At 39.8% G+C, this 248,820-nt stretch overlaps 1 protein-coding gene and 1 pseudogene across 6 annotated transcripts; both read right to left on the reverse strand.

The window, feature by feature from the left end:
• Nucleotides 1-38,008: 38,008 nt before the first annotated feature.
• On the reverse strand, nt 38,009-243,026 carry KANK1 (KN motif and ankyrin repeat domains 1). 6 transcript variants are annotated; one of them, XM_054689566.1, is made up of 14 exons: nt 242,953-243,026; nt 178,462-178,587; nt 178,212-178,337; nt 99,131-99,250; nt 66,952-69,624; nt 55,467-55,664; nt 54,388-54,496; nt 53,060-53,290; nt 51,648-51,735; nt 48,466-48,685; nt 45,612-45,754; nt 44,658-44,858; nt 42,252-42,350; nt 38,010-41,692 (listed from the first exon to the last, which is right to left on the reverse strand). In XM_054689566.1, the coding sequence occupies exons 4-14, from the start codon at nt 99,165-99,167 to the stop codon at nt 41,630-41,632; spliced, it is 4,062 nt and encodes a 1,353-aa protein (XP_054545541.1). In that variant the 5' UTR covers nt 99,168-99,250; nt 178,212-178,337; nt 178,462-178,587; nt 242,953-243,026; the 3' UTR covers nt 38,010-41,629. The 6 variants fall into 6 exon arrangements, with proteins under 6 accessions (XP_054545542.1, XP_054545543.1, XP_054545541.1 ...); XM_054689565.1 differs by lacking the exon at nt 178,212-178,337; XM_054689567.1 differs by lacking the exons at nt 55,467-55,664; nt 178,212-178,337 and having other exon boundaries at nt 38,009-41,692.
• LOC119232560 (40S ribosomal protein S27-like) lies at nt 215,648-215,932 on the reverse strand (annotated as a pseudogene).
• Nucleotides 243,027-248,820: the final 5,794 nt, after the last annotated feature.

Raw genomic sequence — 248,820 nt, forward strand, 5'->3', positions numbered from 1 at the left:
CTAGCAGTTTCTAGAAATAAATAGCATTTTGAATAGGACAGAGGCTCAGGAGGAAGAGGTCCTGGCTGGAGATCTAACTGTAAGTCATCATCATAAACATAACGTGTTTCAGCAGGGCTGTAATAAGGTTCTTCTGTGGGGAATGAACTGAGGGCTGCTGTGGAGAGTGCAGGCTTTGCTGTCAGAAGTTGAGTAATGCAGTGTTGGTGCTACAGCTATTGACAACAGAACAAATTTCTATGGAAATTACTTTTAATATTGAGTTACTACAACTTAATGGCGACAATTTTTTTTTAAAAGATTGGCTAAGTCAAAGAACACGAACTCCTCCCATCATTCATAAAATTAAAGATGGAACAGCAAGAAGGGTCAAAACCAACTTAGTCAATGAAAAACATGGAGTTGTGCCTTTCCCTTGGTTGCAAAAGATGGTTAAGTATGTCCCACCCCCAGGCTTTAAGCAGCATTCCTCATTTTTTTTTTGTTCATTATCACTCTCTAAGGAGAATATTTTGGTGTAATAAATAGAGCTGAATATAATTCATTGAGCTGAAATAAATGAAGTTACATTATATAATATGGAAGGTAGAATATATATAATTTACTTCTCCCCAGTGAGAGAAATGAAATACTAAGATATAAGATTTTGTCAGATAGAGTTGATTTTGGAGCATGATAAACCACTGTACTATCTAGGGTTTTTTTGTTCTCTCCCCCATGGAAAAAAAAATCAACTTTCACCTCTCCTCCTGTTGATAAATCATGGTCTAAAGAAAAAAACACACATATATAAACAAAAATCACAAAGTTACATTATCTTATGGTCTTTATTTTTTTTTAAGATTTATTTATTTATTTATACAAGCACTGGGTACAGTCAGAAGCATGGGAGGGTGAGAGAATTCACCAGAGCCAGAGCAGGGAGCAGAGCAGGCAGAAGGATCGAAGTACACTCCTGAGGGGAGCAGCGGGCGGCAGGAGAGGTCTGCGCGCCATGTGGGACCCTCGCTGTAGGCCGGGGATTGAACCGGTGCTGCAGGGGGCTGCCGGGGCTGCAGGGGGCTGCGAGCAGCTTCGCAGCCCAGCACTCAACCGCTGCGCCAGTGGGGAGGCCCATCTTATGGTCTTTAAAGGATTGTACTGGATGGAATTCAAATGGTCATTGAGCTGCTTCATTTTGTGTCAGCTCGACTAAGCTGTGGGGCCCAGTCATTTGGACAAGCTCTAGTCTAACTGTTGTGGTGAAGGTATTTTGTGGCTGTAATTGATTGCACAATCAGTTGACTAGTTGACTTGAAGTAGATTATGGGGATCATGAGGTGGACCTCACCCAATCAGTTAAAGGCCATAAAAGCAAACACAGACAGGTTTCCTGAGGAAGGAATTCTGCCCTAGGGCTATCACAAAGAAATCCTGCCCAAGTATCTAGGCTGCTGGCCTGCTCTACAGATTTCATATTTGCTAATTCTCAGTTATATTAGCCACTTCCTCAAAATAAGTCTCACTCTCTTTCAATAGCTATGTGTGTATCACAATCCAAAAAATTATAATCTTATTTATATCTCTGTCCTAAAATCATCTTCATTTAAAAGAAAAAATAAGTTGAGTACCTCTTATGGGAAAATACTCATCCCATTATGATTTGAGCCATATACAAATGCTGTGAGGTATGTAAAATCTCCTTCTTTCTCAGAAAATTGAGACACAGAAGGTTTAAGTAAAACTTGTCCACGGTCATGTAACTATGAACTGATAGAATCAAGACTTGAATCCAGGACTTCCTGACTTCAGAGCTCCCTGCTTTCCATACACTGCCTACCTTCCCTTAGTGGACATCTGAAGCTCACTGATCACAAGTGAATGGTTTCATCTCAGCCTCATAAAATGCTGGGAACACAAAATGCTTTTGTTTGTGGAACACTTGCCCAACACTGCAGTAAGCAATGGGCATAGGAACCCAAGAGAGTTGGTGTAGTTTTGGAGAGGGTCTCTTGAAAGGGCAAAGGCTCCCACAGAGACTCACCCAGTAGGAAGAAACCAAAGAAAAAAATACTCCTTCCTGCTCTTCTTCTGTCTACCCAGCTTCTGGGTGCTCCCTGCTGACTGTACCCAAGTAGAAGCCAGAGGGCCAGAGGGCTTGCTGATGCAGTCCTTAAAGACTAGAGTCCCAGGACACAGGGCAGAATAGGCAAGAAAGGACAGGGAGCCTGGAAGACATTGCTAGAACCCAGCACAGTGGCTCTCTGTGACAGGAGAACACAGGAGCAGCTTCACAAATGAACCACACAAGACACATTGGTGTTCACTGAGTGACAGAAAGGGTTGCGGCCATGGAATTCGACTACCTGCCACTTTCTACCTTGACAAGGTATTTAAAAATTGTGTTATAGTTTCCTCATCTATGAAATAAGGATACTAATATTTATGCATAGAGTTGTGAAGATTAAGAGGTTATAGCACTTGGAACAAAGCCTGGCTCAGGTAACACCATCTTTATTATGCTCCAGGTTCAGGAGGAAAGAAGTTATATGCCTGGAGTCCTTATCCACCAGGGGGCAACAAACACACCAGCCCTCAGACACAAGCTGTGCACTAGGAAAGACTTTGCAAGAGGAGCTAACTCTGCATCTGGGATAGGTCAGGAAGGGCTTTGCAGAGGAGGCTTGAGCAAGCTTTTACAGGTGAGTCAATTTTCAGAAGGTCCTTTTTACTAACAGAAACAAAACTTAGGTTCATGAATATTACTTGACAGCTCCAGGGTTTTAAAGAAGAAAGGAAGGGAGTCCAGTTGGCGAATAAAGAGATTAGAGGATTTGTACATGGTCAGAGGACAAGAATCTACCAGCCTTGGGATCAGGCAGAGCTGAACAGTGCAACAAGAATCCAGTAGGTGGCATAAACAGGCCATTCATTTAGAGGGAATTCCATTCGTCAATGTCTTTTTTGAGATTGGGGAATGTTTTTTCTTCCTTCCCTTTCGCTCTCCTTATTTACCTATGGAACCAGGAAAATCCTTACCAAAAGATCCACTGAACAATTCAAATATATAATTTTTTAAATCCTCCCTGCCCAGTTTTCTGGTCAAAACTCAGTTTCTAGACATTTTTAAGCATACCAAACATCCATTTGACCAAAGATATACTGCCCATTTCACTCAGACAGTGATTAGAAATTTCATGTGTTATCTATTCAATAAAGTTAGATTTCCAAAAATCAAGGCTAGCATCTTAAAATTGATGTAACAATTAAGTACCTTTCTAAAAAGTATATTTTTCAAATAGAAGTATGAGCCCATGGGATGTACAAAAAGTTGATTTATGTGAACCTTAGAAATCTAGTTTTTAATTATTATACTGTTTTCTAGGAGAAATATAAAATATAGAATACTCCTGAATTATTTGATGCCATCCATTTCTCTTTGAGTTAGATCTAAAATTTCTAAAAACAGAGGCTAGTCTTTTTACTTTCTTTGTGAAGTTGATTTGTAAGGGAACAGATTACGAATTAATCTTAGTTTAGAAAAAACAATAGCATTGTTCTTATAAACACTTGCAACTCCATCAAACTAAACAGCTTCTGTGCTGTGAAAGAAGCTATAACTAAAATGAAGAGAGACTCTATTAAATAGGAGAAAATATTTGCATACCATACCATCTGACAAAGGACTAAAATCAGAGATACATAAAGAATTCATAAAACTTAATCAAAAGCTGGGCCTCCCCAGTGGTGCAGCGGTTGAGCACTGGGCTGCGAGGCTGCAGCCCTGGTTTAATCCCTGGCCATTGGGCAAGGGTCCCACATGGTGCGCAGACCTCTCCTGCCGCCCGCTGCTCCCCTCAGCAGTGTACTTCGTCAGTCTGCCTGTTCTGTTCCTGGCTCTGGCTCTGGTGAATTCTCTCACCTTCCCGTGCTTCTGACTGTACCCAGTGCTTGTATAAATAGATAAATAAATAAAATCTTTTAAAAAATATTAAAAAAAATTAACCAAAATGAAAATATATAACCCAATTAAAATATGGGCAAAAGAACTAAACAGAGACCTCTCCAAAGAAGACATTAGAATGGACAACAGGCACATGAAAAAGTGCTCACAATCACTTATTGTTAGAGAAATACAGATCAATACCACAATGAGATACCATCTCATACCTGTTAGAATGGACTATATCGAAAAGACCAGAAACAACAAGTGATGGTGAGGATGTGAAGGAAAGGGTTTCCTACGCTGCTGGCGGGAATGCAAACTGGTCCAGCCCTTATGGACATCAGTATGGAGGTATCTCAAAACATTAAGCAAGGATCAGTCATTCAACCAGTAATTCCATTCATAGACATCTATCCAAAAAATTCAAAAACACTAATTCGAAAGGAAACTTACACACCCATGCTTATTGTAGCACTATTTATTATAGTTAAACTATGGAAACAACTTAAGCTGCCCCAGAACTGATGTGTCAATCAAAAAGATGTGGTATATATACATACACAGTGGAATAATACTCAGCAATCAGAAAAGATAAACTCAAGCCATGCGGCAACATGGAGGGAGCTTGAAAGGATAATGCTTAGCGAAATAATTCAGAAGGACAAAGATAAATGCCAGATGGTGTCACTAATATGTGGAATATAAAGTAGCTAAATTAATAATCAGATAAAGACAAGCTGAAAAACTAACCCTTGATAGTTGACTACAGAACTGAGACTCCACGGAGGAAGGGGGTAGGTGAGGGATAAGAGGAGGGAGGGAGGAAGGCATAATGGTCTGTGGTGGTGGAGTTGTTGTGAGTTGGTGGTAGATGCATATGGTGGTAATACCTAATGGCACACCCCAATGTTATTTCAGTTAAGAAATAAATTAGGTTCTGGACCTACTAAACATAGAGCTTCCATATGATCCAGCAATTCCACTCCTAGGTATTTACCCAAAGGACACAGAAACATCAATTCCAAAGAACACCTGCACCCCTATGTTTATAGCAGCACTGTTTACAATAGCTAAGCTTTGGAAACAGCCCAAATGCCCAAAAATAGATGACTGGATCAAGAAGATGTGGTACATATATACCATGGAATATACTCAGCATTCAAAAAAGATAAACACATGCAATTTGCAGCAACATGGATGGCGCTGGAAGGGATCATGCTCAGTGAAATAAGCCAGAAAGAAAAAGAAAAATACCGGATGGTCTCACTCATAGCAGGAATCTAGAAAACTTAAATAAGGGACCAGGAAAATGAATAACTATAAGAAAGTGAAAATCAAAATCAACAAAAATCTATGAACCAGAGACACTTTTGGGGGGGTGGGTGGAGGGAGGGGAGGGATTGGGGTCAAAATGGGGGGGTTGAAATTGTATGGGGAATATAAAAATAAAATTTATTATAAAAAAAAAAAGAAATAAATTAGGGCCTCCATGGTGATGCAGCGGGTTAAGCGCAGCACTGTGAGGCTGTCCGCAGCCTCTGCAGCTTGGGTTCGATTCTCAGCTGGCCAGGGAGATTCCCACATGGTGCGGCAGACTTCTCCTGTCTCGCCTGCTGCTCCCCTCAGCAGTGTCTCGGTCCGCCTGCCTGTTCTGTTCCCTGCTCTGTCTCTGGTGAATTCTCTCAACTTCCTGCACCTCTGACTGTACTTGAGTTCTTGTATAAATAAATCTTTTAAAAATTAATTAATTAATTAATTAATTAAAAAATAAAATTAAAAAGAAGGAAATAAATAACAGTTCTTTTTATGTTCATATGGGCATTTCAGAGGATAAATGATTTCCTCTCCCCTTTTTTATTTTAAAATAGAATAAAATAGGGCCTCCCTGGTGGCACAGGGGTTAAAGACAGCACTATCAAACTATCGCCAGCCACTGCAGCATGAGTTCAGTTCCCTGGCCTGCTAAGGAGGTGACCCACCTGGTGCAGCAGACCTCTCCTGTCTGGCCCACTGCTCCCCTCAGCAGTGTATTTCAGTAGATCCACCTGTTCTGCTCCCCACTTTGTCTCAGGTGAATCCTTTCACCACCCTCCTCACACCCCACACCTCTGGCCTACACTCCAGCTCTTGTATGCATAAATAAATAAATCTTTAAAAAATAGAATAAAATAAAAAGGGAAAATAGAATTGAATAGAATAATACTATAATAAACATAAAAATATTAAAAAGAAAAAAAAAACCACTTCAACCTCAGAAAACATTGGCGATTTGATGCATTACCTGCTTTTTTCCTTTTACATGTTTTTATTCACTCATTCGTAGAACAGATCTTACATGACCAACTACTGCTATTCTGGCATCTAGGGAACTAATAGCAAGCAATAAGCAGAGTTCCGGGCCTCCCTGGTGGTGCATGGGCTAAAGATACAACGCTGTCAAGCTATCACCAACCACTGCAACATGAATTCCATCCCCGGCCAGGGAGCTAACCCACATGGTGCAGCAGACCTCTCCTGTCTCACCCGCTGCTCCCTCAGCAGTTTATTTCAGTAGATCTGCTTGTTCTGCTCCCCACTCTGTCTCTGGTGAATCTTCTCACCCCCTGCATCTCTGGCCTACACCCCAGTTCTTGTATGCATAAATAAATAAATCTAAAAAAATAAGCAGAGTTTCTAATATCAGAGAGTAAATAAGAAAACAACAAATTAACAAATAAAATAAGGAAAACTTCACCAGCTTTCACCAGCACTTGGGAGAAAATCCTACAAGGTAATAAGATAGAGACATGAGGTCTCTTTAGATCAGGTGCTCAGGGAAAGCCTCCTAGGAGGTGATGTGGTGGCATGACTTGAATTGTCAAGAAGGAGCTAGCATGTAAAGAGAGGGAAAAGAGCATTCTGGGCAGAGAGAAGACCATGTGTAAAGGCCCAGGGTTACAAATAAGCTGGCATGTAAAATGAAACAAAAGAGACATTGGGTAGGTAAAGCATGGTAAGGGGCCAAGAGACAGAGATGTGGTCAGAGAGCTAAGCAGGGGCCACATCACACAGGTGTGAGCAAAAGCATGGGTCTGTATTCTGTTAATCATTGTAAATGCATTTGTAAGAACACATTTATCATTCTGACTTTTCTCCCTGACACTATTAATGTATTTTTCTTCATGTCACTACATAGACTTCAAAACCATCACTTAAAATCAATACATGAAATTCTATCTAGTGGACCTTTAATAATTTACTTAACCATTCTCCCTATGAAGGCATATCCTCTTAACAAATATCCCTAGGTGGCAATAAGTACTTATTGCAAAATTTTCTCCTTTTAAACAGGTTGCTCTATTGTTATTGATTCCACTTATTGATTCAAGATGGTGGTTGAGATAGATGCTGGTTTCGTTGAAGGAAGTTCATTTGCAGATAACATGTAGCTGAAGGATTTAGCTTGTTTACATTTTAATGAAGTAAAGTTAGACAATTTTTTTATTTTAAGATCAAGCATAGTGACGAAGGAGTAAAGTTTCCTCAAATTCATAGCGATAGTTTTTCATTTTCTCCCCATATGAAATACTGAATGGCTGCAATCAGGGACTCTATTGTTACAGAGGCAGAAGAATAACGTTCTGAAGCTAGTGAGCTTTGATGTGTACCTCTGTACTCAGCACTGGAAACCAAGACAATGTGCAGCACTTTGCTTAAATATTGAAGAGTAAATGGCTCTTCAAATGACTAAAGAAGAGTGGCTTCTTTAGTCTGCTTATGTTGTTAGGTGACATGGATGCTGGTATTTTCATGGTCCAATGCATACGATTGTTTTAGAGAACAGTTTTATCAGGGAACATATTTTATGACCGGTAAGAAGAGGATGGTTTTTAGCAATGGAATATTTAAGGATTTTCCTTATGTGAGAGAGCTGGCCCCTTGTCTCCAGAAGTGATCTATACATTTATTATAAGCTTTGATTTAGTTGTTATTTTTTTGACCCTGATCACCCCCTGGGGGCTACTTAGTCTACACGGTAGCTGCACCAAAGAGTCCAGGGGAGCAACTGTGTCCATTATGGAGCCAGAGCTCTTTGGATACTTAGGGTCACTCACTGGATAATTGTGTGCACAGGACTCCTGCAGAAGCAGGTCTGTTTGTCTTAGCACCTATTTAACAATTTTTGGATATCCCTTCATTTTTTGACCATAAGCCCATTGTAAAACTATATTTTACATTTTATTGTTAATATAATTTATGAATTCTCCTCTGTGCTATTTGGGCTTAGATTTTAGCACTGGAAAAGATATAGGATTTATTCAAAAGCTGTCATTTTCATAGATAAGGAAACAGATTCCAGAGAGACTAAAGGACTCATCCAAGGTCATCTGACAAGTTAGTATAGTTGTTGGACTTCATTTTGTTTTTTTACCAATCAGACATTTTTCTTTATTTATAAATCACTTTTGTGTTGAACAATAGCCAGATTCATATTGGCAGATTTCAATGGATCACACCACCATTTTGTCCTAAAATAAAGCAAATATTTTATGAGCCAAATTAGGTTCCTCAAGTATTCATGTATTGAATTCCTAATTCCCAGGGCTTCTAAATATGACCTTTTCTTGGCTGCAGATGTAATTAGTTAAGATGAGGTCACATTGGAGTAGAGGACAGCCCTAATCCAAAAACTGGTTCTCTTATCTAAAGGGGAAATTTGGATACAGACACAGATGCAGGGGAGAACCATGTGAACATGAAGGCAGAAGATGAGGGTGATACTTCTACAAGCCTAGGATCATCACAGATTGCCAGGAAACCATCATAAACTCAGCAAGAGGCATGGGACAGGACCTTTCCTCATAGGCCTTAGAAGGACCCAACCCTGCTGACACTTTGACCTTGGACTTTCAGTCTCTAGAACTGTGAGCCAGTCAACCTTGTTTAAGAGCCCAGATTGTGGCTTTGTGTGCAGCCCTATCAAGCTAATATAATATAATACCCAACCTGCTGGATAGCTAATGAGTTAGGGAGTCAAAAAATATGCAAATATGACTTTGGAAAATGTAATGGAAATTTCATTAAGCTCACAAATACATGATATTAATAAGAAACCAATTGTAACTGTGGACTTGAGTGCCACAAATTACCAAACCACAAATGACAAAGGATTCTTGAAGAAGCCTACGAGGTTTCTCAAGACCTCATATTGTCTGGCCTGACACACCATGATGTGTTAGCAGATGACTCCTGCTACCCCATATAATGATGTCAAAAGAAACTAAGGAATGAATTTAAGCATCGTGGTAAACTTTTCTAGGTTTTTCATGTTCTCACTTGACTTCTGTACAGGACAGTGCATTATTATAACTTTAAATTTTATTCCTTGGGCCTCCCTGGTGGTGCAGGGATTAGAGACAGTGCTATCAAGTTACCTCCAGCCACTGCAGCACGAATTCGATCCCCGACTGGCCAGGGAGCAACCCAATGGCGCAGCAGACGTCTCCTGCCTTGCCCGCTGCTCTCTTCAGCAGTGTATTTCAGTAGATCTGCTTGTTCTGCTCCCCATCCTCTCTGGTGAATCCTCTCACCCCCCACACCTCTGGCTTACACCTCAGTTCTTGTATGCATCAATAAATAAATATTTAAAAAATAAAATTCATTCCTTTTCTTTCTTGAGAACTATTCCCTTGTATTATGGGAAAAGTCATATCTTTGTTCAACTATCAATTCTTCTCCCCCAAATTGTCATTTCATTTAGCTGTCCCTAGCCTATCACTGCATAACCGTGAAGTTATGAAAGGTAGACAGCAAGGGTTATATTTATCTCCCTTTCAGCTCCACTCACACCTGAATGGAGCAAATTCTAGCTTGAAGAAGTCGATATAAACATCTTACCTTCTCAAAAATACGACAAGGAGATGACCTTAGAGGAGACTGACACTTGGTTTATCTGACAAAACCTCTCTCCTGAGAATTCAACATGAAAGTACAAAATCTCCACATAAAATCAAGTACAGTATAACCTTTCTAAGACTTTGTCCTATTAAACACTATTTCCCTGAGTTGGCAGGTAAAATTATGACCTAGAGTTGAAAACATGGAGGGCAGCAAAAGAAAGAATTTGTGCACTGTTAAAATTAGATTTGTTGTTCAAGCAGAGAAACCTTTGACTAGGGGGGGCTGTTGAGAACACCTTCAAAGGGCTTTGGCCAAGGACACCAACATGACTGGGAAGGAGGGAATTTTCACTGCATTTCTGCAAGAGCCCTTTCCACACCCCATCCACAGTCTGCTCTGGCAACACCTCAGAAGAGGGGTGGGGGGTATTCATCATGAGCTGTGTATCCCTAGTCCCCATGAGCACATCCTCACCTTTGTGTTTGTTTTATTTTTCCTGTTGGCTCTGTTAGTGATTCTGGCTATCAGATTGTGCCAGGTTTGCACCCCTGGAATATCTTTGCTTTTCAGAAAGCAACGAAATTATCAAGAATTACAAAAAGGCAAGTCAGATCCATGGCATTTAGAAAACAACCATATTACTCTGACTTGTGTGGCCTTTGGAGGGGAGAAAATAATTGAATCAGTGACTTCAAATACTGAGCCGCTTTGCATGACTCATTAAACTGCCATTTTCAGCGCTTTTGCCTCATGCTGTAAGACTGATAGAATCCTATAACAATCTATACATTTAAATTCTTTTATATCTGAAAAATCTCATGGTACAAGCTCCTTCAGACATGAGCACAAACATCAATTGAAATACAAGGCAGTCATAATAGAGCTAAATTTGATAAGTCACTCAAGCATGGCCCAGGCGGCCCAGCCTCTTAAATCAGGATGCACAATTAATTGCTACTCTTTTATTTATTATCTTTAATCCCTTATTGGATACAGTTGACTTGCTACTTCCTGGGATAAGGCCACAGCATAAGAGGGAATGAATAATTTTTAAATTATGAAGTAATTTCTTTGTTACAAACCTAGGCTCAGACCATGTAAATTCTAATCATTTCCTTTACTAGGTTTATCAACCTCTGAACTTGAGAAGGGCATTAATTTTTCCTTCCTTCTTCCTATAATGGGCAGAAAGTCAGGCATGTCTAGTTCTTGGAGGTCATTGGTGTCTTTTTTGCCTTCCTGAAGGAATTGACACAATTCCCCTAGGTTCCTTCTTGACACCCTAAAGATGCATTAAAAATCTACATTATATTAAAATAATAAAACTCCTGGGTGAACTAGCCCTTTCACAGTACTCTTTCGCATCACCTCCTACTTATTTTTTTCATTCCTGTTCATTTGCTCAACATCTGATTCTCTGGGAAGAGAAGGAGTTTTCATTTCGTACTATGTCGTTTTCAGCTGAGTCAGCCTAATGAATCAATGGAATTTTATTTATTGGTATCTGGAAAACATTTTCCTTCCTAGTTACTATCCTGATGGAAAAAATTCCCACTCTTAGGGATTTCATCCTTTGTCTTTGTTCTCTAGGAAAACATATTCTTATAGGAACCATAACACCTTAAGCATTAACACAATCTTTTAAAATTAAGCCTGAGAGAATACTGTGTAAGTGAATGAGGAGGGAAATGAGAAGACTCAGGATAGCAGCAGTGGGAGAAGGCCACACATGTTGGAGAGATCCAGACAGCAGACAAATAACACTTAATCCTCCAATTTGAGGTTGCATTGGCTCTACTGTTGAGAGAAAAGGATTATTTGAAAACAATAATAATAAAATAATAAATAAATAAATAAAATAATAAAAAGATCTATCCCTGATTATAAAAGTAATTAATGCTTATTGCATAAAACCTTGTAAAATATATAAAAATGCTTATAATCTTATAATTTAGATATACCTAATATTTTGTTGCAGTTTTAAGTAATGGATATCATACTTCATGTAAAGTTGTTTTTTATTCTGTCCTTTTCAGTAAACATGTTGTGAGAATTTTCCCATGGTGATTTTTCATGGCAACATAATATTCCATTATTTATAGTCATTGTGTTGCTTAACAACAGGGATACATTCCTAGTGATGTGTTGTAAATTATTTCTTCATTGTGAAAATGTCGTAGAATGAAGCTACACAAACATACTACACACCTAGGTCATGTGGTATAGCCTATTGAAACCACAGTTGTATATACGGTCTGTACTTGACGGAAAAATTGTTAAGTGTTGCATGACTATATCTAACCAAATCTCTATCAATCTTTGCCATTACAAATGATAATAAACAGCATTTACAGTTTTCTAGGTCCTTTTCTAAGTGACTTATTCAGTTAATTCATTTCATCATCACAAGAGCCTGATGAAGAGGCTCAAGAATTATTGGTATTTTAAAAATGAGTGATCAGGCACTGAGAGGTATCTTACCCAAAGGCACATTCTAGCAAAGAGTATATCTGGGAACAAACCCTGGTGCTTTCCCTTTAGGGCCTATGCTCATAATATTTCTACACAAATCTGATTATTTTCTTAAGCTATGTTGTAGTATCTCTGGGTCATAGGTTCAAGCACATTTTAAGGCTCTTGAAACATTGCTAAATTGCTTTCTGAAAAATGTATTCTTCTGGTAAGGAGTTTCTATTTCTTTGATGTTTAAAAACAAAAGTAAAAACACCTGTGTTGCAGTAGCTGAATGGCTCTATTTACATTTGCCTCCCATCCCTGAGTAGGCAGCAGCAGGAGAGACTGGAAAACAAAGCTTAGTCTGCACAGGAGACATGAAGTCCTTGAATTATGGCAGCTCTGGGGATTTCTGAAAGCACATTTAGATCAGGCGCATCCTGGGCTTGGCCTCCTTGTTCTTTGTGTTGCCTTGGATATGAAACTAATTATCAGTATCACTCCTTGTGGGTTGCTTTTTTAACCACAGGTCAGGGAGTCATTTACAGGAGTCCTCCCCAGCTCTCTATCTTCAGGGTACAGTATGTGCACTGGGATGCTGGCATCTGGGAGGTACCCCTCAAAGGGGCAGCCAGGACTAGATTGGAGCCCAAGCCAGGAAGCTCAGACATTCCTTTGGCTAGTTGTTTGTATTTGATAGAAAAGGCTTTTAAATGTTTCATTAGAATATATAATAGGTTAACTGAATTACAGGATATCGATTCAATGGAGCAGTATGAATGTAGATTAGTATGTACCAACATGGAAAGATGCCCAAAACATTGTTAAGTCGATAAAAAAAAGAAAAAAACAAATTATGAACTGTATCACCATACAACCCCATTTCAGAAAATTCTTCTTTTTTTTTTTTTAAAGATTTATTTATTATTTATACAAGAACCAGGGTACAGGCCAGATGTGTGGGAGAGTAAGAGGATTCACCAGAGACAGAGCGGGGAACCGAACAGGCAGAATGACGAAATACACTGCTGAGGGGAGCAGCGGGCTCAGCAGGAGACCTCTGCTGTGCCATGAGGGACTCTTGCCTGTCGGCTGGGATCGAACCGGCGCTGCAGAGGCTGGGAACATCTTCACAGCGCAGCACTCAACTGCCTGCGCCACCAGGGGAGGCCCTCAGACAATTCTTAGAGAAAAGGTTTCTTCTTGAAATTGAGATGAGGACAGTTTAGGGCCTTCCATTACTTGTTTATATTCCTTGAAATTTTCCATGAACATCTATTACTTTAATAATTAATAGAAAACCAGTAAAGACTTTCTAAGTTAGAATACTTGGAAGTAATTTTTTTTTTTTTTGGTGGGACCCTTGCCGGTGGCCGGGGATCGAACTGGTGCTACAGAGGCTGCGGGCAGCCTCGCAGCCCAGTGCTCAACCGCTGCGCCACCAGGGGAGGCCCGGAAGTAAAATTTTAAATACACAAACATATAATCATATTTACAAGTAGAGAAAACAGAACCTAAGGGACTATAGTAAAAATAGTGGAAAAGTACTAATTGAACTGGAATCTGGAGAAATATGTTCTTTCCCTGGTGTTTTCTAAAGATTTTGCTATGCCATTGTATAGCTGCTGTACATTATATGCTTTTAATTGACATGTAATGAAGTTTTAACAAAAGTAAACCAAAAATGCAGCTCTGAAAGGTAAAGAGAGACTTTGGAGTGGCAATAAGAGTGAAATCCAGGATCCTAGATTTTACCCCAGGTAGGAGCTTACTGTGTGATTTTGGGCAAGTTACTTGGCCTCTCTGGGCTTCAGATTCTTTTTTCCAACCTGGGGTTTCTCAACCCCCACTGCACATCAGGAATACCTGGGGAGATTTTAGAACACTGCCTTCTGCCTCTCTGTGGTGGAGCATGCACAGGATCCCCAGCTGTTTTTGGTGAGCAGACAGGGTGGGAACAGCCTAAGCTCAGAGACCGTCAGTTCACTCTAGCTGGGGAGTCTGCACCAGGTCCTGAAGGAGCTGGAGTGACTTAAGTCAATCCACACTTATGTAGCTCCTTGAGAAGAAAAGTTTGAAAGACACTATTTGAGTGGATCACCTCTTGGTTTTGAAAAGTGGTTGCTCTTTACTCATAATAACCACTTTCTGTTGGGATTTTCACTCGGCATTTGGGTGTAAAGAGTATGCATTTTTAAAGCTGTCCAAATGCCTATTTATGCAGCAGACCATAACTCCTCTCTGGATAAGCTGTTATGCTTTATCAAATAAATGATACACATTTAAAAAACTGTCTGACGGGGCATTTACCTGAGGGACTGTTATTGTGTTTGGGTTTTTTTTTTTTTTTTTAAGTCCTTATGGTTCATTGGGTAAATAATATCTTTTAACCAATTTTTAAATAGACATGCCTAGCAAGATGCCATCATATCAATCTTATCCACTCTCTTACCTTTCAAAGAGGGCTCTTTTAGATTTTTATTTTAAATTTCAACTTAAGATGCTTTATATTTAAAAAGGATCAAATCTTTAAATACTGAGTGTAGGGGCCTCCCTGGTGGCCAAGGGGCTAGGTCTCTGCTCTATCATCGCAATGCCCGTCGCAAGGGCCTGAGTTCCATTTCCAGCCAGAGGTAACCCGCATGGCACAGCAGACCCCTCCTACTGCTCCCCTCAGCAGTGTATTTCAGTAGATCCACCTGTGCTGCTCCCCACTCTGTCTCTGGTGAATCTTTCCACCCTTCCCCCTGCACCTCTGGCCACATCCCAGTTCTATGAAAAAATAAATAAATAAAATCTTTAAAAATAAATAAATACTGAATGTAATGCATCCATCTGGCATCTGACTTTTTTTTTTAATGTTTTTTTTTTTTAATTTTCTAGAGGCATGTCTTATTTATTTATTTATTTATTTATTTATTTATTTATTTATTTATTATTTGTTTGTTTGGTTTATACATGCACTGGGTACAGTCAGAAGCGTGGGAGGGTGAGAGAATTCACCAGAGCCAGAGCGGGGAGCAGAGCAGGCAGAAGGACCGAAGTACACTGCTGAGGGGAGCGGCGGGCGGCAGGAGAGGTCTGCTCACCATGTGGGACCCTCCTCTGGTGGCCGGGGAGCAGCCGGGGATCGAACCGGCTGCAGAGGCTGCAGGCAGCTTCGCAACCCAGCGCTCAACCGCTGCGCCACCGGGGAGGCCCTGACTTTTTTTTTTCTTTTGGTAGCTAAAAAGACTTTCTTGTAACCTTACTTTTTTTTCCTGTGCTAAATTGTGACATTTGATGGCAATGGACCCTGATGCTATTCTTCAGTGAGCATTCCTGATGTGATTATCTTTGAAGAAGACAAGGAGATTGGGAATATTGCAGGACACGTAGAAATTATTTAAATATGATTGTAAAATGAATAACATCTGGTTTCAGCATGAGTCATGTGACTTCCATGAGAAATAGAACCAGGGACAGAGAATCAACACAGAGATCCCAACTGAGAGGAGAGGGAGAGGTGGAGTCAGTGGAGAATTACAAAAAGATTTAAAGCTTTTGTAGATAAGCCCAATAACATTTCATGGGTCAAGTTTCTTAATGGCAGATGCAGAATCCACTCAAGCTAGTTTAAACAGAATGGGGTTTACCAAAGAGTGTTAATCAAGTCACAGAATTTCCAGTAAGGTCATACAGGAATGAAAGTACAGCTAGGAGAAATGAGAAAACATACTCTCAAAATATGATTTTTCAAAGTGTGTCCTTAGACCAGCTGCATCAGCATCCCCTAGGTGCTTGGTAGAACTACAGATTCTCAGACCTCACCCCATTCCCACTGAATGAGAGACTCTGGGAATGAGGCCCAACTGTGTGCTCAAACAAGTTTTTCAGCCAATTCTGAGGTACAGTGAAGTTTGAAAAACAACTGGCTTCGTCTAACTCTAGCGGCACCACAGCTGCTGCTTCCTATTCTTTGGCACATGTGAGATTAGGGCCTGAATGCCAGAAACTCTGCCATAGAAGCTGCAGAAGAATCAGATGAGTCTGCTAGTGTTGTTTGCCTTCTAGAAGATCACATGGCAGCTGTGTCAGGTGCTGACTTGCAGTTTGGGGACACCTGTTAAGTTTCCTCTAGGTAGAATCAGAACCACATTCCATGCTTCCAAGAATGCCAAGAAATGTAATTCAGCTTCCCAGACTCTAGTACAGGAGCAAGCTAGATGGACTGGGAGGTGCATTGGGAGAGCTACCCTTTGTGCCTGCCCTCAACCTTATGTCCTCTGGTGGGCGGGCGCCTGATGAGTATTCCTGGTAGGCAACCTTGTACAGCAGAGCAAGTAGAAGATGTAAACTGTCCAGTCTGGTCACCCTGCCCTACCTCAAAATGGGGGCAACACTCCGCAGGAACCCAACTCTGGATACTCCACCCTAGCCACTGTCTTGAAACCAGACTTTCTCCAGAGTTCAGGGAGCCTTAACTCAGACATAGTCTGTGTTCACTATAACTGTTTCAAAAGGATGATGAAGTGACGTTTGAGGTAAAAAAATAATTTTCCTTTTAGTTCTCATTATCAATTGTAAATTGAAGTAGAAGTTGTTTCTAATGGGACTGTCCTGATGGTGTGCATTTTTCCTAATACTGAACAGTTAACCAAATTACATGCAATTATTTGTACTCATTTACTTATAATCAGAGCAAAATCCATGTAATACATCTTTATGATTAATCTACACTTGTCCTAGTAAATTACAATGCTATGAGGGTACTGACTGTATGGTATACCAGGGCACTGATTACCAACAGAAATCCATTTACTTAGCGATGTCTGCTCCACCCTGAGGTCTAGGCCAGCAAAGAGGATCTGTGAACTCAATTGCATGTTGCTTCAGGTCTCCTTCAACCTGACAAAGTCTTCGTTATTATGATTCAGCTTTCAGTTCAAACATCACCTCCTTGAAGAGGCTTCTTTTTGAGAACCCCAAATTCATGTTACCCACCCAAAAGTCACTGCCTATTATGGTGCCTTGTGTCCTCCTGTCCTCAATGCTTCTCTGTCCTGGAAATAAGTTCATTGTTTGTTGTCTGTCTCTCTACCAGAATGTGACTTGTCTGCATGGCATCTTTACACCTTCCCTACCCAGTGCCTAGTAGGCCTGCAGTAATATTGTGGAAAGAATGACTAAGTGGGCTTGGCTGACTCCAGGACTGCAACTCTGAGGTCATTAGTGTGGTGGGAAGCTATGGCCTGCCCTCAGTTGTGAGAAGTGGTGTTAGGGAATGTGGTTCCTCTGCAATGTACAGTTGTTCAGTTTCTCCAGTAGTTGCCTGAGGAGATTCACAGGGCACGGCTGGGTGGAGGGACCCCATGGAAGAGGCATCTCAGATGCTGACTTAGAGAGGATTTCTTTTGTATCAGAAGAATTGTTGCTTCCTCCAGGTAGCCCCTGAGAGTGGGGGCTGGCTGCTTTCAGAATCAACAAGAAAGTAGATTCAGGGTCTTCATGGCATGGGGCTCATTGCCTTTATCAAAGACTATAGAGCACTAAGGTACCAAAGGGACCTAATGTACCTAAGGGACCTAATGTACCTAAGGGACTCAGTTTAAATGAGCTGTGCATGACCAATTTGAAGAGATTGTATTGTTTTTCATAGGCAGGCTTTGTTTTCTTATTGCTATCAGCTTGTTGAAATTATCTTGGTGAATTCCCTTTTCAAATATTTTTGTTTTATTTTAAAAATGTAGACATTGATATAGTATCTACTTATGAATCATAGCTTCACATTCCTGAGAAATGCAAAAGGCAAAACAAACAGACAAAAGCAAACCTTGTCTAGACTTAAATGCTCTGATATTCTATTCTACCCATAAAAGCAGCAGAGTGTCAGGGGATGGGGGAGGTGGTCCATCTTCAATTCACCTAACTTTTCAGTGCCTTTAGTGTCCTCCTTTGTCACATGAGGATGCTGAGATTACAGCTCCTTGAGATTTTTGTGGCAATGTCATGAGCATGTAAAACTAATCAGGCCTGACCCAGGATAAGTTTCAACTGTTATCACTACCTAGTGGCAAACCCAAGAGGCTAAGGTAAAGGTTTTCTTGAGAGATGGAATTAACCAAGCACTTAGAACATGACTCCAACTCCTAGACAAAAAGACTTCCACTCCTGTAGCTAGTCACAAGCTTGTCCTGGGTTGATTAGTGTTCCCTCAAATTCATGTTCACCCAGAAGCTCAGAATGTGACTGTTTGGAAATATGGTCTTGTAGATGTAACTAGTCAAGTTCAAGATGATCATACCAGTTAGGGAGGGTCCCAATGCACTGACTGGTGTCCTTATAGGAAAAGGAGAATGTGGACACAGACACACAAAAAGGAGAAATACTTGTGAAGACGCACAGAGGGAAGGTGGGCACAGGAAGACAGGCAGGGGTTAGAGTGATGCATTTATAGGCCAGGGAATGCAAACCTTGTTGTCAACCACCAGAAGGTGAAAGAGACAAGGAAGGACATATCCCTAGAGACTTCAGATAGAATGTAACCCTGCCACACCTTGATTTTGGGCTTCTAGTCTCTAGAATGGTGAGACAAGTTCTGTTGTTTTATAATCCCCTTCACTTCGGCCTCCCTAGTGGCACAAGGGGTTAAGGACAGCACTATGAGGCAATTCACAGCCAGGGAGCAACAACCCACATGGCACAACAGACCTCTCCTATCTTGCCCGCTGCTCCCCTCAGCAGTGTATTTTAGTCAGTGTGCCTGTTCTGTTCCCCACTCTGTCTCTGGTGGATCCTCTCACCCCCTTGTACCTCTGGCCCATACCCTAGCTCTTGTATGCATAAATAAATGAATCTTTAAAAAAAAAAACCCTCACTTTATGGCAAATTGTTATAGCAGCCCTAGAAAACTAATACAATCACTGTGCAGGGACCACACAGTACTTATTCAGAATAAGCAGAATAAGCAGGCCTTATTCCCTGCCTTCAGCTAAATCCTGCATTCTTGGACATTTTAAGCTTGAATGAGATTAGTAGTCTTTAGGGTTTTGAGACATGGTCTGTAGTTGACACCTTATCAGGTTAGTAGGCATGAGAGTAGATTACGGAGGATAACAGAAAATCTATGCATCTTACTCGGGCTCAGAACTTTCAGCAACAGCAGCAGAATCAACAGCTGCTTTCCTGTGACTCACAGGTGTCAAAATAGCACTGTTCAGTGAAGCTCTTTCACTACGCAAAATGCTTATCATGGAACCACAGTGAAAAACCAGCACCACCCAATGAGATGCCTAGGTGCCAGTCACATCACTGTCCTACTTTTGGTCCTGAGCCCTGCCTGCAGGGCGTGTCTGTGGGCCACAGAGCTGACACCCCTACTGTGGCAACCTGGCTGGTCACCAGCACTTGGCAGAGCCTTTGCATTTATTTATTTGTTTGTCATAGCTGAGGATGACTGAGTGTTGGTATCGCTTTTGGAATCAGTTCAGCTTCTAAAAGTAAGCTGTAGTCACCAAATGAGGTGGGGCTCCACAGAGAGAGAGCTCTTGAGGTGGAGAAAGGTATGAATATGTTACTAAAATGGAAGAAGTGAACCCATCCAGAAAACCAGCTGCCTGTTTCTAGACACCAATAGAGTTCTTGGCTTCCAGATAGCAAACACCTTTCTTTTTGAATTTCATAGCAAACATGAGGGTGGCTGCACAAGGGAGGAGTCAGGGTGACCTTGAAGAGAGTGTTGCTGCCTATCTGGGTCAAGGTGGTGGTCTGGCTGAGTCCTCTACCTCACCTATTATTTTTGGGATTCCTGGTAATTCTGGAGACATCATCACTGTTGTAAGTCAACACAATATCCTCTTCCTCTGCTTTTCCTACTCTACCAGAATACCTTTTAATCATGAATTCCTATAAGAATGCAATGAAAAACTATTAGAAACAATAAACCAGAAAATAGGACAGTGGCAATCTACAAAATCAGTATACAAAATCAGCATTCCTATATGTAAACAATGAATTAGAAGGAAAGAAATCAAGAAAACAATCCCATTTACAATAATATAAAAAAGAATTTAGTACCTAGGAATTAATAAAGGAGGTGAAGGACCAGTACAATAAAAACAAGAGGAGACTGTTTAAAGAAATATAGAAACAAGGAAATGGAAAGTCCATGCTTATGGATGAAGAGAAATAACATTGTTGAGATGGCCATCTTACCCAAAGTGATATACAAATTTTAATGCAATCCTGATCAAAATTCTTACAGATTTTTTCAAGAACATAGAACAAACTTACAGAAATATGTACATACCATAAAAGACTCCAAATAGCCAAAGCAATTCTGACAAATATGAAGAAAGGAAGTATCATAATTTCCGACTTCAAATTTTACAACAAAGCAATGGTAATCAAAACAGCATTGTATTAGAATAAAAATAGACACACTGATAAGTGGAATAGAATTGAGAGCATAGCAATAAAGCCACATTTAAATGGAGAGTTAATTTATGACAAAGGAACCAAAAACATGCAATGGAAAATGGAAACTCTCTTCAAGAAATGGTATTGGGTAACGTGCACAATCACATGCAAAGAATGAAAGTGGACCACTATATCACACCATTAACAAAAAATAATTCAAAATGATTAAGGATGTGGTATGAGACCTGAAACAATAAAATAGATAAAAGAAAACATAGGCAAACACTCTATGACATTGGTTTCAATGATGTCATTGGGGACTTGAATCCAATGTCAAAGAAATGAAAGCAAATACAAACAAGTGGGATATCAAGATAAAACTCTCCTACACAGAAGAAAAAAGCTGTCATTAAAACAAAAAGACACTCTACAAAGGGGAGAATATATTGGCATGTCATACATACAAGGAAGGGGCTAGTATCCATTCTACAAAGAATTCATGCAACTCAGCAATAAGAAAACCACTAACCTAATCAAAAACTGGGCAGAAGACCTATACAGGCATGACTCCAGAGAAGACATACAAATGGGCTACAGGCATATGAAAAAATGCTTATCATCATTTATCTCAAGGAAATGTAAATCAAAGCCACGATGAGATACCACCTCATACCTGTGAGAATAACCCATATAAAAAAGACTAGACAGCGGCCTCCCTGGTGGTGCAGGTAGTTAAACACTGCACTGTGAAGCTATCCACAGCCTCTGCAGTGCAGGTTTGATCCCGGCTGGCCAGGGAGAAACCCACATGGTGCAGCAGACCTCTCCTATCTTGCCCACTGCTCCCCTCAACAGTGTATTTCGTCAGTCTGCCTGCTCTGTTCCCCGCTCTGTCTCTGGTGAATCCTCTCACCCTCCGGCACATCTGGCCTGTACCCCGGTTCTTATATAAATAAATAAATCTTCAAAAAAATTAAAAAAAACCAGACTAGACACAAGTGTTGGTTAGGTGTGGAGGAAAATTAACCCTTGTATGCTATTGGTAGGCACATAGATAGGCTCATCCTCTTGGGAAAAGAGTGTGGAAGTTTCTCAAAATATTAAAAATAGGTCTACCCTATGATCCAGCAATCCCTTTTCTAGGTACTTACTTAAAAAATACAAAACTAATTTGAAGGGATACATGCACTCTTATATTCATTGCAGTGTTATCTATACTAGACAAGTTCTGGAAACAACGTAAGTGTCCAACAAAAGAGGAGTGGATAGAGAAATGTCATGTATATACACAATGGAATACTACTCAGCTAAAATAAAATAAAAGTTTTGAAATCTTGTCATTTACAACAATATGGATAGAACCAGAAGGTTTTATGCTAACCGAAATAAGTCAGAAAGAGTAAGACAAATACCAGGTGGAATATTAAAAAACATAAGAATGAGAAAAAACCAAACCCAACCTAACCCTAGAAATAAGACTGTAGGCTACTAGAAGGGTGAGCAGAGAGGCTGAGGTTGGGAACAGTAGAAAGGGGGTCTATTGGGACTATGGCAGAGGATTATTAGGGCTATGGTTTGGTGGTCAATATGTGTGGTAAAACATACATTTGTAGATGTGTCAGCCTATACCCCTAAAACATATCAAGTGTTGTAAACTAGTGTCAATGAAATAAAATAAAATAAAGCTACTGTAGTTGATAATAAAACAAATCCCATGAAAGTGCTCTTATCACAGGTTCAGATCAGAATAATTTATTGCATCTGAGCACGGGTAAGGGGATCCTTTTAATGGATATTTTTCTCCAGGAAAGGATGTCAAATCTGGGATTCTGTGGTAAGCCAGAGCTTGCAAGTTAGTGGGACCACATTATGGGGAATACAAAGTCTTAACCTCAATATAATGCCCAAGAACAACTTAGCTATTAATATGATTGCTCAACTCCCTCTTTGGGTTTGATTAATCTGCTGGAATCACCCATGATATGGGTTATTTCTCTTTAGGAATCCCAAGGAGCTCTTACATTGTTTTCATTTTTATTTTTAAATTCTTTTTTCTCTTTGTTGTTCTATTTGTGTGTTCATCACTGTGCTTTCAAGCTCACTGTTTTCTTCATTATTTGCATCTGTCCTGTTGATGCCCTCTAATGTGTCTTGAAATTTTGTTATTGTACTTTTTAGGTCCATTATTTCTAGTTGTAAAAATCTCATATTTTCTCCAACTTTATTGTGTTCCTGTTTTATGTCATCCATTGCTTTTCTTAATGCAGCATGCACGATTGTAACTGTTATCTTAACTGCTTATCAGGCATATTCCACAGTTCTGCTAAATTGAAACTTCTCTTGGGGGGGGGTTTGTTCCAGAATTTTTTGATATGTTCTTCTGTCTCTTCATTTTTAGTTTTTATGGGTGTAGTAGGAGTTTACTCTTCTTATCTTAATAAATTGACTTTATATCTCTTTTAGAGAAGCTGGATATAAGCCTAGGTTTCTACCCAGGATCTTTAAATGTCTATTATTTCACAGACGAATGTCTTTGCACCTATTCAAATGGCCAGGCCACTGGTACCAGTAAGGGGCAATAGGTAAGAAGGAATCAGGACAATAGGGCACTAAAGATTTGCCCGAAGTGAGCATCAGGAGGGCAAGTTCCCTAGAGTGCTATGGGACCCAGATTGTGTGCAGCAGATCCATCATTATCCTCTCCCCCACGCCAACTCCTAGGCCCAAATGGCTCCTATGGTCTTGTGCTAGCCTCAATTTCTATGCTGAGGTTGAACATAGATGTAGTGCTATCTGAGGACCACAAGCTGAAAATTGTTTACTTTGCTTTTCAAATTCAGAGCCTAATCCTGGGGTGCCTGCTCCTGTTAGTAAGGTCCCAGTACTAAAGATCTGGTTAGTGAGAGCATTCAGTTATTGTCTTAGTTTTGGCTCCAGGTGTGGGTATGGCAGGCGTTTGGTATATCACAGCTTCAGGTGCAAATAATAGCCTCTTCTAGGAGGAGACAAAGGTGATTCAGCTCTCCCTTCTCATTTAGGCTTCAACTCTATGAACCCCTTTCTCCAGCATTAGTGCCTGGTTTTTAAAGTCCCTGATATAAGCATGTGCCCTTAAATCAACACAGCAGAAGGGCTTTGAACAGCAGCAGCCCCTCCCTCTCATAGGCTCTACTGTCCCTGTAATGCTCTAAACACAGTTCAATTATAGTTTCTCCTACCCGCTTCCTCCATGTCATTACTTCTGATGTACATGATGGTTTCTGTTTATCTTTTAGGGTTGTTGGCTTTGATTTTTTGTAATTTGGATGTGAATGTGTGGAGGAGAGCCCAGCATCTTCACTCTGTCACCATCTTGCCAGATGCCTAGTTATAAGTTTTCAATGACAAGGTATTCATTTCATCCAGGAGGATGTACAGGAAGCTATGAACATGGTAATTTCTGGGTAGTGAGACTATAAACATTTTTTCATATTGGTATTATCTAGTTGCACTGATTATCTATTGCTCTATAATAATATCACTGTAAACTCAGTGGCGTAAACAACATATACAATTATCTCAGTTTCTGTAGATCTGAAATCCAGTCAAAGCTTAGTTGTATCCACTGCAGGGCTGCAATCCACATGCTGACTGGGTCTGTGTTCTCATCTGGGCCATGAGTATGAAAGAATCCACTTCTGTGCTCATCTTGTTCTTAGCAGCATTCCAGTTTCTTGTTTGTAGCAATATAATAGGGCAAAGCAGGTCTCTCCTATTCTCAAGAGGAGGGACATAACAAAGGTGTGAACTTAAGAGTGTCCCTGTCATACTCACCTTCTTCTGGTAATAATGTATAGTGCATATATCTCTTCTGTAATAATGTTTTTTTAAAAAATATTGTTTTAATTTCCAAACGCTGGAAAAACAGAGGATTATTTATAATAACCCTAAAATGTATTAGTTTTTGGTAAAAAGAATTTAAGTTGGGCTCTGTTCTCATCATGTTTCCTAAAGTTGAAATATATTCAATAAACCTAGGAAGAAAGAAACCCTATTTTTGCTTTTCAAAAATACTCCCAAACCCTTGCCTTAAATATGTGGGGAGTTATCAAGGATTAAAGATCATAGAAAAAAATTATTCCAATGGGGGACATCTCTAGAAGAGGCTGCCTTCTGCTCAGCTTATCAAGCCTTCATGTGGGGTGTTCTTAGAACATTCAATAATTTGAATTTTGGTTATAAGTTTTCAATGTAAAACTGGAAGGCCAGCACTATGATGTTCTGGTATAAGGAGGCCCCAACCACAAAAATGAGGAAAACATGGATTCTGGCCTAGAAGATATTCTTTCTGTAGTGTCAAACAAGAAATCTAAGCTCTTTGGGTTTCAATTTTTGTATATTTGAAGTGGGAATAAAAATGATACTTTGAATCAATATATTCTTTAGAGGCAAACTGATGACATAAATCATCCCCCACACACAACTGGCTGGTTTTCAACCTTCCCAGTGGTTCACTTCTAAGACCAACTCTGGGTTTCGGAAGGGTTCCCGTCCATATTTTGTTGCCACTGCTTCTTGGTGCAGGCTCTCACATGGAATGATAAGCACATAGCAGAATGTCAATCCAGTTCTCAAGGATCAACAAACACACTAGTCCTCTGGAGAGGAGCAAGCCCCAAACCCAGCCATGCAGTCAGTTTCTTATCTTTAGGAATTTGGAAGTGGGTCTCCAAAAGAAACTGACACAAAGATAGCCTTACCCTTAATAACCACCATTCTCCCTCCTCATCTCACTGGGTTCCTTGAAAGAGGAAAGTGAAGTATTGGGAAGGAAATTGGACTGATGGGCCAAGCTTCTTCTCTTCTATTCAATCAGTTATTCTACTCATTCGGTCATTTGCACAGGAAGCAGTCATTGGACAATGGTTTGCCGGAACTTTATATTTAATTTAATCTTTAAAGCATCAGCACACCTATCTGGCTTTCTAGAAGATCAATGATCACATGTCCAGAAACAGATGACAGTCTACAGATGTAGAAACTAAGGTACGAGCAGGTAAAACCACTTGCCCAGTCTCAGCTGTCAAGGGGGAAATCGGGAGTCTGAGTTAGGTCTAATTCCAAAGCTTCTGCATACCCCCCTTCCAAAGCATGGTGGCACTTGTTCTCCTATCCCACAAATTGGGTCCATCTGGGATTGGAGGGAGGGCTCCATGCTTCTCAGCAATATTGAGGGTGATGCAGTACCCACATGTAGACACAAGGTGGCAGAGAGCTACAGGACACACAGTTACCCTGGCCTGCAATGGGTATGGTTTTTGCTTCATGCTTCCTGCATTCTTTTAAATTAAGAAAAGGATGTGTACAATTATAAATCCTGATGCTTTACATTAAGAAAAGTACATAAACTACTATTAAATATATACCCAAACTAAAAATGTTTCATAATTTACTACAAGAAATAGAGGGAGCATTGCAGAATGAAAAACAAATGTGGAGAGAAAAAAATGAGCAATTGATAAACATCAACACTGGGAGAGACAAAGATTATCTTAAAATTGCATTTTTAAATAATTATAGTCATTTATATGGAACATAACAAGAACTTATCATTGAATGGTATTGTAATGCCTATATAAGAAATTAGACCTCTTGACATTCTCTTTTCCTAAATTTTATTGGAGGGAAAAGTATCTTTCTTCTAATTATCGAACAGGAAGCATATATAATCTCACATTATAGGAAAGAAGTACTTTGATGGTGTTTTATGTTGTCTTAGTACTAAGACTCTAAATCATGTTGTGTTTCTGCAACTACAGGCAAAAATAGACTCCTCTCTTTTTTTTGCCTATAGAGAAAAGGAAGTTAATACAAGAACCAGATCTGGTTTAGCTGGTCCAGGGAGCCCTTATTGAGCCCTTCCCTTACTTGATAATTAGTGACCTACAAGAGGAAATTAATTTGCCTTTTTACAAAGTAGTCTGGAAAATTGAAGACTCCCACTTTACCATAATGGAACCTGAAACATTTTATTTATGTGTTATATATTACTGGTCATTTAACAATGAGAGTGAGAAACACTCAGGAGAGCAGAAGCCCCAAAAGTGTGTTTCAATGAAGAAATGAAGGCTGGAGAGAAAGGGGGCTGTGACTGTGAAATACTTTGTTCCCTGTGACTCATTACCAGGGAGGAAGGTTTATTTCCCCCCCGTATTTAGTCCCTTATTTTAGTGGATTTATTTTTTTATTATTATTATTATTTTTAAAGATGTATTTATTTATTTATTTATTTATTTATATAGCACTGGGTACAGTCAGATGCGCGGGAGGGTGAGAGAATTCACTAGAGCCAGAGCGGGGAGCAGAGCAGGCAGAAGGACCGAAGCACACTGCTGAGGGGAGCAGCGGGCGGCAGGAGAGGTCTGTGCGCCATGTGGGACCCTCCTCCGGTGGCCGGGGAGCAGCCGGGGATCGAACTGGCCCTGCAGAGGCTGCGGGCAGCTTCGCAACCCAGCGCTCAACTGCTGCGCCACTGGGGAGGCCCTATTTTAGTGGATTTAATCTCCAGATTGATCACCTTCCCTCTAGACTGGATATTTTAGGAGTGTATTGTCCTGGTCAATCCTGACTGTCTACCAATATATCCACTGATATGCATAAGGCCATACCTCCTTCCATTATTGGGGCCATGCTTCTCTCTGCCTCATGCAGACACATTTCCTCTACAAAGAGATCAGTGGTTGATGTTCAGCAAAGAACAACCCCATGGAGTCACAGCTCTTTGTAGAAGACACTGGAGGAGAAGTTTAAGTAATAAACTATATAACATGAGGGTTCTGTGGCAGTTTGGTTTGACATAGCTGGGAGTCTGGGAGGAAGGTAATAGGCTGCACCCAAATAATGGAGGTGCCTCCATCATGTCAAACCCAGGAAGCCATTGAGTGACTTTCAACAGAATAATGTGACCATACTGAAGGGAGAGAAGGCTGGTGGGAAGACCAGTTCAGACACACAGAAATCCAAGAGAGAAACAAGCGTGCCCTGAAGTAAGGCAGCAGTGGTGGGAGAAGGGGGTGGACACAAGAGCTTCAGGAAGTAGAACCCATGGACCTGGTGACCACCTAGCTAAAGAGGTTTGATGAAGTGATGTATCAGGCCAATTGGATAGAACTGGTCAGAAGTGACTGGTATTGCAGGAGAGCATGAAATACTTGGGACTGAGGCCTGAATCATCTATGGTGCCACCAGAGGAGAGGTAGAATCAGTTAGTCCAACATGAATGGACACAGGAGTAAATAAAGGCCCAGGTGCTGCCTCACAACAGAACTTAATTCCTGAGAGGACCCCCTTCCTTTTCATCCTCCACAGATAGGATGAAGAGCCCTCAGAAAAATCTGTTTGCTGGCTAATGAGTTTCTTTTCTTTTATCCCCAGCAGCCTGACTTGGTTCAGTGCTGTAATGGACAATCCATCCTGAACATGGACACCTACAAGTTAATTGGTTACCTACTAGGCCCACTGTTGTCCATGCTCATGGGGTCACTTGACAGACACTGTTTTTGTGTGAGTGGCTGTGAGCTCTGGGGGAGGGGTGGGGAACTGGCAATAAAAATCAATCTGACCACAAGAAAAAATAACCTTACTCTTAGCAAAATAGCTGACATTTAGAAAATGCTTCCTCAAGAATGATGTTGTGATTTCCTCATCATTTGCTTTTCCAAGAATAATAAGCTTGGGGAAAGTAGTTGTGGATTCTCTGTGACTTTCATTCAAGAAGTTTCTCCCTTCCTGGTTAATGAGTCACATGACTTGAACATAACTAGACAGGTTGGTAGGCACTGTGTGAGTCTTCTGGGGTTTGAAAGCTACTGAAACTTGCTGGAGTTTGCAACTTTTGCTGGTCTCCAACTCTGTACAGGGTCCTGGATAGCAAGGAATCTCTTTTGTGAAGATTTCCGGGTATATCACAGAGTTACTCACAGAGCTGGACTTAGAAGATACTTTATGTAAATGGTTCTGGAACTATGTCTCCATGGTGGCAGGAAAACTGTTCCCCTTCCTTGACTGTATCATCTCAACTTCTGTGATGCCTCTTTCCATGTAAGAGATGTTGCTAATACTGGTGGGCAAGGTTGAAAAGAAATTTAAAATGGTTAGAGATGTAAAATAGCAGTGCATTTGTGTTCTCTTTGGCTTTTTTCCCCCAGTAGTCTGGGTCTTCCTCAAAGAAATGGCAGAAGCCAGCAAATGGGTCACTTTGGAAAAGCACCTTGAGAGAGTCTTATCAAAGCTACAGCCTGAAGTGCATGGCAGGTAAATAATTCTGCTCTTGTTGACCTACCAACTGAAATCCTGAGACTTACTGGCTAAAACCACAGCCCAGAGAATGCAAACAGCCACACTGCAAGGACACAGAGTCCCCTGGGGTTCAGACTTTCTAATAATACATTTTCTCGACAGTGCCTGGAAAATAAGAGTCCTTGTTTGTTTTACTGGAGACACTGGATCTCCCTTCTATTCCCCCACCCCTTCTTTGGGTGGGAGTGATTTTCCCACATATAACTAGCAGCTGTGGATTCTCTTTGACTTTTCTTCTAGGTCTGTCTTCTTAGTCAATGAGTCACATGACCTACATAATACTGGGCAGGATTGTTAGGTACTTGTGTGACTCTTCTGGGTTTCTGAAGATCACTGGCCTTACCCTAGCCATAATGCCTGTGGTAGGTCAGTGTGTGACTCAGGGACACATGGGACAGTGCATCATTGTATGTCAGTAGCAAGGGCATCCTTAGAATCGGGTTTCTGTGTCTTTAGTTGAGCAGAGTCTAGAATGTGTCAGGGAACCACTCTGGACCTAAAGGATTTTACTGTGTCCTATAGTTACTAGATCATTCTGGTGAGGGTAAGAGATTGTCCCATAAGGACCCATGTGTGATAGGAGCCATGGACATTTGTGTAAAAGTGAAGTATAACTCATATTGCAATCTTTTCCCTGGAATGCATTTGTCTGCCCTCTTATCCTCAGATGAAGGATGAAGGTACCTTGATGGAATATAGTTCCACTGGGACAAATGGCTTTGGTGAAGTTTGTGTGGTGGAATGATGAAGGGTAGGGGCTTTGGAGCCAGAAGGGCTGTGTTCTCAGCCTGGCTTTGTCACATAATAACTGTGTGACCTTGTGCAAGTTACCTTATCTCTCTCTATGCTTGTGTGTCCTATTTGTAAAAAGGGAAGTGTACCAGTATACAGATACCTCATAGATTTATGGAAAGAATGAGTTAACATCTATAAAGTATCCAGAACAGTGTATGGTACATCACAAGTGCTACATATGGGTTTGTTGTTTTTTACTCTTTCTAATCAGAGCAGAATATGAAATGAAATGGGCATCCTGGAAAAGCAGGGTCTCAGTAATTTACAGTAGTGACAAAACCTTGTGGCAAAGGAGGCAGGAAACCTGTCTCTAGCGAGATTACCCCACAATGTACTAGAGTAATTCTGAGCCAATCAGAACTTGAGTTCCCTTATTTTTAAAAATGTGGTCATAACCCAAGTGTCCATCAACAGATGAATGGATGAGTAAGAGGTGACATAGTCACACAATGGAATGAAGCTCTGACACATTACAACATAGGTGAATCTTGAAAACATTGTGCTAAGTGAAATAAACCCAACGCAAAGGGACAAGTACTGCACGATTTCATTATGGAAGATAACTAGAAAGGCAAATTCATAGAGACAGAGAGTAGAATGAGGCTAAGTGGCCCAGGGGTTGTGGGAAACAGAGAGCTATTGCTTGATGGTTAGTTTCTGTTTCAGGTGATGAAAAAGTTTTGAAAATGGATAGTGATGAAGGTAAAATTGTGAGTGTACTTAATGCCACAGAATTAAGCTGGAAAATAGTTAAATGGAAAACGTATTTACCACAACTAAAAAAAAAAACAAAACAAACTTAATGAAAGCAGTCAAACAAAAAAAGGGAGGAATAAATTAACAGCAAAAATAAAGGGCACTTACTATAAACTTTGAAACTTTTATAGTCCATGGGGCCACAAATACAGGTTACCAGAAAAAATAGGTTGGTGACATTAGCCCAAAAGTCCTTTCCAGCTCCAACCTGCAATGAAGTAAACATTCCTTTCACGCTAGCACATTCATACCCTTTGGCTTTTGTGATAAAGCTTGAGACATATCTTCCCAGGGCACACTCCCTTTACTCCCATTCCCATAGCTCTCCTGCCTACCTTTGGCTCTACCTGCCCTGTCTTTTCTCAGGTGCCTGCCACATCCCATCTGCTTTTCTTCTCTTGTGCATGGCTATGTGTCACTATGGCATTAGCCCCAGGATCAGCAGGGACTGTACGTGCTGCCTCCCTCCCTCAAAGACCCCGAATTGGAAAGAGTTAAGTGGATGCTTGATATTTCCCCTAGTATTCCTTGCCATGAGGAACAACAGAGGGTCTGATGAGTGTGAGACTTAGGTTTTGAAAAATTTTAACACTCTCACTGGAATGAATACATCTTACCTTGTGGCCCAGAAGACACACACACACACACACACACACACACACACACACACAGAGCTAACGTTACTATGCAATCTGATATTTCTGATTTGATTCTTAAAAATGCTTGTAGTTACATTAATTTTGTAACCCATGATTTCTTGTTTGAAAACATGTTACTTGGAGACTGGGTCATACTTGTGTGTGTCTACCACTTGTCGCTAGGGGGAGCTGATGGGTCAGGTTGCACAGGGGAATGGAGGGAGCTGATTAACAGCCATAAGAGGAGACCTCAGGATTCCCAGTGGGCTCTCATATCCTCATATCACTTAAAAAGTCTCCCCCCTACCCAACACATGAACCATTGGTGCCCATTCAGACTTTAGTTGAACAAACCTCTATTAGTTGAAGAAACTTTTCCAGATTCACTCTTCCCTGAAGCAGTCATTTATTTAGTTTTTTTAAATTGAAGTAACAATGGTTTATAACATTGTTTCCAGTGTACATCATAATATATCATACATACACATGTGTACATCATAGTAAATCATATACAAACATACACATTTTGTGTTCACCTTCCTTCTAAATCCTTCTTGCATCATGGAGGAGACATTTGAATGTGTTGTGTGTTGGTTGTTGGATTTTTGACTCAGTATTTTGACTCTTATCTCCTGGAGCAGCACAGAGCTCATCTCTTCCCTTTTTGCACAACTGCCTTTCAGATGTGTGACTGACGTACTTGAGACTTCCTGTGAATACCCTGGAGAATCCCTCTCATGGGGTAGCATTCAAGCTGCTCTGTGCCAGGCATCTTCCTCTCAACCTCAGAAAACGATGCTTCCCACTTTGGCTGTGGGGAAAGGAAACTGACGTAGCAACTGAGGTTGGCCCTTATGATTTTGGCAGCTATGCACAGAGAAAACTTTCACAGCATCAAAGGTCAGCTGCACTAAGGACTCCCTGGTCTGTCCTGGGCTCTCTCCTTAAGCAGATGTGAGGAGTTATCTGTCTTAACTCCAGCAGAACTTCATTGTCTCCAGAGAGAAGCTGCAGGCCATCAGGCATTCCAGACTTCTGTAAGCACCAGGAGGGTCAGGCCCTCAGGCTGGTTAACCACATCATCTTCCATGCCTCAAAGTGTTGAGAGTTAACATACTTAAGCCTTCTTCCTATCAGCTCTACCTGTTCTCCTAGAAGGGTGTTTCTCATGCCCTACCAAAGTGATGATACAGTCGGCTCAACTTTCCAGTGGAACCAGAAAATACATGGTTCAGTATTGTAATTCAGTAAATTGATTATATCCATAGCAAGCCAGAGGGTTAAAATGTCCTTAAGCAATGAGCAACACTTTTTTCCCTTACCATCTTTAACAAGTGGTAGAGCCAACTTGCTCTCTGCCAACTCCCAGCCTGGCACAAATGATACCCAAGTTCCATGTGACATGTTAGACTGGAATCATCTTCTAAAGAGTAAGGCCATTTAAGAGCCCAGAGACTGAGCAAGGCTTACTTGGTCAGACTGCCTCAGAGCAATTTCATGGGCAAGAATTCAGATATGATTGTAGAACCTTTGCCTGTGGGCCACAGGAAATAGCCACAGCCTGTGGTGAAAATAATGCTCACAAACTGACTCCCACCAGTGCCCTCTTTGATCTGTCAGTAGGAAGCCAGAGATGATGGAGGTCGAATTCCCCTATTGCTTTCTGATGTAGGATCCTTAGTGAGAATAGGCTGGAGAAATCTTGTTCCTCCCCCACCATGTTATGCCTCACCACGAGCCCCCTCGAAAATATTAACTGAAAACTAGGTCTAAGACTTTTTTGTGATAATATTCTTTTCTTTCAGCTGTTTCCACCCCTATAATTTCCAACAAGCTACCATTTTCTGTCCACTACTTAAGTTCAGTCACTGAATGCTCTGTGGCAGGTAATTTGAGTTAGAAGCTCCCCTATAGTGACAATCATTTAGTGTAAGGGTATGGCTGAGGATGTACAGGAGGCCTCCAATGTGGAAAAGGCTCTGGAAACAGCAGCTAACTCCAGGGAGGGCCAGATTTACTATCTCTACCCTTTATTACAGATATTTATGGAAGTTCATAGAGGTATGTCTCTTGAGCAACCCCCAAGTCTGGGCTAGAGTTATTATTGGTGCAGGATCTCACTATGACAGATTTATTACCTTTTTTGCCTGCAAATCCTTTACTTTTGTCTATAGTCAAGACTTCTCATGTGGTTTTGCAGTTCTTCTTACTAGAAAGGCAAGTTGTGTTTCCCAATCTCCTTGACTCCTTGTGATTTGCTTTGACCAACAGAAAGAATGGCATAGTTCTGAGCCAAAGTCCCAAGAAGCTTTGTGTGCTTGTTCTTCATGCATCTTTGTAATGAGATCATGGTGAGCTATACAAATGGAAGACCAGAGTCCTATGCAAAAATAGAGCTGAATCACCTCAGCTAGCTGATCAAAGCCAGCACCAATCAGTTGACAGGAGAGAGTGAGAATGGACAAGGTCAGCAGAGTTGCCTCCCTCACCACCTAACATGTGAGCAATAAATACTTATTGCCATATGCTACTGAGGCATTGAGGGCTGCATGCGACATAGCATTATTGTGGTGACAGATAACTGACACACCCACTTAGAATTTAGAGAATGACACGCCCCTTGAAGAATTATTAGAGGCAACTGTCATCTTCAAATAAAATGGGATGGGTCTCTGCAGATTGCACCATCACTTGTATTGCCCTGAGCTGGGTATCTTTCATGGGTCTTCAGCTCTACAACTATATTTAATATCTTGGTAGAAATGAGAGAATGTGCACCAATAAAAGTGACAGATCATTCTTTATTAGGTATCAATTAGAACAAAGGTGGGAGAAGCAAAGCCCAGAAAAGTGATACCTATGTGCATATTTCTAGATTTTGGATAATTGGAACATCCCTACCAAGAAGGAGTGGGTTGTTTGTGTAGTGATCATATTGGTGTTTGGCTACAATCTCTCTATATAAGGAAGTCAGTATATGTGCAGATCATTGAAAAGTAACCTTTATAAGACTTTTTGGTGGGTATTGTCAACATTTGGCTTCCCTATTTTCAGTGTGGATTAGAAGCACAAATAAGAATCTGGAAAAACAAATTAATGAATCCAAGACTGCTGTGGTCAGTGATTTTAGGATTATTGGCATTCTGAGCTAGAGTCCCTAAACCCTGACACATAAAGGTAAACAAAAGTAATTTGTACTACATTTTAAAATATTTTATAGACCAGAACATATAGAACTTATAAGATAGACACCAAGCTTCTAAGTGTTTGCTTATATATTTAGTCATATATGCTGACAATGACTGAGTGAAGCATGAGGAGGAACTTCATTAATGCGTGTTGGTCATTCAAGGCTTGTCATCAGTCAGTGTCAGCAAGTGTACATTCAGCAAGTGAGTCTTGTCTCTCAGAGCTTAATTTATAGAAGGGGGAGCACATAAACAAATTGACTGCAGTTTCCCAGTAAAACACTTATTTCTCCCCCCTCTTCTCATTCATCTCAACACAGTCTCTGATCCCAAAATTATGGAAATACACTATGTGCCTTTAGGCACAAGATGCCAGAGTTGGTTCCTGGTCCCTGGACCTTCTCTTACTGGTGCCGCTGTCTCTCCTAGACCTCGGCATGGGCATCCAGAACATTGTCCTGGCCCTGGTGAAGTGGGGACAGGCCCCTGCCTATGCCTGATGGTGAAATAAGAACATAGAAATGGAGTTCAGAGGCAGTCCTGAGAGGATGGCAATGCAACATCCCTCTCCTCTATGCCTCACTGGTGTTTTGGGAGGATTCCATAGTTTTTAAAGCGAGCATTCATGAGGGAGTGAACCAACACAAAGAGAGAGTCAGTGGGATTAACATAAATAATGATTTCTTTCTAAGTGTAATGTGTGTGTCATTTTTCTTACAAGACTGCTGTGATTCTAATCTAGTCTTTAGTCAAATTCTAAAACCCAATTCTAGATGAACAGAGGGTTTATAAACACTCGATCTATTATACCAGCTGTAGAGAGAAGGATTTGCTATTAGAAAATGGCATCTTTGCAAAATTCAATTTTTAAACTGGGGAGAAAAAGCTCCACAGGGAGTAGGCTAACTGTAAGGTTTAGTCACTGGAAACTATAAGCAAATAAACCAAAACTCATAAAGATTAAAGAAAGTAGACACTTAGGAGTTCTCTCCAGCAGGTGCTTGTGCAATAAGGGAAAAGTCTACTCATAATACTCCTTCCTCTTGAGCAGTGGTTCTGAGTATGGATTCCAGACCAGCAGCATCAGCATCACCTAGGAACTGGCTGGAAATGCCAGTTCTTGAGCCTCTTTCCAGACCCACTGAATCACAGTCTGGGGAGGAGCCCAGCAAGATATGTTGTCATGAGATTCTGATCCTAAAGATTCTGATCCATACTCACATTTGAGACCTACATGTTTATAATACACAATCTGTCTTTCAAGGCACATAGGAAATGGCTTTCTTTTCCAATGAGATTTAGTTGTTAATGTCTAAGGCATCTAAGTAACAGATCACTTTCTCCCCTGTGCATCTAGAATGATGCTGGCTGTACAATCCTCAGGAAAATGAAGAAAAGTCATTCAAATAGTTTGCTGTGATGTGTGACTGAGTCGCTAATGCCAGTGTCCTTTCTATCCACATTATTACCTCCTAAGCCATTTGGTGACAGGAACACCCACTTCCTGGAATCAATTTCCACATCAATGAAGAAACCTAAGTTACACTGTGGTAACAAATCACAATCCAAGTTCCCTAATTTAACATAACAAAGGTTGGTTTGTTGCTCATAGCCCACCTGGTAACACAGGTTGACGAGAGAATTCTACTCGAGGACCCAGGTTGACTAAAAGTCCGTCTCAACACATGTTTCTATGACCAACCACATGGCTGGGGGAGAGGACATTGGGACCCGCACAATGGACTTCAGGGCATCCACCTGGAACTGACACATGTCACTTTCAGTGATGTTTCATTGGCAAAGCTAGTCACATTCAAGTCTAACTTCAAAATAAGGGGTAGAAAAGAAAAAGCAAAGAACTGGTGTAGCTGAGAACAGCCCCAAGTGACCACGTTCTAAAGGTATGAGCGGGCATGACTCCCAAGGAGTGCAAAGCTATGTATCCACATCGAAGAAATAGCAGGACCAGGAGTTTCCAGTTTTATATCACTATCTCTTAGCTCCCATTGAACTTCAAATCTACCAAGTCTACCCCTGCCTGATCTTTTATGAGCAAACATTTTCATTTTTTAAATTAAAAAGCAAAGTTTATACACAGAAATGTATAAGTTATGAGTATACAGCCTGATGAAACTAAGTAAACCCAACACTATAGCTACCTCATGCAAGTACTACCTCTGATTACCAGGACCTCTCCAGCCCCTCTCTTGCTTTTTCCCTTCCCATCATCTGCTCCCACTTCCCTAATGATAACACTTTCCTGGCTTCCAAAACCATACTTCAATTATTTTTTTAACACTCATTCGTTCCAATAATATTTGTCAGCCAGGCACTGGAAGTTTTTGGTTCTGGCAGGTGGTGTTATAAACCCAAGTATGAAAGCTGATCTTATTGAGCTTCCTGTCGGAAGACTGGCTTTTGATGGGGGTGGTGGAGGAGTGGGTATATTTTAGACAAGGTGGGGGGGTGAACTCTCTGAACCCTCAGGAATTCAACCTAATTAATGAATATTATCTTTATGGTCTGGTTATTTAAATACATTCAATATTTTATAACAGAGCAGATGGGATTATAGCCAGTATTTCTTTGCTGCCTCACACAGAAGCTAAGTGGCCTGTTTAGCTGGCACTTGATTTCTTGCTGCTAACCTGTACCTAATGCTGAGCTGCCTGATACCACTTGTGGCAAAGCAGCACTTGCCCAACTGCAGTGCAGGTATTTCTCTTCCTTTCAGCCACACCCTTTCAGATGGTTCTAGAATTGAGAAGCTGGGTCTTCCTGGGCTGAGAATGGGGAACAAGTGCAAAACTATTTTGGCTCAAATATAAGATTTGCATTTGGTCTTAGGAATATTTCTTATGCAGTTTTGATTTCCTGAAAATTAGGAATAGACTTCCCATTCCCTTGCCTATTAAATCATAATAGGTCTTAATGGAGAGGCAGTGGGTGGCTGGTTTCCTAAAATGCCATTTCCTCTCCTAAATGCCCTCAAATCATATATTTCTAATATGCATTCATAAAACATGCTCTTTTGCGTTCTAGTTTCTCTGCAAAAATAGAATTCAGGGGCCTCCTTGATGGCTCAAGGGGTTAAGTCTCAGCACTATAAATCTATCAGCAGCCACTGCAGCATGAGTTTGATCCCTGGCCAGGGAACTAATCCACATGGTGCAGCAGACCTCTCCTGTCTTTCCCGCTGCTCCCCTCAGCAGTGTATTTCACTCAATCTGCCTGTTCTGCTCCCCACTCTCTCTGGTGAATCCTTTCACCCACTTCCCTGCATCTCTGGCCTACACCCCAGCTCTTATATGCAAAATAAATAAAACAAATCTTTAAAAAAAAAACAACAGAATTCATGTCAAGTGCCTCAAGGACATCATCATAAGTTCTAATTAACTCCATCTTTTACATGTAGAGTTGATTGTGACTTCACAATTCCTCCCTCCCTAGGAAGAAGCCAGTGACTTTGTTGGGGGGGAGTGCCAGTGTATCTAGCCTGGACGCAACAGCCAGCAGTGCAGCCACATCCTTTTGTGGGTAATCATCTTCAACAAAATGTACTTTAAATATATTTTTATAATCTGTTGGCTTCTAAATTATAGCCATGCTGAATAAGAACAGAGCAAACATATGATTAGTAATTTCCTTGTGGCAGAAAGTAGAATTAAACAGTCTCTGGCTGAGGTCCAGGGCTTAAAAAGAATTGTGCTTTCAGTAAAAAAGAAAACAGAAAACAGTCTTTATTTCAAATCCAAAGCAACAGGTCACGGCCTTCTTCCTGGGCAGTGAGAGTGCTGCTTCATGAGGAAGTGGGGATGGAAAAGATTAGTTTAGGAAAATATTCCAAGAGTTGTCTGTCTGCTCAATCACATTCATTCATGTACTGAGCCACCCCTCCCCTGACCCCCGGGGATCCGTGGCAGCCACAGTCTCTGGCCTTCTAGAAATGACTCCAGAAGATCCAGAGATGCCACTGAACATGGGCAGATGCCACACAAAGACTATATTATATAGTTCCTTATGCTAACTGTAATGTTTTTGTTTTGTTATAGCCCTCCCTACACCACCCAAACTGTGTGGAAAAGAATGTTTGAGCAGCGTCTTATAATTAGGGTGTAATAAATTATGGTCACATTGGAAATACCTGGGGTGCTTGTTAAGGTGGCGGATTCGCAGACGTAAAGTGCTCAGTTCTCAGGGTGGGCCCCAACTGCACGTTCACAGGCTCCCCCTCAATTCTTATTGCATGCTGTCAAGGGGAAAGCACTTACAAAACTATGCCCAAAATAAAAATACTTCTACTTATTAGAGTCCCTCATCAAAAGGACACATTTGAGCTTAAAGTTGTTATGGTGAATGTGCTCATTGTTTTCTTTGAGGGAAAAACAGCAGTTTCCTTACCTGATTCTATTTCCCAGCATTATCACGTATCTGCAGTACGATGGAAGTCAGGGATAAAATTGTTGTTATTAGAGCATCAATAGCTTACAGGTAAAAGTTCAACACTTCATTTATTTTGCGGACCAGCACTAGATAGCATGCTCCCTGGAACATTCTCCAGAAGCAACGTACTTCCCTGTGGTAAGTAATGTGTTTAGTCCGTTTCATCCTAATGGTATCAGGACAAGTTGTCAGTTTTACTCTCTTAACATGCAAGTCTCAAAGTTTCCATGGTTCCATTCCTTTTGATGGCAGGGAGGGGGGGAAGTGTTCTGGTCTCTAGCTCGTAAATTTTCAGGGCAAGAGTATCTAGAAAAGGTTTAGCCTTCTATTCATTTAAATCAGAAAATCAAATCACAAGTCTTCAATCCTTTGCTGGCCTCACTTGGGGGCCGCACCCAAGCATCCTGACACAAATCCCTTTATGGAATTGTGCCTCAATAACTCACAGCTGTGCCATTGGGGAGACTCAAACTGCTTTATATAGTGTGCCAAAATCCCAAGATAAAAAGCATTTTAAGTGTCCAGGGTTAGTAGAGCAAACAAGGCACAAGCCAGGTTAGTTACCCAGAAGTTACAGACTTACTAAGATCATTCCATGATACAACAAACACTTGTTTTCTTTGTTCAAATTTAGCACAAGATACCTGAAATGCAGCATGGAGAAATGGGATTGTTTTCTCACGCACTGACAATATTAGTGCCTCCCTTTTTAAAATGGAACAAAGAAAATTCCCAGGGACACAAGCCACCTGAGAGACAGCCCTCCTTGCTCAAAAAGCATGTCATGCCATTAAAGGACAGAAAACTCAAGGGTCACTTTTCTTCAAAAACAAACACTCCTCTGCTTTAATTTATTGTGCTATTTCAGACCTGAAGGAACTTGGGCTTGAATAATTATCTGAACTGAAATTTAGCCCCAGTCCCTGAGCTAGCAGATCTGTCCTGGGAGGGAAGGAGAGGCTCATGATTCCAGGTAGCTGTGGCCTCACTTTCATGGTTCACAGAGGACAGTAGCCTGTCGGCAGTGAGGGCCCTGGTGTGGTGTGGGTGTGTGTTTGTTTGCACCCCAATGTGGCCTGAAGTGCCAACACCGCTTGTCTCAGCAACTCCCAGTACCTTTGAAAAGCTGCAAGCCTCTTGCCCATGAACCAGGCTTCTCATGCAAGTAATGACACACTTGTGGGGAAAATCTATTCTCTGGCCTCTTTCTTAAGCTCAATAATGAATAAATGAATGAAAGAAGGATGATAAGAAAGGTTTCAGAAAAGCCTCATTGATATTCCCTTAATGCACCTGGCTCTGGCAAATGGAGCGGATTAGAATTCACCATCAGCAAGTGTGCCAACACACCTAGTTTCATCTTGGCCAATATGTTTCCACATTGTAATGAGATGGACCCAATTCCCTTTACTTTTTAAAAAGAATTTCGAAACAGGTGCTACTGACCCAACAGCAAGCTGAAATTAAAAGTCTGTTGGGCTTAATCTCCTCTTTCTCATCCTTTCAGGTTTCAGCCAGTCACCCAGCAGCTGCCTGAAATCAGAATCAAAGACCAGTGGTGCTTCTACGCCTGAGAAACAGTTAACTCATCCACTTCCGTTGGAGTTTACCTGAACTGCTTGCCTAATAAGGTCTTAAATTTTAGATTCCTGACGTGAGCAGAGCTGGGGAAACGGAATAGTGCTGTCAGAAGCTGCCTCCTCTCACTGAAGCCCGAGGCCAGCAGACCCGGCACTTGCTCTCTGCATGCGATCCATCCGTCAGCCTTTGCTGCTGCTGCTGTAAGTCAATAGGATCGGGCAGACAGCTGTCAGAGATGAAGCAGGGACAAGCAAAACAGCTTAATGAAATTTTATTTTGAAAATATGGCAAGAGTCTAAGGCACTTCAAACATTTAAATACACATAAGCCAAAGTAAATGTGGCATGATATAAAGGAATCCATAAATATGGAAAGAACTACATTATGTTTTTCTAGAGGCAAATTAAAGCCAGTTCCTCTAATACAATCCAACCTTTATCACTAGGTACAGAGTGTGCAATTATTAATAAAAATATGGTAATGTTACATGTAATTCTTCATGTTTATAATTACCAAGGAATATAAAAGTTGAAAACACTGTGTCAATTTTATAGATACCTTTTATATAAAGTCATATAATACATCCATTTAGATAGAACCAACTGAACATATTTCTTTTTTTAATGTTTTATACTTTCTGAGAGTTCCATTTTTCATCTTCTATTTTTAAACCAGAAACCTACCAGCCCAGTCCCAAGTTGCTGATGATCAAAGTCATCTCAACTTTCTTACTCTTTAAAATAATAAAGACAAAAGAAAAATCAACAAAACCATCCTGGAATGGAATTTTCAAAGAGCTTTCCAATGGTTCCACATTTAGCAAATATAAATACTAATGGAAGAAATTAAAAACACCATGCCTTTGAGAACCTGACACTTCTTGCAGTGGTGGTGGGCGGGGAGGGGAGGTGGATAAGAAATAGAAGTTGCCTGCCCAGGTCGGGTTACAATTTCCTACAACTGTACATAACGGAGCAGAGACTCAACAGCAACAGAGACACTGGGGCAAATGTGCCCCATACAGAGGGAAGATGGCCAGAAAAGAGGTGGCAAGTGCCTAGCTGGCAATCTCCTGATGGCTCAGCTTCAACTGTGAAAGCTTCAGCCTTCTGCCCTCGGCTTTATGCCTTCTGTTTGCTGGTAAGCTCTGGTACAATACATTCAGTATCTGTCACCCCAACAGAACAATTAGCAGCTTAATGGTGGCATGTAAATGGATGGCTATTTGCACACAATCAATCAAAGGAACCTCGGTGGGTGGGACCAGGAGATGTCTTCCTTCCAAGCCTAGGGGTGCCCTAGAGACCAGGAAAGGAAAAAAATGGGGGTTAATGAGTGACCTCAGGCAGATGTGTGTCCTAGAGACCTAGGAACTCCTTCTATGGCAGCTGACAACCACCCAAGAGTCGGAGCCAGAATAGCTGGGAACCCAGGACACAGGTTCACCAGCAGGAGTAGTGTCATGTCCAGCTGTTGAGGAAGTCAACTTCCCACTAAGAGTTGAGTCTGAATCTAGAGATTGCCCATTGTCTACTTTAGGAAAAATGCCACCAAGGAGATATGCATCCATGAGCTTGGGATTTGGCATTTGGATGAACCTGCCACAATAAAACCCTTCAAGTGAAGGGTGAGAGACTCTGTCTCTTGAGGACAAACAGGGGCCTAGCCTCTGCTACACTATCCATTAGCACTCTGGCCTTCTTGGTGGGACAAAAATGATGAACCTTTAAGTTCCAAACTAAAGTTTCCAGTTTCAGAATCATAAATACTGGTTCTCCCTTCAACTCCCCAGGGAAGAGGTCCCACCAGTCTGGTGGATTTCAGGCTGTTCACAAAAGCCAAATGCACAACACTGACCGGAGATTGGGCTTTTGCGAAGTTGACGTGGGCATACAGAAGAACGGCGATGTCCTTGTGTCCTGCTTCCAGGGCTATCGAGAGTGCGGTGCTGCCATCCTTAGGATAGAAAGAACAAGTCATGTTGGGTTCTCAAACCTCCAGACCACCAAAAGTTAACAAGAGAAAATACTCTCCAGTAATTGATGAGGTTTTTCAAATCTAGCCATTTGTTTAGTCCTTCAGGAAGTTTTCTGGACCTCTAAGTGCCAAACCCTAAGGATAAAGCAGGTCCTCTAATGACGTCATTATATTATGAAGATGAGGGGGGATAAAGCCAGCCAACACTGAGGGATGCTACTGGAGGACCTGCTTTCCTTACTTCCTTTTGCTTGAAGTTGCAATTTCCAAGAACCCAGACATAACAAGGTTGGTGAGAACTTACAAGGATGAATGTGGCCTGGTCCCCACACTAAGAAAATCACAATCAACAGAAGAATCACCCCAGTCCCTTTGTCTTTGCTTTCCAGTGTTAGTGAGGTGGTCTGCACAGCCTGGAGCCTCTACAGACGCAGGCTGCTCGGGGAAAACTCTTACTCAACGAGGCTACCAGCAGGGGCCATAGGTAGAAACAATTTGGATCCTTTTTTCTTGTAATTACAAATGAGCAGGCAAGTTACTGTGGTGTATGGATATTCTGATGCCCTGCATTTTGTTCTCAGGGAGGGAGCTGATCCCATAGCACTAAGCATGAGCCAGAGCCAGGAGAGATGGGAACACAGGACAAGGTCCACTGGCAGAGGCAGTTCTGGAGCCAGCGGGGCTCAGTTCTGGGGGAGGGTACTGATCCTGCAGCCCTAACTACCCTGTGGAATGCTATGAGTAACCTCTATGTGTAAGCACTGAACCCTGTTTGCTTGCAAAAATGTATCTCACAGAAATGCTTGGGGAAACCCCAAGTATGGGAAAGAAAAATTTCCTCGTAAATGCTTGTTTTCCTTAAAATGCAGGAATTTAGATGGATATGAAGGAGGATCAATGCAAAGAATTGCACAACTTATTTTGCATCTACAGTCTTGAAATAAGAATTGCGCTCAGGTTGCTGGTAGCAGGAAATGTTTCATGTGTGTTTTGAATCTTATGGTCCTTCCTCCCACTCTGAATTCTGGGAATTATTTTTCTTTCGGAGGCCAGCTGGGTACCCTCCTACTCCTTTAAGGATGAAGGAGTAGACAACAGGCTGGGGTGACCAGAATTTCTGAAAGTGTGTCTATGGCCTTTCATTATTACATCTAGAAGCTATTGTTTGCTAAGAGAGAGTATAAGTAAAAGCAAACAAACAGAAAATAAGACACACGAAACACAAACTGTCCTGAGCAAAGACCAGCTGGAAACTCTCTGTCTACTCCAGGGGAAGTTTAGAGAACCTGGTCTGAGCAAGTGTAGCTCATGTATCCCTGGGAGGTCGTCATCACTGGAAGCCTGTCAGTTCTTCCTGCCAGTAAATACCTGCATTGGTTTGCTCTGCCAGCTGGCTTGTGCCCACAGGGGTCTGAAGTTTAATGCAAAGGAGGATGTATTCCCTCTAACTTAGTGTTCTGAGCTGAAGGAAGCTCTGGCCCAGGCACATGCACCTCAGAGATTAAAAAAAAACTTTCCAAAAGAGAACCATACCAACCTCTATGACCTCCTGCCCAGTAGCCACCCAAGCTTCCTCCCTGTGCCTTGCCAATCCTCATTCCTCCCCTTGGGCCAGCAAACTCCCAGAAGCAGCTTTCCTTAGAATGTTTCCCAGCCAGAGGGTTAGCATGGGATGGGAACTGGAAGAGGAGCTGAGAATGACAGCAGTGAGAACACCCCAGCAGAAGTGAGAAGATGTGCTTCCAGAAGCCTAGATGGTCTGGGTCCCCCAGCTGCTGAAACATTGCAAATAACTCATTTTGAAGAATCCTTGCAAAGGGTAACCCTACCCTCATTTCATTTGAAATGCTTCACTGTAATAACAATTGGCTTTAGTCACCCCAGCTAGAAAACACTGGGGATATCCAGATCAAAGTGGATTGGACCGTGGTTGTCTCTTTTTGGTGGATTTCAGAAGTTGACTATACTGAATCTGATGATTCATTCCTTTTTATAAATCCATTCATTCCTTTATTTATTCTGCTTTCATATATGTCCATCACCTTCTTCCTTTAATGAATCTTTTGGTGATGTCTATTTTTCTTCCTTTGGCTTTAGTTAATGGGAGTATTTGTTTGTCCACAGCAAATGCTACCAAGCAGGGCCACGAGGGAGATGGCGTGGATAGCAATACAAATTCCCAAGGAGAGTCAAGAAGGATTGCTCTCTCCCCTAGTCAGCCAGCACTCACAGGGTTCCCCTGTGTCCCAGCAGGGCTGGGCATGGAACCTGAAGGAGGGTACTTACATTGTCCTCCAGGTGGCCGTTGCAGCCCGGCTGGGCCAGTAGCAGCTTGACGATCTCCACGTGCCCATGCTCGCTGGCACACATCAGGGCGGTGGAGCCCTCATCATCCTGGATGTTGACATCAGCCCCACAGGCCAGCAGGCCCTTCACCATATCTATGCGTCCATGACTGACCGCCAACATGAGGGCCGTCTGTCCTGCCTACAGGAAGAAATGACAGTGGACTTCAGAAGAACACTGGGCTGCCAGGATAAAGGCAGGAGGAAGGAAGAAGAGTTCAGGGTATGTGGTGACAGAGGGGAAAAATGGACATGGAATGACCTGGGGGTAAAGTGGTGGCAAACACGGAAAATGGGGTCTTGCAAGCTAAGTAAGATCATGAAGTAATGAGTCAATTTTTTTTTAAAAGATTCATTTATTTATTTATACAAGCACTGGGTTCAGTAAGAAGTGTGGGAGGGTGAGAGAATTCACCAGAACCAGAGCAGGGAACAGAACAGGCAGATGGACCGAAATACACTGCTGAGGGGAGCAGCTGGCACGGCAGGAGAGGTCTGCGCACATTGTGAACCCTCGCCTGGCGGCTGGGAATTGAACCGGTGCTGCAGAGGCTGTGGGCAGCTTCGCAGCCCAGCACTCAATCGCTGCACCACCAGGGCAGGCCCAGTAATGAGTCAATTTTTTCCTTAGCTTGCAGGATCTGCCAGAAGCTGGAAAGCTCATGTCTGGAAGTCACACTATAAATACAGTGGACTAGGGCACTCTGTGCCTGGCATAAAGACACTATTATCTGGGAACAGTCAGGGAGCAGTGGTTACCAGTCACATGGTAGGGATGCTTAGTCACTGACAAGCAGGTTGACATACACAATTCACATGCACACATATGGCAGGGGCACCTGTGCAGGTCAGAGCTATGTTAGTGAGCATAAGCCCAGGAAGCAAGCATACTCACCTGGCTGGCTTTGGCGTTCACATCCCCGCAGCCAAAGAGTTCCTCCACAACACGCATGTCCTTCTCTGCTTCCACGGCGGCCAGGGCAGCCAGCATGATGGGGGTATACCCTGCCTTGTTCTGGTGATCTACGTTACACACGTCTGCAAAAACATGGGTCTCTTTAGGGGAAGTCATCTCCTGAGGGCAGCAGTTGTCCCCGTGAACTGAAGGTACAGCATTTTGTTTAGAAGAGCCCAAAGGAATGACCTCAGGTCGTCTAAGGCCCAGGGTGACTTGGAAGGGTATGTAAGAGACGTGTTCATACCAAATAATTTTTTTTTTCTCTTTCATGAAGCCAGAAGCAATAGTAAACTTCCACAGCATGTCTTGTTTGCAACTGGTAGTTGGACTGTAGTAGCCTGGAGGTCTGTGAGGTTGTTCTAAGTAATGATTGTTTTGAAGTATAAATAATAATGTGGGATCTAGACATTAAGTGGTGTTTAGGAAATCACTGTTTTGGAGTGAAGAAGACAGTGAGAGCTACAAATGAAAAGAGGATTTGTAAAGGCTTATGTATGGAACACTGAATATGTAGCAGCCCACTTATAACCACAACTTATTCTGAGATCCTGAGTCTGTTGCTCTGACTTGTTTGGGGCCCTGAGAGTAGGATTCCAATAACAGAAAACATAATTCTAGGACCTGTGACCTGACAGCAAATACAGCAAGTGCTCAAAGAAACTGAGGGGGCTAAAAAACCCAATAGACTGGACTTTTTCTAGTCCTGTAATTCTTTATATATATGTGTGTGTGTGTGTGTGTGTGTGTGTGTGTGTATACACACATATATATATATTATTTATACAAGCACTGGATACAGTCAGAAGCGTGGGCGGGTGAGAGAATTTACCAGAGCCAGAATGGGGAACAGAACAGGCAGACAGACCGAAATACACTGCTAAGGGGAGCAGCGGGCGAGACAGGAGAGATATGTGCGCCATGTGGGACCCTCGCTGGCAGCCAGGGATCGGACCGGCGCTGCAGAGGCTGCGGGCAGCTTCACAACCCAGCGCTCAACCGCTGCGCCACCTGCGAGGCCGTAGTCCTATAATTCTTAAGGAGCCTTTAAGGGGTTAACATCCTCCAGACACCCTTAAATTCCTTCAGCACTTTCTATTAAAATGAAAGGAATGGAGAATGCTGGAAAGCAGCTTTTATATGTGACCAAATATAGCTAATATGTTAAGGATGTTTCTATTATAAGCAGTGAGAAGAGGAAGTAACAGGAAAACTTTCCTTGGGAATCTAAAACAACTGCATACTAGGGACATTATGGCATCTAAGTAGCCATATTTTCTAATGTAGAAAAGGACAAAGAACAGAAAAATCTGTGTGATATTGAAGGGTGTGAGCAGACATGCTCGCTGAGGTTACTGGGTATCTGTGCTGTCCAAAGCATTCCAGATTTACAAACACTTTATGGAGTCACCATCTCAATAGCAGTAAAAAGCTAAGTTAATCCAGGAAAGTTATTAACCAAAGCTAACCAAATGATGGAGTTAAAATCATTAAATTTACCAATATTATCTTGCCAATGCAAATTTTCAAAGGGTAGATTAAATTGTTATTTTTAGGAGTTATCCTGAAATCTCATTTTTAGGTGTCCTGGATATTATCCACATTTTTGTTTAAACAATAACTTGGGCTGACAGTATCACCAGTTCTGCTTATAGTCTGGAAAGTCTGGAGGGAAAGAGGCTTATAATTCCTTCCTACAAGATAGAAGCAGTTTTATCCTAAAATGTCTCCTGGGGACAAGCAAACTTAGATGAGGAAAAAAGTAAATCTGCTTGGTTACGTCTCTGCATTAATCATAAATCCCTAAACAGTAGAAGATACTGGACAGTTGGGTCAAGAAGCAGGATGGATTGGGGTCAAAATAAGGGGGTTGCAATTGTATGGGGAATATAAAAACAAAATTAAAAAAAAAAAGAAGCAGGATGGGAAAACCAAATAATTTTATTACATGTTTTTAGTCAGATTTTCACATTGTGCTCTCCTTAATGAGATGAGCTAGTGTGAATTTTATCAGTCACATTCTACAAGTAAAAGTCTATATTTAAAAAATAAATAGAAGTGATTTGGGGACAATATGTACCGCTTGGCTGCTACATTTGGACAAACAGTTGAAAGCTTACTATTTCTCAAGGGGCACCTTCTATGTTCTTCCTACTCTCTCACTTCATGTTTAATACATGTATTGATAATATTCTGGGATCGCAAGTTCCAGGCATAAACAAGAATTGTCACTATTCTCATTACAGTGCTTTACATATAAGAGTAACACTTTCTGCACTCTATGCTAGTTTTCCAAATACACAGTGCATTTTGGCTGGAATGGTGGTGATTTTCCTTAATCTCCCTCTTGACTAACTGTATGCCTCTGCAGGACAGTTAGATGGGGGTCATGGAGCAAGAACAAGTGAAGCAGCCCACAAACACCGGAGCTGTGACTGTGACCCCATGAGCAGCGTTTGCCTCCTGACCATGAACCTGCCAAGCCTGCATGACTCAGCTTAAGAGGAACATGAGTCATGTTTACTACCAGGGACACACCTCTCTTGAATGCAGCTGAACTGCGGCAAGAATATCTTTTACATCTGCTTTCAAAACAGATCTGGGATCTGTGTCACCCAGTTTTATTTAAATGTCAAGTCTCTCATGAGTGACTCATGAACGATATTCTTGCCACTTCATGTTGAAAAGCAATGAAAAGGATTTTAGGAGGGTCACAGAAATGAGGCGCTGATCAGTCAGTTTCTCTAAAATGATTCACACCCAAGTGAGAGAAAGGACCAGAGAGTCAACATACCAGCATCCAAGAGCAGCTTCACAATCTCAAAGTTGGAATGGGACACGCTGTAGTGAAGGGCCGTGTTGCCATTGCCATCAGCCATGTTGATGATGTGACGGAGCACATCGGGGGAGATGGCCTCAAAAGCAGCGATGTAGTCCCCAACCATGGCTGGCACGGCTGACTTCTGACTGGACACGCGGAACCACTCATGCTGGAGGGTGTTCAGACAGAACCTCTGCCAAAACACAGAGGGAACAGCTATTAGTTCTTCTATTTATAGACCTTTCTGAGACCTATCTGGAAACCCAAGATAACCAGGTCTTTCAAAGTCAGAGTATATGCACTTAGAAATTTGCCCTCAAAAACAACCAAATGAAACCCAAAGTCCTAAGAGAAGCCTCAAATTCCAAACTGGAACATCCTTCTTGATTTTAAACCACACATATACTCTTAACTTCTGTAGAAGAGGCCACAGAGTACAGTGTAAGAACCATACCGCAGAGGTTCAGATCCTGGTTCTGCTATTTATAAGGTGTGTGACCCAAGGAAGATGCTCTGCTTTGGTTTCCTCATTTGCAAAATGGGAATCAAAAAACCCTTTCCTTCAGTGTTTTTACTGAGCATAAATGGGGCAATACATGTAAAACACTAAGGCCTGGCTCCATTTATTATTGAATTATTAGTATTAGTTTTGCTAGCCTTGCAGATGATTTTCATAATAATCAGCACAGAAAAAATGACTTAGCCCACATTTAATTATGCTGTTTGCTTCCTATCCAGACTAACCTCACCTTCTTCAACATCTCCACAGTACAGGGAGATCATAAGTATGTATGTACCTCAATCACAAAGACAAATGTTCAGCTATGAAAAGGGAAGAAAAAGCAGATCTGGACCAGATTATATTCCTCATTGGGATCATCTGCATCTGATGATCAATCCCACTTGCCTGACCTAAGCCGTGTACACAAGAACGTGACATGTGTTTTGTGGCCGATCAAGTTGTACGTGGGCCACATGAAGTTCAACATGGACCGGGCAGAGCCAGTGCTGGTGATGGGGACAGCTACAATACTTTGGCCCTCTTTTGTGTGCTTACCATTCATCTGTGCTTTGTTTACTCTAAAAGTTAAAAAATTTATCAAAGAAAGATGGACTGCCTACGTCAAAAGCATCAGAAGACAAGAAGTCCTCCTTCTAAAGACAAGGTAGAGGTGAAGTTACACTGTGTTCATCTTTCATCCTTCTGCTAGTGATTATTGAGGTTTAGCCTGCTTAATTCATTTTCAGTCACTTGATTTTCAGTCACTTGATGATCAGGAAAGTGTTCATCTAATTTTTTTTCTTTTCTTCTACTCACTCTTTTACACATTCACATTTCTATTTCTATTTCTGTTTTCACAAGAAAGAAAGGAAATTATGTTACCAGCGTGCCCTAACTTTGTCACTGCTAAAAATATCCATCCAGGTATGGCTCCATGGCTCTGATGCTGTGATCATTCACATCTCTACTACTTCTCACAGCACAATGATATCAACAGTATTTCATAGAATTCACTTAACAAAACATATACTGATTATGAAGCATGTGCCTGACCACACGTTTGGGGCTGCAGAAATGTAAATCCCTCCCTGAAGACCACCACAGAGCCTACTATTTTGAGAATAAAGAAAAAGTGTACCACTGGCTATAAAATCTGGGGCCCTAAACCATCAGTTTTAAGTTTAGGTTAAACCTAGTGGGAAATATCAAAATTTCAGTGACATTTCATGGTTTTACTATTTGTGACCAAGGTACAGACAGGCATTTGCTTTATGCTGATGGAGAAAAACATGCAGTTCTATGTTCCCCCTTGACCAGGGGCTTTATTTAGCATTTCCTTCTGTAAACATAACTGCCATGCTCCCTTTTCAGCACACTAAATTGAATGTCAAGACTCAGCTGGGTCTGATGAGTTTAAGTTTCTATAGCAACATAAACAACTATGAGAAGATATCACAATTTAAAAAATGATGCCATATACTAAGGGAATACAATTTAGAGGGGATAAGTAAAATGTGGACCAGTACTCAAGAGAGGTACAGTTTAGCCACAGCACTAATTTGCCACTCTAGAAAAGACATGTCATCTTTTAAGGTCCTTAGGTAAAGAGATGGGCCAGAACAGAATGGTTCAACAGACATGTGTGGGCATACACATGGATGCTTCTTCCTGTGACAGCAACCAATTCTTCTTCAGTTTGTGTCTGTTGTGAAAGAGGAAGACTATCTGTCCTTCCAGGGTTAGATAATTCCTCATATCCCTTTTAATCCTTATTTTTCATTTCATAACTCCATAACCTTGTTGGCCTTTAACATCAACTTTCTTACTAGTTGCCAACTTATTTAGCATAAAATCCCATTTAAATCTACTACTAACATGCAAAAATTCAAAAAGCACATTAACATCTAAATGAACATGAGAAGCTACATTCTCTCAACTCACTTAAGGTAGTCATCAGCCAGAGGGTTGGTCTGACCTGTGAAAGAATCTGTTCATCAAAACTTCAACATATGAGAGTGCAACACACTCGACTATGGCATCACATCCAGCACTGCCAGAGAAGTATCTATCTGTCATATGTTGTGCCAGTCAGATGAAGGCACCCATCAACCTCTATATTGTTTGTTTCTGAAGCTTTCAAACTATGAGAAGATGACAAGTGCAGCTATTTCTATGTTTAAAAATAGTGGCCGCCTGCATTCCACATCAGAACAAAATATGCAGTTTCATAACTCAAAGGAATGCCAACCTCAGCCCAGATAGGTTTCCTTTAAAAACATATGTTAACTTAAAAAAAAAATTTGGGATTCTGCTCCCTGGATCACAAGGCTCTGTGAGCCGAAGCAGAACATGTAGAAAGAATGACTGCAATTAATCTCCCGTTCCATGTGCCAGTATATGCCTCACAGATGCTCCAGCCCCAAGGGAAGTACAGGGTTGAGCAAGAACCTCTCAAGTTGGGTCTGAAGGGAATGTTCCGTGTGATCTGGGGAGCGACAGCACAATGCTCACACGGCCCACACATGCTAGAAATAGTTTCGGGGGTGGGGTGGAACATGCAGGCAACAACAGCTCAGGGGTATGTTAGAGATGTTGGTTTAATGGTGACCACTGGGGACTTTGTAAAGACTGGGAGACCACAGTTCAGACTCACCATATCTTTGCTGGTCAAAGCTTTGGGGTCATTTATATTATTTTTCAGTAAGTTGCATGCAGACAGCATCTTCTCACTTAATTCATACCTAAAAGGGTAAAAAAAATAAATCATGATTGATTATAAAAAAAAGGCATTTTTGTCTCAAACTCTATGATCCTTTACAAGTCAAGCTGCCCCAAGCTGACTGAGGCTGGTGTAAAGTGCTTCCATGGCGACCAGGTGTCCCTGGGGCCTGCGGACCAAAGCTGCCACACAGAAAGAGCTCAAGGTCTTTCATTAGGGTTTGGACTTTATGACATGGAATAACATTTGGAAATTTTTCACTGCTTCTGTTCTAAGTTCTTAAAAACATTTTACTTTCACGAGGTTGAAGAAATTGGAATGACCACATCCATTATGCTGACCAGTCAACCACATATCTGAACTTGAATCATGAGACTCCGGAAGTGCTTGTTTAACAACCACATGGAAATAGAATCTTAAAAATCAGATGATCTATGTCATACATATGGCAAGAAAGCTGTTGAAAAATGATGACAAAATAGTGAGCTATTTGAAAATACTTGGAGATATAAACTAAAAACACTTACCTTGTGTTAGTACAGTTAAACTTTCATTTACAAATTACATAGAGGTAAGTTTTCTGAAAGGTTTTTACTACTTATATTTCACATTGTGAGAAATCATTCTGAATTTTTTTTTTTATCTATTCTACTCGGTTTGCTAAGCATTGATTCCATATTTACTAGTAGTCTAAAATTTACTACATTTTTAGGTACTTTTTCAAGCCAACCAGAGCATTTATTTGACATTTTTATTTCAGCCACTATTTATAATATTCCCAATCCATTCTTGTAGTGATTCCAACTGCTCAAGGAGTAACATAATTTAGACATGTGATGATTACATCATTTATACAGTAAATGTGATCTTTGAAGCCAAAAAATGGTTCCACTCACATACAATCATCCTATAGAGATAACTGGCTAATGATGAAATCTGATATGTTAGAAGAAATGTGCTAGTCACAAAAATTTCTAATGTGTCTTTTAATGTAAGGTGGTACATTCCAACAATGGAATCTTCAGTGATGCTTAACAGTTCTATGAATGGTGACTCCACATACAAAATTAGATAACAGATATTTATAACAAAACAAAAGGTAACCAGATATAAAGCCACTCTCTTTGCTATTCTAACAAATATAGGAGTTATCACCTCCTGTCCTGGTATTTAGTAGTATCACAAGATGCACCTACTTCAAAGGAAAAGATAAATTTACGCTGTCTTTTGCAGATTGGAGACACCAAACAATTAGACAAAATTGCAAAATACCCTAAATGGAGATTCTACTGCCAAAGTACATTAAATGCAAGAGGGGTTAGGGGAAGAAGGGGAATGTACCACACCTCTCTCTGATTTCCACCTTCTCAGGTTCACATTCTTGAACCTGCATTTCATCTTCCACCTTGGAGGACTTGACACTTTCAGTATTAACTGCAAGGTGCCCTTCTGCCATTTCTTCATCCTTTTCCTCCTCCTCTTCCTCAGGAGGATACTCAGTGACATCACACTCGTCATCTGACTCGGAAGAAGAACTTTCATCTGAGCTGGAATCATCACTTGAAGTAGTTTCATACCTAGGTGGCAATTGGGATTTCAGGAGATGCAAGGTGTGCCCATAAAGACCCAGTGATAGAAATTTCTACAAAAGGAAGGCAGCTGACTGCAGAAATCTCACCAGTTGTTGCACACTCTGAAAATGAATGTTCAAAGTAAGGTCTATTTAAATGACTGGTAGTTCTCAATATATTATTCTGACCTGAGTTGCCAAATGGTTATCATATGCTACTTAGTATAAATCAAGAGGAAACTGAATTTATGGAAACTAGGTCTGCAGTAGTTACTTTTTTCTTTTATTCTTCCTATTTTGCTCCATTAGAATGTTCTCTGAGTGTCAAGGTGACCAAATTATTTAACTAACCAGTAGTGCCTCTGGTACAAGCCCTCTAAGAACTTCTGGGCCACATCATGTAATAAAATTGTAAAGATTTGGAAAACAGGCATTTTCCAAATGGTATACTTCACTATAAATAGGATTTCAACTAACTCTGTACTACTGCTTTCTTCTTGAGGCCATATGTTCATTAATAGATCAATTAATTGTTTTGATTCAATTGTAGAGGAGAAACAGGCTTAACAATTTACCTGGGTCAACTGGAAGAGAAGAAATAAACAAGTTCACACTCTGTTTAGAAAGTAAAAAACTAAAGACATGGCTAGGTTACTTTCCTGGTGAAAGACCCAACCATGGTGTTGTGAACATGGACAGCTAAGCAAAGCAACCCATTGTGGAGGATGACTATCATTGGCCCCTGTAGTGATGCGCTCAGTCTCTTTCTGCTTGCTTTTGAGTTCTAATATAGGTAAGTATAAGTTGTCCAACAGCGCAGGGAACCTGCTGCCTGCTGCTTTTGTCGAAGACTATTTTTTTTTTTTCAGAAGAGGTGAGAAGATGTAAATCGCTCAGCTTCATCAGGTATCCTTTAAAAAGTGACATGTCCTTAAAGACAGCAAGAAGAGGAGAGGAGAGAAGCCCAAATGCACCTTTCTGCAGAGAGAATCTTCCATCACCAAGATGTGGCAGCATCCCAGAGTAGGCACCTTTAAATAGGACTTAAGTAAGCAGGAGGCAAGAGATAGACCATGTAAAAACACTAGTACCATTTTTCCTTACCCTCCATTAATGCCAACAAACTGAAGATTCTTTTTTGCTCCATTTGCATCTTTGTTACCATCTTTCTTCTTCATGATGGACTTCAGTGTACTTTCATTATTTGTACATACTGTGAAAAAGTGAATCAAGAGGATCAAATTAACATAAGTGAATAGGTAATTTTAGTTTATGTACAATGTTGTTATTTTTTTCCTCATTCATGTCAATTTAAATCTTGGCGCATATATATATATGAAACCTACACAAAATTCATTGGAAAATTATACACATGCAAAGAAAATAATTCAAACTTTCATTAATAAAGTTCTTTAAATGGAAAAAAGTCCATTAGTCCTTCCACACATAACAAAAACAGTAATAACTAGCATTTTGTCAAGCGTTATTGTTTATGAAATGATGTCATGTCTCACTTGATCCTCAAAAGCCATTTAGACACTTAGATAGGGATTGTTATTATTCTTTTTCTTCAGTTCAGATAACCAAAAAGAAAAATTATGCTTTCCAGACTGTAAAGGAGTGGAATGCTATTTAAAATATTTCAAAATTCTGGGCCTCCCCGGTGGCGCAGTGGTTGAGTGCTGGGTTGTGAAGCTGCCGGCGACCTCTGCGGCGCCGGTTCGATCCCCGGCTGCTCCCCGGCCACCTGAGGAGGGTCCCACATGGCGCGCAGACCTCTCCTGCCGCCCGCTGCTCCCCTCAGCAGTGTGCTTCGGTCTTTCTGCCTGCTCTGCTCCCCGCTCTGGCTCTGGTGAATTCTCTCACCCTCCCGCGCTTCTGACTGTACCCAGTGCATGTATAAACAAAACAAACAAACAAATAAATAAATAAAACATGCCTCTATTAAAAAAAAAAAAAACATTTAAAAAAATATTTCAAAATTCACATCAGATGAGTTTTCTTAAGGGCACTGCACAGCACTCTTTAGTAATCTTAATTGAACGGATTCTAGGCCTACCTTCCTAACAACATCAGAAAGGTCCTTTCAGGTCAACTGATGAGGCACACTGGCTTTACACTGAAATTCTGACAATGCTATTCCTAGAATCCTGATACTAAAGGCTCTGAGTGAGGAAAGTTACCATAGAGGCCAGAGGCTATCTGGTCGTCGGTCAGGTTCACTGGTGTCACCGTGCTTTCCTGAGATGGGAGGGAATCCTGGCTGCAGATGGGCCTCCCTTCTGTGGCCCCCACCTCTGGTGCGTGCTGGGATGTCTGGGCGCTTAATGGTCTTCCTGACTGAAGACCTCCGCACTTACAAGTACATTCCAAATTACTGCCTGTCAGAAAGAAGATGGGTGGAGAAGTGTGTGATGCTAGGATAAAAGGGGCTAAAATCTTTTTAAGATTCTCACAACTCATCATTTTCTCAAGTGCTTTCTTCCCATGTTTTCTTTTGCATAAATGGTATTACTACCCAGACCCCCCCAAACGGAAACCCTCAACTTTCTTTGACTCTTTGCCTTTCGCTGTATTACCACATGGGATCTGCCAAGCCTCATCATTCTAAGGTCACAGTGCCTCCGCTCTCTGTTCAGGCCGCTGCCTTCTTGGTTCTGGGCTTCTGCTGTTGCCTCCTGACTGTCCCTCTCACTTCCTCTCCCCGCCTCACACACTGTTGCAGGGTAATATTCCCACTTTAGTCCAATCCTGTTTTCACTCCAACTAAAACAAAACTCGAGAAGACCTAAAAATCTTCCCATGCTCAGGAAAAGAAGGTCACACATTTAGCAGACACTCCAGACCACCTGCAACCTGGCACCTTCTTATTTCACTTTACTTCCCACTGCACCTCTGGTCTGTTGGCCTGGGGTCTGCCTCCTAGTAGATGCAATTACTGCCAGTGTAGAGGGCGGAGACATAGAGTCCATGTGTAAAACAGTAAACAAATTTAAAAAGAAAGGCAGATGGCATAATATGCCAGAAAGAAACAGATGACGGAAATTCTGGTATATTTATACAAAGTACTTCTACACAGCCATTAAAGATGTTGATGTTGGGGGCCTCTCTGATGGCCTAGGGGTTAAGTCTCAGCACTATCATCGCTGCAGCCTGAGTTTGATCCCTGGCCAGGGAGCTACCCACATGGTGCAGCAGACCTTTCCTATCTCACCTGCTGATTGCCCTCAGCAGTGCATTTCGGTCAATCTGCCTGTCCTGTTCCCCACTCTGTCTCTGGTGAATCCTGTCACCCCATTTATCTCTGGCTTACACCTCAGCTCTCAAAAAAAAAGATATTGATGTTGGTGGACATTTATTAATATAGAGAGATGAGCATAATGCATGGATTTTCAAAGGTTAAAAAGAATATAAAGAAAACAAGCCTATTTTGGTGAATAATTACACTTATATGTATATATTTTGCCTAGAAGGATATACAACAATCTGTTCAGCACTGCTTTTCTAAGGCTAAAGAATTATGGGTTACTATTTTTTTCCTTCTTTGTGTCTCTAATTTCCTAAATTACCTATTATAAACATAAGTTGAGGGGCCTCCCTTGGTGGCAGGCGGTTGACTGCAGTGCTGTGAAGCTGTCCACAGCCTCTGCATCGCGGGTTTGATCCTGATCGGCCAGCGAGAATCCCACATGGTGCAGCAGACCTCTCCTGTCTTGCCCGCTGCTCCCCTCAGCAGTGTATTTCAGTCAATCTGCCTGTTCTGTTCCCTGCTCTGTCTCTGGTGAATCCTCTCACCCTCCCGCGCATCTGGCCTGTACACTGGTTCTTGTATGCGTGAATAAATAAATCTTAAAGGAAAAAAATAAGATGCTAATATGAATAAAAAATGTAAATCTCCCCACAATGTCATGTGATAAGAATCTTACTACAATTTTCTCTCCTTTAAAGTTTTGAAATCATGTAGGTGCTTAGAAGAAAATAACTTTAAGTACTGATTGCATTTTGAGCAATCTGAAGAAAAAGAACTATGATCCATTCTAAAACTCTTCAAATTTCATTGATCGTAAGAATCCATCTGGGATATTTGTAAAAATGCTGATTTTGTATTTTTCAGTACCTTGACCGAAAATCATTCTGTGGGTCTGAGACAGAGGCCGAGAGGTGGACACTTCGGACCTCCCCCACTGATTCATCCATAAGAGACTTTGATGCAGTGGCCCAGTTTGGAAACTACCAGTTTGAAACAATGATACTCTAATAAAAAGGGGTGTAAGGAGGCAAAATGTTCTAAATGAGACATTACAGAGCCTCTAAATTTTAATTCTCATATATCCAAGCTAAGAATTCTGAAGCGTATGGAGGTTCAATCATTTGGCTGAGGCCACAGAGCTGGATTAGAATCTATATTTCCTAATTCTGTAAACCTCCTTTGCCCAATAATCAACAGCTCAATGCTCCCATCTTTAGCTTAGTGGGTCTGGGAAACTCCTCAGGTGATATCTTCACAAGTCTACCTCCTTCCTCAACACACAGACACAATGCTGAATGCAGTCCTCCAAACAATATTTACTAACCCCATGTTCTGATGTGTCTTTTCTTATTTTTTAAGGTTTTATTTATTTATTTATACAAGCACTGGGTACAGTCAGAAGCCCGGGAGGATGAGAGGATTCACCAGAGCCAGAGGGGAGAGCAGAACAGGCAGACTGATGAAATACACTGCTGAGGGGAGCAGCAGGCAGCAGGAGAGGTCTGTACGCCATGTGGGACCCTCACCCAGTGGTGGGGGATCGAATCAGCACTGCAGAGGCTGCAGGCAGCTTCGCAACCCAGCGCTCAACCGCTGCACCACCAGGGAGGCCCTCTGATGTGTCTTCTTAATAGCAAATACAAAATGTCTAAAGTGCCTTTGACTTACTTTGGGCAAAGTAAACACAGCACTATGTTTATCTTCATTCCTCCTTCTATAACTCCATTCATAATTTCTTTTTTAGAGATTTATTTATTTATGCATACAAAAACTGGGGTACAGGCCAAAGATGTGGGGGGAGGAGATGTGAGAGGATTCACCAGAAACAGAATGGGGAACAGAACAGGCAGACTGACTGAAATACACTGCTGAAGGGAGCAGCGGGTAAGACAGGAGAGGTCTGCTGTGCCATGTGGGTAGCTCCCTGGCTGGCCAGGAATCGAACTTGTGCTGCAGTGGCTGCGGATTGCTTCATAGTATGGTGCTTAAACCCCTTGCACCACCAGGGAGGCCCCATAATTTCTTTAAAGAGCCTCAGTAGTTAATTTGAGAAACATTTTTCTAAGATAAACACTTTTTCTAGACAAGTGCTTTTACTAAGCATTTTCCTATTAAAGAACAAATAATGAATGTTAAAATGCACACGTTTTAATAGTTTTGACTATTGAAACCTTAAATATATTAAAAAAAAAAAGGGACAATAATACATCCCTGTGTCCCCATCACTAAATTCAGCAATGATGAGAGTTATACCGGCTTCATCCGTCCACTTACACTAAATTATTTTGAAGTAAAAGGCAGAGGTCCTATTACTGTCATCCATAAATATTTCAGTATGTAGTCCTAAAACAAAGAACTCTTAATATTTGTAACATTAAAACTATTAATTTCTTAAGGTAATCACCAGGGGTCAGTATTAAAATTTCTCCAGTGGTCTCTTAACAATTATATAGAGTGTCTGAAACAGAATCCCTGTCATACATTTTCACTAATTTAATTCATAGGCTCTTTTCAAACACAGTTTTCAGAGATTTTTAAAATGAGGTATAATTTATGTATAATTTTAAGTGCACAGGTTGATGAGTTTTGTAACTACCTTCTTAACTAAGATACAAAATATTCCTACCAACCAGGAAACACCTTCTTTCTCCCTCCTGTCCCTTTCAAGATAATCTCCCCACCTGCAGGCAACCACTTCTCACCATAGGTTAGTTTTATAAAGTAGGATATTTAAAGTTTCTCCAATCAAGGTCCAGCACCTCAAGACATGTGAGGATCCTTCCTTATCAATGAGGACATTTTCATCTTATCTGTGGGTATTTTACTGCTCAACTCATCCAGAATTGTCTAATGACTTAATCAGCCCATCTCTGTGCCAATCTCTACTGGTCTGCTCTAGAGACCTGGAATTGCAGTATTCTTTACAAGTTGAATTTCATCCATACTGTTTCCAAGGCTTGCTCCAATTCTATTTCCATCATAACTATGATACCATTCCAAAAATAACTTTTTCCTATACTGTCCTGCAGCACCACTGTCTGGATCAATATATACTCTGCTTTGTGTTTGTTTCACTTGTGTCTCCTCCATGGGAATGTGAGCTGCCCAGCCATGTTATTCTGTGGTGTCTCCTTCAGTGCTGAACAACAGAAAGCTTTTAATAAGTGCCCTGTAACTCAACAGAAAGTCACAGGGTTTCTGTTGAGGCTAACTGACAAGGCAAATAACATTAAATGTTAAGCTAGTTCTCGATCATTGAAATCAGAGGGAATTTGTCACCTATATTTCCAGAAAATATTTTTTAGATGGTGTTGAAACACTGGCTGCTCTGGAATGCCTAGACAGTTGTGTGAAGTCTGTAAGGTCCTTGCAGTTAGAGGACACACCTCTGGTGACAGACACCAGCCTCACACCCTGACAAACCACAGCTATGTAAAGTACAAAATGGGAAAGGTGTTGCCATGTGGCCAAAATAAAGTCGCCCACAGATTCAGAGGTCTAAACCCACTGAGCTTTAGAATCATCTGAGTTGGGAATGAAACTTTAAAAAAAATTCAACAAACTATTTGCTGGTGGGTATAAGTATTACTATTTTTTAAAAGCTCAAGTGGACCCCAGTGTGCAGCCAGGATTGAGGACTACCAAATTAAATAAACCAACAGAAAACTTAACTGCTGAAAATAAGTATTTAGACTTCCCTCTTGTGTTAATCCATCATCTTGGACCATGTGAATTCTTAGATGGTGCCGCTAACAGCCCTGGAACACTAATGGTAGATATTCATGACCAACAATGGTAAATACTACTCAAACTACGGGCACAACAAGGCAGTAATCATAAGAAAACTGTCAGAATTCTGGCATTCTGGCCTAAATGACCAAAGTTCCCACCAGGTGGCAAAGGTTTCTATAAGCACAACTGGGGAGTTAGCTAAAGTGCAGAGGGGCGAGCTGAGAACTATGCAATGTCTTTGGTCAATAACTAAACTTATAACGACCATAATGACAATAAAGCATGAACCTAATTTTAAGACTTTATCAGATTAGGATGACCAAAAGACCACAAGTGACAGAAATCTCAGTGTTCTGGAAAATAAGATAACCTTGGAAGCATGAATTCTAATTCTAATTCTAATTCAAAGTGCACTTAGCATTTACATATGGTTAATATAATTTTTTTAAAAAATTTTATTTTGGGGTTACAATTTTGCTCTTCCATATGTGCACATATTCCACCTACCTTTCACCAAACCACCTTTGCCAACACCTCCTCTTTGCCAGCCCCTCCTCCCTACCTCCTGCAACTTAAGCAAAAACACTTCACAAAACCAGTTTTATATTAAGCTAATTGTATATATGGATAATTATACTAGTTAAGACAAACTGTAGTGAAAAATAAGTACGTAAGTCAAAAGCTTTTTTAATGTTCTTGACTACAAAAATGTTAAAGCAAATTATTTTATAAGAAAAATAATTCAATGAAAAATAGAGCTGGAGGAATTTTTAGAGAGCATTTTCTCCAGTTTCCTCTGTGACATGTATCCATCAAGAATGGGTATTATTTGTTAGCAACATATTCCTAAATGTTAGAAATGTGACTATTAAAAATATATTAAAATGGATTTTAAAAGTTCTCTGTTTACATATTCCAACTCTTCTGGCATGCTAACCCATATTTTATTTTTAATGCCAGTGCTTTCTGAAAACCTAACTGAACAGTGTGTGGCCAGTTAACTAGCCACGTTATTGTGTCAAATGTTCAGCTAGATATTCTGCTTTGATTTTTAAAGACCATGTAGCTCCCTTGTATGTAAGGAGTAGGTCTGAAATTTTTTATTTATTATGGAGGTCATTCGATCACTAAGGCATTAACTAAGATTTCCAAGGAATCTGAAATAATACTTTTAGCTTTCCATAAATAAAAGGGATTAAGCATGAATTCATCCTTTACAGCCCAAATACTGGTTTTAGGGATAGATAATTGACAATATTTATGAAAATCACCTTTTTTTTGGTATATATTCTTTTGAGGGGAAAGTATGTAGCTTTGATGGTGGAGAAAGACAATCCATTTCTGTTCTAAGGCCCACCTCTAAGAACTCTTGCCTGTAAGCCAATGCATATGGTCATCAACATAAATAGTCAACTTAAACTGGAGATAACTACTTTTAGGGCCAATTTAATATTTTCCTGGGAACAAATTGGTTAGGAATGTATCTAAAAGCAGGTACTCACTTTGAAATTAAAATGCTAGTGTGGATTAAGAATCAGATTCTCCCTCACTGCAACCTCACCCACATTTAATTACACACCATCCCAAGACTTGACCCAGAAAATCCTCATTGACAGGCTACATTAACTATACTTGGGCTAAGCAGATGTGCTGTGTGTTCTTCCAGTTACAGCCAAGGTCCTGCTTTCCTCCCTAGATCTCAGAGGGCTTGAATGTAGATGAACACTGAGCAATTTCTTTGTGAACATTATTTGATGACTAATATGTACTGACATATTTATCATTCATCTTTTTGACAGACATATCTTGGTTTCCCAAATGGACTGCAAATTCTTCAATTTTATATCTTTCTTTGTTACAACAACACACTTTGCATACATAGCTGACATTTGATGCATAGCTATCAGTTGACCTCAGTAAAGAATGGGGCTGAGAAGGCCATATAAGATATGAATAACTTGCTGTTTGGGAGAAGAAGAAACAGCTATAACCGTTATCCAATATCAATCACTATGTCAGTCATTTTTGACTGAACATTTGAGAACCCAGAGCCATTTCAGTTCTCAAAAGCTACCACTGTCCATGCTTTAGCCATAAATGAACTGTAAATCTTTGGATTCATTCAGAGTAGAAGTGTCCAAGTAAACTAACATTTTTCCAGAGTTCATTTCACTGTACCCATTTAAAATGATAAATTTCATTTTAAAAGAGTAAGCTTTTTAAACAGGAGTCAACTCAAAGACTTAAGAAAGGAGACGGACAGAATTTAAAATTTCTGTACAAATTTTTCCTTAGGGATAAAGGAAAGTCTCTGACAGATGTTGTAGAGCTAGTAACTTCCATCTTTTTGATGGTCTGCTATTCCTTTGGAAAACCTAACTAAAATAATGCACTTTCTTCACAAATATTCCAAACACAAAACTATTCATGAAGCTATGGATCCCAGAATAAGAAACCTCATTCTCAGGCTGTTTATTCCAACAATATATCCCTGAAATAAGGCCTGGATGTGCCTATTGGGTGGTGATGGCGGCAGGTGTTTGCCAGAAATGTATGTATTTTGGGGGAAAAAAATTCCCATCTGATTCTGATGGGTAGGCTGGTGAGTGATTCTTCCAAAAGGTCCTCAGGAGGGCACGGCAGCCCAGACCTCTCTCTTCAAAGTAATACTCCACATTCCTAGGCAGCCAGCAAAGGAATTCAGCTCATCTGACTTCCAGGTCAGCAGGCCTTCCACAACACCACTGTATACCACTAGGTGCCAGTGGAAACATTTTATTTGTATTATTCTGATGCTCTTGCAGCATTAATTAAAAGAAAATTGTGATAAAAGTTGGTACTAGGACAAATAATATATTAATTAGGAAAAAGCTAAAAATAGCTTTTTGTAATGAAGACTTTATATCCATGCTTTTGCCTTGGCTCAATCTCTGTCTACAAAGTTGCTTTCACGGTTATGGGAATGACTACAAGTTCATAAACTTTTTAACAATTCCAAGATAACTATGAATGCAAACGTGGAAGGTAAATTAAAAAACAGTTCTTTTGTCTGAAAGCGAGATGAATTTTCCTATAAACCCTGTGCCAGGCAGTTAAGTCTGTTTGTATTTCTCAGAGATAGTTACATATTTTTAGAGCATTTGTAATGGCAAGTTGTTTGTCTAGACTTTTCTCTCACTTCTTTCCTCTCTCCAAAGGGAAAAAGACAAAAAAGAAATATTAACTCATGCCGCAAATCCAAACAATCCAATTGATTTAAAGGAAGAACATATTCTCCTAAGGTTTCTATGAGAACGGAAACTATTTCCTCGTAACTTTTTAATTCTGTAAAAGAAAATACTGAATGCATTAAATTCTAGGTATTTTAAGGTACTTTACAGAATATTTTTTGATCATTACCAAATTCTACCTGTAAGAAAACTGTGACATTTTCTCTTAAAATCAGGAAAAATATTTGTGACATTTTATGTGAAAAGTGTACAGGCAGAATATGTAAGATTCAAATTTGTGTGAAGGAAGTTTTCACACCTTCATGGTCCTCTGAACTTCTCACTTATTATTAACATATAACTCCAGTTACAATTTCAAAAAAATGAACGGGAGAGGGAGGCATTATGATGCTGCTAAAATGATGCTCTTTTGCAAACAGAAAGTGACACTACCGCTTCTCAGTCTTTTGTCTAAGATCAAGTGCAGAAAGTGATACCATCAAATCTTCAACTCTAGGAAAACTGAAGGGAATTCTCTAGACTGAACACACATTTTCTTAATTCAACTTAGACTTTGTTCTGAGCTTTGACACAGATTTTGAATGACTAGAAATATAGTCTACCTACTTTGCTTTCTCTTTTTTTAATCTATATATTTCTCTATCTTAACAAAATTATTGGAAAGGTACAATACTAGGGGAGAAAAAGGTGACGGCCAGTCAGAATTATTAATAAAAAAATTTGAATTAAAAACAAAAGATCATTTGTACAATTTTGGTTTGGCAATTTGTTCTCTATCTACATTTCCATTTTTGGAAGTATTAAAAACAATGATAGCAATGATGGCTAGGATTCATTGAGTGTTTATACTCTGTGCTGCAGACTATTCCAAATTCTTTACTCATATTAAAGCCACTAAATCTTCATTTGAACCCTGTGAGGGAACAAAGAGAACTTGTCCTGTGGCAGAGTAAGAATCTTGAATCCAGATATCTGACTTAAGCATCCAAATTTAACAACTTCTTTATAATAAAGGGGTGGGTTCACATAAATGACCATTTATATGCTCCTTCTGGTGAAACCCAAATACCTTATTATATTATTTGGGGAAGAAATTTTGGGGAAGAAATTTTGAAGTGGAATTCCTTCCTATACTCTAGACTTTTGGTACAGAAATATATTCTTGACTGTGTGTGAGCAATATGAGATACCGTAAGGTGTACACAGCAATCCACAGTATATTCTGACTCACTTTCACTCCTCACAGTTTATAGTTTTAATTCTCAGCCCATATAATAACATCAGATAACAAAAATTTAGTGTCTAGGGTTGAGTTCTTAACCTAATTCCTTCTGCATTAGAACTCCGGAGCCAAATGTTTAAAATACAGATGTGATGTGAATTACAGAAATACTTAAAAGGTGTTCTTGCATGCTCTAAGAGGAGCTGTCAGTTTGACCACATAAGTGCTATTAAAAATATTTATACTTTTGTTCATGAATGCTGTAGGTCTCATGCATTTAGCTGATTAATGAGGTGTCCATTTGCACGGTCAGGTCTAAACAGTGATGTGTGGAATGTCAGCATAACTGGAAACAGACCAAAAACCACTCTAACCCAGCCAGACAAAACTTTCTCCCTGGTCTCCATGCTCAGGGTGTCAGGCAGATTACTCCAATGGTACAGCTGAATATTTTTGGCAAGGATGTGAAATAAAAACTCCAATTTGGAGAGGAGAGAGGAAAGCTGGCAAAAAAAAAAAAAAAAAGCTCTTATAATTATCCACTGTGCCATCTGTGTCTAAAGACATTTAAGAGCTTTATTTTGACTTCAGCATCTGACATTGTGACTTTTAAAAACTAATGGAAAAAAGACATATTATTAGTTACTTAAGACTCTGCTTTGGTCCACGTACCATTTTAACCTCTTTGGTCTAAAATGACTCCCCTGTGCATTTGTTAGACTTCCTTTATTCTAAAAGCAAAACCCCACACATCAGCTGTCACTGTCATGTTTGTTTTTTCTTCCACAATAAACTATCTGTCTCACAGCACAGTTATTACAAACTAGTATTAATTTAGGTTTGGAAGTGGAAACCTAGGAAGGCTTAAAAATAATCTATTTCAGTCAATTTTAATCACTGCTCTTTTAGGCTATAAAGAGAAACAGGAAGACTCTGAAATCTTATAGTTAAGATTATTGTATTTTCACATAAAGTTAAATTCAAATCATTTGGGCCATTTACATTCATTTACATGGGGCATATGGTCAGAGTGGAGAGTATTTTTTAAGTAGCTTCCCAAATCCCAACCTCCAGTTTAACAGGTTAACAAAAGAAACCACACTGTACAAGCTAATAGCACCACTACTAAGGACAACAAAGGATACTCTGTTCACTGCGTGTCAGTGGGGAACACACTGCAACCTCATAGGATGGGAAACCTTCTAATCCTCATTTTACAAATGAAGTGTGAAGAAGGGAGGTTCCCCAGGTCACACTGGTTCATGAAAGTAGGAGAGCCAGGGATGGGACCCAATCCTTGGATGACATTATGAATGGTCAGAGACATAGGCAACTGATAACAAGGTAAATCTCAGAAGGCCAACAGGGAAATAGCATATGTCATAAAATCTTCCAGGGTAATTGATCAGTCATTGGTATCAATATAAAGAAAAAAAGAGATGAGTAGAAATCCCAATGAATAAGGAGAAAGGAAAATATAAGCACGTATCAAAATCAACAGTAGGGAAGGGCTCCTCTTGGAATTCTTGCTCAGGAGCCCTCATCAGAGATGCCTTCCTGGACCACCACATCTCAAACAGTCCACACCCTGGACCACCACCACCCACTATTTTTGTCATTGCATGTATCGTACCTGACACCTCTTAGGTGCACTGTTTATTGTCTGTGCCCCCAACTGGAATGAAAACACCATGAGGACTGGGACTATGCTTGGTTTTGTTCACTAAATTATCCTCAGAGCCTGTACCTAAGGCTTGAAACAGAGAGAGAATTCAATGCTGATTAAGTCACTATTTGCTGAATTAATACATGAATGAGTGAAGTCTCTCTTCTCTCATAAAAGTTTTAATTCAAAACATCGTAGGCTAGTATTTTAAAATCTTAATATTTTGGTAATTGTGAGTACAAACAGTGTAGGAATTTTTTCAGGTTATCCTGTATAAAAATGTGCAAGTAAGTAACTGGAAGGCAAAGAATAAAGCATTGTGTTAAGCCAACAGCCTCTAGGCCAGCCAACACTAGTTTGCTTTTCCTTTTTCTAACTTCAGTCCTTAGCCAGAGGCTAAAAAAGCTACCAAAGGGAATCAGCAGAGCTGCTTATAGTTTTCATTCTTAGTTTTCACTGTACCCATTACCAGTTTTTAGTTTTCTCCCCAGTTCCAAGTGGCTCCAGCAGCTTAGAATCTGTCCCTTCTATCCTTCCCCACCCCCAGGTCTCTCAGGGGACCACCTACCTGTGAATTTACCCAGATTCATTTTCTGGAAGTCAGGGTTCCGCAGCTCTTCGGTGCTTGCAGACTTCATGACTGAGTTGATGGATGTTAGGGTGCTGATGAGCTGTGAGTTGAGGGAGCCAATCTGTGAGTGAGGTTCCCCAAACGCTTCTGCCAGTTCGCTATAGTTCTCAGCCAGCAGTGTTTGCTGTTCTGCTAGCAGCTTCTGGACACGTTCAATGTAGTGATCTAAGCCTGCCATCATTCCAGAAGTGGGCTGGGGCTGGGGGCTCTCCAACAGCTCTCCTACTGGGTCATCCCCAACACCTATGCTCCTCCTGCTGGCTGTCAGCCCCACAGTCAACTGGGGAGGCCCACAAGCTATGGTCCTCATCTTGAGACCAACCAGATAGTTGTCATTAATATTGATCTGCCCCACACTTGACTCTTTGGTCTTCACAGCTGATGGCCTGTCAAATTCAGAATTGCCAGAGAGCACAGTTCCAACCCCAATGGACCGAGTTTTGACAGAGGAGTTGACATCCTTGACTCGGCCTTCTCCTATAGCCACTGTTCGCATCTCCACAGTCTGGGTGCTGGTCTGCTTGTCTGAAGTGTTTAGGGAAGTATTGGTGCAGGATTCTATTAGGGTAGCCATCTCAGTGTTGGTGAATTGGTTCACCTGTTCCAAAACTGTACTGGTGTGCTGGCTCTTGGTATGAGGTACGGCCATGACAGCAGCTTCTACCTGGCCGGCAGCATCTGTGTTCACACTCCGGGAGATGTACTCTTTTGGAGAGCAGACCGTCACATCCACAGAACAATCTCCACAACCGATTGATCGCACTTCTTTGAGATTCAGGTTGGTCTTGAGGAGTGTGAGGTCATTCACAGACTCCTCTGTGTTGCTGCCTGTTTCACAGACACTTATTTCCACACCCACTTGCTTGTCACATGTCTCCATAGACCTCCCAGTACATCGGTCATGCATTTCTACCCTTTCCTTAACAATCCACCAATTCATGGGCAGCTCGGGCCCCACGACTTTATGATGACAATTGGGCCGGCAGGAGATGCCGATGCTATTTGTCTGCACGGAGGTTCCGACACAGGTGTCAGCCACGTCCACATGATTGCCGGCCATCTGGTCTCTCGTGTGCACCACCGCCTCCACCATCTTGCTGAAAACAAGCGGCTGGGCCATGATGGCTTTGTCAACTTTTTTCCTGGATCCAGCAGCCTGCAGCTCTTGTTTGAGTTTAGTCATCTCCCGGTCATGGGTGGTTTCTTTAAGCTGTACTTCCAGGCGATAGATTTTTTCTTTTAAGGCTTCTATGGTTTGCTGTTGCAGTTCAATTTCTTTGTCAGCTTCAGTAGTCACTCCAAGCATGGCCTCTGTCACGCTGACCCCAGAATTCCTCATCTCAATGACTGTCCCCACAGCAGCGTCCTTACAGGACTTGGAAGCCCTGTGGTATACAACAATGTCATCCATAGTCTCATCACCACCCACAGCCACAGAACAACACTCTGGAGGCCGGCAGTCCCCATTCTCCCTGAGTTCTGGGGCAGCCTCATAGCTGCTGTCTTGGATCTTCTGCTCCAGGGCCTGCATGTCTGCTGTGAGCTGCCGGAACTCCTTTATCCTCTGTGTGCTCTCCTCTACGCTCTCCATCTCTTCTTCCTCATAGTCAATGTATAACTCCCCACCACTTCTCCGGACCCTGGAGAGCTGTTCCAACTGGGATGCATTCCCAGCACTGTAGGACCTTTTCCTCACACCATAGACATCGTTCTGGGATGCAGCCCTTTGATTTTTCAGCTGCGAGGCCAACTGCCTTTTCTCCTCTTGCAAGACAGAGATCTTTACCTGGAGCACAGGGATGGTTCGCACCTGCTCCTCAAGCTCCTTCAGTCGTTTCAGGGCGATGGCCATCTGCTCTCGGATGTGCTGCAGATGCATGGGGCTCACGTTTGTCACTGGAGTGGAGATTCCTGAGCTCAGGGGACTGTGGCGGATGGAGCTGCCCATGGAGGAAGTGGTGGCAGCAGCTGGGGCACAGCCACTGTAATCCCCATTGCCTTGGTATCCATTCTGGAGCTGGTGCATGGCAGGAATTTGGTTTCCAGAACTCATAAAGGAGGAGAGAGAGCTTGTGGAGCCCATGCCTCCAAAACTAGCCAGTCTGGGCCTTCGGAACTCACACGGTGTCATCTGCATGGTGACTCTCTCCTGTTCCAGTCTTCTCCGGGTTTCCATCAGTGTCTTGGTGACATGAGGGTTATGCTTTGGGAGTTGGGGTGAGGGTGGTGGTAGCTGGCGACTTTCTGGAACAGTAAGAAAAGTAGGTGAGGTCTCCAGAGGGGCAGGTGGCCTTTGGATTGGAGTTGATGTAACTTGGCTTCTGGCTAGGAGGAAGTTGGGGCACTGCCTGTCATCGCTGTTGGAGGATGAGAGGGATTCAGTGGAAGTCCACACACCTTGCTGGCCAGCTGTGGCCCTGGTTTCTGGGCATGGCGCAGATGGCTTCCTCTTCTTCTGGATGTTCAACTTCTTAATGGTGTTCCCTTTCTGTATGTCATCCACGTATTTGAGGAAATCTAAGTCTAATTGATAACCATAAGGTGTCTCCACAAAATAAGGATCTTTCTGTTCCTTGTCGTGGCCCCCATTTAGAACATCATCTGTTTTTCCTAGAGAGAGACAGAGAATGATGAGAGCATTATAATGTCAAGTAACACACATAAAGATGAAAACTAACATTTGTGTAAGTTGCATTGTGGAAGCTGGTATGATTTAAGAGTTGAAAGACATATGTTCTAATCTGGATCTATACCGTAACAGCTGGGTGAGTGAGTTTATATATCTCTTAAAACTTCAGTATCCCCCGAGTAAAAATGGAAACACAGCATTTAACTCATACATTGTTAAAGGAATGTACTGAGATAATGAATTTAAAGGGTCAAATACATGGTAAGTCTTTACTAAAATCTTTATATTTTTTTAAAGGAATGCATTAAAAATACTTGAAAGCATTTTCAAAGAAAGTATACTCTGAGGCACATAAAGCTAAAAGACTTAGAATAACGGGACAAGTCAGTGCAGGTCCAGTTAACCTGGGACTTAAGTTCTCTCACCTTTATTGCTCTTCAAAGACTGAGAGGCCTTTCTAAGTGGTGACCTAGCCCACCCCAGGACCTAACTACCTCTACAAGATTATAATTTTTCTTTATACTTTCCTTGCTGGGGAGGCTGGGACAGGAGAGAAGTTAAATGATTAACTCCAGCAGCACGGGTGCAAGGACACTGTCAGAGGCACAAAGCAACTCTATTTTGTGCCTTCTCATTTAAAACCAAAGCCAACTTCTGTCCTGACCAAAGGAGTTTTCTCCACTTTGACTTCTTTTGGACAAAACATTCACGTACCCCAAGAATACCTTGTTTTGTATTTTTGTGTATACAAACAGATGCAGAGGAGGAGGAGAGAAAGGTCAAACCTATATTACAAGCACTGGATCATGTGGCATTCAGTAAATGTTACTTCTGGCTAAACCAAACATTTAGAAAAGGAAACATAAGAACCTTTCAAGGCACAGACCTTGCTGCTGACATGACCTATGTATTTCAAACTGAAAAGCAAGGCCATTTTTGTTTGTTTAAATTGCAGGATTAAGTAATGTGTTTTTCTAGAGTCAGAATAACGAACTTGCCTTTTGTAGGGCCATGGAAAGGACCTGCAAGCATGAGTAAAAATGCAAACCATCTGTACTTGCTGCCCTTCTCCTGGGTCTAAAAACCCAAACCTGATGGCTGTCAAGGTCCAAGTACTTCCAGCAATTTGCGCTGCCTGTCTGCCTGCTCTCACCAGTACTAACATGCTGAAGATTTACACCTAGTGGTGTCTAAACTCTGAATAAAACTTTTGCCTCCATTTTGCCCCCTTTCTTCTAAAATGTTGGCAAGAAAAGTACAAAAAGACAGTCAAAAAGTATAGTAGACTGTCAAGCAGAGCAATGAAAAAGCTATGTAGTCTTTGTGTCTAATTTTAAAACAATATTAAATCGTTCTAACTGTTAGAATTAAGGCACCAGGCTTCTAAATTCCAAAACGTGGAAAATAATTCTCTTTGAAAGAGGTTCTCCGAGCCCATCATTTGCTAGCTCAAGAAAGGGAGAGCTGATGACCAGATCCTTTGCCAGGAAACGTGTACTCCTGTTAATAACAGAACTTGTCTTTCCTTTTTTTCCCTCTCTTTCTATACTTTTTAAGTCCACAAGGACAACGCGCTCACCCAAAATATGCAGCCCGACCTGTTCCCAGCGCTGTCTGAAATTCCACAAGCAAAGAGAAACTGCAACTGCAAGCTCGGGTGTCAGACAAGCAGACAGACCTCACCCACACGGGCTGGGTTGGTGAGCCGGCGATTCTAAATCCGGTGGTTTTAGAGCTCGCGGGGTCGCTGGAGCAGAGCAGCGCGGCCCAGGCCTGCCTTCCCGGGCCGCCCGACCCCCGCGCCCCGCCGGGCCTCCCGCCGCACACCTACCCGGCACCCGCGCTGCTCCCCGCCGCCAGGCCCGCTCCCCGCGCACCCGGGCCCAGTCTCGGACGTCCTGGCTCCTCACCCCATAAGGAAAGCAGGCTCAACATTCGGGTAAACTTAGCCCAGCCACGCGCAAATGCCATAGGCCGAGCTTTCACCAATGAAGTCTCCCTGCGCTTCAGCGACACCACCCCCAGCACACTCAGCTGTCCAGCACGCCCAGCTTTCTTAATGAAAACAGGAAACCGGGATCTTTTGGAAATGTGTGTTCTTCATTCCAGTGCTGCCAGGAGCAGAAATAAAGCCTGCAATTTAAACATCTCCACAGAGAGACTCTGTCTTGGCTGTACCGGTCACTTCATGAAAGAGTTTGTGTTCTTGTGTGGAAACTAAGCAGCCTCAAGCCTCAGTCACCTGAGGAAGTTGGAGGCACAATTGACCCCACTGTTCAAAAGGATGAGGCAGGACGCACTAGTTGCAGAGCACTGCAGAGCTCTTCTTGGCACTGGGCTCAGACTAGTCCTTTAGCGTTCATCTCAACTGAGCCCTTGCTAACAATGAAAGTGTCTTCAATTTTTTTTTTAAAGACACCCTTTTTGCAGTTACAAAAGCAGTAAGTGCTTGTTAAAAAAAAAAATAAAAAGGAATATCACAGACAGACCATTTAAAGATTAAAAAAACTAATTCATATCTCATCATCTGGTGGCAATTGTTAACATTTTGGTATACTACTCGTTTTTCTGTATCCCCTAGCACATCTTATCCCAATAAAGAAAGGTCAGTTTTTGTTTTATTTTTCTTTTCAAAATTTTTTTTATCGCACTGATTAAATGTAAGGATTTAGAATATAATGAAACATCACATTTTCCAAAAAATTTATCTGGTTCCTCATCTTCTTCCCTTTATTTTTTAAGATTTATTTATTCATACATACAAGAACTTGGGTACAGGTCAGACATGCGGGAGGGTGAGAGGATTCACCAGAGACAGAGCAGGGAACAGAACAGCAGACTGACTGGAATACACTGCTAAGGGGAGCAGCAGGCAAGACAGGAGAGTTCTGCAGCGCCATATGGGTATCTCGCTGGCGGGATCGAACCCCCGCTACAGAGGCTGCGGACAGGTTCACAGCACTGTGCTCAACTACCTGAGCCACCAGCTGAGGTCCCTCATCTTATTTCTTTTTTTTTTTTTTTCAAAGATTTATTTTATTTTATTTATTTATTTATACAAGCACTGGGTACAGTCAGAAGTGCGGGAGGGTGAGAGAATTCACCAGAGCCAGAGCGGGGAGTAGAACAGGCAGAAGGACCGAAGCACACTGCTGAGGGGAGCAGCGGGCGGCAGGAGAGGTTGCGCGCCATGTGGGATCCTCCTCCAGTGGCTGGGGAGCAGCCGGGCATCGAACCGGCACTGCAGAGGCTGTGGGCAGCTTCGCAACCCAGCGCTCAACCGCTGCGCCACCAGGGAGGCCCCCCTCATCTTATTTCTGAAGTCCACGAGAGGGATGGGTCACACTGAGTAATCCGTGAATGAACTTTGGACTTCTAAATCTGGGAATCAGGACAGGTTAGAATTTAACCATGTAAGGTTTGATTATTTCCTAATACTGTTTGAGTCATACTACCTAAGAATTTGTTATCTAAATGTCATAATATCACGCTTATCATATGTCAAAAAAGGAAAATATGTTCTCAAGGTATCACTTTTATAAACAATTGTCACAGTCCAAATTATTCTATAGTTAAACAAAGACATACAGTGTTATTATTTGTTGTCTCTTGCTGATAATGTACCTTTAAATACATTAACACAAACATGACGCTGACCAATTTCATTTTTCCAAATATATGTCATATCTCTCTGAGCTAAAATATATCTTGAGTGCAACAAACTTAATTTTATTTTTTATGCGTATAAGAACTTTTATTTTTACAGGTCAGATGTACACCAGAGAGGATTCACCAGAGACAGAGTGCAGAACAGAACAGGCAGACTGACTGAAATATACTGCTGAGGGGAGTAGCAGGTGAGACAGGAGAGGTGTGCCAAACTTAATTTTAAATATTTCCTTTATTGCTCTCCTTGCCCAAACCACACATAGCCATTATAGCAAGATGATGGGAAGAAAGATGACATTTAAAAATGTTCATTGAAGGAATAATTAAATGTACAGTATAATGAATTTTTAAAAAATTCTTAATACTTTGTAGGCAGAAGTTGCTTGTTCTATATTAGTTTTAATTTCTTAAATGATATTCAGCGGTTATCTTTAGCTTGTGGAATCAAGGGAGTTTCTATGCTTTTCTTTGTATTTCATGAATTTTTATAACACAGTTGTCTTTTTAAAAATATGATTATATGAAGTCACTGTTTAGAAAGAGTACTGTATTAAAATAAATGCTGAGAGAGTTCATTTGAAAGGAGGCTGAAAGGGGCAGTTATTGCAAAGATAGCTAGATGGTCCTCAGAATGTGTTATCTCATTCCTGTGCACTAACAGAACTCCCTATGTGTAGCTGGACAAATATAAAGACTGTATTTCCCCAGACTCCTTTACTGTTAGTATGGCCATAAACAGAAATGTCACGTAACAACCCCCAAGAACCTCCCTAAAACACAGAGCAATAGTTCTCTGACCTCCTTCTTTGTTCTTTCATCCATCCTGCTGCCTGGAATGCAGCCTGAAACTTTAGCTGCTCTTGGACATGAATTCACACACAGAGATGGAAGAGCTAACTGCTAGAAAGAACCTGGGTCTCTAAGAGCTTTATGGATCAGAGCCACTATTCTGTTCCTGGTACAGTGAAAGACAAAATACTATTTTGTTTAGCTCTTGTTTGTTTTGGGGCTTTGCTACTTAAAACCAACTGAATTCTAATGGACACAGCAGCAGTTTCTCCCAATGTCTTCCCTCTTTCCTCTACCCCCCTCCCCCCGCCAAATTAAGACCAGATCTTAAAAAGAGAATGTTACATGATGCATTAAAGTTTTTTTTTTTTTTTACAAGCTATAGATCAATTCAGGAATTAAAGAAATACAAAAACAAGTTTGAAAAAAATCTCTAAGTGGGCTATCAAAAGACTTAAATTTTCTAAAAATCCTATCTGAACAAAGAGTTTTACCTGCTTATATACAACTGAAATTATTGGCTATGACTACAATTGGAATCCTAAAAGTAACAACTTCCAACCAAATATTCTGGAATCACAGGTCTGTCCTTGATGTTTACAAGAGTTTTCTGAATGTCTGGAAATCCAGTGGTGGAGACTGCTCCTGGCACCACCTCTACCTTCATTATATAGCATTTATTGAAAATTTAATAGGGCACAGGAAATGGTCCTATTCAGTGGAAAGAGTAGGAGGAAGAATTTATAAGAAATAAAGTAAGGTATAGTCTGGCTAGAAGAAAAATGCCAAACACCTGAAACACAACTTGAGGTTGTGTTACAAAGGCATATTATTAGCAAGAACAGTGCAACAGTACGTGAATAAGTGGTCAGAAATAAATTAACTAGAAGATGAGTTTTGTGACACAATCAGTAATGACAGAGTGAAAAGGAAAGACAGTGAGATGGTAAGGAAGAGGCAGGGCAGGGCCTACTGGTGCAGTTCAAGGAAGCAGGTTAGTTGAGGGGAACAACTGAGTACAGAAGAGGCCACCAAATCAGGTTCTGGAGCAGGAGCACCTTGCCCACTTAGTCACTGCTAGATTGCTCACCAGGCCCTGTGCTAGAGGCTAAAAGGGGCCAAGAAGATTGTCTTGACACCTGTGTATCCAACCCCAAATGTCAATAGTGTTGAGGTTGAAAACCTATGCTAAAAGACAAGAGGTATAAAAAATTCTCATAGAGCAACTGCAAATTTGGCCATATAAATTATTCAAGTCTTCCATTTCTCTGTCATTTTAACATCATGTTCAAGGGACAGGGTGATTAAAAATAAAAAAAAACACCACTTTTTGAGTAAGAAAACACTAAATACTCACTCAAACACGTTCTTTTTTAAAAGCATAAGGCCCTGGAGTCCTCTCAAATAATGTGTCCTGGTGGACTTTTAAATGGAAAAGCAAAACTTTGATACGATTACTTTATTAAGTAGGATACAATGACTTCTGTATTCTGGTTTCACTGCTGCACATGCTAGGTGCAATGATGAGTAAAAACTGTGCTCCAACAACCACACGCCTTTTATGTGTTTTCCTTCACCAGGTATTCTACCTGACTGTGGAAACTGAAGAACTTTGCCATTCCCATGACCATACTGGCCCCTCTCACATGAAGCATGAAGATTTTGCCTACAGAGGTGAGTCAGTTGCTGAGAAGCACATAATTATCCCAGATTGCCATATTCACAAATAGAAGGGCGCAACCATGCTGCTGTTGGGTGCAGTGAAAGAGATCCCACATCAACTAAGGCCAAGAGGCAGGAAAGAAAAACATTAGGGTGATAAGTTCTCATGAAGTTAATTACTCAGAGTATGACGGTACCTGAGTAGTAAAACTTTTCTAGGCATTGGAGCAGGGGATGAGAAGAGAGTGAAGCAGAACAGGTCCTTCTGAACAGGTTTAACAGGAAAGTTCTCCCAGTGACACTGTTAGCATTAAGACTTTTTATACCCAAGGAGCTTCCCTATACTAAATCTATGTGAGAAACCATTTGTTAGCAAACAAATAATGAAAAGGATAATTATGTAAGTGCTCCTCATTCTGTTTTAAAAGACTACATGGCAGAAGAGATTTTTTTCTTGCACTTTCATTTACCAAAGCTATTTTTAAATCTGCCCTTACTCCTTCTCAGCTAACAAATCTATCCATCTATCATGTGTTTATTCAGTGATGACCACCTACTAGGTGTTAGACCTGTTCTATGAGGTATGAATTCCTGATCCATGTTGCTGATACCACTTACTTGATTCTACCTAGAATTCTCTCAGGATGCAGCTATTTTATTCTTTCACTTATTCATTCATTCACTCATTCATTCCATTTCCCCCTTATACCTCTTTGATCCTTCCTCCCTCCCTCCTCCTTCTTAATCCTGGAAGCTTCACTTTGTGTTTGACATTTTTTTTTAACTTTTTTTCTTAATTGTTGTTCATTTTTGTATAATATTTGATTTCTTCCCTCAGGTATAGTTCGCATAAATTCCCCCCACCACAACACCCGAGAGCCATCACCATAGTCCCTTGTGCTCTTCCCTCTCCTGTTTTGGCCCCCCTCCTTCACCCTTCACTGCTGTATGTCTCAGATCTATAGTATGCCTGCAAGCTTTTGTCTCTCTCTCTCTTTTTTTTTTTGGACCCTTTATTTGGTTTCCCTATATTCCTCCTATAAGTGAAACCATCTGATATTTTTCTTTTCCCTTCTAACTTGTTTCACTAAGCATAATCCCTTCTAGCTCCACCCATGATGCTGTGAATGACAACAGTTTATCTTTTTTGATTGCTGAATAGTATTTCATGTGTATATATACCACATCTTCTTGATCTAGTAATCTGTTTTGGGGCATTTAGGTTGTTTCTATATCTTAGCTATTGTAAATAGTGCTAGGATGCAGCTGTTTCAAACAGCTGCCCCAATGCTTTGTGTAAATAAAATGATAATATTCAGGAAAGCAAAAGTGCATGTCAGAAGTTCATTGTAAATACTAGGCCAACTGATATGTCATATGTAGAATAACAGCAATTTTACAGATTTGGTTTGTTTATATGGAAACATGACAAGGTAGTGTTCTTTCTTCCTAATTCCTTTTGACTTCTCTTCCTAAATCTTTAGATTTCCTCTCATAGTCCATCTCATCTCCACATTTTTAAGATGTCCTACAGACATTAAATTGCACATTATTCCCACATCTTCCACTGTCTCCGATCACTACCCCTTTATGCCGGTTCCATATTCTAAGAGGATCTATTCGCAAACCCCAGAGGGAATGCTCACCTAGGGAAGATGCAATTGTCAGATGGACAGATTTATTCTTTCACTTAGTGCATATTAATTAAGTGCCTGCCATGTGTCAAACACCGTTAGGAGCTAAGCAAACAGACAGAGCCTGCCTGAGTAGAAGTTGTAAACTTCCACAAACGAGCAATTGCATAAACAACTAACAGTGCTAACAGTGAAAGTACACATACGATGTATGCCTCAAAGGAGCAGGGACCCCACTTGGGCCAAGGGTAGGGAGCTGGGAATATTCTGCCATGGTGCTGAATGTGAGCCGTCCATTAGGAACAATGTGTGGGCTGCATATTTGGTGAGGAAATGGGAACAGGTGAAATTCTAGGCAAATGAAACTACATATGCAAAACCTGCCTCATATAAGAAATGAAAAGGGAACTTTACACGATAGGGAAAGCTAAAGTGAGGCAGAGGGGACCAAGTTGTTCCAGTCATCTAGAGCCCCAGGAGTCAGGTTGTTGGTTAAGAGCCGTGGGAAGCGATTGAAAGTTTCTAAACAAGTGAGTTAAATGATCAGATTTGTATTTTAATAGGATTTCTCTGGCTGGTTTATGTATGAAATGTCTCTTCAGCACCTCCATTAGGTTTTCTACGTCCTCATGCATTTTCCACTCAGTATCACACATTCTTTTGCATCTTGTGGAATTTATCTTCTCGACTAAATAATTATTGTGGGCCATAGTGTCCAAACCACCAGAGAGCCTGCCTGCATTTAGGACACCTGCCTCTGAAAATATTGAGGAGAAACTGAGGAGATCTGACAAATCTCAGCTACTGGCGACTGAGCTGGAAACCAGGCTCAGGCCTTTGGATTCATCCTTCAGGGCTGTACTCATGATCTCAGTCTGCTAATAAAAAGGAAAACAGATGTATTTAAATCAATGGATGACTCACTGCAGAGAAAGATAATGGAATTTCCTTTTCTAAAAGTTGTTAGAATATGATAAATCTAACTTGGGAGGGACACATATGGCATAAGTGAGGGCAAGAAGAAAGAACTAGAGACCTTTTAGGGAATTCAGGCTCTAACGTAGCATGTTGAGTTACAATATGCAAACTTGCTCAGTATTTAAAAGTATGAAGGGAATAGCAGGGACTAAAAGCCTGTGCAGATAAGACAACAATGGCCCAGGCAGCCTGCAAGTGTTTCTGGAGTTGGTGACAGGGCAGCCTGCTATTACTAGCCCTTAGTGCTTCCAGTCCCTCTTCATACTTCTCCACCCACACCTGACCTGGAGCTGGTTATCCTAACAGGGAAGGGGAAAGACAGAGAAGAGAGTCTGGGGGATCCTAAGCAATACACTCTGAAAGTTCAAAACTTCTGCTCACAAGGCAGTCTTTGAAGCTGACTTTCAGGTCAGCTTGCCTCTAGAATCAGCTGAGTTACTGTCTGCCTTCCTGATAAGATTTCATTATAGGCAAGAATCCCTATTGCCTGAGGTGCACACAACATCTAGAACTCGGATCACTCAGGCTGCCTACTAGTTACTATTCTCAATTGTCAGCACACATCAGATTAGCAACTTGAAGGCAGGGTCAATTTGGCTCAGAAACTTTCTTTTGAGTTCCCATTATCCAAAACTGAGATTATTCGAACATCAAAATATGATTAGTGACAGTATTAGATTACAGTCCGATGAATAACTCAGATATCTAAGAGTCCACAATGCTATCATAAATATAGCAGCATGCCAAGTAATAGAAAGTTATGGAAACAGAAAATCACCATTTAACAACCAACATGACAGTGACTAATTCAGGTAGAAATCACCAATGCTAAGGCGGGTGTTAGGGACTGAAGAAGATGATATTGCTGTGGTCTCAGAATACCTCCCCACAAAATATTTAACAATAACAGAGGGGAAAATGGTGATTGAGAGTTGACAGAGAAACATCTGGACCAAGTGATCAAAGCTAACACCACACGTCCTTGATGTTATGCTCTGAGAAGAGCACAGCATGATCCCTGTGTGTTTCAGTAGGGAAATGTCGATGGACCCACTTACTGAAAGACACTTACAGAATGATAGGTCTCTTTTTAAAACTGTCATGGTCATGAGAGAAAGACTGATAACTGGTCTAGACTGAAGGAGATTAAAGAGAAATGACAAATGCACGTCTTTACACATCATACACAAATACATGCAGAAAGAGATGAAGCAAATGTAAAAAGTTAACCCCTGCAGAATCTCAATCAGTGAAGGAGGTTTTGCCAACCCTACAGGAAACAGCAAATTTCCCATAAGTTTGAAAGTATTTCAGAACAGATTAATGGATGAAGATATACACAATGGAATACTACTCGATCAAAAAAAAAAAAAAAAAAAAGACAAACTCATGCCATTTGCAGCAACATGGAATGAACTGAAAGAGATTATTCTAAGAGAAGTGAGCCAGAAAGAGAAAGATAAATACCGGATGGTTTCACTTATATGTGGAATCTAGAGAAACCAAACAAAAGATCAGACAAACACAAACTGTAAGACTGATGCTTGAAAGCTGACCATAGATCTGAGACATTCAGGAGGGGAAGTGGGGAGCGAGAAAGGAGGAGAGTAAGGAACTGGGGTGGAGGAAGGGGGGGTAAGGAGAGAGCAGAGGAGTGTGATGGAAGACTATGGGCACTCTGGTGGTGGGAAAACTATGGTGAGGGGAGAAATCCTGTTTTGCAAAAAAATAAACAAGGATGTTTCGAAAAAGGACAAAATAAATATCATAATAAACAATTCCCTTCACTTGTGCCTTCAGTGTCTTTGGGGCACGCAGTGCAGTCAGCCAGCACTAGGGAGCATGAGTTGCTTGTACATGAAGCAGCCTATCTTTTAATCAGGGGTTGACATCTCTGCTCTCCTAAGTACATATTCTTTGAAGAACTTTTACATTTGTTTGAGGTATCCCTGGAAATTTGCAGAGCTTCTCAAATATTAATGTGCCAGGAACTCCAGTAGAGAGTCTGAAAGCTCCTGTCATCAAAAATTTAGTCCTCATCCAGCACTTGCAAGTTTCCTCCCCAAGCCTATTTGCCTTTGCTCATTCTGTTCCCTCCACCTGCACATCAGCCTCTTCCACCTGTCAGAAATGGTAACACTTTCTTTAAGGCCCCAGCTCAAACAGTCTTCACTTATCTCCAAATGCTCTGTCTTGGGAAGAAATGGCCACCTTTCCCCATCTGGTTTCCTAAAACTCTGCCTACACATATTGACCTGTCTCATGGTTAGCCAGCGCTGCCTGTCTTCCTCCACCAGTTTATAAGAGTCTTGGGTTGGGGCAGGAACCAAGTATTATTTCTTTTCCTATCCCTCTGAGTGCCTAGCATGTTGCTTGACCTACACAAGCTCAATATTTGTTGAAATGAAAATTCCCATGTGTAAGCATCTACTGAGTAATTAGTATGGTGGAAGAAGAGATATAATGATTAAAAGGAGGCACACTTTGGGGCCAGACTGCCTGGGTTTAAATCCTGGCTCTGCTACTTTCCAGCTGTTGGCAAGACAGATTCTATTTCAACTGTGTAATTGGGAAAATAACAGACCTGCTTCACGGTGTTGCTGTGGAGCACTCAGAACAATGCCTGCCATCTACTATTATGATTTACTATTATCAGGTCTCCTTGGTTTTGGTGAAGCAGACAGTTCTGGCATCCTTGAGATGATACAGAAATCCTCTTCTCCATTCTGCTTTACCTTTCCATTCCATGAAACTAGGGTTTGAAGTGTTTATGGTACTTGTTGAAAATGAAATGCATCTGCTAAAATCTTCAGGTAGGATTAGTTGGTTCCTGATTTCTAGGCTGGCTGTGGGAGGCCCTGCAGAAGAGGTTCATGGATATGTGTGCATACACTGGGGCTCAGGGAGTGTCAGTGTGGGTGCTAGTTAGAAATGGAGGGAGCTCCTAATCCAGCATCAATTGTGCCTAGGAAGGATAAAACAAAAGCAAAAGCAAGACACATGCCCCCTCCCCCATCCTTTAAAGGTAAATTATGGACAAGTTAAAAAACAGTACCTTTTCATAATAAGAAGACAGGGGTATGCACAGATTTTTCTGAATAATTTAATTCTTCTACCTCTGTTGATGTCGTGGGAGTAGAGGGCACTGTTGAGAGACCTGTGCTTTAGAACCACTGATTGCATCTCTGTGCAGTCACCTGGAATGACTTGCCAAAACTGGGGGACAGTATAATTTTCTTTTCATAAAACAAGAACAGGAGCTATAAATATTTCATAGTTCATGGACAGACAAGCTAATGGGCAGCAGGGGTCTGGAATCACACAGTGCAGTGACAAAGTTTGTATACCTAAAATGAGAGGGTTGGTGGGATTCAATGATTTCCAAGGTTGCTTCCAGACTGTGACTCTGAATATATGCCACACAGGGTCTCACAACATCTCATGCTATGGGGTCAAGGGGAGTGAGAAGTGAATTGCTGCAGCTGTCAAGACTAGAGACAGAGCCTGTGGTCTCACCCTCCATGCACTCCACTCAGCAGCACCTTTCTGGTTGCATCATAATAACTGGTACATCCTAACAATCCCAGATGCAGCTGTCCTTTGCTGTGTCATCAGTTTTACTCTGGGCATGACTTCATAGCCCAGAAACCACACTGTAGAAAGGGTTATTGTTCCTGGGAATGGAATGGGCTATATCTTAATAAAGGACACAGTGCATTAAGGAGGCAAGTGATATTATAGAGGCTCTGAGGTTTAATATAGCCGCAGCCTTTGCCACTTTTTAGTGTCAACTACAAGTTGCAATGACATCAGCCCAAATCTGTTTCAAAATACCCAAGATGCCACGGGGACTTCCCTACTCGCTCTTCACTTACCTAGGCAGTGCTGCTTTCTAATGTCTACTGTTTTAAAGAATGAGTGCTGCAATGCAACCTAAATGTTCATGTGCAGAAGAAAACTAGCTTTGGGGCAAAATGCTGTTTTCAAACTTTCTTCAGGAATAATATGCTGTTCTAATCGTAAATAGGAAAACATGCTGGTTCAAAGGATAATTTTGCAAAAAGCAAAGTAGTACAAACTATGACTGTGAGACATAGTTTTTCTACCAAAACAGCAGAGCTTTTTTTGGTGGTGGTGCGGAGGAGATTAAGTAATTTTATGAATTCCAACCCTTATTTTGTTTTATAGTGTTTACACAAGAAAAAGAAACTAGCTTTAAGGCATGCTGAGCAGCTCCCCATTAGAAAAACAGGGGTGAAAAAAATTGGATTTAGCAACAGAAAAAAGGAAACTGGAATTTAAGTAAAACCATAAACTGAAAAAGACAAATGTTAGTGTAGACACACAACCTTTCACGCCTACAACGACATCTTTATGTTAAAGCCAGAGCTCAAGCTGAAATTTTCACTGAACCAAAAATCAAGTACTGAGTTATATTTTCCAGCTAGTAATAAAAGCAAATATTTTTCATAACACAGACTTTTGAGTTTACTTTTCACCAACCCCCCACACAAACATCATGTTCTCCTCTATTTTTCTTTTTTTTTTTTTTCCACTTTTCTTACCCACCCAGAAACAAAATAACTGATTTTTAAGCAAGCAGGAAGCCAAGTCTCAGGCATGCTAAAGGGATTGCCCACATAAGCAGGCAAAGAGCCCAGTAGTTGCTGCAGAGAATTTATTTATACCCATTTGGAATTTCCTGACCAACTAACAGCCTGCTGGCCACAGAATTTAATTCCGGTACTCTCTGTGTCAGTGAGACAGCAAAAACTACCAAGGAAGGAAAAAAATTGCCAGCAAGGATAATAATAAAAAGCAAGCAAAGACAGACTTCTCCTAGGACCCTTCTGATTTTTCCAACAAACTACCCTTATATTCTTTATCAACACATGAAATGATACCACAGAACTACAGCTATAAACTGGCTAATTCCAGTAACAACTTTGAAAGGCAGCAAATGTCTCCTCATTCTTCCTGCTGACTTATTCCCTCCTCCACACCCTCCAGTGCTGAGAGAGGCTCCCTGTTATAATTTGAACTGTAGTGCAGCAGCCAGTTTATGAAGGAAATGTCTGAGTCTTGTGATGAACCCAGGTTGGGTTAGAAGTGAATGGTTCCTTTCTGAGTTTATTCTTATTTCATGTGACATGTAATCTGAGGGCTAAAAACACTCTCATTTGTAAACCACGGACCCAAGTCTTTTTTTTTTCCCCCTCTCTTATTCTCAGCATTTTATCCAGATTAGGTCACGTGACTCTCAAAGAGCCAGAATTAGTTCCCAAACAAGTACATTCTGTCTTTAGGTGATAAAATCTTTAAGCAACCTTTTGCTTCTGCTTTAAAATATTATAAGCAAACTTAAAAATGAACAATGATGTAAAATATATATAAATAAAAAAACAGAAAGGCAAAAAAATAATAAAACAAATTTGAAGCAATTAACAGTAACACAAAAAAAGCATATGTCTCTCTAATGGTTATATTCATCGCCTCAAAAAACTGTTTTTTAAAGTTCTTTTAAACTAGTCTTCCCCTAGTGCCTAAAAATGTGACTCCAGTGGAACAAGATTTACCAAACTACAGGACAAACAAGCAAAGCCAGTTCTAAACAATAAACCTGAGATTAACAAAGATTAGGGATGACTCTAAATGGCCTGCTTTGTAAAATTCAAAACCAGGGACAGCTGTGTGGAGAGGCACAGTTGCACAAGAATCCAATGGATCTGCCTAGTTTGACTGGGTCATGTGGGGGCCTGCACACACCCTGACTCACTCATCTGACCTTCTCACTCCATCCCCCACCTACACCTGATGGCTAAATTCTTTGAAAATGATTATTTTGGGCACAGCCATTTTTCTCTGTGAAGCTACAAATACTGAGCTTTTAAAGACTGTGGGGCTCGCTTAACTGATTCAAGGACAAACTAAGAATAAAGTTTCAGGGCCAGACAGTTTTAAACACAAGATTCAAAAAACTCCAAATTATTTTACCCAAAAACATCTGCATAAGACAAGAGATTTGTGTTTGCTCTATATTTTCCCATTTGGCTTAAAAACAAAACAAACCTGTATTGAGATATTTACATCCCATAAAATCCACCCACTTAAAATGCAATGCAGAAAATTTTAGTAAATGTGCACAGTTGTACATCCATCACCATAATCTAGTTTTAGAAAATATCCATCATTCTAAAAAATTCCCTCGAGTTTGTTTTATCATTTGCTTTGAACAGAGAAATTTTCTTCTCTGTACTTTTGAGAAAATAATAGTTTATTTAAAACATTATCATAATCCAAACTAAGTATTAATATCAAAAGACTTGTTCTTACAAATTAAAATAAAGAAAACATCTAATATAATGTTTCTTAATCCTGCAAAAAAAATTCTGCTAAATTTTTATTTTATAAATACTGTTTCTGGTTCTAAAAATAGCTTATTCTAAAAAGCAATAAAGGTAATTATTTTCTATGTGTGCATCTATGAAAGAGAGATACAGCAGAAAAAGTCACCGTATGCAAATGAAAGCCTAATCTTCTATGGAGGATGACAAAAGCTGGGGAGGGAAATAAAAACAGGAGCTCCCTCTGCCTGGAAACCTTTAGTCACCGAGGTTCCCACAGTAAGGAGACATACTGTCTCCCTTCACGCTGTCACTATTTTCATTTGTGTACAAATGAAGTGGTTGAAGGAGATTGGGAGCATGAAGGTGTATTCAAAGCTTCTCTTCTAATAGGTGGGAAGTATCAGTACAAGTGACTCATAGAGTGAAGGGAAAGAGCTAGCTGAAAGCCCACTAATGCGGTCCTGTATCCTCACGGTGGCTTCAGAACTTCATGACTGTGAGCAAGTAGTCTGAACTCTAGTTCTTTTGATGCTTACTTATAACAGGATTTCTCCCCACAGGGCCTGACTCTTGGTGTAGAAATAACACCAAAATTAAATAAAGTGGGGAATGGGAACAGTGTACTATATTTTGGACATCTTAAAATGCATATTTCCTGAGAGACCCTGAATTTACCTTTCTCCTCCTACATGTGCCTCTTTGACTTGTTCATTGGTTTCTTTTTTTTTTTTTTTTTAAGATTTATTTTTATTTATTTATACAAGCACTGGGTACAGTCAGAAGTGCGGGAGGATGAGAGAATTCACCAGAGCCAGAGCAGGGAGCAGAGCAGGCAGAAGGACCGAAGTACACTGCTGAGGGGAGCAGCGGGCGACAGTAGAGGTCTGTGCACCATGTGGGACCCTCCTCCGGTGGCTGGGGAGCAGCCGGGGATCGAACTGGTGCTGCAGAGGCTGCGGGCAGCTTCGCAACCCAGCGCTCAACCGCTGCGCCACCGGGGAGGCCCTGTTCATTGGTTTCTTTTTTTTTTTTTTTTTTTTTTAATAGAGGCATGTTTATTTATTTGTTTGTTTGTTTTTTTGTTTATACATGCACTGGGTACAGTCAGAAGCGCGGGAGGGTGAGAGAATTCACCAGAGCCAGAGAGGGGAGCAGAGCAGGCAGAAGGACCGAAGTACACTGCTGAGGGGAGCAGCGGGCGGCAGGAGAGGGCTGCGCGCCATGTGGGACCCTCCTCCGGTGGCCGGGGAGCAGCCGGGGATCGAACCGGCGCCGCAGAGGCCCCGGGCAGCTTCGCAACCCAGCGCTCAACCGCTGCGCCACTGGGGAGGCCCTCATTGGTTTCTTAATACCCCCTCCAGTCTCACTCTCAGCACAAATGCACCTGTGTTATCAGTACCCAACAGCCTACCTGCCCCTGCCTTTCCCCACTATCCATACCATCTATTTTCTGGACCTCACTGTTCCAAATGCTTCATACAAATATGAACTCACTGAATCTTCACAACACGGCTAGGAGGTAGGTATGATTATCTCAGCATTTTACAGATGAATCTTAAGCATCCAATAGCTTACTGCTACTCTGCTGCTAAATTTGATATACAACCTATTGAAAAGCCACAAGCTAGGTATGTTATTTCCCATAGCACTCAGAGGATAAAGATGGGTAGGAAGAAGGGAGATGGCATTTTTCATTGGTGGGGAAGAGAAAAAGCAAGCTATTATTTCATTGCCTTTGCTTGTATTCCTTCTCCTTCTGATGCTTCTCTGACAAAATTCTTCTTGTTTGCAAGGACCTGTGCTAAAATACCAGTTCTGTCTGTAGTTGTTCCTTAGCCATTCAACCACTTCTTCACCTAGGCTCTCAGAGCAGCTTGTTTTCTCCTGTTTTCATTTGTGCACACATCTTACATCCCTACCAACTCTTAGGAGCTTTGTCTTCATCTCAACTCCAGTGGTACCTTCAGTCCTGCTGGTACCCAAGACATATTCAGTCCATTTAATTCCTTCCAGAGGAGCCAAGCCTTGAGTTATTGATATCTTTAAAGAGCTGTATGTAAATGCCAAGAATCCATAGCCACACCCTCATTTACAGCTGGGCAGGGCTCTGGACCCAGAGGAGTGACAGACTAACATTACCATTGTCATTCAAAGTAAAGCTGCCAAGGCTGGAACCTCCCAGAGCAGGTACCCTCATGCCACAGGTTCTCAACCCTATGTCACTGCCTTTCCTGTCCCACCTCAATGAATCAGAATCTCCAAGGGGTGGGGCTGGGGGCATTAGCAGTTATAGATGCTCCTGGGGTGATACTAGGCTGTTGTCAGGGACCTGGGCTACAAAACCTGTAACTCTTTCCTTTTGGCTTCTAGGAAATTTATAGCTAAATTGGGGGATTTAGCAACTGAAGTACATCAGGGTCTAGATCACCAGTTCAAATACCTTCAATGTTCAGATCAGTAACTGAAAGGAAGGGGCACAGAGGAATTTGGGAGAGACCAGACAGTATCCACACTCTTCAGTTGACTGTGGGGCTATATCCTCATATCCAGTGAGTCAAATCTCTTGATTTTTCAAGAGAAGCTGAAGAAATTTGTACCTTTATGTGAAATTACCCATTTGTTAAAATCTTGGTCATTAATTCAAATTGAAACGAAACATTAGATTGTTCAAGCAGAACATACTCTCAGGCAACCATCTGACACTCAGCAAGGGTTTCCATTTGGGTTTCATTTTATTCCTGTTTCCATCCTTTCCCTTTCCTCATTTCCAGGTGACCAACTTTTTCCTTCCCATTTTAAATGGCAAGATTCCTTGTTGGAACAAAGTATAAGGAAATTAAAAACACATTTTTAACTCTGCTACAAAATGATTGGATCTCTCATCTTCAAATTTAACTCTTTTACTACTAGATGTTTCATTTAAAATATAAAAAAACAACAACCAAAACAAACAGATGAGGGTCACTACCACTATCTCTCAAGAGGATAGACTCATTTTGTGGAAAAGCCTCCTCGCTACACGTACTGGTCTTAACAAAAAGACACACATTGAAAGCATGCAGGTCTACTGTCACTCCCTTGGAGGGTTTTTTTTCTGCTGTATTTCAGACTTCCCCATGACCCCGAAAGAATCCAAATACCTTATGCCTTCTTACCCAGCCGCCTGTTTCAGACTTGTGAAGGGGTGTGACACCCAAAGCTGGGTGTCTGCGGTGATGGTGATGAGAGAGAAAAGTGAGCGGTGTTCCTCTGCACATTACCGAGTTTCTGTCTCCAGCCACCTCCAGGATAGCTAAAGGGGGCTGACAGAACCTGACAGGATTAAAAGGACAGGTCAAGCAAGGGCTCCTAGCCCTTTCTCTTCCTTTAGGTGTGCACAGTGTTGGGTGTTGGAAAAGGACACCTCCTTTACCTTCCTGGATTAGACAAATCTGTTCCCAAGACCTAATGTGAGGGGGAGATTTTCTGAGGAGAGGCCACAGTCAACACAAGTAGGGTGTGTCCCAGCGGGGGTGTGAGATTCTGGTCAGAACAGTAAAATTAGGAAGAGAACGCTGAGGTGGGTGATAGGCCTCTCTTGTAAGACAAAAAATTAATCCCATCTTCACTATAAGTTACTCAACAAAGTGCATTTCCCCAAACTCATTTAAAGGCTTAAAACTGGAGTTACATTAAATTTCTACACATTAGGCTTTCTTTATAGTCTGGCCCATGATTACTAATTTCATCAAATTTAAGAAAGAGATTGTCTCACAATACATTTGCATTCAAAATTTTAAATCAACATTTAAAAATAAAGGCAAATGACAAGGTGAATGAGAGCACAGCACTAAATAAGAAATTAAAATCTTAAATTAGATTACCACAAAAACTATAAAGGGTATAAATAATAAGAGGTTCTAAGGACAGATTATTTCCTCCCATCTGAAAAGGATGACAGATCTATAGTGACCATCCCAAGAAAACCAAGAGAGGGAAGGGAAAAAGACCAGTTGGTCACACTCCTAACTTAAAAGTCACTCACTCTGATTCCATCCAGAGTTCTGACCTGCCAACCAAACCCGACTCGATAATAAACCTGTAGTAACAGGAAATGACTGGAGCTCCACCTGCTCTCTGCTTGGAAGAGTGAAAGGAACAAAAATGAAGCCATGAGAGCTTGAACAAACTTTCCCATGGCTTCACAGAGTAATCCTCCCTTGGACAGCCACTTTACACTTGGGCCTCTCTCCCTGAAACCCAAAGTATTTAACAGACAATACTATTTAAAGCCTACCTTGGAGCACAGAATGGAGATAAAGCAGAGACTACAACTTCCACTTGGCTTTGAGATAAGAGGAAGAAAAAATCAAGTGAGGGAATATTACAATGTGAATGCTACTTGTTCATTCAGGAAAAAATATGGTGAAGAAAATTTCAAAGGTTATAGTAAAATAAAACTGAAAAATGGAAAGGGTTAATTCAATCCCACAAATCCTGAAGAAGTCACTGCGCCTATTTTTGCCGTGGACTCTAAGCCCAGCATTATGCTAGCACAAAGTAGGAGTGCTGCAAATATTTGCTGGTTGAACATCGTGCCTGCTCGACATTGAGTACTAGGCAAGTATGATGAGCACACAAAAATGAAGGTGACATGAATCTTGCTTCTGAGACCTCAAAGCTTACAGATTAGTATGACACTCAACCATGGCTCTTAAATTAAAAGCAATTGATGGCAACTATTTAATAGGATACAAAGCACTCTAGGAATAAAGAAGACAAAGGGATACATTCCCACTGGGAGTAGCTGAGAGAACTTGTTGGAAGAAGTAGAAAGGAAGGAGGCGTCGAAGGATAGAAGGGCTTTTATTAATAGGTATGGGAATGACATCCAAGGGCAAGAACAGTTCTGTGAACAAAGTTACCAAAGTGGAACTGGGAAGGATGAGACTGAGAAACAGCAGCTCAACAGTACAAAACTTCTTTCAAATCTCTTTGGATACTGCTGGTCTCTTATTACCCAGAGCCTGGAGGACTGGGCAGGCTCATTATGGCTACTGTAGGCATTGAAACAGAAGACATAGAAATAGACTATGATTTTTGTCCAAATGAGGTACAAAACAAAAGTTTAGAGTTAAGAGAAAGGAATAGAGATTAAAGTTTTGTGAAAGCTGAAATGCTTGGAGACACAGAAAAAAATTAATGATCCTTAATCTTGCCAGTCATCCTTAACAAAACAAAACCACAAAGTAATGAGAATAGGACAAAGACCAACTTTCATAGGACCTGAGGTTGGTCCATTACACAAAGAAGGGAAATGGCTGTACTTCTACCAAATACATTTCCGTGCAGTCATTAAAATATGAGCAATTGAATGAATGAACTCACTGAACTGTGAGTTGTATTCACAACTCTACTGAGGTTTGTTGTTTTTTTTTTTAATCATTCCTTTCCATTTCTAAAACTGCCTCCCAATTCAAATTCACCACTATTTGGAAAGTCTATTTTTTTCATAATCAAAATGTCCAAAGAACAGAATACCAAAGAATAATGTCCAAAGAAAAGATCCCTAGCTCAAGACCCTTTTACCTTTCTTCAAGGTTTTCTGTCTCAGGTTTCTTCATTTAAAACCAGTATATTGACATGGTGTGAATTGCAGCTGTTGTTTTCCAGTACCCAAAAAAACGTCCAAGCACCTTCTTCAGAGAATCCACAACTCTTGTATGTGTGTGATGGATGAGAGTGAAGAAGCAAGTCAGGGCCCAATGGGATCCCTTACCAGGCAGACTGACAAGTAACCAGCCACAGAGCTCATGTTGTGATGTGACTGTTTGCCCTCTCACTGCCAAACTGCTGTCCCTGGAGTAGATTTGGAAGCTGTGTAAAGTGTAGTGCTAATGGAAAAAGCTGGTGGCACCGGGCTTCAGTGTTTTGCAATTTTTTCCTGTAAGCTGCATTGTTGGAATGGTTTGACATGCAAACCATTCCCTCCTCCCCTACCAGCCTACAGACTTCCAGGTCTCCACCCTGGTATGCTACAAAATCAGTATATCATCAGGCTGATTCACCACTTGAAGGGGTGGAGCCCTGGTTAGGGTGCATGCTGCATTCAGCCAGCAGGTACTTCTGCCTCTTCTCTGAGGTCATGGGAAGACAAATCAGCCTTTGTCCTCACAGTTGGAAGGGAACATGCCAAACCGGCTACCTCAAAAAACATTTTCATGGTGTGTCGTTGATTTGAATAAAGCATCCCAGTCAATCAATGTAAATTGCTAGGAAAAAGGAAGCAAAATAGCTGTATCTTGGTGGTATAAGGATTTAGGAAGGGGGATATGATATTGAAGGCAAAAGGGGCGTGAATTTTTTTAAATTAAAAGAAAATAAGAGTTAATACACATAGCTATGGTTTTAAAGATATTAAGTAATTGGGCTTATGAATTATTAGAAATATCACGTTTCCCCCTCTTTTCTATTTTTAGTCTGCGAATAATTTCTACTTTCCTTCCAGGCAACCCTTAGAAGTGCCTGCTAGAAAGAACCACTTAAAATGCCTTGGTATGACAGCTGATGCAAAAGGAAAAGGCATTCAGAAAAGTGGGCAGTGGTGGGAAAATTTGGCATGACAAGCGGGATCAATGTTTTCACAAAATTATTTGCAAAGCTAATGGCATTTATCAACTAAGCCAAATATTGTGTCAAAAATTATTCAGCAATCAAAAAAGATAAACTCATGCCATTTGCAGAAACGTGGATGGAACCAGAAGGAATTATGCTCAGTGAAATAAGCCAGAGGAAACAGAAAAATATTGGATGGTTTCACTTATAGCAGGAATATAGGGGAACCAAGTAAGACATCAGTGTAAAAAAACAATTAACAGTACAAAACACAACAAAGCAAAAATGGACAATTACAAATCAGAGACATACTGCAGGGGAAGAGGAGGGAGAGGGATCAGAGAGAGGGAGGGAGGAGAAGAGGGGACTGAGGTGATGGTGCACGGGTGCATTGGTGAAGGAAACTCTATGGGGACTACAACTGAGGGGGTGGGGGGAAGCAAATATTGTTTAAAAATGAACAATGATGTAAAAATTTTTTTTAAAATTAATATAAAAAAGAAACTGAAAAAAATCACATGATTATCTCTTGATTCTAGTTAACAAGAGACATGTACAAAATATAAAAAAGAAAAATCTTTTGGAGAGAAAACTTTTCCAATTAAATAGAACCATGAAAAGGGATCTAAATAAACTTAGTATTTGTGACTATCAATAGCAAATTGCTTCCATAAACTGTTACTGCATCGCCACCTCTTTTAGACACAGAATTATACAGTGAAATTGTAACCAAGCCCACCACCTCCAGTACAGCTGGAGAAATGTCCCGGATCACTCAAATGTGGTTTGTCATAAACAATGTGGAGTAAGAGTGCAAAGATTTACTTTCAGCATAAGTGCCAGTCCATGTACCTAACAACTGTCCCTTACCTCAGTTCTATCTAAGTCACTAATTCTGCTTTCTAGTTGGTTAGAAAGTCCTTCTGAATATTATGGAATTTTATTTAATCTTAATTTTCAGCCAACAATGGTTAGGGTTAGAAATCTGGGTCACAATAAAAAAGGTCCTCAAAATAGTTACAAATTTTAAAGTTGTAAAATACCAAACTACCTGAAATCACAAATCCCCTACATACAATGTGCTGCTTATTTTTAAACTTCTCATTTTCAGGTTTCACAATGAATTGTAATACAAAAGCAGAACCAGGGTTAGTCTCTAAAACATGAGCATACTTTCCCTAAAGCATATGGAATAAGTAAATCAGTCACAGTTCATTCCAAAAATATTCAACAGAGCAGCGAGACAGGAAAAAGAAAGCCATCATTTAAACTATTTTTTCCACTTAGAATTCCCACAACTGCTTGAGTGAATATTATTAAATATGATTTTCTGATTGTGTCTCCTTTGAGATCTTTATTAGAGAAATCTACTCAATGCAATTTTAAATGTCTTGCCAGAGAAGAGCAAGAATTATTGCATGTATGAATTTGAGCACTATACTAATATTTTTCAGGCCAGATCAAATCAGTCTGTTATAGAAAAAGACCTGAAACCTGAAACTGTGAGCTTTAGTCATTCCTTTTCCTCCAGCCCCATACAAACCTTTCTCAGAAACTACACAAAAGAGATGAACGGGAATTATCCAGTACACAGGAAGAAGGCAAACCCTGGAAAAGGAACTAATGAGCTCTACTTTTTGGTAGGATCAGCCAGCCCACCCAAGTCCTTCAGGAAAGAGGGGAAGTGCATAATCAGAAATAAATACAATACTCACAATGGGCAGTCTTCGGGTGTGTAGGGTACAGACTATTCAAATCTTCTAGGAAGCGTTGTTTTAATTCTTTGCTTCATGCTATGCAGTTTCAGAATGGTAGCAAGAGCTCAAGTCTTAACATAGCAAATCTTCCCGATGGGTTTTTATTTTATGTTTTTTTCCTTCTTGTGGGTACCCACAGAGCATCTGAGCATAAATCTCCAACCAAAGAGTAGCTTTGCCTAGTAACCAGGACTAACAGGAGTCCATCTCTAACCTTCCGACACACAAGAAAGCTGATACTCGCTGGCAGATAAGTCATCTTTCCTCAGCTTAGCTAGAGGGCTAATCGCCTGTCAGAAATCTGGCGCTTAACCCATTATGACTTGCTCAAGGTTTGGAGCAAGAAAGCTTATAAGGGGAAGCAGACTACAGGTTAAAACCAAGCCTTGAGTTTGTAAAATAGACAAGCCCCAACGAGGGAGGGACTCTAAAACTTCTCCAAGGGCTGGATGAATACAAACAGGTACGACCCAAAACCCAAATTACTAAATATATCTGACAATAAGATGAAACTGCATGATGTACTAAATCCATGTGAAGCATTAGAATATACTTGTTAATTTAGTTTTATGAAATCATTCACACTATGGAAAAAATAACATAACCCTTACTGGGGAGGGCATTTTAATCTTAACCATACTGCCCCCCTTGATTTTTTTAATCATAACTTCATAGATACCACACTTGATTTTTAATGTCAACAGAATGCCCTGAGCAAAGAAAAAAGACGGTCCATATTCAACTTCTGGCTTAGCCATTAACTAACTGAGCTAGCAAGCTATGTTTTGTCATCTAAAGTAGGGAAGGGAGTCAGACAGGTGAAATAAAAAAGACTCCCCCCTCCACCCCCAGCTCTTACCTGTGTTTTTATGTTAGTCAACAATAAAAATGTTGTTTTACCCTCTCAGCTCTTTTGATACACCAGTGAACACACCACTTGTGAGAGATTGCAAGCACGGGTAAGAATACATGTTTAATCCCTTTGGACATTCAATCAGGAGACCTTGCAAGGTCATGCACAGTGGCCAGATTAAAGCAGCCCCAGTTCTAAGCAGATCCTCCTCTACCTTTGGAGTAAAGCTGTTTCAGAGGACAGAGCTAAGACTCACCACCACCACCACACCACTTCTGCCACGCTCCGTGACTTTCTTTACAGATGGCCTCAGAAAACACCAGGATGGTTCCAGCCAGACCAGTCAGTGTAAACTGGTCTGTACTTGACACACAGCAAGCAATTCCTGCCAGGTTCACCGCAGTGGGCTCAGAGTTCTGTTTGAGAAATGCTTCTACCCAGAAAAAATATTTACACAACTCAAGAGTGGGCTGCACTATACTGCAGTGTTCTGACTGCTCTGCTGTGAGTCTCTGGCTTCATGTGAGTGACCAGGTCTTATCAGTGGCCTTTGTACCTCATTTAAAATCTGCATGGAGACAAAACCTAGAGCCAAACAACTGGTCAAGGTAACAAGATTCAAGCCCCACAACAGGTTACCAACAGCCATGAAAACAGTTGTACCCTTTAACCCAACTGTCTGGGTTCTATGAAATTATTTTCAGGAAATAAACAACAGAGAAAAATGACCACGCAAGACTTGGCTCCCTGCATCATTACTTACCAGAGGAAAAATCTGGAACTGGTTCAAATGTACAAACAAAAAAGAAAGAGAAATTCAACAGAAACATTCTAAGGGAATATTACACAGTCATGGAAAAATCCTGATTTGAAAACTACTTTTTCTAGGAAGACTTGGAAACAATGCTAAGAATGTTAATGTTAAGAGCTGAGTATCAAAACAAATGAGCATTTATTTGAAATTGTCTTTGTGTGCCTGACAACTATGAGAAAGAAATATTAAAACTAATACCTTCTGTGGAATTTTGAGTAATTCTTCCCTTCTGTTCTCCTATCAAATTTTAAATGCAGTTCAATAAGCACTTTAAGTAAGTAAATATAGATCTTCTGGAAAAAGTGCTGTGAAAGAGAAATATCAAGAAGGGAAGAAAGCTAGAATAAACCATCAACTATTAGCAACTATTAGCAAAAATAAAGATGGAGATGCAGGCAAAACAAGTCACTTCACTTTATTTCATCTGACTGTCTGGGTGCAGGAGAATAGTGCAATTTGCCCCAATGCTACAGGCTCTGACAGGGCCTGTCACCATGGCACCTGAGCAGGTGCACTAGATCAGGAGCTCATGACTGAGAAGGCAGAACAAGTAGGACAGTGACTTCCCCTGACATCTGACCAGCATTTTATATTTTAAAAAGTGTTTTTACAGGTATTGTTTTATTTTCCCTCATCACAATCCTGTGAAGAAGGTAGGACAGGTATTATTATCTTCATCTGACAAATAAGCCACTTGTTATTTGACTTCTAAAGAGATTCTAAGCTCTAATTAAAGTTTCACAACATTAATTAGTGTTTAGAGAGGTATCAATCAGTGTATCCAGTTTACAACATGATTCAGAAACTTGGGGAAAAGCAGACTGTCCCCATCCCTAAACCCCACAGAAATACAGCAATTTTCCTAACCAGTGGCCCCCATATGCTTCCTAGTTAGCTGTAAGAGTCACGGGCAATTTATGATGCCCATAACTCATTTTGTTAACAAGTCACATTAGGGAACTCTTTGTAATAACATAATAAAATATTTTAAATTAATTAAAATAAAACTACCTGTCAACAGAGGTAGGATGGAGGATCTGGTGCAAGATAATACTATGACAAATGACTGACATGGATAGGGTGGGCGGCAAGGAGGCAGATGCAATCTTCCAGGTAGGATTGCCAGGTTTAGAAATAAAAACAAAGGACACCCAGCTAAACTTGTTGTATTTCAGATGAACAACAAACACTTTTTAAGTGCAAAATGGTCTCTATTTTACTTGGAGAGTATATGCAGATTTCACCTTCCACTAGAATGTATGACTGTTGAGGCAGGGATTTTTGCCTGTTTTGTTCCCTAGTGTATCCCCTGTGTGCAGAACAATGGCTGGCACATAGTAAATGCTCAAAATATATGCCATGGTCTAGTAAAGTTCATTTCTTAAGCTAGGTGATGTGTGCACAGGTGCTTGTTATGAAATTTTTATACATTTTGTATGTCTGAAATGTAACAAATTTTACAAAGTCTAAGACTAACTCTCTTCTTTTAAGATCAGTATCTGTGACCCAGTCTAACTGTGGAACTCAATGGGGAAGTCAGAGTATAAAGGACTTGGCGTGGTCCCTTACCCTTGTTCTAAACAGTGACAGAGATAGGAGATGATCTATCCTCAGAAGTATTTTGCTGCCACAGGTACAGTTAGTCTGTGGGTTGCTTTGCTCACCTGCTCCTCTTCTACTTTATTCCTGTGATCATTAAAAGTGTTTCTTTGACCAATGCCCTGACTCCACCTACATCTGTGTTTATGCTTCATGTTCTAAGGAGTCCAAAGCAGTAACTTCTTAAGGGAGGATTAGGGGTGACTCTTTGGGCTTAGGATATCTAAGGGAAGTAGAATTTTTAAAAAGTACATTTAATAATACACTTTATCTTTGGAAAGTGAAAAAACAGTTAATCCCACATTTAAAACCACTTATTTAACCAAATAATTTATCTTTTTCTCATGGAAAGGATCAGTAACCTGCCCTCATTAGCTACCATAAAACCTTTTTAGCTCATCCTAATCTGAGCTTGTAAATATTTTTTATGTTAATTGCATTCCAAAATAGTCTACTTCTAACTAACATGTTTTTGCATTGTTTGAGCTTTGCTTTTTTTTAAATCATGGGCAGGTATTTCTTTTCTTTTTTTTAACCAGACCATGGGCAGGTATTTCTTTTTAAGGCAAAGTGGGGGGAAAAAAGGTAAAATAATGATTTTTATAAGCATAATCTCAACAATGTAAAATATGGAAAACTTAAAAACAAAATGGGAAATGAGGAAAGTCTGTATTTCTGCTTAATTACTTTAGACAATACCTCATTTCTATAAAATGTTTCTATAATTAACATATATACACATGTATATGTAATGTACATATGCATTTGTGCATATGTGCACATATACATATATGTATATGTGTGTATATGTAACTGTGTATGACTGAGTCTCTAAACATAATTTCTTGCAGACTTACAGAAACCATGGAGACTAGAATAAGCAAAAATCTTCCTTTCCCTTCCCTTCTGTTGTACCTGCTAGTAGTAACAATTCATACTCTCACACCTCAGAAGTCACAAATCAGAAAGCTCTTCTGTGCCTTCAGAGTCCAGACCTGTTAGGCAGGATATCAGGTGAGGAAGAGTTATAGATAGATCACTGGACTTCAGGGACCAAGAGAAAAGGGACATTCCAGCACAAAACAAGTTGAAAAGGAATTTGAGGCAAATAGGTAGATAGCTAAACGCTTGAAGATGGGATTTTGCTGGAGATGCCAAAGAGTAGAAGTCCTGAGTTCTAACAATCCCAAGTTCCCCTTCTAGTCTTCTGAATGTGACAGTGGAAGTGAGGGCAGAAGGGGGCAGGGAGTCACAGCATCAAAGGAGATTGAAGTCCACCTACAATGCTCATGAAATCTCATAATGTTCTAATCTCCTCCTCGTCAATATTTTACCAGAGACACAAATAATAAACCTACTTCTCTTACTTCACTAAGTTACTGAGTGTCTCTGTGTCTAGTAAGTTACTGAGTGTCTCTATGCTATCACAATGATGATAAGGATAACAGCATAATCTCACAGGATTACCGTGAGTTTTAAGTATAATAATGCAGGTAAAGCATCTTAGGCATCCTGGTACATATGAGCATTATAAATGTTAGACATTGTCATTCACATGTTATTATTGACAGGAGTCCCTGAACAGAATTCATGAATGTCCTGAGAAGTCAGGCAGTACTAAGGACTAGTAAAATAATGGACAGAGAAAGATCAGTTGTCCCAGAAAGAACAACTGAATTTATTTGGGTTTGGTATTGGATAAGCTTAAGCATTCTTGTCAGATACTTGCTGCTGAACTGCTGGAACCAAAGGGTACAGCACGGGCTGGGCAAGCCCATGTCACAGATCTCCTGCTGTTGTCTTTAAAAGTGCTTTACAGCTTATATATAGCGCTTTTAAGTATGTTTCTGGAGCTCCCATTGGTTCTAACCCTGTGGGTGGATATACTAACTGGTATTTTACACATGAAGAAATAAACCTGCCCAGTATTTCATAATTAGGACTGAAGTTGGGACTCTAATTCAGGTCTTCTGACTCCAATTCCACATTCTCTCCATTACACAGTGCTCAGAGCCAGCAGAGCTAGAACTTCAATTTGGGCTCTCCTCATGAATTCCCAGAGAAAAGATTAATACTCTTACACTTTCTGCTATTTGGCAAATAATCTAAAAGAGGAATGAAGAATTTGCAGAAGACAAATTGTCATACCATCTCTTAGGAGAATTTTCTTTGCATTTGTTCTACAAATTTCTCCCAAGTCTTACAGAAACAATATTGGGGTCGATATGCAAACTGTATAGGTCTCTAATATAACCAAAGTGAGTGTTAGAATGTCTTTTTCTTAATTACTTATATGATGTCACATATTCCTCTCAGGAAAAGTCACTTTCTTTTTGTTTAGCAACATCAAACAAAAAGTGTTTGGTAGTGGATATTAGGGACTGGTTAAAGCATCCAAACTCATTTCTTCTCTTGTCATTCAATCTCTCATAAAGAGGTGCAGGAGGAGTATATATTATACTTGCATCAGCATTCAGGATTTCACATTCATCTTTCAACACTTCAACAAAATTGACTTCGGTAATAATTTACCTAACTGATATTGGTACACATAGACTCTAAAGATAAAAGCAAGTTCTCTAAGAGATTTAAAACCTGCCCCCCCTCACCTTCAAAAATAAAAAAGCCACACAACTCCAACTTCAATGGATAGAAAACTGCTTTGAAATCCTTGCTATCTAGGCAACTTGCAATCATTTACCCATTATTAAAAGAGAAATAAGAAATCAGTTAGAACAAAGACATACACCTACTTATACACACACATATGCATTCCAGAACACAGAGTTACCTGAGGCACAGCCATTAACCTTTGTGATGTGAGCCATGTTGGCTTAAATCCAATGACAGATCCAGAAAGGAGTGAGGAGTCATGCAAATTTTATGCATCAAGTTACCAAACGCATTCAACCTGAAACAATAAAGAAAACCCCATCAAAATGGATCGTTTAAAAATATGTACAACACTAAATCTTAGACTACTGTTTACAAAGATGACTGCTAATGGAGAAAGCAAACAGGAAAGGAGACAGCAGAGGACCAAGGTGGGGGCTGCACTGGACCCAACCACCAGATGTTACCAGGATAGCATGCTCACAAATGTGCCAGGAGAGGCACTGAAAGCAGCTCTATTTCTAGACATCATACTCTCATAGGAAACAAAATATTAGTTCTCCAGAAACATGCCTTTTCAGGAAGGTGATCTTCATATACAAATGACCTGTAATGTGTACTGTCTATAGAACTTCATTACTTCTACTTGGTTCTTAAACTTATCTTCTCTTTCAAATGTTGTTTCCCCAACAGTTTTACTTCCTCAGTTGCACTTGAAAGCTGTTGCTGCACCAAAAGTTCACATTTTTAAAAAGATTAATTTTATGCAAATGCTTTTGAGATAGTATGAGTCTTTTGCTTATTCAGTCTTCCAAAACACAAACTTGACCTAGTCAGTCCCATCTCAACATAAAATCTTCAATGGCTCCCATTGTCTTTTTAGATAAACTTCAAATGACACAGTTTTGGAACATTAGGGTTCATGTTGGGCAACACATTTCTCATTTTATATTGATTCTTTATTTAAAAGTTGACTGAGATTACTACAACATGACTTATGTTACAATCAGAAGATTTAAAACAACCAGTATAGAAATAAGAAAATGAACACTGACCTCTTCAACCTTCACCTTTACAAAATGCCTTTTGAAAAATGCTGCCATAGAAAGCAAAGATACACATAGAAATATTTCATTCTGTCCAAATTCTAACTGTTGACAAGGACTATGAAGCTTTTATAGAATTTTAAAAAATGGAGTTGAAGTAATTCCAAACTAAGAATTAGTGTCAATTCAGAAGCACACATGACCTTCCCAACAACAGGAGAATGTTAAAATAATAAAATGCCCACATATACTAGATTCTAATGCATTTAAATAATTTAAAGTCTTTAATAATACAGTAAAATACTCAATGTACATGGACAAAAATTGTATTCTATGATAAACTTAATTTTATGGAAAATATGTATGTACATATTTTTAAAATTACACATAAGAAAACGAGAGAAGTAAATGCATTAAAATATTCATTGTGGTTCTCCCTGGGTGAAGCAACTATGGATGATTTTAGCTCTTTTATTACTGTAGTAATAATTATTTTAAAAAAGAAACAGTTGATTTTGGTTTTATTTGCTTTAAAATACATTGGCGAAAAAAAGAGTATCTAAAAATGCAATGCAGCGGCCCCCCTGGTGGGGCAAGGAGTTAAGACGCAACCTATAAAGCTATCCACAGCCTCTGCAGCACCAGTTCGATCCCCAGGCAGGGAGCAACCCCGCTGGCGCAGCAGACCTCTCCTGACTCACCCGCTGCTTTCCTCAGCAGTGTATTTCAGTAGATCTTCCTGTTCTGTTCCCCACTCTGTCTCTGGTGAATCCTTTCACCCCCCACACTTCTGGCCTGTACCCCAGTTCTTGTATGCATAAATAAATAAATCTTAAAAAAAGACGCAACCTATGAAGCTATCCGCAGCCACTGCAGCACGAGTTCGATCCCCAGCCGGACAGGGAGCAACCCACATGGTGCAGCAGACCACTCCTGACTCGCCTGCTGCTCCCCTCAGCAGTGTATTTCAGTCAGTCTGCCTGTTCTGTTCCCCACTCTGTCTCTGGTAAATCCTCTCACCAACGCCCCCTACCCCGCACCACTGGCCTGTACCCCAGTTCTTGTATGCATAAATCTTTTTTTTTTTTTTTTAAAGGAAGGAAGAGGAAATGCCTGATGACTTTGATGGCACAGGGTGATAATTTCTTACTGCTCAGTCAGTGACATTTTCCTCACTCTTTGAATGGGTTTACCTACAGTTCAAAGCTAACTACTATGAAAACAACTCTGCAAACTCTAAAGGACTGGCTTTTTACAGGCTGCTCTGACAGGAATGCTCCCCTGCAAGGCTTTTCTCCACTGCTCAGCTTACCTCAGAGACCTGATTCTCAGTCTTCCCCTTGAGGGCCCCTAGCTCCCTGCTGGTTCCTTGTTTCTGTCTGGCAGTTAAACAAGAAGGCAGGATGGCTCTAATCTCTCTGACTATGTGGCAATCACCTGACATTCTGCAGGAAAAAGCGCTAGTTCAGGTCCAAGGCATTGAACCTGGACAGCAATGGCATTTGTGTATAGTCAGGGCTGGTGAAATTAAAGTCAGGCTTTAGGGATAGAGGGAACATTATATTTAAGGATATGAATGATTATGGGTGCTTTGGTGGTAGAAATGCTGTGGTGACTAAGAGGAGATTATCCTGTACTGTCAAAAACACTAACAAGGATGCAACACTATGTTGGTTCAGTAACGATGAAGAAATATGAATGACAAGAAATGTAGACTTGTATCCAAAAAAGGATATAAGGCCTGGAATGTCTAAAGAATGGGGTTAGGACTGTCAACTAATCACATGCCCTGGTCTTAATTAGAAATTGATGATGATTACTGATGGAAGCTAGCATTTCTCAAGCTCTTACTTGAGAGTTATTAAAATCTAAAATAATTTCCACTCTAAGGTACATCACTGCTTTAAGTACCATTGATCTCTTTAAAAGATGCTGTCAATTAAATAGGGACAAAAGAAAGAAACCCAACTTCTAGAATTATCCAACTAATTATACTTTTAAAAGTTAACAACAAAAACCTGAGCAAAATTCCTGTTTACTGGCCCCTTTCTTGCTCTATGTGCTTGCACTCTTGCTTCATAATGGCCTGTAAATACCACCATTTAAACTCTTGAGGGCAAATAGAAGGCAAGAAGAAACAAGCCGCACATGCTATGTGGAATGAAATATGTGTCAAGGAATTTGGATGGAGATGTTCCCAGAAGCTTCATAAACTTTGGTCCAAGCTTCTCTCCTGTTATTGAACCTCTTTCACCATGCGGAAGATCTTTATCTCAGATCCATGTTGATCTCTTGCCCCTTCCCCAAGCTGAACAATAAAAGTGAGGAAGAAACCTAAAATTAGGAACTATAAGCACAGCACTGATAAAATAACACACAAAGACAACAGTTTTATAATATGTATTGATTTTTCCTAGTTATTGTCCATGCCTGACAGGTAGCCTCAAACTGTGAGGTCTCGAACTTCTTAATGATATGTAGCGTATAAACCAGAGGTTTGGCCACCATCCAGTCTCTATAATAGATCAATAAACTGCTTCTTTTCTTCCTCAGAGAAAAGTGCAGAGCAGTAAATCTTAAGTAGTACAATGGTGGCTTAGTTCTGCTAGCTAAGAAAAAGCACTTCTTTGGAAAGACTTAAGAAAATACATCAACAGAGAAAGTAATTTGTCTTCTCCATTTCCAGCGACTGATCTGTATTGATGAACATTTTTGCAATTCTCCAAGTGTGGCACAGAGAATAATGTAGACACCGCATAGATAACGCCATAAATACTTATATTAGCTTAATATGAAGCAATATGAGAAACAGATTGAAAGACCTTTTCTAAGGAGACATCAATGAAAACAGCACTGTCTATTCATCACATACCATGGTCTTGATTAGAAGTTGATGATGATTACTGATGGAAACTAGCATTTTTCAAGCTCTTACTATTGTTATTAGTTATTAAAATCTAAAATAATATCCACTCTAAGGTACACCACTATTTTAAGTACCACTAATATCCTTAAAAGATGCTGTCAATTAAATGTTGATAAAATGCTGTTTTAAAATTACATTAACTGTGGCAAAATAAGGCAGAAAGAAAAAAAAAAACAAATTCGGATGATTTCGTTAACATGTGGAATATAGAGAAACAAAACAATGGAATAGACAAGATGAAACCAAACAAGCCCTAGCAATCTGACAGTAGATTTGAACTACCAGATAGAGGAGGGTGTGGGGTAGGGGCAAAGGAGGAGGGAGAGTCCACTGGACTATGGGAAAGATTTATATGTGCATAGGTGGTGTGTGTGGTATGGTAAAATACATCTAAGGAGGTGTGAGGCTATATCTCTAAATCACATACAGTGTTGTAAACCAGTGTTACTTCAATCAAAATAAAATAATATTAGCTGTAAGGCACATCCTCATTTCAAAGGTGTTAAAATGTGAAAAATGTGCATCTTAGGATGGTACTTTTTAGAGCACTTAATAGTTATTACCTTATTTAAACCTCACAGCAGTCCTATAAAGTACTAACAGATAGGACACTGAGGCATAGGGAGGTTCAGAACTTGTTAAGGTCACATGGCTAGTAAGTGATAAGAGCTACATTTAGATTTAAGCAATTCAGCCTGAGAGCTCATCCTCGAGGCCATGTGAGTATGTGATCTGGAGTAAGGATACTATTTCCTTTACAAATAAGAATTATAAGCATAAATGAGTGAGTCGATCTTGGGATCTTGGGGATGCACATGCTTATTAGAAGGATGCTTTGCTCAAATCCCTTTTAGAAAGAAAATTATGTTTCCGAATTGTAGCTAATACTTTTTTTAAAAGCAATCATATTTCCAACTTAATTTCTTAAGATTACATTGCCTAAGTTTGAAGAATGACTTTGATGACACACAGGAAATGTCTCAGTACTTAATCATCATCACATTTTTGGGCTCCACATGGTATTTTCAGTCAACTGGATTATGAATCTTGCTCATTGAGCTTTACTATGAATGTTACTTGACTTAAACAAAGTACTTTTCAACTGAAAAAAATTTCCAAGAAATTTTTTGGGTAGCTCTCAGCAGAACCACAGGAATTTCAAAATTGGAATAAGACACTGGCTGCTTAAAATGGCATTTACGAAAGGGCTAACAAACACTATGATATCAAGAATCTAGAGTCTTTTACAATATGTCACAGTATTTTTTTCACTAATAAAATTAAGGAATTAATATAAATATCTTTACCTAAAATCTAGAAAAGACAGAACATACAAAAAATAATCATTCACTATCTCACGACCCTAACACAGCTACTATTATCACCTGAGGCTACTTCTTCTCAATATATTATTTGATTATTTGAATATTTTATTGAATTATCTTAAAACACTTCAAAGACCTACAATATATCTTACAACACTTCAAAGACCTACAAAATTTGTAATAGGCATTATTTTGCTTCTATTTTGGAGACATCAAGACAGACTATAGGCACTGTGCCATTCCCAGAAGGTCACACACTAGTGCTGGAAGCAGACACAGGAAAAGGAGAAAGCACAGACTAGCACTATAGCCACAGTTCAAACTAATCCATAGTTTGCAGTCTGACTTGGCCCAAGAGTGGTGGAAATAACAAAAACATTCATTTACAAGAAACCACTTTGCTTAAGTTTTAAAGGGTAAATGAGTGTTTTCCAGGGCAAGAAAGATGGAAGGGCATTCTAGGCAGAAGAACAGCCCCTGCAAAAGCAGGAGATGAGAAAGTATATGATAAGAAGACCGGTGGAGAGAGCACTGTCTGCTTCTACCAGGGCTTAGTGAAGTACATGAGTGACCTGCCTAAGAGAAAGGTAACATGAGACAGGGTGCTAAAGAATAATAGAAAGGAAGTCGATCCTACTAACCAAACTGGAAAACTCACACATACACAAACACAAATATCTTACCCTAATGAAAACTGCAAAGCTCATTTATTTCTTTAAGTAACTCAGTCTTTAAGTAACTCAGTCTTTCAAACAGGCATCCAAAAACCTGTCTAATTTATTATATACCATCTATGATTGCCCACATATTACTGTCAAGAATTTAATTAAAAGTAACTTAATTAAAAGTATGTTTGAGTACAAAATGGCCACAGTTCATCATCAGATTATCTTCTGGTAATTTCTAATTGCTGGTTCTTAAGGCAGGAATTGTGAGGGTAATGTTAACCAGCAGCTCTTGGTGATTTTGCAACCAAATTACCTAACTATGACATGATCCCATTTGGCCTCTTCAAATACAGCAGATAATTTTCTTGGTATGGTGAAGGGAAATCTCAATTATCAATCAAGATCTAAATTACAATTTTGCCTGGATACTGGTTTTCATTTATAATGTAGAAAAAAAAGTTGTGTTTTGCTCATTTAAGAAACTGTCTGCTCTGTTTGTTCAAACAGTTATATTTGCAATCTTATTCTGGGGCTCATATATTTAATAGGCTGGAGGAGGTTCTCATAAGAACAAATTAAAATGCAGGTCATAAAGAGAAAATATGGAAGAAGCAATGTAAATAACTTTATTTATTCATTTAACAAGATTCTATGATGGGCCAGGCAGTGTTTGGAGCCCTGTGGATACAGCAGTGAACAAAGCAAGTACTCACCCCCAAATAATTTAGCAGAGAACTATGGTTTGGATCCAAAAATAATTTAGGTTCACTGTATGCTTAACAGATTAGCTGTACTAAAAGCAATCCCTTACTTATCCTCTCTGCATTATTTGAAAAGAGTTCCCAGGTTGTGATTTGCCTTTTTGTGCACCAAAGTGGGCATGGATGCAGCGCCGCAATGAAAAGGTTAAAACCATCTGGGAACCTCCAAATGCTTTCAGAGTAGTGCCTGGCTTTGCTTCAGGTGGGTTGCTGGGACCCACACAACTTCCTGAACTCTTAAAGAGAACAGACACAAGAAAATGTTTTTTCCAGGAAATTTTCTGTGATGAGAGTTTATCAGATCATAACCACCTAGGCTGAAAGCCAGCTGCTCCTCAAAAAAAAAAAAAAAAAGGTAAGAAAATTAGCACTACTGGAACTTTCTCTTTTTTAAGTTTGCTACCTTTATGTTCTTTGTTGCCTTCAGAAGAAAGTTATTTTATGATTTAATAGAGGTGCAAAGAATTCACATTTATTTATTTGCTTTGGTTCATCTCTAATACAATCAGGGAAAACAGACCATACCAGAAACTACAATCTTAATTTTATTAATAGGTGCATATTAGGGAAGTCTTGTACTTATGAGCAAAAGTCCCTACTGGTGGTACTTTATGAGTTAACGTATCAATATGTTTTCCTATTCAAAGATTACAGAACCAAAATATAACAGCTATGCATAAAAGAAAATTCATTTATTGTAGTTTGACTTGTGTTCATTTCCATTTAAATTGTTTAAAACATGTAGTTCACATTTACTGCTTTAGCAAACAATTCCCCTATAATTTTTCCAGCAGTGGATTTTTATGTATTATTCTCTGTGAGCACTTTTAAATCAATTAAAGCTGTTAACAAGTTCCAGGATTCCTTGGGATTGTTACTAAGTGAAAGGGGACCAAAACACATCCTTAGTTCTTAACCTTCAAAGGGTAGTCCCCAAACTAGCAGCATCAGCATTATCTCTTAGGGACCTGTTCTCAGGCCATTCCAGACCTATTGAATATTAGACTCTGGGTGGGGCCCAAAATTCTGCATTTAATAAGACCTCCAGGTGATTGATGCAGGCCAAGAGTTCTCAAAACTACTGCATTAAATGATGAGTTACCTGGGAAAAAATTAAGTCTCAAAGCTCAAAGAGCCAGGAATATCCTCTGATTTTAAGAAAATGGTGCCCAGTGATTTAGAAAATAGTCTCTGGTAATCTGGCTTTTCCCCATACATTTATTCAAAAACTATTCATTGAGCACTCAGTATGTAATTGTCACATTACTAGGCACCACAGTGATAAAAGAGACTCAGCTATATGTCTGGGGCTGACAGTCAGGATTTACATGCATACCACCACACAGACTGACAAATTATTAACACTTTATGCCAAATGCCATGAAAGAAAAAACAAGTGTTGAATGAGAATAACAGAAGCAAAATTTCTTAGGACTGAAACTGAGGAGACGGATGGAGATGGATGGGAATGGGTGGTCCTTAAGGGCTTCTTGAGGGAATGACACTAGAGAAAATGACCTCAGGTAATAGCTAGGGGGCTGTGGAGATGAGAAAATTCAGGGGACAGAATGGAGTCAGCAGCAGTCCAACACAATGCTCCATACGGTTTTTGACAGTGGCATGTAAAACAGTTCAATAAAGGGAAGACAGTCTTTGCAGGAAGTGGTGCTATAGCAATTGGCCTTCTACAAGCAAAACCAAACCTTCATCTCAATATTTCACCTTACTAAAGTTTATTCAAAGTGAATCACAGTCTTGTATGTAAAGCAAAAACAAACAAAAATCTATAAAACATTTGGGGGAAATCATAAAAAAGATCCTCAAGCTTGGAGAAGAGTTCTAGAAATGACACCAAAACATCCATAAATACACAAACTGATGAAGTCATCCTCATCAAAATTAAAAATGCTTTTTTTCTATAAAAGAATGGTTCTAAGGCTCTGGAGCAGGAAAAAGCTACATACACTTTAGCAACTGAGCTTATTTAGAGAGGAAAAGGGCAGAATGGGCAACGAGAAAAGGTAAGCAGAGCTAGAGATGAAATTTGCTAGGCCTTGTTAGCTAGAGTAAGGAGACTGGGTTTTATTTTAAGTGCAAAATAAAGTCACTGAGGGGTTTAATGATGACAAGCAACATGAAATAAATGATCTTATTTTTAAATGTTTGGCTGAGGCTTCCTACCATCTTTAAGGAGAGGCAGCTGGGAGCTTTAGTTATATTATCTCAGCTTTAGTTATATTATCTCAGGGAGAAGACACTGGACATTCTAGGAATGGTTTAATCAGACTTCATATAGAGAATTTCACCTTGAAGATTCTCCAGTCCTTTCATTTAAAAAGTTTTTATTTTCTACTGTTCATAGCAAAAAGGTTGAGCCATGTCAGACAGAAACTTCCCAAATGTTTTTGTGTTTTCCCCAGAACTGTAAGTTCATATGTATTTAAGAGAAACTTCAAAGAGGTCAAGTGGCTAACCCAGACAGTACTTTATAAAATTTGCTGCCTAACATAAGTTCTCAAAATGTTGAGCTCATTCTTAACATATCATATTTGCTACAAATTGAAAACAGTTATGGGAGAAGCTAGAACCAGAAAGTGAATTTGTAGGTTTAAAAAGGAGGAAGTAGCATCTACTGCACCCCAGCCACATTCAAGTTCAAGTCATCCCATGTCATACAGGTTGTTCCAGCTAATCCTGAATGTTACTTTCCTTTAGTTGAAGTAATCTCACTTAAGCTTCTCCCTTTTTACTGCAGGAGACTCAAAACATTCTTTGCTTTTTTATTGTCACAGGCTTCCTGCTGGGGCAAGCATACAGCTCTCATGACTCTGCACAAGTCCCCTGGTGCCGGCTCCACTGCTGGGTGGGCCAATTCCAGGGCACAGGGTGGGGATGATGCATGGGCATTGGCCACAAATTTATTTCAAAAATAGGAAGTAACCCTTGTTTCCTGCTTTGTATAAGAGCAGCATAATGACAGCCTGACCAGCGACTGTTACACCCAGCAGAGAGAGCTCTGTCCCCTGCTCAGGATGGGAAGGCAGGAACTCTGGGTCCATTCCCAATTTCAAATGGTCAGAGGCCACAGCAGACATGGCCTCTGAAGGTGAAGTCAAATGACATTAACCAGCCACACTTGTGCTAAGGTCAGCTGGGTAAACTAACAGACCTAAGAAGCCTACTCAGCAACCAGGACTTCAATCCCCTGTCCTTACTTGGAGATCCTGGCTCTCTTCTTTGCCCCACTTCTCTGTTCCCCCTTCTAAGAGAGTCAGACAGCAATGTCTCAACTCTATCACTCAAGGAAAAATGCCAGAGGATGGAACCTGCCAGAGAAAGGCTTCACCCCTAACCCAGGATGGGAAGGTTGGGCCAAGTCCCAGGAAGGCTGGCTCCCATCCAGAGTATGCATTGTGGCAGTACTGCAGAGCCAAATGTCTGTAACTCAGGGTTGAGGCCCTTGCGGCACTACTGAGCATTTTACTTCATGGGGCTACAACCTAACAGGCAGGGCCAGCGGCCATGAGGAAGCTGGACAGCAAGATCCCCATACTCAGAAAGACAGTGAATGGCGAGATTGTTGAAGGAAAGACTGGGAGGAGACCGATTAGTATATGTGCATCATACTAAAGCAAGATTATTCACAAACATTTGTTTCAAACTACATGTCAGGAGTAGCGGAAAGCAAAAATAAAAATCTCTAGCCATCAGAAGAAGATAAATGTTTATTAATGGCAAAATACCTTTTATTTCTAATTTGAGGTATATGGCACCCCAATGCATTGCTGTTATTTGTTCTAGGTTGTTTTTAAAAAGTAAATATAAAAGCGATGTGTTGATAGACACGTTAGACATTTACGTACATTTTTAAACACCTTCTCAGCCACTTGCTACTCAAAATGTGGTACCCAGGCGAATAGCAGCAGCATCGACTAGACTTGTTAAAAAAGTAGAACCTCACTACCCACTCTAGACCAGCTGAATTAGAATCTGCATCCTAGCAAGACCCCCAGAGGATGCCAAGACACACTAAAGAGTGAGAGGCAATGGTGCAGCCCTATTTCCTCCATCAAGGCCTTAGCCTTCTTGATCTGTTACCTGGCACACTGAGGGATCCACAGACATGCAACACAACCTTGGCGGATCATTGGAATTATTGTCCTGGCCACATGACAGACCAATTAAATTACCTCCAGAGGAAGGGGGGCAGGCAGGCATAGGTATTTTTTAGTATTCTCCCAAGGTATCTCAATGTGTGATGTTTGAGAGTCACCGGCCTGTGACATTGGTTCTCCAAGCATGTCCCTTGGCAAACAGCATCACCATCACCAGAGAACTTGTTAGAAATCTAATTTCTTTCTCCCCCTTTCTTCTCTTCTTGTCTCTCTCTCTCTCTCTCTCACTCCCCCAAGCTATCACTATGCTTATAAAAAGTAAAACTTCAAGAAGTTCTCAGATGTAGGCATTCAGCTCTCTCTTTGCACAATATATTTGGGGCTTGGAATAAAAATATTTATGTTTTATAAGGATGGCTGAAAAAAACATGAGGATGAAGACAGGAAGATACACAATTAGGGACTGAGGGGGTCCTAGGGCCAAAACATGTAATGTGAGAGCAAACTATGATTCAGAGCAGTAAATAAATTCTACTGTGCGGTGGGTGGTATGTGGGGTTTACCCTATAGCAATTGTATTCCCCAAGATCTAATCATATAGCACCGCAAAACTGCCCCCATGAATTTAGAAGTTTGGTATGAAGCTGAAGTTTCTATTTTCTCATATACATCTCCAAGTGATTCTTGTTATCAAAGAAATCTAGAGAAAACTCTGTTTTTAGGACTCTTATTCTGTAGGATACTGTTTCTCAAAGTGAGGCCCTGCACCAGTAATGTTAGCCTGACCTGGGGATTTATTAGAAAGGCATGTTCTTGGGCTCCACCCTAGACCACCAGATCTGGAAAAGAGAAGAGAGAAAAGGGAAGGGAGGGAAAGAGAAAGAGAAAGGGAAGGGAGTGGAGAGAAAGATAAGGATAAGAAGAGATTTTGTGAGAAGCACAAAGAAATGCTGGCCTTGTCTTGAGCCTCAGCCTGTGTCGTCTTCTAGAAGGAACTGTCTTGTTCCAAAGAACAGAAGGAACAGGAAGATAGGTTTTGGTTGTATTTACAAATAATTCATGTGGATACAAACAGATGCACACATTACAAAAATAAGTGTCAAGATTTAAAAAAAAAAAAAACATAAGATACTACTTTTATTGGAACTAAAGAAAAATAAAGACTGTGTCTAATGTGATGAGGCTTGCTCATCTTCTTAGCCCCCATTGCCTTTTCTCTGTCTTTACATACTTCTCCTTTTGCAGGGAATATGTTTCCCACAAAGGTATGAAAACCAGTTCATAGTTCCTTTATGGCAAAATGAGAGGGAATTACTTGAAAACTTGCGGAACACAAGACAAAGAACATTTATAACAGGTTTCAGAGGGTTCTTAAAACTTCCAAAAGCAAACACAAAGCTTTGTGAGTTTTAGCAAACATGCATTTTTTGAGAGAGCAGTTTTGCTACCATTATTATTGATAGATATGTAAAAGAGGCCCAACCCCAGGAAAGTCCAAAACCTCGGAATCTTCACATATGTCACTGAACACAGATCTGTACAGAAGACCTAGCAATGTATTTATTTATTTATTTATTTATCCATTTATCCATTTATTTATTTGTTGCTGTATTTTTTTTGATTGAGTTCATGTTGGTTTACAAGGCTGTAAAATATTCAGAGGCACAAGTTCACACCTCTTCAGTTATATGTTGGAATTAGCTTTAGGACATCCTTTTCCCCCTAACATTACCACACCAAATTATTGTTCCAAGATATGAAGGAAAATCCATCCCCTTACCTGGAAACCTTTTTTCTCTCTGGCCTTAAAAGTCCTGTGGGTTCACCCACAATAGCAGAGCTGAGGGATAAGCAAAGTAGCAATCCACGACCAGGAGGCTGGAAATCACATTTTCATTTCATCTTGGCTGGGAACTACCTCCAGGACTCAGGAAAAGCTACTTAAATGCTATGGGCCTCAGGTTCTTCATGGCCATGTAGGACAGTGCTAATGACTATTCCAGGCCTAAAAGACATTTATTTCTGTAAGTCCCGAGCCCAAGGGGAACACAAGATTCCCTGGAGTGATACTGCCAAATAAAGTAAGACCAGATGGACATTGTGGGTGGGTCAGCAGGTCACAGGCCTTGCCTTCCCACCACCTCTGGCAGTGCTTCCTAGTACAGTGACAACCAGTGATGACCAGTCAGAACACCCACTGGTCCACAGGGGAGAGACACAGGACAGTGGGGCTCTGGTTTCTCCTCAAACTCAGCTCCCAGAGTAGCTGCTTGTCCCCTACTTCTTCCAAATAAAGTTATCTCCCACCCCAACAATGAAAAATGTAAAAGAGAAAGTGAAAAAATCAGTTATGTTACCCTACTATCAGCATTTTGGTGTATAATTCACAATTCTTCCTTTTAATGTTCCATTATAGCCATCACTCCAATACCTGTATCTCTCCTATTTAATGTTACCATTTGTATTTTATTTGACCTTCCATTGTTATTGTATATTTAGATTATTTCCAAATTTTTCATATTATAAACACTTTGAGGAACATACTTTTACATAAAGCTTTGTGTACTTGTCCAATAATTTGCTATGAATAAATTCCACGAAGAGGACTTCTAAGATGAGAAGACAAAATCTATACATCCTGATGTAATGTCAGGTTGCCTTGCAGAAAGGTGAAAATTTAAAGTCATCTAAGATGTGTGGGAGGGCCAATGAATCTGGAATTCTTGCCTCAGTCGATTGCTTTTAATACTGTAAACATACATTTAGAATGATGCATTGAAAATCTTTCTTCATCCAATTAATATGCTTTTAAGTTTGATTTTTAAAATAGTTAATTTGAGTTGTTGATTAAGGATTCTTGATCCTTAACTCACAGTAATTTGTATTTTATAAAACTCAACTCCTGCATATAATACAAAGATTATCTCTAGGGATAAATTTACAGAAATGTTTATATTCTTTCATCCAGAAGTCTAAGAAAGAGAAATCTGTGGTTAACTTAGAGTGTCTCATTTATCACTATATTATATAGGACTTGATGTGAAACTAATAATCAGAACAGAGATGTAAATAAATCCAGACTTTGGTCCTAAGACTGACTAGGCCATTGTGTTGAGAGAACACACACAGTCAAGTACACACAGATCCGAGGTACCTTCTGGAAAAAGCACTCCCCCACCCTCTCAAAAGAGGAATCTAATGCATACACATAGCCCCAAACAAGCAGACAACTTAGGGAAAACCAAAGAAAGTTCTAGTTGTTGCTGTCAGGTTCCTTAAATTAATATCATTAAAGCAGAAATTAGTACTCTCAACTATAGATTACAGTAAGAAATTATTGTGAAGCTATGAAACAAAGTATACATTTTCCTAATGTGAAAGCTAGGAATATAGTAGGAAATATAAAAATTGGAAACACGTTTTGAAGGTACTCAAAAATAAAACCATATTCCTAAAAAGACACATATGAATATATATATATATATATATAACTGAAGGATCTTTGAAAACCATCTAAGTTCAAACCCTTCCTTTTGTACATGAAAACATTTTGTGGAATAACCAGGATATACTTATATAAACTAATTAGTGGTGTCCCATGTATTTATTTAGAGGTATGAAAAGAGAAAGGCATAGAACAGCTATTTTCCTATGATGGAAACAGGAGGGAATGGAACTTTCCTTTCTGAATGGCCCCCAATGTGCTACTTATTTTCCTTTCCTTTTTTTTTTAAGATTTATTTATTTATTTATACAAGCACTAGGTACAGTCAGAAGCGCGGGAGGGTGAAAGAATTCATCAGAGCCAGAGGGGGAAACAGAACAGGCAGACTGACAAAGTACACTGCTGAGGGGAGCAGAGGGTGTGGCAGGAGAGGTTTGCGCACCATGTGGGACCCTTGCCGGCAGCCGGGGATCGAAACGGTGCTGCAGAGGCTGCGGGCAGCTTCGCAGCCCAGCACTCAACAGCCATGCCACCAGGGGAGGCCAGTCTTTTTTGTTTTTTTTTTAAAGATTTATTTTTGCATAGAAGAACTGGGATGTAGGCCAGAGGGTTGGTGGGGGTGTGTATGTGAAAGGATTCATCAGAGGCAGAGTGGAGAGCAAAGTAGGCGGATTTACTGAAATACACTGCTGAGGGGAGTAGCGGGTGAGAGAAGAGAGGTCTGCTGAACCATACGTGGGTTAGCTCCCAGGCTGGGGCTCTAACTCAGGCTGCCCCGATAGGTCACAGGCCACCAGGGAGGCTCCTATTTATTTTCTTAGTGGACAGACCACCACTTATTTCCCCATAGTCCTTCATAGATATAAAAGGAGCCAGGATTCCAATTCCAAGAAATATATCCTTCTTTATTGTCATTAGTAGGAATACTGAGCCTCTGTAAGGGATACCTTATGACTTTTAAGGAGACTCTGAACAATATTTAATCCTCTCACCAGAACACAGCTACTCCTGACACACAAGGGTCCTGTCCTGCAAACCCAACTTGCATGTGGTACAACAGTGACATTCTGAGTCAGAGCCAGCTGGAGCAGTTTTCTGACAATTTATTTCTCAAAGTGTAGCTCGTAGTCCAGCATTGGCATCCCCTGGAATTGGCGAGTGGTGAGGCCCCAACCCAAATGTACTGTGTTGGAATCTATATTTCAACCAGAGTCCCATAATCAAGTGTGAAAAGCACTGCTTAAAGAGATCTTTACACCACTTTATCTTTCTGGAAAATAAAATGACCCACTCCACTTATTTTTCTTTATTTTCTGCACTTCCACTTTTGCTTTGTAAGACTTAGATCACATAGATTTCTTTAATGTTCCTGAGGACAGAGGACAGTCTCAGATGCCAATACATTGTCAAAAGGGAAAAGGAGTTACACATTTGTTTTTAACCAAGCACTAGCATTGCACTTTTTCAAACTGTTCTGCTATGAAAATGAGGATTGCACACACTAAAATATGTAAGTATCTCTTTGATTTTTATCCAGGTTTCATATTAATGCTGGCAGGGAGAAACAATTTTAATCCATTACATCAGGAACTGCAAGTAGACACACCAAAATGCACCTTCCTCCTTGCAGAATTTTCTCTTCTTCTGTACCTTACATTCCTGCCTTCTCATTCTGTAAGAGGTGGTAACTGTGGCAGAGATGCTGTAATAAAGGCCTATCCCCCCAAATTGGATCTTACTCATCCCCTGAGCCATCCCACTAGGGCTGCACAGGTGGGCAGAGGACAACAGACATGTTTTACTTTCCCCTGGTTGGCTGCCATCGGTGAATGATGGTCAAAACAGGATTGGTGGGCTTCCTGGTGGCACATGGGTTAAGTCTCAGGGAGCTTAGGCCAGGGAGCTAACTCACGTGAAGCAGCAGACCTCACCTGTCTTGCCCGCTACTCCCCTCAGCAGTCTATCTCAGTAGATCTGCCTGTTCTGCTCCCTACTCTGTCTCTGCTGAAACCTCTCATCACTGAACCTCTGGCCTATACCCTAGTTCTTGTATGCATAAATAAATAAAATAAATCTTTTAAAAAAATACAGGATTGTACCATCCTGATGCACATGCTCACAGTGAATGAAAATCCTGATGGGCCTTTTAGGACGAATGTCAGCTTTCAAGCTACAAGCCACACTAGAGTAAAAACTGTTCAAGTGTCATAGTGACTGCTGTGCACCAGCATGAACAAACACATGGTTCAGCCTTAACAGCTCAGTAGGCAACCTGCTGTGATGTGTACCGATAATCAGACACAACTCACTTCAACCTGTAGTTAATTTCAGGATATTACTGGATTACTGGACTAAATCCAGACTCGGTAAGTCAATTCAGTGGCTGTGGTCAGTTATCACAGTTTCTTTATAATACTTTATAATCACAGTCAGTTTGCTGGCTCTGCATTTCATTTTCCTTTATGATTTGAACCAGGTAACCACTGAACTTATGATGTTCAAATTGGGACACTTTTGAGAATACTAAAATGCTAAGTAGATGGGCTGCTGGGGCAATTGGGCTACCCCCAGGCAAGTAAGGATCTATAATCCATCTATTTTTAAAGAACTAATTTAAAAAACAGGAGAGGGAGAATAATAATAATAATAAATAGAAACACTAGGAGATTGCTATAAAGATGTTCTGGAAGTCAACTATAAAACAGGCTATATCTATATCTATATAGACATATATATATATATATATATATATATATATCTGAATGTCATGAGGTTCAGTAAATTCTTATTAATGAGATACAGCAAAAATGAGTGCCAACAAAGGCTGGCAGCAATGTGTGATGTCAAATGAAATGGTGCAATTCCTAAAGTCATCACCACTTACTATAAATGCCAATAATATCATTTCTAAAGTAAGAGGCTCCTCATAAAAGAAAAACATTCTTCTGGAAATGACATTGTTTCCCTCACTTTATCAGGAGACTCATACTGGATTATCTAAATAGTTTTTTTTTTTTTTTTTTTTAGAGGCATGTTTTATCCATTTATTTATTTGTTTGTTTGTCTATACATGCACTGGGTACAGTCAGAAGCGCGGGAGGGTGAGAGAATTCACCAGAGCCAGAGCGGGGAGCAGAGCAGGCAGAAGGACCGAAGTACACTGCTGAGGGGAGCAGCGGGCAGCAGGAGAGGTCTGCGCGCCATGTGGGACCTTCCTCCAGTGGCCGGGGAGCAGCCAGGGATCGAACCGGCGCGGCAGAGGCCGCGGGCAGCTTCGTAACCCAGCGCTCAACCGCCGCGCCACCGGGGAAGCCCCTAAATAGTTTTAGAATAAAAAATTTTCTACTGTCTATTTTAAGCCAAACTTGACAACAGACAAGTCCACAGCTGTATAATTTTGCAATGTTTTCACCTGCATTATCTTTGCTAAATTTCAAAACAGCTACTTGAGATTCTTTCTCTCTGTAACAGACAAGGGCACTGAAGTTCAGAGAAGCGAGTTCCACTTGGCATGTAACCCTGGGACAGCCACACGGGCTAGATTTTTCTTCTATTTTTCCCCATCAGGCTTTAAGCTTTGCAAGTGCAATGCTTATGTCATCCCAGTATTCAGAATATCTAGCACTCAGAGCCCACGATAGCCAAAGGTCAAAATTACTTTTAATTAATTAAAAGTTAGTTTATGAATGGTTGAATAAATTCCCTTAAAAAAGGTATTCATACATTTCTGTGTCTGTGTTTGTGTTCTCTCACTTTATGACTCAGAGAAGACAAATTTTCAATAAACATTTAAAAAAATACTGAGATGATCCTATTAAAGGAAATGATACTCTATGTAGGTAATATAGCTTAAAGGAGGAAAAACATCCAGAAATGCATGTCTCTCATAGGTAGATTAGCTGCATGATGGCAGGGTGAAATGTACTAGATCAACTTGACAGACTTTGACCTGATTTCCTTTTACTTCAACAATAGCTCTGTGAAAAAAAATAGTTCCCATAACTACTCAATGAAGGTCTTGGGTTGGGCTGATATTTCATATCTCTGCTATATATAAGAGTGGGCTAGACGAAGAACCAAGGTCGTTCACACCTTCTTTAGTATTCATTTTTCTGAGTCAACTAGGAAAAAATAGCTAAGGACACTTTGTGAGTTCATGAGAACTGCTCCTACTTTTTCCCTTGCAGTGCTTCTCCTCATCTGACACCATGGTGCATACAACTATTTTAAGATTTTTCTCCTCAAGCCCACTCCATTAATGCAAACTGGAATGATTAAAGAGAATGAGGACTAAATACACAATTAGGGAAAGCACATGAACATGAAAATAACTACACTTGTTTTTTGTAGCTTTCACTAGTTTGAGATCTGACCAATGCTGGAAATAGCTATTGTGGATTAAATTTTTTTTTTTTTTTTTTTTTTTTTTTTTTATTTTTTTTTTTTTTTTAAATATTAAATTTTATTTTTATATTCCCCATACAATTGCAAACGCCCCATTCTGACCCCAATCCTTCCCCCCCCCCCCCCCCCCCCCAAAAAGTGTCTCTGGTTCATAGTTTTTTGTTGATTTTGATTTTCACTTTCTTATATTCATTTTCCTGGTCCCTTATTTAAGTTTTCTAGATTCCTGCTATGAGTGAGACCATCCGGTATTTTTCTTTTTCTTTTTGGCTTATTTCGCTGAGCATGATCCCTTCCAGTGCCATCCATGTTGCTGCAAATTGCATGTGTTTATCTTTTTTGAATGCTGAGTAATATTCCATGGTATATATGTACCACATCTTCTTGATCCAGTCATCTATTTTTGGGCATTTGGGTTGTTTCCAAAGCTTAGCTATTGTAAACAGTGCTGCTATAAACATAGGAGTGCAGGTGCTCTTTGGAATTGATGTTTCTGTGTCCTTTGGGTAAATACCTAGGAGTGGAATTGCTGGATCATATGGAAGCTCTATGTTTAGTAGGTCCAGAAATCTCCACACAGCTCTCCATAGTGGTTGGACCAGTTTGCACTCCCACCAACAGTGCACAAGAGTTCCTTTTTCTCCACATCCTCGCCAACATTTGTTGTTGCTAGTTTTTTTAATATGTGCCATTCTCACTGGTGTGAGATGGTATCTCATGGTAGTTTTGATTTGCATTTCCCTGATTACAAGTGATGTTGAACATTTTTTCATATGTCTGTTGGCCATTTGCATTTCCTCTTCAGAGAAGTTTCTTTTTAGCTCTTCTGCCCATTTTTTGACTGGATTATTTTCTTTGTTGTTGCTGAGTCTCATCAGCTCTTTGCAGATTTTTGTGATCAGTCCTTTATCATTAGTGTTGGGTGCAAAAATGTTCTCCCAGTTGGTGGGGTTTCTCTTTGTTTTTGTTATTGTCTCTTTTGCTGTGCAGAAGCTCTTTAATTTGATGTAGTCCCAGCTGTTTATCTTTCTCTTCACTATCACTGCTTTGGGTGATGTGTCTGTAAAGATGTCTTTGATGTGCAAATCCCGTAGTGTTTCGCCTATATTTCCTTCTATGTATTTTATGGTTTCAGGTCTTATGTCTAGTTCTTTAATCCATTTTGAGTTGATTTTTGTGTATGGTGTGAGGTAGTGGTCAAGCTTCATTCTTTTGCATGTAGCGACCCAGTTTTCCCAGCACCATTTATTGAACAAACTTTCTTTGCTCCAATGCATAGTCTTTGCTCCTTTGTCAAAGATTAGTTGACCATAAATCTGTGGGTTTATTTCTGGATTTTCTATTCGATTCCATTGGTCTGTATGTCTGTTCTTGTTCCAATACCATGCAGTTTTGATGATTATGGCTTTGTAGTATAGTTTGAAGTCTGGGAGTGTGATGCCTCCATTTCCTTCTTTTTTTTTCAGTAGAGCTTTGGCTATTCGGGGTTTTTGGTGATTCCATATGAATTTCATCAATAATTGTTCTATTTCTTTGAAGAATGCCATTGAGATTTTGATTGGAATAGCATTGAATCTGTATATTGCTTTTGGTAGGATGGACATTTTAATAATGTTTATTCTTCCAATCCATGAGCAGGGGATGTCTTTCCATTTCTTTGTGTCTTCTTCTATTTCTTTTAACAGTGTTTTATAGTTTTCTTTGTATAGGTCCTTTACCTCTTTTGTTAGATTTATTCCCAAATATTTGATTTTTTTTGTTTCGATAATAAAAGGGGTGGTTTTTTTGATTTCTTCTTCTTCAGATTTATTGTTTGTGTATAGGAAGGCCACTGACTTTTGCGTGTTGATTTTGTATCCTGCCACTTTACTGAATTGATTGATGAGTTGAATTAGTTTTTCTGTGGAGATTTTGGGTTTTCTATGTATATTATCATATCATCTGCAAATAGTGATAGTTTGACTTCTTCTTTTCCTATTTGGATTCCTTGGATGTCTTTCTCTTGTCTTATTGCTCTGGCTAGGACTTCCAGTATTATATTGAAAAGCAGTGGTGAGAGTGGACATCCTTGTCTTGTTCCAGATCTTAATGGAATTGCTTTCAGCTTTTCACCATTGAGAATGATACTGGCTGTTGGCTTGTCATAGATGGCCTTTATGATGTTGAGGTATGTTCCTTGTATCCCAAGAATTTCAAGGGCTTTTATCATGAATGGGTGTTGCACTTTGTCGAAAGCTTTCTCAGCATCTATTGATATTATCATATGGTTTTTATATTTCTTTTTGTTGATGTGTTGGATAACATTGATTGATTTTCGGATGTTAAACCATCCTTGTGCCCCTGGAATGAATCCAACTTGGTCGTGGTGAATTATCTTATGGACACATTGTTGGATTCTGATAGCTAAAATTTTATTGAGGATTTTTGCATCAGTGTTCATTAGGGAGATTGGCCTGTAGTTTTCCTTTTTTGTGTTGTCCTTATTCGGTTTTGGTATTAGTGTAATATTGGCTTCATAGAACGTGTTTGGTATTGTCCCTTCCTTCTCAATTTTTTGGAAGAGTTTGTGAAGGATAGGCACTAATTCGTCTCTGAATGTTTGGTAGAATTCATTTGTAAATCCATCAGGTCCTGGGCTTTTGTTTTTGGGGAGGTTTTTAATTACCATTTCAATTTCGCTGCTTGTAATTGGTCTGTTTAGGTGTTCTATTTCTTCTTTATCTAGCTTTGGGTGATTGTAGAGTTGTAGGAATTTGTCCATCTCCTCTAGATTGTTGAACTTGTTTCCATATAACTGTTCATAGTAGGTACTGATTATTCTTTTGATTTCTGCTGTGTCCGTTGTGATTTCTCCTCTTTCATTTATGATTCTGTGTATTTGTGCTTTCTCCCTTTTTTCCTTTGTGAGCCTGGCTAGGGGTTTGTCTATTTTATTTATTTTTTCAAAGAACCAGCTCTTGGTTTCATTGATCTTTTGGATTGTTTTTTAGTTTCAATTTCATTTATTTCTGCTTTGGTTTTTATTATTTCTTTTCTTCTACTGGTTCTGGGGTTTTTTGTTGTTCTTTTTCTAGATCTTTGAGCTTCGAGATTAGGTTGTTTCTTTGAGTTCTTTCTTGTTTTTTGATGTGAGCTTCTATTGCTATATATTTTCCTCTTATTACTGCTTTTGCTGCATCCCATACATTTAGGATATTGGTGTCCTCCTTGTCATTCAATTCAAAGAATTTTTTAATTTCTTCTTTGATCTCCTCGTTAGTCCAGTGGTCTTCCAGTAGTGTGGCTTTTAATCTCCATGAGGTAGGATAGTTCCTTGCCTTCTTTTATGATTTATTTCTAGTTTGATGCCTTCGTGGTCAGAAAAGATGGTTGGTATGATTTCAATCTTGGTGTATCTGTTGATGTTTGTCTTGTGCCCCAGTATGTGATCGATCCTGGAGAATGATCCGTGTGCGCTTGAGAAAAATGTGTACTCCGTTTTTTTGGGGTTTAGTGTTCTATAGATGTCTGTTAAGCCCAAATGCTCTAGGTCCTTATTTAGAGCTTTAGTTTCTTTACTTATTTTTTGTCTTGTTGATCTATCCATTGTTGATAGTGGTGTGTTGAAGTCTCCCACTACATATGTGTTTTCTCTGATGTCTGTTTTCAGAGAGGACAACAGTTGTCTGATATATTTTGGTGCTCTTTCGTTTGGTGAGTATATGTTAATGAGTGTTATTTCTTCTTGAAGTATTGTCCCCTTAATCATAATGTAGTGACCATTGGGGTCTCTTTTTATTTTTTGAGTTTGAAGTCTGTTTTATCTGATATAAGTATAGCTGTTCCTGCTTTCTTTTTTGGCCCATTTGCTTGTAGGATTGTTTTCCATCCTTTGACTTTGAGCCTATTTTTATCTTTTGTAGCTAAATGTGTTTCCTGGAGACAGCAAAAGGTTGGGTTTTGTTTCTTAATCCAGGCTGCAACTCTGTGTCTTTTTATTGAAGAGTTTAGTCCATTTACATTTAGAGTTAATATTGATATGTTAGCATCTGTATTTGCCATTATGTTTGTCTTTCCTTTGATTTTATTTATTTATTCTTTCAATAACTTTTTTTTTTTTTGGTCTTCTTTCGTTGTTATTCGTCCCTCTGAGGTTCTGGCTTTAGGATTCCTTGTAGTATTTTTTGAGTGGGGGTTTAGTCGCAATGAAATTCCGGAGTTTCTCTTTGTCTGGGAAGGTCCATATTCTTTCTTCATGGAGGAAAGAGAGCTTTGCGGATAGAGTATTCTTGGTTGGCATCTGTTTTCTTGGAGTCTGTTGACTATGTCCCTCCACTCTCTCCTTGCCCGTAGTGTTTCTTCAGAGAAGTCTGATGTCAGCCTGATTGGTTTTCCTTTGAATGTTATCTGTTTCTTCCCTCTTGTCAGCTTCATTATTTTTTCCTTGTCCTGGATTCTTGGGAGCTTTACTATTATGTGTCTTGCTGTGTTTTTCCTTTCGTCGTGGAAGTTTGGTGTTCTTCTTGCTTCTTGTATATCAATTTTCAGCTCCTTCTTCTCATTTGGGAAGTTCTCTTCAATTATATCCATGAATATTTTCTCTGTTCCTACATCTCTCTCCTCTCCTTCTGGAATTCCTATAACTCTTATATTTCCTTTCCTCATGGAGTCAGATAGTTCCCGAAGTCTTTCTTCATTCTTTTTCCTTCGTACTTCTCTTTCCTTTTCTGTTTTGGTTCTTTTTATTTCTGTGTCTTCAAGATTACTTATTCGTTCTTCCATTTCATCTATTCTGCTTTCATTGCTTTTCCCAGAGTTCTTTAGTTCCTCCATTAATTCTTTGATCTCCTGCATTTCTCTTACTTCCCTCTTTAGGGACTCAATTTCCTTCTTCTGATCTATCACTTTTTAATCATGGCAATTTTAAATTCTCTTTCTGGAAGGCTCAGAAGTTCTTCCAAGTTGCTGTCGTTGCAATCTGGGGAGTGGTTTTCTTTTTGTGGTGTGCTTCTTTCCTGAGGAGTTTTTAGGTTGCGTGTGGTTCTTCTACTCCCTACTGTCTGTTTTCTAATTTGTCGTATGCGTTGGGACACTGTGTTGCTCGGACTGACTGACATCTTGGGTGAACTTCTCCGCTCCCCTCTGGCTCTTCCAGGAGCCATCTCTGTCTTCTGGGGGAGCTTTCTGCTGGTTTTAGGCAGTTTTTACTGAAGAAATGTCCCTGTTCTCAAATGGCAAAGCGGGATGCAGTCCCTGCGCCTCCGGTTTCAGGCACACTCTTCTGCGCACCCGGTCTGCCCCGGACGTGGGTGCCTGCTCCCTCTGTGGGCTCAGACTGCTCGTCGGAAGGGCCTGGCGTGGAATAACTTCCCGGCTGGCCACTGGGTCCTCCAGAAACCTTCTGCCCTTTTCAAGCAGTCTTAAGAAATGTCCTGTTTTATATGGTGTTAGTGACTTTTTTTTTTTCCTGGTCGCTAGGTGGCGCCAGAGATCTCTCCTATTGTCCTTGGGGGCTGTTTTTCGCCTCCCCCCACCCCGTGGGACAGAGAACAGAGCGGGAATGGTAGGGTACACCTCAACAGCTTTGGGGTGCTGTGTCTGCCTTGTGCCCCACCGTCGTGGAGAAACCACGCCCCGAATTTTCGTGCCCGGGTCTCAGTTCAAAGCCCTCAGTTCCAGGATGCGGGCTGTAGCCCAGTTCAGTGGCGCGGGAATGGCGCCTTTTGCACCGCTCCCGTGCCTGGGCGCCTGGATCCTGCTTACTCAGGGAGGGACCTTCACCTCAGTGAGGACCTCCGCGCGTCTCCCCGCAAGCCTAGGTCGTCTCCCCGCAAGCCTAGGTCGCAGGCGCGGGGACCTGGGCAGCCGCGATCCAGGTCTGCACTTGCTTTTCAAGCGCGCCGAGTGCGCCGAGTTCCCGCGCCAGCTTACCGGCAGCCCGGCTGTGTGCGTGTCTCCCGGGGTCTTTGTTCTTCTCTAATGGCGCCCGGAGCCGTTCGCTCACCGCCGCGGCGGATCCTGCAGGGTTCGCCTCAGCTCCCGTTCACGGGGTGTGGTGGCTGCAGTAGTTCCTTTCCGCTCACAGTCCCGCTTGCTGCGTCGTTTGTTCTTGTCTATTGTGGATTAAATTTCAAGGAAAGGTACAGAAAAAACCAGAAGTGTAAAGTCATAGTCTTCTTAAGTTGACACTCTATAATTGCTTATTTTCTTGCATTTCACCAACATAATAAAAATACAACACATTTACTTATTTATAATGCCAAAGAAATATTATAAAACATCATCATGGACCAAAACATATGTACCCAGAAATTAGTTGCCTAGCTACTCTATTTTTAACACAAATGAAAACAGAAAATAATCATAGAAACAGACTATCAAAAAAGCAATATTCATGAACTTAGTTTATACAGGAACTCTAAAGCCACGGCCAATTTACTCTTCTTTCACATATGGGATTATTAAATTTAGTTGTTTAGGGTCCCCCCCTAACACATAGCACGGGTCAGATTATAAAATCATGGGGGATTGCTTCATAAAGTCCTAGCTCAAACTCCTATAGCAAGGGAAGAGATTTTATTTTTTGCTTTATTTTTTAAATTTATTTTCTTTATTTTTTTATTAAACTTTTTTATTTTCTTACATCATTGTTCATTTTTTGTACAATATGTGATTTCTCCTCTCAAATATAGTCCCCATAAAACTCCCACTACCACATCACTCGTGAACTGTCACCATAGTGCAAGTTGTCACCAAACTTCATTTTAAAATGAAGTTTAAAAAGCAGAAATGTGGGAGAAAACAGCTCTATGAGCCATATTGCTCCTGGAGACACTTTTGTCATTGTAGCAATAAACAATAATGATGATTGAAAATGACAGACCTAACTTACTGAAAAGCTCAAATTATGTTCTATATATTTGTTCAAGAAAGTCCATAAGTATGTAATCAGTCTCAGAAGATTTTCAAACCAAGGTGGTTAAAGTGAGAGAAGGATAGAGAAGACATAGAGGGACAAATTCCGTGCCATGAGGAAAGCTCAGCTATGCAGAATGGCTTACTGTTTGATAGGGGAAATAAGCCGCATTTTAAAAAAAGATTTATTTATTTATTTTATACAAGAACAGGGGTACAGGTCAGAAGCGAGGGAGGGTGAGAGAATTCACCAGAGCCAGAGCAGGGAGCAGAACATGCAGAGGGACTGAAGACACTGTTGAAGGGAGCAGTGGGCGAGGCAGGAGAGGTCTGCTGTGCCATGTGGGGTTCTCCCTGGCCGGCAGGGAATTGAACCCGTGCTGCAGAGGCTGCGGACAGCTTCACAGTGTGGCGCTCAACCCGCTGTGTCACTGGGGAGGCCCCTGAAATAAATCTTTTAATTTGTGGCCAAGTAGGATCATTAAGGCCAAAAATGTAATTTGTGATTGTGTCATCTTGTTATTGTTGCATAGAACCAAATGTATATACTGATTTTCAAGCATGAGTGATTTCATCTCTTAAAAATGTGATATATTTCGGGCCTCCCCTGGTGACGCAGCGGTTGAGCACTGGGCTGCTGGCTGCGCACAGCCTCTGCAGTGCCGGTTCATTCCCTGGCCTCTGGCGAGGGTCCCACCCAAAAAAAAAAAAAAAAAAGTGATATATTTCACTTATGATTAACTTATGATTAATAATTAAAACCTAATTCCTAAACTACAAAATTTACAGTGTAACCCAATTCCTTTTCACCTCAATTATTGCTATTTCATTTCAAAATAGTAGCACATGTATGAGAATCATCTAGATTGAAACCTCAGTGATCACATCAATTTAAAATTGGTACTTTGTTTAATTGCTTTCCCAGAAGACAATATAGCTCTTTCTCCAGACCTCACAGAACTGGATCCACTCTGCTATTCCCGCTATTACAGAGATTTAAAAAGACTGGCTCTAACAGACACTGCCTGGAGAGTAATTGACACAGTCATGGTAAAGGAGGTTGCATGTTTGATCACATCACAGACTGCGCCAGAATATATACATGTTTTCATATGCAAAACAATCAAAACTAAGTTCATTTATGTTAAAATCTTTTGCTTTTCAAAAAATTCTCACAGGAGAAGCCCCCTAAATCTTGAACCAAACTTTTGAGTGAAAAGTTGAACAAAGAACTGTATTTTAGGAAAGAAAGATTAAAGTGTAATATTGAACACTGTTTAAATAGTAGGGCAGATCTTAAAACGACAGTAAGAGTTATTCATCATGAGGATATTTTAAAGCAGTGGCTTTGAAATGCTAACGAGAGCTGTGGACCTCATCACCAGAAGATGCAGATATGTTCAGACACACACAAGCACACACACAAATCTGTAGTAAGGTTTTGAAAGAAGATGGAGGTAGAGAAGGGTCCTCTCTCACCCGCAACAGACTCATGGTTCAAAAAGTAGAATATCTTTCCAAATTGCGATCTAAGTACATGCTTAAAAATGATCCCCCCTTCACTACTTTTAAATGTTTTCAAACAGGTTTTCCCCTTCTTTTGTTTATAATAATGTTTCTAACACATTAAGTATAGGGCTTTGAAATAAGAGGAAAAAAGATAAATCTATACAGTTGTAAACATGCATCTAAAAAATCTCCCGGAACACCAGGGATACTTACCCCACACCATCACCTCCACACTGGCTTACAGAGGGAAAGGCTGCCAATGGAGAGGCACAAAAATAAAACTCTCAAAATACCAAAAGGAAGCACTAACTTTCTTCCATGTATAGTAGAAACTCAGCAGATAGAAGAACAACAAGAAAGTTGATATATTCCTCTGCTTTGAAGGACACAGAAACTAATATGCCTTTAGAAATTCAAATAAATCTCAAAAACAAAATCTGCTATGAAATTACCTGTCTAGCTTGAGTTTTTCACCCCTCAAAGATGGAAAATTCTATCAGCTGGCCATTCACAGAAAACGAAACTATGTCTCAGTTCTGGTGGCTGACTATATCTTTCAGTCAGGAATTCTGAGTAGGAAATTTACAATAATAAGTTCATGTACCACTGAGATTAGAAAAATTCAACACCTGTCCAAAACCAGACTTGCCACTAAATTTCACTCTCCTTTTTCCAGTTTTCAGTTTCCTGAAATATAAATTGAATCAGAGAAGCTGTTCTAAAATAATGTCTAGTTTTTTTAAGGTTGGGAAAAATAAGGAAATGGCTCTTTACATGTTACCCTCAAAGAGAAAGGCTATTCTCTTCTCTCTTCGTAATGCACAAATGGGGTAACTTAATGTAAAGTTTCCTGCAGAACCACTTATTCTGAGCCTTGAACTGGGCCCCTGTACAGAGGGTGAAGAGCTAGAATATGACAATGAGGAAGAGCTAGAATATGACAACTGCTGCATCAGATGAATGCGGTTTAACCCACAGAAAAACCTAAGCAACAGTTCATCTGAATTTCAAATTTCAGGCTAGCAACTGAAGACTGCTGCGTAGGGCTGTAACCAGTGGAAGGAAATGAACATGACTGCCAGAGGGTATAAGTTTTCCTTATGCATAACGAAACTGTTCTAATATATTTTTTTAAAGATTTATTTATTTATTTATATAAGTACTGGGTACAGTCAGATGCGCGGGAGGGTAAGAGAATTCACCAGAGCAGGAAGCAGAACAGGCAGAGGGACTGAAGTACACTGCTGAGGGGAGCAGCAGGCGGCAGGAGAGGTCTGCGCACCATGTGGGACCCTCGTCCGGCAGCGGGGGATAGAACTGGCACTGCAGAGGCTGCAGGCAGCTTCGCATCCCAGAGCTCAACCGCTGCGCCACCAGGGAGCCCCGAAACTGTTCTAATATTATTGCACAATTGTGTGAATATAGTAAAAACCAATGGGAAAGTATGGCATATGAATTACACCTCAATAAGGATGTTATTTAAAAAACAAATGTAAATTTCCTTGATTGTTAAGATCTGGATGAGTTGGTAAGAGAAGTTTAAGATATGGCAAAACCTTATTAGAAGAAATTACGAGAGGAAGAGGTAGAAAAAGCATCCTGGGTGCCTTCCTTAAGGAATTATTTCTCCATCAACCAAGGACACAAGCTTAGCCCCTTGAGCTCAGGACTTGTGGATGTCTCTGTTTTCAAGTTCCTTAAGTGCAGAATCGCATGCCTGAGCATTCTTTGGAATCCCAGTACTTAGACACCCTAGCTGTTGCTCCCTCCATGAGTTAATGAAGGTGGTGGTGGTGACGTGAGGATCTCAGAAACTTGGCTCTTGAAAGGAAACAAAGGGTACTAAGAAAAAGGATTACCAAGATGTATATTCTACTTTACATCCAATGACCAAAGCAAACACAGATAAGGCAGATTCAAACACAGGAAACATCCATTTAGTAAAAGACTTTCATTTGTTTATCTGATAAAGACAGTGTATACACATACATGCCCAGACTACCTCCAAACATACTGCACACATCTAATTGCATTAATTATCACTTCCATGGGGAGCCTTATTTCTTACATCTGAATTTCTCACCGAAGCAATGCTTTTCCCCACATAGGACTACATTTTTCAGGCTTGTAACCTCATTGGTGGTAAATGCAAAATTGGTTTGGGCTCTTGGCAACATCTAACTGGTCCTTAACGCAGGTGTGGAGTTATTCTAAGAAGAAGTTGTTTACAATGAGATCTGGAGCCCTTACTCAGAGTGGAGCAAAAAACAGAGAAGTGAGAGCAAGAAAGAGAGAAAGAGATAGAGACAGAACCTCCCCTCCTTCCCACAGAAAAGGGTATAAGGAGTGACACAGGTAAAATCATCCATGATCAAATGTACATATGGAAAGATGAGGTTTTTTTGCTGATTACTGCAATAAGAATGAGAGAAAATTAAAAGGGAAGTGTATATTTAAGTAGAGTGGAATGTAATTGCAGCTGAAGTAAAATGACAGTTTGGAAAGACCTTTTGAAGCCTGATGAAACAAAATGTTTAGTATCAGATCTGTAGGGGAACGTACATATAAGATTGTTTTTATGGGCTCCTTAGGAGCCGACATACTCCTTAGTATGTAGGACTTATACTGAGATATGCTCTTCATTTCCTATGTTTTTTATTAAGCTTAAAAATTACTCATTTTGTTTAAGTGAATATATTAAATCTACAAAAATAAATGTAGTCAAATGTATTTGCTCAGTCTTAATTTAAAAGGAGCAAATGATCTATAAATTATGAACATGGCTATATACCTTTTACCATCTGAGAGTGGCACAGTAAAACTGAATGGCATAAGGAAGAATCATTCTGCGGAGGAGTCAGAAAAGACCATTTCAATATTCACATTGATTTGAGGATCAGAGGCGTCTACAGTAGAGAATGATAAGGAACCAAGTGCTTTTTCAAAGACAAGTCATATTCAACAAGTTTATTAAAGACAACAAAGTCATCCTAACTTAAAAGAAAAAAAATTCAAATTTTCCCAGAACCTGGGTGTAAAAAAAACAACCCATTTTTGGTCAAATATTCTGACTTTAATTAACAAGACATATGGAAATATTTTACAGAGCTGAGACCAACAATGTAATCTAATCACCAATAGTCAGAGCATATTTATCTGAGACTCTGTTTATAAGCTTATCCTGAACAAAACAAGAATATCCCTGACACAGCAGAGGGGGCAAACGAACAGTTACCTTCTTGACATGCAAGATGGTAGCCTAGAGAGCAAAGCCTCTGGAGGAGAAAACAGAAGTGGCTACCAAGGATCAAGAGAGATTTCAGCCCAGGAGGCTTGAATGACACCACAGATAAGAAATGCAGCAGGAGGGGTGGGGTGAGGGTAGGCAGGCGACATGAATAAACTCAATGCCCAGTCCCATGTTGTCATGTTAGACAGCCCAGGTTCTAGACAGATATAAGACTATTATCTTTATGATACGGTCTGTCTGTGCACTCTCTCTCTCTCACACACACACACGTACAACTATTTCAAACTCACAATCTTTAATTCAGTCTCAGTATAGTTTTTCTTGCTCTCACACACAATTTCTCTCATGCACCACATCTCTTTTTCCTCTCACTATATCCCTCTCTCTCCACCTCCCTAGACTTTCACACATTCCTTCTCTCCCTTACCACCCTGGTATTTCCCTCCCTTCTCCAAAAACAAAAACAGAAAGAAAAAAAAAATGATATAGGTCTGCCATAATTATCACTGGAAGATTCAATGATATACCCTTAAAATATTAAGATGTTTAGGAAGGTAATGAAAAGACTCAAATAATTACAGTTTTGATGGCAGAAAAACCAACAGTACACTTCATCGATGAGGAATGTTGTAATCTACCACGATTGATGAAGTGCTCCTCAATGACTGTTGTACTGCTACCTTAATCACGATCTTTGATAAGAACCTCTGGATTTTAAATTTCATTTTCCCTATCAGTTACTGATGCTATAGTATCAAGGATACAGAACTGTGTGCATCTGTATGCAATGCGATGCATGGCACTTCTGTAGCCATTCTGCCACCAGGTATATTCAGTCTGAAGTCACACTGGTATATGGCAGAACGGAATATCAATAAGAACGTGGGTCTGTGGGTGGGTATCACTGAGCCACTGAATAATCAAACCCAAAAGCTGTTCTTTGAACTGACACTATGATGCTATTAACTTTTCTTTTGCTTAAGTCAGTTTCCTATCTGTCCCAATTAAAAAAATTCCTTTTTAAATGTATGATATATTTGGGCAGTCTGAAATTCTTTGAATACTCAGTATTCTAAAAGGAAAGTACCAAAAAATTCTACAAATTTTGACATTATATATTTAACCTGAAAAAATATACGTTCATATCTCACTTGTTTCTTGGTGCCACAGGACAGTGGTTCTCAAACTATGGACCTCAGATAAGTAGTCTCATCATCACTAATGAACTTAATAGAAATACAAGTTGTCAAACCTCTCCCCAGATGTGTTGAATCCCAAATTCTCAGTGGTAAGACTCATCTACCTATTTGAATAAGTATCCCTGAGGGCTCTAAAGCATTCTAATAGTTAAGAAACACTGCTGTAGGAAATACTGCTTATGACATCAGGTATCAGTCACCATTACTCACAATCAAATGAATGTTGAATCATACGAAGTGGGTTATGAACAAAAGGTGAGAGACAAATCAACATTCAACAAATCATCAAGCAAAAACTTTCACATCATTAGCATGAAGAGTTAATAAGACAATTGGAAGTGTCTGAATAAAAAAATTTCCTGGGAATGAGTAGACTTGTGGAAAAAAAGGGTTGAGAGAAGTTTATTCTAATTATGCAGGATTTCTAAAAAAAAATTAAATTAAGGAGTTGGTAGAAGAGTGGAATAAAGTAGAAACTATCAAAAGGGGGCACATAACTGGGTGAAATAAAGCACTATGGTAAAAATATTATTGAAAAGTGCAAAAATTTGGGGCCTCCCTGGTAGCGCAAGGGGTTAAGCCCTGCACTATGAAGCAATCCGCAGCCTCTGCAGCACGAATTTGATGCCCGGCCGGCCAAGGAGGTACCCACATGGAGCAGCAGACCTCTCCTGTCTCACCCACTGCCCCTTTCAGGAGTGTATTTCAGTCAGTCTGCCTGTCCTGTTCCCCGCTCTGTCTGTGGTGAATCCTATGGCCCCCCGCACCTCTGGCCTGCACCCCAGCTCTTGTATGCATAGGTAATAAATCTTTAAAAAGAAAAAAGAAAGAAAAGAGTGAAACTAAGAAAATCTAAAGTCTATGTGTCATGCAGAAATTGAGTTCCTGATTCCTTATAAAAGAGATAAAGAGGGATATGTGTGAGTGGATGAAGAAAGAATATTAATAAATTGTGAATTCTATTTTCATTTTTTCTTATTCTACTCATATGGAATTCTCACATTTTTAACCCTAGAAAGGGTTTAATATCCTACTTTAAGAAAAAGTCTCAAAAAAGGATTATTATGAATCAGATGTGAGAACATTTCCTTCATATTTGAAGGAATATGAAGGACCCATATTTCTTCACGTGTCATTAATAATATTTTTGGTCAAGGGTTTATGTGAATAAAATCAGGGCTGTGGTTCTCTGAAGCATACTCTAGGGAAGAGAGAAGCACACACATGTTCCAAGGACTTGGAATCCCACTGGACCTTCACAAAGATATCAAACGAGCAGAACAGAGGGAGGGCAGAAAACTTTCATGGAGCAAAGGTGAGGGCTCGGGGGGTAGCTAGGACTGGAGTGGCAGGAAGGAAGTTTGATGGTAGGTGAGTACAGGTTTTGTAAGGGTTACCATGGATAGGCCAAAATGGCATGGGGAGGAGGCATGCATAGTGAGAAGGAGAGAAGTCCTTTAGTCTGACTCTCTACTCTGTTCTACCCAGGTTGGTTGACAAGGTAACCTCACTTCCCTTGCCAATGATTGGTTCAGGAGTGGTCAAATGACTTAGTTCTGTCCAGTGAGATGTAAAGAGGTGTTCTCTAGGGCACTTCCAGGAAAAATTTCTTCACTCCTAAAAGAAACAAACAATGCCCAATCTGGAGGTGATGCTTGGCACTTCTGCAGTCAGGACATACCAATAGGTGGTAAATGGCTGAGTGGAATGACAGTAAACCTGAGCCTTTGTTGATAACACTGAGCCACTGAGTGTATCCGTCTCAAAAGTTGCTCCTGGATTTCATGTTATGGATAAGATTAACTTTCCCCATTGTGTAAAGCAATTTGATTTGAGGTTTTATTGGGATTTTACCTGCACTTAAAACATACTGGAAACATTAATACTGGAGATATGCGTTGAAATGATTTCCTGAGGATTCATATACCTAGTTCACTTCAAATTATGGCCAAAGAGACTTTATTAATTAGGAGTCTTGTGTATAAGAGTGACATTGCTGGTAGCAGCTTGAAAGGAATGAGAATGAGTGGGCTATTTATTAATAGTTTATATTTCCTTCCCTAATTTTCTAATGGGGCACTAAAAGTGAGTGTGTAAAAGGTCAAGGTTGAGCAGAAACTGGAATAGACACATATGTGGAGGAAATCAGCCATGCTGCCTTAGCATGTTTACTTTGTTAAAACACTCACTTTTACTACCTTCTTTGATTAGGCACCTAGAAACTCTCCCTGTGATTATCAATCAGAAGTTAAATCCTCATTGGAGCTCATCACAATGGAATGTCTGTCTCCCTCCTCACACACACAGAGACAATGTGTAGCTACAGAATTTAATTTTAAAAGCCCCATTCAAAAGGATGCCCTGTGCCCTGAAGGTTGTTAAATCTGAGATGAAAGTAAAAGTTGTAAAAAAAAAAAAAATTACCAGCTGCTTTATTTTGCATGAAACCTCCATCCACACCAGTTCTACCAGTTATGTAATAAGTAATTATCTTCTCCATGCTCCCAATAATTATCTTCTCTAACCAGTTTTTAAAATATTTCCCATTCAACTTTCCTTTTAAGATTAACAAAACAATTACTTAACCATTGATTCCTTTACCCTCTTCTCTTAGAACCCCAAGGAAAAGCACAATTATTGAGACAAATAATTACATGCTATGGATGTATCATTCCAGAGATCAAAATCTAGCAGTATGGAATTTCTGTAATATATATGGCCAAAAAAAAAAAAATCTAGAGAAGCTGGCTGCTCATATATGATGTTAAAGGAAAATATGAAACCCGACTTCAACAGAAATTCAGTGCTACTCTCTGAGGCTAGAACAATTAGTAATCCTAAATTTGAGGGGCAGATGTCAACAACCTATCACTTCAAACCTTTATTAAGTGACTATTAATGGTTCATCCTAGGAGGACCAGGATAAAATAGACAGCCCATATGCTCATGGAACACAGATGATGGAAGGGAAGTTATTATGCCATATCATAATTTAACTGTATGTTAAATGCTTATCCTGATGGTGTGAGCTGAGAGCTAAAGAAACACAGAGGTATGATAGATAACCCAAACAGATGTGGTAAAAGGGTTATCAGAGGGCATCACTTTTTTTTTTACATCACTTGAGTGCGTCTTTAAGATGAGTGAGTTGGCCCTAAAGGGGAGGAAGTATGGTCTTCAAAGAAGACATACAGTAGATGCAAAGGCAAGAAAAGACCACAGGATGAGGTATGTATGAAGGCATTGTAGGAAATAAAATATGCAAGGGTTGCATATTTAAGTGCTTTGCATTCCAAGCTAAGGAGTTTGAATTTTATTTTGAAAGCAGTAAGAGTCACTGCAGTGACTTGAGTTCAGAAGCCATGAGATTGTGCTTAGTTTTCAGAAATCACTGCTCCGATTGAGCGAGGGAAAAGATGTGCCTAGTGGAGGAGGACTGTGGAAACAGAGACTTGTTAGGAATCGCTCCACTGAGCAATTAGGGACCAGGGGGAGGTATGGGTTGGAGCCACAGTCAAGAGTCTAACAGTATGGGATGGCTGAGGTCAAGGGTCTAGTTGAAGTAGGATGGAGCCCAATGAACCCATGAACCCTCCTGATTAAGGCTGCCCTGGGGGAAGCCCTTTGAATCCTGGGGCACTAATAGGCCATATAACATTTCATTTCTTTGTGGGACACATAAATGTCATAGGTAATTCTGCTGGCTGGGAATAAACTGTACTGCATAGAGACTGTTTCCAACTCAACTTATAAATTCACACCCTTTGTCCCAAAGGCAAAGGAGTAAGAAAATATTTGTGAGTAAGTGGGATGCAAACATACTAACACTGAAACAAATAAAAACAACAAAACCCAAAAGATGTGTATCACTCCCAGAACTGCTTATACCAGGACATTTGTTCCCAACCAGTCACACCCTGATTATGACTTTTTGTTACACAACCTTCAACAATCAGATCTTACCTCACTGCAGTCTCTCACACTTCCTTTTTCTCACCTTCTACCTGAAACTGCTCTATGTTTTCAATTAATGATTACATTTCATGCCTTTCAATATTCCCTGTTCCTGAAAATGAGCACTCATATTCTACTAACAGATGGGCAAATTAATATATGTGAAGTGCCCGATACAGTGCCTGACATATAGAAGACACTTAGTAAATGAATAATTATCGTATGCTATTTACTATATTTTCCTTTTCCAGAACCTTGGGAGTCCATTAGCCCAATATTCTCCATTAAGTTTTACCCATTCTCTCTCTTTTTTTTAAAGATCTATTTATTTATGCATACAAGAACTGGGGTACAGGCCAGAGGTATGGGGGGTAAGAGGATTAGCCAGAGACAGAGTGTGGCACAGAACAGGCAGATTGACTGAAATACACTGCTGAGGGGAGCAGCGGGCGAGACAGGAGAGGTCTGCTGCACCATATGGGTAGCTCCCTGGCTGGGAATCGAACTCATGCTGCAGTGGCTGCGGAAGGCTTCATAGGTTGCTTCTTAACCCCTTGCGCAACCAGGGAGGCCTTCTCTTAACTGATAAAGCAGGATTCAATCTTCAACATGTTTGTACTGTAGATTGTGACTATGAAACACTATTACTGAGTGAGAATTGAGTAGCTGTTCACTGGGAGAAGGGAGACTCCAGCATCATTTGTTATTCCTCTTGGCTTCAGAATCCAATCCATATTCTCTCTGGACATGTGTTCGGATATTTATAATTTGTTGTCTATGATGTGCCTTACGGGAGGCACGAGAATAGTTAAGTTACTGAATCAGAAAATGTCATCGCTTTTCCTAGCAACTCATCTGAGCAGATGGCGAATGACTATTTTTACAGCTGTTTCTCTATTACACTTAGAAATATTTATTAACATTGTATTTCTGCCGCATGTGTGCAACCAGCAAGAAACTGAGTTAGGCAGCTGTCAGAAAGGTTGGGGGAAAGGAGAGTGAACGGTAATACATCGTCTTTGGTCTTAGCACACAAGAAAGCCTCAGGCTGGCTAAGGAGAGCAAGGAACAGCCACTGTTTTTTCCTGAAGCAAAAAAAAAAAATGCTAAGCAAGGCAACATCAATAGCATTCCAAACAACCCTCACCACATACCCCCATATTTTGTCAAATCATCAGAAGATGCACATTATTTATATACCTACCACTGAGAAAAAAGCATTTAAGATGGAGCATTGAATAGTTTCATCTGGGGAGGAAACTGGGGCTTCAAAAGGTCACAAAGAAACATAAGGCCGCCAAGCAAGGGGTGACAAGGAGAGCTTAAAACTGGGTAGCAGGAAGGGGGCTCTCCCCTGAGGATTTGAACCATAAGCCAGTGTGCTATGGGTATGCATTTTGAATTCATACCACCAGTGTGGTCCAAAAGTCCTCAGGCATGGACTCCATTTTGGTCCCAGCTTGATAGTATCCCAGATGACTAGCAGATGAGAACTCTTACAAATATGTGAATCTAAGAGTAGTCACTGTGAGTTATTTACAGTCTGGAGTGGAGAATACCAAAATCCAGGAAAAGAGAAGCCAAAGTCCAAAGAGTAAATCAGGGGTCCAAAAGGTGAGTAACTGCAGAGAATGAAGGCACAAGGGGAGAGAGGAGGGCGTCCAGGACTCTGTGGCCAGGAGAGGTCCAGACGGGTGGGCTAGATCTGCCCTGACTCTCTTTTCTCTTGTTTTTCTGACTTTCAGAACCAGGAGAAAACCATTGCCAGCTTTCATTCTTCATCAGTAAAAAGCAGAAAATAAATTCTCTAGAATTATTGAAGAATTAAAATATGCAACTGTATTTTAAAAGTGTTTTGTACACTATGAATGCACAGACAAAAAACAATTGATACAAATAAAAATTATACTTAGAAACTCGATACAAATATTCTCAAGGGCTCTTTTAGTTAGGTCTTACGCTTCCTAACTTTTTTTATAATTTTCATTTTAGTGAGGGCTGTACATAAATCAGGCACCTAAAGGTCCTTTATAAATGAATAAATAAATACTGCTAACTTCTGGCTCAGCCATGTTAATCATAAATTCCTGAGAGCTGGTTATCACTACTGCTGAAAATGAAAAGGGGAGAAGAGACAAACATCACCAGTCCAGAACATGATGTATTTATGCTCAAACAAGTACACAGCACCCACATATCCACCTTTGGTCTCCCTGAAACTCACACCTACAACAAAAACAAAATATTGGCAGGGATGACATGATGTTTTCATAGCAACAAATTGAAGGCAGTTTCTAGGAGGCAAGTTCACAGTGAGATCAAACAGGTTAGAAGATAGGAGCTTCAAAATAGGAGAACTGTTCACTACTGACAAAATGATCCTTAACATCATCAAAGAGCACCTTTGGGAGGAGAACAATGAGGTCTTCTAATTATCCTGGAGTCACGGAGAGGCAGAAAAGGAGATTTTTGCCATGGTGTACATGATTGAATTGGGAAGAGAGGAAAGTACTGGGTTGGAAGTGAGAAGTTGGGGGTTTGGGGAAAATGGAAATTTCCACTTCCAATTTAGTGGTCCTGGGTGGACCACTCAACCAGTGGAGGCCTGGTTTACCAGGTGCTGTTCTCATCTATCCTATGACTCTGGGCAGACATGTCCATCATACAAAGGACAGAATGGTCTGGAGTACAATCTGCAACTCACACATCAGAACTTTAGATATTTCAGGATGGCAGTATTTAAGGGACAGTCTGCTGTGTTGCTCATTCTCTGCCACCTGCCATCTTTCTGGTATGGGAATATGGAAGGAACAAATCAAATAAATAAGAATGAATAAAAACAAAACAACTACAAAGAAAAGCAAAAGGAGGAAGGTAGAAAGAGGGGATACTGGGGAACACTGAGTGCAAGAGATTAAAGGGCAGGTCCAGAACCTTATACGGGATGCAGGAGAAATTCTTTTGTAATTTAAATGTGAGTGTTAGAGGCCCAGAATGAAAACAGTAATTTGGGACAATGGAAAGTGGTCAGAATTGGAAAATGATTTGAATGGTGGGAGATATGAACAGTTTATAAAGAAGGCCAAATTCTCAGAATCTTCAAATAACCAGCATCACCCCAAGTCTACACTCTAAGAAGACTGCTAATTTTAAAACACAGTTCTGTACATTTATGTTATTTTATTCTGAATACTTATTTGAGTAACTCAATTTCAGGATACTTCCATGGGAGCAGTTTTAGTCAACAAACTAGGGAAAGGCAGACACTGATATAAAACACTGAATTTTTAGAAGTGATTAACAATGTCTTTTCTAGACATTTCTTGCAGAAGCAGGTATGTAGAAATATAAAATATGGAACAATGGATAACTATCAGGAGACCCAACCCTAAGTTTCCTGTGGATTAAAGGAGAAAAAAAAAATCTTGGAGGCCTGAGTCCAGTAACAATTTTCTGGGAAACTTGAAACATGGTTTATTTCACCTCAATCAGGCTGACAGCCAGTGTTTTTGTTGGACTCAAGTTCTTAAAAGATTTAGAAATTTCCTATTCTCTACCTTTGGTTTACAGCTAAATACTTAACAGTGCTTATCTAAGAACCGTATTTGATAAGGATTTTGGAAAATGTACTAAAAAATGTTTAAACAAATCTTTCCTGTGACAGTAGTGGTCTTTTCCTCCGTGAGGAAATCTGGCTCTTATTGCTAATCTGCAGGGATTTATTGCCAAGGAAGAGGTACCACTGTGTGCTTGTGGGGTTTGCACTAGTCTTTAACAGTCCTAATAGTTGCATACCCTTAGTAGTGCTTTCAGACCCCAAGGCATCTTACAAAGGGTCTCAGGATATTGGGAAAATGTTGACAGGTTCCATGGACACATGACGCCAAACTAAGTTTACTAAAGATGTAGAATAACAAAGTCTTAGTAACTAGAAAGAATTCCTGGGGGACTGGGCAAACCTCAAGATGGACATAAGCTTTGATGTTGGTCAGTTTTGCCACTGGTTGGCTCTGAGACGAGAGACCTCTCCCTGGGGAAGGGACAGGAAATTTAGGTGAATAGTAATTAATCTACCACATGGTTAATTTTGAAAATGCAATGCCTACCCTAGAAGGTCTTAATATTCTGAAAGAATGAAGTTTTTATTTGATTTTTCAAAATATATTACCATAAGTGACTACTGAATGGGAGAAAATATTTGCATACCATACATCTGACAAGGGGCTGATATCCAAAATCTACAAAGAACTAATACAACTCAACACAAAGAAAACAACCCAATCAAAATATGGGCAGAAGAGCTAAACAGGCACTTATCCAAAGATATTCAGATAGGCAAAAGGCAAATGAAAAAAATGCTCATCATCACTTGTCATCAGGGAAATGAAAACCAAAACCACAATGAAATTATCACCTCACACCTTTAAGAATATTCCATATCAAAAAGACCAGAAACCAAAAGTGTTGGCAAGGATGTGGAGAAAAAGGAAACCTTGTACACTGTTGGTGGTAATGTAGATTAGCCCAACACTCATGGAAAAGAGCATAGAGATTTCTCAAAACAGTAAAAATAGATCAACCATATGAGCCCAGCAATTCCATTCCTAGGTATCTACACAAAGAACACAAAATCACTAATTTAAAGGGATCTATGCACTCCCATGTTCACAGCAGCACAATTTACAATAGCTAAGTTATGGAAACAACCTAAGTTACAAAAGACAGATGAGTAGATTAAGATGATGTGGCATATATAGACAATGGAATACTATTCTTTTATAAAAAATAAAAAAAGGATAAACTCTTGCCGTCTGTGACAACATGGCTAGAACCAGAGGGAATTATGCTAAGTGAAGTAAGTCAGAAGGTGAAAGACAGATACTGAATGATTTCACTCATTTGTGGAACACAGTAAAATAGAACAAAGGATCAGATAATTTTAGGCTACCAGAGGGGAAAGGAGAGGAGAAAGGAGAAGACACAGAGGAGATGGGGCACAATGGATTGTGGTGGAAAACTGTGGACGCGTTGGTGGTGGGTGTGGTGTGGTAGCATGCACCTGAAGGGTGTGATCCCACACTTCTGAATCCCACACAGAGTTGTAAACCAATGTTGCCTCAATATAAAACAAACAAACAAAAATCAATCCCACCTGAGGAAGAGTCTTTCAAAGTATATTAAAATTATAGCAAGTTACTAATACTTGAGTAAATTTTAGTATTTCAATGTGGAGAATATACTGAAAATACAGCCCTTGAAAATTAGTATAATATTGACTTGAGGAAATGTATTCTATAGTTTGTATGCACCCCACAAATGTCACATATCAAAAATTTGTATGCATTTCACAAATGCCACAAATCAAAATTACTTGTGGATCATGAAATATTTTATCCACTCTGTCCTCAGATGAATGTTGGGAAGCTATTATGATTATATAGCAGCTCACTCAATTCTAAAAGAATGGCATATTTAGAATTTCAGCTAATGTTAGTTCTTCTTTGTGTAAATACTTGGACATTTCCAAAATTTAAGCAACTGAACAACCCAAATCTGAGGATATACAAAGGGACAATATGTACTGTCTGAACAAAGGTTGGCAGCAGCTCATTGCTGCTATCACATCCTTGACTTCATCCTTCTTTGATTTCTCCTGTGGTACCTTCCACTAACTAGATAAAATAGGTTCTTTATTGTGATACCTCAAGCACTGTATGGCTTTAAAAGTAACACTTGTGAGAACTTTTCTGGAGGTATGGATAAGACACCTACTCCCAAGTTTCTAAGTTTAAAATCACTGTAGTCTCCCTTACTGCTTTGAGACCATTTGGATTCTGAAGAAACAACTGAAGATTTATCCCTATAAGGGGGCTTTTAACTAACCCAGGTAAGTGTTGGTTTTTTGTTTCTTTGTTTTGTTTAAAACAGACTTGCACTTAGTTATCATCATTTTTCCTCCTAAGTATGTTGGGAGTTTTCATCAACAAATTAGGGTAGTAAGTTAAGAAAAAAGTTGAGCCCACACTGAAAAACACTTAAAGTCACAAGGTACCCTATTTCTTTTCTTCAGCAAGTCTGTTCTCTGTTTTTTAGGTGGATGTTAAGTTTGCTCTAATTACTAGATGAAGAAGATTGTACTTGGGATATAGGGTGGAACCAACCTTGCCTCAGGAGAGGTGAGATGTTAGGAGCCAGAAGACAAAAGGCTGCTTTCACCCACTGTGCACAAGCTTTCCTACTGAATCAAAATATCTCTTCCCAGATGACAAATTTGGTTGTTGTGGTTGGAGATTCTTTTAGAAGTTGAGCAAGCACTATCATTTATCATTGTTTAAAAAGTTATATCCTGATGACTACTGTGTATGTGAAGTAGTGAATCAGGTGGCTAGAAGTAATTAAGTTTTTAAAAACTAAAGTCTTTGTTGAAAAATAACTGTGTCCTGATAAAGATGTTCACAAAGAGATAATCACCATTTCTTGCATGAAAATGTAATCTGGAACCAAGAATACACTACTATGCTCAATGAATGCCACCATTTACACCACAAGGGGTCTAACTCTATTTATTCTTGGGAATATTGTTCTTGCCTAAGAAAGCTGAATTTCATGGATAGTATTAGTAGAAGTAATCTTCAGAAAGATGTCTGGTGTGCAGGGTGGCTAATAGGGGGCAAGTGGATGAAAATTAATTCTTTGATAATTGCCTATAATAAGGTTGGCATCTGCATCTGGAGGTGGTCCCATAAATGCTACTGACTGACAACAGCCTGGTTTCATTTCTTCTTCCACTCTGCCAACAACCCTTTCCTCCTATGGTATTCCATTCTATAACTATGTGTTCTCTTTTTTACATAAATGATAAGTCTTAAGTGACACTTACTCTTCAGAGAAAATTATGTAGGAAAGAGGAAAATATAACAAGCAACTCAAAGTTCATATTAGTGTAAGTTAGAAACTAGCCCACTGGTCTGAGTTTCTGCCAAAGAAGGCAAGTATGTAGAGTCAGCCTATCTGCCTGAGTTAGTGGTGGGAAAAATTCAGCCCAGGAAGCAATTTTTCCTACACACCCATTTTACTTATTCTTCCCCTGATGGCCAGATGAAAGAAGTGTAGCTGGCTCTTATCTCCACAGAGTTGCCATGAAGGTGATTAACAGGGCTCTTCCTGCCAGGCTGGCTTCTGGCCAGAACAAAAGTAACTTCTCAGACTAATCCAGGATTTAAACATTTGTCAACCCTCATTCTTTCTTTCCAATCATTCCCCCACATACATAATTGATTCTATTCAACTTCTGAAGACAAAAGACATGTCTGTTTTTGAAAAAGAAAGATTTAACTGTAAACCCAACAAGTGACAGTTGCAGAATACAAATTAAGTCGCTAATAATTGACAAATTAAACCACAGTAAGATAATATTCATGACAATACAAATATATCATGAATTCCTTACTATAATTATTAGACATACTCATAGATACCTTACATGAAGGAAAGAAAAATCAACATAACTTACCAACCATTCACTTGTGGTAATATATTTTGAAAAATCAAATGAAAACTACATTCTTTCAGAATATTGAGACCTTCTAGGGTAGGCATTGCATTTTCAAAACTAACCATGTCATGGATTACATTACTATTCACCTAAATTTCCTGTCCTTTCCCCAAGGAGATTCACATATTTCCACCTGTTGAACTCATGTGGCCAACTGATTTGCTTTGGGCAATGAGCACATATCACTTCCAGAAAGAAACTTAAAGAGCTAGCTTGGAACTTATTTTGCTTCTTTGCCTCCTCTGTTCTAGAAACAACAATGATGGACATAGAGGCTGCTCCATCAACAGACTGAGGTCCACATAGAGCAGAGTAGCAGCTCACTCACAAGGGACATGTAGGCAAGGGAGGAATCAACCTTCATTCTGTGGGCACTGAGATTTGGGGTCATGCAGAATAATTACTCTCCTGACTGATATTGATACAGGGCAGTCAATAATGCTTGAACAGAAGGGTGATAGGAAGTATTGAGAAGATTAACGATGAAACTTGGTAAAGTATCAGTTGAATGTAAACCAAATACTTCTTTACGGGGTATAAAGACCAGCAGCTTTTAGGTAAAATGACAAGTTGGAGAAGCTGCAAACAAAATAAAGTTTTATAAATTAAAATAAAGATCTGAGTTATGCAGTTTGATAGCTGTTATATCTGCATTTAAAGTTTCTACTGTAACAATGAACACAAGATCTACCATCTTCAATTCAGTTGCTCCAGCCAAGGGCAGATATAATAGCAACTGGCCACAAGGAGTCACTAAAGAAACAGCCAAATGACATCACTTTGGTGCCCAAGGAAATATCCTGCAATAAAGTAGTAGTTCTAGTAGTTCTAGTAGTTCAACACTAACAGCCTAGTAAAACAAGCCAAGTCCCCAATATTGCTTAAAGCCTTAAAATTCCATCTTGCTGAATGAACCCTTTATATTAAACAGTATTTCTTACTGAGCCTCAGTTGGGGGCATGGTGCTAGGCTGAGGCTGGGTGGCGAAGTTGAGATGATGCAGAAGAGTCCCTGCTACTCCTTAATGTTAGAAACTTTCCTCAATCTTTTGTGCCTGAAGAGGCTTGTCTGGGCAGGCACATAGCATCAACTCAGGTGCAGCACACACATTATCAGTTGGCACTGCTTTTGGACCCAGTGCGCATACCCACATACAAAAAGGCCAGAAGCAGACCAGTTGCCAGCAGATGTCTTTATTACTATGGACCTTTCATTAGGTCATGTGCTACTCGGGAGCCCCTCTACCAGCACATATCCTGTCTTTAGACATCAAAGGGAAAAAATAAAATCCATTCCTAATGTTTGGATATACTTAATAGTGTCCAAACCAGTATCTAGAAACTGGTGATATCTGCACCAATGCAAAGACGAAGTGGCAAAAGTAAATGGAGAACACACTGATCAGTCAAGCCTTTAGAGAACAAATAGGAATTCTAAGGTCCAGACATGAAGTTCAAGTGGCTTTTTAAATCTAGTTGATGAGAAGAAAAGAAGATACAGAGGGGAAGGAAGCAAGATTATCCCTCTATCCCTCTACTTCTCAATAAGCACCATTTAGAAATGAGTATCATGTAGATACACCAGCCATCAAGGAAAATGTGAGATCATTAAGGTCAGAGAACAAAGGCAAAGGCTTCCTCTTGCTCAAAGCCTATCAAAGAGGAAGAATATAGAAAGAGTGCAATTCATGTCTAAATTATCTGTATGCTAACAGTTTCACCCGAGCTGCACAAAAGACCCTTAATAGATTTCAAGAAAGTGATACTAAAATTCAGATGAGAAAAACAGAGAAGTAAGTTTAAAAGGAGGAAGGGGCAGGAAGGTGGAGGAGAATGGGAGAATGGGCTATCTTGTATGATGTGTAGCTTAAACATAAAGACAATAAGCTTTACAAGAAAAAGACATGATAAGGTCACATAAAAATCACACCATAAAATTACATAATTTTATGCTATATGTTTATGTAGAATTAATCAGAATCACAACTTATATATAAATGCAAATGAGAAGTTTAAGGTAATAGGATTGTAGTTGTGGATTAAAATATATGAATATTACTATATATGTGTTTAAAATATTATGCCCACAGGGGCCTCCCTGGTGGCGCAAGGGGTTTAAGATGCAACCTATGAAGCTATGGGCAGTCACTGCAGAATGTGTTCAATCCCTGGACGGGGAGCTACCGATATGGCACAGCAGACCTCTCAGCACTGTATTTCAGTTGATCTGCCTGCTCTGTTCCCCACTCTTTCTCTGGTGAATCCTCTCACCACCCCCACCTCTGGTCTGTACCCCAGTTCTTTTTTGTTATTAATTTTTAAATTTTTTTTACATCATTGTTCATTTTAAACAATATTTGCTTCCCCCCCCCCAGATTGAGTCCCCATAGAGTTTCCTTCCCCAATGCACCCGTGCACCATCACCACAGTCCCCTGTGCTTCTCCCTCCCTCCCTCTGATCCCTCTCCCTCCTCCTCCCCTGCAGTATGTCTCTGATTTATAATTGTCTGTTTTTGCTTTGTTGTGTTTTGTACTGTTATTTTTTTACACTGATGTCTTATTTGGCTTCCCTATATTTTTGCTATAAAGTGAAACCATTCGATATTTTTCTTTTTCCTTCTGGCTCACTTTACTGAGCATAATTCCCTCTAGCTCCATCCATGTTGCTGCGAATGGCATGAGTTTATCATATTTGATTGCTGAATAATATTCCATTGTATATATATACCACATCTTCTTGATCCATCATCTATTTTTGGGCATTTGGGTTGTTTCCAGGTTTTACCTATTACAAATAGTATGAACATAGGGTGTACCTCAGTTCTTGTATGCATAAATAAATATTTCAAAAAAATATTATACCCACAAATTTCCACAAGTTCCATTACTTGCAGTAAAGCCTTTGGTCCAGTAGCTCTCAGCCCTAAGCAGGACCCACCTCCTATTACACTGAGGGTCACATCTAACATCTGATGGACAAGGGCCAGGAATGAGGATGACCCTGCATGGTGCAGGACAGTCCCATACCATGAAGAACTGTCCTACTCAGAAAAGCAGTAGCACTGCTATGAGGGAAAAAGACAAAGATGCATTTTTCTAAAATTTCTCAAGTGTTACCCAAGAGCCACCAACCAAACACCATGAATTTTGTACCATGATGATATTAAAATAAAGTTTCTTTATTACAAAAGAAAACCTCTGAGAAAAAATATCATCTCACCTGAAAGATGGACATGGGCAAAATATTTTTACGTAAGTACAAATACACCACCTCATTTCCTGAGAGATATCACATTTGTTTTCGTAACAGAAACGATAACAGAGCAAACACTAGAAATTATCCCCACTTTTTAAGTACAGGATACTTAAAAATAATAATTTTACAAATAATAATTTTAATAAAAATAATTTAAATAATAATTAAATACATTATTTTCCCACAACTAATCCCAAAACCACTGCCATAACTCCTGCCCTGCATCATTTGAAGGTTCAAAAGAAAAAAGCAGAGAAAAAGGCTGGGGACCCCATGGTCACTGGGATACACAAGAGCTGAGCAAGCTCCTGGGAGAGGAGTGACAAGAGTACCTCCAGGGTCACCCGCACATGTCAGCAGCCTCTATGGATAGCACCTTCTCTCTAGCCCTGAAAGAAAAGGCAAGGAGGAGATGGGAAATTCCTTTTACCTAAGTTATAGAAACGAGAGCCCGTATGTTCAATTAAGAGGTTTTCCTAATTTCCCACATATTTAGTACTTTAGAAATTTCTCACCATATTTAACTTTCCCAAAGGCTTGTTGATACTGCCATCTAGTGAATATAGTTCTTTCCACATCAAAAAGTCACAAAAAATTTAAGAGCTCAGGGGTCCATTCCTTCTTAGGTGGAGTTCAGGAAGTATAAGAATCCTGCTTTTAATCTTATTTTAAATCTCATTTATTTTATATTGATATGACAGGAACAATTACTAATAGAAAGTTTATAGTCCATGCATTTCTTCTTTGTAATTAATGAAATTTTTAATATAAGCACAATATGGGGCACACAAACAAGATCTGTTTCCCCATCAAGTATGGACGCTCTGCTCTGCCTCCAGCAAGGGCGGGCACAGCTACACTCAGAATCAGAAGGACATCAACAGCAAGCCCACTGGTGCTTTTCCTGAAGAGGGAGTTTACTCAGTCTTAAAGACCCCATGAACTATTTATCTGGTCATGATTCCTTCTTTGCCTTGGCTGCTAGAAAATGTGCAGCCAAATCAGTGGCCTCTTTCCAGTATTTGCAAGACCTTACACAATACATACTATTGCTATCTTCACTTTTTTCCTTTTCTTGTTATTTCCTACTCTCCCAATATCCTCACCTGCTGACTTTTAACTTTAGTTTGTACATCCTTTTTTAAATTTTTTTAAAAAGATTTATTTATTTATGCATACAAGAACTGCGATATAGGTCAGAGGTGTGGGGGTCAGAGGATTCACCAGAGACAGAGTGGGGAACAGAACAGGCAGATTGACTGAAATACACTGCTGAGGAGAGCAGAGGGTGAGACAGAAGAGGTCTGCTGCACCATATGGGTCACCTCCCTGGCTGGGGATCAAACTTGTGCTGCAGTGGCTGTGGATAGCCTAACAGTGCTGCGTCTTAACCCCTTGCGCCACCAGGAAGGCGCATAATTTGCATATCCTTTTAAGCCACTATAAGTATTTTTCTGAAAGACTGGGACATAAACAAAATCTATTACTGTTATTTGCTATGTATACGATGCTCCTGTTTGGACCCTGACCATGAAACCATAACCAATCGGAAAGTAAACACCATAGATCATGTGGATTCCTGTCCAATATAATCCTTAGGGTTTCCATTCCATTTTTTGACTCCTCATTAATAGAACTGCTGATTGTGTAAACCAGGGTTCAAACTAATACCCTCAGCAAAGAGATTACTTACTATTGCTGGCTTCTTCATATCCCAGAGTAACCTCTGGATATATCTTCACCTTAGGATGAAAGTTAAGTTCATCCTAAGGATTTCATCCTTAGGCTTTCTTGCTCAATTCCTGCAGATTCTTCAACTCAAGGGACTACTTTTTATATCCCATCTCACAAATCCACTGTATCTCATTGTTTTAGCATCTTGTCCCATTCCTAAATAAGGGATTCATGTATTCCAAATCATCGTTTTTTTCATAAATTTTTTTTCAAAACATAAATGCTTCTTCAAAGGCAGAAAAGAAAGTGTTACTGCAACAACTGTGAAATCATAAAGGCTCTCCCTTCTCCCTCAAAAACATGTTGTTGGACAGTGTTGAGTATCTTATCACTACTTGAGCCTACATCATACTTAGCTAGTAAGTCCTGCCCATGTTCTATCCAACTGCATTCAATCAGTGTTGTTTAGATAATGACGCCAAGTGAGAGTTCATCACTGGGACATATCAAAATTCCCTTTCTTATCTCCAATAATTGACTATTTAAAAAATACAAATTGCAACATAACATTCTCAGTCTTACACCCAAGCATCAACATCTGCCTCTGTTGCATTTTCTCCAAAACTGGCAAAAACACAACACAACTAACAATCTAGTCACAAACTAGAGTGTGGGATGTGTAGGTGGGTTGGTGTGGGAGGTAAATTTATAGGTAACATATATGTTCATTACACAAGCGAAGGCAGATTTTATTTTAACAACATTGTGTTTTTACGTGCACAGGTAGATGCACACAAAAAGTTACATGAAGATAACTGAAATATTATTGGGAAGATAAAACTATCAAAAATGCCTGGGGAACTGAATAATGGTATCATCTGAAGGTCAGGGAATTATATCTGAGGTTACAAAATTTAGACATACTCCTATTTAACAAGATTGACAATATTTTGTTTTAAAAAATGAAGTGAAACATAACTTCCTCAGGGGTTTCTTTGTTTGAAATTAATTTCTGTGCAGAGAGCAAGTGCTAACACAAGTCCAAAAAGCATGACAGATCAGGGATACGGGTCTCATTGTTTCTTATTCTGTTTTTTTTTTTTTTTTTTAAGTATTACTGCTTTTTTTTTTTTTTTAAAGATTTATTTATTTATTTATACAAGCACTGGGCACAGTCAGAAGCGCGGGAGGGCAAGAGAATTCACCGGAGTCAGAGCGGGGAGCAGAGCAGGCAGAAGGACCCAAGTACACTGCTGAGGGGAGCAGCGGGAGGCAGGAGAGGTCTGCGCGCCATGCGGGACCCTCCTCCAGTGGCCAGGGAGCAGCCAGGGATCGAACCAGCGCTGCAGAGGCTGTGGGCAGCTTCGCAACCCAGCGATCAACCTCTGCGCCACCGGGGAGGCCCTCTTATTCTGATTTCAGTCATCACTTAAGATCTTTACCTCTTCCCATCTTTGCCCTAGACAGACTCTTGGAGATTAGTCCAGATGACTGTTTTTATAAATTAGAAGTTAAGCATGTCAGTGAGGCAGTTTTCCAGCTAAGCAGGACACTTGGTTCAATGACAATTATCTGTGACTTAGTAAAAGAATCTATGGTTTGCCTATTCTTTTTATAGTTAGAAAACTGTAAACTTGGCCCATGACTAGCAATGAAACTTTGGAGAATGACAGTTAACTTCTCCAAGGACAAAAAACTACCATTCATGTCTGGACAACCTTCCCTTCAGATATGGTGAGAGACAAGGTTGGTCAGCAGTGTGGATAAGGTAACCTAATTACATTCAGGTCAGAGCAGTAAAGCAGGCGAGCACACACAGGGCACAGAAGACACTTCCTTTCAGAGACGGATAATTCATAGCAATGAATAAAACAGCAAAACAGGAGGATGTCATTGAATTAGTTTTCTACGAGATCAAGAGGAAATTAACACATTTATGAATAGTCTTATATATTAGCTCCTTTCTCTTTGCTCAGTCACAATTCCCCAGAAAAATGGAAAATACCACAGACTTGATTTCTGCCTACTGGTTAAATCAAGTGTGAAAGATACTCAGGTCACAAGCATGCAGCCAGAACAGTTTTTGTCGCTTAGACTTCTTGAACTGTCTCTACTTACCCTCACCTCCCACCCCAGCTGACCAGGTCTATTCATGAGTGCAGGGCCTGGAATATAGAATTCTTCTGTTATCTGCAAGGATTCTTAAATGACCCTTACACTCAGGAAAACTATGACCTGCTGGTTCCGGTCATCTCTTGATCAGAGTCAAGGCGTCATGAACATCACTTAACATTACTTGATGCAGGAGACTGCACTTTGTCAAAACAGCTGCTGTAGTGAACCAATACGCCATATCTCTACATCAGGCTCAAAGGGGGGACTGCTTGGGGTCCATTTTTTAAATCATATAATAAACCAGTACTTTATTTAATTTTGTAATTAGAGTATATCATTACCACTTCCATAACACTCCACTCATCAGGACCATCTTTTCTCATTCTGTACAACCTTTGCTGAAGGGTTCATCATAGCTCACTTTGGAACTGAAATGCCATAGAAAATTCTTATTTTTACTTGGCATACTTCTATAGCATACTAATTGATTAGCATTGTCATGTATTATTTTTATAACCTAAAAGAAACCTTTGATATTTATTTAACCAAATAAAAACACGTTCATAGTTTTTATCTAGTTATTCTTGTGAATTTATCAAGGAAATAATTAATTATGGCTTGAAGATTTCATTGAAATGATGTTTAAAGTAGGAAGAATTAGATATAATCACATATCTAACATTATAAAAATGGTTTATAGATTATGGTGCATTAATATGATTGAATAGCATTATAATTGCAAAGGTTTTGTAAATGAATAGAAGACAGTAGCAATTTTTTTTTCAGATTTATTTATTTATACAAGCACTGAGTATAGTCAGAAGCTCCGGAGGGTGAGAGAATTCCCCAGAGCCAGAGGGGGGAGCAGAGCAGGCAGAAGAACCAAAGTACACTGCTGAGGGGAGCAGCGGGCGGCAGGAGAGGTCTGCGTGCCATGTGGGACCCTCCTCCAGTGGTCTGGGAGCAGCTGGGGATTGAACCAGCGCCACAGAGGCTGCAGGCAGCTTCACAACCCAGCGCTCAACCGCTGCGCCACCGGGGAGGCCCGACAGTAGCAATTTAAGTAAAAATATTATTCCAAATAAAAAGTATGCTACATAATTATAAACTTTAATATATAAGAAAAAAGAAAAGTGCATTATATTTGGAGTGATAAAATTCATAGATAATTTGAAAATATTATGTCAATTTTTAATAAATTCAATACTTGCAAACCTGGTCTGGGGGAAATTAATTTTAACATAGCTCCAAAATAAGATACTGACCTAAATCTCCTTTATTTAGAATTAACTATATTGTAATTTACAAACTTTTTTCAACTTTACTGAACCCCACTAAATGAAATCCAAGAAATAGCAATGGGGTAAGACGCAAAATATAGTGTCAGAATCTTTATCCATTCAACATATTTAAAATGGACTTGGGATAACAATCAGAAGTTTAAGGAATTCTCTAAGAAATTTATAGACAAATGGATGTAACTTATAAGCCACAAATTTATCAAAGTGCTTTCTAAACTAAAAGACTACAGATGCATGTGTGTGTCAACATTACCACAATTATCTGTTTAATAACACAGTCAATGCATTCTATCAAAGCAATTGCTACATACATAAACTGTTTTTATTTTCAATTTTTTATTTCAACCAACTTCCCGAAGGGATAGCGGTCAAATTTTCTTCCCTCTGGATTCCCAAAATGAAGAATTTTAATGATCTTACAAAGGCTCAAATCCCAGTGGGTAGCTGGGTAAGGAAGGGCAGTAGGAGGCCACAGTGGCCCAGAAAGCTAACATGAAGCGTGAGTGCACACTCATGTGCTATTTCCCAGGCTTCCATCCAAGAAAATACTGTATAAAAGTGAAGTGTATGAATGCATCTATTATGCATTATCACCACTGACTGATCCCACTCAAAGTCTTAACACTGCCTTAGTTCACCTCCCTTAGAGACAATCAAGACCATCAACTGGGGTGGAGGCTCTTAAGTAACTTTATGAGTTGGCTTCATCTAGGTGGCTCAGGTGTGGTTCAACAGCCACACCCTAATAACTGAAAACCTTTTGGAAAAAATTTTCAAAGCTGTTTATCCCCTGGCTTGAAAAAGGACAGACTGACTAAATCATCCTGGGCAATAACTGCATTATTCCTGAAATAGAGACTGAAGATACAGTCTTCCCTGGAAAACTTCAACTGTCTTCATAGTTCTCATATGCAAATGCCGTCAAGGTGACCATCTTCATCTTACAAATGCCAAAACAATGATATTTTTCTGTATAACATTGGTCAACAGAGACTTTAAAAGACAAAATCTTTCATTTAGATTTTAAGAGAATACACAAATATTAATAAAAATTAATTGTTCTGTCACATGGAATGTGATACACAGAAGTCATTAATATTACAATTTGAAAGTTCTATATCCTTTTCTTCAAAGACAAATCACATACACATGCACACACCCCCACACACAGATTTTTAAAAGGAAAAACGAATGTTTCCCTACAGATAACCAGGACAGGTTGGCAGGAACCTGAAAAAAAGTTGGCTCTGGTGCTTTCTAGAGATAAGTCTAAATTCAACACTATGTCCATTTCAGTGTATGTTCTTTGCCTAAAAATTCTTGCCACCCTAACATGGTATTCTCTCCCAGCATAGTAAGTTAGGAGAGCAAGGAAAGAAAGAAGTTACAGAAGTTCTTACAGTTCTGGAAGTGAATTTTTCTAGAATTCTATTTGTGTGTGCTAGGTGAAGAAAACAAGGTTGGCCCTCTGGACTGGGTTGAGGCAGGTATGTGCAGCTGATCCAGGAACTGGGTGGAAGCAGGAATCTGCACAAGAACCAACAAGCCCACAGGAGCGGTACCCAATGAAACCTGTGTTTAGCTGAGTTAACCATCTGTTTTCAAGTAGATTATGATATGCCACATTTAACCTTAGTGCCATCTGAATGACCCAACAACATACAAAGGGATTAAGGATGATGAAAAAGGGTGTCATTTACTAATTATCAGCCTAAAGTAAGTTTTAAAGAATGACCTGAAAAAATTCATTAACAGGGGGGCCTCCCTGTGGCCTATGGGTTATGTCTCAGCACTATCACTACTGAGGCCTGAGTTTGACCCCTGCCAGGGAGCTGACCCATATATGGCGCAGCAGAACTCTCCTGTCTCACCTGCTGCTCCCCTTAGCAGTATATTTCAGTGGATCCACCTATTCTCCTCCTTACTCTGTCTCTGGTGAATTCTCTCACTGCCCCCAACATATGCATCTCTGGCCTACACCCCAGTTCTAGTATGCATCAATCAATAAAAATAAATCTTTAAAAAATTCATTAAATAGGCATTTAAGTCCCAGTTTCAGAGTTTTCCCTGGGCATAAAACACCTAAAAATAAAAATCTGAGTGAAAAATTACACTTCTTTACTTTTTTCTTGGTATTTAAAACAACTGAGTACTGGTTTTATTTCATTCAAATCCACTTGAGTGTGAATTCCATGAAAGCATAGACTTTGTCTTTGTACTCTGCTGTTTTCACACTAGTGATAACAGTGTATACAGCAGATGCTTAATAAATATTTTTCAGTGGCGAATATACTTTCAGAGCTCACATATTTTGGTCCTCCTTGCAGCTTCAGGGGTCATAGGAAAACAATAACTTATGTAAATGACACTTATATTTCGATTACACATACTATATATAAAATTCTATGCTATATACTAGGGGAAAGCGCCAAGGTTTTCTTCCTCTATGGTCTTTTTTCTTAAAAGATTTATTTATTTATGTATACAAGAGCTGGGGTACAGGCCAGAGGTGTGGGGGGTGGTGAGAGGATTCATCAGAGAGAGTGGGGAACAGAACAGGCAGACCGACTGAAATACATTGCTGAGGGGAGCAGCAGGCGAATCAGGAGAGGTCTGCTGTGCCATGTGGGTTGCTCCCTGGCTGGCCGGGAATTGAACTCGTGCTGCAGTGGCTGAGGATTGCTTCATAGATTGCGTCTTAACCCTTGCGCCACCAGGGAGGCCCCCTCAATGGTCTTTTAAAAAGGAAAACAAGCTTACACTAACTTGATACGAATGACTGAATGGTAAAGCCTAGATCCAGAATTTGGTGTATGTAAGAGCATTTGGGGCACACAGACAAGTTAACTGTATTACTGTATCTCTCCCCCATCCTGATTACTATCTAATCCACAATAAAATTGTTCTCAGCGGGTACACATCCATTTACAAAACCACATTTGTACACATCTTTCTGGACTTAGTGGCTCTCTTGAGTAAGTTTTCTATTTCTCCAAAGTCCAAAGCACAGAGAGAGCAGGTCCAGGAAGGTCTCCTCCGTCCCCACTGTTTCTGTCAGTATGCACAACATTGCCAACCCACACCATCTGTTCACTTCCTCAGTAAACCTGACCATGCTGCTTCTTTAAAAAGTTAGAATTTTTCTGTGTCACTGTAGCCATTCATTATTTGGTCCCTTCCCATTTCCCTAAATGAACCTCTCCCCCTACCTCTCTAGGTGTATAGGTATATAGTCTCCTAGTGCTTCATGTTCTCTTAATTCTTCATGCCTTTGCCCAGGCTGTGCACTCTGTCTACCACAAGAGGGCTTCATTTACTTTTCTTTCTCCTTAAGACCCAGTATAAGTACTTCCTCCTCCAGGAAACCTTCGCTTATGGCCCCTGTCAGTTTTACATACTCTTTCTCTGAGCTTCCATAGTACCTCTGCATGACTTCAAAGAGCTTAACATACTGTTGATGTTTTGTTTTTATTGTTTTATTTTGGTTCTTTGATTAATCCACTCATTTCTTTGGGGAATGGAGTCTTCGATCTCTTTATTCTAGTCCTGGCCCATAACTAGCCCCCAAATCCCTGATCCATGTAAGAATAATTGGATAAACTAGAGTTTGCCTGGACATATGATGTCAACATATGATGCCCTTGTATTTTGGGGGAAATGTCATACACCAGTTCCTCCCTTTTATCACTTGGAAATGAGATATTAAATCACCCTTATAAGATAAGTCTGTAGAAACACTATTAGGGAAATATCAAAAAGTGACTGGCGGGGCCTCCCCGGTGGCGCAGCGGTTAAGTGCTGGGTTGCGAAGCGCCTGCAGCCTCTGCAGCGCCAGTTCGCTCCCCGGCTGCTCCCCGGCTGCTCCCCGGCTGCTCCCTGGCTGCTCCCCGGCTGCTGCCTGGCTGCTCCCCGGCTACAGGAGGAGGGTCCCACATGGCGCGCAGACCTCTCCTGCCACCCGCTGCTCCCCTCAGCAGTGTACTTCGGTCCTTCTGCCTGTTCTGCTCCCTGCTCTGGCTCTGGTGAATTCTCTCACCCTCCCGCGCTTCTGACTATACCCAGTGCTTGTAAAAATAAATAAATAAATAAATCTTAAAAAAAAAAAGTGACTGGCAAAGAGGAGCTGAGTCTCTGAAAGCATGGTTTTTATATATTGTATCTCTTGACAACATTTTAATCATCTATTTATAGCACACAATCTTTGCAAAATAGAGGATACATTCTTGCAGCAGGGTATTTTCTGGTAAAGTCTACTTCAAGCTTTTTAGCAGATGGATTCTATACACTCCAAGCACAATACTCTGAAATAATTCATTCCACTTGAGTTAAATTCCTCATATCTGCTATTCTTACTATTACTTATTCTTTAAGACTCTGAAGCATTTTCCTGTTCCTTTATCACACTATACAAAGCATCCTTCATTCCTCAAATCTCTCACAACACTTGGTATCCCATTTATCACCCACCACCCATCTTATATCATGCACAGCACACACACATCAGATGCTCAGCAATTATTAAGGGAAGAATGACCCTTTCTACATATCTCTTAGTATTTCTAATAGAGAAAAATTAGAAATAGATTAAATATCCAACATCAAGGAGACAGCTAAGCTAGAATCAGGGTACATCAACATACTAGGCTATTATGTTCCTAATAAAAACGATGATCATATAACTTCTGTCACTATAGAAACATTCATATGAAGTAATGCTGTGAGGAAAAAAATATACAAAAGGAGTAAAACTGTGGCCCAAATTCTTAAAAAATTCTGGGTGTACATTTGTAAAACAATTAAACAAATTTGACAATGACATTTTTAAGCTCACATTCACAGCACCACATGACACCCATCTTAAATTTTCTTGCATTTAATATAGAACCAGAATAGCCTTATTATCTGAGAAATCATTAAAAATTGTCCCCATAAGCAATGACTGGGGATCCTTACCACTTTAATGTGACATCATTGTTTTAAATTCAAATTCTCAAAAATAGAGTGAGGGGAGCTTTACACCTTATTTCATATCCACTTTAAAACATATCCTACCTACTGAAACCATTCCAAGTCACATGAAAAGACTTCCCTCAAAGTGGACTCATGAGTTTTGTTTAAAAGCAATAAATACAGTGTATAGCAGTGTTAGGCCACTCAAAGAGTGAAAACCAGATGAAGGATGAGACCACAATGGGCAGAGGAAGGTGGTATCTGCTGTTCAATGATTCCCTCACAGGACCTGCCTATATAGCAGGCACTCTCCTTCCACGAACATCTGAATTACCACTGCACCAGGGACACTGAATCTAAATGTTCTAAAACAAGGAAATTCTAACAATGATGTCTCCCATGTCATAATGCATCTGACCCCTCAGTGTGTTCTACTTATGTCAATTTTCTCCAATTTTTAAGAGTCTGCAAATGGCACATCTTCAACTAGACAAATTTCCCCCATACTATTTCATACTCTAGTTACTTCCTTAGGTATGATTTAAGGTACTCAGTGGTAATCAAACAATTCCCATTACCAGCAACAACAACAAAAAATAGACTAACTGCTTCTTACCAACAGTGTGGTCTCTTCAATGGTTTGTCCGTACAATGATAAGAACTTTCTCTGAAAAAATAGTTGTTAGTGGGCGGTTCTGTTATCTGTCTCCGAGGTATGTACAGTAAATACAAAATGATCTGAGAATTAGTTTTCTGCCTCATAGGCTAAGCATCATGCACATGAAAGGCACAAAGCTTCTTTTATATTATACCAAATAGTGTCTTTCAGTGTTTAAGGTATTTATGATTGCTGTGTTGAAGATCTCTACCATTTTTCTTCTTAGTCTCAGACAGAAAACTTCAGACCATGAAAGCTGGATAGCTTTTTTAAGTCCCAAATCAGCCATCACAGCAGAACCCTTTTACACCTTAAATCCAACACCCATGACCCCACTTTCCCAGAACTTGTGAAGCAGGTTTTTAATTATATGCCAGATGAAAATCCATTCTACTTTTCTGAATATTTCCTTCTTCCAAAGACCTCATCATGAGCTCAGTATAATCAGAAACTCACATGTAAGAGATCTAGGAAGGATAAATTTTATAAATACTTTGAAGGAAAGGCAATCATAACAGCCACTGTATACTAGGTGGAATGAGCCCTGAACTTTGACAATATCTGAAGACTGCAGCCTTACTAAGTCATTTAATCTTCTCAGCACTGGGCTCCATTCCTGAAAAATGTAGGAGTTTTCTATTAAAATTGAGTAATATGGCATTGTCTAACTGCCAACTTATCTGGCACATAGTCCCCATTCAGCAACTAGTTACTATTAACATCATCATTTATCATTTACCATGTCTCCAGGAAAGAGATGCAATAAAGAACCAAGATAATCAGAACATTACATATTTGGTGCTTTGATTATTAGCTCTAACTTTTACTTTAAACATAAAGCACTTAGCCATCTATGAACTGGTATTCTGAAGTCAAGACTCTGTAGGATAAGCACGCATTTTGCTGAAATCAAGGGCCAGTGACACTTCACCTGCCTCCTCAATGACATAATGAAAAAGAAAATCAAGTATGGCAAGTTTAAAACAATTTTGAAACTTTTACAAGTAAAATATTTAACCAAATGTATTTATTATATACTAACAAAAGGCATTACACTAATAATTATTAATATAATAAATAACATATTCCTCTTTTCTAGAATTATAAATAGGTAAAGATGATAATTGATATAAGAACTATTAAGAGTAAAGAAACAGTAAATGTTAATGTGATATTTTCCTACATAATTAGAGTCTATAGGCAACAAAACCAAGTCTTACACTACTTTTTAAAATTGTAAGCAAGACACAAACTATTCTTAGTAAATTCTTCTGGCTGAGTAGTCATACAATGATTATGTCTCAAAGTTGCTGTAAGTTCTTCAACATATCTATTGCTGCAAAGATAATTTATACATTTAGAGGTCAGAATCAGCCAGTCATAGTTTCCAAACATTACAACATCAGGATTGATTTGTCAGCTAGGGTTTTACTACATTATATCTAACTCTCACCCCAAATAAAATGTACCAGGGGTGTGAACAATATGGAAATTTCTTAGAAAATGCCAAAGTCAAGAGGAAAAAATGTCCTTATGAAAGATTTACCTTCAAAATTCTGATATAAACCCACCCTATCTATATTCTGAAAGAGGAATAAGAGATTACCTCTCCATAAATAAGAAACAGGTGGCAAGACTAATAATGAGTTTTGAAACAGAATAATAATACTTAGGAATATCATTATCAGCATAGATGAATATGCTTCATAAACATTATAAGCCCACCAATTACATAGGGAACGTGTCTTGACTTTATGCTTTGTTTTCACAAAAACTGCTAGCCAAAAGAGATGTAATACCAGAAATATGAAAAATTACAAAGGAAAAAGCAGGTCATGCTGGAATATCATCTGGGCAGATCTATTTTGCAAGAATTAAAAGCAGCAGTCAGGAGAAATTATACTGGCTCTTCTAGGAAAAAAGACTCTCAATGCTTATAAGTAATAAAAATACATTATCAATAACCTCTGACTGTAAGGTTTCATAAATAAAATTATAAGGACATAAATAATTTAACAAAAGTTTTATGCCATATAATAATGTATGCAAAAATAAAATCATTTCATTATAAGATGATCAATACATACTTAGACAATGAATAAAACACTCCAATAGGAATATATCAGATCATTACTGTGTATAACACAGGACCAAAAGTTACACTCATTACCTTAAAATATGAAACTTACTAAAAGTGAGAGCCAAAAATCCATGAAAGATTATAAAAAGAATGTTGGGGATATATGGGTACCAACAACACTAGCATTTCAATGTAAAATTATTTTTTCACAAAAATTTTAACTTATTCCATTAGTCAAAATACCCTCTTGTCTACTAGCCTCTCTACGTGCTCTGATTTTTGACAACCCTCCATTAAGTGGTCTGATCAAAATTATTTAGTACCTAGCAGTGACAAAAGCTCACTTAAAACTGATGAAATATAAAAGCCACAGTTGCAATATGTACACCCAACACACTAATATTGTTTTCTAAACACCATTCTACAATAAAAAGTCCCAGGCTCTTTGAAGAAGTGATTGATTCCAAGGCAAGGCCAATAAGAAAAAAATACAAGACCAGCCTGGAACATCTGGAAGTGTCACAAAGTAAGGAAGTTCTTGAAAAGGGATGAGATCATATATTAAAAGAACATTGGGCCAATCTGTAGGAATTCCCAATGGCCAAAAAAATGGAACATGAACCAACAAAATAAATAATGGCAGTATTAGATTATAAAATACAGTCTAAAATAACTACTCATGAGTATACACACACACACACAGAGGCAGCTCTTCCTTACAGGAAAATTCCAATAAGCAAATAAAGTATGAAAAATGAAGGAAAAAAAAAACCATAATAGGCAAATAATTTAACAATCACTGCAGTCAGAGCTACCAATAGATGCTAAATTAGTGGTGAAAGCTCGAAGAGAACACAGGATATTTACATAACCTCTAAGTATTTCTCCCAAAAATATTAATTGAAAAACGAAAACAGACCAAAAAAAAATCCAAAAGAACTAACAGTCACTTTACAGCACACAAACCCAAGAGACACTAAGTGAATCAAGTGATCAAGGTTACATCACTTATAATAAAAAACACCACCAAGTAAACATTCAACAAAAGGACACATCGTCACTTCTGTGGTATTCTTCCCCCAAATGCATACCCTCATAGAAAGCATTAAAAAAAAATCAGAAAGACTGAAATCAATGTCATTCAACAAAATAACTAATTAGTGTTGTTCAAAAGTATCAAGATCATGAAAGATAACAGATTGAGAAAATTTACACGTTATAGGAGTCTAAGAAGACAGAACAACTAAACACAAAGTGGATCCTGAGCAGAAAAGGTACATTAGTGGAAAACTAGATAGAATGCTAATAAGGTTTGCAGTTTAGCTGAAGTATCATATCAATTTTAATGTGCTGATTCTGCTCATGGTGCTCTTTCTTTAAGATGCCAGCATTGGAGAAAGCTGGCTGAAAGGTATATGTGAAGTTTGTAGAATCCTTGTAACTTTTCCTAAGACAAAAATTATTTCCTATAAAAAGCTTTTAAAAACTGATGGAATAAGAAGCAACTGCAGTATCCTTGTATCTCACTTCCTTTCGCCTTTCTTTTCTTTGGGTATTTTATAAAAGCAACTTCCTCTGCTTTACTTGTTAACCATGGAAAAGCAAAAGAAAGGTGTATGAGTCCTGTGACTCAGACACACAAAGCATCACAGTGACCTTCCCTAAAAAGCACTACCTTCTGGAATATAGCTGAACTTTCCAGTTAGTCTTGAACAAAATAAAGCTTTTAAACTGTAGAACATGTTAGCAAACTGGTCTCTCTTGGATGGTGCCAAAAAAGAGAACACTGGGTGTTCACAAAATCTTTCAGCAAGCCTAAGATCTTTTGGCATAAAATCCAAAGCTATTTAAGAGTGATTGCCAGCATTGGGTGAGGTGATAATGAAAGATATGTTAGGAGTGGGGTGGGGTGTATTGAACAAAAAGTCCAAGAGCTGTTGTGTATGTTGCTTTCTCAGCTAACAATACTAAGTTGAACTAACAATGCATTTAAAAGCACCCTATTTACATAGGTCTTATGCATATGTGAAAACATTTTATTATTTACATTCTATTTCTATTATTATATATATTACCACAATGTAGGGGAATAAAAAGGGTTAGACATACTTTTCACCTTTTTTCACAAGAATTTTATTACTGCAATGTTTTGGGGGTTTACTGTCCCAAAAGGTAATGTGTGTGTTTTCGTGACAGCAGATCTCTATATACAAAGCTACCTTAAAGACAAACTAAAAAAGTATACACTGGTATGGGTACCAGATTGTTAGCTGTTGCATTGTTTCTAAAAGAAAAAACTGAAAACATCATTTGTTCATTCAAAGAAAATTCCTAAAGTATTGTACATCTGTACAATAGAGTACTCTACATCCTTTAAGAGAAATTAGGCAAATCTACATGTACTGATATAGAAAGATAATAATCTATAATTAAGTAAAAATAACTATTAAGTTAAAATGCAGACAAAGTATATTGTGATTCTACCCAAAGGAAGAGAGTACATGTGTACAAAAATGATAGATAATATATAGAAGGATGTGTATCAAACTTAACAGGTAACCACTCTAAGGAATAGATGGAGGGATAGTGGGGTTTTTACATTATTACTTTCAATAACCAGCAGAATTTTTTTTTAATTTAAAAATGAAAAAAAAACGGATAGGCATTTGTGTTTCTATACAACAAGAATGAACAACTTGAACAGGAAATTTTAAAGAATTCCATTTACAATTGCATCTAGAGAATAAAATAGCTAAGAATAAATTTAATGAAGAGGCAAGAGACTTTTACACTGAAAAATACAAAATACTGCAAAAAGAAATTAGGTAAGACCTAAATAAATGGGGGCATAGGTATAGACATATAGACCAAGGAAACAGGACTAAGTCCAGAAATGAACCCTGACATATATGACCAATTGATTTTTTTTTTAATATTAAATTTTATTTTTATATTCCCCCATACAATTGCAAACGCCCCATTCTGACCCCAATCCTTCCCCTCCCTCCCCCCACCCCCCAAAAAGTGTCTCTGGTTCATAGTTTTTTGTTGATTTTGATTTTCACTTTCTTATATTCATTTTCCTGGTCCCTTATTTAAGTTTTCTAGATTCCTGCTATGAGTGAGACCATCCGATATTTTTCTTTTCTTTTTGGCTTATTTCGCTGAGCATGATCCCTTCCAGTGCCATCCATGTTGCTGCAAATTGCATGTGTTTATCTTTTTTGAATGCTGAGTAATATTCCATGGTATATATGTACCACATCTTCTTGATCCAGTCATCTATTTTTGGGCATTTGGGTTGTTTCCAAAGCTTAGCTATTGTAAACAGTGCTGCTATAAACATAGGGGTGCAGGTGCTCTTTGGAATTGATGTTTCTGTGTCCTTTGGGTAAATACCTAGGAGTGGAATTGCTGGATCATATGGAAGCTCTATGTTTAGTAGGTCCAGAAATCTCCACACAGCTCTCCATAGTGGTTGGACCAGTTTGCACTCCCACCAACAGTGCAGGAGAGTTCCTTTTTCTCCACATCCTCGCCAACATTTGTTGTTGCTAGTTTTTTTAATATGTGCCATTCTCACTGGTGTGAGATGGTATCTCATGGTAGTTTTGATTTGCATTTCCCTGATTACAAGTGATGTTGAACATTTTTTCATATGTCTGTTGGCCATTTGCATTTCCTCTTCAGAGAAGTTTCTTTTTAGCTCTTCTGCCCATTTTTTGACTGGATTATTTTCTTTGTTGTTGCTGAGTCTCATCAGCTCTTTGCAGATTTTTGTGATCAGTCCTTTATCATTAGTGTTGGGTGCAAAAATGTTCTCCCAGTTGGTGGGGTTTCTCTTTGTTTTTGTTATTGTCTCTTTTGCTGTGCAGAAGCTCTTTAATTTGATGTAGTCCCAGCTGTTTAACTTTCTCTTCACTATCACTGCTTTGGGTGATGTGTCTGTAAAGATGTCTTTGATGTGCAAATCCCGTAGTGTTTCGCCTATATTTCCTTCTATGTATTTTATGGTTTCAGGTCTTATGTCTAGTTCTTTAATCCATTTTGAGTTGATTTTTGTGTATGGTGTGAGGTAGTGGTCAAGCTTCATTCTTTTGCATGTAGCGACCCAGTTTTCGCAGCACCATTTATTGAACAAACTTTCTTTGCTCCAATGCATAGTCTTTGCTCCTTTGTCAAAGATTAGTTGACCATAAATCTGTGGGTTTATTTCTGGATTTTCTATTCGATTCCATTGGTCTGTATGTCTGTTCTTGTTCCAATACCATGCAGTTTTGATGATTATGGCTTTGTAGTAGAGTTTGAAGTCTGGGAGTGTGATGCCTCCATTTCCTTCTTTTTTTTTTCAGTAGAGCTTTGGCTATTCGGGGTTTTTGGTGATTCCATATGAATTTCATCAATAATTGTTCTATTTCTTTGAAGAATGCCATTGAGATTTTGATTGGAATAGCATTGAATCTGTATATTGCTTTTGGTAGGATGGCCATTTTAATAATGTTTATTCTTCCAATCCATGAGCAGGGGATGTCTTTCCATTTCTTTGTATCTTCTTCTATTTCTTTTAACAGTGTTTTATAGTTTTCTTTGTATAGGTCCTTTGCCTCTTTTGTTAGATTTATTCCCAAATATTTGATTTTTTTTGTTTCGATAATAAAAGGGGTGGTTTTTTTGATTTCTTCTTCTTCAGATTTATTGTTTGTGTATAGGAAGGCTACTGACTTTTGCGTGTTGATTTTGTATCCTGCCACTTTACTGAATTGATTGATGAGTTGAGTTAGTTTTTCTGTGGAGATTTTGGGGTTCTCTATGTATATTATCATATCATCTGCAAATAGTGATAGTTTGACTTCTTCTTTTCCTATTTGGATTCCTTGGATGTCTTTCTCTTGTCTTATTGCTCTGGCTAGGACTTCCAGTATTATATTGAAAAGCAGTGGTGAGAGTGGACATCCTTGTCTTGTTCCAGATCTTAATGGAATTGCTTTCAGCTTTTCACCATTGAGAATGATACTGGCTGTTGGCTTGTCATAGATGGCCTTTATGATGTTGAGGTATGTTCCTTGTATCCCAAGAATTTCAAGGGCTTTTATCATGAATGGGTGTTGCACTTTGTCGAAAGCTTTCTCAGCATCTATTGATATTATCATATGGTTTTTATATTTCTTTTTGTTGATGTGTTGGATAACGTTGATTGATTTTCGGATGTTAAACCATCCTTGTGCCCCTGGAATGAATCCAACTTGATCGTGGTGAATTATCTTATGGTACATTGTTGGATTCTGATAGCTAAAATTTTATTGAGGATTTTTGCATCAGTGTTCATTAGGGAGATTGGCCTATAGTTTTCCTTTTTTGTGTTGTCCTTATTCGGTTTTGGTATTAGTGTAATATTGGCTTCATAGAACGTGTTTGGTATTGTCCCTTCCTTCTCAATTTTTTGGAAGAGTTTGTGAAGGATAGGCACTAATTCGTCTCTGAATGTTTGGTAGAATTCATTTGTAAATCCATCAGGTCCTGGGCTTTTGTTTTTGGGGAGGTTTTTAATTACCATTTCAATTTCGCTGCTTGTAATTGGTCTGTTTAGGTGTTCTATTTCTTCTTTATCTAGCTTTGGGTGATTGTAGAGTTGTAGGAATTTGTCCATCTCCTCTAGATTGTTGAACTTGTTTCCATATAACTGTTCATAGTAGTTACTGATTATTCTTTTGATTTCTGCTGTGTCCGTTGTGATTTCTCCTCTTTCATTTATGATCCTGTGTATTTGTGCTTTCTCCCTTTTTTCCTTTGTGAGCCTGGCTAGGGGTTTGTCTATTTTATTTATTTTTTCAAAGAACCAGCTCTTGGTTTCATTGATCTTTTGGATTGTTTTTTTAGTTTCAATTTCATTTATTTCTGCTTTGGTTTTTATTATTTCTTTTCTTCTACTGGTTTTGGGTTTTTTTGTTGTTCTTTTTCTAGATCTTTGAGCTTCGAGATTAGGTTGTTTCTTTGAGTTCTTTCTTGTTTTTTGATGTGAGCTTCTATTGCTATATATTTTCCTCTTATTACTGCTTTTGCTGCATCCCATACATTTAGGATATTGGTGTCCTCCTTGTCGTTCAATTCAAAGAATTTTTTAATTTCTTCTTTGATCTCCTCATTAGTCCAGTGGTCTTCCAGTAGTGTGGCTTTTAATCTCCATGAGGTAGGATAGTTCCTTGCCTTCTTTTTATGATTTATTTCTAGTTTGATGCCTTCGTGGTCAGAAAAGATGGTTGGTATGATTTCAATCTTGGTGTATCTGTTGATGTTTGTCTTGTGCCCCAGTATGTGATCGATCCTGGAGAATGATCCGTGTGCGCTTGAGAAAAATGTGTACTCCGTTTTTTTTGGGTTTAGTGTTCTATAGATGTCTGTTAAGCCCAAATGCTCTAGGTCCTTATTTAGAGCTTTAGTTTCTTTACTTATTTTTTGTCTTGTTGATCTATCCATTGTTGATAGTGGTGTGTTGAAGTCTCCCACTACGTATGTGTTTTCTCTGATGTCTGTTTTCAGAGAGGACAACAGTTGTCTGATATATTTTGGTGCTCTTTCGTTTGGTGAGTATATGTTAATGAGTGTTATTTCTTCTTGAAGTATTGTCCCTTAATCATAATGTAGTGACCATTGGGGTCTCTTTTTATTTTTTTGAGTTTGAAGTCTGTTTTATCTGATATAAGTATAGCTGTTCCTGCTTTCTTTTTTGGCCCATTTGCTTGTAGGATTGTTTTCCATCCTTTGACTTTGAGCCTATTTTTATCTTTTGTAGCTAAATGTGTTTCCTGGAGACAGCAAAAGGTTGGGTTTTGTTTCTTAATCCAGGCTGCAACTCTGTGTCTTTTTATTGAAGAGTTTAGTCCATTTACATTTAGAGTTAATATTGATATGTTAGCATCTGTATTTGCCATTATGTTTGTCTTTCCTTTGATTTTATTTATTTATTCTTTTAATAACTTTTTTTTTTTTTGTCTTCTTTCGTTGTTATTCGTCCTCTGAGGTTCTGGCTTTAGGATTCCTTGTAGTATTTTTTGGAGTGGGGTTTAGTCGCAATGAAATTCCGGAGTTTCTCTTTGTCTGGGAAGGTCCATATTCTTTCTTCATGGAGGAAAGAGAGCTTTGCGGGGTAGAGTATTCTTGGTTGGCATCTGTTTTCTTGGAGTCTGTTGACTATGTCCCTCCACTCTCTCCTTGCCCGTAGTGTTTCTTCGGAGAAGTCTGATGTCAGCCTGATTGGTTTTCCTTTGAATGTTATCTGTTTCTTCCCTCTGTCAGCTTCATTATTTTTTCCTTGTCCTGGATTCTTGGGAGCTTTACTATTATGTGTCTTGCTGTGTTTTTCCTTTCGTCGTGGAAGTTTGGTGTTCTTCTTGCTTCTTGTATATCAATTTTCAGCTCCTTCTTAGCATTTGGAAGTTCTCTTCAATTATATCCATGAATATTTTCTCTGTTCCTACATCTCTCTCCTCTCCTTCTGGAATTCCTATAACTCTTATATTTCCTTTCCTCATGAGTCAGATAGTTCGCGAAGTCTTTCTTCATTCTTTTCCTTCGTACTTCTCTTTCCTTTTCTGTTTTGGTTCCTTTTATTTCTGTGTCTTCAAGATTACTTATTCGTTCTTCCATTTCATCTATTCTGCTTTCATTGCTTTTCCCAGAGTTCTTTAGTTCCTCCATTAATTCTTTGATCTCCTGCATTTCTCTTACTTCCCTCTTTAGGGACTCAATTTCCTTCTTCTGATCTATCACTTTTTTAATCATGGCAATTTTAAATTCTCTTTCTGGAAGGCTCAGAAGTTCTTCCAAGTGCTGTCGTTGCAATCTGGGGAGTGGTTTCTTTTTGTGGTGTGCTTCTTTCCTGAGGAGTTGTTAGGTTGCGTGGTTCTTCTACTCCCTACTGTCTGTTTTCTAATTTGTCGTATGCGTTGGACACTGTGTTGTTGGACTGACTGACATCTTGGGTGAACTTCTCCGCTCCCCTCTGGCTCTTCCAGGAGCCATCTCTGTCTTCTGGGGGAGCTTTCTGCTGGTTTTAGGCAGTTTTTACTGAAGAAATGTCCCTGTTCTCAAATGGCGAAGCGGGATGCAGTCCCTGCGCCTCCGGTTTCAGGCACACTCTTCTGCGCACCCGGTCTGCCCCGGACGTGGGTGCCTGCTCCCTCTGTGGGCTCAGACTGCTGGTCGGAAGGGGCCTGGCGTGGAATAACTTCCCGGCTGGCCACTGGGTCCTCCAGAAGCCTTCTGCCCTTTTCAAGCAGTCTTAAGAAATTTCCTGTTTTATGGGGTGTTAGTGACTTTTTTTTCCTGGTCGCTAGGTGGCGCCAGAGATCTCTCCTATTGTCCTTGGGGGCTGTTTTTCGCCTCCCCCCACCCCGTGGGACAGGGAACAGAGCGGGAATGGTAGGGTACACCTCAACAGCTTTGGGGTGCTGTGTCTGCCTTGTGCCCCACCGTCGTGGAGAACCCACGCCCCGAATTTTCGTGCCCCGGGTCTCAGTTCAAAGCCCTCAGTTCCAGGACGCGGGCTGTAGCCCAGTTCAGTGGCGCGGGAATGGCGCCTTTTGCACCGCTCCCGTGCCTGGGCGCCTGGATCCTGCTTACTCAGGGAGGGACCTTCACCTCAGTGAGGACCTCAGCGCGTCTCCCCGCAAGCCTAGGTCGTCTCCCCGCAAGCCTAGGTCGCAGGCGCGGGAACCTGGGCTGCTGCGATCCCGGTCCGCGTTTTGTTTTCAAGCCCGCCGAGCGCGCCGCTTTCCCGTGCAAGCTTACCGGCAGCCCGGGCTGTGCGCGCGTCTTCCGGGGTCTTTGTTCTTCTCTAATGGCGCCCGGAGCAGTTCGCTCACCGCCGCGGCGGATCCTGCAGGGTTCGCCTCAGCTCCCGTTCACGGGGTGTGGTGGCTGCAATAGTTCCTTTCCACTCACAGTCCCCTTGCTGCGTCGTTTGTTCTTGTGGGTCGTTTTAGTGTGTTGTTTTCCTCCTCTCTGCCGGTCGGAGAGTGCCGCCTCTGTGGGCGGGGGAGGGGAGCAGGGTTCTGCGCTTCCCTCCCTTCTAGTCCTCTTTTATGGCCAGTTTCTTCTTCGGGTAGTTTGCTGGCGTCACCCGTTTATCTTCCGTGTCCCAGTTCTCACTGGGACCTGCCGCTTTTCCAATCTATTAACTTTTTTTAATGGAGATCTTACTCGCAGCGTCTCCTCGCCGCCATGTTGCTCCGCCCGATCACCAATTGATTTTTAAGAAGGGTTACAAAGACCATTCAATGGGGAAAGACAGTCTCTTCAATAAATAGTGCTGGAACAACAGGATGTCCACATACAAAAAGAATGAAGTTCATATGCCTCATACCATATGAAAAATTAACTCAAAATAGATTAACAAACTATAAGCAATAAAACCATAAAACTCTTAGAAGAAAATAGAGGTAAATCTCCCAGACTTTGGGTTAATAGCAATGGATTCTTAGATATGATAACAAAAATATGAGCAATAAAAGAAAAACACAGGTCACTTGCACTTCATCAAAATAAAAATGTGCATCAAAGGTCATTATCAATAAAGTGAAAAGAAATTGTAAGAAATAAAATATTTGCAAATCAGCTATCCATAATATATAAAGAACTCTTGCAACTCAATAACAAAAAAGACCAACAATAAAATTTAAAAACAGGCAAAGGACTTGAATTAACATTACTCCAAAGATGTATAACTGATTAATGAGGACACAAAAAAAGTTATCAATATCATTAGTCAAAACCACAACGAAATACTACTTCATACTCCGAAGGATAGTTATAATTTTTTTTTAAATTGTGGCATATCTATACAACAGAATATTATCAACTGTAAAATGACTGGTAGATGTTAAACAGGGATAAATCTCAAAAATAAGCTAAGTGAAAGAAATCAGACTCAAAAGGCCACATATTGTATAACTCCATTTATATGAGCTACCCAAAATCAGTGAATTCAGAAACAGAAAGTAAATTAGAGGTTTCCAGGGGCTGTAGGAGGAAAGAATAGGAGTTACTAGTTACTACTTAATGGGGACAGGGTATTGTCTTTTTTTGGGGAGGGGGGCATGATGAAAATGTTTTGGAACTAGGTAGATATGGCAACTGCATCACATTATGAATTACCAAGTGCCACTAAAGTAGTCATTTTTAATTTATTCATTTTATGTTACACAAATTTGATCTCATTAAAATTAAAGATACATATGATAAATCTGCATATAAAGACACATGCACAAACACACACACACACACATCAAACCAAGACACTAATTCTTCCACTGAGTTACTTTGCATTGGAACGTGTAAATGGTACAGTGCAGATGGGCACCCTTTGCATCTAAATGCTTCTCTGTAGAACACTCGGGATAAAGAACTGTTGTCAGGGTAAATGAAACATTATTAAAAGCACGGGCTATGAGTCCTGACCCTGAGGAGGCAAAATGGTGCACGTCTGGAAAACCTTGTTCAACTGAGGGCGTAAGCTGAGAGACAGCCCTGGTCGCCTTTATTTTCTGCCTATCCAAAACTAATTTACAGGGATGGACAGTCCAATTCCCACATCCTCCTTTACAGATGAGGAAACTGAGCCACACTGCTTCCTCGCTCTTCACAGGACCTGGGTAGGGACTTGGAAAAGATTTACTGATTTGATATAAGAGGAGTTTGTTACCATTTTACTAAGTTCTAAAAATTAATATTTCTCCTACTTTCTCAGCACAAATCTCACAAGCAATTTATCTGGAGGCATGCCCTAAATAGCAGTAGGATGGCTTTGCAGTTTATTCTTTGGATTCTTGTTCTTTTTGGGGTGAGTTTTTGGGCCCCCCATAAAAACATTCTGGTCTTCACTTCAGAATGCTTTTTTAAAAAAAGATTTATTTATTTATTTTTATACAAGAATGGGGTACAGACCAGATTTGTGGGAGGGTGAGAGGATTCACCAGAGACAGAGCGGGGAACAGAACAGGCAGACTGACGAAATACACTGCTGAGGGGAGCAGCGGGCGAGACAGGAGAGGTCTGCCGCACCATGTGGGACCCTTGCCAGCCCACCAGGATCGAACCCGCACTGCAAAGGCTGCGGACAGCTTTACAGCGCTGCGCTCAACGGCCTGCACCACCAGTGGAGGTCCCAGAATGCTTTCATAGTAACAGAAATTCACACCCGAAAAAGCACTATCCTTTTAGCAATTTATTTTCTGGGTCACATTAATTAACCCTTAGTCAACCCTTCTCTTAAAAATTACCAACCATGATATTTGAGCTATTTGTTTTGGTGATTCCAATTTGATTATTAGCAAACATACAACAGAACTTCAAATCCAGGAGTAATTTTTCCAAACTTCCTAAAATCAAATTGTTTCTGTAATGATAAAGGCTGACATGGAAGATGACTGGATTAATTAGGTAATCAACAGCACAACATGACTAAGTCAAAAGAATTTGCTTTATATGTTAGAAGCTGAAAGAGAATGGAGAGAATATCTCAGCTCTCCAGAATTTTAAGTTCAATTTTTATCAATTTTTTCCTTGAGTATTATTATTAAACTATATATTATTTTAAAGATTCTAGGAACTAATAGTTATATCCCAGTCAATATTTTTGAACATTCAGAAACATCTATATTGTCGACCTAAGTTTGAAAACATTCATGAATTCTCTGTTTCATTTCATTGGTTCTTAAGATATTTTACAAAATATAAACAATTTCAAGCTGACTAAATATTTATGATTTTAGAGTGTTTCTGCTTCATTTTAATCCTTGGGCTGGTTTCCATCATTTCATCATGAGTTCTTGAAATGAGAACTCTATGTTAAGGAGGATTTAGAGACTTACAAAGTCAAAAAGAAATCATAACTCCTACATTTTTAATCATCCATCCTTCTACTGTATGACTTACCCCATAATTCCCACAAGAAAATGAAGAAAGTTTTGAAGAACGAGTCATTCTCAATGTAAATCTCCAGCCAGCCTCTGTCAATCATGTTAGCCTTTTCCCCTGGTTAGCCTTTCTCCACCTTCTGCCTGAAAACTACACTACTATTTAATTGCTTTGTGACTTCACATTTTATTAAGAGGCAGAAAAACATAAAGAGCTAAAACAAGGAGATAGGTCCATTGCCGTAAATTGTGCCTTTAAGCAATGAAACTTGCCTCTCTGGTGTAATAAGGTGGGCACTGTGAAAAACCCTGGCAAGTGCAATTCTGCATAACTTCAGAGCCCCATCACTTACAGAACCCTTACAGTTCTCTGGACTGCAGGGCCATAGATCAGAAGCTGGGCAGTCAACTGCATGCTACCTAGTGCCAGTGTGAAGGGCACAGCCTGGTGACTCACTGTGCTCTCCACCCTACTCCACCTCAAATTTACCTTCTATTCTCATGGGTCAAAAAACCAAAAAAAAAGCAGAAGAGAATGACCAGAGAGAACGTTATGAAAACTGTTATAACCTGGCAACACCCCATCTGCCATCCTTTTTCCCCTCGAAATTAGATATTTGTCATAATCCAGTGGAAATATTTTCATTAAATGTTTACTCTCATGAACTTGGATGAAATTTCTCCTTTCTCATTCTACTGGCTTTGCTCTTAAGCCCCCATTTCTTCCTCTGCAGTGAGGTGGAATTCATTATGAGATTATACCACATTCCTGAATTTGCCTGAGTCCCTGCCCTCTGGAAGATTACATCTAGTGATTGCCACAGGCTAAGCGGTCTTGGTATTTAAAGCCCTGGGAAAATATCAATTAGTAACTTCTCTAAGATGCTGCCAGCCAGAAAACAAAGGCTTCAAGTGTTTTTAAAGCCTATTCAGGTATATAAGAAAGTGGGGTTCACTATAGTTTATAAAACTATTGCATATTTGAAAGTTGCTAGGAGGTAAATCTTCAAAGCCCTCAGTTTTTTTCTAGCTATGTAAGATAATGGATATCAACTAGACTTATTCTAGTGGTCATTTTGAAATGTTGCAAATTGTATTGTATACACTCAAAACTAATGTAATGTTGTATGTTAATCATACCTAACAGTCAATTTATGACATTGTTCAGAAAAAGCATACAAGTATATGAGAGTGTATGAGTGTGGGAGTGTGTGTGTGAAGCTCTGATATATGTCCTAAATATAAAAATGTCTGGAAGGATACACAATAACCTCAACAGTGACTATATTAACAGGTGAGACCAAATGTAGGATGCAAGAGTCAATTACTTTCCTGTGTATATGTTCTATGGGTTGAATTTTGTGAAATGAGCATGTATTATATTCATGATGTTAAAATTCTGTCATTTAATTTAATTTTAAAAGTTAAAATATAAAAAGGAATGGAGATCTACTTTTCCAAACCAGAAACTAGCATTCACAGTCTATCAAATTATTTTTGTCCTTCACTTTAAGATGAGAGGCAATTAAGGAAAAGTAATTTAGTCATTGGAATGTTGAAGTTTCCCGGTTTCACTAGTTAGATCAAAAATGACATTGCCTAAAATACCTAGCAGGTTTAGTCTTAGAACATCAGTAGCCCATGGAACAAGTCCCTCAATCAGTAACACTGCATATTCCTTCCTCTTGGAAGCTTGGCTGCCACAGCTGTCCCCAGGAGCGTTTGTACTGGTACTGAGCCAGCATGCTCACAAGGAATTTGGCTCAAGTGGAGGAGGACTTTCTGCGTTTAGTTTTTTGTAAATGGACAACCCAAGAAGTGAAAAACAAACAAAAAAACCTACCTCAGAGTACTCCAAGGACTATAATTTGGGACTCATAAACATAATAAAATAAAATAACTATGTTATATAAATAATAAAATAAAATAAAATAAAAATGTCCTAATTGCAATCACAAAATTTACAATTGGCTATTCATTTGTGGGAAAATTAATTTTTTTGTCCTAAGAGTGTTCTTTTATTTTTTTTTATTTTTTTTACCCTTTCCATTTTTTTCTTTTTTTTAATTTTATTTTTATATTCCCCATACAATTGCAACCCCCTCATTTTGACCCCAATCCTCCTTTCTCCACTACCCCCCAAAGCATGTCTGATTCATAATTGTTTGTTGATTTTGATTTTTTCTTTCTTATAGTTATTCTTTTGGAAAAATTAATTTTCATTTATCTCTCAAAATATACCACATACTAAATTTCACAGAGATGAAATATTTTAAATATTTTAAATATATATGAAACAAAACTACAATAAGAAAATGGGTGAATTTCTATGAAATCCTGTGACTGGAAATGTTGATATTCATTCATTCTACAAGTACTTTATGCTAAGCACTAGAAACCTGGCTGGGGACAATACAGATGCGGTCCACAGTCCCTGTTCTATGAAATCACCGTCTAGAGGTAGTAATAAAAAAGTGAAAAGAAAATAATACTTCATTATTGATTAGGGTTCAAAGGGGAAAAAGGGATTATGAGATAAAGAATATTGGAGGGGATGACCACTGTTCGACAGACCACATTCTCACTGAGGTGAAATTTAAGCAGAAGCCTGAAAGATGAGGAGAGTGTAACAGTTTACGCCTGATATGCAATTCTGTGCATTGAATAGTTTTCTAGGAGCTTTACATAAATTAACCTACTTAATCCTCCCAAAACTCTGATAGGTCTTATTAAGTGATGATTCCAAAGTTACAGGAGAAGAAAAGGTGAAATAACTTGCTCAAGGACACCAAGCTAATTAATGGGAAGCCAGGTGATCCCAAGCAACCTGCTCCTCTGAGTTCTCTCTAAAGAACAATCTCTCTGTATAAGGAGTCAGCCACTGGGGGTGGGGGGGGGGGCGAGGGAGGGAGAGTAGGGGAGGGAGAAGAAGGGAGGAAGAGAGGGAAAGAGTAATTGTGCATACGGGCATGCACGTGCATATATGGAAGTGCATGCACATGTGTCCCAGGCAAAATCCCAGGGGCAGGAAAGAGATTAACATGTTTCATGAATTGAAAGGCGGCCAGTGGGGCTGGAACACAGTGTTCAAGACAAGAGTGTCGGAGGTGAGGCTGGAGAGCAGGCCAAGCCAGCTCATGCTGAGCCTTGCAGGCCATAGTAAAGAGAATGCTCAGGCAGGGATGTGCCAAGATGTGCCCACACTTGAAAAAGATGCCTCTGCTATGTGAAGAACAGACTAATTCAAGGGGAATACTACCAGGCCATTCTTCTTCCCTGTTAGTCTATACAGAAACCATAGATAAAAGATTAAACTACCTAAAATTAAATTATTATTTTAAAAATACTACACGAAATTCAAAGGCAAGGGATATATCAATAAAAATTGATTTTTATAATATGATATATTTTACAGTAAAAACACTCTTGTAAATCAGTAACAAGGAAGCAAACATCCCTTTGGAGAAATGGGCAAAGGACAGAAACAGAAAATTCACAAAAGATGAAATATAATGGCTCAGAAGCACGTGATAAGTGTTCATTTGTCAAAAAAAAACTTGATAAAATCTGTTTTTCTATCAATTCTACTATCTAATGTCAAGAAGAACATGGGAAGAAGAAACATTTTATATACTTTTGTGGGATTATATTAGTTCTGTATTCCAGGTAATACATATCAAAGAACTCTTTGCTGATTTTATATTAAGGAATAATTAAGAGCAGCTTAAAACATATAGTTAGAAGGATATGCACTGACACAGATGTCCTGAGCGATAGTTAAATACATCCCTAAACCAGAATCTTCAACCTTTAAAAATCATGCAGCAATAACTATTGATATGGAGAATTTACAATCTATCAGCTAAGAAAAGCAGGTTGCATTTTTGTGTTTTAAAATCTTATTTAGGTATATATACAAAAACCATCACTGCAAGAATATGAACAGTGGCGATTTAATCATGGTAAGTTTATGCATTTAACAGATATTTATATCTATATGTCTTTAATTTTCTTACAGTCAATATGCATCACTTTATACAATATACAAATAACACATTAAGCAAACAAAAGTTGGAATATCATAAAGTAAAAATAGAGATATGTTACACATAGATAGGAGACCCTTACTCATAGACAGGAGACTCCATGTAGAATGCAGCTAAATCTGAGAATGTATGGTAGAGAGGGGTTTGGGGAAGCATCGATGAATAGCTAACATCTCATTTCAGACATTAAGTCATCTACCATCTCTCCACTTCACCTATCCATTGTACAAGCCTGCACAAAACTGAGAACCAAAAGTCAATAACCACTGCTTCTTGTTTCTCCATTTATTAAGAAACACTGCATCCACTGACAAGAGGGTATAAATGCCATCACTGCAGTACTTAACTCTTAGAGGAAATGCAAATTGTCAACAGGCATATGAAAAAATGTTCAACATCCCTTATCATCAGGGAAATGCAAATCAAAACCATACTGAGATACCACCTTACACCAGTAAGAATGGCACATATTAAAAAAACTAGCAACAACAATGTTGGCGAGGATGTGGTGGAAAAGGAATTCTCCATTGCTGGTGGGAGTGCAAACTGGTCCAACCACTATGGAAAGCTGTCTGGAGGTTCCTCAGTCTACTAAAAATGGAGCTACCATATGATCCAGCAATTTCATTCCTAGGGATCCACCGAAAGGACATGAAAGCATTGATTCAAAAGAACACCTGTATCCTTATGTTTATTGCAGCACTATTTACAATAGGTAAAACCTGGAAACAACCCAAATGGCCAAAACTAGATGACTGGATCTAGAAGATGTGGTATATATACACAATGGAATACTATTCAGCAATCAAAAAAGATAAACTCATGCCATTCGCAGAAACGTGGATGGAGCTAGAAGGAATTATGCTCAGTGAAATAAGCCAGAAGGAAAAAAGAAAAATACTGGATGGTTTCACTTATAGCAGGAATATAGGGGAACCAAATAAGACATCAGTGTAAAAAAACAATTAACAGTACAAAACACAACAAAGCAAAAACAGACAATTATAAATCAGAGACATCCTGCAGGGTGTGAGGAGGAAGAGGGATCAGAGGGAGGGAAGGAGGAGCACAGGGGACTGAGGTGATGGGACACGGGTGCATTGGGGAAGGAAACTCTATGGGGACTACACCTGAGGGGGTGGGGGGAAGCAAATATTGTTTAAAAATGAACAACAATGTAAAAAAAATTTTCAAAATTAAAAAAAAAGAGTAGGGTACGGGGCCTCCCTGGTGGTGCAAGGGTTAAAGACAGTGCTCTCAAGCTACTGCCAGCCACTGCAACATGAGTTTGATTCCCTGGCCAGCCTGGGAGCTAACCCACATGGTGCAGCAGGCCTCTCCTGTCTTGTCCGCTGCTCCCTTCAGCAGTGTGTTTCAGTAGATCTGCCTGTTTTGCTCCCCACTCTGTCTCTGGCAAGTCCTCTCACCTCTCACACCTCTGGCCTACACCCAAGCTCTTGTATGCATAAATAAATACATCTTTTAAAAAAAAAAAAAAAAGAGTAGGGTCCATCAGGACTGGAGCCTGACAGCCACCTTCATAATTGGAAATAAGAGGGTCCTTGTGGAGTGTGATTTCCTCTCATTCTATAGGCAACTAAGGAATTTTTCTTCACTAGACCCAGTGTCTGTTGCCTGTCTTAACTCTACCTAACAAAGAAACATCTTCACCTAGCAAGCACACATCCTTGACACCCTTCATGTAGGTTTTTTTGGGGTCACAGAGTCTACAGAGTTGTAGAGCAGATATTGTCCAAGTCCTAGTGCCACAAAGGTTTTTGGCAGCCCTTTCTATTTCCCCGGCTCTCTTCACACAAGAGTTATTCTAAATAGTTCCCCCCTCTCATATCCTAAACCCCAAATCCATCACTCTTACTCTCAACAAATTCTTTCTTCTTTATTTTTTCAGGAGGGGTAATCAGGCCTTAAGTCGTGAATATCCTCAAGTATTCCTTTCTATTTCGGAGCATATGAGAGTCTGTATCCGCCATCTCTTCCTTCCCTCTTTCCTCTTCATTGCAAAGATGAAATGCCCCTCTCAGTCTCCTCAGCCAGCCTTGTGGGGGCTAGGATCCTGGTCACCTCACATTCCCCTTCTTTCTTTTCTTTTCCAGGAGGTCTACTCAGTGTCAGTGTCTATGTTTAAGGTGTCTGGATTCACACCTCTACAAATGTATGTTACCCCTTCTCTTTCAGATCTCTCCCTCCTTCTCTCATCCCTTTACCTTCTCTCCCAACCTCCCCACTGGGTCCCTCAGTTCCATAAGTCCAAGTTTCATCCCACTTTGCACTTCCTTCTGCTATACATTTCCAGACCTGGGCATCTATACTGGAACCTCTTCAGTTTATCATGTCATGAAGCATCAAGAGTAAGGATTTATCATCAGAAGGCCCAGAGCACACACACAGCTCTGCCATGGACCATTTCCATGACCCTAAGTGAGCAAGTCACTTAATTCTTCCAAGTCAATTGCCTTTGCTGTGAAATGCAGCTAACAATACCTGCTCCTCCTCCCTCACAGCTATGTTGTGAGGATCAAGGGGATAATGTGTGTGAAAGTGCTCTGTGAGATTACAAAGCACGTCATCATTCCAGTTATTCTTGTCATTACTCTCTTCTCATTATCCTTGACCTCACAGAATCAACTAAGGCAGGGGCGTTGATTTGTAACCTTCAGGTGGGTCATGATGATAACATTAACAATACTGCATTGTCAGCACTTTAGCTTCTACTTGACTTACTAATTTGGTAATAATATTTCATTCAAAACAAGGGAAAGCTTTGTTGTTGCTGTCTTTTAATCATTCAGGATTCTCTTTTTGTCACTTACATATTTTATTTTTTTAATGAAATACTGTTATTTTACATCCTTTTTAGTATTTTGACAGTATAGGATTTCTGCCTTCAGATGTGGTCATGGTCGTTCTCCCTCCACCATAGTCCTGCACATGGGCTTCTGAATAACAATAGTAGCAGCCAACAATTACTGATACATACCAAGGGTCAGGCACTGTTCTAAAGGACTTTACATCAACTATCACCTAGCGCTTCTACAAGAAAGGTTTTATTATGGCTTCCACTTTATTGATGGGAAAACTGAGGCAGAGTGGTAGAGACATGAATTAAATTGGGTATCTAGCTTTAAAGTCCATGCTCTGACCCACTGTTGTGCAATTCCTTTCATGACAAAGTGGGGTCTAGAATGGAGAGAATCCCATCAGGAAGCCCTAATTGTTGAGTGTTAGGGGAAAGAGATTATATGGATCTTAACAAGGACACCTGAAATGTTTTAAAAGGCAAAGTTCTTCAAATTGCTAATTACCAGTGTGGCTGAGGACTTTGGGTCATCAGGCACTTCCATATACTTCCAGTGAGGGGAAAAAAAAAACCTGGGTATAACCTTTTGAGAAGACAATCAACAGAGCACATCAAAAACCTGGAAGATACACTACTGCCCTATTTCCACTGACTCAGCAATGCCACTTGCAGCAATTAAATCCCAGGAAGATAATTTTGGAGATGCACAAAACATCTTCAATACAATATTGTTTTTACAAGTAAATAAAGAAAATAATACAAACACGGCCAACAAAAGGAGACAGGATAGACAAATTGCTGCTTATCCATATAAATGAACACTTACACTTTTTTCTACACATTTAAAATATAGGGGGAAAAATAAGCATTTTGTTAACGAAAAGATGTAAGAAAAATTCTTTGGTGTGGGTACGTTAGTGTCTGATGTCTGAGTGGGTTTACCAGCTTGGAGGGCATGGGTGAGTCATGTAATATCTCTGAGTCTCAATTTTCTTATGTGCAAATGGGATCATGAAAAGTACCATTTTACAGGCTGTGTGAATTAATAAATAGCAGTAAAGAACTTGGCACAGAGTCAGGCATGAAGCACGCATGTGACAAATGTTACTTACCTGCAAAAACCTAGTAAGTGAATACTTTCAACACACACGAATACACACACACAGACACACACACACAACAAATAACTTTAACAATGATTATCTCTGGAAGTGGAATGACAGATTTTCTTCTTTTAAACGCTCTGTATTTTCTAAATTTTCTTTACTTGAATAAAGCCAATAGTGTATTAAAGTAATTCCTTTTTTTCAAGTAGTCCCAATAATACTCCTTTCACTCTATTAAGTTTCTCTAGTATAATTCAGTCTATGTATATGGTGCTTATGGAAATAGGGCATACCTTTATTGATTTAATCTGAAGGGTAATACATTTTCATTTTTCTTCTTCAGAGTCAAATAGCTTGCTCATATTTCATCCTACAAAAGTCTTTTCTGCACTCTTATACATTCGCAGATTAAGAGAATTCTGAAGGGATCATTAGAGCATAAAAGATAGAGGTGGAGAATGGATTAATGTCTCTAAAAAGCAAAGTGAAAGGAGACAGACATGACAACTTCATGATAGTTATAAGGAAAAAAGCATATCTTACCTCGATTATGTAAGGCCAGAAATTACTGCAATAAATATTTCAACTCCATGGACAATTTCCTAGTGTGGTCAAAAGATGGAAGTAATTCAATATTTCAGCAGTCCATCCAGTATGGTGACAAGCATTCTGAAAGAAAAAGAATCTCATTGAAGGAAATGTGACAAAGCAATATTCCTTTTGAGGTTTGAGACCTATGGGAGAGGCGAATCAATTATTAGAGATGGCTGTGCAGTTTAGAAATCAAAGCACAGTTAAGTCATTCTCCTGTTGGGGGCAGAAGGAGCAGGTCAGAATAAAAGGGAACATAAGATATCATGCAAACATGAGTCACCTTTGCCCTAGGTAAAAGCTAGCTGCTTTCCCGTGAAGTAACTCACCATCATTCAAAGTAAAGGACTGGTTCCCGCTGCCTTTCACCTGTTACTGTAGTCCATATATTTGTCAATATATAAGTCAGCTTATGAACACCACTGATTTTTACATTTTGATACCCCTGTCATTTCAGACTCAGACTGCTCTGTAAGAAATATGTGAGCTTTCTCTTAAAACTAAATCCACTGAGGACTTTTCTCTGTGCAGCATCTCCCTAGGATTAAAACCCAGGGATTGTTTTCACATTATCCCTCTCCATCCTAAATCCAAGATGAGTCAACACCACTTTCCCTTGATGTTCTGCTGCTTCCTACCTGATTGTTCACTCCTCTGCTAATGCTATTGTCAAATTCTTTGGCAACCTTACCTTTTGTCAACAACAGTCTCTAACCTGGCCTCTCTCTGCAACCTTCACCTGTCCACTTTCATCCTATTATGTGTGCAACCTTGAGCAGTCCACTGTCTCCTGCGTCTATGTTTTCTTATCTGTAAAATCAAGAGCTAATTTAATATTCTCTATTCTCATCGGTGCTTTAGAACTAGATGTCCCTAAGCTTAAATCCTGGCCCAGGCACTCTGCAGGACTTAATTTCATCAAAATTCATTTTGCTATATATGTATAATCTACCCCCAAACTTTATTATCTACCCCCAAACTTCTGTAAGAATAACAACCATGGGATTTTGTGTCTGACATATAGCAGGTGCCCGAAAAGTGCCGCTCACTCCCACCTTACCTTACAAGATATGTATCCTCTACCTTTGAAGTTCTCTGTTCTTCTAACTTTCAAATCTGACATTCTCATATTTTTTAAAGATTTATTTATTTATGCATACAAGAACTGGGGTGCAGGCCAGAGGTGCAGGAGGAGAGAGGGTTCACCAGAGAAAGGGGGGAGCAGAACAGGCAGATCTACTGAAACATACTGCTGAGGGGGAACAGCGGGTTGGTCAGGAGAGGTCTGCTGCACCATGTGCTTTGGTCCCTGGCCAGCTGGGGATCCAACTTGCTATCAAGCGATAGCTTGATAGCTCTGTCTTTAACCCCTGCACCAGTAGGGAGGCCCAAGTCTGACATTCTCTTATGTCCAAATCTATTGTCAAAGTAATTTCCTCTTCCATTAAATATAAACTCTGCGGCTGTATCTCAGGTTCTTCCATACTGGCATTCTACTTAACTTCCTTCAATTTTCAACAAATATGTTCTATTGTAGTTAAATACATGTGAAAAAACAAATTTCAAAATTATACCCTGCCTAGGCACCTATTTTTCTCAACAAGGCACAGCTTTACTTATCTCATCTGGAAAGGTCCAGCTTGACAGTCTAGGGCCTGTGGATGTCTACCTTTTAGACAATTTGACCTTCACACAATGGTTTAATAGTATGACCCACTGTTTTGTGCATCTTAAACTTAGCTGCCCAGCTGTAAGGGAACTGTTCTGATTATTTCAAGTTAGTTTTAAACTTAAATGTGGACCACATTAAGGTTTTCTAAAAACCCAGAGTTTATGGGTCGGCTCTACAAGTGCTTTTTAAAATTTATAAGACTTTGTGCCTTGAGGTCAAGATTCTCTTATTAATCCCGCCACTTTTATTTGTATGAAAAGGTTCACACAGGGGGCATTTATTCCATTATCAATGAATAGACCATTCATAGATCACTTAGGGGCATTCCCCTGCAGTTAGGAACTGTGCTCCTCTCAAACACCATTTTTTTTGTTTTTAAATTTTTTTAATTTTATATATTTTTTACATCATTTTTCATTTTTGCACAATGTATGCATTTTCATCTTGGTTATAGTCCCCACACAATTCCCACCCTCCCTTGTTTTAATCATACTCCCTCCTGCTCCCCCTCTGCCCCCACAGTGTGTCTCTGGTTTATAGTTGCTTATTGATTTTGATTTTTACTTTATTAAAAATTAGTCTTTTTCCTGGTCCCTTATTTAGGTTTTCTAAATTCCTGCTATGAGTGAGACCATCTGGTATTTTTCTTTTTCTTTCTGGCTTATTTCACTGAGCATGATCCCTTCCACCTCTATCCATGTTGCTGCAAATTGCATAAGTTTATCTTTTTTGATTGCTGAGTAATATTCCATTGTGTATATGTACCACATTTTCTTGATCCAGTCATCTATTTTTGGGCATTTGGGTTGTTTCCATAGCTTAGCTATTGAAAATAGTACTGTATAAAATCAGGGATGCAGATGCCCTTTTGAATTAATGTTTCTGTGTCCTTTGGGTAAATATCTAGGAGTGGAATTGCTGGATCATATGGAAGTTCCATCTTTAGCAGACTGAGGAATCTCCACACAGCTCTCCATAGTGGCCGGACCAGTTTGTACTCCCACCAACAGTGCAGGAGAGTTCCTTTTTCTCCACAACCTCGCCAACACTTGTTGCTAGTTTTTTTAATATGTGCCATTTTCACTGGTGTAAGATGGTATCTCATTGTAGTTTTGATTTGTATTTCCCTGATTACAAGTGATGCTGAACATTTTTCCATATGCCTGTTGGCCATTTGCATTTCCTCTTTGGAGAAGTTTCTTTTTATCTCTTCTGCCCATTTTTTGACTGACTTTGTTTTTGTTAAGTCTCATCAGCTCTTTGTAGATTTTGTCATCAGTCCTGTATCATTAGTATTGTGTGCAAAAATTTTCTCCCAATCCATGGGGTGTCTCTTTGTTTTGGTTACTGTCTCTTTTGCTGTACAGAAACTCTTTAATTTGATGTAGTCCCAGCTTTCAAACACCATTTTATATCCAAAACTGTTAGTAGCAACAAAGATGATTCACGGTGGGGGAAGATGACTGCTGGCTAAACTTTTACCTGAGAAAAAGATGATGGTTCAATCCCCAGGAATTAAGAAGGGAAAGAATGGAAGACACAATACAAGGGTGACACAGAAAGGGAACCAAGGAGGGAGATCCCAGGTGGGTGGCTACACAGGTAGAAAGTAACCATGAAGGTACGAAGGGACATGAGCCACTGAGAGTGATGCAGCATGCTGTGGATGGGAGTCAACAAGATATCCCTGGATTTAACAAAAGTAAGAGGTGCCTGGTGATTCCAGAGGGCAATTTTCCATAGGACTGAATTCCACAGATGCAGACTGCAGGGGCTTGAGGAAAAACTGGGAGGGCAAATAGAGACAAGCAGAGACTTTCTTGTCAAGAACATTGGTTATTAATCAAAATTTGTACTCTCATATCTGACTCAAGTTTACCTGACTTAGCCTAATAAAAACATCTCACCTCACTTTTATTCTCTTGCTCCTCCCCTCAACATTGGAGCTCTATTATGAAATAATGGGCTCATCCCCCTCCACATCATCTCCTTTGACATCAGAGGACAAGTTTTGGTTCTTCAAGAAACATTACAGGCCTATTCAACAGCTACATGCCATCTAATCTAAACATCTAAATTACAATTTCTTGCTTTAGCAACTGACAGTTGTTCATTTCAGACACCAAAAGCAGAGCAAGTCCAGATTTAGGTCAAATTCTAGATTACGGCCTTTGGGTAACCTATATAATTTATGCAGCATTTTTAAAAAGATAACTTCAAACATTTTTTTCTTCTTTAAAAGTAGTGTTTGTCCTTAAAGTTTACATCAAATAAGAATAAAGAAAAAATTATAAGCACTTGTTGATACTACTTCTATTTTGGTAGCATGCACTGACACATTTAAACATAAAATGCAAATCTGTTGACTATATACATTATCGTGTAACCTGCTTTTTCCTATTTATTCTGATGAAGTCTTGTATCATTTAATAGCCTTCTAATCCTTTATTTTTAATGGCTATATAATAATCCATTTCAAGAAATCCCCTTAAAGCACTTAAATCACTTTTAATTTTTGATTATATAAATTATGCTGAGATATATACTAGGGATAAAGTCAATGTCAAGTGTATGGAAAATATATGCCTTCGAGGTTGTTGATAACTTGCCCACAGAATGGTTAACCCAATTTGTGATGGTATGAGTGGTACACTCCTCCACATTCCCTCTAAAACTGGGTAGAACTATTTTTTAAATTACCCAATTGAGGAGACTATATTCATTTCCATTATCATATCTTTGAACTCAAGCATTTTTTTAATATTTCAGCACTTCTAGTTCATATTCTTTATTTTTCTGCCAGTGCTCATCTCATTGATACAATACTTTTCCTTTATCAAGGATATTGTTAACTTACACTATAATAATGGAGAGAAGGTAATTTAATAGGGAAACTTTGGCTACCAGAAACAAAATGAACTCAAGTCAATTACGCCAAAAGGATCCTTACAAGGATACTAGTAAGTCAACTTAATCTTATGTGCTGCAAATGGTCTTCTCAATTTTTTATTTCTAAAGTATAAACATCTGTTGTTTACCACATAATTCTCTGTTTAAAGGACTAAGAAAAATACAGGTGAAGACTTGAGGTGGAAGTTACAATTGCTAAAACATACAAATGTAAAATTACTTTTACTTACTAATCACTTACTAAGATGCCTTATTTGTTCAGTCCTTTGAATGAAGTGCTATCATTACTGTTTTACAGATAAAATGTAACAGGCATTCATAATTAGTAAAGTTACAACTGGGTTTTGATTTTACAAATAAGCTCTGTATTGACCATTTATTTTCAACTTTAAAATGTAGAACTTTTTTTGTTGTATTGATCTTTTTTAAAAAAGATTGTTACAAAATTATTCTTAGCTGTTTCAGTACTATTTCTTTCTTAAAAGTAATCACAGGGGCCCCCCCTGGTGGCGCAGCGGTTGAGCGCTGGGCTGTGAAGCTGCCCATAGCCTCTGCAGCACCGGTTCGTTCCCCGGTCACTGGGCAAGGGTCCCACATTGCGCGCAGACCTCTCCTGCCGCTGCCCCACTAACAGAAAACAGTTACTAGCTCCTGTTACATCTGTTCTTTTAGGTTTTACCAAGGAAACACCCTATCCCCTCTTCTTCAGGGCGTATGTTTACTATTAAGTGACATTCTGGTAAAGGTTCTGCTTAGGAGCCAAAGCCACTTATTAGTCATCACAAACAATCCCACGACAGATACTTCATTTTCTAACATTCCAAAAATCCTTAAAGGTTCTTCAGTTGTTTATACATTAGTGATGTCTGTAGTAACAAAAACACACCTGAATCTATGCTTTTGTCAGGGGTAAAGCAGCCCTGTGATGTATAAATATTTTATGTGCAGCTTGTGCTGAAATTCTAGATGAGGAGGCATTCACCGATCCACTGTAATATGCTGGCTGCCCAAGATAGCACATTTTTATTAATGCTGTGTGCAAGCTTTGCCATCTTCTATAGGGTCCCTCTTGATTTAATTTTAAATGTATCCCCCCCATGTTATTTTATTTTTTAATGAATTAGTTGTGCTGTGGGCAAGGCAGTACCTGAAATAAGGGCAAAAGGATTCAGCTGATCATCGAAACTAGTTGCCCTCACAATTAGTCTAGTCACTGAGAATTCTGAGGGCAAAACTGCAGGGTGCACAAGCCAGGCAGGTGACTTTCTCTGCGGAAATATTAATAGAAGTTTTCCATTGCTAGGAAAGGAAAAAAGGAAACCTCTCCCCGTTCTTTGGTAAATTCAGTGAAGATGTACAGAAAATACTTAGGAATTTGAATTCTCTTCTAGAATATGCTTCAACCCCCTGCCAATTTGGGACAGGTACGACGACACACACATTGGTAGCCATGAGAAGGGCGGTGCCACAAAGTGGGGAATTGACTGCTGCTGACTGATGCTGGATAACTGCAGAGGCGGCAGCTGCTGCACTGCCTGGCTACAGCTCTGGGACAGTCACTGACTTTGGTGCAGGAGGCTTTCTAATGCTTTTATTCTGGACTTCCCCCATTCATGTGGGTAGAGGGTACTGGCTTCCCTGCTTCAGAGAGGCTATAGTCAGATATCTTTGAAGAGAAAAAAAGGTTTGACAAGAAGTCAACGTTCCCCAGATTGAGAGTTATTCCTGGAGGAGAGGGGGTGTGACACTTAGAGTGACAATCACACCTTCCCACTGGCTACACCCTCGAAAGTGCTGAAGTCCCAGGAGAATGGCCAAATGCCGAGCTTGGATCAGAAGCAGCAGGACCAGTGTGAGCCTGGGAGCCAGAACACCTTCCTAACCTCATAACCTATAGCCACCTATAGCCAGAAACTGGAGCCATGGCACAGCCCTGGAAGGGTGGTGTGTGAAAAAGACCCAGAACAACAGCGATTTACTTTTCTGAAGCTTAGAGTCAAAACTAAGTTGAAAATGCAATATTTCTTGCAACCCTGAGTTTTCACACTAAGATTTATTCCCAATTCAAATTAACAAGTAAGCAAATGAAATAAGGAAGGAAGAAGGAACCTATATATTTTTCTGCAACCTATATATTTATTAGAAAAAAATTAGTAGTGAGAGAGAGTCAAGCTGAGATGTGGTCCCAAAGGGAAAGAATAACATAGATATGTTTAATTTTTTAAAATTTTTATGTAGGGCCTCCCCTGGTAGCACAGCGGTTGAGCACTGGCCTGCAAAGCTGCCTGCAGCCTCTGCAGTGCTGGTTCAATCCCCGGCCACCGGCCACCGGCCACCGGCGAGGGTCCCACACAGCGCGACAGACCTCTCCTACTGCGCCCGCTGCTCCCCTCAGCAGTGTATTTCGTCAGTCTGCCTGTTCTGTTCCCCACTCTGGCTCTGGTGAATTCTCTCACCCTCCCATGCTTCTGACTGTACCCAGTACTTGTATAAATAAATAAATCTTAATTTTTTTTTTTATGTAGAGGGTTCAAAAAATAGCTTTTCTCTTTTAGGATTATTCAATCAGAAATGAAATGTCTGACTGCCATCCATGTATACTGTACTGCTAATATACATAATTTTTTATCCTTCATAGCTTGGCAAAAGCAAACAAACAAAAAAAAAATAACAGTCACACTTGAAAGATTGCCCAGGGATTAAGAGGCACTCAGTCATCCAAACCACACTTGCTTACTTGGGACCTAGATAAAGTAGGAAGAATATTTCCACATAAAGCAAAGAAAATAGACGGTTGGTTATGCGTGCGTGAGAGAGATCAGAAAGTGATATCCTCTCTGATGGAGATACCACTTGCCACAGTTTTGCCCTTTACGCCACAAACCCTAGGATATAAAGCCATATGCTCTTCAGTATTTCTCTCCTTTCAGTTCCTATGGAGGAAGTGACCACATCTAGGGGTGACCTGGGGATGAGGTGGCAGGAGAGCCCTCAAAGTACTCTGAGACAAGTGTGTGAGCAGGGGATGATCAGCAATCAGCAATCAGCACCCTGCATTAGGTGCTTTGGGAGATGTCATAATGAGCTTCACTGTGCTCTTCTACCGTAAGTTTAATGAGAAAGATCTTTATTTTTCTACAAAAATATAATAAAAGGTAAGATTAATAAAACAAACACCTACTCCCCATGCCTACTCCTGAGGTTCTCAAATGTCAGCATAAATCAAAATCATCTGTGTACTTGTTAAAGCAGTTTGCTGGACCCCAACCTCAGCCTTCTGACTCAGTAGTTTTGGGGTTGGGGGCTTGAGGGCGTATATTCTGACAAGTCTCCAGTTGCTGCTGTTGGGGAAACACTAGACTCTTAGATAAGACTTAAGAATGTAGCCTTTGTTACCCACTCTTTGGCTTACCTTAGGCAAATACTAACTTTGTGTGTTAACTTCCCATACCTAAATTGAGAATTTGTACTTTTGTAAGTCTGACTGAATTACTATGTGATTTTTTAAAGATGAAACCAAGTGGCAGCTACACCTTTATCTTGTGGAATATTGTCAATTGCTTTAATTGAAATAACATGTAGCATTTAAGACAAGAACCTTAGATACTTCACTCACAAGGCAAGATGGGGAAAATCCTTATCTTAAAAAAAAATAAAACCTAACAAATGCAGCCTTCTGGAAATTCAGGACAACTAAGTTGTACTTGATTCTTCCTCATGAAAAAAAAAACAAACTCAACAATTGAGTTCTTCTGTGTGTATAAAGACAGAGCAAATATATACAGGTTTCAGCTCAAAATATATACACTTTTTTAAAAGGAACAAGTACTTTCACTAAAGAATTTCAACATATAAAGGTTTCTTCCCTGTAGGGAATAGGATGGTCCGGATGCTCTTGTCAATACTAACAACCATATAAATGCCATACTTCAATCTAGGGAAGAAAGAGTGAGGATCAAGGACTGTTTCCAGAGTGCCCTGGTCAGCTGGGTCAAGCAGTAAAGTCTGCCAAGGAAATGTTCTCTCAACCTCATTAATTATCAGAGCCCAGACTCTGGCGTTTCAGCGCAGACAGCTGGCACCGTGCCCACTCATCGTACTACTGCTCCTTAGCGTTCATGGAATGTTACACACACATAACTTCTATCACCTTTCTCAAGAGAATGGTGGGTCTAAGGTGGATTTTTCAAATATGTGCAGCTGGAGGAGTAAGACCAGAAGATGCTAATAAAGGAGCACTGGTTCCAACTTCCACAAAACAAGACAACTCCTTCCACTCTAAAGATGAACCGAGGTAACTCTGGCCCACAGCCTAGAAGCCTAAGGCAGAGGTGGATGGGCACAGTCCTTCTCATTCCCCTGTCTGTCTCCACTGAATAACTCCCAGCTTTTACTCTTAAGTCTCTAACTAAAGTTAACTAAAATGACAAAAACAGAAGTGTGCTGTTTATCTATTGTTAGCAGAGTCCAATGTTAAATATTTTCAAAATGTGTACTAGTATCTTGTAATGCAGGAAGAGTGACCTTCCTATCTCAGTCACTCTTACCATAAATGTTAATTCCTCAGGTTTCTCATTCATGATTTTCACAGCAAACATTAACCAATCTCAAGGGAGGGGAATAAGTTAAGAGGATGCTGTCAGACATTCAACATTTTCTTGAAAATAAAAATAAAACCCTGAAATCCTCATCAACTTTCTTTTTTCACCAATAACTCACGTTACTTCTGATTTTTTAAGTTCCCATTTTTATTTATTAGGTAAGTTTAGAAACTTTTAAGGCAGAAACTTTTTATTGCTCCAAGCTCTCTCCACATTTACAAATCATCTCTTATTATCTGAGTCTAGAGATTGCTCTTTAAAAATGGCACAAACTCATTTTGGACATAAAGGAAGGACCTGACCAGTTATAGCAGCATATCAGGATCATAAATTCCACAAGACAGAGGTCTTTTCCATCTGACAATAATGAAATGTATACTAAATATTTTTCTCAAAACATTGTATAAAGTATTTGTGTTAAATCTAAACTTTATTTTATGAAGATATATATTGCAGTGATAGTCAACAAGGCTGCAAAATATGGAAAAGCAAGTCTTAAAGATATCTACAACTTGATACACCCTCTCTGTTCTAATTTAACAAAAAGTCGTTTTTCAGAAATTCTTGAATACACAGTAAGATGGAAAGCTCATTCTGCCAGAAATAGCCATTGTCACCTCATCAGTTAAAATGTATTTCAAAGAATGCACTGGCATATTAAAAATTCCTGCTTGACATATGTCTTTTAAAAAGACAAACATTTTAAATCACGGTATTAAAAATGCAAGCTAGAGAAATGTGTGTATGGGGGAGACTAACCTTCCAGTTCCAACTTGTTTTAAACTGAAATACCTGAAAAAAAGGAAAACGAATATGTCCTCCCAGTGACCTTGGAATGGTATGTAGACACATGCCCAATTACAGTGTCCTCAAATTGCCCTAAACCTAGACTCCCTGGTAAGCTGGGAAGAATATCACTTGGTGAATTTAAACTTGACAAGAAGTTGAAGGACAAAGTCTGAGTTCTCAAATTATTCATTAAGCATTTTCTCTCTCCTATTAACCATATTTCTCTCTCCCTGAATAATGTGTACTGCATTTTAAACAAAATTAACTGTTTTTAATTAAGAAACATGTCACTCCATATGTCTAAGTTTCTAGCTGAGATTCAGAATTTATTTCAGCATTCACTTTAAAAAGCAGAACTGGGGGCCTCCCCGGTGGCGCAGCGGTTGAGCGCTGGGTTGTGAAGCTGCCCGCAGCCTCTGCAGCACTGGTTCGATCCCCGGCTGCTCCCAGGCCACCGGAGGAGGGTCCCACATGGCGCGCAGACCTCTCCTGCCGCCCGCTGCTCCCCTCAGCAGTGTGCTTCGGTCCTTCTGCCTGTTCTACTCCCCGCTCTGGCTCTGGTGAATTCTCTCACCCTCCCGCGCTTCTGACTGTACCCAGTGTTTGTATGCATAAATAAATAAATAAATAAATAAATAAATAAATAAATAAATAAAACAAAAATAAATCTTTAAAAAAAAAAAAAAGCAGAATTGGGCCTCCCGAGTGGCGCAGCAGTTGAGCGCTGGGTTGCGAAGCTGCCCACAGCCTCTGCGGCGCCAGTTCGATCCCCAGCTGCTCCCCAGCCACCGGAGGAGGGTCCCACATGGCACGCAGACCTCTCCTGCCGCCCGCTGCTCCCCTCAGCAGTGTACTTTGGTCCTTCTACCTGCTCTGCTCCCTGCTCTGGCTCTGGTGAATTCTCTCGCCCTCCCGCACTTCTGACTGTACCCAGTGCTTGTATAAATAAATAAAATAAATAAATAAATCTTTAAAAAAAATAAAAAGCAGAATTGTATGAACCTATAATTGTACAATGACATGAGATTATAAGTGCCTGAGGAGAACAAACCTTTGTCACTGTTTGCTTGTTAAAAATGTGTTTAATCTTAAGAATATTTTTTGACTTAAAAGGAAACCATGACTATTTCCTTACCTATTAAAAAAGAAAAAAGCAAGTTACCTTGTTCAACAATACCTGATCTCTTCTGCTAAATCTTAACATTCAATGCATTCCTAACTAGATCTTTTTATTTTTCTAGTGTAGGTGTTCAGAATTTTCACTTAAAAGGGCTCCAACACCATAACAGATTCATTAACATGAGTTGCCAAAGGAACACTATGTAACTTCTGCATTAACACAACCTCCAGCAATTGTCAACAATCCCTTTGGTGAGGCTTTTCTCTCTGGCTCTAATGTGTACATAGCTGTATCAAGTATCACTGTTTGCCTTGGTAACAATGCCTTTTCTTGTGGAGAAGACACATGACACCACCTTGTCACACAAAACACCCCACAGTGGAGTTGGTGTGGGGTGGCAGCAGCAGCTGGGCAGAGGAGCACTAGAACCATCCAGCCCAACCCAGGGGTACTATACTCTCATACCACCATAGGAGTGAGAATTGGTTCCATTTTTCAAAAATCAATTGCACAAAATGTATCCAGGACATTTAACTTTTAAATGTTTATAACTTTTCACCCTGCAATTTTACTTCTAACAATACACACTAAGAAAATGTGTAAAAATAAAACCCAGATTTATACTACATTCACTGTCCCACCATTACAATAGCAAAAAAGTCTAAAAGTTATTATAAATACATTAAACATGTTTATGAGGAGTTCAGTAGATGAACAAATAGTTTATAAAGTTAAGTGAAAACTGGGTATAAAATGTTAAAAAATCATATAACAATATACAAATGATTGGAAAGAAATGCATGAATATTTCAATACCGTTTGTCCTGAACCTAAAAAGTCTTGGGAAAGTTATTTTAAAAGTCTGAGGTGTACATGAAATGAAAATGAATAAAATAATATGTATTAAAATGTTTACCACCATACTTGGCATATAGTTCATTAAGAAAAATACAAACTATCATCACATAGAACCACCTACCTCACACCTGACTAGTCTGTGGCTTCAGTCAAATCACTTAACTTCTGAGTTTTGTTTTCCTCTATGTAAGTGGCAATAATCATATTTACCTATAGGGACATAAAGATTAAATAAAGAATGCAAAGCATTGAACTTAGGGTTTGAATAAATATTGGTAATCTTTCCCTGTTTGGAAGACTGGACAACTTTCCCTGTTTGCTTACACTGGACAACTTTGAGGCAGTTTAAGAAATTCTACATTCAACATGCCTTGACCACCTAATTTATAAAACACATGCAATCTTCTAAACTGCAAACACATACTCAGATGAGAAGGTCTGATTCTGACAAGCTCATGCATTGCTGCACATGGTCAACAGATTTTAAGATGGGCCAACACTGAATTGAGGTTCTGCGAGGAAGGAATCTGGAGTGCTGCTTTTGAAAGAAAATATTCCCATGGATGTATAAATAGATGAAACATTCCCAGGCATGTACTGTGTCTACATGGCACTTCCAATCTAGGTGGCTCCAATCTATGCAGAAGCAACTTAGAAGAAACAAATCGTGTTCTGTAGAAGAAATCTTTAAATACCTGTCTGCATAAGCCTGAATAGAAAAAACAAAAAAAAACATTCTTTCCCATTGTAGGAAAAATGAGTTCAGTTTTAAAGACAGAGCTGCAACCATTTTCTCTCCAGTAGCAACTAAACAGGAAAGGCAGATATGTAGATGTGTCAGTTGGAAAGATCTGTATAGGAATACAAAGTGTCTAACTCTCTGGTTTATTTAAATGACAAAAATTGTGCTTACTACTCCTAGTCATCTTTAGAAAAATGTAGCCATGGATTTGCAAAGGAAATCCTCTTCTAGAATCATAGACATATTTTTATAATGGTGAGGTCAGTTACCATTCCAGCCTGGCAGATTCCTTCTCAGTGAAGCTTTCCCACACACAGCCCCTGCTGCCTGAGCAGTCGTATTTGGACTAAGCTATCATCTCCCACTTGTCCAAGTGACTTGTGGGGAACCAGAGTGACTTTCCAAGAGAACCCAAGAGCAATGTTGTTTATCAGAGATTTACATGAGTTGACCTGGTATATGGTAAACTGGGTCTCAAGAATTTGATCCTGAAATTCTAAGCCTCAAGACTTTGAAACAAGCATAAAGAATATACAGTTAACAGTGAGGGGATCTGCTCCAAGGGTATTATTAGGTGGGAGAGCAACCACAAAAAAAAAAAAAAAAAAAAAAAGAGCTGGGAGATAAAGAAAAGGCACTGAATGAGAAGAAATCAGTATATATCATGCCTTTTTAGACACCAGCTAATGTTAATATAAAATATATAATATGGTTTTCTATACATTTTAAAAGATTGTAATCTTTCTTATACTAACATTGCTATTATGTGTTTTATGTAATTAGTATAAATAGTATATACACATATATATAATTATGCAATCTAAAGCTGAAAGATTATTTGTTTCAACAATGCAAAGCACTTCTGAGGTTTATTTATAGGCGTGTATTTTCAATAACATCATATTACTAGTGGTAATGAGAGAAGTCTCATCAGAAATAAAACAACACATTTATTCTCAAACACAATTCATAGAACTGACACAGACAGAATATCTCTCTAGTTACACAATGGTTATTCAGAGTTCTCAGTTAATGGAATATTCACAGTTTAAATCTTAACACAATGCACAAAGAACAGAAATATAGACAAAGTTGCGATATCAGGGACATGGATAAGAGAATTAGCTTCCTGGCAATAAAGACTTCAGTGAAGTAAAAATAAAAGTGAAGGTAAAAATAAAACAAACAATGAATAAAAACAAAGTTATTTTCTATTGATGGTCAATAAATAATTAAAAAGTCTGAAAAAGTATTTCATTAAATGGTTTTATACAACAGAGATATAGTACCCAGGTTTGGTTCCTTTTTTCCCTTTAACAACCAAAAAAAGCAATTGATATAATCTCCCTTTCCCATGTGATCAGAAATCATCTAAAAATGCTGGTTCCAGCTGTAAGAGGGATCTCACTCTCCCCATTTGTTAAGACATGCATAACAGCATTTATTCCACAAAGATGAAAAGGATACATTTTCAAGGGAAAAATATTGTTGTAGGCCAATTCAGCCTGTATTTCACAATTTTTAATGCATTCTTTTAACAACTATTTAGTGAGTTGCAACTATGAATCAAACATGAAAAAGGCAAAATTTCTTCCTTGATGAAGCCTGTTAGCTCTTTTATGTATTAGAAAGATTTGAGGTAAGGCTAGCTGATAGTGGCATAACTCATTGAGAAGTACTGAATATTTGTCTCATTTTACAGACTAAGAAACTAGGTCTTGTGTAAAAATGCTATTTACTTAATTTGGAAAAACCATACTAATATAGGTTACAAAATGGTTAATTGTTGACTATTACCAGCCATAGGGTCTCAAGGCTAAATGACACCTTTGCTCTTTTCTATCAGACACACAACCTAACAGCATGGAGATGCAGCCTGAAATAAACTCTCTTCACTGGTTGATTTCTATAGTGCTTTTTGATTGCAGAAATCTTCTGAATGATCTTACTTACAGACTCTTAACAATGAGTTTGGTGCAACAGAATTATTGATGCAGTAAGACTGAAACATGACATCTCTAAATAATCACCTCATCTTATGTAAAAACTTTCATAACATTTTTGAAGGATCTTAGGTCACTGTCCAATACACAAAGCACTGGCAAAATCCCTCCTACAACAACATACTCTGATTGGGGCACTCCAACTTCTTTCGTTCAAATGGTAATGTTATTTGGCAGTAAGTATTTAAAATCTTTTTTATTTAAAAAGACAGGTTCTGTTTTTCAAAAAGGACCCAGCTATTTCACCTCTGAGAATTCATCCTCAGGGAACATCTTTATCCCCATTTTATGTGTGTATACCTAGAAAAAAAATCTTTTTCTTTTTTTTTTTTTTTCTTATTACTGGGTTTGAGGCCCAACTGTTCTTACTAACTGTGCAACATTGAGCTGGTTACTTAACCTCTTTGTAGCTCAGCCTCTTTTTTTTTTTTTTTTAAAGATTTATTTATTTATTTATTTATTTATTTATTTATTTATTTATTTATTTATACAAGCACTGGGTACAGTCAGAAGCGGGGGAGGGTGAGAGAATTCACCAGAGCCAGAGCAGGGAGCAGAACAGGCAGAAGGACCTAAGCACACTGCTGAGGGGAGCAGCGGGCGGCAGGAGAGGTCTGCGCGCCATGTGGGACCCCCGCCCGGCGGCCGGGGATCCAACTGGCGCTGCAGAGGCTGCGGGCAGCCTGGCAACCCAGTGCTCAACCGCTGCACCACCAGGGAGGCCCGAAAAAAAAAAACCTTGAATTAAATGACAGGGTATAAAGTATGTTTTCTATATGTCTAATGAAAGTTCTAATTCTGCTTCCTGAAGCTGAGAATTAAGATTGCTCTCCTTTCCACCCAAAAGCCTTGTGACTGCTCTTGGTAGAACAGTTTTCTAGTTTATTTACCTCTCTGACTTGCCCTCTTAATATGTAGAACTGAAAGCAAAGCCTCAGAGGCAGCGTGACAAAGACAGAAAACCAAGGGATAATTATCTCCTTTGTTCTGAATACTGTGACACTAAAGCTGCAATAGGTGGCCAACCAAGTCAAACAGTTGGCTAAAACCTTTAATCTTTTTTAAAAGAGCTGCCATTGACCCACATATGCAACAATTTTTTACCTATCCTAGATATAAGGAAGTTGCATTCAATAAAGTGTGATTGTGTATTTGTTTATTTTCATCACCTTCAGGCTTTGTAAGCTTTTTTTTGTCTAATTTATGACATCTAATTGGTTGGCTTCCCTCCCAACAATGGGATAGACAGAAACCTGATCCACCTTTTTTATCTAAGACCACTTTCTCAAACCAGGATGACATGTTATTTTGGAAGGGCTACTCAAAACGTGTTATGATAATTTTGAATACTTTATATTAAAACAAATATGGGTATTATGTAGGAAATGCACAATCTGATTTAAAAAATAAAATATGAAGAGAATTTATCGTTGTGCAAAAACAGGGCATTTAGCTCCTGGTATTGTTACCAGATTCTGGGTTCTTGAATTTTCTGAGAAACATAAATAATGGAGACTAATCCTGCTGGTATCAAATAAGAATTTATTAAAGCTTGTAGCAATTGCATAAGGGAGTCAGCATCAGGGACATAGTCTGTCTGCTGCTCTCTGAGAAATAGATGGAGGCTCTATTTAAGCAATTCTAACCCAGTATAATTAGAGGTCTTTTCTCTGCTCTCTCTTCCTTCCATGAGGTCATTCTATCTCTAGAACTTGTGATCACCTCTTGTCTATGACCTCTTCATGGTGAATACCATAACATTAGCTTTGAGGGTTGTTAGTGGCAAAATTTTTATTTTATCTAAAGTATGTATTGGGGAAACCCTCCTCTTAGAGATAAGGAGAGTCATTATCAGAGTGTTGGGAATGTGACCTTGCCTCACATCTTCAGTAGAGAAAATGCTGCTCTCTACTTGATAATGACTTGGTTGGCCTTGGCCTGAGTTGATATCCAGCATTATGGAATTTCCTAAGACTCACTAAACCCTATTTCCTGCCTAACACAATATGACTCCCAGAACATATGCCCCTGCCCATAAAACCAAACTTAGGCACCTTCCACCTTTCATACTCTCAAAAGTATGAAATCTCCTCTCTTTTGATGAAAAACTAAGACTAGCATTGGCAAGGCAATAAACACACAAAATCAAATGGTTAATCAATCTGCAACACATCTGTGGATCTTATTATAATAATCTCCATGGTTTTCCAACTTAGCCACAAAAGGGTCATAAGAAACTTTATCAAGCACCTGGCTTTATTCTGATATCCCATAACAATGACATTATTCAAACTCTCTTTTTAGTATACAGCTAAATTTTAAGAAAGAGATGGGGTTAGTTTAGGAAAAGCTTGCTCCTGGGAAGCCCATGCTAACTTCTTAAAACCACTGCCTATGATTCCTCTGGAATCACACTCTCTCTCTTCTTCAATCCACTCTATTCCAAGATTCTTTCACACCTATTCTTTAGAAGGCACTGGGTTAGGTCCATGAAAGATAAAGCAACAAGTAAGCTCATCTCCTAGAAGGGAAAGCCATGACACACATGCAAATAACTCCAATACAAGGTAAAAAAAAAAAAAAAAAAAAGCTTTAAGAAAGTCCTGAGGCGGAGCAACATGGCGGCGAGGAGACGCTGCGAGTAAGATCTCCATTAAAAAAAGTGAATAGGGAGGAAAAGCGGCAGGTCCCAGTGAGAACTGGGACACGGAAGATAAACGGACGACTCCAGCAAACTACCCGAAGAAGAAAGTGGCCATAAAAGAGGACTAGAAGGGAGGGAAGCGCAGAACCCTGCTCCCCTCCCCCGCCCACAGAGGCGGCACTCTCCAACCGGCAGAGAGGAGGAAACAACAAACCAAAACGGCCAACAAGAACAAACGACGCAGCAAGCAGGACCGTGCGTGGAAAGGAACTATTGCAGCCACCACACCCCGTGAACGGGAGCTGAGGCGAACCCTGCAGGATCCGCCGCGGCGGTGAGCGAACGGCTCCGGGCGCCATTAGAGAAGACAAAGACCCCGGGAGACGCGCACACAGCCCGGGCTGCCGGTAAGCTGGCGCGGAAACGCGGCGCGCTCGGGAGCTTGAAAAGCAAGTGCAGACCTGGATCGCGGCTGCCCAGGTCCCCGCGCCTGCGACCTAGGCTTGCGGGGAGATGACCTAGGCTTGCGGGGAGACGCGCGGAGGTCCTCACTGACATGAAGGTCCCTCCCTGAGTGAGCAGGAACCAGACACCCGGGCACGGGAGCAGTGCAAAAGGCGCCATTCCCGCGCCACTGAACTGGGCTACAGCCCGCGTCCTGGAACTGAGGGCTTTGAACTGAGACCCGGGCACGAAAATTCGGGGTGTGGGTCTCCACGACGGGGCACAAGGCAGACACAGCACCCCAAAGCTGTTGAGGTGTACCCTACCATTCCCGCTCTGCTCCCTGTCCCACGGGGTGGGGGGACGAAAAACAGCCCCCCAGGACACTAGGAGAGATCTCTGGCGCCACCTAGTGACCAGGAAAAAAAAAGTCACTAAACCCCATAGAACAGGAAATTTCTTAAGACTGCTTGAAAAGGGCAGAAGGCTTCTGCAGTGGCCAGCCGGGAAGTTATTCCACGCCAGGCCCCTTCCGACCAGCAGTCTGAGCCCACAGAGGGAGCAGGCACTCACGTCTGGGGCAGACCGGGGCGCAGAAGAGTGTGCCTGAAACCGGAGGCGCAGGGACTGCATCCCGCTTCGCCATTTGAGAACAGGCGAAAAACTGCCTAAAACCAGCAGAAAGCTCCCCCAGAAGGCAGAGATGGCTCCTGGAAGAGCCAGAGGGAGCGGAGAAGTTCACCCAAGATGCCAGTCAGTCCGAGCATCACAGTGTCCCAACGCATACGACAAATTAGAAAACAGACAGTAGGGAGTAGAAGAACCACACGCAACCTAACAACTCCTCAGAAAAGAAGCACACCACAAAAAGAAAACCACTCCCCAGATTGCAACGACAGCAACTTGGAAGAACTTCTGAGCCTTCAGGAAAGAGAATTTAAAATTGCCATGATTAAAAAAGTGATAGATCAGAAGAAGGAAATTGAGTCCCTAAAGAGGGAAAACAATGGTCAGAAGAATGAAATTGAGTCCCCAAAGAGGGAAGTAAAAGAAATGCAGGAGATCAAAGAATTAATGGAGGAACTAAAGAACTCCGGGAAAAGCAAGGAAAGCAGAATAGATGAAATGGAAGAACGAATAAGTTCTCTTGAAGACACAGAAATAAAAAGAACCAAAACAGAAAAGGAAAGAGAAGTACGAAGGAAAAAGAATGAAGAAAGACTTCGAGAACTATCTGACTCCATGAGGAAAGGAAATATAAGAGTTATAGGAATTCCAGAAGGAGAGGAGAGAGATGTAGGAACAGAGAAAATATTCCAGAAGATAATTGAAGAGAACTTCCCAAATGCGAAGAAGGAGCTGAAAATTGATATACAAGAAGCAAGAAGAACACCAAACTTCCACGACGAAAGGAAAAACACAGCAAGACACATAATAGTAAAGCTCCCAAGAATCCAGGACAAGAAAAAAATAATGAAGCTGACAAGAGGAAAGAAACAGATAACATTCAAAGGAAAACCAATCAGGCTGACATCAGACTTCTCTGAAGAAACACTACGGGCAAGGAGAGAGTGGAGGGACATAGTCAACAGACTCCAAGAAAACAGATGCCAACCAAGAATACTCTATCCCGCAAAGCTCTCTTTCCTCCATGAAGAAAGAATATGGACCTTCCGAGACAAAGAGAAACTCCGGAATTTCATTACGAATAAACCCCCACTCCAAAAAATACTACAAGGAATCCTAAAGCCAGAACCTCAGAGGACGAATAACAACGAAAGAAGACCAAAAAAAAAAAAAAAAGTTATTAAAAGAATAAATAAAATCAAAGAAAGACAAACATAATGGCAAATACAGATGCTAACATGTCAATATTAACTCTAAATGTAAATGGACTAAACTCTTCAATAAAAAGACACAGAGTTGCAGCCTGGATTAAGAAACAAAACCCAACCTTTTGCTGTCTCCAGGAAACACATTTAGCTACAAAAGATAAAAATAGGCTCAAAGTCAAAGGATGGAAACAATCCTACAAGCAAATGGGCCAAAAAAGAAAGCAGGAACAGCTATACTTATATCAGATAAAACAGACTTCAAACTCAAAAAAATAAAAAGAGACCCCAATGGTCACTACATTATGATTAAGGGGACAATACTTCAAGAAGAAATAACACTCATAACATATACTCACCAAACGAAAGAGCACCAAAATATATCAGACAACTGTTGTCCTCTCTGAAAACAGACATCAGAGAAAACACATACGTAGTGGGAGACTTCAACACACCACTATCAACAATGGATAGATCAACAAGACAAAAATAAGTAAAGAAACTAAAGCTCTAAATAAGGACCTAGAGCATTTGGGCTTAACAGACATCTATAGAACACTAAACCCAAAAAAAACGGAGTACACATTTTTCTCAAGCGCACACGGATCATTCTCCAGGATCGATCACATACTGGGGCACAAGACAAACATCAACAGATACACCAAGATTGAAATCATACCAACCATCTTTTCTGACCACGAAGGCATCAAACTAGAAGTAAATCATAAAAAGAAGGCAAGGAACTATCCTACCTCATGGAGATTAAAAGCCACACTACTGGAAGACCACTGGACTAACGAGGAGATCAAAGAAGAAATTAAAAATTCTTTGAATTGAATGACAAGGAGGACACCAATATCCTAAATGTATGGGATGCAGCAAAAGCAGTAATAAGAGGAAAATATATAGCAATAGAAGCTCACATCAAGAAACAAGAAAGAACTCAAAGAAACAACCTAATCTCGAAGCTCAAAGATCTAGAAAAAGAACAACAAAAAAACCCCAAAACCAGTAGAAGAAAAGAAATAATAAAAACCAAAGCAGAAATAAATGAAATTGAAACTAAAAAAACAATCCAAAAGATCAATGAAACCAAGAGCTGGTTCTTTGAAAAAATCAATAAAATAGACAAACCCCTAGCCAGGCTCACAAAGGAAAAAAGGGAGAAAGCACAAATACACAGGATCATAAATGAAAGAGGAGAAATCACAACGACACAGCAGAAATCAAAAGAATAATCAGTAACTACTATGAACAGTTATATGGAAACAAGTTCAACAATCTAGAGGAGATGGACAAATTCCTACAACTCTACAATCACCCAAGCTAGATAAAGAAGAAATAGAACACCTAAACAGACCAATTACAAGCAGCGAAATTGAAATGGTAATCAAAAACCTCCCCAAAAACAAAAGCCCAGGACCTGATGGATTTACAAATGAATTCTACCAAACATTCAGAGACGAATTAGTGCCTATCCTTCACAAACTCTTCCAAAAAATTGAGAAGGAAGGGACAATACCAAACACGTTCTATGAAGCCAACATTACACTAATACCAAAACCGAATAAGGACAACACAAAAAAGGAAAACTATGGCCAATCTCCCTAATGAACACTGATGCAAAAATCCTCAATAAAATTTTAGCTATCAGAATCCAACAATGTATCCATAAGATAATTCACCACGACCAAGTTGGATTCATTCCAGGGGCACAAGGATGGTTTAACATCCAAAATCAATCAACGTTATCCAACACATCAACAAAAAGAAATATAAAAACCATATGATAATATCAATAGATGCTGAGAAAGCTTTCGACAAAGTGCAACACACATTCATGATAAAAGCCCTTGAAATTCTTGGGATACAAGGAACATACCTCAACATCATAAAGGCCATCTATGACAAGCCAACAGCCAGTATCATTCTCAATGGTGAAAAGCTGAAAGCAATTCCATTAAGATCTGGAACAAGACAAGATGTCCACTCTCACCACTGCTTTTCAATATAATACTGGAAGTCCTAGCCAGAGCAATAAGACAAGAGAAAGACATCCAAGGAATCCAAATAGGAAAAGAAGAAGTCAAACTATCACTATTTGCAGATGATATGATAATATACATAGAGAACCCCAAAATCTCCACAGAAAAACTAATTCAACTCATCGGTCAGTTCAGTAAAGTGGCAGGATACAAAATCAACATGCAAAAGTCAGTAGCCTTCCTATACACAAACAATAAATCTGAAGAAGAAGAATCAAAAAAACCACCCCTTTTATTATTGAAACAAAAAAAATCAAATATTTGGAATAAATCTAACAAAAGAGGTAAAGGACCTATACAAGAAGAACTATAAAACACTGTTAAAAGAAATAGAAGAAGACACAAAGAAATGGAAAGACATCCCCTGCTCATGGATTGGAAGAATAAACATTATTAAAATGGCCATCCTACCAAAAGCAATATACAGATTCAATGCTATTCCAATCAAAATCTCAATGGCATTCTTCAAAGAAATAGAACAATTATTGATGAAATTCATATGGAATCACCAAAAACCCCGAATAGCCAAAGCTCTACTGAAAAAAAAAGAAGGAAATGGAGGCATCAAACTCCCAGACTTCAAACTATACTACAAAGCCATAATCATCAAACTGCATGGTATTGGAACAAGAACAGACATACAGACCAATGGAATCGAATAGAAAATCCAGAAATAAACCCACAGATTTATGGTCAACTAATCTTTGACAAAGGAGCAAAGACTATGCATTGGAGCAAAGAAAGTTTGTTCAATAAATGGTGCTGGAAAACTGGGTCGCTACATGCAAAAGAATGAAGCTTGACCACTACCTCACACCATACACAAAAATCAACTCAAAATGGATTAAAGAACTAGACATAAGACCTGAAACCATAAAATACATAGAAGGAAATATAGGCGAAACACTACGGATTTGCACATCAAAGACATCTTTACAGACACATCACCCAAAGCAGTGATAGTGAAGGCAAAGATAAACAGCTGGGACTACATCAAATTAAAGAGCTTCTGCACAGCAAAAGAGACAATAACAAAAACAAAGAGAAACCCCACCAACTGGGAGAATTTTTGCACCCAACACTAATGATAAAGGACTGATCACAAAAATCTGCAGAGCTGATGAGACTCAGCAACAACAAAGAAAATAATCCAGTCAAAAAATGGGCAGAAGAGCTAAAAAGAAACTTCTCTGAAGAGGAAATGCAAATGGCCAACAGACATATGAAAAAATGTTCAACATCACTTGCAATCAGGAAATGCAAATCAAAACTACCATGAGATACCATCTCACACCAGTGAGAATGGCACATATTAAAAAAACTAGCAACAACAAATGTTGGCGAGGATGTGGAGAAAAAGGAACTCTTCTGCACTGTTGGTGGGAGTGCAAACTGGTCCAACCACTATGGAGAGCTGTGTGGAGATTTCTGGACCTACTAAACATAGAGCTTCCATATGATCCAGCAATTCCACTCCTAGGTATTTACCAAAGGACACAGAAACATCAATTCCAAAGAGCACCTGCACCCCTATGTTTATAGCAGCACTGTTTACAATAGCTAAGCTTTGGAAAAACACCCAAATGCCCAAAAGTAGATGACTGGATCAAGAAGATGTGGTACATATATACCATGGAATATTACTCAGCATTCAAAAAAGATAAACACATGCAATTTGCAGCAACATGGATGGCGCTGGAAGGGATCTCATGCTCAGCGAAATAAGGCAAAAAGAAAAAGAAAAATACCGGATGGTCTCACTCATAGCAGGAATCTAGAAAACTTAAATAAGGACCAGGAAAATGAATATAAGAAAGTGAAAATCAAAATCAACAAAAAACTATGAATCAGAGACACTTTTTGGGGGGTGGGGGCGGGAGGGGAAGGATTGGGGTCAGAATGGGCGTTTGCAATTGTATGGGGAATATAAAAATAAAATTTAAGAATAAAAAAAAAATAAAAAAAAAAAAAAGCACAAGTCATACAGAAATGAAAAAAAAAAAAAAAACAAAAAAACAAAAAAGATAAACACATGCCATTTGCAGCAACATGGATGGCGCTGGAAGGGATCATGCTCAGCAAAATAAGCCAGAAAGAAAAAGAAAAATACCGGATGGTCTCACTCATAGCAGGAATCTAGAAAACTTAAATAAGGGACCAGGAAAATGAAAACTATAAGAAAGAAAATATCAAAATCAGCAACAACTGTGAACCAGAGACACTCTATGAGGGTGGGGCGGGGAAAGGAGGGCTTGGGGTCAAAATAAGGGGTTGTAATTGTATGGGGAATATAAAAATAAAAATTAAATTTAAAATAAATAAAAATTATTAAAAAAAAAAAAAAAAAAAAAGCTTTAAGAAAGTCCCTGAAACAGGAAAGCACTGGTCTTCAAGATGGATTAGCTCTTTATCTGCATGGAACATAGATGTGTAAAGATGGGTAACATATATAAGAATGGGGCACAGGTTAAAGAGTCACTAATATAACAATAGTTAACCTGAGAAGACTAATTTTGCTTTCTGAGCCACACCTGGAAAAATCTGTCATTTTCTATTTCAGATAATTTAATTGTTTCAATTTATGAAAAACATTTTCCTGTCTTTTCAGTCTTTTGGACCTTTAACCTGTCTTCCATGATTGTCATCAGAAAGGGTTAAACCCCCACGCTACCGATTGCATGTTAAGTTTTGGGAAGCACTGTCAAATGGAGTATCTCTAGCAAGACTTTTTTAAGTGTCCTAAGATATGATAAATTTGAGCCTGAATAATCAAAACACATTTTCAGTCATGTTCATTTCAGCACCTTCATGCCTCCCTCAGTTTAGGTATCCTCACATTTTTACCGATTTGTTTTGTGATTTCCAATTTAAAAATCATCACCTTTGAGTTTTCTAAGCTTAAAAAATTTACACAAGTGAATGATAATGTTGACTGTCTCATTAAAAACTTCAGTGCACAAAAAAATTAAAATGGATGACCACTGCAAAAATATTACCTTTGATTTTTAGTGATGCTAGAATAAATATTTAAAACTACAACAGAAAATTAGGCAATTTATAGGAAGGTGAGAAATCTTTGGAAAAAAATATTCATTGCCAAGGTTAAGACACTCAAAAAAGGCTAGTTACAAACAATAGATCTTCACTGTTCACCAAATCTGTACTTGCAAAATGACCATCTCACTAAAGTATCCATAATCTCCCCCAAATCAATCCTCAAGGTCATTCATGGACATGAATGGAATCATGAAATATGTTTGAGCCTCTCTACACACACATGCCAGCTGAGGTCCAACAAGAAGAGGCTCTGCTTGTTTCAGTTCTCATACTGTAAACAAATGTCCTCTTCAGTCATTTAGTTCCATTTTTTGTATTTTTGTTATTAATTTTGTTTATTAAAATATATCCCCAAGAATAGTGCTGAAGTACTATCTAGGGTCCCTAAGCCCAAGAAAGCTATGATGTGTTTTGAGGGCGGGTGGGACGTGTAAGATAAACTTCACTCAACAGGAGACATGCATTATAGTAGTGCTATAGTCCTGAGTTCAGTTTGTCCTTCAAGAGAAAATAGAGTTACACTTTGACCATTTGGTAAAAATGTTCTGACCAGAGGTGACAGGAACCTAAGCTTGTATTCCCCCCCGGAGCATGGCTGAATGTATGGCCGAATTCAGTGCTCACAGTCCCTTACAGAGCATAGCTACTACAAATAATAAGTATCGACTGTGTATCAATGTGAGGGGGGTTTCCCCTTAATTTCTACAGTCCCCATATTTCATGCAATGAATACTGGGAGCTCTGGGTCTCCTATTTATATTATAGAACAATTCCAAGTCCTAGATATAGTCATACCTGCTATCTTATTTTCATCTTACGACCCTTTCAGTTTTTCTTCTATCTTTTGCAAAGGCGTGAGCCCATTCTAGACCTGGCCTTCTCCACCTCCTCTCTAAACACCTGACTGGTCCTTTCTTTGGACCTTAATTCTCTGACATTCCTACCATTCTTGTATAGGTTTCTTTACAAAACAGATCTCTCCAGTTTACTGGGTGACCTCAATTCTTGGCTGCTTTCTCCTCTTTCTTCTTGCCTGCGGATGTATGAATATTCACTTTCATCATTGGCCATCAATCACATCTGCATTTTTACCAGTTGTTTAAAACTCCTTTTCAGTAGGCACCTGCCCCAAATTCCCTGCTTTAAACGCTAGGATGACATGGACATTTTTCCCACCATCATTCAAGAAGCCTTTAGAAACAGCTGGTAGGAGGAGCCTGAAATGCCATATTTGTTTAACCTTTTATATTTTTTGACCTTTCATTATGGAAAACTTCAAATGTATATCAGTGTAGTATAATTAATAGCTATTATATTTATAATCAATTATATTTATAATTAATATACTATATTGACTTCAATGTACCCATTACTGAGCTTCAATAACCATCAGCACTTTGCCAATCTTTTTCAGGTGTTCCCCCTTCCCTTCTTGTTGTTTTACTTTTGTTGTAACATCTGAAAGCAAAACCAAGATGATGTGTCTTGTTACCAGTAAGAACTTCAGAGTGTATTTATAACCAAAGAGGACACTGTTTTTCAGTATAACCACCATGCCATTATCAAATCCTAACAAAATGAACAACTTCTACCTTCATAAGGAATTCAGTCCATATTAAAATTTTTTATTGTCTCAAAAATGTCTTTTTGAAGATGATTTGTTCAAATAAGAATGCAAACAAAGTTTCCATTTCATTAGCTGAGACCATATTTTAGGTTATGGTAGAGAGATAAATCCTAAGTGCGTTTGAAACAGAGAGGAGGGATTCCTTCAACTAAATGAATTAAATAGAACCCTAGCTCACAAACAGGGAAAAATAAACAAAACTGAAACTATTCTGGAAAATCATGAAACAAGGCAATAGCCAGAAAGAAAGCACCAAAGGGGCTAAGAACTTAATTTGAGTAAGGAAATAAATTGAATGAATAATTTAATTATCTTAATGGAACAAATACATTAGATTTTAAAATACCACTTCGGATCAATTAAGTAATGAAAAAAACAGCTATTAAAAAGGAAAACCGTATAGTCATTGTAAGTAATCTAATTTCTCAAACCTTAGTTTCACAAGCACCTTTTGACATCGTGGCACCTTGATAATTACATAAAAAATTTAAATTATCTGACATATACATTTTACGTTTTATTTCCTCAAAGAAATCAAATGAAATAAGCCTAAAATTCCACATAAGATAGACAACATTAATGTCATTATTTTAATCTCTTGGATATTTATCTAGATCACTCAACATTTTAAAATCATTATTTTTCTTGCAAAAAGAAAATGAGAATTGCCATGCAATTTTTTAGGATGACAGCAAATGTTACAGCTTACTTACAAAAACAGGCACTCTACAACCACATGAGGTAGATAATATGACTACAACTTTACAGAAGTGGAAACTGAAATATCATGGTTAGATGATATTGCCAGGGTCGCATCTTGTAACTAGTAGCACTGGGACTCTAAAACTAGCCTAATTAATGCTAGGTTCTAAGACTCGACCCACATTCAGAGGAGAGACTGGTTAACAAACCCGGTTTTCCTGTGGAGAAAGGTGAACCCTCAAGAAATATTGGTGGGAATGTAAATTGATGAGACATGATGAAAACAATATGGAGACTCCTCAAAAAATTAAGGAGATAAATACCATATTCCAGCTATCCCACTTCTGGGTATCTATCTGAAAGATACGAAAATACTAATTCAAAAAGATACATGCACCGCTACATTCACAGCAGCATTATTTACAACAGCCCAGACAGGAAAACAATCTAAGTGTTCATCCCGGGGTGAATGGATAACACAGATGTGATAAATACACACAATGGAATACTGCTCAACTATAAAGATAGATGAAATTTTGCCATGTGCAAAAACTTTTGAGGGGACTATGTTAAGTGAAACAAGTGATTTCATTTACCAAATGATACCAGATGATTTCATTTACATGTGGTAAAGAAACAAAACAAAACAAACCCTTAGAGAGAACAGAGTTGTAATTACTAGAGGGGTAAAGGATGTGGGGTGAGTGAAATGAGGAAAGGGGTTTGGATCACTTGTATAGGGATGGATGTAAAGTAGCTTTTTGTTAGTGATCATAATGTAGAGTATACAGATGTCAAATTATAATGCTACACATCTGAAACTTACACAATGTTATAAACTAATGTCACTCCAACAAAAATTTATTTTAAAAAAAAGAAGCAAGGTTCCCAAATGCTTCACTGGGAATCATCAAACCCACATCAATCTTCTCCCTCTGCAGCAGATACATATACACATACACAAACAAGGATGATTTGTTTAGATAAGCATATATTCTAATTAAAAATAAGAAAATATAACAATATAATCTAAATTATAAATTTTAGGATGTCTCATACTTTTTAGGTTCATTATCAAAAGTGGTTCCAAATTTTCTCTTCCTCCTTAAAGTAAGATTTTCTAAAATGTTTCTGTATTCAGTTATAATTTTTTTTGTCTCATCCCCCAAACTAATCCAAAACTCTAGAGAAAGAAATAAGAACTACAACTTAACCCCCCCATCAACTTTGCAGTTATATTTTAGAGTAGTATGATTTAAAAGAGGTTAAGTATAGCTCTGAGAAAGTTTAATGATAACTTTAAATATGACCAGTACTGTTTGTCTACACATAGTTAATGATGCTATTATAAGGGCATGAATCCTGGCCTGTCGGGTTAGAAGGTTGTTTTTTTTGTTTGTTTGTTTTGTTTTTTTTTGTTTGTTTGTTTGTTTTTTTTTTGTTTGTTTGTTTGTTTGTTTTGGAAAGAGATGGGTCTGCCAGCATCTTTATCACCACTAAGAGGTAGTTTTAGCATTTCAAAGGAATTTTTTCCTAATTGTCTTTTGAGAAACATATTTTCAAAAATATTTATTTATGTACTGGGAACCCACAGATCTTGTTAAATCAAATATTTCATATTCCAGTACAAGTCTGGACACATCAAACCTCAAAGACTTTCTTAAGGCTTACTAGACCAGCATATGTGATTTTATTTCCAGCAAAATAAGAATCAAACTTTAAGGTTACTGCAGATAATTCTCAGTCACTGCAAACACAGAAGGATATGCCCAGCAAAGTTGTTGGCACTAAAACATTCCAAAGTAAGGGCAATCCTCACAACATTATATATTAGCATTAATAAATGCCCTCTTCCCTAGTTTGTTTCTGAATTTTTGGGTTATGTGGACTCATTTGGCTCATTTAATTTAGCAGTCTGAGTGACTATGTCATGCACCTCACAGAGTTTAATCATTGTAGAATTGACCATATGTGCATTGGGCAGGTCTAAGTCATGTGACACATATGACACATCATCATGTATATGGTGTGGGGGAGGAGCAGGTGATCCCACAGTTTTCCCAATAGGGGATGTCTCCATGGAGTCTCTGAATCTCCCTTGACGCTTGTGGACATCAGGACACCATTCTGCTTTAAGTTGTACATGTTGTCTGAGCCTGGAAAATGGCTTTCTGGAAAATGGGGCTAGCTACTGGCCCATTTGATTTCATGAGTTCTTGCAACTGTCCCCATACTAGAATTCTCAAAGTGTGAGGTCCCCAGACCAGCAACAGCAGTAGCAGCAGCATAATATGGGAACTTGTCAGAAATGTAAATCCTCAGACTAATCACATACCTCTTGAATCAGAAAAAAGAGGTTGACCCAGCAATGTATGTCCTTCACAGGACTCAGATAAGCATTAAAGTTTGGGAACATTTGCTATAAATAATATTTTAGATGGATCAATTATTGTGAAAATCATTATATTTGGGCTTAATTTCCATTAAAATCAACTCAGAGTATCTTACTGATTTTTCAATATTCCCATAAAAGTAAATTCATATACAGGGAAGCTTTGAACTTACCAAAAGTAAATTCAAAAAAGTAAGAGAATATTTGAAAACAATTACCCTCTATTTTTCTCATACATGGTCTCTGGAACAAATTTTTTTTATATAATAATATGTAAGAAAATATTTCAGTGCATTGCTCAATCATGTTACATACTGTTTCTTAGTATCTGGGGCAACTCCCAACTCCCAATCAAGGCAACATGACCTTGAGACCAGAACAACATGGGTCCGAAGAGCAAGGATCCTGAGAGGGCCTGAGTTCAAGTCTCAGCTCTGTCACTTCCCACCTGGGTGTTGCTGGAAAACTCACTTTATCCCTCAATTTCCCCAAATGTGAAGTGAAACTACATGCAACCTTTGGCAGAGAAAAAGAAAAATTTGAAAGAAAAAGTGTCTTTTTAACAAATGGTGCTGGATAACAAGTTATCCCCATGGAAAAAAGTGAATCTGCATTTTTTTTTCAATGCCAGATGAATTGGCATGGTAGATAATAAGAGTATTTCTGAAAATTCTTTTCTACACCAGATCAACTAGCAATAATTTAACTGTACATTGAAGTGATTACCATTCACATAACCCAAACTGAAAGCATCTTGTGAGTCTTCTTGAACCATATCCCATAAATATATCCAGATTGTCCCCGTCCAACTTTCCCCCATACACAGACATCTCATAAAAGGGGAAGTGAATGGAGGGGAATTTGGAATGGAAAGAAACAGGAAGATAACTTGTGTGAAGTTAACATTAAAACTTTGCATTTTGCAATTTTTATAAAAACATAAGACCCTGTAAATAATTTATATGTTAGGGCCTTTCCTAGTTATGAAGGCCTATGCAAGTGAGAGCCCAGAGCTCAAACTTCATTTTTTTTTTTTGTGGTAAATCTGTGTGGTAAATCTTTGTGGTAAATCTGCTTGTTCATATTGTACATAAAAAAAATCTTTGTGGTAAATCTGCTTATTCATATTGTACATGATATAAAATCCAAAAGACACAAAAAGATAGTACAATGTAAAGTCTTCTCCTCAGTCACAGCCCTCTTCCCTAAGGCAGTTAATATCTTCAGTTTCCTGTGTCCTTCCTGAAATATTATGCATAAATAGTAATTTTGTGCTGAGCTATTTGGTGACATTTCCCACTCCATCTTTTTTTTTTCCCCCACGAGCATTAGCCTGTTATATGCATTATTCTACCCTTGCTTTTTTCCAGTTTGGAGCTATCATTCACATATGATACAAGCCACCCCTTTAAAGTGTATAGCTCAATGATTTTTAGTACATTCACAGATATGTACAATGTATTTGTCATCAAAACTATTTCAGAACATTTTCAATCAGTTCAAAAAGATACTAGATACCCATTAGCTCTCATCTACTTTTTTCCTAAGTGTACTTCTTTGCCCATTCTTAGGCACCCCACTAATCTACTCTCTATGTGAGAACTATTTAATTTTAAATACTTTTTAACATACTTCAGCTTCAAAAAACTAGGGGTTACAAACATTTAAATCACTTTCTATAAGAATGCACCTGCTAACTTATTTTTTTTAAATAAAAGTCACAATACATCTGCATTCATTCCTAACAAAAGATTCAATGACAGAAAAACAGCTCAATCTGCAACAAAAGCAGTGTATACAACATCTAACCGCAAACACCCTGATCAAGAGAAAACATTTCCAAATATTTTCTTTAAAGATCCCTAAGTTGTTATGGGAGAAAAGGCCAAGAAAAGGCCAAGTACAGACTTGAGCAGATTAGTTAAGAATGTGATTGGATGAATTACAGATATTACATTTGGCAAAGTGAAGTAGAAGGCAGGCAAAATTCCAAGTCTCTGCTCTTTCATTCAAATGAATACTCCCCTTCTTTTTTGCACCTGATAACTTAATATTAAAACGCATTTCATATTATAATTAAAAGACCAATTAGCTTTGTGGAAAGAAGCTGTCACTGAAGAATCTTTTAAATATGCTGAGTTGACAAGAAAATCATTACCAAATATTGCTTAACAAACAGTGACGATGCCCTTGCCATCACGTAGACCTAGGTCTGAGTTCTGGCTTGGGCATTCACCAACTAACTGACCTTGGGCAAATCCCTGAGTTTCCTACTTGGTCATCTTGCCTCTACTTTTTTGTCCTCCAGTCCATTCTTCTACAGCAGTCACGGGATCCTAATCTATTCCTCAAGAAAACTAATGCTTCCTCCCTGCTTGAGGGCCTTTGCACATGCTGCTCTACCACTGCCTCCACTCCTCAGAGCATCTATTCCCAAGCTTCACCCTACCAATTCTATTAAACCTTTGGGTCTCAAGTCACTTCTCAGAAAGCTATTCCAAATTAGGCTGTATTAGATCTATATTATATTAGAAGTTGTACACTCCTGCTAATATTAAAAAACTCTATTATAATTTTATTGCTCCTTTGTAATTTTCTGTTTAATGCCAAGTTATACAACTAGACTGAAAGCTCCCTGTAGGTAGGGTTCATGACTGTTCAATGATGTATTGCTCACACCAACCACCGGTTCAGAGCACAGCTGAGAATGAACATTCTAACAGTTCTCAAGGCATTATTTCAGCAAACAAGAGTGACAGAGTTCAGCAAACAGAGTTAAGAAGGAAGCACACTTTTGGATCAGCTGGGTTCTCACATGGGCAATACTGTCAGATGAGAAAATAAATTCTCTTTCAAAATCAGGTAAAAGCTTGTAACAACTCCTCTCAGTTTATACAGAGAGCTAACTTCAGATTCAAATTTCTGGGACTCATGCATATAAAACCAAATAACCAAGTCTGATATCAAATACCATCATGGGTAACAGCTATATCCTCCTTTTAGACAAGCTGGACATAAAAGGGAAATAGGAAAATTTGTCTGATTTCCTTTTGTTTCTGTGGCTTGCATTCAATCTCCTCTGTCTTTTAACCTTCATTGTAACTGGGACAAGTCTAGTGAGGGAAAGAAGGTTCTTGGTCTTCTGATCACAGTCCTGATTCTGCTGATCCACATACATGTTAACCACAAGTGCCCTCCCCTTCATATCATGTACATTATCCATTTCCTTCAATTCTCCCTGACTCCTCCCCTCGGTTTCTCCCAAGACATGAAACACAATGATACAGAAAAGAGATAGACTTAAAGACTTTGGGAGCTATGTTATCTTGGAGAGACCTCTAAACATCTGGCAGGAAGTTATTCTGGAGTCTGGGAAAAGGGAAAGAAAGTTTAAGGTCAAAAGTAGACAGTTGAGGGAAAGAAATGGGAAAAGAAACTAGATAAAATAGAATAGACTGCTGGGTCTTTTTCTTATAATTAACCCCTTCCCTCCCACAACCCCCAAAAACCTAGAGTTGAGAGCTTGTACATCTTCTCAGGCTGCTAGTCACTGTCTTCCACCTCTGGGATAATTTAATCCTATATAACAGAGTCCCAGGAATTTTCCAATGATGACATTTCAAGAAGATGACTTATTTGTTCTTGCTGCTCAGCCCAAAGGAATATATTATGAAAGATCTGCAGTTAAGTTTATGTATATATGTGGGAAGGAATAGGTGGCTATGATCAGGTTATTAAATAGTAAGAGTGCATTTTTGGTAATAAAACCCCTAAGGGTATCACAAAACCCAGTTAAAGGCTGGGGTTCCCCTTTAGAATTTCCAGTATCACAAAGATACTAAACATGATAACCTCAGAGGGAACCTACCATAGATGGTCTGCTTATTTGTTCCACCTGCAATGCTTTCTGTTTTGTTTTGCTTTTTCAAATAAGCAGTCACTATTCTAAATAACTGCATCCAATCCAGGCATACTGAAACTTTTGACATTCCAGACATGCCCATATAAAAAGGATGTCCTCTAGCTGACAGGCCTCAGAGTTATATGGAAAGAAAAGAACAAAACCTATGAAGGAGGCTTTTCCCCAGGGAACTTTCTGACCTTAGGACTTTGTGTGTGCAATCTCCCAACCCCAATTAAAGATCATTTTACCCTCTAGAAGCTACCAAAAGATGAAAGCAGTCCCAGGAAGAGCCTTGCTCACTTCCTCCAGACACAATAGGCAGCCACCTGCTCGGGGGATTTATTCACCAGCTTCCGAGTTCCTATGCCATGGAGTCACTGCTGCTGGTACCCTAAAGGACAAGCAGGAGAAAACAAAGGAGCCAGGTGGCTCAGGCAGAGGAAGGAGTGGGGAGGTTTCTCACACCCCCACAATGCAGCCTGGGGCTTGTGGAAGCTCCTCCATTGCAAGCTGGGTGCTAAGACAGCTATTTGATCTGGACTAGGAGAGGAAGGAATAAACAGCCCTTCCTAAGTACTGCCTAGTCCTTTATTTTAAAGGAAAGAAAACTGGTAAGCATGGAACAACTATTTATGAAACATGGCAAGAGCTTTCATCTATTGGTTTGGTTGTATTTTGCCATGAATGACTTCCTTGGCAATTGATACACTGAAGAATCTTAAGAAGAACAAAGTCAGTTATAGAATTAGGCATAAGCACTGTTTACTATGTAAAACTCTTTTCCTACAAAGCTGAGTGGAGTGTTAGGCAGGCAACTAGACTGATCACACCCACTATAGTTAGTTGAGGGACAGATCTTGCAGAAGGGATTTGATGGGTCATTCCATATGCCCCCTTAAAGGTTCTGGAAAAAAGGCATGGAAGAGCTATTAAAATGAGAGGGAGGAAGAAATAAAATATGAGAGAAGAAAAGGTGAAAAAAACCCAAAATTCACATCTGCTTATCTCTCTTCTCTGTTTTCCCATGGAAGTAAATGGGGTAAAAGAAATAACTTTGGAATTATTGGTAGAATTAAAAAGAAAAATATTAACTTTACCGGATTTCACCTACAATTGCATGCAGTGCATAGTTGTCTAATCAGACTATAAAATTCCTGCATTTACACATTCATACTTACCTTCTCCCACTATTTTATTCTTACTGCATAAACATAACATGGCCATTGCAATTTTTTTTTGAAATCCTGGATTTTAAATAATTTACCACAATTTCAAAGACACTTTACCATTGTTGATATTTTACTGCATACTTTTACATTTTTTAAAGATTTATTTATTTATGCAGACCTGGGGTGCAGGTCAGAGGTGCCAGGGGTAAGAGGATTCACCAGAGACAGATGGGGAGCAGAACAGGCAGAGCTACTGAAATACACTGCTGAGGGGAGCAGTGGGCGAGACAGGAGAGATCTGCTGCACCATGTGGGTAGCTCCCTGGCTGGCTGGGGAATCGTACTCATGCTGCAGTGGCTGTGGATAGCTTCATAGTGCTGCATCTTAACACCTTGAGCCACCAGGGAGGCCCATTTTTACATTTTTTTGTATGCAAACATAGACATATAAATTTGTGAAACATAAATAGTAAGTTAGCTGGAGGAGAAGTTTGTTTATAAAAATGTCCTCACACTATAACTATTAGATTTTTTCCCATATGTTTGTTTGTTCAAATAAACGTAAGTTTGTTTCCATTCTCTTCGCAAACATTCTTAGCAAATACCCTCACTATTACTGATAAACTAGTCCTGGAAAACAACAGTGCTGCTAAGGGCTTAACAGCCCACCAAGTACCAAGTTCACCTTCGGCAATCACATAATTAGGGAGCCTCTATATATCACTGAGAGCACATTAGAAAGTCCTCCTGGGATGAATGCGTAAAGTGAGAAAAACCTTTAATAATCATTTTCTTTGAGGGTTTGTGGTATGGTTTAGAAGACTTTCGACATGAAAGTATAAGGACTTCTTTAATTATTTCCCTTATTTATCTACTCACAGAAATATCTTTTTCTCAAATAATTACCATAAAGAATTTTTAGTTAAGGTAGTAAAAGGACTTCGCAAATCCAAATGACACATAAGAAATAGTCTTCACTGTAGATAACCATATGCTGTCATATAAGAAGGGTTATAAATTTCATTATATGGAAAACCTTAGAAAGATAATAAAAGATTATCAATATTTCCCAAAGTCCCTACTAGGAAAAAAAAAACTTTTCTAATGTGAGATGATCACAAGCTGTTTGTAACTAGGTAATAAAAGACTTTGTCATAATTGGAAATGAGATTTTTTTTTTTAAATAATAATTTTTATATTCCCCATACAATTGCAAACCCCCCATTCTGACCCCAATCCCTCCCCTCCTGCCCCCCACCCCCCAAAAAGTGTCTCTGGTTCATAGTTTTTTGTTGATTTTGATTTTCACTTTCTTATAGTTATTCATTTTCCTGGTCCCTTATTTAAGTTTTCTAGATTCCTGCTATGAGTGAGACCATCCGGTATTTTTCTTTTTCTTTCTGGCTTATTTCGCTGAGCATGATCCCTTCCAGCGCCATCCATGTTGCTGCAAATTGCATGTTTATCTTTTTTGAATGCTGAGTAATATTCCATGGTATATATGTACCACATCTTCTTGAGCCAGTCATCTATTTTTGGGCATTTGTGCTGTTTCCAAAGCTTAGCTATTGTAAACAGTGCTGCTATAAACATAGGGGTGCAGGTGTTCTTGGGAATTGATGTTTCTGTGTCCTTTGGGTAAATACCTAGGAGTGGAATTGCTGGATCATATGGAAGCTCTATGTTTAGTAGGCCCAGAAATCTCCACACAGCTCTCCATAGTGGTTGGACCAGTTTACACTCCCACCAACAGTGCAGAAGAGTTCCTTTTTCTCCACACCCTCGCCAACATTTGTTGTTGCTAGTTTTTTTAATATATGCCATTCTCACTGGTGTAAGATGGTATCTCATGGTAGTTTTGATTTGCATTTCCCTGATTACAAGTGATGTTGAACATTTTTTCATATGCCTGTTGGCCATTTGCAGGAAATGGGATTGTTTTACATCAATATTCTTTAGCCTAAAATACCCCACTTTCTGCTCACCAATGCCTTCCAATTTCACACCTGGGCTGGTCCACAGCAGAACTTTAAAAGCTTCTGTCTGTTTTACTATTTCATAGGGTTGAAAACTGAGTTAGATTATATGTACACAGATACATAAAAAGAATGCTTATGCTGGGCCTCCCCTGGTGGCACAGCGGTTGTGCACTGGGCTGAGAAGCTGCCCGCAGCCTGTGCGGCACCGGTTTGATACTGGGCCGCCTGAGAGGGTCCCACATGGCATGACAGACCTCTCCTGCCACGCCCACTGCTCCCCTTAGCAGTGTATTTCGTCAGTCTGCCTGTTCTGTTCCCCGCTCTGGCGCTGGTGAATTCTCTCACTCTCCTGCGCTTCTGACTGTACCCAGTGCTTGTATAAATAAATAAATCTTTTAAAAAAAAAAAGAATGCTTATGCTACATGCATAGTGAATGGTGTGCATCATGTAGGACAAGAATTCTTATTGTCGATCCTATCTTTGAAAACTATGTGAAAGACAATAGGAATGGTGTTTAAAATACAACTTTACATGCAGTAATTAACTAAGAAATAACATTCCCACAACCAAGGCATATCTCAGATTCAACATGACTAGCAACTAATTTTTTTTTTTGTATCCAAAACTTGTTTATTAGGATGGTTTCTCATTCATCTTGATTCAGGGTGCTTTCAGTGCTGCTTCCGTCTGAAGGAGCATCCTTCTTGTAAGCCTTGCTTTTCCTGCTGTAGGCTGGCAGAGGACAGTGGAGCAGCCAACACACAATACTACCGTTTGTGCATAGCTAAAGACAGTGGTGATTTTATAGCATCCTGAGCATTTCACATCCATGAAATAGGAATTGGGGCTCTGCACCAGGAGCTTCTTGTGTTTCCTCTTCTCCTCTTCTGGAGAGGGATGAAGGAAATCCTTTGCGAGAGGCATGTTCTCCTGGGGAGGTCATCACCGCCAGAAGCTAGCAACTCATTTTTTTTCATCTCTACTGCCACCATTTTAAAGTAAGACACTTTCTGTTCTTAATCCACATTCTTATTGTCTTGCACACACACTCTTTGCCAAGACGTAATATGGAACTTGTTTTCATTCTTATAAGGGCTTAAGATTTACTCACTGTTGCAGGGTTAAATATTCCTGAGAATAGAACAGGCAATGTTGCTTTTCACACTCACCCAGTACTCTCCAAAACTATTCTGTGAATTCAAGAGCTTTCCCATTGATGATATGTTCAGTAAGTGTTTTTGTTCATTAAACCCAGGACACTGTCGCCCTCCGTTTAAGGGGCTCACAAAATTTAGCCAGCAACCTTTTGTACCTTGCAAAACAGATAACCATGAGCAGCCAGCATGTCTGAGGGACTCTCATGCTGCAATTTGAGAAGACTGAAAATGGACACCAAGAGAGGGAGCTGCTAATTAATTCTTCTCCTACTCATCAGTTCCAAATGCTTCAAACAATTGATCTGGGAACACAGTTTTGACATTGTTGAGATAATAACTTGATTTGTTCCCAAAATGCTGGGAGAGCTGCTGCAACCCTATCTGGTGAGAACAATTTGTAGTCTTTTCTTCCCAAACCCAGAAGCAAGGTTTGCTTCCAAAGACAAGGAATGCTTCCTGTCCTTTTTGGAAGCCAGACGAGTCAAGGGGCTGACTCTATGCACCAGTCTTATCAACTGGGCACTGAATTATGAACTAGTTTAGATTAGTCAATGCAACATCTACCAAAATAGAATTTCCTGACCAATGGTATCAAAATGCAGGTGTTTTACAATGTGTCCTAAAACAGAAATTAGGATACATGGTCATTTTGCATTACAATATTTATGGTGTTGGAGGAGGGAAGTGAAAATGGCTATAGGACAATAAACAGTTGGAAAGCTATAATTAATGAATAGGAGTTACATGGTAGCAAGGTAGGGATGCAAGATGAAAACTGCCACAAGCAAATTAAACTGTAGCCAAGTACATAAGGAACTGTTCTCAAATCCTCCTCAGTCACTACCCTCTCATACCCTCCTAACAGACAACAATCTCAAAAGACTCATTAAACTAAGGTTTCTCAATTTTCGCATAACTGACATTTTGGACTGGATAATTCTTAGATGTGGGGGCTGCCCTGTGCATTGGAGGGTGCTAAGCAGCATTTTTGCTATCTACCTAATGCACCCACCTACAAGCCCTTGTTCAGCTGTAACAACAAAAATGTCTTCAAACATTGTCAAATGCTCCCCGGGGGGCAAAACTACCCTTGACTGATCTGCCCTAAGCCATCTTGCACTAGACAAGAGAACCAACTTATGGAAGCTAAAGTCCCACCATGGACCCTTCAACAAATCATATACCTGAGAACTGTGTTCATCCATGTGGGGAGCGGGGGGGGGGGGCGCACACCTTTTTATCATGCTCACAAAAGCTCCATTCAGGTCAGCAGAAGCACCACATTTATACAGGCTGCTGCTCTTCCCTCACTTCCCAATCTCTGCTCCAGCCTCTGCTCAGGCCTCGCAACCATGAAGTCCCTGAAACTGTTCTTCCCAAATCCATTGGGTAGGACTCAATTCTCATGGCTCCACAGAGTCAGATACCGGTAACTAACACTCCTTGAATACACTCTTGGCTGTTTCTTGTGTCCTCTCTAATCACTGCTCCTCAGTCTCTTTGGAACCTGTTTTTTGGGGTTCAGCCCTAAGACTTCTTTTCCCATTCTATCACCCCATCCCCTCATGTGGTGGTCACACTGACTCACAAGTGCAATGAACATCTATATGGGGGATACTCTGCAGAGCTCAATTCACTGTGCTTTCTCTTTTCTGATCTTGAAATGCAAGCTTCCAACTGACATTTCCCTTTTTGGTGTAGCACAGACCCCTACAAATAATCTGTCCAAAACTGAGCTCAAAACTGAGCTCATCGCCTGACCCCTAGGCTTCCTCTCACTGGGCCTCCCAGAAATCTAAGCCCTACACTCAATTTTTCCTTCTCCCCATTCAATCAGCTCACAGAGAATCTACTCCTAAGCCTCCACTTCATCCATCTTTCTCTAGCCCCATGATTCTGCCTAGCCCTGGTGATGATTTCTCTCGCCAGAGATGTCTCAGTTCTCAGGTTATCTGAACATACCCAAGAAGAACGGAACTTTTTCAACCTGCACTTTTTTTTTTAAAGATTTATTTATTTATTTATACAAGCACTGGGTACAGGCAGAAGCGCAGGAGGGTGACAGAATTCACCAAAGCCAGAGCAAGGAGCAGAACACGCAAATGGACGGAGTATACTGCTGAGGGGAGTAGCGGGCGCAGAAGGAGAGGTCTTTCGTGCCATGTGGGACGACCCTCGCAGGTGGCAAACCGGCGCTGCAGAGGCTTCGCAGCCTAGCGCTCAATTGCTGCACCACTGGGAAGGCCCTCAACCTGCACTTTAAAGGCCATCCCTCATGAGCCAAAACGCTTCAATGGTTTCCCACCACCCAAGGACTAAAATTTAAAATTTGTTTACTTGGTATGCAAGTTCCTTTATCACCTACTCCTCCTACCACCCCCACACACCCATGCCCAACTCCATGCTCCAATTTGAAATCACAACTAAACTCTCTTAGGATCTAAACACAGGATGCTGCCCCACTGGCCCCTGCTCTGTTTGGAACATCCTCTTCCCCAAATCTATCACTTCATCTGGTACCTCCCCCTGACTGAACAGGTTTCAGCTTCAACTTCACTGACTAATATTCCCTCTAATGTTCCCAGTATTATGTGCTTATAATATCCTGTGCTTCCCCTATCAGAAGACTTACTTTGTCTGGTTCCCCAACTAAACCTCACTTTCCCCCGAACTTAGCCCTTCAATTTCAACTTACTGATCCCTACATTCAGGTGGATACTTCCTCTGTTCGCTGCTTATCTCAAATAAATTATAGCTCATCAATACGGAATATAAGTACCAGGGCTACAGAATGCCCCTTTCTGCTGTAGATGCTATAGTGATATAAAATACATGCAATGACATGGAACTAGCCCCAAAGAAAATCTGAAGCTGCAGAAATAACATGAAATGTTACATTTACTAAGCAACTACAAATTCAAATTAATAAGGGCAGCCTAAGAAAATATGTGGTTAGATGTAAAATTGAAGAATTATCAAAATCAAGTACAATCTGGAGCCTCTTTCTAGAGATAGGATTTAGACAGAGATTTTGAGGGTGGTGAGGGGCAAATCAATGGGCACAGAAATTAGAGAAAAGTCAGACTTTGCTACAGTTAACAGCCTTTTAAAGAGTGGTTGGGCTTATCATGTTTTCTCAAGTGAAAACTTTGTAAATTGCCCCCTGTTAGTTTTTCAGTGGCACCAAACCACAATATGGAACAGTCAGTCTTTGGTGGCTTGGGAACCACAAGTCAGAGATCTGTGCTGACTCTCCCTCTGTAGAAAGACAAATAGTAAGTCCAAGGCTGGAATTTCTCAAACATCAATTTTCTCAAAATAGATGCAACTGGATAAAAAAATAGTAAACTGTTTGGATGAAAAGTGAACTTCCTTTTATCTCTCATGGCACTTTTATATATAACATTTAAAAACTAGGAAAATTTCAATTTGTAAGTAAAAATGTCTTCAGTGATCCCTAACCCTCTGAGGGTAGTACTGTGTCTATTTTACAACTGAGACAATGAAGGCTCAGATCCAGAGACAGATTATCAAGTCAGATTCCTAAAGCTGTGTTCTGAGCCTCCTCTTAAACAAGTAACTGTGCAAGAAATAGTTTTTGCCAAATAGGACCAAACTGCTGAAACCCACCTGTTTGAAGGAACCTTCACAGGTATCTATAATTAAGTCAGGAATGTTCCAACTTGAACTAGTTGCTGTCAATTTAGTTTTAAAAATAGCTCCTGCCTGAAGCAAAACGTGCCAGTTAGGAACTTCAGCTAGTTTTGTCAATCATGGAATAACCTTTACTGAAAAGCTCTACATTCCTTCTTTCTCCTTCCTGGAGAGCTGAGAACAATCACAGAATGCTTAAGATTTCTGCCTTCTTCTTTATAAGAAAAATATATATATTTTTTCTTTTACAGAGAAAAAGCGGGGGGGCAGAGTCACAGGCCCTTTGGACTTTGCACAGATTTCCTTTTCAGTCACTTTGGAAAAGAATACATTTACTAAGCACTTAAAACATGCCAAGCATTTCCTAACACCATTCTTCTTAAGTAAAATCACCCTAGTTTTTTTATTGCCTATTCTTAGGGGTAAGAAAGCAGAGGCTGAGAGTGTCCAAAGCCTGTATTTTTTTCCATACCAAGCTGACTGCAATAATGCCATCACCTGCTGTCAATGCTGTTCTTAATAGCTCTACTTCCAGACCAAAAAAAAAAAAAAGATGAATACCTTAAGGGTGGGGAGAAGAATCAACTCAGACACAAATGTTTGATCCTACTTAGGGCAAGATGCTGTATTGAGTGAGGCAATAAAAGGAATGGACCCTTAAATTAATGTGTTTGTGTGTGTGTGTGTGTGTGTGTCTGTATGTATGTATGTATGTGTGTAAAGGTACATCCAAATCAGTGGAAATTAGAAAATGGCCCTCTGCAAGTCTCTCAGCACTACTGACATTTAGGACAGATGGCTATTTGTAGTGGAGGCTATTCTGTACATTGTAAGGTGATTAGCAGCATCCCTGGCCTCAAACCATTAGATGCCAGCAGCATCCCTACCCAGAATCATGATGATCCAAAATGTCTCCAGAGATTGCCAAATGCCCCCTGGAAGGAGAGGCCCAAATCACCCATTGAATTCACTGAGAATCACTGCTCTAAATAAGCTATGTGCCAAAATACATGGAAATAATTTATTTCAGGGATTTATCTTAGTTGCGAGTTTTCAGAGTTCTTTTTCAACATGTAAGATATGAATCAATCAAATGCAGAATTATAATCTTAAAAGAAAAAATAGCCCCCAAAAGTACTGGTTCATCAAGGACATTAGCAATACTTAGGAGACAATGTTTACATCTCCTAAACTTGTGGTTTGTTGAAAATTTAATTTACCCCATATATGCTTTGATCTTCTAGTAAATTATTTCCTGAGACAAGATTTAACTTGTGAGGCCCCTACAGGCTAACCAGCTGTCAGAGGGGAACTGGCGTCAAATTCCAGGTGGCAAGCAGAGGGGCTTCCCATGCCCCCCAAGGGGATGCTACACAGTAATACAGAAAATGTAACAGAGGGGTCCTATTTACACACACACACACACACACACACACACACATACACACACACACACACTACAGTGCAGCTTAGCTTTTTCTTCAAAGAAGATGTATCTTGTACCAGCACTGGTATTTCAGTTATGCAAAGCTTTTGTGGTTTTAGTTTTATTTCTTAATTTCACGATACAGACAGTCCCAACCCAAGTAGTCTCCTTGCTTCTATCGCCTGTTTTCATTAAAAGAGGGAAGTAAATTCAGTATGCCAACAGCTCTTGGTCATCTCACACCTGTACTGCAAGGTCCATGTGGCCAGCCAGATGGGACAAATGAGCCCTGAATAAAATGCTCGTTGTGTTAGAAACAACACGCGTGGCTTGAAGAAATGGTGGTATTGAACTAAGACCAGCATGTGAACTGTGCAGTTTGCAGAACGACTCCTCACCCCACCACCACCACAGACCTCTAAGCTCTAATACCCAAACCTATGACTAAAGATGTGCCAAAAAGGACTTTGAAGATGTGATTAAGGCTAGTAACTTGGTGATAAAGACACATTCACCCCAGTTATCCAGGCGAGTCCAATGTAATTATGAGTCCCTGGAAGCACAGAGCCTTTTCTGGATGTGGTCAGAAGTAGCATCTGAAGCATGAAAAAGACTCAAGTTGCCATGGGCGGCTTTGAAGATAGAGGAAGAGGGTCATAAGTCAAGGAATGCAGGCAGTCCCAAGAAGCTAGGTATGAGGAAACGGAGTCTTTCCTAGAACCAGCCCTGCTAGAAGCCTTGATTTGATTCCAGTCAAACCAATGCTTACCTTCAGACCTTCAGAACTGTAAGATTATACATTTGTGCTGTTTTAAACATTAAATTTGTGGGGTTTGCTGGAGAGAAAACTAATGCAGATTTTGGTACCTAATGTGGGTTGCTACTGTAACAAATAACACAAAATATGCATGTGGCTATGAAGTTGGGCAGTGGGTGGAGGCTGGGAGGTTTGAAAGAGCATAGTAAAAAAGGTATAGATTGTCTTGAGCAGATATATGGGCACTAGGGAAAACTCAGAAGTAGGGAACATGACAGAGAAAATACAAGTCACCTTAGAGAGAACCTAAATTTTCAAGAACAGAAGAAACCACTTACATCACCCCTTCAATGTGGCCTACTGTTAAGAAAGTGAAATCCCAAAGTGGAGAGAAGGTCCCTGACAAATTGGGAGGTATGCTCTGCCATCCAGCAGCTTTACTGGACAGTCTGTCTCACTTCACAATGTGTAAAGCAGTTGGCCATGGAATGCTGCTACAAGCTAGCCACATGATCAGGGCAACCATCGCTGGACCACATGCAGGGATGACCCCATTGTTATGAGACTAAAGGAGTACCCTCAGCACAGAGCCATGGACACAGTAGGCAATCAACAGCGTGAGCTTTTTCTCATCTAGGGAGGAACAGACTGGAGAGGAATGTATCCTTCCTCCCACAGAAAAGCATTTGATAAGTCTTCTCTAGAGAAGACTTAGGGCGTAAGCATAACAGAAAGGGAAGGCAAACTTGGATGTTCAGGAAGCCAAGGCTACATTAATCAAAGACAAGGTTTGGGGACTCAATGGGGCTATTCCAAAATGCAAAGAACAGATGTGGGGATCCTTGGCTGGGGAAACTGCCCAAGGCAACAGAGGAGGGGAAAAGAAGGAGGCTGAGCTGTTTCTCGGGGTGACTCTATCACTGGAAACTTGCCAAATGCAGTTTGAGAATATTGGACAGAGATACTGTGCCAGTGTCAGTGCCAACTTGGACAGGAAGTGATGTGGCTGGGTCCCACGGTCGAGAAGCCAACAAGAGGGGGTGTAGGGGGCATCCTCAAAGAAAGAGATCATTTTTAATTCTCCAAGTCTGGCTTTCTACCTCAGCCTCTCCTCTCCCCCGCCTCCACCCATCTCCATCCATGGAATTAAAATACACAACAAAAATTAAAAGACCACAATTGTTCCTTCATGGACAAGGCAAGGCAAAACTTTACAGAAACTCACAGAATTTTTCTACTTCCCTATTTTGTTTTGGTGCTTTCATAAGGTTTCTAGGAGAAAATATCACAAAGAAGAAAACAGGCACTAAAAGCATTTGAATATCCTTTCTGTCTCCTTACATCTGTACTCTTGACTATAAATTACAGTCGTTCATTACCCAGGATTAACAGTCAGTATTTAAATGTCAGTGAGCAGGCAACTGCGTGACTAAGAGGGGGGGAAATATCACCCTAGGAATGATTAAGATAAAATCTAGTGGTCAGGAATTAAATCTCTCTCTGCTAGTATGCATGTAAGACATATGTCTGCCAATACAGTCAGCATTTTCTATTTAGTAGCATCATTCCCCCCTTTTCTTTCAAGAAAATGTCCTAATGCCTGCTAAGATATGACATCTTACATTACTTCTCATTGGAAGTAAAACTCATACCCCCACCAACCTCCAGCAAAGTGATCAAGGCACACATTTTTATGAGCAAAGCACATGTACCCAGTGAACACAATAATGCTTTCAAAAAAGAACAAATTTCAAAAGTTCTTCTAACAATCCCATTGTTTTGAATTCACAAGCTGGAAAAACGTACATTTCTGCATTACATTTTCTGAATTTCCACAAGTTGGTAGGTCTGAAGGCGCATTCTTCATACTCCCACTATTTATTATTCAATGTCCTTTCCCTCAATCCAGATAGGCAGTTATCAAAGCAGATACATTATTTGGGTGCCTAAGACCTGGCTCTTATCTATATCCACCCCTTTTTCCTGCTCCCCATGCTGCAAACCTTTGCCAAGCCCTGATGATGAAAAAGCCAAGTGGTAAAAGAACTGGGTGACTTATTTTCTTCTTACTCAACCCAAATCTGTAGATTCTGGGAGTGCCTGCTAGTCAATGTCCAGATCCTCCTAAAAGGATGTTGTGAGCACCTAGTGATTTTGTTTTGCTTTTCATAAACATGGGAGAGGGGAGGCAGGGCTTGAAGACAGTTAGATAATGAACTTAACTCCTGGAACAACTTCCAGCCTACTTTTCAAAAAGGAAAAGAACATAATGGTTGGCAACTATTCAAAGCTCACATGACCTTCCTTCTGCCTCACTCACTCTATCAGGACTAGAAATGTTCCCCCAGTTTTGACTTACTGGGCCAGAAGAACCAATCTTAGAAACCCCTGACTTCTCACCAGGTATGTTCACCTTCAACCAGAATGCCCCAGACACTGGACATTGAGCCAGTAAGCTATTTGGGATTCAATTTATTCAAAAATTCAGAATGGGAAGATCTTAAGAGTGTTAGGGGAATAAAAATGTATACGTCTATATAAAACTTTCCATTTTATAGGCTTCTTCCAGCAGCACAAGAGGTTTCATAATTCAAGTACTTAGACTGTGCCAGGCACTTTAAATGTATTATGCATTATTTGATCTTTCCCTTACAAAGAACCCAGCAACAAATTCAGTGTTCATTCTTTGGCTGAGGAAACTGAGGCTTAGAGAGATTAAACAACATTCCTTAAGTCACAAATGAGTAAACCTAAAGTTGAACCCAAATTCATGCCCTTAACCCAGGATTAGAATTTATAATACACCATGATTAGCAACAGATTTTCAAAACAGCTATGAGTCCTCCAAATTGCCCTATGGGTTCAACAAATTTCACTGACAAAATTAATGATTATCTCCTTTTTTCAACAACCTTTGTTCCTGCATATGAAAATATCTCACACCCAGCTTTGCCTCTGACTGGCAATAAGTCACAATATCTCCCTGGCACTGGCTTCAAAGCAATGCAAATATTCAAAAGTGCCTTCCTCTTCAAAGAGTCACCAACCCTGCAGGATAAAACCCATTTCCAAAACTCTTCTGACCAGCAAGTGCCAGATGCCCCAGTATCTTTGCAAAGTTACCCCCAGCCTCTGCCACAGCCACCTCCCTGCTCCCTCCTGCAGCTGTGTACACAAAGTTTATTACACCATAACGGCCAGTTTTGCTTTCTGGCCAAGAGATAAGAGAAACACAGTGGATTGAGATGTTATTGTTGGTAAGGAAATCTCTGATCAACTCCAGAAATTTGGAAGTGCATTTCTTTGTTATAAATGCAACAGTTTTACCCACTTCCAAGATGTTCCAAAAGCAGTGATTCAGAATGCATTTTAGTGCCAGAATTAGCCAGCAAATTTGTAATGCTTCTGTCAAGTAGCTTGGTGAGGACTTTCAAAAAAGAGTTTAACTTCTAAGTATCAACATATATCCAAACACGAAAATAGAAAGATATGAAAGTGTGTAATACCACTACATGACACACTTAAAATTGCTTAAATGGGAAACAAACAAAATAAAAACCCACTACTACTAACATTCAAGTGCATGTTTTTTTGAGATCTCTCACTTATTAAGACCTCAGCACTTTTTCAAAAAAAAATCAATGAAAGATCTTGGGCCCATTTTAGACACTATGGGAAGACTTCAGATATAGGTTTTAGGCTCACACTACTAAAAAAGATGTTTTTGAGTTACTTGCTAATATGTATATAGGCATGTCTAAGTGAATCCAATAGCACCATATAGTCATCTGAGAAGAGGGATGATCATAGGGGACAGAGTAAGCCACCCATTATTTTGTTATGGAATGAATGTATGTGTTCTCCTAAAATACTTAGGCTGAAGCCCTGATCCCCAATGTGACAGCATCTGTGGTACAGTCAATGGGAGGTATTTAGGAGAGGGATCCCCCATGAAGGGTTTAGTGTCCTTAGAAGAAAAGGGTTTAGTGTTCCAGAACCCTTCACCTCTCTGTGTGAGCACACAAGAAGGAAGCCCTCTGCAAGCCAGGAAGCCACTCCCACCAGAACCCAATCACACAGCTCCAGAAGTGTGAGAAGTAAATGTTGCTTTATACTACCCATCTGGTATTTTGTTATAGCAGCCCAAGCTCAGACAAGTCTACTACATGATGTGTATGTATTTGTACTCCTATTCAATAATGTTTTAAACTCATTACCAATGGAGATAAATTTTTTCCAAAATACCTTATTCATCTCATATCTAGACAAGTTCTCTTCTCTCTTCTAGACACAGACACAGACACACACACACACACACACACACACACAAGTGAACTTTCCCCCCTATTTTATGGGTTATTTCAGAGTAACACTGAGGGGAGATGCCAAAAGGCTGTCAGGATGCAATGGTCTCTGGTTCACTGCAGTCTCTTTTTCATTTCAGACAAATAAAAGCCTTTCACTGAAAGAAAACCACCAATGCTGCTGTACTCCAGTTGACTACTGATGCTATATTTTCATCACCTGAGAATGGACCAAGGGTTGCTTCTCAAATGACTAAGTCCTTACAATCAATCTTCATCCAACTCACAAGCCTGAGACTTTTGCTTTACAATAGTTGACCTATTTAATCATATTTTTCCTCCCTCAAGGCTAAATGTTCTGATTTGTAAATCAATCTTGATCCCAAAGGTGAATAATTAAATATTTATTCTTGTTTTTACATCTTGTTTTCCCCTCATGGGAGAAAAAATATAGCAAACCTTGAGTTAGAAAACTCTGACCTTTATCATCCTTAGATCATTGTAATTTTTTTGAGCTACATAAAATTCTGATTGGTTTCCTTTTAAATTGTGTGTAATTAATTTTAGAATGTCACTGCAAAACTCATGGTGAACATCAACAATAAAATAAAAACAAAAGCCTAATCCTCCTTAATACAAAAATGTTAGCAAATTCCTAGCAGCTACAATAGTGTTACAATTAAAACAAAAATAACCAGGCAGATCAATAGGTCAGAAAAGTCAACAAATGGACACAAAAGCTTATAGGATTTACTATACAATGACAGTGACCCTTCCAACCTAAGGAATGTATGAAAACTATTAAATAAATGGTAAGGAAAACCAGCAGCAACCTGGAAAATAAAGTAACTGGGATCCCGAATTACTTAAATTAATTGAGGATGAATTAATAATTTAAATATACAACCCTGAAACCAAAGAAGGGCCAAAAGGGTCCCTAGATAATTTTAAAAGAAAATAAATTTACAGTGAGGAAAGTCTTTTTCTCTTTTTTTTTTTTTTTAATTTTTTTTTTTTAAGATTTATTTATTCATTTATACAAGCACTGGGTATAGTCAGAAGCGCGGGAGGGTGAGAGAATTCACCAGAGTCAGAGCAGGATGCAGAACAGGCAGAAGGACCGAAGTACACTGCTGAGGGGAGCAGCGGACGGCAGGAGAGGTCTGCGCGCCATGTGGGACCCTCCTCTGGTGGCCGGGGAGCAGCCGGGGATAGAACCGGCACCGCAAAGGCTGCGGGCAGCTTCGCAACCCAGCGCTCAACCGCTACGCCACCGGGGAGGCCCAAGTCTTTTTCTCTTTATGGCATTAAACAGATGACACAGTTATCTACTGGAGAAATTCAACATATATAAATCAAAAGATGAACAATAAATGGGGCATATTCCAATTCTTATCATAGATACGGAAGGAGCTTATTCCCTTTATATGTAAAGTAACACAACTTGAAAATTAATAGTCCAGTAGCAAAGGATAGAACAGTTATAGAAAGGTAAACACAAATGCTTCTTATAGACTCATGAAAGGTACTCAATTTATAAGAGAAATGCAAATTAAAACCACATGAGATACTATTTTTCACTTATCAGATTGGCAAAGGTTAGGAAGTGTCATAACATATTTGTTGGCAAGAATGTAGAGAAATAAGTACTTCTGTACCTTAGTGATGCCTTGTATGGAAGGCAGCTGGAGCAACATCTATTACAAGTGCAAATGCACATATCCTTTCATGCAGTAATTTCATATTTAGGAATTTATCAAATAAACAAAATAATATATAAAGACATCCAACAATAGTGGGAAATAGCAAGATTAATAGGAAACAGATTCAGCAAAATATGAATGTAAAAAAAAAAAAAACCTTGCTACTGCTTTTAAAACTACTAAACTGGACCTATAGCAAGGAATCAAGACATATTATCAATATTACATGAAAAAAAGCAATGTGCATCACAAGTGAAAAGTCAATCAACAGAAGGAAGTTTAACATTACAGAAATGACAGAACCTATCCAAGATTCTGGCCTAAATAGAAGGTGCTCCACTTGATACAAAATAATGTGAGGGTGAACATGCAGGAGTGGTCAATATCCACTGCCCAAAAGCAAGCTCTGAATCTAACATGCACATAGTAAATATCCAACCAAGGCACTAAAATTCTTTATCTACAGTTGAGTATAATTTGCAAACTTTCTTCAAAGGTTTATGAATTTGTACTTTTTAAATGATAAACATGCAGTAAGGATATTAGTGATAGCTCGGCAATTTTACTTTTGAAAGATTAGACCCAAATAAATTTTAGTTTAGCCAAACAGCCCCATATCTCTTTCCTTCTCCTGATGGAATCATCCACCTAATTGTCTGCCAAAACCATATTAATTCAGGTAATCAAACAATGAAACTGTAAGATAGGAGAAATGCATGAAAAAAATCAAGATGTAAAAGTTAAAAGAATAAGAAGAGTAATTGCTTGATTAAAATACAGATCTAGACCTTTAAAAAGCAATGAGTGGAAAGTTACCAAATTGCAAGTACAAATCTCTAGCTCATAAAAGATTAATCAGCCCTGTGCAAAAACTACGTCCTGTTTTTTATATCTAGGCAGATTTCTGAAGCATAACATTTTCAAAATAAAGCCCAATATACAGATTTAATCAAGTCTAAAAATGGTTGCTGAACGAACTTATAGACCATTCATAAGCCTCATCGCACTAAATATATTTTCCATTGTGGAAAATTATAATGTTCCAATTTTCTGCAGCTCTCCCTATAAAAGTATTATACTTCTGCTGTCATGTGATTTCTAGTGTCTCCAGATAGATGAATTAGTTATACTCAACCCATTTTCAAAAGCTTAGCCATGTGACCTGCTTTAGCCAACTGAATATGAGCAGAAGGGACCTACAAGCAGAAGCATTAAGTCAAGAATGGACTGGCTTTCTGTTATCTTCCCCAGACCATGGTGGCTTCTTCAGGCTAGATCTACAGTAAAAAAAGACCCTTGGAGCAAAGCCATAGCTTTTGTGTAATGTGAATAAGAAATTAAATATGCTGTTTTAAACCATTGGCCATCATCTGGTCTAAGCTGAGTGATGAAACCATCACACATCATTTTTTTAAAAAAGGCTTAATGGTCATTAGAGGTAGAGCAGCCTAATGAAAGTACATGGAGTTACTGCCAGTGAATTTTCATGCAAACCATCTATATAATACATAGAGTAAATGGAAAATAACTTCTGTCTTCTAATTAAAGAAGTTTTTGCCATATAAATATATGCTTTGGGGGGAGGTGAGATTTTTGGAGAAGACTGTGTTGAGAACAATGTTAGTTAAAGAGGTTAAGGTTCAACAGCTCACCCTTCCACAGGGAGGTAATTAACCTCTAACTGATGGAAGGCATATGACAAGAGCCAAGGTTAGAAACTAAACCTACGGTATACTAGTCTCTGAGCAAAACTAAGAAATGTAATTGTCTGGGACTATATGGGATGAAGAAGTCATTCCTCAATTCCCAGGTTCATTGTAGCACTTTAGTATTAGTATTGTTTAGTATTAGTCACTGCCTGGAAATCCTAGCAATATAAGATCTGATGATACAAACTGCTTTTGAAATGATACTGTAAAACAAAACTAGATGAAAATCGAGATATTTCAAATGATTTTTTAGATGCCAAAGAAAAGTAACGCCCACCAGTAAGTCTCCTCCTACAGATACTCTGATGAAAATATACATACACTCATTTAAAAACTTAATTTCCAAAATAAATATATTAATAAATTTGTGGTGAGGTCTTACCAAATTGCAAGAGAAACTCAGAACACCACAAGAACTAAGCTCACAGGTAGTCATATCCAGAGGTTGTCCATTTTAATTGGAAGCGAGCGAATGAAAAGGTGCCCAGTGAAAAGCCAAGGGCAATGTGCAGACCCCATGCAGGCAAGACATGCTTTACAGACAATCGACACTTTACCCAAGAGACAGAGAAAGAGATAATACTATCTTCTATCTTGAAAATTCCTAAATCTTGGGGCCCATGGTTCTTTCTACCAGGTTTGGGAAATCCATGATAGACATCAAAGAAGCTATTTGCATTGCTAAGTTCAAAGCCAGCTAGGAACATATTTCCTGTAATTTGATACACAGTTATACCCAGAAGGTATGGATTTCCATGCATTTAGGAAATTATTCCAATAATTCCAAAAGGAATGAAGAGTTCCCTTTGAAAAACTAGTTTGCTGTAGATCATGGTGAAACCAAAAGTCAGGGAGAGTCAGCAAGAATTTAGTGTCAAGTCCCTGGGATGTTTTATGTGGCAGCAGACATGAGTGTCTGATATGGTTGTAAGAAAACAAAGAATTTCCTGGGGACTCTTTTTCCTGCTCCAAATAGTGGCTGGAAAAAATGAGGGAGGCAGACATTCTGCAGGAGAATGTGGTAGGATAGCAAATATTTCATTCTTTTAGGAAAACCCACCTATCCTTAGGCTTGGCTGCTCTGTTTCCTACATGATTCCTGTCTCTGTCCACATACGACTGGACCACAGAAGGATCCCTATTGAGGGGAAGGGTTGGGAGGAAGGTTGACATAGACTAATCTGATCTTAACAGGGAGGGACAGATAGATAGAAAATGAGCTACAGGGCCTCCCCGGTGGCGTAGAGGGTTGAGCACAGTGCTGTGAAGCTATCCACAGCCTCTGCAGTGCGGGTTCAATTCCCGGCCAGCCAGGGAGATTCCCACATGGCACGGCAGACCTCTCCGGTCTCACCCACTGCTCCCCTCAGCAGTATTTTGGGTCCATCAGCCTGTTCTGCTCCCGGCTCTGTCTCTGGTGAATTCTCTTGCCTTCCCGTGCCTCTGGTCTGTACCCCAGTTCTTGTATAAATAAATAAATCTTGAGGAAAAAAAAGAACTATCAGGTACAAAAATGGAATTAGGCTTGAAGGGGGAGCTCATGATTAGCATGGGCTAGGCTGCCATTTTCTACGACATGTGAGCTGAAGCAGAGAAAGGTGGTCTGCAGAGAAAGACAGTGCAATGGCTGGAGGTAAGTAAACAAAATAAAGCTTAACTTCAGGTCCTAACTCTTCACTTCCCAGGGATGCAGTGGGTGGGCAACCAAACTTTTGGATTTTACTGAGTTCCTTCCAAAAATTTTCTTATTGTTGATGCTGGTTTATTTAAGCCAATCTAAATGAGTTTCTCCTTTTCAAGATAATAAGCCTTATTGGTTTATTTTTAATTTTGGTTTATTTATTTTAAAATAGCTGCTCTTGGTAGACTTTTTAACTTAAATAACATATAAAGTACATAAATCACAAATATTTATCATGATAAATTATTATAAAAACATATATCCATGTCATCATCAGCACATATATCAAAGATAGACAACACTATTAAGATGCCAAAAAGTCCCTCCACCCCAGTCACTACTGTCCTGTGACCTCTGCTCTACTCTGACTTCTGTCACCATCAATTATTTTTGCCTCTTTCTGACCTTTATATAAATGATATCACTCCATAATATATATACTTGTTTCTAACTTCTTTTACTCAATGTAATATCTAGGACTTTATTGTGTATTGTATGTAGTATAATATTCCATTTTATAAGCACAAAACAATTTATCCATTCATACACACTTGGTTTAATTCTATATGTTTCTATTATTCTATTATGAACATTCTTGTAGATGCTTCTGATGCACATAAGCACTCATTCCTATGAGATGTCTATTTCTAGGAGTATAATTTTTAGTCACAGGATATGTGTTTGTTCATTTGTATAGATGAATTCCAACAGCTTTCCATTTTTCATTTAGGTTTTTGGTTTCTCTTACTGATTCCCAGTAGTTCTTCAATATCTTGGATGAGCTGTTTGTTGGCTGTATGACACATATCTTCTATTTTGTGACTTGCCTTTTCATTCTTTTTAATTATTTTTTATTAATTTTGTTAAATTTTTTACATCATTGTTCATTTTTAAACAATATTTGCTTCCCCCCAACCCCTCAGGTGTAACCCCCATCAAGTTTCCTTCCCCAATGTACCCGTGCACCATCACCTCAGTCTCCTGTGCTCCTCCCTCCTTCCATTTGATCCCTCTCCCTCCTCCTCCCCTGCAGGATGTCTCAGATTTATAATTGTCTGTTTTTGCTTTGTTGTGTTTTGTACTGTTATTGTTTTTTTACACTGATGTCTCTTTTGGTTTCTCTATATTTCTGCTACAAGTGAAACCATCCAATATTTTTCTTTTTCCTTTTGGCTTATTTCACTGAGCATAACTCCTTCTAGCTCCATCCACATTGCTGCGAATGACATGAGTTTATCTTTTTTGATTGCTGAATAATATTCCATTGTGTATATATACCACATCTTCTAGATCCAGTCATCTAGTTTTGGGCATTTGGGTTGTTTCCAGGTTTTACCTATTGTAAATAGTGCTGCAATAAACATAGGGGTACAGGTGTTCTTTTCAATCAGTGTTTTTATGTCCTTTGGGTAGATACCTAGGAGTGGAATTGCCGGGTCATATGGTAGCTCCATTTTTAGTAGACTGAGGAACCTCCAGACAGCTTTCCATAGTGGTTGGACACCGGAACCTCACCAACATTTGTTGGTGCTTGTTTTTTTGATATGTGCCCTTCTTACTGGTGTAAGGTGGTATCTCAGTGTGGTTTTGATTTGCATTTCCCTGATTATAAGGGATGTTGAACATTTTTTCATATGGCTGTTGGCCATTTGCATTTCCTCTTTGGAGAAATGCCTTTTAAGTTCTTCTGCCCATTTCTTGACTGGATTGTTTATTTTGTTTTAGTTGAGTAGTGTGAGTTCTTTGTATATCTTTGTGATCAGTCCCTTATCAGTTGACAGGTGTGCAAAGATTTTTTTTCCCAATAGGTGGGGTTGTCTCTCTGTTTTGGTTAATGTCTCTTTTGCTGTACAGAACCTTTTACAGTTTGATGTAATCCCAGGTGTTTATCTTTTCCTTGACTATCTTTGCTTTGGGTGATGAGTCTTTAAAGATGTTATTGCAATGTATGTCTTGCAGTGTTTTAGCTATATTTCTTGTATATATTTTATGGTTTCAGGTCTTATGTCCAGTTCTCTTATGTATTTTGAGTTGATTTTTGTGCATGGTGACAGGTAGTGGTCTAGTTTCATTTTTTTGCATGTGGTGGTTCAGTTTTCCCAGCACCATTTATTGAACAAACAGTCCGCGTTTCATTGCATGTTCTTTGCGCCCTTGTCAAAGATCATTCATCCATATAAGCATGGTTTTATTTCTGGGATCTCTCTTCGGTTCCATTGGTCTGTGTGTCTGTTTTTGTTCCAATACCAAACTGTTTTAATTATTATGGTTTTGAAGTATAGCTTGAAGTTTGGAAGTGTGATACCTCCTTTCTCCTTTGTTTTCATCAGTAGGGCTTTGACTATTTGTGGGATTTTTGTGGTTCCATATGAATTTCATCACTATTTGTTCTATTTATTTGAAGAATGTCATTGAGATTTTTATTGGAATAGCATTGACTGTATATTGCTTTTGGTAGGATGGACATTTTAATAACATTAATTCTTCCAACCCATGAGCAGGGGATGTCTTTCCATTTCTTTGTGTCTTCTTCTATTTCTTTAAACAGTGTTTTATAATTTTCTTTGTATAGGTCTTTGATCTCTTTTGTTAGGTTTATTCCCAATTATTTTAATTTTTTTGTTTCAATTATAAAAGGGATGGTTTTCTTGATTTCTTCTTCTTCAGATTGATTGTTTGTGTATAGGAAGGCTACTGATTTTTGTGTGTTGATTTTGTATCCTGCTACTTTACTGAACTGGCTGATTATTTCGAGTAGTTTTTCTGTGGAATTTTTAGGGTTCTCCATGTATATTATCTTATCATCTGCAAATAGTGATAGTTTTACTTCTTCTTTCCCTATTTGGATTCCTTGTATGTCTTTCTCTTGTCTTATTGCCTTGGCTAGGACCTCCAGTATTATATTGAAGAGCAGTGGTGAGAGAGGCCATCCTTGTCTTGTTCCTGGTCTTAAAGGAAAGGCCTTCAGTTTTTCACCATTGAAAATAATACTGACAGTGGGTTAGTGGTATATGGCTTTTATCATGTTAAGGTATGCTCCTTCTATCCCAAGAATTTCAAGGGCCTTCATTATAAATGGATGTTGGACTTTGTCAAATGCTTTCTCAGCATCTATTGATATGATCATATGGTTTTTATTTTTCTTTTTGTTGATGTGTTGGATTATACTGATTGATTTTCATATGCTGAACCATCCCTATGACCCTGGGGTTCTTAATTTGCTTTGCTGAATGAAAGGTGTCAATTTTGATCATCAGAACAGACAAAACAGTACATGCTTTTATGAGAAACAGACCTAATTCTCTGGGTTTATACAACCATATGACTGCATTTGGCTGATTTAAGGAAACACAGCTAGTTACCCAAAAGGTTCTCAGTCTCTGCATGTCTCTGGAGACCCTGAATGTTATTATCCCCATTTCCCCAAAGCTTCAGATACAAAAAATCACTAATTTAACAAGGAGTAGTGTACTCAGAGTTTACCATGTATATTATGCCTTTAACCTGGAAATACTGTTATAAATGAATAGTTTACCCTATCAGCACTACAAGCTTCTATCACCTTCATTGACCCTCTCAGCTCTTCTTTGAAGATATTCTGATCCCATGGCATGCTTACAGCACAGTGCAGTATGAAAAGCAGTCCTACAAAGCATATCCCAGAAGAGATATTTAAATTGAGGTCGCAAGAACATATCTATATCCCACCATTTAACTCCAGAGAAAAGGACCCCAAGTTCAACCCCTTCCTAGAAATTACTAATACTAAATAAACAGTGAAAGTTTCCTTGGCTTAGGGCAGCAGACAGAACAAGTTTCTTCAGTGATAAGATTTCAACAAAGTCCAGGAAAGGATCATACCTTCATTAATCCTCTCAGCTATTCCGTGAAGATACTCTGATCCCTATATTATAGGCACAGAAAGATGATTGCTTAGTGAAAACTGGCAGAGCTTGTAGAGAAGGGAGGAAGCTGGAGTTGGGGGCTCCTACTGGACCCAGGTCCTGATTCAGTCTGAACCCTTCTGTTCCCTCCAAAATTCTTCTTTCATCTACTGTATGCTATCTGGGACCAGAGCCCATTCATTCTCTGCTCCTCTGGCCATAAGCAAACATGACCGCTCTTTCAAGACTTTTTTCTTCCAGGGACTTCTATGGTTAGAAAATGCTATAGCCTAGATGTCCTTTTATCTTCCCTCCTTGGTCTCCCTTTCTGTCTCAATGGCACACTTAAATACAACGGCATAATGATATTAATGATTTCTTTCTGGACACACAGAGAAAAAGGAAGCATATGCCTAGTAGGAAGCAGTAGAGGTAAGATTCTAGAACCCAAGCTCCAGTGTAACTCATGGTTTCACAAGGAATCAAATCCCCTTGATCTGATCAATCCAAAAATACGATTTTAAAAATGGGGACAATGGGAAAAGAAAGCCACCTGGGGTCATGGAGGGTCAAAGAGAGAAAAGGAGATGTTCAGGACAAAGCAGTTTCCATGGATTAGGCGCCCCCAGAGCAGGCTAGGATCCACCCTGGATTTGAGTGAAACATACTTTGTTTATCTAAAACCAAACAGACACAGATATTTTGATTCTCCAAAAGGTGTGAAAAAGCTACATAAGCACATGGGATTTCACTAAAGGAAAACAAAGGCCTTCCATTTAGGTTTTCCTGTTTCTGAGTACCCAAACAGTAGCCTTTTGTTTCTTGCAGTTGGCTGAAATAAACCTAAAAAAAGAAACAAAAAGAAACACTTCTCTTCCTCTATTAGCCTCAAAATTGATTTTAAAAACTGTCCAGAGTTCACTGAACTCTGTTTTTGAGGAGGGGAGGAAAATGGACAGTACCCTCAGGAATCCAAGCTTACACACACAAAAGGTATGTGTTTAGGCAGAGTGGTTAGAGAACAGAAACTGGACTCAGGGGTTCAAGTCAAATTAGCACAAATTATTTATTACCAAACTGTTTAAACTTCAGCTGATGAAAGCAAAAAATTCCTGATTACCTAAAAGATAGGTTGCAGTGCAGCAGACACCGAAATAACTGTAACTGATGAACCTTCATGCAGATCTGGCAGGCTTAGTGTATACACTACTGATAAAATGGTGTATATTCATTGATGCCTAAGAATGCCGCCTAAGAAGTATAACCAGGTCACCCATTCCCCTCCTACATGGCCACTACATAAAAAGTTCCTGCTACTCCTCAGCATCATGAACAGGTCACCAGATTCCACTGCACACTCACAAATGTCACCCTTTCCCTCCTTCAGCCCCCCAAATACAAACATGTCAGGACTCCAAGTAAGGTCATTGGATTTCATTAGAAAGTTGGCCTTGAATTTTCTCAACTTAAAAAAAAATAGGAACATAATACCAAAACTTTCATTAGTAGCAAACTTTCAATCACTTCTCCCAATCACTACTGAGCCTTGCTGGAACTGAGAAACTTTAAGCAAATTTTAGTCATTTCTCTAGAAACCTCCTCTCCTTGATAGAGATTCAGGAAACTCTCCTTCTGTTCCTGAGTTGTAACTCTGAAAGGAGATCAAAGTATGGTTTCTCAGGAACCAGAGATACCTTGTTCTGCCCTCAATGTGAGAAGTATGGATTCGCCAGCAACCTCTTTAGGTTATGCCACCCAGGACTTAATTTGCCACCAAAAAGTCAAGCCCTTTTGGCAATCTCTCTGCAACTCTGCAGTGTGGCCCAAAAATTCCACTTCTAGAGATATACCCAACAGAAATGTACACATGTTCACCAGAAAACAGGCACAAAGTTGCAGAAAATACCCAAACCACATTTTCAGCAGAATGGATACTGTGGTCTATTCACCCAATGGATACATAAGATAATAATATACACAAGAAGAATGAACCAATCATAATCACATAAAACAACATGGACCAATCTTTCAAATAAAACATGGAGTGAGAAAAGCCAGATACTGTCATGAGTATGTACTCTGTGATTCTATGTGTATAAAGTTAAAACACTGAGAAAGGTAATCAACCATAACAGAAGTAGGATACCACTGCAGTAAGAGCAGCGACTATGAGTGGTTATGAAACAAAATTGATGAGTTTGAGTCTGTGGCTCCAGCTGGTGAAGGGAGTTGAGGTAGTATTTGGCAGAAAAGTGAGTGATAGAACCACATAACTGGAACAATTGCAAAACCCTAAAAAGACTACTCAAGCAATTATTTTTTCTAGAAAATAGCAACTCCGTTGAGATGAATGAATGGATGTGGGGAGAAGGAAGAGGTAGCAAATGGATTGATTCAGTCTTGATTTCTACCTTCATTCCAATTATTTTTTCATATTTTTCTCAAGGTCAAAGGGTGACCAGTTAGAATTACCAAAAGAAATCTGGACAAATTTAGCCCAAAAATGCAATACAAAGTTTGACAAATTTATATTCTTGCCTCTAGTCATGCCAAAAATTATATAAACAACAGTTTTGTCTTTCAATACACAATAAACATAAACCAACAAGAGCAGAGTCTGTGTGCTTCTCAGGGGACTGGGTAATTATAAAAGGGATTAATATATCTTCTGAGAGTTAACCTAAACCCCAATGCTCAATTCCATTAACTAAATGAATAAAAAGAAAAACCAACTTCCAACAGAGCTACAAGGTTCCTGACACTGTCTGAAAGATGTGTTTCCAATTAACTGATTGCTTCTGTGATTAAAAAAAAGAACATGAAGATGTTTAGTTCTGACAGGTTTTTCTAGGATATATATCTACCACAAATAATCAACTCAACAGTATTATCTATTTTAAGATTCTTCATCATGAGAACATCATTTGCTTTTAGCATCTATATACAATATTTAAATGAAATTTCAAAGGAAGGAGACGGTAAAGAGGTAACTAAGTTTAAAAGCCAAAGAGTAACTGTTGGATGATATCCCTGCTACGCTCACACAGAAAATATGCTGATAGGCAATTCACATGTCCAGTGGCTGGAGTGTTTTAGTAAGAACCTCATTGTCAGGCCACACATACACATATACTCTCTCTCTCTCTCTCTCTCTCTCTCTCTCTCTGTGTCTCTCCCCCTCTCTGTGTGTCTCCAATAAACCTGAGTTTTCCACCTCTCCACAGCTTTGTAAAGTATGGGATGCTTTCTTTATAATTACAAAAGTAACTATAAAAAGAGAACTAATAATATCTACTACTTACTGGAGTCAGACGGGTGAGGAAGACAAAATAGATGGGAGGCAAGAAAAATGCCACTTTCCCCTTAGCAAGGAGTTAATAGATATTATCAAATTTGTGGAGTCAGGTATACACTGTGACAATTTAAAAAGAAGGTTGCAAATTCTTTGACACTCCTCCCAACAAGTGGTGCTCCAAACTATGAAAATGGAAGTAGTCTCTGAAGTCATAAAATGCCATGAAGCTTTTGAGTGGCTCACTGGAGGTGCTCCTAGCTTGAGTTAGTTGTCAAATGTCAACATGGAGGGTGTTTTGGGGATCAAGTTGACATTTTACTCAGTGAAGTGTGTGAAAAGCTGATTGTTCTACATGATGTAAGTGGGTCTCCTGCAATCAGCTGAAGCCAGACAAGGACAAAAAACTGGAGTCCCTAAGCAAGAAGAAATTCTCCAGACAGCTGTCTGTGATCTTCATCTGTGACAACATCTCCCCTGGTGTCCATGATGCTGTTTTGGGACTTGCTTGCCTCCATAATCACTTAAGCCAGTTCTTTATAATAAATCTCTTTCTATAATCATATGCACATCCTACTGGCTCTGTTTCTCTAAAGAACCCTGATTAATACATGTGGGAAGCTGGTGACCTGTAAGCAGTCTGACTCCCTGGGGTCATCATGCTGAATTTGCCATGTGTAGGTGTTCTAGTCAAGTCAACACTGAGCCTGGCCTTCTAGCCACTCCTGCCAAGGCACACAGTAAGGGAGCAAAGTCTTCTTGGACCCTCCAGGCCAGCCCACAACTTGGTAGCCTAGAGAGACCTCAGTCAACACCATAAGAGTCAGAAGTACCAGCCAAGAAATGCCTAAATATCTGACCCACAGAATCCAAAATAATAATCCAAATAATAATTGTTTAAGTTGCTAAATTTTGAGGTAATTTGTTCAATGATAACTACCAGAAAAACTAAAAAAAGAAATAGTCCAGGGCCTCTCCTGGTGGCGCAGCAGTTGAGCGCTGGGCTACAAGGCTGCCCACAGCCTCTGGCAGTGCCAGTTCGATCCCCGGCGGCCAGCGAGGGTCCCACATGGCGTGCCCCGCCGCTCCCCTCAGCAGTGTATTTCATCAGTCTGCCTGTTCTGTTCCCCACTCTCTCTGGGAATCCTCTCACCCTCCCGTGCTTTTCACTGTACCCAATGCCTGTATAAATAAATAAATCTTAAAAAAAAAAAAGAAAGAAATAGTCCACAGTTATATCTGAGAAAAGACTTCAGTTGAGGTGGGATAGAGAGGACTTTATGTTTTCTTTCTAAACCCTTCTTCATTTTTTTGCATTATTCTTAATATGTGCAAATATTACTTCAGAAATTATACTGAATGCAAGACACTGTGCTGTATAGTTGAAATTTGCTAGGAGTATTCGTATATATACATAGACAGACACATACAGAGTGATGGATGGTGGCTATGTTAATTAACTAGATGGAATGAATTCTTCCATAATGTACACACATATCAAATCATCAAAATGTACCATTTTAAATATCTTATGGTCTCATCAATCATACTTCAGTACATTTGGAAGAAAAATAAATTTAAGCAATTCAAATATAAAGAAAAAACAGCAAACATGTTTTGCACTTACTGTATACCTGGAAGTTTTCTAAGCATTCTGTTTTAATTCTTTTAATCCTCATAATAAGCCCATGAGGGATTGCTTTTATTGTCCTCTTTTTCATAGATGGGGAACTGAGGCACAGAGAGGTTCAGTAACTATGTCAACAGTCACACAGCAAGCAACACAACCAAGATTCAAACTAGCCAGTCTGGGACCAGTGCTACATTTCCCCAAAGATCACCAGATTGGCCTAACAGTCACAAGCCAGTGATGAAGCCCCCTGTGTCTCCAAGCATGTGACCAATCACACTATCATGTGTCAAGTACTGCTGAGTGGCTCATTTTGTGAAAATTGATTCTATTATACACTTTAAAATTTGTGTGTGTGCTATAGTTCAATTTTAACAATTTTAAAAGTGGCATAAGCCAAGTCACACATGCAAGAGACATAAAATTTCCTGTAACAACTGAAATCAAGTCGGTGTCTTCACTGACTGGAGGGCAGAAGTGTGGTTGATGCATAATTTGGGTATTTTCAACTCTGCTCACTAAAAATGTAACTTTTCAAATATGCACAAATAATCAACAAATGCCCCAGTGAATTTTCTGTCATTTTTCAGTGATAACCCCTTTGCTGCTTCTGAATCTTCTCACCATTTACCTGCTCCCTTTTAACAGACCTTGTTTTCACAAACAATGCTCCTTTAAGTCATTCTCCTTCCCTACTCCCTTTCCTATCCCCCTTTACCTCCCTAAACTAGGAGGTTATAGCAAGAGCACTTTAGCTCATAGAACTATTTGTGCACAGATGCTGATACCCACAAGAATGAATCTAAGACCTAAGTCTTGAATGTATTGATTCTACTGGCCATTTGCCTGTGCTTTCTTTCTTTAAGGCCAGTTTGGATAATTTAAAACAAGGCTATTTTTAAACTTGCAGTCTTTATTTCTCTAACTCCTCCCCTACCCCTTCCCTCCCATTCACCTTGTCCACCATCTTCCTCTTCCCCCCTCAAAAAAAACAAAACAAACAAAACTAAAATGCACTTTTTCTAAGGCAGAACTTCAGCTAGAGTGATTTATGGACTTGGCAAATCTAGAGTGCAGAAAAGAGTGCCCAGAAGCACCCCTAAGCCCTAAAGTGATAAACTGCATTTCTACTTTGTGTATCTTCAAAGGAAGCAATTAGTTCTCCACTGGTGGCTTCTCCCCCATCCTTAGACTTCATAATCTCAACACAGGACAGCCCAGCCTTAATTTTTTCTCAGCTGGAGCACCTTTTCCCTATTAACTGAAAAAGGGCCAAGGTTAAAAACCTCTCAACTTTCTCAATCTATTTCCTGGGAAAACTTCACCTAAAATGAGGGCCTGGGAGGCGGGAGAGGGAGCATTGGCTCGTGACTGATAACAAGCATGCCAGTTTCTTTTTGGAAAAAGTTTTGGGATTACACAGTGGTGACAAATGCATAATTGCACAAATATACTAAAAAGCACTGAACTGTCCCTTACAAGAGGGTTAATTTATGATATTTAAAATGAATAAAATGTGGGAGGGCCCAACTTTTTAGTAAAAAAGTTGCATGACCAGAGCAACAAGCAGATAAACAGCTACAATTCAAGATGAATAAACTCATGAATTAAAATAAGAGGAAACAGGTCCCGATTTCCGTGGAAATTAACGCGGGCGGGGTCGGGGGGTGGGGATGAAGATGAGGACAGAAACTGCACAATGACAGATCTGATGAGCCTTGCTAGGCTCGGGGCTCTCACTCTGACACAATATTTCATTGATTAATAAGATGACCGTAGAGGCGATGTGCAGAGAGCTAGCGCTGGGGGACGCCACAGGTTGTTTTTGAGGCTACCTCTTGTCAAAGTCTCACCAAGTCACCCCGACGCAGCACAGCACTGCAGGGTAAGGGATGCCTCAGAAAGTTCCACGGGCTCGGGTGGGGGAGCATGAATGGTCCAAGGAAGTTGGCTGCGGTGAGCGCAAGACTCCCTGTTTGCCAAACTAGCCTGAAGAGAGGGACGTTCAGGGACCAAGTCCGCTTGCGGGTTACGGGTTCTCACACGCCCTCCCCCTGGATGTGACCCCACAGACCCTCCAAGCCCACGGGGTAGCGGCCGGGTCCCGGGAGACCCACAGCCCCTGCATCCTCCTACCACCCCGGCTTCCTCCAAGCGCGGCCGGAGCCAGCTCGGATTCGGCCCAGGGCGACTCGAGGCCACCTGCCGCTCCAAGACGGCGGGATAAAGGGGGGTCGACCGCCACTCCCTCCCGCCGAACCGACTTCAGAACTCCTCAGGCGAGAGACACCGCGGCGAGGGTGTCCCATCCCACCCCAACGCGGGGTAATAAAGGGCCCGCGGGCACCCCAGGGCCGTGCGCCCGGTTCCGGCGCCCGAGGCGCTCGCACTCCCCCGCCACCCGGCCGGGCCCGACTTTCCCGCTGCCGGGAGCCGGGCGCCCGGGGCGCCCCTTCCAGAAGGGCGAGCCCCGCCGCTGCAGCGCGCGCCACCCCGCGCGGCCACGGCGCCCCAGCGACCTCTCGGACCCGGTCCCCAGGCCCACCCCTAGGCCGCCGGGAGGGGGACCCCGGGGAGCGGGACCCCGCGGGAGCTGCCCTCACCTTCCCGACACCGCGCGCCCCCCGGGGAGCGCCAAGTTTGCCGGGCTCGGCGAGGGGGCCCGCCCGGGATAAGGGTCGGAGCCCGGGGCAGGGGAGGGGGACCCCAGCCCCGCGGGGTGGGAAAGAGCGCAGCAGCGACCCGGCGCACTCACCTCCAGACGCCGCTCCAACCTGCGCGCCGCGCCGGCCGCTGAGCGACTAGACCAGCCTCGCGGCCCGAGGAGCAGGAGGCGGAGCTCGGGGGGCGGAGCCGGCTCGGGTCAGCCAGCGGCAGAATTAAACCCCGAAACGCCCTGGACGCACCCGGCTTTCCAGCCACCTCCAGGGCAAGGAGTCGGGGGGCACGAGAAAACGTGAGGCGCCGGGTGGGAAGCGACTGTGGCCGCGTCCCAGAGTGGGGAGAGAGCGACGCCCCGGCCCGCGGAGCCCCAGGCGCCTCCTCAGACTTCAAGGAACCCCGGCTCTCGGCCGCGCTCTTTGTACCCCCAGAGCCGGCCGGCGGGCGGCCTCAGTGCGCCTGCGCGCCGCTCCAGCGCTTGCGGGCCCACGAGGCACCTTCGCGCACCTCCCGCCTCGGCCCGCGGGCTTAACGCGGGGAGACGCAGGCTGGACCTCCCTCGGCCCCTGCACGCTCCTCTACCCACGCGTGGTTACTGGTCCCCCCGGGGGAGCGAAAACATCCACCACCACCCCCAGTGAAACTTGGCGCCAGTTCTGTTCTGTGCGCTCTGACGGGAGGAGGACCTGGAAGGCTGAGACCAGCTCAGTTAACACCCCCTCTGGCTCCTGCTGGCTCCATCCACTCCGCTGCGCGATTGCCCTGCGGCTCTGGATTTGTTCGCCCGCTCCTTTTAAGAGCCCGACGGGGGCGGGCAGGGCTCTCTCTTGCTGCAGGTGCTGGAGGGCATGGAGGCCAGAACCTTCCCGCCTCTCCCTGGACCTGCCCTGTGTCCTCCGTGCAGCGCTCCAACTGGGCTACAGTACCGAGTCCTCGGGGGAGGGGAGAAGGCTCCTCTCAAGAAGGGTGCAGACGTTCAGGGAACTCCAAATGTTGGGGGGAAAAGGATGTCCTAAAGCTAATTCCATACAGGCTTTGTGGACTCCACCCCCACCCCAGGCCAAAGCCAAAGACACTGGGAACTCAAATCCCATCACCACCAAAGGGAAGGTGGCTGGGACCTGAGGGTGCGGTTAAGCAGCCGGGTTGGTATAAAGCCAGACACATGGGCTTTGGAGGGGTCCCCCATTTTGGCTCTCCACCAGCTAGCATCGTCCGGCCAGCTCTGAGAGTGCCTTTGGGTTTCCAGGTCGGCGTATTGGGTAGGACGCATTGAAGACTTTATTTCCCTATTTTCTCCCTGAGTTGTACATTTTCCTTATTTCCTTTTCCCTTGTAAATAAACCTTTTATTAACCTTTTGTGTGTGCCTGCAGTGGAGTATTGATAAGTCCCTTTTAAGCGCGCAGGTGAGGACCCACAGCCAGGCAACCCGTTCAATATCCTGGCTGCTCTATAACACAAAGAGGACAGTGTCTGCCTGGGGAACTTAGGTAAGACTGAACTAAAGCAGACACTCTATTCAGAGCAGTTGAAGTGGGTGCGAGAGAGATGAGCAGGACTGACTGAGAGACTGCCTTGAGTCTTCCTGCAAATTGAAGATGGTTTGAGTAAACTGAGGAGGAGCTTAGGGTGGGACAGGACTGACTTTATTAAAACCGAGTATTACCAAGACAAAAAGCAAAATCAACCAGCAATAGCAAAAACTCTCTTCCCCAGTTACTGATTTTCTTAAAGGATGCGAAGTGCTCTCAGCACAGCACACGCCCTAAGGGGCCTTACTTCACAGTCTTTTGCAAGTAGATTGAAGTGATGAGTCAGCAAACCTCAAAAGACAAACCGCTGGACTGAGGGAGAAAAGACTGAAATGAAGTTTCCCTACACTTTGGACACAAAGCACACCTGCAAATTCCTGAAATTGATGCACCCTGTCTGTAAAGGATCAACAAAGAGCAACTCAAAGATAAGGCGGTGGGAACAGAAAATCTCATTTTTAACCTTGGCCCCTGTGCCAACTGACCAGTTACAATAAACAAACTCTTTCTGACCCTCAATTTCTTCATCTGTAGATAAGGCATATGGATTCCGTACAAATTCTCTAAAATCTTCTCCTGCAAAACGTCCACCATTCTATGAAAATAATTTGTTCCCAAGACGAAAAGGGTGGGTAGAATCAGAGGCAGGGGTTCCTACATAAAGTGCCCTCTACCCTTTATTTCTCCTTCCTTATAGTCTGTCAGTAAATACTTCATAGGCTCTTAAAATTAGGTAAATCTAATCAATCAAAACTGTGGCATATCCTAAATTTTTACTTGGACTTACACTGCAATCCATTCAAGTGGATTTGTACTTGAAATTTTACTTAATTCTTTTGTCATTTGTCTATTGAGATACAAGTCACATACCATAAAATTTGCTCTCAAGGTATACAATTCAGTCATTTTGAATATATTCAGCTATGCAACTATCATCAACAGCTAATTCCAAAATATTTTCATCATTCCAGTAAGAAACACCATTAGCAATCACTCCACAGTCCCCCCACCCCTTTTGTCCCAGGCAATCTATTTTCTGTCTACATGGATTTGCCTATTCTGGTATTTCATATAAACATAAACATACAACATGTGGTCTTTAATTGGTTCTTAAGAAACAGTAAAAACCTTGGGGAACCTGATTGACTCGATTAAGAATGTAGGCTAAAAGCAGACACATGGGAGAAACAATTACAGGATTTATTTACACAGGGAGTGAGAGTGTGAGAAAAGGGAGCAGAGGAAGAAAGAGAGAGCATTTACAGGCTGAGGCACATAGCCAGATGCCATCTGTTGTACCCCAGATAGAGTCTGCTGAGCAGAGACTGAGGGCCAAGCTGAAGCCATACGTGGAATGTTGGTGGCTTCTCCAATGATACCCCTCCTGGTCAGGGATTTAATGTAGCAGCCTTTTTAACTGCTCAACCCCCAGCAGCGTAACTACCAAAAGCTCCAGCACTGTCCCCGGAAACCTCACCTTCTACCATCGAATTGGTTATGAGTACCACCTAACAGCTCAGAGGTTGCTCTTCACTGTTTCTCTAATGCTTAGACCTAACATAATAGTTGTGAAATTCATACATGTATCAATACCACATTTCATTTTTAATAGCTGAGTAATAGTCCATTGTATGTATAATATCACCTTTTCTTTATCCATTCATGCAATTATGGACTTTTTTAGTTTTCAGAGCCACTTTTTGGCTTTTATGAATGATATGTTATGACATCCATGTACATGTTTTTGGGTAAACATATAGTTTCATTTCTCTTGGGTGACTATCTAGGAGTGGAATCTTTTAGTCACATGGTCATTCTGTGGTTAAATTTTTGAGGGCAAAATTTTCCAAAGTGGCTGTACAATTTTACACTATTAGCAATGTATGAAGATTCTAATTTTGCCAAATCCTTGCCAGCAGTTATTATTGTGCTATTGTCAGCATTTATATTACATATATATCCCAATGGGTATGAAGAAGAATCTCATTATAGTTTTTAATTTGCATTTCCCTAAAATGACTAGTGATATTGAGCCGCTTCTTTTCATATTCTTACTGACCATTTATATATCTTCTTTTTTAAAAAAATATTTATTTATTTATATAAGCATTGGGGTACAGGCCAAAGGCATGGGAGGGTGAGAGAATTCACCAGAGACAGAGCAGGGAGCAGAACAGGCAGAAGGACCAACGTAAATTGCTGAGGGGAGCAGCAGGCAAGACAGGAGAGGTCTGTCACGCCATGTGGGACTCTCCCTGGCCAGCTGGGAATCGAACCAGCGCTGCAGAGGCTGCAAACAGCTTCATAGCGCTGCACTCAACCCGCTGTGCCACCGGGGAGGCCCATTTATATATCTTCTTTGAAGAAATGTCTATTCAAGTCCTTTACCCATTTGAAAATTAGGTCATATGTTTTTTTTATTGTTGAATTGTGAGAAGTCTTTATATCTCATAAGTGATACTACCCTTTATATGCTATATCATTTGTAAATATTTTCTACCATTATATGGGTTGTCTTTTTGCTTATTTTGATAGTGTCCTTTGAAGCACATTTTTAATTTGACAGTCATATATTTTCTTTTTTTTTTTTTTCATTTTTCTAAACTTACTTTTTTTTTTTTAAATAATAAATTTTATTTTTATATTCCCCATACAATTGCAGCCCCCCCATTCTGACCCCAATCCCTCCCCCCACCCCCGCCCCCCAAAAGTGTCTCTGGTTCATAGTTTTTTGTTGATTTTGATTTTCACTTTCTTATAGTTATTCATTTTCCTGGTCCCTTATTTAAGTTTTCTAGATTCCTGCTATGAGTGAGACCATCTGGTATTTTTCTTTTTCTTTTTGGCTTATTTCGCTGAGCATGATCCCTTCCAGCGCCATCCATGTTGCTGCAAATTGCATGTGTTTATCTTTTTTGAATGCTGAGTAATATTCCATGGTATATATGTACCACATCTTCTTGATCCAGTCATCTATTTTTGGGCATTTGGGCTGTTTCCAAAGCTTAGCTATTGTAAACAGTGCTGCTATAAACATAGGGGTGTAGGTGTTCTTTGGAATTGATGTTTCTGTGTCCTTTCGGTAAATACCTAGGAGTGGAATTGCTGGATCATATGGAAGCTCTATGTTTAGTAGGCCCAGAAATCTCCACACAGCTCTCCATAGTGGTTGGACCAGTTTGCACTCCCACCAACAGTGCAGGAGAGTTCCTTTTTCTCCACACCCTCGCCAACATTTGTTGTTGCTAGTTTTTTTAATATGTGCCATTCTCACTGGTGTAAGATGGTATCTCATGGTAGTTTTGATTTGCATTTCCCTGATTACAAGTGATGTTGAACATTTTCTCATATGCCTGTTGGCCATTCGCATTTCCTCTTCAGAGAAGTTTCTTTTTAGCTCTTCTGCTCATTTTTTGACTGGGTTATTTTCTTTGTTGTTGCTGAGTCTCATCAGCTCTTTGCAGATTTTTGTGATCAGTCCTTTATCATTAGTGTTGGGTGCAAAAATGTTCTCCCAGTTGGTGGGGTTTCTCTTTGTTTTTCTTATTGTCTCTTTTGCTGTGCAGAAGCTCTTTAATTTGATGTAGTCCCAGCTGTTTATCTTTGCCTTCACTCTCACTGCTTTGACAGTCATATATTTTCATGTTGTCGTGTAAACTAACACTTAATATTTTTCTTTTTTTTTTTTTTTTTTTTTTTTTAAATAGAGGCATGTTTTTTATTTATTTATTCATTTATTTGTTTGTTTGTTTTTGTTTATACATGCACTGGGTACAGTCAGAAGCGCGGGAGGGTGAGAGAATTCACCAGAGCCAGAGCGGGGAGCAGAGCAGGCAGAAGGACCGAAGTACACTGCTGAGGGGAGCAGCGAGCGGCAGGAGAGGTCTGCGCGCCATGTGGGACCCTCCTCGGGTGGCCGGGGAGCAGCCGGGATCGAACTGGCGCCGGAGAGGCCGCGGGCAGCTTCGCAACCCAGCGCTCAACCGCTGCGCCACCGGGGAGGCCCCAACACTTAATATTTTTCAAACTAGAAAAGTAATGCATGCCCACCCACCATCAAGGTTGCGTGAATATCCTCCAGGTCCTTTTTAAAACATTATTAATTTATTCAGTATCTTTCCCAGTGACATCATGTGACCCTGTGCTGCACACTTGTACATAGTAACTGTCTTACTGGCAGTGTCCCATGTTCAGACACTTCTCTCCCACTTTTTCCCATAAAAAAATAATTTGTCTTATGCCCATTCCCTCTGGATTCAATTACACTAACAATGAGTGTAATTTAAGTTATACAAGTTTTGTAGTTAAGTCTTCCCTGGTTCCAAGATGTTGTCTCCCAAGTAGACTATGTGGATAGTGACCCTTCAGGTCATGCAGTCACTCATCTGCCTAACCTAGGAATTGTATGCAAATAGCAGCAGCCAGTTC

This window comes from Talpa occidentalis, unplaced genomic scaffold, assembly GCF_014898055.3.
Source record: "Talpa occidentalis isolate TD23 unplaced genomic scaffold, MPIMG_talOcc4v2.1 talOcc4.7, whole genome shotgun sequence".
NCBI lineage: Eukaryota > Metazoa > Chordata > Mammalia > Eulipotyphla > Talpidae > Talpa > Talpa occidentalis.

Excerpts from the sequence above, each read along its gene's own strand:
- KANK1 (XM_054689565.1), bottom strand. The coding sequence starts at position 99,167 with ATGGCTCACATCACAAAGGTTAATGGCTGTGCCTCAG. Across the intron at positions 54,497-55,466 it reads GATAGCCTCTGGCCTCTATG|TATGTACAAATAATGAAAGT; the intron begins GTAACTTTCCTC and ends ACTTTTTCACAG. Across the intron at positions 51,736-53,059 it reads AAGGTGGAAATCAGAGAGAG|GTATGAATTAAGTGAGAAGA; the intron begins GTGTGGTACATT and ends TTACCCTTTTAG.